The sequence below is a fragment of the Pleurodeles waltl genome, chromosome 2_1 (genome assembly GCF_031143425.1).
Source record: "Pleurodeles waltl isolate 20211129_DDA chromosome 2_1, aPleWal1.hap1.20221129, whole genome shotgun sequence".
Taxonomy (NCBI): domain Eukaryota; kingdom Metazoa; phylum Chordata; class Amphibia; order Caudata; family Salamandridae; genus Pleurodeles; species Pleurodeles waltl.
The window spans coordinates 721,663,950-721,952,307 of NC_090438.1; the positions used below are offsets into that span (position 1 = coordinate 721,663,950).

Genomic DNA, 288,358 nt, shown 5'->3' on the forward strand with positions numbered 1-288,358 from the left:
ATCATTGGTGCCATTGATGGTACACATGTGGCATGTCCCCCCCCCCCTGCAGTAATGAACAGGTGTACAGAAACTGGAAAAGCTACCATTCAATGAATGTGAAGATGGTGTGTTTAGCAGACCAGTACATCTCCCATGTGAATGCCAAGTATCCTGGCTCTGTGCATGACGCTTACATTTTGAGGAATAGCAGCATCCCTTATGTGATGGGGCAACTCCAGAGGCAAAGTGTTTGGCTAATAGGTGAGCCTAAAGTCCTCACACAGTTCCATTTGGTGTCTGGGTATGGGAGATTCCCTAATGTTTGGAGAATGCCGAACAGTTGCCCCTCGTTATTTGCAGGTGACTGGTTACCCCAAACTGTCATGGCTACGGTCCCAGTGAGGAATCCCAGGACAAGGGCAGAGGAACGCTACAATGAGGCACATGGGCGAACTAGGAGGATAATAGAATGCACCTTCGGCCTCCTGAAGGCTAGATTCCGGTGCCTCCATCTGACAGGTGGATCCCTATACTACTCACAGAAGAAGGTGTGCCAGATCATCGTGGCCTGCTGTATGTTGCACAACCTGGTTTTGTGACACCAGGTGCCTTTTCTGTGGGAGGATGGGCCTGATGGTGGTCGTGTGCCAGTTGTGGAGCCTGTGGACAGTGAAGAAGAGGAGGCAGAAGAAGAAGATGTAGACAACTGAAACAACATCATCATGCAATACTTCCAGTGAGACACAGGTAAGAAGATGGAACTGCTTCCATCTCACACTATTGTAGGAGCTAGTATAAATCTGCCTTTTTCACTCTGTGTATGGACCCTGACTTGTCACTTTGGCTTTCCATTTCACAGATGTGGCTCCCAATTTGTGCCCTCTGCTATGTTTACTCCTGGCCTACAGCTGTGTAACCTTGGTATGTGAACAAGTACATTGACATTGATATATTCCAGAGATTTTTAAATTACACATTTGTGAAAGCACAGACTGACTCCAGATTGTTTTGTGAATCAAGGGTGTTTATTTCTGTGCAAATAAGTGGAGGGGGATGTGAAATGGGCAGGGTGATGGTGGAGGAATGTCCATGGCAGAGTCCAGTCTATTTGTATCACAGGTGCATTGTCCAATGGGGCATAGGAAGTGGAGCGATGGCAGTTTAAGGTGGACAGAGTGACAAAGAGGGACATAAGGGTGACATTCAGGGGGGTCCTATTTCCTGGTGGGGGTCTTGGCAATGTTCTCTGTCTTGTTCCTGGATCTCAGGGACCATTTGCAGGGTGGTTCTCCATCTGCAGGGGGTGGTGTGCTGGTGGCCTGTTGGTAATGTGGTGGTGCCTCCAGTCCCCTAGCGCCGGTGGTGGTGGAGGGCTGTTCATCGTCCAGGCTACTGTCAGGGGCCCGTTTGTGTCCCGCTGTGTCCCTCATGGTGTTGACAAGGTCTGCCAGCACCCCTGCAATGGTGACCAGGATGGTGTTAATGGACTTCAAATCCTCCCTAATCCCAAGGTAGTGTTCCTCCTGCATCCGCTGGGTCTCCTGAAACTTGACCAGTACCGTGCCCATGGTCTCCTGGGAATGGTGGTATGCTTCCATAATGTTGGAGAGTGCCTCGTGGAGAGTGGGTTCCCTGGGCCTGTCCTCCCCCTGTCGCACAGCAGTCCTCCCAGCTTCCCTGTTATCCTGTGCCTCTGTCCCCTGAACTGTGTGCCCAATGCCACTGACCCCAGGTCCCTGATTGTCTTGGGTTGGTGGGTTTGCCTGGGTTCCCTGTAGTGGTGGACACACTGCTAATTGACGTGTCCTGGGGACAGAGGGATGGGCCCGCTGGGTGGGTGCTATGCTGGTGTTTCCTGATGGAGGAGGCTCTGTGGTGGTTTGTGACTGTGTAAGGGGAACCGACTGTCCAGAGGTCCCTGATGGGCCAGGCTGGTCATCTTGATCCAGGCATGCAGAGCTGCTGTCATCACTGTGGGCCTCTTCTGTGGGGGGACTGGATATGTCTGGCACCTCCTGTCCAGTGACGTTGGGTATGGGTCCTGTTGGGGTGTAAATGTATAGTTTTAGTATCTGTGTGCTCCATCTTGGGCATTGGGTGAGTTACCCTCTACTCCTGTGTTTCCATTGTTGTGTTTGCCATTGTGTGATTAGTGTTTTGGGGTCTGTGTGGGTATCTGTACTGGACATGCTTTGGTAATGGGTGTCCATGCTTTGGTGTTGCATGCAGGGCTTAGTATTGGGATGTGTGGGCTGTGATAGTGGGGCATTTGTGAGGTGTTGGAGTGATGGGGATGAGGGTGAGGGTGGGCGAATGTGATGGCATGCAGGTGGGGTAGGGGGATAAAGTAGTAAATATTTGACTTACCAGAGTCCAGTCCTCCTGCTACTCCTGCGTGGCCCTCAGGATGCACGATCGCCAAGACTTGCTCCTCCCATGTTGTTAGTTGTGGAGGAGGAGGTGGGTGTCCACCGCCAGTCCTCTGTACAGCAATCTGGTGTCTTGATACCACGGAACGTACCTTCCCCCATAGGTCATTCCACCCCTTCCTGATGTCATCCTGTGTTCTTGGATGCTGTCCCACTGCATTGACCCTGTCGACAATTCTCTGCCATAGCACCATCTTCCCAGCAATGGATGTCTGCTGCACCTGTAATCCGAATAGCTGTGGCTCTACCCGGATGATTTCCTCCACCATGACCCTGAGCTCCTCCTCAGAAAACCTGGGGTATCTTTGAGGTGCCATGATATGGTGTGGGTGATGTGTGAGGTGCTGTCTGTTGTGATGTGTGGGAGGGGTGTTGGTGTGTGTTGTTTGAGGTGTGTGGATGTTGTATGAGTGATGGTGTTGTGTGTCTGTGGATGCTGGTGTTGTATTAGCTAATCTCTTTCTCTGGCCTTCTTTCAGATTTTTGGTTGTAAGGGTTTGTGGGTAATGTGGGTGTGTGTTTTATAGTGTTGTGAGTGTGTGGGTGTGGTGTGTGTATGTGTATCATGTGTGTGTATTTCGAATTGTCCAATGTCGTCGTGTTTTGTAAATGTATGTGTATTTTGAGCGTGGCGGGGTGTGTACCGTCAATGGATTACCGCGGTTGAATGACTGCTGCGTTGATTCGTGGGTCGTGATAGTGTGGGCGTTTTCTTGTTGGCGTGACGGTGTAGGTTTTGGTATCGGCAGTTTATCACTGACCTTTGGTGTGGCGGACTTGTGTGGGTGTCTGTATTGCGGCAGATTCCGAGCTGTGGGTCGTGATACCTGTAGCCGAATTTCACTGCCGCAACGGTATGTTGGCGGTCTTCAGCATGGTGGAAAGCGGGATTTACCACCAGGGTTGTAATGAGGGCCTACATTCTCTATAACAATATTGGTTAATCAACTTCGAAAATATTACATTGTCCTTAGTCTCACTCGCAGACACAAGGGCCAACAATGCCTCCCTCTTTGATTGTTTTCTTTCTCTCTGATTTATATATACGTCTACATAACACTAACTCATCTTTGATCCTGGGTTCCCTACTGAATGTGACGCTTAAGTCCTTATGAGTCCCTGTACCACTAACGAAGAACCAGACACAATTTTTATGGGCCCCTGGACTGATTAGCTGTAAATAACTCTGATTTAATCCCTCTAGATGGTTCTGAAAAGGCATTCCTAATCAGCAGATTGGCAGCAGACTCATCCAAGCACACACAAAAGTGTTCCTAATTTTCACTAGTGAATTGATTAGAAATTCCCCTGGGGTCATCCTATTCCATCTAATTAAGAAGTCATTCACCCCTACAGCCTCAGAACCCTTCAGAATCTCTGGGGTTGAAAGCCTCACATTTGCCAGACTAATATCCATGGTGAGAGGATTATGGTTGCTGACAACATTATTGGAATTATAAAGTTGGATACATATGGGCTCAAATTCACCTTTACAAGTATAAAATCAAATTTACTAGCAGTGCCTCTACCTCTAAATGTATGGGTGAAGGGGATAGATACATAACACATCTCATCTGTAAAGACAACATTATTCTTAATGTATAGGTTATATATACCTCACCATATATTGATTGTGTACAAAATGCGTACAACCCTCTCCTACCAAATCCATAACCCAACAAATGGTCTTTGAAGGCATAGAGCAGAGGGGAGCATTTCAATCTCCTGCCAACATGTTGTAAATCTCCTTGCCCCTAATGCCAGAGCGAATCCAGGTCCTAATCAAGCATTCCTGTCACATTTATTCTTCCTGAGTCAAACACATTATTAGAAAAAAAAATAACAGTAACAAGGACATATCCAGTGGTCAAATTTAGTGCTAATATCTGACAGAAAGAACAGTCTCACTGGTTAATCACCATTTTTTATGGAATGGAGGTGGAGAGAAACACAGATAACCCATCCTTAGCTCTACCTGAACTGGCGGAGTTGTCAAGGTCTCATAGTTCATATAGCCATTCAAATAAAGACTATCGATAGTTCAGGTTTACTACAGGCAAAGGATAGAAAACATATTTACAAAGGATAGCCAATTTTGGTTAGCTTGTTTGCCTTTATCTCACGGAATTACAGGATATAATATTCCAGGTTGACCCAAACAGATCCATTTTAAAAACAGGATCTTGAACTACCCAGGTAATCTCTGCATTTAAAAAATGAGCTCTTAAAATAATATTCAGGAGGCACAAAAATGACCTAAGCATGTGTTAATGAAAAACTTCATTTGAGAATGAGCAACCATGTGGCAAAAAACACAGAATCTGCTAGTGCTGTGAGCAGGTAAATCTTCTTTGTGAAATACAGATTAAAAAAGCAGGCAGGTGGCTCAAAATCTTACTGCTATTTAGCCGAAATTCCACTAAAGAAACCACGGGATGCACGAGCTTGCTATTGGTTTCGGTTGTGTAAAAAAGTGATGCAAAATTAAGTTCTCATTTCCCTTTAAGTGGAATATTGATGGTGCATGTCATTTAGGTAACTGTCATTTCTTCACAGGTGCAGCATAATATACAAATAACTAACATAATCAGAGGTAGCTGGAATCTCTAAGGGAACAATAAAAAAAATTCTCCTAAAACACAAATGAAAGTCCTACCATTGTCAGGATGAAGGACTTGGATGAATATGAGGAGAACCTAGCTCTCCTTTCACTATTATGAGAGTTACTAATTTAGAGCTCAATATTGTAGCTAGTGGGAGGAAAATGAGAAAGTTAAGAATCAAACATATGGTTGCTCAGGATGTGCTACTGCTCCTAGAGCAACAAGTTGATTTTGCTTAGCAATTCTTCCACTAAGGTTGCCCTATTGATCACAACTGAAAACAAGGAACCAACCATCACAACCAGGAAGGAATGAGACCAAAGAACAGAGCACTTCATGAACTGCAGAGAAGGAAGAACACACAGCACTAAACAACTACCTCTCCACAAAGTAAGGGCTTAAGGAACCAAAAAAGAACACGAGAGAGCAGCAAACCAAGAAAAAAAAACATGAGGAAACGCTAAAGCAGGATGATGTACTTGAGTGAAACAGGAACCCACAACAAGTGCACAACAAACATGTAGTGAACAAGTGACTATTGTGCCTTCTGGTACTGCTAAACACAATTCATACTTGAAGAGTAGTAAGTAAACAATAAATAGAACTCTGTTGCATGATGGAGCATTAGAGACCTAACCAACTGGAAAATCACCATGTTGCTGTGCACCATAATTGGCAGGACCAGAGTCTGAGCTTTCTTTTACGCAATGTTTGTGGATGTGTAAATGAGGGAAGAGATTGGTGTGTTTGTGGAACCTTTCATATCCCTATGTGTTGGTATTTGTAAAGCGCGCACCTAGCTCAAGAGCAACCAAGAGCTGAACAGGGTGCATGGCCCATGGAAAGATACAGTCACTGGGAAGAGGTCAAAGGTAGACTGTTGGCTCAGGGATAGAACTCCTTCAAGAAGTCTGTCTTCAATTGTTTTCTGGATCTAAGTTAGAGAGTTAGTGCTAATCTGATGTTAAGTGGTATGTTGTTCCAGATCCTGGGAGAGTGACGGGGAAGTTCAGACAACTGTATGACTATAGTGATCAGTGTTTGGCTATTTTTAATTGCTTCATTTAGAGTTCCAGATTATGCAGAAGACTTATTCTCAGTTGAGGAAGCCTAAAAGTGGTTTAAGGCATGGTGGTGAAATGAAGATGCAGCTGTTTCCATTCATAAAATGATCATCAGTAGTGTATCAATATTGAGATGGTTTCAACAAAACATGAATGAATGAGAACAAACATTCTGTCAGCAGTTCCATGAAATTCTTTCACCTGAGTCATGAATTTTCCAAAGTGATCATTCATCATTCAGTTCACGTACCCCAAGAACAGGGAACAAACATATCTGCCTTCTTAGGCATAAAACTTGCAATTTTTGCACTGGCTCCCAACTACAACCACAGCCATCAATGCCTTGCAATTTAATGGTAAGTACCAGATACATTCTGGAGTCAACAATCATGCTCCTTCAAAGCTGAAATAAATTATTGCAGATTTTTACATAATTTCCATCTTGCTATGCTTCAGGTTCCCTTAAGTGGACAATACATTGGAAACTATCATCTATTTGCACATCTGAAAGACAAATATTTGCTAAATTACTTTCAATATCGGTTTTGCTGCAGCTGCAGGACAGAAGTTGCAACATCAAACCTCCGAGAAGAGATACTTTATGCCCACTGCAAAATAAAATGTACAGGCTAATTCTAGTGGACTTATCTAATGCATTATTTGTTACCCCAATGTCCTGCTGTGATACCAATCTTTATCTGCTGGAGTACAAGTAAATGCCTTCACATCTAAGATTCAATCACACAAAGAAGGGCCACAGGAGACTTAAAGACCATCAGGTATTCACTCACAAACCATAGATACAACCTATAAGATGAATGTAAAATAACTTTGACTCCACATCATCAATTTGTCATAGCGTGTACCTGATTGCTAGTCACCAATCATAACTCAAATTCTAACCTTTAACCTTACACTATTAATCTAATCCTAATGCTATCCCTTAAATTAACCCTTAATTCTTGACCTTGCCCACTCCTAAAACTAACCATATTCCCAAACCTAGACCTCCTCCCTTACTTTTGGGTAATAGATAATAATGTGATAGAAAATGAGCTATTGTAAGAATGATAAGGATAGTAGATAATGGTAGAGTGCTGATTCAATCTGTGTGCCAGTACATGGGTGCTGCGGATTTTGGATGCTGTCTGGCAATGAATATTCCATTACACCACATGTAAATGTGGTCTTCAGAAATGCATCATATCAGTTTTGTCCTCTCCCAACTTGAACACAGGCACAAAATTCCCCCAGGACTCCCCATTGTCACTGCAGGCTAGTCTGCTGCCATGAATGTTGTATTGTGTTGTCAAACTTCTCTCCAAACTTAAAAGAATGTAGGTACTTGTAGTTCAGCTAAGATTTAGCCTGAGTTGTCTGGACCATAATATGCCTGGCATTGGCAACAAAAGAAATAATTGATTCAACTTTAAGACTGCTACCTATTCAGCCCACCAAATACTGAAAATTGGTGATCCACACATTCTCACAGATCTACACAGTGGAACACCCTTCTGATACATCTAAGATGCAAAACAGACCGGAATTTTTGGTGTGCAGTAAATATCCACTTGTTCCTCACTTCATACTCTTAGCAAACGCATCTGCAATGTATTTGCCCAATGCATTTACCCAGTAGAAACCATCATGACCACACTTGATGAGAATGTCTGTCGAACAAAAAATACAGCATTTGTAGCATCATCTTATATCCCACCCAGATGCTACTGAATGTAGCATGCAGTGATTTGTCCTAAAAAAAACCAAAATATTGAAAGAATATAAAATGAAACATATGAATGAAGTTTTTACAGCAATATGAATCATAATTATTGTTAAGTAAAGTTAAGTTTGGACAATAGTATTTTCAGAGAAATAGTGAAACACTGATGTGAGGTCTTTTAAATTAAACTTATGCAAGCAACAGCTGAAGCATTCTAACTTTATTGATTTACAAAGAGTCATTAGTCTGGCCCTAATCCGTGAACTTAAGGTCTTTACAATTTTTTAACCCAATATATACAATTGTGACTACAAGTGTAAAAAGTGTGATGGGTGATCTCAGACTCATGGATGCATTTAGATTCAACCATGGAGCCAAAAATAATGTATGCCTCATCAATTTTCAATGTTTTACAATTACACCTGAAAGGTGGCCTTCTGAAGTTCTAATGGGGCTTAATGACTTAGCTTTTAGTTGACTAGGTAAAACTAGAAAATCTTCTAAGCCACCTCTCTTAGCCACAGACTAATTACTCATTGAAAGAGTATTTTTGTGCATCTTAGCCCTGCTAACAACTTCACAAAGAAACAAAGATAATTGTTCAGCATTTCCCCACAATCTAACGACTTTAAATACTGCAAGAATAAACTTTATGTGAAAGTAATTCTCCCTAGCTTTTTATTTAAATTTGATTTTGTTAGCAGAATTTGCAAGGAGTTTTGTATACTGATATTTTTTTTTAAGCCCCTTTACTATCCATTACATTCATACTTTCTTAAATCCCGGCAGAGTCCAAACCTTCTACTGAGCCAAGTTACTACACAGTGATCCAATTAATATTTTTTAGAAGAGTTGGCTCTTTGTTGTTCACAAATAAATAACAAAGGCAACTTACAATTTTGAGTAACTTTATACTTTATTGTAAGTTTACTACTTTTCTGCATTCACAATCTCTGAATGTAAGTTACAACTAAAAGAAAAATAAACAAAAAAAACAAGTACAAGTCCAGCATTATACATGGGAAACTACAGGTACTGCAACACCCTCCCATAGAAAATAATAGAGGTAGGCACTTAAATTAAAACCCCATATATTAAATTATTAAAAATAGCTAAACGTATAAATACATATAAATTAATTTTAAAACAAATATATATATAATACATATTCATTATTTAAATGTAAAATATATTTGTTAGCCTATTTTAAACTTAAAAAGCAATACATTTTAATAAAAATCAATATGAAAAATTGTAATTAACTATATAGTTATTTTTAATAATGCATTGACATTATTTTTTGCTTTATGTGGGAATTTATTCTTTAAACTTCAGAAAAATGTAATTTAATTTAATATATTTCCATGTACTGTTCTCTTTTAATGGGGTCTACTTTTAAAGTAAATGCATAAACATGAATATTTAACATAAAATATTTAAAGTTTATTTTTCAGTTCAGTCATTTTTTAAAACATTTCTATATACTTTACCATAGAGAGACTCAGCAGCCAGGACAAAGAGCTCTGCATGGTAAAGTCTAGGGAAAAATAAATATTATAGTATGTAAATGTTTATTGTAACTTTTTCACCATTTGTTTTACCGTTAATTAGAGTAAAGTTTTCATTTTTTATATTGTAGTTATGTGTGGGCTTAAAATCACATGTTCACTTGTTTATTGATAATGTAATGTCTATCTGTTGATCGGTAGTGCATAGGGAGTTTTTATGCAGAGATTTCAGCATGAGTTACGAGTTTGGTGGTAAAATGCTAAAAATCACCACGCTTGAAGGCAGTGTAAAATACCAAGACTATGGGCTTCTCATAAATAACGCGTTAAATTCACTGACTATGAGTTCTTACTGTGTACCGCAGTATCAGTATTTTTACTGTATGTGTAAAACACTGAGGCCCTCATTTAGACTTCGGTGGATGGAAAAGCCCACCCACCGAAGTGCTGCGGTCAGGTCACCACCAGTGCGGTGACCTTCCCGTGGCCCCTACTTCAAGTTTCCCGCTAGGTCACTGGGCGAGTTTCCACACGGTGGCCCAGCGGAAAACAGCCCACAACATTGATGCCAACTCATAAACGAGCCAGCAGCAATGTTGCAGTTTGTAGGGTTCAGATAGTGAAAAGTGCGACGGGCGGTCTATGGGGGCCCCTGCACTGCCCATGACAAGTGCATGTGCAGTGCAGGGGCACCCATGAGCCCCCTACACCCTGTCTCTGTCAGATTTTACATGGCTGTGCAACTGCCATGTAAAAGCTGGCAGAAAGGTGGGTCTTAATCCCCAGGGCATGCTGCATGCAGTGTTGCACTTGTGGATTAGGGCCGCCATCACCGGCAGTCTCTCCAGTGGAGGGAAACTGGCAGTGCTGGTGGTCTGACCGTGGCCGAACTGCCACGGTCATAAACTACTGCTTTGGCAGCGGTCAGACCACCACCGTGAGGATGGCCTGAATGTGTGATATTTACTGCTTGGAGTAAACAATGCAACCGATAAATAGAACATGTATAAAACATGAGGAAGTGCCCTAGAGAACAGAAACAGTCAGCTCAACACACAGAGGGACCTCAGGACACCCTGAAAGTATACCAACAACTTCTTGCAGCGTAGGGGTGTACAATCATTCATTTTATATAGACAAAGCACTTCAAACAATACAAACAGTATCCACTGCACTCCTGTGACATCACTCAGTCATCACAAGCAGACCCCTGCTAAAACTCTTCCATACGCAGGCAGGGAAAATAAGAACAAATATACATATTCTGAAATGGAGGTCCTGACTAAGGATATGGTATGGCACAGGATCATCTAATGTGCCATCTCATACTGAAGATGACACAAAAACAAACAAAAGCATGCCTGTGAATGGAAATACTGGAAAAAATCAACACTAAACCAATATATCCACATGATGTTGAGAACATTAAAAACAGGCCCCAAACCTTGAAATGCTAAGCGCTCACACAGATTGCCAAGTACAAGCATTAAAGCATGGCAGCTCATAGTAGTTCTCCACCTCGGCTCTACCTCAACCTGTCTGGAGTCGAAGACATGAAAGAAGGTGTCAAGGTCAGAGGAATTCAAGAGAGAAGACACAAGAGTTGTAATGGAAGTATGCATGCTTGTCATCATTGCGAAGAGTGACTGGTGTAATTTATTACACATATTCACTTGATCCATATATGTGATGTCATAGTTGCTCTCTAATGGTACTGGTGAAATGTATTGACATTGGACTACAAAAATCATAATGCATTGTAATCCTCATGATGAAGGGATGATTGGTCTGTCTAGTGCATTGAGGGTGATGTGTTACCAAACTATGAATATTGTTGCTTCTCCACAGGATAATGGCATTGTGTTTCTTCCAGAGCACCTAACAAACTTTTTCAGTTTATACAGAGCCACATTACACAGCATTCACATATAAATACTGTGCTTCATTTTACAGTTTCAGCAAAGTTTCTGTTGATGTGAGGCCACCAAATGTACATGAGTACAGTCAATTGATGCTAGGATGTCTGAAAATCCTTCTCTAACATAGATGTTTGCTTCGTTGGCATTAGCTGTGTGGGTGTTTAAGATCAACTGTGTATGCTGCCCTGTTGAGTGGTGCCCATTGCAAATAATGCTAGTGCTGCTAGCATTTGCAGGAAGTGGGGATGGCAGTGAATCCCTATGCTGGGCTCCAGGGTAGCCATAATAACAAAAATATGTTTTGCATTCTGTATAGCCTCTGAATCTCAATTTGACTATTGTTTATGGGTACTCATCATGCATTGCTGCACCATATAAGGTCATCAATTGGTGGCCTGGTTTCTATTGTTGTGCTGTTGTGGAAGTGAACTGCTGCAATCAACCTGTGAGAGCTTCACCTATCCATAAAAATGAAATGAAAATGTATTTTGTATAGTGCGCTACTACTCAAAAGCATCATGTGCTGTCACCAACCGAAGGAGAAGCAAAAGCAGAGTAATAGGAAATTATTCAGCCCTGACACTTTGAGAGAAGCCTATTGATTAAAAAGCCAGGTCTTCAAGGCTTTTGTGTAGGAAAGTGTATCTTTTGACATGGCTAGCCCCCCTATTTTTGCCTAGTATTTGATGTGGTTTCAAAGTTGCAAGTGCCCAGGACCCCTGTTAATGAGGTTCCCTGAGCCAGATCTCTTTCCCAAAACTGTTGAAATGCATTGGCACAATTGGAAACACCTTTAGGTGCGCCTATAAGTCCCTAGTAAATGGTACTCAGGTAATGAGGTAAAGAGGGTAGCCCCCTGAGGGCAGCAGGCCAGATTGTGCCACCCTCAGGGACCATACATCCAAATACACCAAGTACTGCCATTGGAGGCTGAGTGTCCTGGTGCAACCCTAAATTGCAAAACTGACATGGCACACAGCCTGTGTGCCCTGCCCACTGCACACTGTATGCAGTATAGGAAAGTCACCCCTCTGGCAGTCCTTCCAGCCGTAAGGCAGGGTGCACTATACTGATGTGTGGGCATAGAGGCATGATCAATATTCCCCTACTGTGTCATTGCCAAACCTGGGGCATAGTAAGTGAACAGAGCAGCCATTTTACATGCATGTGCTGTACACTGGTCAGTATGAGTTTCACAGCTACATGATGGCCGCTCTGCACCCTAGGTTGTTTGGTATCAAGCAACTCAGAACTATAAATCCATAGGGGTACAAGTATTGGATTTATTGCAAAATGTACCCAGGGCGCACCTTAAAGGTGCCCCCTGCAAAAGCTAAGTACCCAGGCAAGGATGCTGGCCAGTCACAGCCAGCCTGCCAGCACAAGACAGGATTCAGGAACCCTGTGGTGAGAGACTGTGCTCTCTGGGTCCAGGGAACAAAGCCCTTACTGGGCAGAGGTGTCACATCTCCTACCCCAGAAATGTGCACTCCCCTGTCATTGAGCTTCAAATGGCTTACTGCCTTTGAAACTCAAACCTAGCAGCCCTGCTGCTAGCAGCAGATGGCCATCCCCATTGCAAACACCAACTATTGGCAGCAGCAACGGTGGGAAAACACACAAAGTATGGAAGGAGAGCCCCCCCCCAGCTTGTACCACCCCTAAGGTGTTGCATGTGAGGTGACAGCTCCATTTCATTTTCCTCCATCTTGCATGGTAGGGAAAAGGCCTATCAGGGATAAGGAAGTGACCTCTGCCGACAGGAAGTGGTCACATAGTGGGTGTAGCCACCCTAAGGTAGATGACCATTAGTCACCACTAGGTACTCCCCTAAATGCCCACTAAATGCAGTATTTAGTGGGCACCCCTAGAACTACAAATCAGATTCCAAGGACACAAGAAGACCAGCATCAAAGAAGACCCAAGGCTCAAGAACTGCATTGCTGCTTCACAAAGAAAAAGGTGAGAAACCCTGCCTGCTGCACCCAGGACTCAACAATCGCCACTGAGGGGTTGCTCAGGCATTGGATGGATCTCCCTCCAGAGTGAAGGCATCACTCTCCTGCACCAAAGACCAAAAGACCAGTGAAGTCCAGGTTACTGACTGGCTGCTAACCAAGGAACCGGAAGTCACAGCCAGCCCAAGTTTCACCTGAAAGACCATGAGGACAAAACCTACAAGTGTGCGTCTGGCGGCACCGCAACATCCAGGGCTGAATCTTGCAATAGCCCCAGGGACTGGTCACTCAACGTCCGAGACCAAGAAGGAAAGTACACTCCAGACTCCAAAAGGACCATGAAGAATCCCCATTCAAGGGTCATCAAAAACTACCAGAACCACTCACCAGAGTGGCCCTTCTGACCTTAAAACAACCCTAAAAAGTGATCTACCTCCTGCTTCCAATGGCACCTTTGCACACAGCTCTTAGCTAATCTATCTGCTCTGCACCTTGGCTCCCTGGGCCCAGCACAAAAGAACCCGCTGTGCTCTAAGGGTCCCGCACCCCTTGTCACCTTTACATTCCAAGGGGACCCACCAAACCCACCTTGAAGTCTGCCTGTGCATTGATTTTCCAAGTGTTCCCACACCAGCTCCAAGGACTTTTCAGCAGCAATTATCACCAAACCAGGAGCTGCCTGAATTCCTCACAGGACTTCTTGATGATCTTGACCCACATGCAAAAGGAGACATTGGTAAACACATTGCATGATTTAATATTTATTTTTAAAGTTTTCTCCCATTGTTTCCCATGGTGGGTAATTACACACAAAAATACAATTTCTGCTAAACTTCAAAAAAATCATGAATTAAAAAGTGCTTACCTGATTTTGAGGATCTTGGTCTAAAAAGCTTTATAAAAATCTGAAGATTTTTTTAAATTGTAATCAAGATATTCCTTTGAGTGTGAGTCTTGCATTATTGATACTGTGATCAAAGATCCTTAATTGAGATACGTAAGTGTAGACAAGAATATAAAGCAGCAATGAAGGGAAGGAAATTGACTCTAAAAAGAACTCTGTGTGAAACTCTACACACAGCTAGCCAAACAAAAGATAATACTCTTTTTTGGAAAACATTAACTCACCTATGCTCGGGGATAGAGACTCCCCCAGGATGGAAATAGCGATCTCCGAAGAAGACTGGATCGCACACTATTCTAAAATATATGCGCGGGACAGCGAAGAGAACCCTACATTTCCTGTACATGATCAAGCCCTCCAGGAAGGCACACGCTTGTTAAAAACCCCACAATTTAGCCTTGAGGAGGTAGAGGAAGCCATATCTCTAAGCAAATCAGGGAAATCTCCGGGCCCCGATGGCATCCCGATTGATATATACAAGGCCAATATCCATTTATGGGGCCCTGTATTAACGCAGACATTAAGGGCCATTTGCATACAAGGTCGCCCACCATCTTGGCGAGATTCTAATATAATTCCTATATATAAAAAAGGTGACCGTCTTAACCTAGCCTGTTATAGACCAATCTCCCTGCTGGACTCAATGGCTAAATTAGCAGGGAGAATCATCCTGAACAGATTGCAAACATGGGCAGAAGAAAAGAGAGCTTTATCTTCTGTCCAATACGGATTCCGGAAAGGTATTGGGACAGTGGAACAAAGCCTGAATCTAAGTATTGTCATAGGAAAGTATACAAGGATTAGAGAAGGTAATCTGTACCTGGCTTTCATTGACCTATCATCAGCATTTGACTGTGTACTACATGACAAGTTATGGGATACCTTAAGCAGCATGGGGGTAGAACCAGCCATAATTCAGTTTATACGAGTCATGTACACAGGGTGCAGAGCAAGAGTGAGGTACGGCCTAAAGGGGGAAAGTACTCGTCCTTTTGGCATATTTAGAGGCGTGCGCCAAGGCTGTGTTCTTGCTCCGTTCCTGTTCTTGATGTATATAAATAACTTAGAAAATGTGTTGGCTAGTAACTGCAAAGATCTACCCCAAATAGGCAATCGCGCTGTCCCGGTCTTACTTTATGCAGATGATGCAGTTTTAATGGCCAGGACCCCGTTAGCCTTACAAAAACTTTTAACTACTTGTATTACATTTATGTCACAATTGGGTCTTACTGTCAATCGCTCAAAAACGTTCATTATGAACTGAGGTGGGAAACGCGGCAAATCCTATAACATTACAACCGCGGATGGGAGAGTAGAAACTGCGCGTACCTTTTCCTATCTGGGCATAATGTTTGACAATCAGGGCTCCTGGGCTACTTGTAGGAAGACAAAAAAAGCCCAGCTTATAAAAACAACGATGGCTCTAAGGCTTTTTTCCAAAAGGATAGGGGGGATTGCCCCGCCAAATATGATAAAAATTTACAAAGCTAAGTGCATCCCAGCCGCCACGTATGGGTCCGGTATTTGGGGATACACTGATTGTAATCTGGTGCAGACGGTTGAAAATGATTTTATAAGATATCTATTGATGGTACCAAAAGGTACTTCATCATACATAATTCATTCAGAACTGGGGTTCCCCTTTATTACCGACTTGATAAAGATTCAACCCTTACTGCTATGGCACAAAATTTGGACCTCGGAACATACTGAACTAAATAAGGCCATTTTGACCGACTGCATGGAGTCTATATACGCAACAAGGGTGCCTTGGCTAAGATACATTATGACTTTTTTTGAAAACATGGGCAACAAATCTTATTACACAAATACAGCTTTGCTGGTAACAATCTCTAGGAAGGATCTGAGTGCTCTGGCATTAAAATATCAAGAAGATTTACGATGGGAGGTCGAATCAAAAAAGCCCACCGTCATTCACAATCAAATAATCTTGTCGACGGAGGCCATTCAGCCTTATCTGACGAATGTGATAAATCCCCGCCATCGTTTTGTTCTCACCAGACTGAGGATAGATATATTCCACCGTCTAGTGACCTTCCCAACTATGAATGACTGGAGCACCACCTTGAAGGCCTGCCCATGTGATGCAAAGGCACCACAAACCACAATCCATGTGGTTTTATTTTGCACATTTTACGCCAAGCAAAGAAAGCGCGTAGTAGCCCCTCTTCTAAGGCTAATCAATCTCCCTCAGTGTCGTACCGCGTATGCCAGCCTCCAGGTGCTATCATCCATCGAGATGTGCGGAACCTTGGCCAATTTTTTATGCTCCGTATTAAACACAGGAAAGCGCATGGGGGTAGCAATATAACTTGAATTATTTTATCTAACGGTTCGTATCTAGAAAAAAAAATTTAAGAATTTTTAACATTTTATTTTTTTTCATGTATGGATCTTTTATTATTGTAAATCATTAAGATTTTAGCTTATTTATTGTATTTATCGTATAATAAAATGTAAAATATTTGTTACTTTTATGACTTGCTGAAAGTCGAATAAAGTTTTTTGTACTGTACTGTACTGTGAGTACAAAAAAAGCTTTGCACTTTGCCAAGATTGGCCTAACTGCTCGACCAAGCTACCATAAAAATTAGAGCATTTTGGTTGTCTAGTTTTTACCTCAGTAAACCAAGATGTAGTTGTCCAGACTTCCTGCACAGTGTGCCTGGTTTTGCTCACTACATAGTATTTTGAAAGTGAAAGAACACCTGTGCATTTCTTCAGCTGTAGTGAAAAGGAATTCCACCACTTTGCCATACAGTGTACAAAGCTTCTGCCGCCCCAATGGGCTCCTTTGAATTTCGGTGTTGCGTAGGCTCTCATTATTCTAATGAGGCTAATGGATTTTGAGTGGCAGAATTGCCTGTGCTGTGGGAGACTGAGTCTAACCCATTACAGGTGACATCTGTCGCACCAATCCGTGTTTTTTGCTCCGTCTATCTAGTAGTGCCTCATCTCTACACAAGAGCAGAGATGATTGGGCAGCCGAGCGTATGACACAATTGACTCCTCAGGGAAATCATGGTCAATCAGATCTCATCCGTTTCTCTCAGGTACATTAGTCTAACATATACAATGACGAACAGAGGCAGTGTTTGTTTCAATAAGGTTTTAATGAAGCAACTGCATCTTAGATAATAAAGCATGTATTGCAATAACCAAGACGAGCATGACAGGATTAAAATGTGACACGGAGAGTAAAGCACAGAAATAATGCTATCATATTGTCACTAGAGTCAATAGACTAATTTCTACCTAGGCTATGTTAGAGCACATCATGTTAAGCTTCTGTTTCTGACCTTCAGGTTCCCCTGGGAAGACATCATCCCCCATACTAAGCAAAGGCCTGAAGCATGCATAAGCAGCTGTAGCGAAACATTCAACAATCAGCATACAGTCGTGGTCATCTGGCTGGAAACTCCCTCTAACGTGTATGGGACAGGGAAGTGTTTTTATAACAAAACAGCTGATGTTCTGAGAAAATGACCCTACGTAAGGATGTGTATATTTCTATGAATACCAGAGACAAAGCGTTACCACGTTTTACCGGCAACCTATCTCACTACAGCCTTGAGAGAAACACAGAGTGAATAAGAATGTCTTATTTAAGAATGTAGTGCTGGCCTAAGCAAAGAACAGCTAGATAGAGAGGCATAAAACAAGACTGCTAATGTGGCTATTGTTAAAATAATAAACGAAGCTGAATAAAATATATCTAGGTTAAAGTGCACAGCAGGAGACCTAGGCCCTCATTCTGACCTTGGCGGGCGGCGGAGGCCGACCGCCAAAGTCCCGCCGTCAGGTTACCGTTCCGCGGTCGAAAGACCGCGGCGGTAATTCTGACTTTCCCGCTGGGCTGGCGGGCGGTCGCCTTCAGACCGCCAGCCAGCCCAGCGGGAAAGAGGCTTCCACGATGAAGCCGGCTCGGAATCGAGCCGGCGGAGTGGAAGCTGTGCGACGGGTGCAGTTGCACCCGTCGCGTATTTCACTGTCTGCGCAGCAGACAGTGAAATACATGTAGGGGCCCTCTTACGGGGGCCCCTGCAATGCCCATGCCAGTGGCATGGGCACTGCAGGGGCCCCCAGGGGCCCCGCGACCCCCCCTACCGCCATCCGGATCTCGGCGGTCCGACCGCCGGGATCTGGATGGCGGTAGGGGGGGTCGGAATCCCCGCGGCGGTGCAGCAAACTGCACCGCCGCGGAGGATTCAATGGGGCCGCGGTACACTGGCGGGACCCCGCCAGTGGTGCCGGTCCGACCGCGGCTTTACCGCCGCGGTCGGAATCCCCATTGGAGCACCGCCGGCCTGTCGGCGGTGCTCCCGCGGTCCTCCGCCCTGGCGGTCAAAGACCGCCAGGGTCAGAATGACCACCCTAGTGCGCTAAAATAACATGCATGGAGCTATAACTAAAATGACTACACAACATAGGGATGTTCACCTTGTAGGCTGAAGAGGATCGCAGAGCTTTATACGGGCGTACCAAGTGATAAATAGCTTTAGATAGTTCACACCTGAGCCATTGAAAGCTTTAAAAGCAATACATAACACTTTGAAGTCAATGCACTTTCGGATAGTTAGTCAATGAATCTGGACTAAAGCCTGTGATGCTGATTGATACTTGGGAATCCCAAGTAACATGCATGTAGCAGTATTCTGCAGGGCTTGTAATTTGTTTGAAAGCCTATGCTGCATGTTGATATGTAAGGTGTTACAATAGCCCGTTTTTGAGACCACAAGAGCAGTGACTACCAACTTCTGCAAGTCTTGAGGAATAAACAGAAAGACATTCCTCAAGATCTTTAAGTCAAAGAAAGATGAAGAGGTCACAGCATTGATTTTCTTTTCAAATGACAGTTTGCCATTGAAAATGATCCCTACGTTTTTTACTTTAGAGATCGGTGTTGGTAAGGTTCCTAGGGCCATATGTAGGAAAGTCCGAGATTGCGACTCGGAAATTGGGAGTCTGTCTGACTCGCAATTTCCGAGTCGCAATCTTGGATGCAGAACGGTGTCTCAGACACCGTCTGCGACTCGCTTTGGGGTCGCAAAGACCCATCTCATCAATATATATGAGGTGGGTCGCATTTTGCGACCCCATAGCGAGTCCCTGCACTCACATTGATTGTGGCCTGCTGAAGTCAGCAGACCTCCATGTCTGTGACTGCTTTATAAATAAAGCAGTTTTTTTTTTCATTTTGCAGCCCGTTTTCCTTAAAGGAAAACAAGTTGCAAAATGAAAAAAATACCGAAACCATTTGGTTTCGTTTTTTTCAGAGCAGGCAGAGGTCCATAGGACCACTGCCTGCTCTGAAAAAATATTTTTGTCGACATTCACAAAGGGGAAGGGGTCCCATGGGGACCCCTTCCCTTTTGCGAATCAGTTACCACCAGTGTGACACTGGTGGTAACTGCGAGTTGCTTTGCGAGCGGTCACAAAGCAATTCTGAATTGCGATGCGAGTCACAAATAGGAGGGGAACACCGACTCGCAATTTGTGAATGTGCATCGCGTGAGGCCGTTTGCATGGCGCAAACTGCGATTTTCGCAGTTTGCGACATGCAAACAGCTTGCTACATCTGGCCCCTAGTTCTTCTGGACACCCAGCTGGAGATCAAAAAGAAGTTTTGTTGCCTACCAGTAGCACTTCATTTTCCAGGAGTTCAATTTTAAACAATTATTAGAAATTAAGTTGCTGATCTTCAGGATGCAGCTCTGGAATCTGCTTGCTGAGTCCTCTTGGATCCTGGATACTGAGACTACGATCTGGTTATCATCTACATTGCTCACCACCGAGAACCCAAACTTTTTGATGAGTCTAGCAAAAGGTATAGCATAAAGATTAAAAAGGGTTGGGTTCGGGACCAATCCCTGAGGTACCCCACATGTCAAAGAAAAGAACTGGATGAGAAGCCATCCATGGCTACATATTGTTCTCTCTCTAATAGGAATGATTTTAGAAGAGCAAGCGCAGTTTCTCGGATACCTAGGAGTGGAGACGGTCAATCAATATGACATGATTAACCATACCAAATGCAGCTGAGAGATCCAGTAGGATTACTGCTGCATTACTTCCTTTCTCTAAGGTGACTGTCAGCTCGTGTGAGGCAACCATCAAGGCTGATTCACTTCTATGTTTTCCCTGAAATTAAATTGTGACGGGTCCAAGAGGTGATTAGATCAAAGAAATAAGGGCAGTTTTTTATCTAGCACCTTTTCAACAAACATGACCAGAAAAGGGGGGCAGGTTATTAGCTGACAATGTTGTGGTCCAAAGAACTTAGGCTAGATTTCTTAAGTACTAGCAGAAGAGAGGATACTTTCCATACATTTTGGAAATAGCCTTGGCTGAACATGTCATTAAAAGTGTTCACAAACCGGCTAGATAATATTTAAGGGTCTATTTGCTTAATCTCAAGACTGGAGCCAGAATCCATCGATTGGAGAAGGTCCACAACTTGATCAGCCATCAGGGCTGGAAATGATTAAACAAGTTCTAGATCTGCATGAGAGCAGCATTTTCCATCTTGGCTCCAAGATGGTCCTTCTGATTCAGCTGCCGGACAATACATCTCAGGAGATGGAGGGGCCGGTTGAGTCTTTGCCATGAAGATATTAAAAATATATTCAATCTTCACCTGAAAAAAGAAAGATATAGAGTTACACAGGGACTGGTTGCTTTTGGCCTTATTGGCATCCTCCACATTTCAATATATTTTACTGTTCTGATAAGCTCTTTTGTGGGATATATAGATGTTTTTATTTTCTGTGTAAAATAGACAGATTTTTCTTTAGAAATCAAAGCTTTATGTTCATTAAATTTCTGTATATAAAACTTTTTTTCCGTTGGATCATAGTTCTGCCTCCATCTTTGCTCCTCTTTAGTTTATCTTAAAACCACAGTTGCGGTTGCTTGGCTCTCCTATTAGCTGTGAATTTTCAGGGGCTAACTGACCAATAGCAAGATCTAGCCAGAAGTGATAATCAGTTGTGGTTTGGTCTAGAACATTAGTGATTATAGGCAAAGAGGCTGCTAGAGACTCTTCCAAGGGGGTAGAATCAACTTTATGACATGGGCGATTCTTCCTCATTATAAGAGAGGTTGGAGTCTTACAGAGTTTGACAGCAGTTTTCACTTTAAACATAACCACAAAATGGTCAGACCATGTAAGTGATAATGTCTCTGTAAAAGACAGCACTATATTATCAGAGAAACGTCTATCAAGCCTATGCCCTGCCCAGTGAGTGGAGGTATTGACCAGCTGATGCAGCAAGACTGTTCATTAAGCCTATCAGGAGTTCAGATTCTTGACTATTCTCCAAATGAAAATTAAAGCCTCAGAGGACTGTATAGAAGCCCATTAAAGGGAGTGTTATTAATTTCAAGCATAAAGGCTAGTGCCTCGCACTCAAAAGTAGGGAGAACTGGAGTGACGGTACGAATTATATGGTTGCGATATATGATCACAAGTCCCCCACCCTTCCTTGCTACTCGGTCTAACCTAAAAACTGAAAAAACATCTGGGATAGCTAAGGCTAGGTCAGGGTCCAAACTTGCATCCGCCCGGGTTTACGTGATGAAGGCTAAATACAGGTTCTGAGCCTGAAGGAACTTGGAGAATTCTAATTTATTCTTAACCAGTGATCTGGCATTAATTAGAACCCCGTGTGTCAACTGCTGAAGTACCTGAATCTTATAAAAAGAAAACTCAACAGCTGTCTCAGTATTCATTTTAAGGTTAGGAGAGCAAAAGGTCATAACCAAAGTTCTTCAGAAAATTAGTAAGCTAAGCTACGAGGGGCCAATAGTGAAACAGTAGCAGTTCCTACCTATAGGGCAAAGTTTCAGCAGTTCTTCCCTGTTGTAGTGAAATGTTGTGTTGGGACCGAGTGGGAAACAGACGGGGGGCTGGTGCTGGACACTGTCTGGATTGGCACAGACCGGTATGCCTTAATCATGTCTTCAGCACGCCAGCTTCACATCCCCTGCACAAGTCCTCTGCTCAGATGCACTGTGTGGCTTCTTTTAAAGCCCAACATTTGGGGGAATGTGAGGTGCGTGTCCAGGAGATCTACTTGAAGTGAGCAATAACTGCGAGGGTAAATGAAAACTAAACAAGGGTCCAGCAAACCCTTCTGCGCTAAGCACAAGATCTCCTTTTGGAACACAGACACTGGTAACTTAAAGCAAACTAAAGCAAAAGGTGAAAATATCTAAAAACACAAACAATGTCAAACAGTGATGGCAGGAGCCTTGCAAATGGCACATGTAGGGACAAAGTGGGAGCCAGGTACCCCCCTATGATGCAGGCTGGTGGTACAAGGAAACAAACAGAGATTCAACACTAAAGAAGGGCTGGACTTCCATGTAGGATGCGCAGATGCACTGTGTGGCTTCTTTTGAAGCCCAACATCTGGGGGCATGTGAGGAGCATGTCCAGGAGCCCGACTCAGTGCGAGCGATAACTGTGAGGGTAAATGAAAACTAAAGAAGGAAACAAACAGAGATTCAACACTCAAGAAGGGCTCACCTTCCATGAAGGCTGCACAGACGCGCTGTGTGGCTGGTTTTAAAGCCAAACATCCGGGGGCATGTGAGAGGCATGTCCAGGAGTGCTACTAAGTGTGAGTGATAACTGTGCAGGTAAAAGAAAACTAAACAAGGGTCCAGCACTCCCTAGTAGATCCAGGATACTGGTAACTTAAAGCAAATTAAAGCAAAAGGTGATAAAGTCTAAAACCAAATAAAAGCAATGGTAAATGGGGATGGACAGAAGCCCTGTAAATGGTGCCTTTTGAGCCAAAGAGGGAGCCAAGAACCTCCCTAAAAAGCATGCTTGTGCTACAAGGAAACAAACAGAGATTCATCACTCAAGAAGAGCTGAACTTCCATACGGGCTGCGTGGATGAATTGTGTGGCTTATTTTAGAGCCCAACATCCAGAGGTATATGAGAGGGCGTGACCAAGAGTGCTACTCAGAGCAAGTGCTTGCAGCGCTGCCTTGGCAAATTAGGACCACCACCATCCTCCAGACTGCAGGGACCTGAGATTCTGGCAGAGCTGGCGGTTCCCTGGTGGTCTAACTGCCAGGGTTGAAATGTGGCAGTCAGACCACTCCTTTGGCAGCGCTCCAGACCGCCACCGCAAGTGTAGTGGTCTATAGACCACCACACTCTTAATCAGGCACAAGTTATAGAACTAAACCCAAAAATTTCAAAGCAATCTAGAAAGCAGCTGTTCGAAAATAACTAAGGGTTTGATTTCTTAGAAACCATCACATATACAATAATGCAACCTACATTATCAAAAACACACTAATCTACAAAATTCAGACCAAAATTGTGAGTTGTAATTCATAGTTATAAAACAATTTAAATATAGATGTATTATTCTATTCTGATAATTTTTTATATTTCTTAATCCTATAACTATGTAATCAATAATTTCTATTACTTAGATTACTAACATGAGTTTAAAAAACTAAGTGGTCCACAAAACCAACACCAAAATAAATGGTAAGTAAATGGTTAAATATGTTTGGAAATGAACAGTTTCCAAACCGTTTTAATAACTTTAAAACAGAAATGCCACATCCATACAGAACTCTTTGGTACAACTAAATTGATTAAACCCGAAAAATAAATTTCCCACATTACCCCACAAAACCCACTTAGGACCTGGTTTTGAGTTAAGCCTAGTCGTAATTACCGCACACCAGCATGGATAGCGCATTAAGTTACTAAATCCTCTGATCACAAGTTAATTAGTACATGTGCTACATACCGCATGTCTGTGCTATTTACCATGATATTAACCACATAACAAAATGAAGCATGTGATAAACAACACACAATTACAAGTATAAGAGGTCATTGAAAACTAGTGGAAAATACCACCTTATAATAATCCCAGTCAAAGCAGGTAAAAGGGCACGGAATCAAACAAAAGATGTAAATCAATAAAAAATACTAAGACAAACCTGGAAATGTAATAACACAGTACATGCACTGGCGAGTTAGGACAGCCAGCACTGCCAGTCCCTCTAATAGAGGGAAACTGGCGGTGCTGGTGGTCCAACCGTGGTAAAACCCCCACGGTCATATTGTGGTGGTCTGATCACCGCCAAAGCGGTTGGACAACCGCTTTGGCATTGGTCAGACCGCTACCACGAGTCTGGCAGTCCTTGGACTGCCAGACTCGTAATGAGGGCCATTGTCTTTTACTATTGTCCCTATTAGTGCACACAAACCAGTTGATATTTGACAATGTTTGTTATTTTAATTTCAACTTTATTTGGCAAATGGTGCCGGGCTTTAACATTTTGAACAATATCACTTCCAGTAGAAGCATGACTGTAGTAGTCATCAGAATACTATTTGCTACAGTCCCAAGGGATATGCCCATTGGTAGAGCTTTCTTTCAAACAGGCGAGAGGATAAATTGATTTGACTTTACACCTTTTTACACACAGATTTTAATGCTCCCCTTTTCTTTAATTATTTTTGGTGTAATCTGTTCCCTTTTGTTGAGTTATTGGCTCAGGCTGTTTTATTGTTCGTATGTATCATGTACATTTGAAGGCTGTATTGGAAATATAATATTTACAAACAATTATATTGATATTTAATTTAGCTAATTACTTTTGTATCTTCCAGATGCGGTTTCTTTCCACTGCTTATAACATTATATTTAAGTTTATGACCTTATTTCTTAGTTAGTATGATGTGATTTACTGAAGTGGAATGTTGGTCCAAGGAACAGAAGGTCAGGTCCTCTGGCAAAGTAACATTCTGATCTGTTACTTGGCAATTGTGCTGAGGTTTCATTGTTAAGCATATCCTCCATTTATGGTAATTATTAATTGACTGGAGTTTCCAATTGTTACCTGTTTTAGTTTTGGACACAATGGTTGATTGGTTGATTTAAAAAAAAATTCTGGCTGTACCTTTTAAAGAAGATGCTAGTAATATGTCCCAAACGTGTTAAAGTTAATTTTTACTTTTTTTGTAATTGTATATTTGTGTGTGAGCTTATGTGTTACCAGTTTATTTTTAGATAATGCATTTCAGATGTTTGTTGTTGATATTTTACCACCTTTTTAACATTTTCTCAACGTTTTTGATTTTTATATTTTTGTAGTGGATGTTGCTTTTCGAATAATACCTGTAAAGTCAGTATTTTTGTTGCAAAGATTTTTGCTGTTTTTTTACAGAAATGAAGAAGGCTACCATTTCGAATTTCTGGATTTTTACTAATATATTTTTGTATAACAGTACATTTGTAATTGATATTGTGACATACAGCCCACATGTAATGTGTTATCAAGTAGTCAACACCCAATTTGTAATTTTAGATCTGTAAGAAACAAATGGTGCATATTCTAGGAGACATTATTTGTCTCTTTGAATCCTATTCCTTGGAGCGTTTCGCTTCATCCCGCATACCTTGTGAAGAACATATGGGTGAGTTGCTCAGAAAAGACAGATTACTCAAGTTGACAAAACTGGAACAGTGACTGGTATGTGAAGAGGTGGCTGTGGGAACAATTCTACGAAATGGGAGCGTTATATCAGATATCTACCTGTCATGAAGGTTCTGGTGGAGGTCAGAGAAAACAGTCCTGCAGAAAACCAGTGGGAAGCTTGGGTGTTCCTCAAGTAAATGTCTGCCGAGGATATGCAGGGGTTTAAATTAAATCAGCTTGTATACATGGTAAACAAGTACTCCAAGTTAATAAGCAAAAAAGTGGCACATGATTACACAGTGCTATTTCTGACTTAGGGCTTTAGGTTCCCGGTTGAAATTCAATCAAAGAGAAATGCCGGCATTGATATCCACGATTTAGAGCATGTCATTATAGGAAGAGAAGAGTGCTGCATCAATCACACCTGCATTATTAGGTACTGGAAAAAACGGAATCACTTGCAGTAGTCCTGAAATACTATGTGAACATATATGAGCATTGTTTCTAAGGTTTTTTAAGTTCCATATTTAATACTCTTAAGGGAAAAGATAGGCAAGCAAACATTGAAAGGATAGGAAATTGAGAGTTGCACCTGAGAAGGGTGACATCTCCCATATTGATGATTGCCCTACGGATGAGGTCTTGGAAAAATGCCCTACGAAATTGCAGTAGTAGGATAGAGAAAAAGAAAGAAGTCTTTCTAAATGCACGTAGTCTGTTTGTTTACTGGAAATAATAAGTCAGTAAAGTATACAGTGACAAGACCACTTTTTGCCCATTGCACGTTTTGGAGAAAATTGACAAATATAGGTCAGGTTGCACTAGTTAAGATTTTGATGTTGTCCAGATGCTTGGAAGTGTTGCAATTTATCCCATGCTTATTTGTTCTGTGGAAATTTGTTTGCAAAATAGTTTATTAGCAACTCAGTATTTTGCAATTCCCACTGCAAGTCCCAATGGTGAGCACAATAGTACTGAAGCAGCCAGATGAATGGGGAGCTTTAGGGTTACATGACTATAAATAATTGTATTTAGCAGGAAAATTACAAAATACAGTCTTAATTTAAGTCCATGACTGAAACTGGTTTATTGAGTGGATCTAAAATAGGAACTGCTGAGGACCTATGGTATGATTTAGATATTGACGGACGGGTTACTCTGGAATACAGTGACAAATATCCTGTCTGATGAAATCTAAATCCCATTATCTCTTATGGGATTTAGATTTCAGCAGACAGGATATACATCTCTGCTGCGATGGGGTAACCCGTCCACCAATATGTAAATCAGACCCCTTGTATTTTGTAGTCCCCTGGGGGCCTGAGAAGGCCACTCCAGATCATATGCACAGTGTTAAAGAATATTTGGAACTGGATATCTCAGAAAATTCCAGTACAACATGATTTGTTCAACATCTGCTTTGGTGGAGTTGCATGCTACCTAAGTAAATAGAAATATGGAGGGTAAAAGGAGTTGGGTGACATTTAGATTAATGATAAATTCGTAAATACTTTTGAAGATGAGGAACTTTGAAGGTCGTCCATTGGTCAAATCCTAATGTATGTTTCATCTCACCTATCTAACCCTCACGATAAGGGGACATTTCAGAAGTAGGTCTCAAAAAATGTTCTGTAGTTCCTTGGTTCTGAACAGCTGATACTGCAATAATATCAATATTTGTTTTTAATTTTGCTACTTCTTATTTCCCTTTTGAGGAACACATAGTGGGTTCAATGTTTTAATGTTTAAAGTAATCTTGGTACGCTATGTACTGATGGTGTTTGAGACCATTGTTGAATAAAAAGACAGATAAAATAAAATATGTAATACCTAAGACTGATGACAGCACCTTTAATGTGTTCTGTAATCTGCACGTAAATCCAGGTTTGTTAAACTTGGTTGACTGGATTTGAATGTAATCATCATTCATCGAAGTCACATCCCTATTTGTACTTCCTAGACAAGAGCATTACCTAAAACTGATGCTCAGAAAGTTTTTTCCTTAAATGTATTCTTTCAAATTTGACCTATGAATTAAAAATCACACTTCTGAGCCTCCTTTACAGTTCTTGAATAATGCGCCCATCGTGATGTGTTGCCAACCATCAGATAAATTGGATTATGGCATGGCACAGTGACTGCTTTGGAATTTAAGCCTGGTTGTGACTAATGAAGATTCAACTGCTCTCATGTATTAAAAGTATACTTTTGCACCAGATAATAATTAGGTTGATTATATTAAACTCAGTGGCTCATTATTTAATTGCAAGGGCAGATTATAAACACTGCTTCAAAAATATATTTTAATGAAAAAAGCTATATCTTGACCTAATCGCATCAACCCTATGCTATCTAATTAGGGATGCACAAAATCATTAGAGTTACAAAATATTAGTCCCAGTTCTATCAGGCTGCTTGCTGCCCCTTCCTAATTATATTTTTTTGCTCAATGATAAATAGTTAATGAGGAAAAAATGACAAAAATTTGCATGTAGGCAAATTAGTTTAACAGAGCAATGTCTTTCCGTACTTCAGCGAGTGACCTTTGTCCAATAAAAAGAATGTCTTGCACGCTTCAAAATGATTGCAAGGTTGAGTTTCCACGAATGAAAAATGGGTTGTCGCAACAATGTAAGAATTATAAAATGCAATATCTGTAGATTCTCATCAAGCCGCAAATGCCTTCTTTGCCTTTACATTCATCAATTTAATAAAAGAAAATTAAACATATTATAAAACATGGATTTGTAGGCCAATTTGTAATCCGGATGGCAATCGTGGTGATCACGCTAAGAGCAAAGCAATACTTTCAGGCGCACATCAGGCAAAATCCAAAATGTGACAGAAAATTAGCCTGCTATGCTATCGATTAAAACTTTTGCTTTATTATTTTGCTTTTTACCTTCTATCGTTCATTAGACTATTTAGATTTAAAAATGATCATGTATTAAAATTAGTGCTCTCATGATTTCACTCTGAATCACTGTTTCCTATCAACTCAGATGAGTACCATGAACAATTATATTACACAAAATAAAAGGATGAAAGTAGCATGCATGCCCTCGAAAGGTAATGGAGGATTTCTGTTACATGTTATTTGTTTTAGTATAGTTCTACCACATCTAGACACATTTGCAAATCCAAACATTTTTCGTGAAAAATATTAAAATAGAATAGTTAGCATTGCGAAAGAGGTTAGAACGTTAGATTGTGTTTCTCTAGCACTTAAAGGCATGTCGGACAATGTTTGCTTTTCTGTGATTTGATAATCTGCTGTAGTGGGCAAGGGACTGCTGATCAGAATTCCTTAAAAAGCAGCATTGTAATTTGTTTTTTAGCAAATAATTTCTCAAACGACAACACAGTTCCATACAGTCAGAATACAAAAAAAAAACACTTTTAAAAACACGAAGGGGAGACTCAAAAATAAGCTTTGCCCTGTGCCTGTCATTGGAGTGTTCCATATTCTAAGGATGCTAGAGTATTTTTTAATTTCATATTTCAGGTCAGGAAGGAGCATATCATCTCCCTCCTGACCTGGTACGTACCCAGAAAGGCTAATCACTGGGCTGAACAGTCACCCTTACACATTTTAAAGTTATAGAGTCTTAATTTGTGGTGTGGTACAGACAAGATTTGGCTGAACAAGGAGTCCTTCTGGCATTCGTGGTTTAAGCTTTGATGCCAGGTCAGATGGAGTAATCTCAAATTGCCAGATTATTTAAAAAACATCCAATACCAATTTGGAAATGGTAAACAAATTGCTTGGGTGCGGATGTTTGAGGTTTTGATTCAATTCTGATACATCAAAAAGAAAAACGTAACTGGTTTGGAGGGTATTTGAAAAACAAACAAACAATATACCATAGAAAATAACCGCACACAAATAGTGGTATCCACATTCAGGCCTAGGGAAATCATGATAACATCTGATGAGGTACAATGCACCCTAGATTTTGGATAAATATTGACATCTATAGCTACGAACGTCGATTGGCTACAAACTAAGCAATGCAATTTCGTCAAACTGGATGGTTTTTCTGGCAACAGGGCTGATAACAACAAAAAAAATGGCAAAATAATCACGTCTCCCAGTTCTAAAAAAACCCACATATTGAGTAGGTCAACAAAAGAGTTCTTAATTACCACCAAGCAGGCTCCATAATTTACTGAAGAAATTAAGGGAATGATTTATGGCTTGGTGAATAGAGAACAGTCCTTCAGGGTGTCGGAGGACATTACCGCTGCCACCCTAACTCACTACCTCCCACTAAAGTTAGAGATGATGGGAGACCCAGCAGTCATCTCCGTACATTGAAAGGGACTGCCATCATACATACAAATAAATCGATTTTAGTAGTACCAAAAGTATAGTGTAAACTATGCAAAGTACATTTGCAAAGTACTAGACATCAAATATTATGACAGCGTGCTTTACTATATCCAGATGGACCCAACAATATTTAGTAACAGTGAAGTCCAGCAGTTGTCAATGCAGAATACAGCCAGAAGACAGCAACTCAAAAATAAATGAGGAAGGCATGACTGAACAATGGATAAGGTGTCCAGGAAATGGATAAGGGTCAGGATAAGGGTTTTCGAAGAGTACTATGGAATGTAGATGAGAAGAGGCATGATGATGGGGGTGCCTCCACACAAAGCGACACATAAGCAGACGCACAACATTTCTTCTATCTCTATAAGAAAAAAAAGGAATGGCAAATGACGGGACAGCTTCTGTTACTGCATACAGATGGGAGTCTTGATGCCACACTATGCAAAAGGAATGTCATGTCACGATCTGAGAACTCATAATTGAAAATGTTTTATGGAGTCATTCTAATAGACAGCTTGAGCAGCAGCATAAGCAGAATGAATCACTCATTCTACACCAGATCCAATGCCTCCAACATAGTGGAATCTAGCTTATCTGTCACAAAGAATGCAGTGTTTTCACACATACCACACAGGCACTCCTGCATGCAACACCAACATTCCCATTTACCTATGAGGCACTCCTGCATGCAGTACCAGCGTTCACATGTACATATCATGCAGGTGTTTGTGCACCCACTACTACAGGAGCAGAGGTAAATTTAGGGGTGGGTGGAACTCACAGCATTTTACTAACTGCGGAACTATGGTCCTTTGCACTGATAATAAAAAAAAAATCAGTAGCACCACCACACCTGCATGCCTTGCACTAAGTGAACAACTTTCAATTAAATATACCTGCATGCTTTTACAGTGCCACCAGGATGCACGTACCCTGTGACCTGTGCTGTAATATTCATGTGCGCTTTGGGAGTGCAGCACATGTGGTGCTACATAAAATAAACTACAACATAACATACACTCATATACTAAGTGATGCTATTTAAAGCACACAAAATATATACATTCACACGAGATCCAGATGTGTCTCCCATCAGAATACTATTACAGATTACAGATGGCCACTGTCAGTATACCCCCTGAATTCCCTTTGATCTCTCTCTGCCCACAACAAGCGTCCATCTGTGGGTGAGTATCCCTTTACTCATTCCCTATCCCAAACCCCTTCACTGCTCCTGCCCTTACTCACCACCGACTCCCGTGGCCTGGCACCACTCCTACCATGCACAGTACTGCTGTGCCAGCTGCTCTGCTCCAGCTCCTGCGGGACCCTTGGAGGTTCAAGTCAGAGAACAGCAGGAGTAGCCGCCTTCCTACTGGGTAGGCCGTGTCAGCCATGGAGCCTGAAGGTGGGGCAGTGGACGGCAGGTGCAAGACTGAGGCATGAAACAAGTGGGTCATAAACACTGAGACCCTCATGCTCAGCAGGACCCCCTCCAACCGCTTGACTCCAAAGTGAAACACTGCGAGGTGAGAGCTGCGACCATAGTGCATGGGGGCAAGAGAAAGCGACCATATCACGTAAGGGTAGAGGGCCCCCAGCGACCATAGAGGCTTTGGTGGGATAGAATGTCTTATTTGTTCCTTTTGGATAAGCTGCCCTTGCTTGACAGCACCACGGAAAGCTAGGACGTTACACTTTGGGAACTTGAATGCCACCGAAGCACTGAAGAGCATCTCTGCATTCCTCTAATTGCATAGTCTTTAGGCACAGAGGCACATTGTGGAAGACTGTATTAACCAGATCTTGGTAGTAAACTCCGCTCTGAACGTAGAGAGTGTGTCTTGGGCAGAACGCTGCCTCCAAGCATAGACAGCATGACATGAACTGAGCGTCACCTGAGAAGCACATACAGGCTGAGGGTCCTCAGCGACCATTGAGGCATTTGCTAGGACATAGAACATCTTATGTGTTCCTTGTTTTGGATAGTCTATACATTAAACTCCGCTTTGGCAGTGGTTGGTGGAGTTCATGCTGAGCAGAGACGAGTTTACTGCCCGCCCTTAGGTAAATTCATTGCACCAGAGATGTGTGAGAGACAAGAGAGAAGATGAGAACGGACGAGAGAGAGACTGAGAGAACTGAAAAGCAAATACTGCAATGCTGTGCCTTGGTACTGATTATGTGCTACTTCTGTACTGATGTCTATAAATAGATTTGTTTTATTATACAAATACTTTCCAAACTGAGAGATTAAGTATGTTGGTCAACGTCTCACACCAAAAGTATTACTTTCATTATGGCTACTGTTTAGGACGTTTTGATATATCCTTAATGTACAAATCCTTTGTGTTTGCTTAGTGTAACTTTCATAGAGTTGCAATAGTGTCTGTTAAAATGGTTTATCATTTTTTTTTTTTAAAGTATGGCCCTTGATTAAAACCCAAATATTCGCTATCATCACAGATCCCATTCATCATATGTAATAATCTCTATTTCGGGCCAGATCGTTCGACCCTCGGAGCAAATTAAAGTATTCCATATTCTGTACTCTTGATCAATACTGCAATCTTAGTAATTGCCTCTAATTCTCGAAGCTCGGCATAATAATATTCCTGAAATGCTAAGAAATGTCATAGTCAAATACAGACCAAAATCAAACTTAAAACACCCATGAACACCTTGGGAAGAGCTGTATTTTTATAAATCCAGGCATAAAACTAAATATGACAATGGCTTTTTGACTACCATTGGTCTGAATCTCAGACGGCAAACCTAATAGCCTTGGATAATATCACATTGAATGCCCTAAACATTATTTTTGAAGGCAATCATGTAACACTGATTATCACTGGCATATTATTATTATTCAGCATAAAACACAGTTCACCATGATTTCGATTGGTTGGGTGATTGGACTCGAATCTCAGCAACTTCCCAAGAGAGGTTCAAATCTTTGCTGTTAAAAAGAGCCAACAAACGGGAATCGGGTCATCTGAGTGTCCCATTCGAAATTGCTCCTTCATCACTACATAGACTTCTTCCTTCTAACCTATTGTGTTAATCCTCTGTAAAATATATACGTATCCCGATTGAGCATCCCAGCTCATAATTCTAGATGCATTGAGAAGACACCTGTACCTCCATTTGTCTGGAGAACTATTCAGATCAAAGCATTTCTAGAATATGCAAACTTCTAATTGAATAAAATTACTTCACTTACGCCGATCCAAAATAGAGGTCCTCTTATTGGACAAAGCTCTCACTTTCAAATGGCACTGATAACCGGACAATTCACAGCACCAACACAAAAGGTGAAGCAACTAGGTATCACCTTTGTAAATAACCATGTATACACATGGCAAATAAAATAAATACTTACAAAAACCTAAAGTCTAGAACTCCCATTGCTGATGACAATTCTTCTGCTTTGACAATCGACTCACTAATTCAATCTAAGGAGACAACTAGTAATGGTGACACTTTACTCTTGAACTTTCTGAAATATACACCAACGTCCTAAAAGGTTAATAACTAGATTACTGGACCCAACTGGTCTAGAATCAAAAAGGACACACTGCACTCTAAACATATGTGAACACATTCAGGTGAAAGCATCAGCCTTAAAAATCATAAGTATTTCCTTCTATTTCAGGACAAGATCAAATTCAAAGTCAGGCGTGCCCAACACCCAGCTGTGATACTTACAGAAATTAGGGCCATATGTATGAACACATTTTCCCATAGACACAGAATGAGTAAAACCCTTTGCTACATGTGGCCCTTAGTACCTACCAGAGTCTTGTCATCAGCATTCTTAGATCGAACAGGAATGCAGATAACAAAAGCATTGAGGAATATTGTTCACAATTTCTGATTTTGAATGAGCGCCACCTTTACCACAGCACAGAGTACAAAACTGAACCTGGAGTACTTCAAGAGCTCCCGAACAGAAAACTTTGCAAACAAGCTCTCATCCTTGCCCACTCTGCACAGTAGTGGTCAATGCTGTGAATAATAGGAATGACTTAGTCCGTCAGCAATTCTTATCCTGCACTTGTCAAGGGCAGCACACCAGAGAAGCAGACTATGTATATCCAAACCAGAGTTTGGACACTCAGGGCCAGATGTAGCAAGCCGTTTGCATGTCGCAAACTGCAAAAATCGCAGTTTGCACCATGCAAACGGCCTCACGTGATGCTCATTCCCAAATTGCGAGTCGGTACCGACTCGCAATTTGGGAATGCGACTCACAAATAGGAAGGGATGTTCCCTTCCTATTTGCGACTCGCATCGCAATTCAGAGTTGCTTTGTGACCGCAAATGCGGTCGCAAAGCAACTCGCAGTTACCACCAGTGTCACACTGGTGGTAACTCATTCGCAAAAGGGAAGGGGTCCCCATGGGACCCCTTCCCCTTTGTGAATGTCGACAAAAATATTTTTTCAGAGCAGGCAGTGGTCCTATGGACCACTGCCTACTCTGAAAAAAACGAAACCAAATGGTTTCGGTATTTTTTTCATTTTGCAACTCGTTTTCCTTTAAGGAAAACGGGCTGCAAAATGAAAAAAAAAAAACTGCTTTATTTAAAAAGCAGTCACAGACATGGAGGTCTGCTGACTACAGCAGGCCACCATCCCTGTGGTGCAGGGACTCGCTATGGGGTCGCAAAATGCGACCCACCTCATGAATATTGATGAGGTGGGTCTTTGCGACCCCATAGCGAGTCGCAGAAGGTGTCTGAGACACCATTCTGCATCCGATTTTGCGACTTGCAAATTGCGAGTCGCTCAGACTCGCAATTTGCAAGTCGCCAAATCGGATTTTGCTACATCTGGCCCTCAATCACATACTAGAGTATTTTGTACTACATCATGTGATCCCATAACGATCCAAGAAGATTTAAAAAAGAAACTATCTCATATTCATATTAGACTCCTAGGGCTTCCTTACAAGTCAGGTGGATTTTGGCCTGGTGTTAAATCCTCACCACCACCCCACCACCACCACCACAGGACATGCTAATAGGAGTTTCACAAGGCGATGTTGGCTGCTTTCGATTGCAGAAGTCCTTGGGTGAAACCTTGAAACTCTAAATGAAGGCTCTACTGCTCAGGATATATTACCACAGCTTTACATATCACATCCCTTCACATGACGTACTAAGTTATGCACATTGTGCACCTATTCTAGAGGTTTCAAGCTACTAGCCAATAGTTAACACCCTGCTTGCCTTACTAGCTTAGTCTGAAAATGTCATAGAATGTCATAGAATGTCATAGAATGTCATAGAATGTAGAATATTTTGCCAACCATCAGATAAATTGGATTACGGCACGGCACAGTGACTGCTTGGGAATATAAGTTTGGTGTTACTAATGAGATCCATCTGCTCACATGTGCTAAAATCATACTTTTGTACCGATAACAATTAGCTTGATTACAATATTCTCATGGGCTCATTATTTAACTGCAAGGTCAGATTATAAACATAGCTTCAAAACATATTCGAACGAAAAACAATAGATCTTGACCTAGGTCTTTCAACTCTTTTTTCACTTTACATATTGGATATAGTGTATTGGAATAATAATTATTAAGCACATGTATAAATTAATGTTCATACATTATTTTAGATCCTGAGCCACCGGTAGATCCTGAGATTCTCTGCATTTCACTTTTCCTTTCCAGTTCTAGAATTTGCAGGGACAAATTGTGAGTCAAATGTGTTGGTTACATCTCATTCTCTTAAATTCTAACCTTCTGGAAGATGCAAGCTGCCAGCACCATCACAAAAGACGGGCACATAATGTTGAACAATATGTCATATGGTCCAGTCTACTTTAAGGTTTCAGAGATCGACCAATCAGTGAGATAAAAGCTGCATATTAAATTATTTCACAGAATGCATGTGTGAAACTTCACATATGAGGGAAAGTATTTGTCTTGATGTTTTGTCACAAGGGTAGTAAGAAAAGATGGATCTTTGTGCAAACGCTAGGTACATATGAAGAAGTCTATGAACATTTTGAACAAAGCAAAACCAAGAGACCAAAGGCACCATATCAAAATCTTAACATCACTTACCCCCAGCGACAAACAGATGTCAGATAAAAGTCATACGAAGGCCTCTATGCATTGCTTTTGGGTAGCTTGCTTGAGCTAAGTGCTTTACTGTATGAAAGGTGCTGATTTATGCAGAAAGCCAAAAGCACAATGCAAAACAAAGCAATATCCACACAAAGGGTATTTTAAAAAGTGACAATTGGTCTGCCAAGTAGACACAGGGGAGAGATAAGGATTGGACAGCATTGCTCTTGGATTAAAGTACTTTTACAAAAAAGAACTCATCACAGGTCCACTTTTTATGGTGAATACACATAAATGTGTATTGCAGAGAGAGAGAGAAAGAGAGAGGGAGTGGGGGAATAGTTCTATTTAGTTTTTCTACTTCAGATCCTCATTCTGCCTGTGACATACATCTCACCCCTTACCCAGTTTCATGTATTCTTTTGAAGCACAAAGGCAGGAATTTTGAGTGATGTGGTAGAATCTGGACTTTCACTCCTTATTCTTCGAATTTCGATTGGCTTCAGTGGAACATTCCAGAATGGTTCTCGTACTTGTTCACCATATCTGGGGGAGAAAGCCTCTAGATCCTCTACTCATGTATTCTCCAGTGCGTGGGCCAATGTGCAGTCCTATCTTCTGTGCTCTTTAATATTGAAATACACCTGTTTGATTCACTTCTGGTTCAAAAGAACTTTGATATGCCACATTTGAGAGAGGGGTCAAATTTGAGTAGTATATTAGTGGCATAGCAGTTAGCGTATGGTGACTAATTAACTTACATTTAAAAGGCCTAACAGAGAAAATAACACGAAAAATTAAAATGTGCATGTTAGAAATATGGTGGACCATAAGGCTGCCATTCATATTAGATATTACTTTTTAACATTAAAGATATTTTTGCTTTTATACTAAATAAAGTATTCATATGAACTAACGTTAAGGGTGTTTTATTACGATGAATATTAGAATTGAAGTATTAAATGAACATGAATTAATAATACTAATAATGATTTAAATGGATTTTGTTAATGTGATTTACATCTATGCAGAAAAATAAATGCACATTTAAAACTGTTCTAACATGTTGTAAATAATATTGATTTGCTTTTCATATTTGAATTGAATTTTAAGGTATGCAATAGGTTTTATTACTGTATCAATTGTATTAACATATATTAAGGTTTTCATTGCTTGACTAGTCCTGAAAGATTAATTTTGTATCAGTAGAGGAAAATGATTTGCTTTTTCTGTCCCCTTTGCCCTGAATTATTTTCCTAGGTTGCTGACACAATATTGAATGTCCTATTATATTGAAGACGAAAAACATGTTTTAGTATTAACTATGCAACAATATATTTGTTCTAGCCGTAGAACAAGAGAGGAAACTTTTGATTCTCATGAGAAATTGCTTAGTTCATTTTGAGTATGATGAAAAAGAATCCTGATGTTGCAAATAATTAGAAAATGTAATATTTTGCCAGACTGTGTGAAGTCATTGAAACTGCAATGCACTTTTGCTGAGAAAATCCTCAATAGTTGCAAACTTGATGGTGCCACCAGCAGCCACTGGACGCTGAATCTTGCACATATGAATGTGTCCACCTGAAGGACCAATCAACAGATCATGGAGATTTCTAATTGGTGAGAGACTTTGGAAACTTTGGCCCAGACTTACAACAAAGTGGCTTAGTGTTTCCCCCTGCGCCAGCGCTGACTAAAGCTGCCTGCCCCAATGCAGGCATCCTTACACCTTCCTTGCACATAAACCTTGTTTACCACATAGAAGTACCAAAGTGTCATTTTGTAATTAAGGTATCCCTTATTGGACATACACAATAATTCCTGTCCTTTTGCTCTTTCTATGTGTGCTGCAGAATGCACACATAGAAAGAGCAAAAAACGAAGAGAAAAAAAGTATTCCTCCTTGTCACGCCATGCTACTGCCACACCTGAGATGGCATTAGTCTTTGGTGCTGCCTCAGATTTACGCCTTCTTGTAAATCTGGGGCAGCCTCAAAAGCAATGGGTGTTGTGATGGAACACCCACAGCAACACCCATTGCATGCCCCTCTGACACATAAAACTGCATCAGAGGGGCACATATTTACAAGGAGCTGTTAAGCCACAAAAAGTGGCTTAACCCTCCCTGTAAATATGGTGCGAGAAAAGCGCCAATTGAGCGTCACTGAAAGTGACACTCCTGTGCTGCTAAGGCCTTGTAAATCTGACCCTTAGTATTAAGTTTGTGCGAGTCTACTCCTGCCTACAGTCAGTCCAGATCTCCGCCACAATCCATCTATCCCCATCTTAAGTCTGCTGCTGTTACCTTCTATTTTCTTAAAGTCACCTGATGAGTTTTCTTTTAGTCTTAATTGCCCCATTAGTTTATGCTGTTCAGTACTGGTATGCCCAACTAATTCTGAAATGGTAACTTGTCGTATGTGTGGCCCATGTTCTGCACTGTCCTAATGCTTCTGTCAACTGACGTCGGGAGAAACTGACCGTTCTAGCTGATGAAGTATTACTGTCTGCTATCCCATGAGGAGAGGTATCAATAAATGTGAATTCATGTTTTCCTTTTCAGCTTAGATAATTACACTAGCATATTTTTATAGAGAGTAACCCTAGTTAGATGATTTTTCCAAATTATTTTTGTCTTGTTCCTTTTTACTTTTGCCCACATGTGTTAGTCTCTTCCACACATAGAAGTCTTAATTTGTGCTAGAGTAAGGACGGCACAGCTCTGAAACTGATTGAGAAAAATTGTATTTCGATGATTTACTAATGTCACCATCATCTGCTTTGAAATCTGAAGCTAATGTGCATAATGTGGTTTTGCTAATTTATGCTATTCTTTTGGAATGTTTAATAGTAGTGATGTTTAGTAGGTTAAACCTCTTCAGCCATTTCGGTCAGCCTATGGGTTTCATATATGTTCATAATTTAGTTTTGCGCACCATACACGTGACATTGATTATGGGATTGCAATAAAGCTTTTAATACTTTATTCAGTGTATAATTTGAATTAATGTTAAATTGTTCATGGTGTTCAGAATTGTTTATGGTTTTAGGTCATCGATTTATGATTGAATGTATCTGACTACTACAGTTCAAAGATCTGTTCAACCTCTAGTGGTGAGGTGAAGGTGTGTTGACTCATCAGAGCGCTTGTGGTTTCTGATCCTGAGGTGGGAAGAAGACCTCCAGTGTGCACCAGCAGTTTTGGTAGCAGAGTTATGAATTTGTCTCGCTAGGAGGAGAGTCTGAATTTGACCATACTGAAAGTTGTTTTTTGGTGTAGTGTAGGGGTTGATGAAATTCCAGTTTTGAGATACAAGCGTACGGTAGAAGTTTGAATAGGGTTTGGGCTTGGGCTTGCAATGCTTTGGCTAATTTATGGTGAAGTGTGATGTATGGAGTGAGTAGGGAGTTTGCAAACTCCAGGTTATTGAGTAGGGAGTTTGCGTACTCCAACTAAGAGAGTGGGGAACTGGCGTACTCAAAATGAATGTTGCGCTTACAGGGGAAACACTTGGTTAGTTTATTGTCTGCAGTGAGGTGTTGGCCGATTGAGAGCTGTCGACAACATCAGTAGAATTCCCTTGAGTGTGTGAGTTGGTTGATATTAAGTGAATACAGAGTGCACAGGGAGAATCCATATCAATTGGAGTGAGATTTGCGGGTCAAATCTTACTTGGGTTTGTAAGAAGGCCATAGCCGGAATAGCAGCTGTCTTTGCGAAAGCCCACAATTGAAAGTTCTACATAGCTTTCAAAGCATTTGAGTCCTACCCGTGTGAGCAGAAAGGTATTTGGTTTTGTGCTCACAATATTTGCATTTAGGTTCAAGTGAAAAGGTGATTGAGACGGCTCTGAAGTGAGTCGTAGCTCCTGAGTGAAGTGAGTGTTACGTCATTTGGTCCACGCTAGGATAGGTTGGCTGGTGAGAAAAGCTTCGTGCGGGTTAGTGGACAAGACTGAGATGCTATGGGTGGAGAACAGCTTGTGAAAGGGATCTTGGGATTCAAAATTACTTCTTGGTTTTGTAGAATTTGTGTTTGTGAATGAAATTTGTGTAAAAATGAAATTTTTAAAGCTTTAAGGATTGTGTTGAGAGGAGATGTTTTTTTTCAGTAAGAGAGGGTGAACCTACTCCACTTGAAGGTACACCAGCATTCGAAGTAGTGGAGGATAGAGGAGTTTCAGCATGTCTTTGGGTAAATCAATGGTGCAAAATACCTGAGAAGGAAGGTACTTTAGCATTTCCCCATTATGGATCTTTTATTTTAAGAATATTGGAGAATTTAAGGAGGGTGATGTATCAAATAAGATTATTCCAAATGCACCTACTGCTAATGTTGAACAGGTGCCAGAGGTTTATCCGACAGTCCCAATTATTGATACCACCCAGAATGTCACAGTTCCAGTTATGCGACAGCCAATTCAGAATGCAGGAATGACTCAGCTTGAGCCCACACCTAATGCACAGACATCTGCACAAGACATAAACCAGAGACTACTGTGCCAACCATGACCCCTATGAATTCATTTGGTACGAATCAAATGTATGATGGAGTAGGTCCAATGATTGCTGTGACATGTCCTCCATGCTCAATGGGATCATCTGGAATGACTCAGGAACAGGCTAAGAGAACGTCCTGTACATATCCACAGCCCCTATCTCGAGGTAACAACATTAGTTTACAAGTATTTACAGCCCAACAATTGACTGAATGGTTAGACAATCTGAGTGGAGCATCAGTTCCAGAAAACACACCTGAAAGAGAAAAGACACTAAACATGGCTAGATTAAAATTGGAGTTAAATGAAATGATTGAGGGGACACTTGAATTGAACATATGAGATTGTTACAATGTAAACAAGTTGTGTTTCATGTGCAAGGAAGTTACTCTTTGAGCAAGATAGGCTTATGAGAAATTAACTAATTTGGCTGAAAATATGAAATTGAGATGAATAAATTAAAACAGTTGAAGAAGAGTTACAGATTAGAATTTGATTTGAGAGACATTGTGAACAGGAGATCACCTGGAATGAAACTTCACATTAAGCACTCAAACATGGGGAGCATTAGATAAATGGGAAGGTACATGGGCAAAGAAAAGAGATCAGGAGAAAAAGCTGACTACACCTTCAAATGATGTACAGTAGGCTGAGGGAGTTGTGAAAATTATGCCAATGAGAGAAATTCCGGAAGGAAATGTTATTCATGTCCCATGGAGCAGGAGTGACATACTGTCATTCACAAATGATTTCCAAAGTTAAGGAAAAAAACAGTAGAATGATAACAGCAAACAGAAAGTGTTAGATACTGGAATGTGGTGACATGTTTGTTGCCTAGTGATGTGGGGAAGAAGCTGGAATGTTAAGGCTGCTTGTCGGCAGTTGGGACGAAGGACCTGCCAGGGTTGGTTGTATTATTGAAGCTGAAATAAACTAAGACAATGTTTACCTAGAAAACGATGTTGGAGTATCTTTTCAGAAAGGGTTGTCAAGCTTGTGAAGTGCCTGTGGGAAGATATGAACACTTTATTTGAGACTGTAGTTCTAGCAGACTTATGGGTTGAGTGTAAGCGAAGTGTCACTTGGCCAACGCGTGAGCTGCCAAGAGATACAGTAGCAAGTGCACCGTCTGAAGTAGTAATGAAAAGTTATTACAAGGTGATTGAGTTTTTGAAAACTAGAGTTTTCCCTAAATATATTGATAAGCAAAGAATTGACAGGACATCTCAGGAGACAAGAGTCTGTTCATGCTTATTACTAGAGATAGTTGCATGCATTCAAGAAATACAACAGCACAGAAATTAATAAACCAAGAAAGATGATTCATTTTGAATTCAGATTTGTTCAAGGGTTGAAGCCTGAAATTAGATATGATTTGGAATCACTTGATTTGCTGGCAAGGAAAGCCAACTGATGAAGTTTTACATTACACAAAATACCGTAGTCACAAAATTAAATTGAAGCAGAAAAGGATAAGGGAAAAGGTAATGGTGATGCAAATCAAGTCCGCCCAAGCAGCAGGTCTGCAGGGATCACAAGGAATGATGAGTGCAGAAGGAATGCAGGGTACACAGCAGCAAGGACATATGGTGCCTCAGTTCTGAGGTAGAGGTTGTGGAATTCAAATAGATCCGAATACGAATGTGGCTGATGCTCAGAATATGAAGAAAAGGCTTCCTTGTCATGTGTGAGGCAACGTCGGACATGGGGGTGTCCATATAATAATGTAAATATTCTGGTGCAAGGTGGTGGTGTTGTGCAGATGGTTGACAACAGTCAATTTCAGAATCAAAGAGTTCAAAGGCCCTGAAATCAAAACATGAATGTCCCTACAGGAGCAGTCCAAATTCAGGCTCCCCAGCAAACAAGTACCATATCCCAACATCAAATCCAAGCACCGCAGCAAATGCAGATTCCACAAGCTCCGATGGCACAGCAACAGGTAATGATTCCTCTGCATAACACCAACCAAAGAACACATGCAAATGTAAATCAGTTAATCACACAATACCCATTGATTGATTTCAGTGATAATGAGATGAATGAAGAATATATGAATGAGAGTTCAGAAGAGGAAGAATGTGTGTTGGTTGCCTCACTGGGGGTAGATCAGCGTGGACCCTATGTGAACGTGTGTGTTGGGGGTATTGATGTTTCATTTCTGGTAGCCACTGGAGCAACTTGTTCCACTGTCAAATCTGCAGGAATCCATAATGTGCCCCTTTCAAGAAGGACAGTTCAGATTGAAGGAGTAGCCAACCAGCATTTGGTAAACCTCATTACTGAGCCAGTTCCCGTTAAAATAGGAACATTTGAGGATTTGCATCGATTCGTAGTCTACAATTCCAGTCCTGTGAGTCTGTCAGGAAGAGACTTGCTAGTGATGATGAACCTTCAAGTCAAACTGATGACATGTATACTTTCATTACATTGTGTCCTGCCATGACAGTCAAAGACTTGCCTGATGAATTACAAGAAAAAGTAGTGCTGAAAGTTTTGGATCTCTCTGGAAAATATATTGGGCTTATAAAGGATGTTGAACCAGTCAAAGTAACTGGTAAGCCAAATGCTGTTTTCCCCAGAACACCACAATATAACATGACTCCTGAAGTAACTGAAGGCATTATCCCAGTAATTAAAGACTTTGTTGAGCAGGGTGTTTTGAAGGAAGTTATGGGCAGCCAATGTAATTCTCCAATTATTGGACTGCGAAAGACAAGCGGGAAATATCACATAGTTCAGGATTTGAGAAAGGTGAACTAAATTGTGGTATCCTGTTTGTGCCATGGTGCCAAAACCAGCAGTGATCTTATTTCAGATTCCATGTGAAGCAGAACGGTTTTCGGTTATTGATTTGTCACAGACATTCTTCTCAATGCCTTTACATGTGGACAGTCAATTCCTTTTCTCATTCCGGTTTAGCAAACGTGTGCATTCATGGTGCCGAACGCCACAAGGGTTTTCAAAATCTCTGTCCATTTTCAATCATACTTTGAAGAAGAATTTGGAGTCCTTGGACATGCCATTTCAGTCTGCCCCACTGCAGTACATTGATGATCTTATGGTTGCGTCCAATACATGTGAAGCTTGCAGACAAGATACCATAGCGCTATTGAATCATTTGGGTGAAAAATGAAATAAGGTGTCTCCTACCATGTTACAGTATTGGAGAAAGAAGTAAAGTATTTGGGTTACCAAATTGAGAAAGGTGCACGGAAAATGTCCCAAGAGAGAGTTGCAGCAATTATGCAAATGAATCCCCCAGTTACACATAGAGATGTCAAAATGTTTTTGAGCATGATGAGCTACTGTCGACAATAGATCCCAAATTTTTCAGTGATTTCCAAATCACTGCAGAAGTTAACACACAAAGAAGTTGCAGAACCAGTGCTCTTCAATGAAGAATGCATGAAAGCTTTCACTGAGTTGAGAGAGACTTTGTGCAGAGCTCCGGCCTTGGGAATGCCTGATTATATGAAGATTTTTGCACTGTTTTGTCATGAATGTGGTGGATGTGCTCTTTCTGTTTTGACACAGTCGCATGGAGGAACAAACAGACCTGTGGCCTACTTTTCTGCCACATTGGATCCTGTTGCTGCTGTGTCGCCTAGCTGTTTAAAAGCTGTGACCACTACTGCTGTAAGCATAAGTCAATGCGAAGGCATTATGATGGGACATCCTTTAATTGATTATGTCCCACATTCAGTTGAAGTACTTTTGACCAGGTCCAAAACCCAATACTTTACAAGTGCCCATCTCACCGTTCTGAGTTATTGATCGTTGGATCAGCCAATGTGATTGTCAAGAGATGTGCAGTATTTAACCCTGCCACATTATTGCCGGTAAATGTTAATAATTGAAATGATGTAAATGAAATGAAACATGACTACCTTGATGTCACTGAACTGTGCACCAAACCCCAACCTGATATTCAGGACACTCCTTGAAATGAGAATGATTAAGTTGTATTTGTTAATGGCTCCTATTTAAGAAACAGCAAAGGTACTCTAAGAGCTGGTTACGTAGTCTGCACCCTCTCAGGAGTAGTGGAAGCTTCATGGCTTCAAGGAGTTGTTTCTGCCCAAGTAACCAAGATGGTTGCTCTTACAAGAGAATGCTGCATTTCTGAGCAGCTCAAAGTGACAATATTCACTGATAGTCAATATGAATGTGATGTTGTGTATGGTTTCGGGCAGTTATGGCACCAGCAAGGTTTCATGACCTCATCAGGATCACCCATTCGGAATGGTGAAATCATTTATAGTCTGTTAAATGCTTGGCAGTTGCCTGAGAGGAATGAGGTTGCAAAGTGCACCACCCACCAGAAGTCAAATGATTATGTATCTTTGGGAAATGCCTCTGCTGACCAAATTGCCAGGTATTATGCACTCCATTGCATCACCTTCAATGAAGAGAGGAGTGGTGGAAGTGACACCAGTGAGACAAATCAAAATTTCTTTTTGTAAGTGGTTGATACCTTGGAGGAAATCAAGAGGTTGCAGGAAGAGGCAATAGAGGAAGAAACACAGAGGTTGGACAAAAGCAGGTAGTGTTCAAAGGGAGGAAGAAGATGTCTGGATTTCAAATGAAGGAAAAGTTGTTTTGCCAGAATATTTGTTGAACTTGATGACTAGATATTACCATGGAAAGGTGCATCCCGGCAGAGATACAATGATTCGCACATTCAAACAGACATGTTACAACCCCAGATTTAGATTGCTTGCATAAGCAGTTTGTTACAGATGTGTTACTTGGCAACAGATGAATGTAGGGAAACGCACAGTGGTTAATTCATGCCACATTGGCAGATCGGGAGGTCCATTTAACAGAATGCACTTAATATCATTGAGATGCCTGCGTGCAATGGATTGATGTATGTGTTGGTTGTTGCATGCATGTTTTTCCACTAGATCGAGGCTTATACAACATGAAGGAATGATAGTCTCACTGTAGCTAAACTGCTGCTCAGGGAACTGATACCCCGTTTTGGGTTCTCTGCTTCTTTGGAATCAGATTGAGGAACTCACTATGGTAATGATTTCATAAAGTTTTTGTGTGCAGCAATGAACATTGAGCAAAAATTGCACTACAATTATAGACCAGAGACATCTGTATTGGTGAAACAGATGAATGGGACACTGAAAGCTCGATTAGCAAAGGTTTGTGCCTCTATAGCATTGAAGTGGTCTGATGCAACACCACTTGTCCTGATGAGCATGCTTAGCACTCCTGACAGGAAGACAGGTCTATTTCCCCATGAGATTCTTATGGGTCATGCAATGAGGCTACCAGCACTACCTGCAAATGCACTTGTGAACATAACAGAAGACTTAGAGCTGGATTATTTCAAAGGTCTGCCTGATGTAGTTCACTCTTTGTTTCATCGGGTTGAGGCAGCAACAGTTCAAACGGCTCAAGAACAGTGTCACAGCTTGAAAGCTGGAGATTGGATTTTAGCCAAGAAACATGTCAGGAAGACTTGCAGAGAGCCAAAGTGGAAAGGACCGTTTCAAGTTATCTTGGTGACAGCTGCAAAGTGTGCTGTTCTTCTGAACTTGGTCCACACAAGCCACACACCTAAAGTTCAGTTTCCTCTTGAAAACACAGAGTCTGATCCCGTAAGATCAAATGCAGAAAAAAAGGGTTCAGTTCAACCAAGGTGTGAGGACTGAACAAGTGTCTGAAGCAGAAACTGTGCAAAATGGTGAAGGTGCAAGCAATCCGAATGCAGACAAAGGTGCAGGAGAGCAAAGTCAAAGCCAACTAACTCCTGCTGGCACAACAAACGTTGTGAACACAGTTGCACCTGAAAAGAGAACAAATGGCCCATAACTGCACATGAACTGGTTGCTGATAAACTCCTAGCCATAACCGAAGCAGTCAAAGAGTAAAATCAAAGTGAAGATGAATATGGTGCTGTTGGGAGAATGAAAAGGAAAAGAGTGCCAAGTTGCAGATACTCTTCACCTGAATGGATCTATCTTGTCACAAATGAATGGGAGAACAAGTTTATGGCCTTTTGTTTTGAACGTGAGATTTCAGTTAAACATTCTGGAACTTTAAATTGCAGTTGAACTCAGTTTTGAAATAACCTTGTCAATTGATCAACAAAGACATTACACTCTTTAAGTGACCATAAGTGATCATCAGACTGTGCTCTATTGAAAACAAACATTTGAACTACTTTTGAGAACCTTTTTGTTGAATTTTGAAGCCCTTCCCCTTCCACCCCCGACCCCCCCACCCACTCTGTGACGTCAGCGTGCGAGCGCGCGCTGATTTGTCACAGGGCTTCCCCATCGCACTGGAAGCTGAAGTTCCAGTGCGATCGAAAGAGAAATGCTCAGCAGTTCTCTTTCGATCACGTGGGGGAGGCCCGGAGAGGCTTCAAAGGGAAGGAAATGTATTTCCTTCCCTTTGAAGTCTCTCCCAGCGTTTCAAAAGCCAGATTGCTTGCAATCCGGCTTTTGAAACGCCCACTAGACACCAGGGATTTTTTTTTGGTTTCAAACTGGCATAAGGGAGAGACCACTTGGGCATGGGTCGCTCCCGGGGGCGGGGGGCATTTTTTAGGAAGGCCTTTTCTGCCCCCCCTGGGGTCAGATCGGCATATTATTAGGCCGATCTGCCCCCAGGGGGGCAGAAACCTCTAAGGCACCAGGGATCTTTTTTTTTTTTTTCTTTTTTTTAGGTGGGGAGCGACCCCTTAGGCAAGGGTCGCTCCCCTAGGGGGCAAATTATATTTAGGCCATTTCTGCCCCCTTTGGGGCAGATTGGCCTATTTTGATGAGGGGCAGAAACCACTAGACACCGGGGATTTTTTTTTTTGTTTTTTTTTTACAGATGGGCAAGGGTCGCTCCCCTGGAGGGGAAAATTGTATTTAGGCCATTTCTGCCCCCTTTTGGGGCAGATCGGCCGATTTTTGCTACGCCAATCTGCCCCCAAGGGGGGCAGAAACCACTAGGCACCGGGATTTTTTTTTTGGTGCCAATGTCACGCAGGGGGAGCGACCCCGTAGGCAAGGGAAGCTACGGGGGGAGGGGTTGGGGGGGCAAATTTATTTTAGGACATTTCTGCCCCCCTGGGGGCAGATCGGCCTATTGTTATTAGGGGGGCAGAAACCTCTAGGCGCCAGGGCAAATTTTTTTCGTGTGTTTTTTTTTGTTTGTTTATTTTTTTAGAGATGGGGAGCGACCCATTAGGCAAGGGTCGCTCCCCTGGGGGGCAAATTGTATTTAGACCATTTCTGCCCCCCTTGGGGGCAGATTGGCCGATTTTAGGTCAATCTGCCCCCAAGGGGGCAGAAACCACTAGGCACCAGGATTTGTTTTTTTGGCGCCAATGTCACGCGGGGGAGCGAACCCGTAGGTAAGGGTCGCTCCAGGGCGGCGGTTGGGGGGCAAATTTATTTTAGGCCATTTCTGCCCCCCCGGGGGCAGATCAGCCTATTGTTATTAGGCCGATCTGCCCCCAGGGGGGGCAGAAGCCTCTAGGTACCAGGGCAAAAAAAAAATTTGTGTTTTCTTTTTTTTGTTGGTTTGTTTTTTTAGAGATGGGGAGCGACCCATTCGGCAAGGGTCGCTCCCCTGGGGGGCAAATTGTATTTAGACCATTTCTGCCCCCCTTGGGGGCAGATTGGCCGATTTTAGGTCAATCTGCCCCCAAGGGGGCAGAAACCACTAGGCACCAGGATTTGTTTTTTTGGCGCCAATGTCACGCGGGGGAGCGAACCCGTAGGTAAGGGTCGCTCCAGGGCGGCGGTTGGGGGGCAAATTTATTTTAGGCCATTTCTGCCCCCCCGGGGGCAGATCAGCCTATTGTTATTAGGCCGATCTGCCCCCAGGGGGGGCAGAAGCCTCTAGGTACCAGGGCAAAAAAAAAATTTGTGTTTTCTTTTTTTTGTTGGTTTGTTTTTTTAGAGATGGGGAGCGACCCATTCGGCAAGGGTCGCTCCCCTGGGGGGCAAATTGTATTTAGACCATTTCTGCCCCCCTTAGGGGCAGATTGGCCGATTTTAGGTCAATCTGCCCCCAAGGGGGCAGAAACCACTAGGCACCGGGAATTTTGTTTTTGGTGCCAATGTCACGCGGGAGAGCGATCCCGTGGGCAAGGGTCGCTCCGGGGGGGGTTGGGGGGGCAAATTTATTTTAGGCCATTTCTGTCCCCCCTGGGGCCGGCTGAGCTAGAGGTCAAAATCCACAGGTAGGAACTTTGCAAAAAACACCTCTGTTGTGAAAAAATGTGATGTGTCCATGTTGTGTTTTGGGCCATTTCCTTTCGTGGGCGCTAGGCCTACCCATACAAGTGAAGTACAATTTTTATCGAAAGACTTAGGGGAACGCTGGGTGGAGGGAAATTTGTGGCTCCTCTCAGATTCCAGAACTTTCTGTCACCGAAATTAGAGGAAAAAGTGTTTTTTTGGCCAAATTGTGATGTTTGCAAAGGATTCTGGGTAACAGAACCTGGTCAGAGACCCACAAGTCACCCCATCTTGGATTACCGGGGTTTCTAGTTTTCAAAAATGCGCTGGTTTGCTAGGTTTCCCCAGGTGCCGGCTGAGCTAGAGGCCAAAATCCACAGGTAGGCACTGTTTTCTATGAAAAAATTTGATGTTTCGACGTTGTGTTTTGGGCCATTTCCTTTCGTGGGCGCTAGGCCTACCCACACAAGTGAGGTACCATTTTTATCGGGACACTTGGGGGAACGATGGGGTGGAAGGAAATTTGTGGCTCCTCTCTTATTCCAGAACTTTCTGTCACCAAAATGTGAGGAAAATTTGTTTTTTTAGCCAAATGTTGAGGTTTGCAAAGGATTCTGGCTAACAGAACCTGGTCAGAGTCCCACAAGTCACCCCATCTTGGATTCCCCTATGTCTCTAGTTTTCAAAAATGCACAGGTTTGGTAGGTTTCCCTAGGTGCCGGCTGAGCTAGAGGCCAAAACCCACAGGTAGGCACTTTGCAAAAAACACCTCTGTTTTCTTTCAAAAAATGTGATGTGTCCACGTTGCGTTTTGGGGCATTTCCTGTAGCGGGCGCTCGGCCTACCCACACAAGTGAGGTATCATTTTTATTGGGAGACTTGGGGGAACGCTGGGTGGAAGGAAATTTGTGGCTCCTCTCTGATTCCAGAACTTTCTGTCACCAAAATGTGAGGAAAATGTGTTTATTTGGCCAAATGTTGAGGTTTGCAAAGGATTCTGGGTAACAGAACCTGGTCGGAGCCCCACAAGTCACCCCATCTTGGATTCCCCTACGTCTCTAGTTTTCAAAAATGCACAGGTTTGGTAGGTTTCCCTAGGTGCCAGCTGAGCTAGAGGCCAAAATCTACAGGTAGGCACTTTGCAAAAAACACCTCTGTTTTCTTTAAAAAAATGTGATGTGTCCACGTTGCGTTTTGGGGCATTTCCTGTCGCGGGCGCTAGGCTTACCCACACAAGTGAGGTATCATTTTTATTGGGAGACTTGGGGGAACGCTGGGTGGAAGGAAATTTGTGGCTCCTCTCTGATTCCAGAACTTTTTGTCACCAAAATGTGAAGAAAATGTGTTTTTTTAGCCACATTTTGAGGTTTGCAAAGGATTCTGGGTAACAGAACCTGGTCAGAGCCCCACAAGTCACCCCATCTTGGATTCCCCTAGGTCTCTAGTTTTCAAAAATGCACAGGTTTGGTAGGTTTCCCTAGGTGCCGGCTGAGCTAGAGGCCAAAATCTACAGGTAGGCACTTTGCAAAAAACACCTCTGTTTTCTTTCAAAAAATGTGATTTGTCCACGTTGCGTTTTGGGGCGTTTTCTGTCGCGGGCGCTAGGCCTACCCACACAAGTGAGGTATCATTTTTATCGGGAGACTTGGGGGAACGCTGGGTGGAAGGAAATTGGTGGCTCCTCTCTGATTCCAGAACTTTCTGTCACCAAAATGTGAAGAAAATGTGTTTTTTTAGCCACATTTTGAGGTTTGCAAAGGATTCTCGGTAACAGAACCTGGTCAGAGCCCCACAAGTCACCCCATCTTGGATTCCCCTAGGTCTCTAGTTTTCAAAAATGCACAGGTTTGGTAGGTTTCCCTAGGTGCCGGCTGAGCTAGAGGTCAAAATCTACAGGTAGGCACTTTGCAAAAAACACCTCTGTTTTCTTTCAAAAAATGTGATGTGCCCACGTTGCGTTTTGGGGCATTTGCTGTCCCGGGCGCTAGGCCTACCCACACAAGTGAGGTATCATTTTTATTGGGAGACTTGGGGGGACGCTGGGTGGAAGAAAATTTGTGGCTCCTCTCTGATTCCAGAACTTTCTGTCACCAAAATGTGAGGAAAATGTGTTTTTTTAGCCACATTTTGAGGTTTGCAAAGGATTCTGGGTAACAGAACCGGGTTAGAGCCCCACAAGTCACCCCATCTTGGATTCCCCTAGGTCTCTAGTTTTCAAAAATGCACAGGTTTGGTAGGTTTCCGTAGGTGCCGGCTGAGCTAGAGGCCAAAATCGACAGGTAGGCACTTTGCAAAAAACACCTTTGTTTTCTTTAATAAAATGTGATGTGTCCACGTTGCGTTTTGGGGCGTTTTCTGTCGCGGGCGCTAGGCCTACCCACACAAGTGAGGTATCATTTTTATCGGGAGACTTGGGGGAACATAGAATAGCAAAACAAGTGTTATTTCCCCTTGTCTTTCTCTACATTTTTTCCTTCCAAATATAAGAGAGTGTGTAAAAAAGACATCTATTTGAGAAATGCCCTGTAATTCACATGCTAGTAAGGTCACCCCTGAATTCAGAGATGTGCAAATAACCACTGCTCCTCAACACCTTATCTTGTGCCCATTTTGGAAATACAAAGGTTTTCTTGATAGCTACTTTTCACTCTTTATATTTCTGCAAATGAATTGCTGTATACCCATTATAGAATGAAAACGCACTGTAGGGTGCAGCTCATTTATTGCCTCTGGGTACCTCGGGTTCGTGATGAAGCTACAAGCCCTATATATCCCCACAACCAGAGGAGTCCAGCAGACGTAACGGCATATTGCTTTCGAAAATCTGACATTGCAGGAAAAAGTTACAGTGTAAAACGCAGAGAGAATTTGCAGTTTTTTTACCTCAATTTCAATATTTTTGGCGCCATGTTTAGGTTTCTGGGATCCAGCATTGGTTTCACGCCCATTTCTGTGACTGACTGGAAGGAGGCTGAAAGCACAAAAAATTGTAAAAATGGGGTATGTCCCAGTAAAATGCCAAATTTGTGTTAATAAATTGGGTTTTCTGATTCAAGTCTGCCTGTTCCTGAAAGCTAGGAAGCTGGTGATTTTAGCACCGCAAACCCTTTGTTGATGCCATTTTCAGGGGAAAAACCACAAGCCTTCTTCTGCAGCCACTTTTTCCCATTTATTTGAAAAAAAGGAAATTTTCACTGTATTTTGGCTAATTTCTTGGCCTCCTTCAGGGGAACCCACAAAGTCTGGGTACCACTAGAATCCCTAGGATGTTGGAAAAAAAGGACTCAAATTTGGCTTGGCTAGTTTATGTGGACAAAAAGTTATGAGGGCCTAAGCACGAACTGCCCCAAATAGCCAAAAAAAGGCCTGGCACAGGAGGGGGAAAAGGCCTGGCAGCGAAGGGGTTAATTATCAAATGTATGACTGTGTGCATTTTATTGATTGTGGGAATGAGTGTTTCAATGAAAGGAGAGATGCCATGCACAGCAACTCCAGAGCAGAGAATGGCAACATCTAAGCAGGATAAGTTTTACAAAGATGAGGGATTGCTTAATTTAGATGACACTAAGGGAGATTTGTCTTCCAATGTTTATTAAAGTTTGCTGCATGAGTACGTGCACACAATGAATGTGCGTGATTGTTACGTGTGTACACAAATTCCTTCATCATTACAAGAAGGAATCACTTATCACAGCTTAACATTGACATATGGAATTAGTTGCAGTTTAATCTTAGCACATTTTTACAATCAAGTGTACATTCAGTATTTCTATTCTAATTTCGATTTAGTTTTCTCTTTTGCTCCTTCAGAATTTCAGCAGTGTCGTAAAAATTAAGGATATTGATTTAGTAGGTGGGTTCTTTGAACCTACGCTGACTTTTGGCACAGAATTTGCACACCGGAATAATTTAACATGTCTTCTTACACAGGTAGAAAAGGAGTTCATTAATCAAGTTGATGACAGAAGAAAAGCAACAAAAGAAAAGATAGACAAGGGTATAGTTTCCAGAAAGAAAACAGTTCAGAACACACCTGATACACAAGGACGCTTAGCTTTAGATTGGCAGCATGTAGGGGAGCTTTGTTCATATATGACATAATCGAAAACTGACAAGTTTGTTGGAACGAGTGAATGCATACATTGTTTAAGAATGTATGTGAATTTATGCTAAATGGACAAGACCCCGCTGTGCTTGGTGCATATTACATCTATGGTAAGAGTGTTTGTTCCGAAAATCTATCAAGTGGACAACGTCGGCAATACAGCAGTGATTGACAGACTTAGAATGAGATTTAGAAGAGGAGCAAGTAGTTCAGAGATTACTGGAGATGTTTTTGGAGCTTTTATTCCATCAGTGGCTGTGGTCTTGAATGACATAGAGCTAAGGAAGTTATCAATGATTGTAGATAAGATGTCAACTGAATTATCAGGTGCAATGCTCCTAATGGACACAGAAATGGTTGTGGAAAGGTCTATGATTTTAGCAAAGGAAGGTGGAGTCTGTTGAGTTTTAAAGTCACAGCACTGCTGCACTTACTTTCCAGACAACAGTAAAGAGATAAGAAGATACCTGTCTAACTTGACAAATCTAAAAAATGACTTGAGTGATCTGAAGCAGACAAGTGTTTGGGAAACAATAGGTGAAGGATTCTCGAAGATAGGATCTTGGTTTAAAGATCTAGGAAACTGATTTGTGAGAATGATCCTGAAACCATTATTGATTATGACAGTGTGTATAACTTATGCACTTGGATTTTACAAGGCCCACAATTTCTGGAAAAGACAAAGAGTATATAATAGACAGAGGAGGGAAGAAATGGAAATGGAGAATATGCGAAACATGTATTACCAGACAATGAAGAGATTGGACAATTATCGCAGTCCTAGATCTACGCGCTATCAAGCTACAAGGTTTTGATTTGTCTCATTGTTAATGAGAAAAATTATTTTGTGATGGCATAGATTGCCGTCAGAGGAATGACTGAGAGGAATTAAATTTTATTAGTATATTAGTAGCATAGAAGTTAGCATATGGTGTCTAATTAACTTACATTAAAAGGCCTAACAGAGAAATTAACACGAAAAATGAAAATGTGGACGTTACAAATATGGTGGACCATGTGGCCGGCATTTGTATTAGATATTACAATTTAACATGAAAGATTTATTTGCTTTTATATTAAATTAAGTATTAATATGAATTACTAAGAAGAGTGTTTTATTAAGATGAATATTAGGAGTATTAAATTAACATGAATAAATCGTACTTATATTAAGTTAAATGGATTTGGTTAATGTGGGTTACATGTGTGCAGAAAAATAAATGCACGTTTGAAATTGTTCTAACATGCTGTAAGTATTGTTTGCAATGAAATTATTTGCTTTGCATATTTGAATTAAATTATAAGGTGCACAATAAGTTTTATTTATGTATTATATTGTATTGATGTGCATTAAGGTTTTCTTAGCTTTCCTAGGTCTGAAAGATTCATTTTGCAGCAGTAGAGGAAAATTATTTGCTTATTCTGTTCTCTTTAACCTGAATTATTTCCATAGGTTGCTGACACGATATTGGATGACCTATTGTATTGAAGACAAAAAACATGTTTTAGTATTAACTATGTAAAAATATTTGTTCTAGCTGTTGAACAAGACAGGAAACTTATGATTCTCATGGGAAATTGCTTAGTTCATTTTGTGTACGGTGAGAGAGAATCCTAGTGTTGCAAATAATTAGAAAATGTATTATTTTGTTGGTACTGCGTGAAATCATTGAAATGGCAACGCACTTTTGCTGAGAAAATCTGGAATAGTTGCAAACTTGATGGTGCCACCGACAGCCATTGGACGTGGAATCTAGTACATAATGATGTGCCTACCTGAAGGACGAATCAACGGATCATGAAGATTTTTAATTAACGAGAGACTTTAAGAACTTAATTTTTAGTTCATACAAGTTTTCTCCTGCCTAGAGTCTGTCCAGATGTTTGCCAGAATCCGTCTATTCCCATCTTAAGTCTGCTGCTGTCACCTTCTATTTTCTCCAAGTCACCTGATGAGTTTTCTTTTAGTCTTAATTGCCCCATTGGTTTATGCGGTTCAGAACTAATATGCCCAACTAATTCTTAACTTCTGACGTATCCTATGTGCAGCCCATGTTCTGCACTTTCCAGATGATGCTTCTCAACTGACATGAGAAGAAAGTGACTGTTCTAGCTGATGAAGTATTGCTGTCTGCTGTCCCATGAGGAGAGGTATCATTAAATGTGGTTTCTTGTTTTCCTTTTCAGCTGAGATAATTACACCAGCATATTTTTATAGAAAGTAACCCTAGTTAGATGAACATTTCCAAATTATTTTTGTCTTGTTCCTTTTTACTCTTGCCTGCATGTATTAGTCCGTACCCACACATTCAAGTCTGAAATTTTGTTAGAGTAAGGATGGCCCAGCTCTGAAATTGACAGAAAAAATTGTAGTTTGATGATTTATTGATGTCACCATCATCTGCTTTGAAATCTGATACTAATGTGCATTATGTGGTTTTTCTAATTTATGTTCTTCTTTTGGAATGTTTAATAGTATTGATGTTTAATAGGTTAAATCTCTTCATACATTTTGGACAGCCTATGAGATTCAAGTATGTTTATAATTTAGTTTTGTGCACTATATACGTGATACTGATGATCGGATTGTAATAAAGCTTTGAAACTTTATTCAGTTGAATTAGTGTTAAGTTGTTCATGGTGTTCAGAATTCTTTATGTTTTTAGGTCATTGATTTATGATTGAACAAATCTTACTACTACTCTCTTCGCCATGTCTAAAGATCTAGTCGACCTTTAGTGGTAAGGTTAAGGTATGTTCACTCACCAGCAGACTTGTGGTTTCTGATCCCGAGGTGGGAAGAAGATCTTCCCTGACACGCCAGCACAATATATAAATGGTGTCTATCTGTATGTTATATTTTCATTGTGTGGCTTTACTTTAGAAACATAGGCATTCCTTGACAACTTGCAGGTGTTAAATATTTTTTCTGTTATGCTTTAAATTAGGTCAATACATCTTTTCACTCAGTATGAAGGAGTGGAGAATAGTTCAATCAAATTCTCTTCAAGAACAACAATTTTAATTAAACAGTATGACCCATGTGGCCACACAAGAAAACTCCAGTCTGAAATAAAGGTAAGGGGTCTTATTACAAACTCAGACTCCACGTTAGGTAGACAATTTTCAAAACAAAGTTAAGATACAGAATCACCATGGGTTGTCTAAGACGCTGAAAAAGATTCAAGTGGAGTAACATCAAAAGGATTAAATATTCAACAATGGGAATACATAATATCAAAAGGATAATTTAATGGGTAGAAAACAAGTACTGTTCAGTTCTTTTAATCTTTAAGGCAGTTTAAGAGTCAGCTAAGCTTAGCTCACTAGGGTAAGGGAAAATCCCCACAGATTGGCAAATGCACATGTGTTGGGCTAAATAACACGAGGGCAAAAAGTAAAAAGGAAAGGGACAAAAAGAATTTGGAAAAATTACATCTGAAGCAAGAGGTGACTAAGCAAGGTTGGCAAAAGATAGGTAAAAAGGGAGGACATCAGCATGTCAGTAGCTGAGTCAAGAGTTTTCTTCTGAAGTCAGGGAATTTTTTAAAGCCTTATCAAAGCATTGTAAAATGAAAGGGTAAGAGTAGAGAGGTCTGTATCTCACAAAGTCCTGGCAGAAGCCAAGCGAAGAGTGCTGCTAAAGCCACTGGGGAACAGTATATTGAAACCCCAAGTGTAAGATGATTCACTCGTCTATCACTATACATGACTCAAAGGGTGTAATTGTCCAATGAAAGTCCATCGTACGACATGGAACTGAAACATTAGGAAAGATTCCCATTACCAACATTGGATTGGCATCCTTCTTAGCTCATCCGTATGATTTGAAACAAATGTTTACAGTTCACTTCCACAGTTCTTCAGTGTACTGGACTCAAGGTTACTTTCTCAGGCTTGCTATGTGTAAAATAATAGGACATCTATTTCCAAGCTAACATTTCATGGGAACGAAGTCTGAAAAAAAAAGTCTTGATAGCAAGAATGACTAAACATTTTTCTGCATGTTTTATGAACAGGGCCTTGCAAGCCTCACTCAGCTAAGCACAACGAATTAAAATAGTACATTCATTTTAACAAAATAAGACACATATAACCTTCAAAATAATAAATTCAACATTAATTATCTTTGTCAATGCTCATTGTGCTGTAGTTTTAAAACAAAATAACTATATTAACATATTCTGTAAGTATAACATGGAACTGCCTTTCAACATCGGCAGGCAACCTTTAAAACATTACTCTTCAGAAATTAATGTCATTATTGTTTTAGTGAAGACTATTGATTAACATCATGAAGAATCACATTGAATTTTATTAATTGGTTAAACATTAAGTTTTAGGGATGCCACATCAGTCAAAATCAGTTCTCTTCAGTGAATGCACATTAAAATAGGCTTTTGGTGTACCACTTCACAATTAATCGATTAGTACTTCAAATAACAAAATGCAAATATTGTCACGTATAGGTGATTACTCTGACATCAAAGGTAGCAATAGCATTTCTGTTACATCAGAAGCCTACATGGAACATTTGATTGAAATTGAATCTTTGTGAGATCTGGGTTCCCTTTTTGTACCCAGCCGCTGTAGCCCACCTCATGCTGGACTGTCTTGACCCAATTAAGCCTCTTTAAATGACATCCAAAATGTTACCATCTGACTGATACTAAATTATCACCATAAAACGTACCACCATGTGCAAAGAAGCTTAAGTCTGGTGTTTACTAGCTACACATCCTATGCAAGAAAAAGCCCTTCTTTGATCACAGGACTTTAAACCATCAGGCCAGTACATATGTAATATCATGCTGCTGGAGGACATTCAATACTACTACCAAAGTCATTACTAGCTCAAATCAAATGTATAATTCATGTAGCAACACATCTAGTTGTTGAGGCCTACTCTGATAGGCATGGACCGTCACAGGTTCCCACTCTCCTAGGTATAAAGAGAAGTCAAGGTCATGTGAATCATATTCAAAGCCTTTGATTTCAAACAACACTCTTATCTTCACAGCAATATCAATAATGAAGGCGGGTCTCGCATCCCAAGAAATATATCAAGGTTCGACCTCAATGTATCTTTCTTGAAAAGAAGAAAGCTCACAATTAGTGACCCAGTTGGTCCTCTGATTGTTTGTTTTAAGGTATTACGTTTTTATTGCTGGCAAACTGGTTTCTTATACACTTTGATTATGAGTTGGTCGGAATTAGGGGCCAAATTTACTTAGGCCTAGCATTGCCATTGCTTTACGCAAGATGAAGTGAGGCAACGCAAGGGCACAAGTCAGCTTGATTAAGGTAACGAGCCCCCTTACATGGCTCTGCATGGCTTATTAATTCCACAGTAACACAAGGTAGTGCAAATAACTCCTTTGTGTTACTCTGCTTTGGGAAGGCATTCCATGATTGTAATATGGGCATTCCCATGGATTTAGATGAAATCCCAATTGTACTAAGGGTATTAAACCTGAGAACCGGGGATTGCATCAAAATTGTACACCTTCTCAACAGAGGCACGACAAGGAGAAATATTTTAATTTCTCCTCTTATTAACTCTTTTTCCATATGCTGCATTCCACAGAAAACATACAAAGATGAAAATGCCTTTAAGGTTTTCCTTGTGCCAGAAAGCGTCCCTTTCAGCACAAATACAATGCTGCCTGTATTACAGGCACCCTTGTACCTTAACACAAGGGTGCCTGGATTGGCACTAGGAAGCACTCAGTGTGCCAGGGCAGGGAGAGAGCAGGAATACATCTACTAAGATATGATGCATTCCTGCTCTCTCCCTGTCACACAGCACAGCAAGTTTTCTTGCTGCATTACATTGTCTGACATTTTGATAAATCCGGCCCCTGGTGTTTTGGTATGGAGGCCAGGAATCTCCGATTCCAGATGATATACCTTCACCAAATTTGGGCTACTCTAGGTTCACTTCCTGTAATGTGGAATAACTTCACACAGTCAGAAATACAGGGTCTCTTACCGTACATTTTATCCCATTGCAGAGAGAAAACCACTGACATTTTTCACTTCCAAGGGTCATGTGGGAGCCAGAATGTTCTGCTGCTTTTGTCTCACAGGCTCTGCAGCAGGATAGTAAAATAGGAACCCATATTTCCATACATGGAATTAATGGGTTTGGAGTTTGCGAAGCCCATAATTCTGATTCTGGTGTAATTCAATGAAGTGATCACTCCCGGTGAAAAAGCACCACTCATAATGAGGTCCATACTGTGATGTGACCTATTTAAATAAAAGTAATGGATACAACCGTCTTATAAATTATGCACAGTGCCACACTCATATGGGATAATACATTGTACACTAAGGACCTCATTATGAGTGTCGCGGTGCGAGGACTGCCACAATCATGGTTACGGTCCAAGCACTGCACTCCAGGTGGTCTGATCAGCACATTACAACCATTGCAGGTGGACCGCCAGAGAACCACCATCCTGCCAGCAACATTGTTCCTGGTGGGCTGACAGAGGTCTGAGCTGTACTCAGCCACAGTGGTGATTACAACTCAGCTTTCCACCAGCCTTTCCATGGCGGGGAACTCACCATAAAAAGGCTGGTGGAAAGCCAGTGCCGGGGGCCACAGGGGACCCCTGCACTGCCCATGCCCATGGCATTTGCAGTGGAGGGCCCTCCCTAATCAGCACCATTGGAAAGCATTCTGATGGTGCTGGTGTGCTACGTTATTGGCCCCGGCTCCCTTAAAGCAGCCAGGGACAATATCATAGCACTGTTCCTGCCGGTTAGGCCGACGGGAACACATGATACAATGTTCCTGCTGGTCAGCCTGGCAGAAACATTGTAATACGCTTGTGGGGGGGGTGCCAGTGGTATGACGGTGGCATCCTCCCCACAAGCTTGGCTGGCCGCTCATCCAACCGCCAGACTCCTAATAAGGCTCTAAGTCCCTGAAAAGACTTCTACCATATTTTAATGATTACAAACTACTCATCAACTATTACATTTTATAACTATGCAGTTTTACTAATTCTCTAAAAAAAATGTTTTTGACATTTTAATCGCAAAATGACTGCAACCACTCCACTAGCCTTATTCCATTTGGAAAACATTGTGATATGGAGAGTCGAAATATGGCATAAACCAGGGAATTATAAATGGAAATAAGGTTTCTTAAAAGCAATAAAGGGGTACGCAAATGTTCCAGTTTAACCTAATAGCTCTCTGTTGTTGTATTTAAAGTTTTAATGTAGGTAAAAGTGAAGATAAAAATACACAAAAAGCACAATGCTGAGATGCTGTTTGAAGCAAGTGCACAAAATCAATACAGTTCCTTAAGACCGAAACAAAAAACATTTGTGTCTCTCTTTTAGTCTTATAAGGAATAAAAAATGAAAATATAAATAATGAAAATGAACATTCCTAAGGACAAGCATCTGCAAATTAATTTTTCAGTAATCAGCTTTACTCTTTTATATTTAACTATACACTGCTCAATGTTTTTGTTATACAGCATTTTTATTCTCTTTCAAGATGTATTTTTGATTAGTGCATATCACAGTGGAAGTGGACACTGAGAAAGGGTAAGTCAAAGGACGCGTGCAACAAACTACCCACCTCCTATAGCTGTGCTGGACTCTAGAATAGGTGAAACAGATCCGACTTCAGCTTGTTGCTGGCTTTAACTTTTGTCAGGAGTGGTAAGAAGGTTCAATTTTGATTGTCCACACGGCATAGAGTCTCTCTGACACGGGCCCCTCAGATCTTGAGAGGAGGAAGTGATAGGGATCTTTCTGTTGGCAGTACTTGTACCTCATCTGCCTGGTTGTTAGATATGCCTCAGTCACTACAGATCAATGTATCCTGGTTTGAAGGCACTGATTGATGTTCATGTGTAATTAATATCATGAACCAAAGAACAGAAACCAACATTTCAGGTGTTTGCTGATGTGAGTTGCTTCGTCTTTACACTTGCCATTGTTTGTGATTAGAATCTATAACCCATTACAGCCTCGTCTGAAAATATTAAAAAACAAGCATTTGCAATGTAATGGGTCTCACTTTTGCTCGAGTTAAAGCTATTAGCGTTTTAAACTCCTAGCCTGACTTTTCTTGCCACATAAACTGAAACGTAAAACAGTTTCACATAAGCGAGCCTACGGCTGACATGAGCGTCAAGCAGACACACAAAAGGAAACAGAAGTTCGCTTGCAGTGAAACATGTCGGCACAAGTGCAATTATCCATGTAATCAGCAAAAGAGCAATTATCTATGTAAAAGGGTTGATGTCATGCAAAGTGCTCAACCACTGCCCAGCGAGATCGCGCTGACTATGAAATAAAAATAAAAAGAAGTCCAGAAACCATAAGGAAAACATGGAGGCTCTTATGTTTTCAGAAGTTGGCAGGTGCGCTCGAGGAGGGCTAACCACTGGAAAAGGCATGACGTGTGCATGCCTTTCACTAATGAAATCCAGCAGATTTTAAAAGGCACACCCACAAACCAACCAAACTGATGGGCATGACATGGGTGTGGTTAGAAGCCCATAGAGAGATTACACCAGGGACAGAGCACTTTGTACGCTCAACCATAATGACAATGATTCCAATGCGAACATGTTTTGTCATGTAGTTGCATATGCTTCAGAAAAAGAAGGAGATTGATGTATAATACATATAAAATGTGTATCCAGTGCTTAATGTGTTAAACTGTCAGGCCCAAGGTTTAGTTCTGTAGTGCTGGTCTGGCGCTATCAAAAGGCAGCATGCCAAATGTAAACACTGCAAAGTCTTGATTTCACCTTATGCCTTAATTATCCACCACCAGACACTCCCTGACAGTTTTGGATGTTTTTTTTTTATCTCTGCTTTCCCTTCTGTCACTGTTATTCCATCTTTCTCATCCTCCTTCTTTCCCACTTTTGGGTTTTTCATTCTTGCTCTGGAACAAAGTCTGTTAAGAAAAATAAAGTGCTGGTCTTCAAAAATTTGTGCCAGAGGCTGCACCTTCAACCACTTGCTCAAATGAAGCACCGTAAGCCTCACATATTTAAGCTGAGCTGTGACAAGGAGTTGTGCTGAAATTATGCTGAAGTAGTGTAAGGCTTTTCTTCAAAAAAGGACTCACACAGATTGTTATTCCAATACTGCAGTCTAGCAGAAAGGTGTATTTCAAATGATGTTCTATGTTTGGTTTTCAGTGCACATCTTACATTTAATTTATATGCATTTGTGCAGAGCACAATATGCTAATTAGTACTATTTTTATTGTGGGGAGGGGTCAATATTCATGGGAGGCAGAGCCTTGCGTGGGTCATATTGTCATATTGCCTCACCCCTCTCTCCACAATGGCAATAAGTGGCATATTACACACAGCACATCCACATACATTTTTGTTTCATTGTTTTTCATCATTTATAGTGGTTATAAAGAAAGATAATTATCAGAACCAGATGAAACAAAGTTAAATGTGTGCAGTGAGATGGGGGAATGGGGCCAGCATCCGTACAAGATGGTGGCTCCCTTCTGAGCTCCAGAGAGCCGATTGCAACGATTTGTTTACCTTGCGGCCATCAGTGATAATCCAGGTGCCAGGAATCGTGGATCTTCACAAAACTTCCCTGCAATGTCTGTAAACAGCAAAAATGGGCAGCATGCACCCTGTGAGCCCAAATGCCAACCTTTGCCACACCACAAGAGAGGCAAGATGGTAGCACCCGCGAGTCAAGCATGAGTCAAGTGCAAGTCAAGTGCAAGTCAAGTGCTCTGAGGGCCTGATCCTTTTCCTGCCTGCTGACATCCTATTGAAACTACCAAAATACCAATCTATACTCCCTATCCAGTGTTCCATGTCCAGGTACCTTTTTTTTAATGGCAGCCCCAAGCACAACTCTGCCACATTGCGAGAGGAGCCACGGGGAAAAACAAGATGGTCCTGTCCTGCGAGTTGAGTGCAAGTCATACATGCAAGTCATACATGTTGAGGGCCTGTCTCTGCCCTTGTTGATGTACTGCCAACACAACACCCTCTGCAGCTCACAACCTACAGGTACCTTTTTTTTCTAATAATCTATTTTCTGAGCCACCCTGCCACCAATTTGGGGCTCCTTCCTCACCTCCAATGAAACTCTTTGACTCTGGTCTTCAAACACTTACTTTAAAAAAATGACTCCATGCTGACATCCCATAGATGTGAAATCACCAAACTAGGGGACCACAACAGGAAAGGAAGCCTCAATTTAATATTTGTGCTGCCAGAGGGGCTAGAGGACAAGGCCCCATCTGTGATCACCTTCCTGGAATCTCCTTCCACAAGGATTTTGAGCTTGAACAGGCACATCGGGTCCCCCCTTTCAAACCGAAAAACACCACATCACCTGCTTTGAACTACAAACCTCTATGTTATCCATATTCTGAGCTCATTCTGGTGCATAGAAGAAAAATCAAATCACCATCCTGGCAAGTCACTAGAATTTCCATTTCCAAAGACTTCACCAGGAACACTGTTTCAAGCACTGTTTCTGGCACTGAGGAAAACACTGTCAAAAGGAGCGATACAACACTCTTCAATTGACCCATCTAAATCTAAAAAGGAAAAAGTCACATTTTCCTGAAACCTTCTTACTTGGTGAGTTTCTTGTACAAAACTTTTGATTCACATATAGATGACTCGTAAAGTGTTCTCAGATGACCATCTTCATATTTCTGGTTTACCAAGTGAGGTCTGTTTACATCTTTTAGGAACCCCCTACCTTTGAGGTTTGCAGCCACAACTTACAGTGCTCCTTCCTCTGTTTCTGCTGTTTTCAGCTATCATCTATGTCCTACACAAAGGTCTTCCACTGTTCTCCATTTATCTCAACCTCTGTACTACTATTAACACAATTCAATTGTCTGCTCCTTGCACTAATTTCCAAACTGTTTGACTCTAGTTAGTTTTCATTGGACTGTCGGATTTATGGATCTCCTATCTGGTTGATACAATAACCATATACTCTCTGATGACTTAACCATTGCCTTGAGGCCATGCAAGCTCCATTTGCCAAATTGTTTCTCCTGTCATTCCTGCTACTTCTTCTGTTTGATGATAATGTTGCTAACCTTGCTCCATCTTATCAGTAAGTATTTCATGCATTATCAATGTAGCACCTTGATTGACCGTGCTTGTGCTTTGTTTCCCTCTCCTACATTTTTACCTTTTACTGTTTACTGTTTTGCAATGTTCTCTCACAGCTCCAATAGAATTATCTCTGTGCCATTTAATATTTTTTACCTGAGCATGTACTTCTGACAGTGATATCTGTCATGCTTGGTGTCAATGTTGCTCAATAATCCTTTAGCTAACCACCTGGTTTCCACCCTTAGCATGGCCGCGTAACTGTGAAGCCCCATGATCATAAGTATAGCATGTTCATTCTTATCATTCCTGTTGATACAACATGTTCTTCTCACCTTGTAATTGTGTTGAATGTTTGAACTACATAGTTTATGATTACGCTGTGTATTTATTTATCCCTTCTGGTAATCTCTGGTGTGGTGGGCTGAAGCTCTCCCCCTTTTTATGCATGATAACCATTGCCCTGTATTTCAGTTATGATTCTATAATTTTCACCCCGCCCCTCCACTCCATCACTTTCTCTCCCTCTGAGCCATGAATTCTGGACAACATAGCCCTTGACTTGCCACATACAGGCCCATATTTATACTTTTTGACGCTAAACTGCGCTAACGCAGTTTAGCGTCAAAAACTTTTGCGCCGTCTAACGCCATTCTGAAGCGCCATGCGGGCGCCGTATTTATGGAATGGCGTTAGACGGCGCAATCAGACCGGCGCTGCCTGGTTTGCGTGGGAAAAAACCACGTAGACCAGACAGCGCCGGCGTAGGGGGAAAATGGCGTATGGGCGTCTTAAAATGGGGCAAGTCAGGTTACGTCGAAAAAATCGTCGTAACCCGACTTGCGCCATTTTTTTTCGACGCCCATCCCCCATCAACATGACTCCTATCATTGTAAAGATAGGAGTCATGCCCCCTTGCCCAATGGCCATGCCCAGGGGACTTCTGTCCCCTGGGCATGGTCATTGGGCATAGTGGCATGTAGGGGGGCACAAATCAGGCCCCCCTATGCCACAAAAAAAAAAAAAAAAAATACTTACCTGAACTTACCTTAATGTCCATGGGATGGGTCCCTCCGTCCTTGGGTGTCCTCCTGGGGTGGCCAAGGGTGGCAGGGGGGGCCCCTGGGGGCAGGGGAGGGCACTCTGGGCTCATTTTGAGCCCACTTGTCCCTTAACGCCATGCCTGACCCAGGCGTTAAAAAGCGGCGCAAATGCGCCGTTTTTAGCCACGCCCACTCCCGGGCGTCTCTTTTGCCCGGGAGTATAAATACCACGTAAAGGCCTGGGAGTCATTTTTAAGACGGGAACGCCTCCCTTGCATATCATTAACGCAAGGAAGGGGTTCACGCTAAAAAATGACGCACATTCCGGGAACTTTGGCGCTAGACGCCTCTAACGCCATAGTATAAATATGGCGTTAGTTGGCGTTAGTTTAGCGTCGAATTTGCGTCGAAAAAAACGACGCAAATTCGGCGCAAACGGAGTATAAATACGGGCCACAGTGCCCCCGCCTCACAGCAGACAGGCACGTATCACCTCCCAACCCAGATGACTTCTCAATACACCCTTATGCTCAAGGTTGTTTCCCTTAACATTAAAGGCCTCACCCACCCAGTGAAATGAAGGGAGTTTACCAACTACTGCTACTCTTTTCCTCCAGACAAACCAGAATTGGCTACAAAGAGGCACTCTCCATACAATCAGACAGAGTTTTTGACCTACACTGCTCTGCCGCAAACTCTAGGAAGAATGGTGTAATCACCTTGATCTCTCAGTTTTAAGATCTGAAGAAGACGATAATGGCAGACAGCTGATCATGCAGCTTTATGTGGTAATAGAAATACATGCCGTAAACATTTATGCCCCTACTTAGGACGACCTACAATTCTGGGACAATTTTTCTGCAAAACTTTCACTTCTCCATCCTAAAGCCTGAATTGTCCTGTGTGGCAGCTTCAACATCCCGAGGGACATCACACTGGCCAGGCACTCTATCTTCAGGTACAGAGTACCCAAGGCTCATAAAGCAATGCACTCTCTCTATACAACGTATCACCTAACCGACGTCTGGAGACTGCATAGCCCTACAGGAAATGTCTTCACATTTTTCTCTCCATCACATAATGCCACTACTACATTTTAGTTGACTCCTCCCTCCTTCATGATCACTTACAATTTCAGACTGCGCCACAATCTCGATCACTCTACAGATACTACTCATCCAACTTAAAGGTCACACTTGGTGTATAAACACAAAGGTTCTAGATGATGACAGAACTATGGTTGATTTGCATAAAGAACTGTCTTTTTTCATGCAAGAGAACAAAGCTTCTGCCTCCTTCATGATCACACTCTGGGACACACTGAAGTGCTTCTTCAGTAACCCACATGTCTAGAAAAAAACACTGGACAAACTAACTGCAGGGATTGAAGCTAAAGAATTGCTCTATAGACACTCAAATGACCCTCTAGACATGGTGGCACTCAAAAGTCTCAAATATGAATATAACCATAATTAGTAAACTTGCTAACTTATGGGTTCACACCCAGAACAGAGGGAATTGTTTAACTTGAACAAGGTTGGCAGATCCCTAGCTCTATATGTGAAATTCAAAAGCAACTCCACTCTACTCCAGAGTATCAAAAACTACCAAGGTAGATTTCAGACAAGAACCAAGGACATCCTCAAGGCCAAAGTCTATACTGAATTATATACCTGAATCTCTATACTGAATTATATACCCGGACCATAAGCACACCAAATAGGCTTGCTTAGACTTCCTCTGAAACCAATAAAATTGATCTCTTCTAATAATCAACTCATTTTAAACAGACTGCTCGATAGAGATGAGATCACACTAGCAAGCAAATCTAATTCTACTGGTAAAACCCAAGGTCTGATTGGTCTTCCCATCAATTTCTATTTAAAAAAAAACCTTTATACCTGTGAATATAGACCCGTTTAGTGCCCTGAACCTTTTCACCACCTCTGGTAAAGTGTTCGGCACAGTTTTCAAGGCTAATATTGTGGTCATTCCCAAGGATAGGAAAGACCATTCTGACCCTAGAGATTTTAGAACATCTCACTATGGAAGCAAAAATGAATACAAATAACCCGGCCATGCAGCTTACTCCCCTGATAACTAAAATGGCCCATCTCACTCATACAGCTTTATCAAAGGCAGATTAGCCTGTGACAACATCCACTTAATTCAGAATCTTCTGACCCGCTCTCTCCTTCAGCAGCTGCTATAGCTCTTGATGCAGAGAAAGTCTTCAAGAAGGTTTCCTGGCCATATCTAGAAGCCACCCTATCCAGATATAACTTAGGTGACTCCTTCTTCAGAATGACCACAGCATTGTACTTTAATCCCTCAACTAAACTTAAAATCACTGTTGCCCTGTCAGAACCCTTTGTCTCACAACAGAGTACTTATCAAGTCTGCCCACTATCCCCCTTAGTATTCCTTTTGGCAATCAATCCTCTCCTATTAATGTTAAATGAATCCACAGAAATTGCAGGCATACAATTCGGAAAAGTAACCTATAAAACAGTGGCCTATGCAGATGACAAGTTAATATTCACAGAATCTCTTTACAGAGGAATGCCAGAAATCCTGAATATTATCAGCCAGTTCTCCTGCTTCTCTGGATATTATTTAAAAAAAAGAAAAACAGTGATGTTCATTGTCACCCCTCCGGTGTCGTCAACTTCAACTTCACATGAAAATCTAATTTCATTGATGTCTAGGCATCTGGTTTTGTAATGATCTCTCACAATCAGTAAATCACAATGAATAAAAAAAAAAAAGAGATTTACTGACCATAAGGACCCCTAAACATATCTCTTGGTGGGGCAGGATAGAAACTGTTGAAAGAATGGTGTCTCTACTGTTCAACTTCTCGACTAGTATGTTCCCCGTCTAACTGTTCCAATTTTTTTTAAATAAAATTGATAAACTTCTCTCTGGTGTCCTCTGGAAGAACAACAGAACAATCTTCAAAGTGGGTAGATGCAACATCCTGGTCTAGGTAAATTACCAAACAGCATACCTGCCCACACAATAGTGTGTTGGTTCGTAGTTCAGCCCATCAAAAAACATGTAGGGCCAGTAATTTTTTCCCTTTCAAAGCAAATTTAGCTTCACCTACCACTCCTATCTACGCTTTAGCAGGACCCTCAGAGATATAACCTCAGCCCTATTATCTGTAGGCAAAGCCCTCCCATCCACAATGCAGAAATCCTCCTCCATCTTATTATAGAAGAATAAGAAACTGTAGATTGCTAAATCATCAACCATCAGCCAGATATGAGCTGCCAAAGGTATCTATCTAGTACATAACTGCATATGGATTCCGAACCATTATCCAGTCTACTGTAGCTAGGAAGCATTGGCTTTCTAACCTGGATTTCTATGATTTCCTAAAAATTAAAGCAAAAGTGTCCAAGTTAGGCCTACTTCAGAAACTGAATTCTTATTCCCACTGTTCAGCTCTTTCAAGCCTAACAAAGCTACACCCCAGCAAATTCCTACCTTGCTGAGCAAATGGTCTTCTCACTTCTCCTCTGAAGCCTCACCACCCCTTGCTGTGGAAAACTGGTCACAAATCTGCCCTCAGCTGCTTTGAAAAAACAAATTAATCCCCTCACTGATACAAATGGGGTTCTTTGCAGCTCACTTCCTCTGTTGGACCACCACTAAACTTTTTAAATGAAAACTTAGAGTCTGACACTTGCTCGGCCTGTGAATCATCAACTGCTGATGTTGAACATATGTTCTTCTCATGTCCCAGCCTCTCTTTTTCAGTGAGCATCTCTTCATGATTGAATAACATTTTCAAAACTTCCATCTCTCTGAACTTCCCAATGTTAACGCTCTCAGCCATGCCTCCTATCGATCACCCAGATTCAGATCTCAGTCTACTTGGTCTGTTACTCACTATTGCCCTTAAAAGCATACTTATTGACTGGAAATCCTTCAACAATATATTTTTCCATACATGGTGGGCTTGGGTTACTTACCTTAGACACATTCATTTTTAGAAGCATACACATATCCCAATCACATGACAAAAGCAACCCAACTACTGTACAATACATATGGGAAACACTAGAACATTTGTGCACAATCTGTAACATTTGCAAGGAATCCCCTTGATCCCACTGCACTGTCTTAGCACTGACATTATATTGACTTAGACAGACGACCAATGGCTCTCATGGCTCCCTTCTCTCCCTGCCCTCCCCTTCCCTCTCCTCTCCTCTGCTTTCCTCTTTTCTTTTCTCCTCTCCTCTTTCTTTTAGTGATCTCTGCCTTATTTAGGGCCTGATTCTAATGTTGGCGGGCGGTGGGAGCCGCCCGCCAAGCGGGAACCGCCAGAAGACCGTACCGCGGTCGAAAGACCGCGGCGGTCATTCTGGGTTTCCCACTGGGCTGGCGGGCGACCGCCAAAAGGCCGCCCGCCAGCCCAGTGGGAAACAGCCTTCCCACGAGGACGCCGGCTCCGAATGGAGCCGGCGGAGTGGGAAGGTGCGACGGGTGCAGTGGCACCCGTCGCGTATTTCAGTGTCTGCATAGCAGACACTGAAATACATAGTGGGGCCCTCTTACGGGGGCCCCTGCGGCACCCCCTACCGCCATCCTGTTCCTGGCGGGAGACCCGCCAGGAACAGGATGGCGGTAGGGGGTGTCAGAATCCCCATGGCGGCGGAGCGCGCTCCGCCGCCATGGAGGATTCTCAAGGGCAGCGGAAAGTCGGCGGTACACCGCCGACTTTCCGTTTCTGGCCACGGCTGAACCGCCGCGGTCAGAATGCCCAGCGGTGCACCGCCAGCCTGTTGGCGGTGCTACCGCGGTCATTCGACCTGGCGGTTTTTACCGCCAGGGTTAGAATGACCACCTTAGTGTTGTTCATCCTTCAGATAAAGAGTACACCAACTGACCAACTGTTGTACTGTTTGTTTTCAGAATTATGTTAATCTCAACTGTTCTTCACAACATCCAAACTTATAGCAAAGCTTCAGCTCAACCTCCTTGCTCATCAATTCCCGTAAGCGGTACTTTGAGATCATTTCCATTATCATTGTTGCTGTATTGCTATGGCTGTACTCCTCGAGTTCTCCACAGCTACATGTATCCACACATTGTGTTGCTATGCTTTTATATTTTACTAAAAACGCCAGTAAAATATTTAGAACAAAATATGTGCAGTGAGCTAAAACCACAAATCTTTTGGGTATGGACCTAGTGGTGTTCTCTTGCAAGGTGATTCTAGAATATTATCGATAAGGCACTGTTGTCTCAAGTCAATAATGCTGCTGTACAGTGGTAATACATGAAGTGTGACGACTCTAATGTAGTAATGAATGTGTTAACTTGTGTTTGTTAGTACACTTATTCAAAGTAAAGTGTTTTTGGGCCATATTTGTTTTCACCTGTATGCATACACATCTATATTATATGATAAAGTTACACTAAAAACACAGCACAATACAAATCCATTTTCATTTGATATACCTATAAAATAGCAGAGATGAAGCTGTGTTATAAAGGTTACTTCATAATACATTTTTTTCTACTTAAGACAGAAACAGTTAGGTTCCCCTTACAAATTCCACTCTCTTTTTTTCAGCACTGGCATACTGAACACGATTTTATACTAAGGCCCATATTTATACTTTTTGACGCTAAACTGCGCTAACGCAGTTTAGCGTCAAAAAATTTTGCGCCGTCTAACGCCATTCTGAAGCGCCATGCGGGCGCCGTATTTATGGAATGGCGTTAGCCGGCGCAAGCGGACCGGCGCTGCCTGGTGTGCGTGGAAAAAAACCACGTACACCAGACAGCGCCGGCGTAGGGGGAAAATGGCGTATGGGCGTCTTAAAATGGGGCAAGTCAGGTTACGTCGAAAAAATCGTCGTAACCCGACTTGCGCCATTTTTTTTCGACGCCCATCCCCCATCAACATGACTCCTATCATTGTAAAGATAGGAGTCATGCCCCCTTGCCCAATGGCCATGCCCAGGGGACTTATGTCCCCTGGGCATGGTCATTGGGCATAGTGGCATGTAGGGGGGCACAAATCAGGCCCCCCTATGCCACCCAAAAAAAAAAAATATATATAAAAAATAATACTTACCTGAACTTACCGGAATGTCCCTGGGGTGGGTCCCTCCATCCTTGGGTGTCCTCCTGGGGTGGGCAGGGGTGGCAGGGGGGGTCCCTGGGGGCAGGGGAGGGCACTGTGGGCTCATTTTGAGCCCACTTGTCCCTTAACGCCATCCCTGACCCAGGCGTTAAAAAGCGGCGCAAATGCGCCGTTTTTGGCCACGCCCACTCCCGGGCGTCATTTTTGCCCGGGAGTATAAATACCACGTAAAGGCCTGGGAGTCATTTTTTAAGACGGGAACGCCTCCCTTGCATCTCATTAACGCAAGGAAGGGGTTCACGCTAAAAAATGACGCACACTCCGGGCACTTTGGCGCCCGAAGCGTCTAACGCCATAGTATAAATATGGCGTTAGTTGGCGTTGGTTTTGCGTCGAATTTGCGTCGAAAAAAACGACGCAAATTCGGCGCAAACGGAGTATAAATACGGGCCTAAATAACTCTAATCTTGGGTTTCCGAAGTAACATACTACTCTCCGCAAAGGGCTTCAACGCCTTGTTGGGGCAGTGGGAGCTGTATAAATTCAATCTATAGTTACAAAAATTGCATCTGAAGGAACATAATAGTGACAACTAAAGACTTTCAGTGCTACAATTTGTAACGGAATGATGGATACTAACACATCAAGATAACAGGTTAACATGTCAGAAAATACTTTAATTTTGGCTTTTTTCTTCATGAACATCTTGGGCAGTGTGCAATTGCAAATCCTGCCTTACTTACTTTTCTTCTTTCGCCGTTAAGGCCTCTCCATTGTTCAGCTTTTTTCACCACAAAGCTCAACTCTTGATTCGAAATCTCCATGTCAAGTGGGATGCAGAACTCATTTTCGTTGCCACTGATCCGTTGAAGGGCATCTAGCAGCCAACTTTCCTTGTGTAATCTAGCAAAGAATTCCATTGTTACACTCACAATTAACATTCTAAAACAGAATGTCCTCCTACTACAGGTTATCAACAGTATTTGTTCAGCACATACATTTGATGACCAAGTGAATATATTTAATACATAGCATTAAATATAGCAGGAAATAGTTCCACAGGTCATGAATCTAACCGTACATGAGTCAAATCAAACCAACTCATCATTTATATACTGATATGACTTGATCGCCAAAAAATTATGACAATATCACCAGGAGAGACGCTTTACCTCTGCTCCCATTTTGGTAGCCAGAGATGCATTTTGATTGGGCAGAAGTTGTGTGCTTTCATAATAAAAAGTGCTTGTCCTCCCCACAGCTGTAAAAATTGTTTAAATATGCAGCTGCCTGAGTTTGCACTTTTAGTGCCTCACACATACAATTGCAATGTTATTAAAGTGTCTTAGATGATTCGATTATTTATGGCATTTTCTCTGGCAGCCTGGCAGCAGCACAGATGGGAGAAGAGCATTTTCAATGCATGTTTAATTTTTTAAGTAGATATTCCACAAGTCATCTAGTTCGTTCAGTCGTTTCTTAAGAATGTTCTCCAATAGATTAAAAAAAATACAATTAAAACACAAATTAAAATTACAACAGATTTTTGCTCTTGACATCTCACGTCAATAGTCTTTTTTTGTACATGAATTGGGATCCCCTTAGCAGACTTGCTGGTCTTTTTTAATTTCAAACGTGTCAAGTATTCACATGGGGGCGGCGTGCATTTGAACAGTCTATTTTTCCAAAACGATACAATCTGGTGTTTTGAGACAGCATGCTTGATTTGGTATTACGGTGCATAGAAATGGTGTAACATTCCTTATGTGGATAAATTGTTGAGGCAAATGCGCTCAGCCTCCAGCTTTGCCCTTTGTGTATACTCTCCTATAAAAATTAGAAAGCATTTTTGAGTCCCACCGGTACAATTTATGACCTTTGTGGCCAGCTGAAATGTTGCATAAATATTTGTCTTTTCTCCCAAAATGTAAATTGACAGTTTGATGAAGTTTGGTCACAAAGAACCAAATGTACATGCTTTCAAAATTGTTTATTTGTAACTACAGTCCTGATTTGTGCAGCAGAAAGACGAGAAATTGCACTCATTTTCATATTTGGACTAAGCAGGATATTTACTAAGGTTTATGGTAGAGCTTGTTCAGCACATGCACAGCGCTTGGGGGCTTTTATAATACATTATAAATTGACAGTATGTTTTGTGTTGTGTTGAGCCATATTGTATTTTCTTTTGTATCATGTGTGGTAAGGCTCTTGAGGTCCTGGTTGGACTTTAGAATGGAATTAAGTAACTGAATGGGAGGTGTTAAGGTGTGTTCATAAATGTTTTGAAGTAATGCGAGCAGAGCGCAATCGTATGTTGAAGAATAAAGACATCTGTTACAGAAGTCCATGTGGGGTGTGTTCATTTACATGTTGTGGGCTAGGGAGGATGTTACAACTGGCGATAAGTAGGGGATATGTGCCCTGAAGAAACAAAGTTGCTCTCCCTGAGATTTTGCAAAAATACAGGAAACTGCTTGTGTGTGCCAAGTGTGCCCCAAAATCGATTGCAAAGTGGTCTACCATTGGTGTATGTGTAGTTGAAGACCCACTTCAGCCCATACATGGCCATCAAAGAAGTTGACAGCCTGCAGAAGAGCACATTCAAAAAGCCCACCAAATCCCATTGGTAAAGCTAAAAGAAGAAATTCCACGTTGGCCTGTAACACAGAGCCATCATCAATGCAAAGCAAGCACTAAATGCAGTGGCAACCAGGTATGGAAAAAAAGAAATAAATATACTTATCGGCACAAACGAGTAAGGTGCCATATGACCTTGAAAATCGGGCCTGACAACCAGGCCCAAGCAACTAGGGTTACATGGAGAGGTTGCCAGTCATACTTTACAAGACAAACACTGCCTGAACAACACATTGCTCTCAATGGTGACCAAAGGAATTGCAAAGTACAATGTGGCTAAATTCCTGAAGCCACTAACTTTGTCTGAGACCACAAAGAAACAGAACATTGGTGCCAGGTGGACTGCATGGATCCAAATGTTCAATGACTTCATAGATGTGCTAGGAGAAGATAACAATAAGAAAATCATTGAATATTTGAAAAATCTTGCTGATGATGGAGTGAAAGAAGTGCTAAAAAAAAGTCTCACAAGCTGATGCAACATCATACCAAAAGATAAAAGAAGCATTGGATGCCAAGTTCAATCCAATGCCGAATGTCGACTATGAGAGGTACATCTTCAATGATGCACATCAACAAGCTGGTGACAAAAATGGATGAATTTGTTGAGAGACTTGATGCACTTCTCAAGCACTGTAAGTTGTGCAACTTTAATGATGAGGAAGCCATGCACCTCAGAGTCATCAACTGCCTTTCTGATTCCATTAGAAGATGCATGTTGAGAAAGCCACTCAGTTTGGAAATAATAAAATTGGCTGCAAGGGCAGAACAACGACCAGATCAACAAGCTGCTGATATGGAAGCAGGAGCAGTTAGTAATGAATAAGCGTTGATCATGAAAAAAGAGTAAGAGCACAAAACAGATGCATAAAAGTCGACGTCACCTAAGAACAAAAAGTTAAGCTTCCGATGTGTCCTTTCATTTCTCCCTAAAGGTAAATGTCAGGCCTTAGGACTGCAAATGATGTGGGAAAGAAAACCACATCATAATGGTCTGCAAAGCGAAAAAGAAACCAAGGTGCATATTTATACTTGGCTTGCACCGCTTTAGCATCAAAAATGTTGACTCTAAAACCGGGCATAGCTAACTCCATATTTATATTTTGACACTAGACCCATCTAGCGTCAAAATATATGGGTTAGCATCATATTGTGGATGCAGCAAATTACCTTGACCTAATTAGATGCAAGGTAGGCATGCCCATCCACAATATCATGTTAACCCCCTACTGCCTTATTTATACTCCGGCGCAAAAATGACACGCACAGATTAGGTGGACCAAAATAATGGGTCTGGACAGGCATTAGGGGACCTGTGGACTCATTTCCATGGCTAAACACCATGGAGTGGGCCCACAGATTCCCACCCCAAGCCCCAGGAACACCCCCACCCACACCAGAGGAACGCCATAGGATGGGGGACCCCATCCCATCCTGGGTAAGTACAGGTACATTTTTTTTTTCTGTGCCAATGGGGGCCCCTTATATAGGGCCCCCTGCCTGGCACTGGGTACTATGGCCTTGCCCAGGGTACACTGGTCCCCAGGGCTGGCCATTAGGGTGGTGGGTAGGACTCCTATCTTTACTGAGACAGGAGTCATGTTTTGGTGGTAGTGCTTCCGAAAATGATGCTAGACTGGTTAGCAGCATATTTATTGCCGCCAACTAGCCTAGCATTGTTTCTGGCCCACTAGCACATTTTCCTCTTCTACCACCCCACTAGCGTCTTTTCTTTAGAAGCTAGCCTGTTCTTTCCGCCACTGTGCTCCATTCCATAAATATGGTGCCTAGCTAGCGCTATGGAATGGCGTTAGCAGGCGCTATGAGTTTGACGCAAAACTGCGCTAGTGCAGTTTTGTTGCAAAATCCATAAGTATGGGCCTAAGTGCATCAGAGTTAGAAAAGAAAAAGGCTGTCAGAAGGTTCCAGAAGCATTAGCGCCACGTCCACAAGACCAAAAGGCAACATCAGTTACAGGAAGTACAAACCAAGCACAGTGATCATCTTCAAGTTCATCATGCAAAGGCTGTTCAAAATCATTAACAAGCACTAGTGAACAAGACATATGTACACTGATGAGCTCAACTAAGGAATGATATGCACATGTAGGGTTAGCTGCTTGCAAAGAAGATCAAAAGTCAAAAGAAAGTCAAAAAACAAAGCAACAAAATCAATTAGAACATTGTGCTAAACAAAATGTCTCCTATGTTGTGCCTTACTCTGTCAAACACGAAGGTATACATGTGGGTTGCTTCACAACCGTTACAGAGTTGAGGGTCATTAACAGCAACTTTGCGACACAAAATGACATCAATGCAAGCACTAATCCATGTCCTTCAAGAAACTTCATCTAGTGAATGCTTGCTTAGCTTTGGCACTGCTGCTGACATTGGACTAATATCTCTCCACTACAACATCCATGCTCAGGCTGAAATTGCAAGTCAGTTCCCATTCTTGTTTCATGGCCTAGGAGTCTTAAAAATATGAAAGTGCAACTTCACATTAGTGAGAACATTCACCCTTTTGCTCAACCATACCGCACAGTTGCTTTTCACTTACAAGAGTTCTTGAGAAATAACTAGAAATACTGTTGAAACATGACATCATTGAGTGCTTCACCGGTCCTCTTCCATGGCTTTCGCCCATAGTTGTGGTGCTAAAAAAGGACAGTGCTCAGTTGTGTTGATATGCACCACGCCAACAAAGCAATCAATAGAGAAAGACATCCTGGTGCTCACATAACAGACATGATTCATGCAGCTGAAAGGAGCCAAAGTCTTCTCCCTTCTTGACCTAACAACGGGTCTCATCAACACAAACTGGAAGACAACTATAGGTACATTACTACTTCTTTGACTCATGTTGGTTTGTTCAGATTCAAAAGACTGAGTTGTTTGGCTGCATTGATATTTTAGGATGTTATTTAACAAATTAATCACTTTGTTTTGAATTATTTCAATTACAGTAATGACATACTGGTATTTGGGGCAGCACAAAAGCAGCATGATAAGGTTTTTATGCATGTGTGTAAATAACTTGCTGATGCAGCTCTCACTCTGAATGCAGAAAAGTGAGTTTCACAAAACCAAACTTAACTTCTTCGGACACATATTCTCGGAAGGGGGAAAGACTCCTGACCTGGATAAGGTGCAAGCACTGTTATCTTTCTGACCCCCCTCAAAGACAATGTAATCATGCTACAAGCCTTGTCAGGCATGGCCAATTACTGCTCAAGATACATGTGTGACTTTGCTACAAATCATAATGGCTAATAGTGCTTGCATTACAACTCATAAAGACTATTATGAATCACAGTGTACTTCTGGGTAGTGCAAATTGAGACTTTGCATTCAATTCTTTTATGCAAAGACTACCGGAAGGGTCATCGATCAGTTTTCCACAATGGGAACAAAAAATCGACCACCTATCCCTAAATCATTGTCCAAAATGTTTCCAGCAAACCCCGTCAAATGTGGGCGAAAGGTGGATTTGTATCCGATACTCTCAAGTAATCAGCATACACATCTATGTTTTCTGGGGCATAGATTGGTCACTAAGATTGGGGGAACAAGTTTCAGATTTCCTAACAACCACTCTGGCATAGCATGTTAAAATACATTCTAGACAAGGAGGGAGCATGAGAGGCAATATAGGGGCAGTGGAAAGGCATAAAAATACTGATTGCTAGGGGTACTAAGTGAGAGGAAATACACTATTTGGTAAAACAACCAACATTTATGAAGACTTTCAAAGCAGGAGAGGGTTAGAGTGTGTGTGTAAGCTTTTGCCTGTGTGTATGGAAAAATGCCTTGTGATATCCGACAGACACTTCACCATACACAACTAAAAGCACCTGTACCCAACTATTTATCAGAAAACATATTTATTAGGGGGGCTGTAACACCCCAAGCAGCCCCTTCAGGCTACGCCTCTTTATATATTCTTTCCTTCTTTCAGGGATTTCTACAAAAAAGCGGAACAGAATTGTACCACTCCAAACAAAAACTCACAATGGAATTTCATTTGAATTGTGCCAACCTAGTGATATGAATGAAATTGCATTCGTTTTTGCGTTGTTGTTGTACAATTGTATTTACTTCAACCAACCTTTAACTAATATTCCATAAGAAATCTTGGTTGGCCAACGTGTGTTTTTTCTGTAGTCTTCGTTGGAAGTTGGTCAACTACAGCCAGAGTTTTACCCTGCCAAAATTGGACATTTAGGGCTAGATATATCAACAAACGCTATTTCTGAATCACGAAATGGTACGTATCATATTTGTAATTCGGTAATAGTGATTTCTTAAAAATCGCAAATGCTATACCGAATCGCAAATTGTGATACCGGCCCCATTCGCACCTATGGGCCTGTAGGCCATATTTGCGAATTTTTTGCATTTCCCAAATTGCAAATTCCTAACTGGAATTCGCAATTTGGGAAATGCAAAACCCAGGGTGCTGGGGGCCTAAGGCCCCCTCTGCTGCACCCCAAGAAATTTTTTTAAGGACATGTAAGGCGCACACATGCCAAAGGGGCATGTATGCGATACATGTCAATTTTAAAAATGCATTTTTCATGCATTTTTAAAATTTGCACATGCTAACCACCAAGTTCAACTTGGTGGTAATAGCGATTCCTTAATGCACAATTCGCATTAAGGAAAAGCTTGATACATGTGATTTAGAAATCTCAAATAAGGATTCCTTATTTGTGATTTCTTATTTAGAGAATCGCAATTTGCGATTCTCTAAATGGGGTCGCAATTTTAAGGAATCGCTATTTTAGCGATTCCTTAAAATTGCACAGCAAATGCCTTTCATACACACTGAAAGGCATTTTTGCATTCGCAAACGGCCATTCGCACCGTTTGCGAATGCAAAAACGCTTGATACGTCTAGCCCTTAGAGTAGATGGCAGTGAACGTTGTGCAAAAAACAGAAAATGGTAATTTCTCCTTCTTAAATAAACATTTGGTAAGCCCGTTTCATAGGTAGGGCACATGCGTTCTACATAACATCTACTATATCTAGAAAATGAATATGAGATATTTATAATGTGTTTAAAAGAAGAAAGTCCTGAGTTTATTTGGCTTAGAAACACACTTTAAAATTAGACATCCTGTTTACAGTAGCAACTCCCTCAATTTCAACATTGTGATGTTGAACAAGAGATATTCTACTTATGCCTGTAGTGTTACAGTATTTGAGTAATTGTGTCATAAGTGAGCCTTTGTGGATGCAGGGCTGCAAAACTGCACATATTGTAGGGTAACAAAAGTTCCTAAATAAAGAAAATCTGATAACTTTGATTCACTATTTGTCCACAATTGTCAAATTCTAACAGACCCCATTACCTTTTGTATTTAGAAATGTGAAAATGAATTTCGAAACACATTTACAGCCCCAAGAAAGGAGCACATATTTTGTTTCTTACTCATAGAATATCGTTCTTGCCATTGAAACATGCGATTGCCTTCTAATGACCAGCAAAGCCCTGGCTGACAACCGATTCTTTTACAAATATTTCCTTTTCAACTTGATCCCGGCAATATATGAAAGTGAATTAGAAAGGGAAATTCAGCACAGGTAGTGCAGTAAAAAATACCCAAATAGAAGCAGACATAAAAAGCACATGGCGAAAATCCCATTCCTACCTCCATTTCCCTTGCAGCAATGTATCAAAGTCATATTATGTGACAAATCGGTTTAAATACATAGAAGGGTCACTGTTACGTTTTATGTTTCAGTATTATTTAACTTAAGGCGGAACATTATCAAAGCAATACACTATTCTTTTTAAAAGAAAATGAATCTCCAAAAATGCTCCAAAATGTAATTAAAAGAACCATTTTTGAGCTTGCTGATTGCCGCAAGCTCTTGCTTTTTTTTTTTTTTTTGAAATAGGTCATATGCACTTTGTCATAAGTTCCGATGACAGCCAATGGGAACGTACAATTCACAAAGCCCTCAGCTCTCCAGTCTTGTGCCCTACATTTCAAGCAACTCACTGCATCATGACTGGCAGAAGCTATTATTCTCAGCTCTGAGACCCTGCGTGGAGATCTGGCATCTGTTTTCTTGTTTTTCTTCCAAAACTAGAAGGTGAAAAGGACAAGTGTAAAAACGAAAGGTCTGTTATTATGTATGGCCACTTTACTATAGGTGTGGGTCAAATAAATGGAGTAGGGAATATCGCCGTTTCTCAAAATCATAGCTAAAATATTGGGGCCAAAAATATCGACAGGTAAATAAGTACAGTTTTTTCTATAGCTAACTCCACATATATATACAACGACATTATATATCTTCAAGGTACAGATGTGAAGTTATGAATAGCAAATCTGTGTGTCACTATATGCTATATGTTCAATATATTTGTTCTCGATATTATGGCTACTGTATTCAGGTATAACACTATTCCTTACTCCATATTTCCGATTACAACCTATACTGTAGAACAGCATCAAAATGTGCCATAATAAACTACAATAAACATTGTTTGTCTTGCCTGTGGGGATGGGGTAAGACTGCCTTCAAAATCCGTATACTCACAGATTTAAATATAAGAATAATAACGCTTATTTCACCTATAGTTTGCAAGCCTTAGAAATAGAGCTTCCTGTAGCAGCGCCTGCAGGATCATTAGTGCCAAACATATCTCGGTTTTTACGTCCCTGTTCTAGGGGGGGCTCCACTTTGAAAAGGTATCAAAGAATATGCATAGCTCTAGTGAAATCACCCCTCACCCTCCTTCCTGATCAGAAGAAGGCATTCTTGGCACTCAGTCCACATGTTGCTGGGCACCAGACCCCTTACGGAAGGAAGGTTAGAGGGAATGACTTAACAAATATGAAAAGTGACTGGGAAAAGGGGGCTGGAGAAGAAAGGATGTAAGTGTAAGTGACTTGTAAAGAGTGACGGTGAGAGATGAGTTTCAAGAAAACAGAGCATCTATGAGGAAGGGAGAAGAACTGTAATGATGGTGTGGATGATTCAAATAGGGTATAGTACAATTCAGGTGAGTTTGAAATTCTTTAACAGTTATTTTGACCAACAAACATTTAGTGCATCACATATACTTAAGAAATGGAGCAGAGCAAAACAACATAAATACAGTGGTGTAGCAGTAGGGATCTAGCTAAAAAACAGCGTGGAAATTATACATTACATTGGAAACTAAAATGCATATAATATGGGTCACAAAATACTGAAGGTAAAAATAGCAATACCAATCTATTTCCATTGGTCAGTCAAAATTATTTAAAGATTATGTTTAGCAAGAAAAGGTCCAGACGCAGACAGAGAGGCACACAATTGAAATAATCCACTAACCTATGAGTGAATTGCTTCACAAACAGTGAGCAGGAGTCTTTAGAAGAGGAGTTTGAGAACAGGAGAATATATGTTATATGGTAACATTGGGGAATTCTGAGATGGATATAAAAGCAAGAGTATCATGGGACCAGATTTTGGCTTTGGTGGCACCGCAACGCGGGTGTCATCAGAGCCAAGTAGTGAAACTGCTAGAATATCTTGTGCATCCAAAGGAACAATTTGAAGAAATGCAGAAAGCTACTAACAAAGCCCTCAAAAAAGGAAACTAAACTACAAATAAAATAGCTCAGTAATGCAGAAGCATAACCTGTGGACAACCTGAGCTCTGCAGTAGCCTGAGTCCAGTGAAAGAACTGTGAAATGCCCAGATACCCAGTGCATAATCTTGGGACATCCTTTCCCTCTTACATTTGGTGACCAATCTCCATAATGCTGCAGGACAGGGCTGCACATCGCTTGTGGTGAAATAAAGCTAACGATTAACAGTCTAGATGACCACGATGGGGGAGATAGTGTTTCCCCTTAGGGGACATGCTACATAAATAGCAATATCCTCCTGTGCAGCTAGCAACAAGAATTGTGTCAGAAATTGGATTATGAAATTGAGAGGGGTATTTCCCCTACCAACATAATAAGGAAAATCTGATTAGTTTGAAACAGCATTCTTAAAGAACCTCTGCAAGCCATGGTAGCTTTGGTGTGAGCTGCAAGCAAGCCGTTCCCTGAAAAAGTGCTGATAAGCTCAAGCAGTACCAGAAGATATAAAGTCAAGAAAACAAAACTGCAAAATAATTTTAGAAAAATGTAAGAAACAAAAAGATAACAAACTAAATAAAGTTGGATATAGGGAACCATTTAAAAAACTTTAAAATGCGGATGGCAAAAAGTACATAAAAAACTAAGCACCAAAGTAAAGTATAAGTTTACTGTTCACTGTGTTAAGCATGCATTTTCATACCATCCATCATACAGCAGAGGTCAGAAACCTCAAGCAGATTGGCCTGGTCGAAGTTTTTACCTTGGGGTTTACTCTGATTCTAAAGATCAATGGTGCAAGGCTGAAACAAAAAAGGGTCTCTTAAAGATGGATATATCATTGTTGGGTTCCGGCTGAAGCCATTTATTTTTACACCAAAAGTTCTGAGCAGAACGAAGCTGGATTTCATAGCCAGTGATGTGATTTTGCTGCTAGGATGGAGTTGCCTCCAAGTTCTGGTTCAAGAGTTTACACCTTTGAATACATCATGTTTTGGCTGTCAAAATTCACCAGCATTGCAAATCTGGAAAATGGTGCTGGACAGCACTCCACATGATTTACAATGATGTTCCAATTAATCCTTCTTCAGTGAGTAAGGATTCCAGCAAGACAAACTTGGTTTTCTTGCATGCCAAAGGTGCTTCCTCACTGGGAAAGCCTCAGTTTCTTATCACAGTTCCCTGGTGGGGAAAAAATTACAAATGGCCTGATTTAGGGCCTCATTATGAGATTGGCATTCGTACCGCCAGACCGCCATAATGGCGGCCACCAAAAGACCCCCATGTATTACAAGTGGAGGATCGACAATAGGCAGTCAAAAAAGAAAACCTGCAAGTACGTTGGATGTACGGAAATAGGTGGCCCGACCACCATCGCCAATAGCCCGACAACCAACCACCGAACCTATTACAAGTACTAAATAGCATTGGCAGTCATGCCGTGGCGGTCCTCCAATAGCAGTCCGCACCTTGGTGGTTAGCAGCCACCACAGAAATACACAGCACTACATTGGACGATTTAAAAAACAACACAGCTGACACACATTCACACACCTTACACACCTACAAACCACACCATAAAACACACCCATTCACACACCACAATCCTTTGCAACTCCCACGCAAAATACTCCATCCAGAATGCCCACAAAAAGAAATCTTCCAACTTAATTGACGCCCCTCCATCTCTCACTGATCAAATATTCCACACCCTCTACACACCCACATCACACCCATTTGCAACCTTCCAATCCATTTTATCACTCATCACGTTCTCATTTGCCATCACCTACCTTTATCATTGATTATTTCATTTCACCACCATGTCACCCAAGAAAAATCCCTGTTTTACCGAAGACGAGTTAAGAGGCATGGTGGATGAAATCATTAGAGTAGAGCCACATCTATTTGGAGCCCAAGTCCAGCACAATACTATTGCAAGGAAAATGGAAATATGGCAAAGGATAGTCAACAGAGGGGAATCTGTAGGCCCCACCCTGTGCGCAAGAAACGACATCAGGAAGAGGTGGAACAAACTTAAGGGAAAGGCACATTCCATGGCATTCAGGCACCAGCTGTACGTCTAGTAGACTGGCAGTGGGCTCCCACCTCCTCCCTTACAACTCACATCATGGGAGGAGAAGGTCTTGGCAATCCTGGATCCGGAGGACTTGACAGGAACACCCGGGGGAGTTGAGTTTAGGTAAATGACAAAAATAAAAATGTCACCAAAATGTTTTGGTAGGCATGCTCACAGCTCAGCTTTTGTGACCCTCACTGTCACACAACTCAACAGTCCAGTGTCCACCTGTCCGCAGACCCCTGTCTGGCCACCAACATGAGAATTAGATCCACCTGGGGGACCTACATCTCTGTATAGTGGGTGTAACACTGGGATTGACAGCATTACAAATCCTAACAGGCACTGTCCCAACATTACTAAATCCAGAACAGAGTAGCATACTCAAAACTGACATTTATTACGAACTCCACATTGGAGTGTACTCACCTGAGAGGATTGCATCTGTTTAGTCTGTAGGTAGGACAGGCACTGACAGCAATGCTAAGACCAGCAGGACCTGCTGCCATCACTCCACTCAGCCACAACACTGTCCGCTGCCACACTGACCCTTCTCCCTCTACTCAACCAGTAAACTGTACTTAGCTGAGGGAAATACCCAAGTATATTGTGTGGATATCTTGAAGGAAAATGACTGCATATCGAAGGAGGGCCTGTCCATTTAACTCCAAGAACCAGCCTGGTGTCCATATGATAATGTGCATCTGCCTGTGAACTCGCAGATGTGTGGTTTACCCATCTGGGAGGCATCAAGATACAGGTCATGATATACTCTGTGATGTGGCTAACCACCTAGATCCATCTTGCACAGCTATGCCTAGCTGCAAAAATTGTGGAAAGGAAGGACAGCTCAAAATGTGTGCCAAAAACATCAAAACCAGTAACATTCTGTTTCTCACATCAACGGGTCTACCTGCCACTTGGACCACTCAAAAGACTGCCACTACCAAGATAGATGAAGCCCTCTGTGAGGACAACACTCCTGGATGTGTGGACATTGAGGATAGTTCTGGCCCCTCCCGACAACCTGGTCAGATGACACCTCTCAGCCTCACTGTGACCACATCGACTCCTCTGAGCCCTGTTGTGTCAACGTCTCAGCCAATCATTCGCCCCAAAACCTGTGTCCCAAGGATAGTGACAATAATCTTGTGCTCCTCAATCCAGGATCCTGAGTCCCAGCAAAACACCTCTGACAATGATGGTCCTGGAACCAGTAGCAGGGTCAAGCTGCGCCAAGGGCACAGGCACGTGGTGGTAGGGTGCTTAGGAAGGATGGTGTGGGCCAGTGGCATGTGGCTTCCGGGGTTGGTTCTGGACAGGACACCATCAGCCAAGTCTTGGGAGCATACCAACAATCCCAAAGTGTGATGGGCCAGGTACTTGCTGAACTCAGGGAGATCAAGGAACTACAGAGGGACTTCCATCGGGGAATCTATGAACAGTGGGAGGCACACAATACCAACATGGTCTCCCTAATGGGGTACTGAGAGAAATCAACACTGCACTGAGTAGGGATTGTCAACAACACCAGATCCCTTCCATTGGCCAGTCAATTCCAGCCCCTTCTACATCTGTTGCAGCCACTGGAAGGGAGGTCCTGCCAAGGGAAGGACCTGCTTCAGACACACCAGCCTCCATAGCTGAAGACCCCCCCCCCACAAGAGAGGACGCCCACCCAAGCATCCAGGAGGTGCAGATGGAAAGAGACAACCCACTGCCAGCAAGTATGTCTTTCCTGATGAAACTCCTTTGTGTGCCACTGATTCACTCTGTTGACTGTCCTCCAGCCACTTACCTTGCTAGTAGAACATTGGACTTTGGATTCTACTCTAATGATTACATCCACCATGACTGATTCATTCACTGTCAATATCTATTTTGGAGGGTAATCATAATTTCCTGTGCGTATGTAAATAAATACACCTAATAATAAAACAATGCCTAACACTGACTTTTCTTTATTTAAATATGTTGAATGTGAAATCCATGTGATGCAAATAAGGAATACATACTATGGGAGTGAGTGGAGGCAAATGCCATACATAGTGACATGCAGAGGATTACTACCAACACAATGACACAAGTGACTAGTCACACTATACATTTCATTGCACTGTACAGCACATAGGCTGCCAAAATGACTGGACTGTCATGGCCACGAATGGCAGAACTATGTTGACTCAGCCTAGATATCTCAAGATACCGCCCCAGACCACAAAAGAAAGGGCTATGTCAGACCTTATCCTGTAGAATAGGCAAACAGATTAGTAGATGTTGTCACCAGCTTCAGACTTATCACATACCAAAACCTGGTCTACCAACTTGACATACACCATGACAGAGAGAGAGGGCAGTACGATAGTCCCTAATCATAGGTCAGTCCTATTACAATGAACAAGCATCTGGTGATATAATACAAACCTATGTCAGTGTTGTGCCACATGCATTGTGGCCTGGAATGAGGTAACACTTTGACAGCTACACACAGGTAATATAGGATCATTGTCAACATAATGTGAAGGGAGAATGTATGGATTTGACTAGATGACAACATGTATCAAGGCCATATGATCACACACGAGACAACTGGATCAACACACCACATAAAACAAGTGTATTGTGCACTTCAGAATTCCTCCCACCAACTGTCCCAGCTGCTTTTGTCAAAGGACATATACACCAAAGTCTGTAACCAACATTACCTGGAGCAATCCATGTCTACTTTATATGTCAGGACAGCAACAGGTACATGCCAATGTTTATTTATTTATTTATTTGCATGATTAATTAAAATCTTAGCAAAATAGTCAACTAATTACACGATTAATACAACTGGATATTTAAAAAGCTGCCCTTATGTTGCCAGCTAACAACATATGGGGATAGTGATATTTAATAAAACTAAACACAATTAAGATTCAATATCCACTATAAAATTCTTGAATTTATGCTAAAACAATAATAAGAGTAACTAAACAATTATTAAAAGTGCAAACCTTTCCATGTGCCTGGTTCTGCATGTTTCCCGAACATAATCTACATCTTTATGGTGTATTAACAGACCCAGGCCCCAAGTTAAAGCATTTGGTCTGTGCAGAATTTTTTTTAACAAGTCTACAGTTTGTCTGCGGATCAGTTGAATAAAACATTTTCATCATTGCTGGCTGACAAGAACGTATCCTGTTTCTCATAAAAACTGGTTTCAGCAGTTGGCGACATGCTTCTCTTAGGGCCGGGCAGATACAGATGAAATGGACCATATCCTCCATGCCAATGTCACAACTCTGAAATCCTCACATGAGGTTGGCATGGTGAAGAGCCCTGAATAAAACACAATGCAAGGAGTTGAGGCAGGGTAAACACATACATATGACCAAAACCATACATCAGAGTTCAGCAGATCCATACACATTTCATTGAGACTGACATAGACAAGGAAGATAATGAAGGTATTAGGGCCCGTATTTATACCTTTTGACGCTAAACTGCGCTAACGCAGTTTAGCGTCAAAAAATTTTGCGCCGGCTAACGTCATTCTGAAGCGCCATGCGGGCGCCGTATTTATTGAATGGCGTTAGCCGGCGCAAGCAGACCGGCGCTGCCTGGTGTGCGTGGAAAAAAACCACGTACACCAGGCAGCGCCGGCGTTGGGAAAAGTGGCGCTAGGGCGTCTTAAAAATGGTGCAAGTCAGGTTGACGCAAAAAAAACGTCTTAACCCGATTTGCGCCATTTTAAACGACGCCCAGACGCCATTTACATGACTCCTGTTTTTACGAAGTAGAATGGGGAGGTTTTATTGCTAACCATGTGTTGAAATGTGCAACAGTTTTCGATGTACACGCTGAAAGCAGGAATTGCCAAAGCCAATAGATTTGGCCTAAAGCTTAGTATTTTTCAATGACTTTTAGGCCGTGATTTATACTTTTTGACGCAAACCTGCATTAGTGCAGGTTTGTGTCAAAAAGTATAGAGCGGGCTTGCGTCATTCCAGTACGCCAGCCAGGTGCCATATTTAAGGAATGGGGCAAGCCGGTGCTAAGGCCCGGTTAGAGTCAAAATACATGATGCTAACCGGGTGGGGGAGGCGTAAAGAAAACTGGAGGTTGAGCGTGAAAGAATGGCACTAGTCAGGTTTGAGTCAAAATAATGACTCTAACCTGACTAGCGCCATTGTAAGGCGCACAAACCCCATGGACATGACTCTTGTCTAAATAAAGACAGGAGTCATGCCCCCTTGCCCAATGGCCATGCCCAGGGGACTTCTGTCCCCTGGGCATGGTCATTGGGCATAGTGGCATGTAGGGGGGCACAAATAAGGCCCCCCTATGCCACCCAAAAAAAAAAAAAAAAAAAAATGTATACTTACCTGAACTTACCTGAATGTCCCTGGGATGGGTCCCTCCATCCTTGGGTGTCCTCCTGGGGTGGGCAAGGGTGGCAGGGGGGGTCCCTGGGGGCAGGGGAGGGCACCTGTGGGCTCATTTTGAGCCCACAGGCCCCTTAACGCCTACCCTGACCCAGGCGTTAAAAAGTGGCGCAAATGCGGGGTTTTTTGACCCGACCACTCCCGGGCGTGATTTTTGCCCGGGAGTATAAATACGACGCATTTGCGTCGGCGTCATTTTTTTAGACGGGAACGCCTTCCTTGCATCTCATTAACGCAAGGAAGGCGTTCACGCAAAAAAATGACGCTATTTGCCCATACTTTGGCGCTAGACACGTCTAACGCCAAAGTATAAATATGGCGTTAGTTTTGCGCCGAATTTGCGTCGAAAAAAACTACGCTAATTCGGCGCAAACGGAGTATAAATATGCCCCTAGATTTCTTCAGTCAGAATTTGCTTACATGCCTTGGATGTACACTGCATAGTGTGAGATCCCCTGTCTTTTGTGAAACACATGCCCTACTCAACACATCCTGTCAACTGCAGTTTCCCATACAATCACATGAATCATATGTTATCACACACTTACACTCAAGTAAAGTATTGATTGATGAGATCTGCACGCAAGCCTTCACCTTCCTCCTCATCACTCTTATCCTCACTTGACATTTCAGGTTTCTTACCCAGTGGCACTGCTAGCTCCCCCTCATCTGTTATATACATGTGATGTTCCTCCTCAGGGCAATGTTGTGGAGCATGCAGCAGGCCAAAATGATCAGACGTACATTTTTGGGTGAGTGGAGGAGGGCTCCACCTGTCTTGTCTTTGATCTTAAATCTGGCTTTCAGGAGCCCAAAAGCACACTCGACGACATGGCGTGTTCATCCATGGGCATCGTTGAAGTGGACCTCCCCTGGTGTTGTTGGGTTCCTCACCGTTGTCAACAACCACGGGCGGTTTGGTTATGCAGAGTCACCTGAAATGGAACTGGACATCTGTCCAACAATCAGTCCCTCTCATTATTTCTTCTGCAGCACACATTTGATCCAAACACACATGACATATGTGACTTACCAACCCTGCCCGGGCCTTCTGTGGGTACAGTTGTGACATCAGCTGTGGAATTGCGCTGTTCCACATGATGAAGACATCATGGACTGAGCCCGGGTAATAGGCACAGACCTGTGAAATGTAGAGGTCCACCAAACAAACAACTTGGGCATTGATGGAATGGAAGTTCTTCCTATTCTGATAGACTTGTTTTTTGCCATGTGATAGAACCAAGTCAACATGTGTACCATCAATGGCTACTACAACATGTGGGATTTGTGCCAAACCATTGAAGTCAGCCTTCACATGTGCGAAATTCTCACATTGAGGAAACATTGAGGAAACAGGATATAGCTGTCCAGGTGTTTCAATAATGCTGAGAGTACATCCTTTCACACAAGACTGAACATAGGCTGGGACATCCCAGCAGATGGGGCCACTATATTTTGGAAGGCCCCTGTGGCCAGGAAGTGCAACATTGTCACGACTTGCACAATGTATGGTATGCTAGTTGGATGAGAAATGGAAGTCAGTAGATCTGGCTCCAGCTGACAACAGAGATCCACAATTGCTTACCTATTCGGATGGTACATCTGGATGAGCTGTCTGTCTTTCGTGACCTGAAGGTCTGGCAGTGGACGGTAGACAGGAGGATGTCTTTCTGTATAAGTCTGGTGAACATTTCTATATTAGTCTAGTGCTCATTTAGTTTTGTTTATTCGCTACATAATCTTCGGATTTCATGTATATTGTAACCCAGAAGGAGTGTGCAATGTTATTACTTGTATGTGTTTTTTTCACATCTTCGAAATGTGCTATGTATGATTCATCTCCTTGCACATTGACTGCTCCTAGCACATGAGGGAGAATCATGACTTATTCCCCCAGGTCCCCATGTAAAGCCATGTGAGAGGCTTCCTATTTAAACCACACCTGGTCACTCACAATCGGTCTGCAGTCTTCTGACTCCACTCTTGGTTCCTGGCAGCTTTCCTTTGGACCAAGTACTCTTGCACTGGAATTCCTGCAAAAGAAAAAGAGAAAGAGGAAATGAAGCATGCTACAGTAAGAATATTACCACACCCTACACCCCTGGGATTTAAAGGTTAGTGATTATTACACTACTGAGAAAACTGAGTGAAAGACAGGCTGGACTCTATGCAAGCTTTTTCGTTTCATGAAGAATGGCTCAACAGAGATACTAACCTAAATGTTTTGTTAGTTTTGTAGGGGCAATTCGAAAAAGATCAACAATGCCAAACTTTGGGAACTAATTTTGTAAAGCGGTGTGGTGAAAACTGCTAACAATGCTGGGTATTGTTTCTTACTGAGGGACTTTGTTTACCAAAAATTGATAGCAATCCAGAATATTATCTTGTCTGAAACACTGTGACATTTTTACTCCCAAGAAACATTGATGCTGAAATAGGTGTTTAAGAACATTTCTAAATAATGATACTTAACCTGTTAAGGAACTTTGAAACCTTTTAGTATTCTGCATATTGTGGTATTGGAACTTTGGGATATTGTGCAACAAGAACATTGCATAAGAGGTTTTGTGTGACTTGAACACTGTGGCTTCGTGAGTGGTCCAGGCCTGTCAGACAAGTTACATGTGTAGCCATCATCCAATTCATTTCTTGCAACATAAATACTGCTTGTTATTGACATACTGTGACAAGGCATGCCATGATTTGATGACATGATATTCAGTACACGTTACAACTGTCAATTACACAGAAGTATCGTGTTTCCCCATTGCTTCACCATAAATGTGTACACATCATCTCTCAGGACAGAAATGATCTTTAACATGAAACATGCTACTCATAATGTGAGAAAATTCTCAAATTTAAAATGACCGGGGGAGGGGTGTCTGTACCCAAAATAAACCTGTGATATCTGCCTAGCAATGTACAATAATGCTGTCAAAGTAGAACAAACATGACAGGACAAGACCGGTACTTATCAGTTGCTGAGACCATTTTTCTGAGTTCTGATGAATTTCTTATTTGCAATATACAACTGAAAACGCTCTTAAGATGGTGGGTACCTAACCTACTCCACTGGACTCTAGGCACCACCTATGTCTCTTGGCTGAAGTTGTCATGGTGGTATTTGGTTGTTCCGCCAAGGACACAGCCATTGGCTAACGTTGTTGTCAGTGACGATCTTGGTCAAATAGCTGTGCCTCGCTGCAGTCTGTGCTGTATTGTTGCCCATCATATATGTGGCATGGCTTATCTGGATAATTGTTTGCTGATGTAGCAAACCACTTTCACTTTGTAAGTGGGGAATGTCTATTGACATGAATCGTGTCCTATGACTGTTGCCAACAATCATTGTGCCTACATGTCAGCATGTGTCCATTTACCTTCAGGAAATGTACATTATATGAAATTTCAGGTGTCCCAACCATGTTGATGGTATGATGCCTGTATCCCCTCACGAATATGTGCTAGGCAAACTGTTAGTGGAATGATACATTTACAATGGTGGTACGTTCCATGTTGTGTCACATACAGGAGTGTGTTGGCTTTGTGTATGGTCTGACAGATACCTTCATGTCTCATGGTATGTCATTTGGCATGCAGAACTGCTGTAGCAATGAGGTATGTGACAGGTGTCCCAAGATTGTGGGTCTAATATGTGTTTATCTATGCCCTTGATGTGGTTTCACGTGGAAGGGTTTACTGCACATGTGTATTGATTGAGGCAGGTTTCCTGACTGTTGTCATGCATCATGGTGTGTCTTGCTTTGATGTTGAAATCACATGTGTTTGGGTTCATGCCTTCATCCACAGATGGCTACCATGTTTGACATGTCCAAGATGTGGGCAGTGATGTTGCATCTCATTGGACAACAGGTTGTGGTGCTCCTTTTTGTGAACATGAGTTCTGTGTCTCTATAAAATTCAAGGGACAGATGTGTACTACTGACACATCCATATGTTGTCATTGTCATGGGTGTCAGACATTAGTGGTGACTATCCTAGGGCTTACTGATTCTTTGTTGTGTGCATTCTTGAGACATAAGTCCCTGACATATTAAACCTTATGTCAATGGTGACCCTTTCATTGGCACATGTAAGGCCTTTCTGTGTGAAACTAATAATACCTCCTAGACTCTGTTGTGACAGGTGTCACTTGTTGATCTGTACATTGTTGACATGTGTCCATCATGACACGGGTATTCCATTTCAAATACTCTAGGATATTGCACTTTTGTATCAGAGTCAGATGGATGTCATTGGCTCATGAAAGTGCAAAATGGATATGTGAAAAGACTTGTGTGTGAAAAATAGGTTTGTACTTTACAATAAGATACTTTTGTTGACTACAAGCTAACTGGAGTCTGCTGCATATGGTACAGCATTGGGGATAGAGCGGTCACCTAGTTGTAGTAAGGTTGTGGGGTTTGCCAGACTTCATCCATACAATTGTAGTAGTCTGACATCCTGTATTTCTTTTTTGTAACTTTTGGAAATCCAGATGGCATGCAAGCATATGTCACAGCACATGTATGTGCCACTTAGGTGTAACTTTTTGCTGAGGCCTACTTGACCTGATGGTATTCTTTGTCACTCAGTGATTTGGTTCATGTGTTATCGGGTACATGTTGTGACCGCATTTCTCTTTCTTTTTCCAGCATCAGCACCAGCAGGCAAAAGAGATGGGGCTCAGCAGAGTGGGGAAGCATCTGGTCACGGGACCGCGGGCCAAGATACAACCAACACAGAGAGACACAGTAGTCTAGAGGGTGAGGGGAGTGCCACAGAGGAGACCAAACATTCATCATCCTCATTTGATTCCTCATTCAGTGACCACTCCCTAGTGGTGGAGGACCCAGCGGGGACCCCCCAGTACCATCCTTGTTGCCACCCTGCTCTATCACCACCCTCACTATTGCTGCCCACCAAGGTGGCAGTACCCATTCACCCAAGAGGGTGGGAGTCTCCTTTGCCGCAGGCATCTCCGACCTGAGCCCCCGTTAGCCTAGCTGCCCTTAGTGACGAGGCTATCGGCCTCCTGATAATGATCTCTGTGGGTCAGTCCACCATTATGAATGCAATTCAGGGACTGGCAGGTCAACTCCAGCAGACCAATATATACCTGGAAGGCATTCATGGGCAATGGCTGCCCCAAAGAGATCTTTTCAGGCTCTGGCCTCCACACTGATGGCAGCCAGTCACCCCTACCTTCCATCCCCCCTCCACCTCCCTCTTCCCAGTCCAAATCCCCCTTTCCCCTAACTACCCAAAGCACACAAACAGATTCTCAGGCATCCACCTGAACAGACAAAGGTAGGGCACACAAACACAAGCATCACAAGACACACTACTGGCACACACACAAACAACATCCACTGCAGACAGAGCAACACTCACTACCCTCCGTGACACCCCCAGCCACCCCAGCATGACACACACCACATCATGCCTGCCTACAGACAATCCACAACAGTCACAGAAACAGCCACCACACCCATTCTACCCACAGACACCACCCCAGCAGACTTGCAGACATCCACCCAAACACCACACCAGCAGACACTGTTGCTACTGACATAACCGCCACATCCAGCATATCTGCAGACACCACCCAACAGCCACCCACCCACCACAGCATCCCCTAGCACCTAAGCCCCCCATGCTCAAGACACATAAATGCCCTCACTCACCCACCCAACAGACACCCACAAAACACAAGCAAACCTCCCATGCGCATGCACCCAAGACATCCACACCTACACATCAGACAACCACTCCCTCAACCTCCAAATCCCAACCCCCTTCTGATGACCATCCCCATGTGTCCAAAAAACTTTTCCTTTGTGACCTAGGCCTTATCCCTGTCCTCCACTCCATGTACCACACCACAAAAAGTCTGCATCCAACCATCTCTTCCACCTCCAAAGCCTCCTCTGTCCCCCTGCAAAGATCCATACCCCTCCTCAAAAGAAGAAGCCCACCCCTCTCAAAAAGGATCCCCCTACAAAGCCCAAACCCAAACCACCCTTTCCCAAATCTGATACCCCCACCCCTGGATGATCCCTTAGGTGCCTGCCTGCCCCCTTGATGCTCCTTACTGTGGAGGTTACATGGCAGTCAGGGGTCAAGAAGGGCACAGCACTGTCCCATGGGTTCTTATTTAATTGGACTGGCCAATGGCCTTTGTATATGATTCATGCCATATTTGTTGCTGGCATTTATGTTAAAGAGTTTATTTTGTTGGCTATACTTCTGTCCTGCAATTCCTTTCCTAGGTTGATGTTGTTCCTGAGTGACTTTGGTTCTGTGTGTCCAGTTGTGTGTGTTTGTGTCTGCTTGCTGCTCCATGTGCTGTTGTCTGCGGTATGTGAGCATGTGTGCATTGCTGTTGCCCCCCGAAGGAAGGGTATATGTTGTGTGTTGTGTCTGTGTGTTTATGCAATGTTGGTTTTGCTCTGGTGGTAAGTATTTCTTTTTGCATTGTGCAATGTGGGCATGTATGGTGTTGGACTTGTTCCCCTGATATGGCTATTGTACACATGTGATATGTGTATTCTTGAGTTTTGTTAATGCAGGCATGCAGTGTGTTCAGTTGTGCTTGGTTGCTTAGTATTTCGGTGTGGATGTGTCCATTTAGGCTTGTGTCCCTTGCAGCTAGTTTGTGTGGAAGTATGTCCCATGGTGTTAGAGTTGTATGCACCTTGTTGAATAGCCCTTATCCATTGTGTGACTGTGCATGACATTAGGTTTTGGTATTGTTTGTCCCTGAGATCCCTGTGGGGCCATTTCCTGTGTGCATGTTGAATGATGGGCCTGTTCAACATGACATGTGTCCCAGTGCAGCCTCCATCGATGTTTGCTCTTTATGGTCGCATCTCATCTGTACAGGTATTTCACTTTGTCTATTTTATCTATTTGTGTCTCTGTCTATTGTTTATGTCATTGTGCTTCCATTGTGGTGTAATGTGTGTGTCCATTGCAGGGTTGTTTCATATTGGTGGTGTTTGTGTTGCATGTCACACCTTTAGGTATGTGGGTTGTGTGTTTGGGCAGTCCCTGGCCAGTGTAGAATATGTGTGTGTGTGTGCTGTGATCGTATATATGTGCTGTAGGTGTGTTGTTGTTGCTGTGTGTTATAATGTTGTGTAGCCTTCACTGTCCCTTTGTTTTGAACTGTGTGGCCGTGTGTATTTGTGTGGTGTTGCTGTGCAGTGTGAGTGTGCTGGCCAAAGGGTGTGCACTGTGAGTGTGTGTGTGGGTCTGCGTTGCTGTGTGTCAGTGAGTGTGTATAGTATGAAACGTGTTGCTGCTACCGGTAGCGTCCCCCATGATGTGTTTGCCAGTGCTACATGTAATTGTTAAGGGATAATGATACAGGTAGGTGTTTGTACTTACTGTTGCTGTCATCCACAGCAGCATTGATTTTGTTGTCTGCGCGCAAGCATGAGCAGCAGCGTGACTTTTTCAAAGGGCTCTGTGGCAGCTCCAGACGTGTGTAGCTGCCTGCAGGTGAGTGTCTCCCTTTATATTGTCCATTTCCGTCTTCTGATACATGGTGGTTGGACCGCCACTGTCACATTGGTCGTATGCAACCTCGTAATGGGCCCAGTGGAAAGACAGACTCTGCCAGCCTGTTTATGCTTCTTGGTGACTGTGGCAGTCTATACTACCTGGCGGTGGTGGCGGACCACTGGAGATTTTCTGTGGGTACAACCACCAAACTTAAAGTACGGCGGTCCGCTCCACCAGATCATTGGCAGTTAGACCACCACTGCCAACATGGTTGTCATGGGACCGCCAAACTCATAATGAGGCCCTTAGACTTTGACTGACAAAGTACTGCAATAGTAGAGTCCGTAGGGATGGAGGAGGATATTAACTCCACCAACCTGATGGTACTTCATTGGCTCATCGGTCAACTCTGTACATTGAAAGCAACCATCCTCATGGTCGATCTACCAATGCACTAAACGTTTTGTGGACAGCCGCCATGGTTTTGATGACCAATCACTAAGGGGGTTATTCTAACTTTGGAGGAGTGTTAATCCGTCCCAAAAGTGACGGTAAAGTGACGGATATACCACCAGCCGTATTATGAGTTCCATAGGATATAATGGACTCGTAATACGGCTGGTGGTAAATCCGTCACTTTTCCGTCACTTTTGGGACGGATTAACACCTCCTCCAAAGTTAGAATAACCCCCTAAATCTTTAAAAAGTATTTGTTTTCAGAAACAAACTCCTACAGTGGGAGATTTTTCCTTTAAAACTAAAAATTACCCCCACACAGTGGGAGTTTTTCCAACTGGTAATGAACAGGAAAAAAACAGACATTATATTACCCACCTAAATAATACTAGCAGTGTAATGTCCTTCCACCTATGATCCCCTATTCCATAAGGCCTTCGGAGGATGTATTCCCTTAATGGATCCATTTGGGGGTCCATCCACAGAATACCCATGGCCTGCCTGTCTCTTAGTGAGGCATGGGTACTGAGGGTTTGGTTGGCAGGGTACTCCATTACGTTTAAGACAAAGTACCACGTGCACCAAACTGTAAATTGGGCCCTAAGTCACATTTTCCTCCAACTGCTAGGAAAGTTCATCCTGGTCAGTGTGACAGCCCTCATGTCTTTAGAGCAGGTTTCCAGGCACAAGGCCTAATTCTATCTACGCCTCCTGCAGAGTCCTGTACTCAGTGGTCAGTTAGGGCTTGTTGATGTAAAGAGTCCTTCTGCTTTTTGTGTCTCTAGAGAAGGTAATCAAGAGACCATCCTCTTAACCCATGGGCAGCAAATCAAATTCCTGGATGCCTTGAGTCATTTCTACAAAACGTATTCTTTCTTCATAAGTAGTCTTCCTAGATCGAGGAGGCAATGGTGAGTTCCCAGTCATATTCTATGCACTAACCAGAGATCAGTGAATTCCCATGACCTGATCTTAATTATTTTATATCTACCTTCCCAACTTCTTTTTCAATACTTCCTCTATGATTTACTGCACAAATTCCTGAGAACTCTAAATCCAGGATGGCTAAGCCCTTCTTTGATCTTGAAGAGCCCTGGCACTCTCCTAGTCATTCCTCTATTCAGGTGAAGTCCCTCCCACCGTCAGTGTCCAAAATTGGTTTCTGTCCTCTAGGGGTTGTAGTTAGAAAGCCTAGTATGCTCCTGGGAATGCCAGCTCAACGACTGTCCTTTATTGATCTATTGTTCCTGCCCCCTCCTAAGGAGCTGATCTATGTTAAGTGGAAGTTGATGACCGAACCCCAGCCTTCTTTCTCCCCCAAGGCCAAGCCTTTGTCCTCTCGGAGCAGGGTTACTAACTCTCAGCAATGAATGTGCATTTAATGAGGTTGAGAGACAAAAAATTTCTGAACCTCCTTTTTTTCTTGCAGCACAAAGTTCACCTTTAAAACATATTTGTCCACTGAAGTTCTCAAAAATTACTGTCTTCATTAAATGAAAAATAATATTTCATCCTTTTCCTAGTCCCTTTTCAAACAAATATATAAAAAAGGATGTTATTTACATCAAGGGTTGTTCATATAGAACGTAGCCTTTCCTACCTAGAGAAAACAGCTTTTTGGTAATTTAATGTGGAGGGCATACTATTCTTACTATGCAGTGTACCACATTTATATATGATAATTTCCTAATCTGGCTAACAAGGCATTATTTATGGGTGAGCTATCTAAAAATAGATGTTCCCACATGGCAAAGGCATTTTCCCTACCATAAGTCACTAAAGTACTTTTAAACCACAGCAGAGCCCAAATTCAGTAGCGCTCCTGGCAACCCTATATTGTCATATATTTTGGTGGTTTGAATTCACAATATTGCTCTCATATGATATTTAATATTTATGTCATTTGTGTGGTTTTGTGCCATCTTTCATAACACTCCAGAACTTTTTTTAAAAGCCAAATAAGTGAAACTAACTTTGACAGAACCACTTGAGGGACAGGACTTGTCAATGGATACAATGTATAACAGTATTATGGTGCACTGAGTCCAGCAAACATAGGAGTAAAAAAAGAGAAGAAATCTAGTGTAATCATTCAGATAAAAACAGATTTCCTGCACCACACTACTGGTGATTGAGAGTAGATAATCCATCCTTATGAATATACTGCTGTGGCCACAACCTCTGTTCTTCCCCCATCACACAGGACACAATTCAGAAATGAAGAGTAGAATAAGCCAATGGAGGGAAAGGGATATGTTTATAAAACAGAGCATGTGTACATTGGGAATTATTTGAAGTGGGAGGTGATGTGAAGTTGAATCTGGTATTATGCATATGTGCATGTACCTACCACATTTAACTAAGTCTACTTAAATTAATCTTAGCCTTTCAGGGCACTGATCAAATTTCTGTCTATGCATCAAAACTCTTGACAGAATAACTTACTTTATTGCTCAGCTGATGTTTTCAACAGCCTTCATCTGGAGCACATCAATCAGATTCAGAAACATGAAGCAGAATAAGGCAGTATATCTACTCATAGAAATCTACTTTTTAAGCTGTCTGAAGCCTTAAAATGTGCCAGAATGAACCATGTGATAAAAGGTGTGTTGTGTATTGAAGTCACCTAAAAGAGAAGGAGAGAAAGTGAGAAAAGGAGATTAAGAAAGAAGTTGTGTATGTGTGTGTGAGAGAGAGAGAGACAGAGAGAAAGAGAGGGAGAAAACTGTGTGTATGTGTGTGCACACACGTTCACAGTAAGGCAATAAACTAGTTTAAACACTTCTTTATACTCTAATACTCCACACTGTCACTAACAATATTCTTCAAACAATAGCTTAAACACAGTATATCTAGTCTTTTGCAGGACAGATGATAACATTTTGGCAGTGAATATCCACAAATATAAAGATGATTGGCCAAACAAATGGTTTCAAGAAAGGTTTGGAGAAAAGAAGTGTCTGGTGTTGGTGCGGGTTTAGCTCAATTAATATGGTCATAATTTATCATAAAGAAATCATTTACAATTACAGCAAATTAAATTAATTCTGAAGAGTAATAAACGTCAGCAGCTTACACTTACAAAGCAATTCGGAAGAAAGCACCAGCCATTAACAGACATTAATATCTTTAATACCAATTTTTGAGAATACAATAACGTTAGAGATGTACTCAGCGGCACAGTCTGTAGGCCAGTGAAGGAATTATATTTGGCACTGGAATTCACTGACATTCATAATGGAATCCCATTTACTTAATTACTAAAGGCGTTCTTCTTTGAGGGAAATAATACACATTTCAAATCAATATTAGCTGCTACTTAACAGAGCCAGACATAAAAGTGAGGCTACCACCCGCATTGACACTATCACTCATCTGTAAGTACACATGTCTGTTTTTCTATCACATTTGCAGGGACAACCTGTTGTTAGAGATCTTACTTGAATTACAGCTACCGCTAGGTGGGTCATCAGACTGCTATAAAAGGGGTCCTTAAGAGAAATCTATTGTTGGCGGTGCTTATCAGCTACCAAGTTAAAGCGGGGGGTTGTTGTGGATGCTGGGATTCACCCCAAAACCACAGGGGATGAATTTCTAACCCATGAGTGCAATGAGTTGATTCAACGCACTGCGATAAGGAACAAATACCATTTGAACTGTAGCTCCAGACAACCACCAAGCAATCCTCCTGCTAGGTTAGCATATTGTTTGTTACTAACAGACCCTTATAGTTTCAAGGACACAGTGGTAAACCAAATAATCTTTCAATAATGAGTTACACACTTAAGGATCACTAGAAATCGGATATGCATTTTGATATATTTATTTTAAAATAATTCCTGATTCTAATGCACACACAATTGTATGGTAACATCACAGAAGATAACAATTAGAAGCAGTTAAGCATTTTGTGCACAGTGAAAACAACAGGGAAAAATTGTAACATCATTATCACAATTTGTAGCCCTAACCCCCTTACTGTGCTCTTTGTAGGCACTATGCTAATTCTAGCAGATCAATAAATAATCAGCCTTTTCCTTGACTTTCAGAGATGGAGCACATACCTGTGATGACACGATTTCTTATCTGTCTGAAATAGCTTACCAGCTGTTTCAAGAGCAAAGGCATCATGTTTTTACAGTGACAACCATCAACCTGGTATTTTAGTGAATCCTGTCTTGTTTTAATGGGAAACAGGAGTCAGCTTAGCCTTCTGGTTTGTAGACGTGTGCCCTCATCACCTAATGACTTTTACCATACTTAGCTTGCTCTGTTTTAGCACAATTATTTAATTATATGTTTCAAAGATGACTGCATAGTTTCTAGTTAGGTCAATGTTTTAGTTTCATGTTATCAGTGCCACCACGCTAAGGTGTCAATATCAAGTCACAAAGATAAACAACCTGGAGATAGGTTAGGTACTTTCCCTCTGCATGCTTTAGAGGGAATTTTTTACATAAATTGCCGTCCCAAGCATGTCTTGTCATTTATTGTTTGGGAACAGACATGTCAGGGGTTCGAGCAGATCTGTTTAAATGCACCTCACTTAGACAGATAGTCAGAGAGATTCCGACCAGATGCCATCACCTCTATTAATGCTGCACATCACTTTGGCACCTACCCAGTCTTCGTGTCCCTACGGAGTCTGAGCTAGAGACCTCATTCCAAGGTAACAAGGGGTGGGGGGCTCTTCTCATGGACATGGCATTGGCTGATTAGGTTTAACATACCTAGCACTCTTTAGGTTAGAGATTAGGTTCACATTATTAGTGTAGTAGGATGTATTTCACATCTCATGTCATTTCATGTTACTGCAAGATGGTGGGGGTCTTTGTAGTAATGACTCTCGTCTTTACAGTTCAGTTTCTTGCATTGTTCATTATCCTTATAATTGCAGCCCATGAAACTTATCGTAGATTGCAGTTTTATTAATAAACCCCATTGAAAACTTTACTGCATCTCCTTCACTGCCTGTTTTTGATTGAGACATGTTGTTCGTATGAGGAAGGGGAAATCTCCGTTTTACCACGGCACTCCCTGAGATGTCATACTCATGAGTCCATGCGTAAAGGCTGCCACAAATCACTTTTTTTACTGTTTGGGTTTTTGGTGAGGTGCTGCTTGTGAGCCGGGAGGGTTGGGACGCCAGTTGCGACTTGTTGTAGGATTGACATAGTTGCCTACAAACATAAGTACTGTCATCCTTAAACCAGCAGTCTTGCCTTGAGCAAGAGTCAAACTATGACAGTAACATTCAGTGCAGCCTGAATCTCAGAAGTGTCTTGCTGCAACCTTCTTCAGTTCAAGTGGAATCTGGTGCCACACCATCTAGACTTGCGCTTTGGGTGAAGTTTTTCTCTCCCTCAATGGTCAATTTCCAGGGTTTGTATAAGGAACTGACAGCTGATTCTTATCTTACTTTTCAGAATCAAATTGGGATTTTACAACACTAGATATAACTGGACTAATGTAGCGGGACACAAAAAACATCAGCTATGCAAAAAGCCCCTAAGCATTTGCTTCACCTTTGTCATATGTTTACTTTAAGTGTCTGCTTCTAAAAACTTCAGATGTAGATAAAGAAATTATGTACTAGACTTGTGGCACCTGATAGTATACAAATTTAGACTAAAGAGTGGACATGAATATGAATTTCACAAGTTCTGATAAAGATAAAAATGCTTACTGTAAACTAAATTGAAGACATGCTAACAAAAATGAAAAGTGTAGCCAAAATGTAATGTATCCTGCGTGTGTTTAAGAACCTCAAGCTTTCTAACAAAATGAAAATAAAGAAGCCTGAAATCAGGTGATTAATATATATTCTTGCCTGTGATCAGCTGCACTTTACAAATCCACATAACAAAATAAATAAAATCATGGAACTATGCAGGAGTTGGCCAACGTGTTTATGATAACCCTGGAATGTCTTCTACACTAATCAATCACTGAATGTGCTTTTGCATAGAATTAATTACTATAATGTCAATGGCACAGCTACAGAACAGAAGGATATGCTAGAAATGTGCATTTAAAAGAATTATATTGGAAACCACAGGATCACAACAGGTTTCCACTCCAAGAGAAAATCTGTGTGGCTGAAATCTTTCCTTGTTGGTATATGACCCTGATGAGGTTGGCAACATACAATCAATGACCAGTCCTAACCTAACAGAGGAAAGAGGTGACCCTGAAACTTAATTTATATCCACTAACAACCTTCAACTTTGAATGAGACTCTGCTACCAGATACTGGAATAGAAATTAGAAGCCCAGCTAGTGCAGCACCACTTTTTCTGTGCCCCTTAGCGCCACCCTAACACAACCACGTGTGTGCCATATTTAAAATACAGCACACCATGGTGGTAGTCAGGGGGACTAGCATCATAATTTTTTACGCTAGTCCGGCGCTTTGCATCACTAGCGTCAACATTTTTTCACGCTACTCCTAAAAAAGGACCCAGTGGCCCGTTGAACATAATGGAAGCCTCTTTTTAACACCTACACTTAGCAGTCATTCAAAAATGCCGATAAAAATGATGCAAAGGAATCTTGTAGATTCCTTTGCGCCATTTTTACGGCCCTCCTAGTGCCAGAATGCTCCCCTTGCATACATTATGCCTGGTGCAGGCATAATGTGGCGCAAGGGGTTACTAAGTGGCGCAATGCAAACATTGCACCACCTTCTAAAAATGGTGCTGCTTTTTTGCCCTTTCAATGCCACATTAGTGTAAAAAAATGATGCTGATGTGGTGTTGGAATGGTGCTAGGCCACCATAAACCTGAGCAAGAACAAGAGAAGGCAGGAGCAGATTAACCAGTAAAATGTGACAGGAGGATGCCTATTCCACATCAATAAATCAGCCACATGATAGTATTAGTTGTATGCCTAGTACCCACAACTACCTAAATGAGAGTTATGACATTAGACTAAATTCTAAACCTACTTTTAGCATCAATTGCAGCCAATCTAAGTCCACCTTCAATGTGGACAGGCCAGGACAACTCACAGGTTTCTAGAATCCACTGACAGTATAGCTCTAAGGAAATAAATACAAAATACTCCCAGACTTCCCTACTGCTAATGCATAAAACAGTTGTCATCTCAGGCCTTGAGATAGATTATGACCTGAGGCCCCTGATGCGATCATGCCTGTTTTGCTGAGAGGTCTTCTAAGAATAACTTGTTACATCTTGCCATCTTCCTTAAGCTGGTAGCCCAAACATCAGTTCTGATAAGTCAGATTGGGTGACATTTAGAAGGCTGCAAAATAGCCAATGTGTGCCAATGGCCCACCTTAAGATTAAACTGTAAGATAAGTGCTATCCCACTTTGTACCCGCAGACATTCCATGTTCAGTCACAGGCTGAGTTACCAAGCGAGCACTCATGAACCCACTATAGCACCATTTTAAGCCATGCTAAGGCACCATTTCCTGACTGAGGGAATTCTATGGTCCTGGTACTAGCTGTAGGACAAAATATAAGTTAGCAGTACTTCTCATACTGGTAATTTAAACAACCAAGGCCAATATTTACAAGTGTCCTGTGCCACCAGTGCATCACTTTTTATGATGCACCGGTGGCGCAGTGTGCTGACCCACATCTACAAGGTCATGCAAAGCAAAGTGTGTGGCTTTTCATGGCCTTGTAGATATGGAGTAAGGCAACACAGGGCTTCGCCTCACTTTGCGTTATGGAGTTATTTCCATGGGTGTTGCACGGGTGTTCCCACGCAACATCCATGGATTTTGATGCATTCCCAGATTTACAAGGTTGTGTAAACCTAGAAATGCATCAAAAGCCTACGCCACCCCAGAGGTGGTGTAAGAGTGATGCAACGGGGGGAAATATCTTTATTTCTTCCCGTTTGTTCCTCTTCCTTTGTGTGCTCATAAAAGGAGGGAATCGCCGACATTGATTTTTTTTGTGGAGGAAGGTGTCCCTTCTTGCACCAAAACAATCATCCCCACAATGCAGGCACCCTTGCACCATGATGCAAGGGTGCCTGCATTGGGCATGGCAGCAATTTGTGTACAAGCACAGGGGAGAGAACAGAAATGCTCATTTCTGCCCTTTCTTGGTGGTGAAGGGTGGCTCAGCAATGAACTTGCTGCTCCGCCTTGCACCACGGGCCTTGTAAATGAGGCCCCAAGTCTCTATGCCCTGAATAGGAAATATGTGCAAATGCAGGATTTTGCTCAAACAAATTTTATGACATTGCATAAACATCACACATGTCCATAAAATGTGTACAAATATTTCAAAACATTTGAAAAACGTTTCAAAAATAGTTTTGTTCTTTTGAAGCAAAATAACACACCTTTTTTAGAAATGTTATCACATTTTGTGCTAAAAAGCATTCCACAGACTTCTTTTTTTGTTTGAGAATGGTATTCCACAATTGGAAGAATTATGAATGTCACTTTTTTACCACTATAATTATAATTTTGCACACCTCCATCATAAACCTCATTTAAATTAATATATAGCGGACATTATAGAAACAATACAAATGTTTGGAGATTTTATTGTCTTGTATCATTAATTATTTAGGGTCTACAATACCCCTACAAAAGCTTAAATAAGATTCTGAGTTGCCCACATGTGTTATTTAAATAGACCTTCATACCTCTGGTGAGGTCAGGATAGATCGGGAAAGGGTGAACTACTTTGAATCCAAAATCACAAATAAATTGTGAGTTTCTCCATCTTTCACAAATGTCTTATAAATGTGACTAAAATTTCTACTATACTCACTGTTAGAAATGGGGTCTTTGGTGGGCAGTCAGGTTACCCCCTGTACAAGCAAGGACACTCACTGTACTCAGGGTAAAAGAGAATCACCCTCAGCTAACCCCTACTTACTCCCTTGGTAGCTTGACACGAGCACTAGGCTTAACTTCAGAGTGCTAGGTGTAAAGCATTTGTACCAACACACACAGTAACTTAATGAAAACACTACAAATTGATAAAACACAGGTTTAGAAAAATAGAGAATATATGACAAAAATCCACAACACACAAGACACATTAACACTAAAAATGCAAAAAGAGTCTTCATGTAATTTTAAACACAACGCTAACGCTGTGAAAATGTGCCTTGGGTGCATCAAAAATAACCCAGCACGGGCGAACGTGCATCAAAAAGGGCATGCGATGCGTCAATATTACTCACGAGCGAGACCTTGCATCATTTCTCCTTTAGTCGGGTCGGCGTGCATTGTTTCTTCTCTCCGCAGGAGAGCAGTGCATCGATCCGGTCAGCACTCTCAGGTCCGGGCAGGCCTTGCGTTCTTTTTACATGCCCAGTGGTGTTTGCGTCAGAAATTCAGACGCACGATGGTCCAAAAAACACGCAGCCCGGATTGCTCTCTCACCAGCCTCCGTCAGCGATGCTGTGCGTCGTTTCCCCAGCTCTGGGCATCGATCTTCCAGTCGCGTTGCAGGCAATTGTCAGTTCTCAGCCGCGAAGCTGGCAGCGTGTTGATTTTTCAGCTGCATATCGGAGTTGCGTCGATCTTTTCCCTGCACGGCGGTCTGTGCGTGGATTTCTCACTCTTGGGCTGCCAGCTTCTCCTTTCAGAGTCCAAGGAACTGGATGGGCACCACTTGGCAGAGTAAGAGTCTCTCCAGAGACTCCAGGTGCTGGCAGAGAGAAGTCTTTGCTTTTCCTGAGACTTCAAACAACAGGAGGCAAGCTCTAAATCAAGCCCTTGGAGAGTTCTTCACAAGGAGGAAGGCAACACAAAGTCCAGTCTTTGTCCTCTAGCACAGGCAGAAGCAGCAACTGCAGAATAGCTCCACAAACACAGTCACAGGCAGGGCAGCTCTTCTTCCTCAGCTCTTCAGCTCTTCTCCAGGCAGAGGATCCTCTTGGTTTACGGAAGTGTTCTAAAGTCTGTGGCTTTGGGTACCCTTCTTATACCCATTTTGCCCTTTGAAGTAGGCCTACTTCAAAGGAAAGTCTCTCTTGATTGTGAAATCCTGCCTTGCCCAGGCCAGGCTCCAGACACACACCAGGGGGTTGGAGACTGCATTGTGTGAGGGCAGGAACAACCCTTTCAGGGGGGAGTGGCCACTCCTCCCCTCCCTCCTAGCACAGATGGCTCATCAGGAAATGCAGACTACACCCCAGCTCCCTTTGTGTTACTGTCTAGTGAGAGGTGCAACCAGCCCAACAGTCAAACTGACCCATACAGGGAATCCACAAATAGGCAGTCACAGAAATGGTTTAAGCAAGAAAATGCTCACTTTCTAAGAGTGGCATTTTCAAACGCACAATCTTAAAATCAACGTAGTATTCTTAAATTGTGAGCTTAGAGACCCCAAACTCCATGTGTCTATCCGCTCCCAAAGGGAATCTACACATTAATAATATTTAAAGGTAGCCCCCATGTTAACCTATGAGAGGGACGGGCCTTGCAACAGTGAAAAATGAATTTAGCAATATTTCAACGTTAGGACATATAAAACACATTACTATATGTCCTACCTTAACCATAAACTGCACCCTGCCCTTGGGGCTAACTAGGGCCTACCTTAGGGGTGCCCTACATGTAAGAAAAGGGAAGGTTTAAGCCTGGCAAGTTGGTACACTTGGCAAGTCGAATGAACAGTTTAAAACTGCACACACAGACATTGCAGTGGCAGGTCTGAGACATGATTACAGAGCTACTTATGTGGGTGGCACAACCAGTGCTGCAGGCCCACTAGTAGCAATTGATTTACAGGCCCTAGGCACCTCTAGTGCACTGTACTAGGGACTTACTAATAAATCAAAGATGCCAATCATGGATAAACCAATTACATACACATTTTGATTAGGAACACTTGCACTTTAGCACTGGTTAGGAGTGGTAAAGTGCCCAGAGTAACAAAAACAGCAAAAGCAGAGTTCAGCACACATCAACAACCTGGGAAACAGAGGCAAAAAGTTAAGGGAGACCACGCCAATGATGAAAAGTCTAACACTCACAAAATAATTATTCCGACAAGGATGGCGGAAATGATGGTTATAAAAGTTTGCCTGGGATTCCATCATACAGCATTCTTACTTTTTATGGTCAATATTATTTCTTCATTATGTGTCAAAGGGTCTGATATGTTAAGTCGCTGTAACATGGCAATAATCTTTATTGAGGTGCAAACAGGAGATGACCCACATATAAAGATTACCTGTCATATTGCAATTTATCCCTGCTCGGATTTCGGCAGATACAATCCGGTGTATTTTGTATAGGGATAATGTAGCACAATGGGACTTTTACATCTTACAAACTTGGAAACACACAGTACTACTGGTGTTTCCGTTTACGAACCTCTGAATGGGGAGGTCATCCCACTCCTGGTAAATAACACAGACACCCTGGTGTATTGGTCCTTAGAAGGCACGTTTTTTCTTCCTCAAAAACGTAACTCTTAATGAGGCATTATGTTCTATTACCTGTTCCATTTAAATTGTTGTTCCTGCATTTTGGCTGAGCATGTCACTTATCGAATACATTTAAGATATAAACAGCATAATGAATTTGCCGGACACCTATATTTTCCAAAAAAAAGAAAAACTGTGAGTTATGAAGGGGTGCTCTTACCTGAGCAAATAAAAATATAGCACTGAAAATGAAATGATGAATATGAGCGTATAAAGCAGCGCTGTGATCACTACACCAGGAAGTCCAGTTTGCTCAGTTCTGAAAAACAGCCAATATAGTTTTGCGGCATCAGCAACTGGATTCTCCTCACTGTAGGCAAGCCTCTAAAATACGAAAAGCAAACATAAGGTATGCATCAATATAATAAACGTTTATTCTTTCCAAATAATGCATATGTGTTAAGGCATGCAGCATGCATATTGTACATGTAGCTACCACATTATAACATCTTGAAGTGCCAGCATCCAATAGCAAGACAAAAATGGTACTGCGGTCATAAGACCCTGTGATTTTCAAGGGTAATTCGGTAACATCAACAAAATCAATAAACCAATACAGCAAAGTCATAAATATATATACTAAATCATCTCCTAGCCTCAAACCTAAATCAACTATTAGCCAGATTTTATTTTAAACATAATTGTTTTGCTAGACTTTCGTTCACCCAAGCCGAGACAAGTATTAACCCTGCAGAAAGAATATGGGAACAGTTTCGACGCATAAAGGCCCATATTTATACTTTTTGACGCTAAACTGCGCTAACGCAGTTTAGCGTCAAAAAGTTTTGCGCCGGCTAACGCCATTCTGAAGCGCCATGCGGGCGCCGTATTTATTGAATGGCGTTAGCCGGCGCAAGCAGACCGGCGCTGCCTGGTGTGCGCGAGAAAAACCACGTACACCAGGCAGCGCCGGCGTAGGGGGAAAATGGCGCATGGGCGTCTTAAAATGGGGCAAGTCAGGTTACGTCGAAAAAATCGTCGTAACCCGACTTGCGCCATTTATTTTCGACGCCCATCCCCCATCAACATGACTCCTATCATTGTAAAGATAGGAGTCATGCCCCCTTGCCCAATGGCCATGCCCAGGGGACTTCTGTCCCCTGGGCATGGTCATTGGGCATAGTGGCATGTAGGGGGGCACAAATCAGGCCCCCCTATGCCAAAAAAAATTATTAAAAAAAAATAAAAAAAAACTTACCTGAACTTACCTGAATGTCCCTGGGGTGGGTCCCTCCAGCCTTGGGTGTCCTCCTGGGGTGGGCAAGGGTGGCAGGGGGGGTCCCTGGGGGCAGGGGAGGGCACTCTGGGCTCATTTTGAGCCCACTTGTCCCTTAACGCCATGCCTGACCCAGGCGTTAAAAAGCGGCGCAAATGCGCCGTTTTTAGCCACGCCCACTCCCGGGCGTCTCTTTTGCCCGGGAGTATAAATACCACGTAAAGGCCTGGGAGTCATTTTTTAGACGGGAACGCCTCCCTTGCATATCATTAACGCAAGGAAGGGGTTCACGCTAAAAAATGACGCACATTCCGGGAACTTTGGCGCTATTCGCCTCTAACGCCATAGTATAAATATGGCGTTAGTTGGCGTTAGTTTAGCGTCGAATTTGCGTCGAAAAAAACGACGCAAATTCGGCGCAAACGGAGTATAAATACGGCCCAAAGTCCACTTCGAACTCTGAGGCTCCAGTCTCCTCTTTTACCTTGGCTCAAAGAAGGCCCATTTATCATTCAATACTAGATGGCTATCCACGAATACATTTTGGAGTACATAAACTGGTACTACCGAGTATTCCTTTACGTACTCTTCCATGTCATTGTGATTTTACCCTAAAACATATAAAATGTTAATCAAATGGGAATAATCAGAGAATAAAAATAGAAATGCGTGTTCTCTGTTTGTACCTTCAGTAGCAGGAAGTTTAATTTTTAGGGGTCTAGCCACTAAGGCTTGTAAGAGTAGGTAAAAGTACTACTTTCCCACTTACGAATGTTTTTTGTAAAGTGGCGTCTATGTGCTGTTTCCCCAAATAATGAAAGAAAGGTAACACTGTGGCCTTCAGATCTACTCAAGAACTGAGACACAGGAAAATCCTGTTTCTCAGTTGCCGTCCTGCAGATAAAAGACAAACTCAAAGCTATCGTGAGACGGTATAAATTAGCGGAAAATCGTGCCGTGAAGTAGACACGTAGAAGTTCCCAGATTAACAGGCATTCAAACCAAGATACAGAAAACTGCGCGAGAAATCGGCACCATGCTCGATTGAAAACGTATAATTCCTCTCAAGTTGTCATAAATGGAAGTAAAAGTAAAGTTTCAGTTACATCACAGCCTATACGAAGTGCCAGATGTCCTCAATATACCAAAGGTGTCACTTGTCAAGTCAATGTTATCACACCAATATTGTAGCTATTAAAGCGACATGACTTCTAGGTTTAGTAGGATAAACGACAATGACGTTTACAGTAATTGCTAGATTTTTTGCCAATTCACAAAAGCATTTATGCTTTTGTGAATGAAGTAGTACTACTAATGTATTCCTAAATGCTTTTGAGAATTGGTCCTAAAACACATACATTGGGACTATTTATATACAACTGACAAAAAAATAAAGAGCCTTACTCTCTTTGTAATTTTACTATTACAGAGTCAGAAATTCGTGGCCAATTCATAAAGGCATTTTTGAGTACATGAAGTCGTAATCATGCAGTACTGCATTCTCATTCATTCCCCAAAGTCATCAGTCAGAATAGTGCAACCATTCCCAGAAGAAGTGCACAATGTAGATGTTCTATAGAAATATCCAAAGCGATGCAGAAAAAAGAGAGAAAATAACGTTTTCATATTCGTTAAAACAGAAGACTTTGAAAGGATTCAACAAACAGAAAATAAGTAGATTGTCAATTTCACATTTTTTATGGTACAGATATAGGTGGGAGAAGGTAAATATTGGACCTAAGGTTTCTAAATGAGTTTGGCAAAAACATTTTTGAATAGTGAGTCATCATTGAATTATGCCTGGGCGAAATTTAAAGTGCTCAGCTGTAACTTGTGCACTTTTAGGTATTTTGTGTTACATTTATTACATAAAATTCCCCAAATTATACCATTTTGCACATTTGCCTAATTACTCACCATTCAAAGAAAAAAGTTTTTATAAGTTGGTCATCCTCAGTAAAAATGCATTTATTCATCTAGCTAAGAGCTCCCCTCTTTCTTGTGTAGGGTTGTAGCCCACACTACTGTCTATGAGCAGCAGTGGCAAAAAGAACAAATGATGGACAGAATAGTGAGCAATGCAAACATTCACCCCCAGTCACAAAGATCTGGGTTTAATCCATCACTTTTTGTCCACCACACCATTCCAGTTTCGACCCAGCCATGTGCAAATCAGTCTTGACCCTGCTTCCCATGGCAACAGTCCAGTTTGAACTGCCAGGACAGGTCCTCTATGGACTGTAAAAAAAAAACATACTACAACAGATTTCAGGATACCAACCCTCATCAGGCAGGCTAGCTATAATCTAGTGGTTCATTGAGCACGGGTTCCACGCCTGGGCATACCCTTCCCACTTAAGGTGACAAAGGCAAAAAGAAACAAGGGTGGACAGAATGCTGAGCAATGCAATCATTCACCCAAGTAACAAACATCTGCATTTAATCCATTGTTTTTTTGCCCACCATGCCACCCTAGTTGGACCCAGCCATATACAAATCACTCTTGACCCTGCTCCCCATGGGAACAATCCATTCCGAACTGCCAGGGATGGTCCTCTCGGGACTGGCAAAAAAGCATTTTAGGACTGGTTTTGGGGTATCACCCCTCATCAGCCCTGCTAGCTTTAATCCAGTGGGGCAGTGAGCATGGACCCACGTCTGGCCATACCCTTTCCATATAGAGTGACAAAGATAAAAAGAACAGATGATGGACCGAAGGCTGAGCAATGCAAACATTCACCCTCAGTCAAAAAGATCTGGGTTTAATCCATTGTATTTTTGCCCACCATGCCACCCCAGTTTGGACACAGCCATATGCAAATCAGTCTTAACCATGCACCCCATGGGAACAATCCAGCACGAACTGCGAGGCCAGGTCCTCCCTTGACCCGAAAAAAGCATTCTGGGACCGGTTTCGGGGTACCACCCCTTATCAGCCAGGCTAGCTTGAATCCAGTTCTGCAGTGAGCATGGAGCCCACATCTGGGCATCACCTTCCCACTTAGGGCAACAAAGGCAAAAAGAACAAAAGATGGACGAAATGCTAAGGAATGCAAACATTCACCCTCAGTCACAAAGATCTGGATCTTTGCCCACCTCGCCACCCCAGTTTTGACCCAGCCATATGCAAATCAGTCTTGAATCTGCTCTCCATGGGAACAGTCCATCCTGAACTGCCAGGCCAGGTCCTCCCTGGACCGGAAGAAAGCATTCTAGGATCAGTTTCAGGGTTTCACCCTTCATCAGCCAGGCTGGCTTGAATCCGGTGTATGGATCCCCCCTATGATGAAGGGTGAGAGAGATTGCTCTATAACCGCACAGTATGGTAATCAAAACATTATCATTAACCCCAGTACTCTTCTAGACATCCCTACATCATTCTGAATTAACAATCATTCACTACATTTTGCAAGATTTCCTGACAAATTCGAGTTTGAAACTGTTCTTACTAATACACAGTTTCTCCTTCAAATCTTTGCCTATACAGAATTGTCCAGTATATGTATTTAAAAAGTATTTTTTATAGAATGAAATTAACAACTCAAGAACATTTCATTAACAATGGTCGATGATTCATGTTTGTATATAAATACCATTAGCTCATGACCCCCTTAACAACGTTGGTGTACACTACTCATTAGTTCCCTTCTTTATTAGCTGTATTTTGACCAGTTTCTACCCTACTGACAGCAATCCTCTATGTTTCTGCAATGTCTCCCAAATTTGTGTCCATTTCCAAGGATAGCCCTTGCCTTCATATATTTGATGGTCAGCCAACATACACAGTCCATATCATCTTTCCAAGTAATTAGGCCGGAGTCACACCGGCAACCCAGAGGTTTGTGATGCTTCTCTTTGCTACCCCTACACCAGAGTCATCCATATTTTAGTACAGTTTGAGAGCCTTTTTTCCTCCCAGATATTCAATATGCATATATTAGCAGAGAGTTGCACCTGGGGTCCAATTACCCAGTCATGCATTCTCCTACCTCTTCCTAATATCTTTGCATGCTGAGCTAGGACTACAGTATATGGAAGAAGAAACACACCATGGCACAACCTCTGAGACAGTGTTGCCAGTCCATTCACCATAATTTCTTTTGTACAATCCTGGAGCAGTACGATGTTTGCAACTGAACCAGTCTAACACTCAATCTTATTGCCACTTCATGTGGTTCTCTCAGCACACCTACCATTGCTCTTCAAGGCCCCCAGATCTGCCTCACAGTTTTCCTTTAATTTCTGAAGGATATTAGGGAGGTTATTAAATATTTTTTATAGATCAACAAAACCGCTTTTTTCCTGAGAGCTCATTCAGAGCTCTATTCTCCAATGGGGGAGAATTACTGTGGTCTTTTTATGTGGATTATTAGGGCATGTTGGAGCTGGATGCACAACAAGTTTTGAATTCTGGTATCTGATATTCTTTCTGAAGGTCACTGAATTGGACCAATTCATCATTTAACCTTATGTTACCTAATTTGCTAATTCCAATACAATCCCAACCACTAAAACCTGAATTATTACCCTCCTCAGCTAGCAGATCTCTGTCCCTTGGAGGAGTATTACCCGTCATCACTGTTTCCCACCCATATATCTTGTTGCCTCTTGAAAGACAAGTACCAGTGCCTGAGAGTGCATCATTAAGACTACAGTTGTTCTATGTCTATATAGCACTGCTGGATAACTACTGTCTTCCATTGCATGCCTGACAATCCTGACTGCAGGCTTATACTGTTTTGTAAAACCAATTCATTGACCATTGCCAAATGTGTTGGCCTATAGTACATTAGCATAGTCAACATACTATACCACAATCGCATATCCCCCCATAAGCTTGCTCATACCTATCCTTGATGCCATCCGTTCCACAGTGGTAATGGCATATCAGCCTCCAGTTTCTGGAAGAAATTGTTCAGGACTGTATGCTGAGGGGTGTTCTGGAGGACAGTTCTGGAGGACACTTAAGCACTTCAGTAGATAAATCATTTTTAACATGACAGTCCTGCCAAACAGCAACAGCAGCAAAGTACGCCAATGTCCGACATCACCCCTGAATTTATTCAATATTGTACAAATATGCACAGAGGTGTTATCTGTATTGGGTAACCTTTCAGAATGTTTGGAGTTTCCCCACTCAATGGATTCAGGAATTACTTCTCCAGTTTATTCTGTAGCCACAACATTTGCCAGGGTTTCCAAATATTTGCGACAGTCTGTCAATTGCCAACTAAGGCTGCTCTACATATAACAGTATGTGATCTGCATAAAGAGATATTCTTTCATCCCATGTATTCTCTCCACACAATTCCTTCTTCTCTAATCCATGTGGCTATTGTTTTCAAAGCTAGTGCAAACATCATGAACGACAGGGGGGCAACCCTGCCTAACTCCCCTGCTCAAGTGGACCGGACCGACCATCACCCCATTGACCCATACTCTAGCCAAAGGTTGCACGTAGAGAGGCTCAATTCACCATCTCTGCCCATATTTTTTCATACTTCAAACATAAATGGTCATTCACTTGTGGCAAAAGCCATGGTTGCATCTAAGGACATAACTAGTATAGGTTACTGCATTCCCTTATTATATTGTAGACATCTGAATAGCCCCTGGAGATTTAGTTTTCCTTGCCTGTTTGACATAAACCCTGATTGGTGCAAATGGATCAAGGTCGGTGTGACATGTTGCTATTTGGATTGCAAGACTTTTAGGAGAATCTTAGCCTCTACATTTATTAGTGAGAGAGACCCATATAAGGTGAATTGGTATGTGGATTGCTTTCCCTTCTAAATTAAAAGGCATCACGCTTTGGCTCTTACCTGCAAATTGAACTACAAAAAATACTAATTGTACAGTCTAGTGAAGGGTAGCAGGAACCATAGCCTTTCATGCAAGGTCGCTAAGCAAGACATTTACAAGGCAGCAATGGATTGAATTCTAGTGAAATGTTCAAAAGAGAAACAAAAAATAGGGCATGTGATGTATTTAAAAAATGTGAATACTTGAAATGTACTGATAAAGAGAAATGTTGTCTATGATCCGGTTTTGATATGTTTCCTAAGTTCACACAATTAGATATCTGCAACACTAAACTAACATTTACACACTTCTCCCTTAGAATCTGAAATCTTCCTGCATGTAGTTTATGAATCATCCATTTCATTGGTTGGAGTTTATAAATGGCTAGCAGTTAAAATGCAGTGAAAACATCACGGGCAACAGGAGGCAACCCTGCCTAGTTCCCCTGTCCGAGTGGACCGGACATCACTGTATTTCCCGTACCCTAGCCAAAGGTTGTGGGTAGATGAGTTTAGCCATATACCTAGTGTTAGAAATGGGTCTTTGGTTGGCAGTCAGGTTACCCCCTGTCAAAGCAAGGACCCTCACTCTAGTCAGGGTATTCACACACAATCCAAATTGTCCTGTGCCCACCCTCTGGAAGCTTGGCACTGAGCAGTCAAGCTTAACTTAGGAGGCAATGTGTAAAGTATTTGTGCAATAAATCATACAATAACACCATATACCTCCATAAAAATACACCACACTCTGTTCACAAAAATATATAATATTTATCTAATAAAATGCAGGTCATAAATATTAAAATGCAATAAGTATATGTTAAGACATCACTGTAAAAGTGATATAAAGTGTCGTCTTTTTCAAGCACAACGTATCTGTTTCGCGTGAAAAATCTCTGCAAAGAACCGCAGAGGAGTAGATGTGAAACAAAGGGGTGTGTGTCGATTTCTCTGGCCGCACAGGTTCTGGTTCAGGTTTCTTCTCCAGGAAGTGTCTGAGTTGGTAGGGGCAGAGGCCCTGTTTAAATACCCAAATGTGCCTTTGAAGTGGGGGAGACTTCAAAGAGTGGCTTAGAAGTGCACAAGGTCCCATTTCAGTTCAATCCTGTCTGCCAGGGTCTGAGTAGGCGGTGTGGCAGTCCTTTGTGTGAGGGCAGGCTACTGTCCTTTGACATGCAAGTGTCAGGCCCTCTACCCTCCCAGCCCAGGAAGACCCATTCAAAATGCAGATGTATGCAAGTGAGGCTGAGTAACCTGTGTTTGGGGTGTGTCTGAGTGAATGCACAAGGAGCTGTCAACTAAACCCAGCCAGACATGTATTGTAAGGCACACAAAGATTTAAGTGCAGAGAAATGCACACTTTCTAAAAGTGGATTTCCAAAATAGTAATATTAAATCCAACGAAACCAGTCAGCAGGTTTTTTTATCACCATTCTGGCCATACTAAATATGACCTTCCTGCTCCTTTCAGATCAGCAGCTACCACTCAAACAATGTATGTGGTTAGATCCAATGTTAGCCTATGAAGGGAGTAGGCCTCACAGCAGTGTAAAAACGAATTTAGGAGTTTACACTACCAGGACATGTAAACTACACAGGTACATGTCCTGCCTTTTGCCTACACAGAACCCTGCCCTCTGGGTCACCTAGGGCATACCCTAGGGGTGTCTTATATGTAGATAAATTGGAGTTTTAGGCTTGGCAAGTACTTTTAAATGCCAAGTTGAATTGGCAGTGAAACTGTACACACAGGCCTTGCAATGGCAGGCCTGAGACAAGGTTAATGAGCTACTTAAGTGGGTGGCAAAATCAGTGCTGCAGGCCCACTTGTAGTATTTAATCTATGGCCCTGGGCACAAATAGTGCACTTTAATAGGGACTTATAAGTAAATTAAATAATCCAATTGGGTATGATCCAATGTTACCATGTTTAAAGGGAGAGAGCATATGCACTTTAGCACTGGTTAGCAGTGGTAAAGTGTGCAGAGCCTTAAAACCAGCAAAAACAGTATCTAAAAAGTGGAGGGAGCCAGGCAAAAAGTCAGGGGTGACCACCCTAAGGCTGTCAGGTCTAACACCTGGTGGCCAAAGCCCACCTTTTTTAATACTTCAAACATATATGGTCATTCAGCTATCTCAAAAGCAAAACTTGTTTCTAAAGACGTAATCAGTGTAGGTTCCTGCACTCCCTTATTGTGTGACACCCAAATGGCCTCTTGAGTATGAGTTTTGCATGCGTGTTTGGCATAAAGCCTGATTGGTCCAGAGGGACCAAGGTTGACATGAAATGCAATCTGGATTGTAAGACCTTTAGAAGGCTCTTACCCTCCACATTCAAGAGTGAGAGAGGCCTGTATAAAGCGAGTTGTCATGTGGCTTGCTTTCCCTTCAAAATTAACATGATTGCAGTTAGTCGTTGGTCATATGGGAGCTCTCTCCTGCTCTGCACCTCCTCAAACCTATGTAACATGTGAGTTGTCAGCTTACTAAAAGCCATGCTTTTAAATAACTCATAGGTGGGCCATTCAGCTCTACCATTTTGACTGATTACAATCCTATAACGTCTGTGTCAGTGGCTGATAAAGAGACTTCTAGTGTTTACTGATCTTTGGATGAGAGCTTTATTACTTTTGGATTATCCATCCTTGGCCCAAGAAAGGTGAAGGCTGTTAGATTTTTAGCATGGCCACTTGAAATAACTTTACCTATAATAATATCTAAAAGGGAATTCCCATTTTAGTGTTTATTTTAAAGATAAGGCATATTTTGGCCCTATGGCCTATTGTTGGATAATTGTTCCCCTCTTCTTTAGGAACAATTACTCTCCATACTTAAACTTGAAATGTAATGTCTACACTTGTTTAGATAGAATTTAATTGCAATAAGCTAATCAATTATTTGTGAAGCATGAAACTCACTCCAAAGACCAAGGACTGACAAAACTAGAAATACGGCTTGTTTCCATCTGTATCACTCTTTGGCACTTACCTGCAAATAGAACTACAAAAAAGGCTAATTGTACAGCCTTGTGAAGAGTAGCAGCAACCACAGCCTTTCATGCAAGACATTTGCAAGACAACAATGTATCAGACTCTAGGGAAATGTTCAAAAGAGAAACATAAGGAACAAGTAGCATTGGACTACCTGTTTCAGTAAATTGCGGTTTTCGCTTTCTGTTGAAGATACACTGCTTGGTGATCCATTAAAAGAATATGAATATTTGAGAAATACTGATGAAGATAAATTGTATCTGTAATCCTGTATTGATATTCTTCATATATCCATGCAATTTGTTATCTGCAACAACAAACTAACATTTACACAATTCTATTTTAGAATCTGAATTCTACCTGAGTGTGGTATATCAATAAATCAATCAATCAAAAAAATGTGTAGAGCGTGCTACTCACCCGTGAGGGTCTCAAGGCGCTGGGGGAGGACCGGGGGGGCAGGGAGGGTTACTGATCAAACAACCATGTCCTGAGGTTCTTTCTGAAAACCAGGAGGTCTTTGGTTTTGCGAAGACCTGCCTCCTGTGGTGGTGCGTTGGATGTGGGGGACTGTGGCTAGGGCGAGGTCGGCTGATCGGAGGTTGCGTGTGGGAGTGTGGAAGTTAACTCTTTCGTTGAGGTAGGTTGGGCTGGTGTTGTGGAGGGATTTGTGTGCGTGGATGAGGATCTTGAATGTGATTCTCTTGTCTATGGGGAGCCAGTGCAGGGATTTAAGGTGTGGTGAGATAACGTTTGCGGCGGGGGAGGCCCAGGACGAGGCGTGCAGCTGTGTTATGGATTCTCTGGAGTTTGCGTTTGAGTTTGGGTGTGGTGCCGGCATAGAGGGAGTTACCGTAGTCCAGTCTGCTGCTGATGAGTGCATGGGTGACTGTCTTTCTGGTTTACGGGGGAATCCATCTGAAGGTTTTTTTTAGAGTGTGGAGTGTGTGGAAGCAGGAGGAGGTTAGAGCATTGATTTGCTGTGTCATGGAGAGGGAGGTGTCAAGGATGATGCCGAGGTTGCGTGCGTGGTTTGCGGGGGTGGGGCCTAGGGCGGTGGGCCACCAGGAATCATCCCATGTGGTTTTGTTGGGGCCAAAGATGATGATCTCGGTTTTGTTTGAGTTGAGCTCGAGGTGGTTAGTGGTCATCCAGTTGGCGGTGTCGAGGAGAGCGGCGTGTAGGTTGGTTTTGGCAGTGGTGGGGTTGCGGGTGAGGGAGAGGATGAGTTGGGTTTCATCTGCATAGGAGAGGATAGTGATTCCGTGTGCTCGGAGGATGTTGGCTAGGGGGATCATGTAGATGTTGAAGAGTGTGGGGCTGAGGGAGGACCCGTGGGGGACTCCGCGGGTGATCTTGGTAGTGTTGGAGTGGAAGGGTGGAAGGCGGACTCTCTGGGTCCAGTCGGTGAGGAAGGAGGTGAGCCAGTCTAAGGCTTTGTGGCGGATTCCTATGTTGTGGAGGCGTGTGCGGAGTGTGTGGTGGCAGATGGTGTCAAAGGCTGGGAGAGGTCTAGGAGGATGAGTGCGATGGTCTCTCCTTTTTATCGACTTTGGTCCTGATGTCGTCAGTGCATGCTATGAGGGCGGTTTCCGTGCTGTGGTTTTGCGGAACCCGGATTGTGAGGGGTCAACCATCCTTTTCATTGGCTGAAGCTTTTAAATGGCACAGATTAGCCTAGAAGTCTGCTGCATTCACAGTGTTTTCTTAGATAATTGTGTGCACTTCTAAGATTCACAAATTAAAAAGAGCCAGAAGACCCTGCCGAGTTGTTTTTTACAAACGAACATTGAGTAAGGAAATTAGCAAAGAGTTTGGTGAAGAGACACATTTCAGTCTTTTGTGAAAGGTGAGTTAGTTTCATAAATCCTTCAGTTGTTGCAACAGGGGTGTTCCAGAGAGTGTCATCATGGAGTGTGAAATTTGGTACAAAGAAGCATATTCCAACTAATTAAACTTTGAATATTTTTTTATGGTGGAAGTCAAAGGCTGAAATTTGCTATACATTCACATGTGACTTTCTGTGCATGATTGCAGTAAGAATTAACTTTAGCAAACATGTTTTAGAATCTGAAGCATTCTTCAATGGGTGTGGCTTATGATCAATCCATTTCATTGGCTGGATCATAACTGTTATTATGAGGCCGATATTCTATTGCATCAACAGTGATCACTTTATTACATAAACCCCTACCAAGGTGGTTATCACAAAAGACAAGAAGCAAGGAGATTGGTAAAGGCTTCTGCGAAGACATTTGTGAAAGGGGAGTTAGTTTTGGAAATTTACTACTTGTACTGTTTGACTGTCAGGTACAGCGCCCTCATACGCTGTGAACTTTACTTCAAAGTAGTAGACCTTAATGAATGAAACATTGATCAGGATCTCACGGGCTAGTAAGCAAAGAGATCAGAAAGGTTGTTCTGGACTTTCTAATGGAGGGGAAGGTTATCTGGAACAAGATTCATGTTGGTGGGTCATTGAAAGATAGAGATTATTTTCAAAGGCATATTTTGGAGAACTGTTGTATTGCTGCCTTCTAGAATAGCACTGTAATAGTCCATAAGTAAGCAGGGTATGGGTGGCCATTATGAGCTCAATATTGGAATGCAAAGAGTTAACTTTTTCCTATTGGGTTGTATGATCCTGATCCTGCCGATACCTAAGTATTGGTGTGTGGTTCAAAGGAGGGCTGTGGATCAAGAAAAACTTCCACACTTTTTAGAAGATTGTAAAATCTAAGATGTCAGGAGTAGTATAAAATGATTGAAAGAAGGAAACTGGGAATTTATGTCACTCCAGTATGGCCTAGACAATCCTTAGAGGTCTCTCCTAGTTCTGTAAGGATGCGTTTTCATGGACTTTCCTAGCCAGAAATAAGGACGACCCCTGCCACTAGCCATAGTTCTACAGAACCAAGAAAGCATGTAGCAGTTGGTGCCTTCTGGAAAAGCCCCAAGGAAGGAAGAGCCAGCAAGGCAAAAAAGCCTTGTGAATTTTTGATGTTGGGATTGCAAGGTTGAGCACCCAGATGACGGGCACCGAGAGTGGACTGGGCCAGCCAGTGTAGAGAGCTTCTGACTGGAGATAGAGGCTCTAAAAGCACAGGTGCAGGCACAGGAATATTTGTGAACCAAGAGAAAGACTGAAGAACTGCTAACACAGGAAAACCAGGAGTGAGGAAACACTACAAAAGCTACTAAAAAAAAATTAATGTAAGAGCGGTCAAATGTTCTCCCCTTAAGTAGCTGGAAGAACGGGAAGTGCAGCAGTGTAAAGTGGTAGGAACTTACAGGATCAGAAATGGTGGTAGCCATCTTGGTTTGGAGAGTTATATCATCCCTAAAAACTCCTTAGAAATTCTGAGGAAAAGAACTTCGGAGTAGTGATGGCCAGCATGGAGACCCCCTGTCCCAGGGAGAAGAATGCTGCATGAAAGAGCTGCACTGATGGGCTAGTCACTGAGAGGTAAGTAGAGGCAGAAGATGAGGCTACCACCCGTGCTGCAGAGAGATTCCCTGCATTCTGTGTGCAGAGGGACAAGTGTATCCTGACCACCAATGGGCTGGTTAGAACAGAGCTATGGGTCAGCCAGTGGCCCTAGGAGCAGCGCAGCAATTCAAGGATGGATTTATGAAGCCTTTTGAGCACATAATTCCTGTTTAGGTATGTAGTAACCTCATGTTATGAGTGTAAATTCCTATTTTGAATTTCAGAAGGACGTTTCACTCACTATATGATTTACACCAAGGGGCTGATTTAGATTTAAGAGGACAGGTTACTCCATCACAACAGTGATGAATATCCCGTCCACAAAAATATAAATCTCATTATTTCTATGGGATTTATAATTGGGAGATAGGTTATCTGTTACAGTTGTGACAGAGTAACCCGTCCACTGATGTGTAAATCAGGCCCTAAGCCTGGGCATAATTTCGTAATTTCCACGTATATAAATATGTAAATGGTAATACAAGTGGGTAAACTGGAATAAATAAAAAGAATTCCACACTTTTGAAGGTAGTTATTTATTCCAAACATAAAAGGAAACCTGTGTGAGAACATTTTTTAAATACTGTACTTGTCTGAGAAACCTCACCCAATACTTTAAACAGTGCATACATAGAAGAAATACTGTAGATAGAGTGGGCTTTATGCCAGTCCCCTCCAGCAATTTGCGCTCTTGTAGTTTCAAGCTTTGCCAGTGATTTAATTAACTTTCCATTAAGTCCATGGTATTTCATCAAAGGTTACATTTTCCAATTACTGTTCCCACTTGGTGTTGATGAAATAACATGTCAGGTGGTCCACAATCCCTGTGCATGCTTTTTGCTTAGTTCTCCCATTCATTTTGATTTCCATCCACTATCTGTCAGTCTCTGGCATCACCCATGACCCCACCCACTCTTCTCTCCCCGAGTGCCTCATCCCCATCATCATCGTTATCTTTTCTTCCTCATCATCGTCAGCCCTGCTCCCCCTCCATTCCCTGTCTCCCTGTGCCTGCCCCTTCACCTGCTTCTCATTTGCACATCATTCTGCATTCTCTGTCTCCCATATTCAGTAGATTGTGACTACCAAAGGCTGGTACTAGCTATGAATGTTAAGGTAACTTCATGAAAATAGGAATGCACTCTGAACATCTGTTGAACCACACATCCGTCCATGGGTTGGAGAAGGGGGAATTCGTACCTTCTGGCAAGGCACTCTTGGAAAACTGCCACTTGAAGAAATGTTGGTACACAAAGGTCAGGACACAGGGTCGCCAAACAGACACGGATCGCTGGAAGAAAATACAGGTCATGAAGACTGAGGCACACAGAGCTTGGATGGGGTTCAGTAGCTTATAGAGAAGATGTTGCTAGGAAATGTCCCAGTATATGATCAGCTTATAATCAAAGGGTTCTGGTACAGATGAAGTGATGCAGGGTACAGGGTACAGGCACATCGGTCTTTCGTGATCATCAGGCACTGACCGAGATATGGTCATGAAGGGGGCCAGCACACAGTCTCTCACAGTCATTAGGTACATGGCAGTTCTTGATCAAGTCACATAATGAAGCATGCCTAATTCAGGGTCTACAACAAAACATGTCTAGTTCAGGAACTATGCACATGATAGGTTGGGCTGAGCCAGGACACAGCTGCTAGCTTCTATATGTTTGCCGTTTCTGACCTCATCATGGTACAGCACTCATGCTGAACCTAATTTCAGACTCAAAAGGGCAAGTTCTTTCAACCCTGCTCAGCATACCATCTTGGTCTTTCAGCAACAGTGGGATTTATTTTCAGCAGCAAGTATATTTCATATGGTCTTTGCCTCTGAAACTAAAACAGCCCAGTATTTGTCCCTCTTCTACTCAGCTTCCACCACGAAGTGGGGCAGGTTTCCTAGAAGTAAAAGGTGAACAGTGGATATATGGACAAATAACGCTTACATTTAGGGCCTGATTTATACTCTTCACTTTGTAGTACATTTTGTAGTACTAAAACACATACAACAAAGTGCTATTCACACACCATGTGTGGCTGTTATGTCTCTACATACCCTATACTTAGGTGTGTGGAGTTCTTCGCCCCAACTGTGCAGTCTCTGCACACGTAAATACATGTTAGTAGTAAATATTGGAGGGACTGGAGAGAGTGAATTGAAAAAAGGGAAGCTGTACTACAAATGGGGATGGGATTAGGGAACAGCTGGAAGGGATTAGAGAGGGTCAGTGAGGGCATGTCACCCAGCCACACAAGAGAAAAGCCAATTGCTTTACACAAGGGCTGGAGACATTCAACTTACACTTTTTCTGAGATATTTACACTTGGAATTCATGAATGCTGAAAAGTAGTAAACTTACTGCAGAATGTAGATTACTCAAAAGTATAAGTTACCTTAGTGAATCAGGCCCTTAAATCAGGGGCAGTATGTTAAGTTCAGGTTGTTCAATCAAGCATAAAGCTTGCCCAGAGCCCTGAGTTGGAACAAATCTCAGTGAAATGCATTTCCATTTTGACTGGAAACAGCTCAATGGCAATAATTAGCATGCTAAATTGCCACATTGTTTTTTGGATTCCAGGTAGGCAGTGTCTCCTGTGCCAACAAAGTGCATTACATAATGATGGTCAAGGAACTGAAGTCTAACTATAAGCAAAGTGTCTCTGGGCAACTTTTCACGCCACAGTTATACTCCAAGTTTGATCTCTGAGGAGGTCAGATATCCACCTTTTGGATCTAGTTCTGTCTCATTCACATGTAATAAAATGTCTTTACTCTTGATTATGATTCAGGCCAGATAGTGCACTTGACTTCTTGGTTTTAGAACAAATTCCAAAGGGAGGGGAGAATCAAATGAGCACCACAAGGGGACATGCATAAAGAGAGGAGACAGCTAAATCTGGATAAACTAAGCCCTAAAAGCTTAAGGACTACGGACTCAGAAAGGGTTCTCAGCATACATATCTTACCTCATATGTCCACCAAGCACATGCAGGCATGCCTTACATACACTCAAATGGAATGAGGGGACACAGCCAAGGTGTGCTACATGGATTTTTAAGGGGTACACAGAGGGCAGCCACCCCACTGAGGTTAAGAGATGCACCTTGACAGTATAATTATCTGTCAAGAGTAGTCTCATGACTAGTAATAGAGAGAGCAGTTACTCTCTCATGTGAAACAAAGGAGCAGCATATGGGTGGACATCTGCACCCCATAAGAGTACAGCACTCGGTTTGTTAGCAATACACCATAGTCATGTGGAACATGTCTTCAGGAGGCCTGTGACTGTGGTTTCTAGGATACCAGATGCACACTCATGTGTATAATGAGATTCTGGAATGGTAACTGGAGGGTTGAGTTGTACAGACGTGTACTCCTGTTCTCCAAATAGACATATAACTTACCAATTCCTGCGTATGGACTCTCTATCTGCAATTTGACTATGACTTGGGAAAACCTTGCTGCTCTCGGGGAACAGGAAAATTTGGATGCTGAACAGGAGGATTTAAATGCTGATCCACTAGGGCTGGTAAATGGTCTTAGAAGATGTCTTGACTTGGTTGAAGAACCCATGTGTTCCGACTAGTCAGCGGAATCGTTTTGCTGCTGTGGAAGATATTTTCTTGAGACGCAGAGAGGCACAGTTTGGGAGATGGTGTGCACAAGCGTCCTTGAGCTGTAGCGCAAAACTTGAGGTAAGTCAGCACACGACTGAAGGCATTCCTGTGGCGTGATGATACAACGTTGATGCACCTATCGACATGCCACCATATGTTCTCAAATAAGAAAAGATCTAACTCAGTGCGCGCCTAAACACATCCCTGCAGTGTGATGGTGTGACATTGACACACACATTGACCTGCTGCCATATTTCCTCAAATAAATAAACAATCTGGCAAATATTTTTAGCGTATTGGTGATAGGCACACCTGTCATGTTCAAAATACGCATGCATCACTTGTGCACATAGAAGCGGTGATGTGCGCACCTTGCATGGGATGAAATACATCAGTATTTGTCAATAAGTGTTTTGGTGATACGCACATGCACACCCTACAATATTCAAAAGGTGTGTGCATCATTTATATACATACAGTATAAACAGAAGTATCGCTGATGTGCACACCTCAAATTAGATCAATTAATTGAACTTTTGAACTGCACATCAGTGATGCGCACACCTTTATTATATTAATTAATCCTAATTGGGTATATTACCAAGACTATTATTCTATGCTTCAAAAGTTTTAATTAGAGTATTTATATACTAGAATTTACACTAGTAGGAATATTAGATAGTATAATAAATCTTAGGAACTCGTAATGGCTGCTGCTAACGCCTTCTGTACCATTTCTTCCAAGTGCAGGTGAACCAATGATGAAATGGGTAGATGGGAAAGACTACTTCCTCAATCACATCTCAGCAGTTGAGGAGTAAAATTATCAGGAATTTTCAGCAAAAAGGAAGAAAATTATACTAATTCATACTTTAGGGCCAGAAAGTCAAAGAGTTTACAATCCTATAAAAAAGAAAAGAAGACCTGATGGTGGAACTAATTAATTTAAAGAAGCTCTTGAGGATTTAGATGCCTACTACAAGCCCACAGTTTGTGTAGCTATCGATAGATTTAAATTCTTGCAACAGAAACAACTTAAAAATGAATCTATAGAGGACTATGTGGGCAAATTAAAAAATAGCAATTACATGTAAAATGGAAAATGTCCATGATGATTTAATAAGAGACCAAGGTGGTCATTCTGACCCTGGCGGTCTTTGACCGCCAGGGCGGAGGACCGCGGGAGCACCGCCGACAGGCCGGCGGTGCTCCAATGTGGATTCCGACCGCGGCGGTAAAGCCGCGGTCGGACCGGCACCACTGGCGGGGTCCCGCCAGTGTACTGCGGCCCCATTGAATCCTCCGCGGCGGCGCAGCTTGCTGCACCGCCGCGGGGATTCCGACCCCCCCTACCGCCATCCAGATCCCGGCGGTCGGACCGCCGAGATCCGGATGGCGGTAGGGGGGGTCGCGGGGCCCCTGGGGGCCCCTGCAGTGCCCATGCCACTGGCATGGGCATTGCAGGGGCCCCCGTAAGAGGGCCCCTACATGTATTTCACTGTCTGCTGCGCAGACAGTGAAATACGCGACGGGTGCAACTGCACCCGTCGCACAGCTTCCACTCCGCCGGCTCGATTCCGAGCCGGCTTCATCGTGGAAGCCTCTTTCCCGCTGGGCTGGCTGGCGGTCTGAAGGCGACCGCCCGCCAGCCCAGCGGGAAAGTCAGAATTACCGCCGCGGTCTTTCGACCGCGGAACGGTAACCTGACGGCGGGACTTTGGCGGGCGGCCTCCGCCGCCCGCCAAGGTCAGAATGAGGGCCCAAATTCTTATGCATTGTAATAATAGCAGCATTCAAGAAAAACTAACGGTGTGTGGAGAATGAAATAGTTGCAATAATAAAGAAAGGAGAATTATCAAAAAGATGTGCCACAGCTGTATTCAAGGGTGCAAGAGAACTGGAATCAGTTTGCAATGTGACAAACAGTAAGAAAATTAAAAGGAAAAATGGAGAAGAGGGTGAAAAAAACAAGATGGCAGAGAGAAGGAATTTGAGGACAATTATCCCATTTGTTTCAGTTGTGGTAATAAGGGCCATATAGCAAGAAATAAGAATTGTCCCCCCATCCGAATTAAATGCTCATTTTCTGGTATTATGGGTCATTTTGTTAAGTGTGTAGAAAGAAGAAAAATAATGGGATTTCTGTTAAATATCTAATGGAAAATGAGAATGAAGAACTTGAGAAGGAAAGTGGGTTACATAGTGGTGACAATGTCTTAAGTATAGACAGTGCAGTACTTGGAGTGGGGTGTTCCATGAGGAAAAAAACAATTTGAAACATGACCATTGGTGGAATTGATTTACAAATTATAGCGGACTCAGGTTTACCTTATATGATTATTCCATATTCTATGTGGGAAAACACATTTGTGATAGTACTTGGTGAAGAATTGGTGCCCACAGATGTACATCCTGTTACATTCACGGGAGAACTAATCCCTATGGCATGATATAAAGAAGTCACATTCAAATTTAAAGGCAGCAAAACACAAGGAAAGTTATACGTAGCTGAGAAAGGTCCGTCAGTATTGAATGGGTTGACCAAGGTAATCTGGGAATCACACTTGATCCTAACATTAAGGATCAAGTAATGATGTTAGGTGAACCTGTGATCAGCATGGAAGAAGAAATAAAAATAGGTTATCCTAATGTGTTCTCTGGTAAGATGGGAAAGTTAGGAGGATTCTGTCATAACATTTTACTCAAACAGGGAGTGAAACCCATTAGTCATAAGGCAAGGAATATATCATTAACCATAAGGGATAGTGTCATGGAACGTTTAGATGATTTAGAGAGCAAAGGGATAGTTGAGCCAGTGGAGAGTGCAGAATGGTTGGCTCCAGTGGTGGTAGCTCGCAAACCTAATGAAAAGATAAGGTTATTATTGACCTTAGAGATTTGAATAAGAACATTGGTGTAGAAAGTTTTCCTCTCCTTGGAACTTAAAAGCTTCTTTCTCAGTCTAAACGTTGTAAATGGCTCTCTACCATCAATTTAACATTGGCTTATCACCAAAATAGGCTGCATCCCTCCAGTAGAAATTTGACATTGTTCATTACCCCTTTTGGTTGCTATAGATTTGTACGAATGCCATTTGGTCTAGCGTCAGATAATGCAGTTTTTCAAAGAATCATACACAGGACATCAAAGGGGTGATACATTTTCAAGATTACATATTGATGATGGGTCGAGTTAAGAAAGAGAATGATCAGAGATTAGATATTGTGTTAAAGAAACTACCTTACAAAGGACTGAGTAAAATGAGTAAATGCAAATTTGCATTAAAGTCTGTATCATACTTGGGACATGAAGCAAGAGAAGATGGTATATCACCTAAGAAGAATATAATAGAAGGCATCAGAAATGTTCCTTCTCCTACTTCAATGTATTACATTAGATCATTCCTTGGCCTACTTAAGTTTTATTCTAAGTTTGTAAAGTATTTTACACTGAGAACTCATGGGCTACAGCAACTGCTGAAAGCCAAACAAGTGTTTGAATGAAATGCAAAGCGTTAGGAGGAATTTGAGAACAATAAAATTGACATTTGCACAGAAATTGGAGCACGTAATATAGTAACCAATGATGCCAGTGACAAGAGGTTAGGGGCAGACTTGACATAGGATTCAGAGACAGTTAAGGAACATACACTTGCATATGCTTCTAGGTCTTTATCTCCTGCAGAAGAGACATTTTCAGTGATTGAGAGAAATGCTGGCTGCTGTGTGGGCTTTAGAGAAATTTAGATTATGCTTGTGAAGGACCGGATTTGTGATACGAACGTATCATAAACCTCTAATTAAAATCATCACATCTAGTGGGATAATAAAAGCCATGCCACACATAGCTAGGATGAGACTTAGGCAATTTATATTTTGTCTATGATGTAGTATATTTACCAGGAAACAGAAACTAAGTGGCTGACTATTTGAGTCATTCCCCTTCACCATTAAATGAGCAGTTTAAGAATATTTGGGATAAATACGATGTAGCATTTGTTAATGAAGGAGGCAGATATCAAAAGAAGATTGGGAGACCAAGTATATGGAGGATGAAGATTTACTTGTGACAAAATAGTACATTGTTAAAGTGTGGTTGGTGAAAGGCAAATTAAGAGAAGAGTGCAGGAAATTATGGGAGATCAGTGAGCAACTATCTATCAGTGATACAGGTCATATTCTTAGAGATGAAAGGGTACTACCATCCCAAGGGTTAGGAGAGAGGATTATGCAAAATAATCATGAAGGACACTTAAATATTGTGAAACTCAAGAAAAGGTTGAAAGTGTTATATTGGTGGCCAAGTATTGAGAAAGATATAGAAGAATTTGTAAGGAATTGTAAAATGTATTCAAGTTCAGATACAGCACAATCTGTGTTTCACCCCCCGCCCCCATTAGGTGAAAGGAAGTTTCTGGAAAATCCTTGGGAGGACCCCAGTGTGGACATATTGGGACCCATTCTAGACTCATGGTTTGTATCTAAATATGTGCTGCGTTATTGACAATCATTCTAAATGGCAAGAGTATGACATTTCTGAGAGTCCTGAAGCAAACTTCTTGGTTTCTTTTTTATATCAAATATTTTAGCATGAGGGTATACCTAAAGCAATCCTAAACTATAATAATAATGGACCACAGTTCACAGCAGAGAAAGTTCAGTATTTTCTATCTAGGAATGGAATTGAAAGTAAGCACAAACCCAACTATCATTGAGCCAGTAATGGAGTTGTAGAATGGTTCAACAGTGTGTTGATGGGAAGTGTGCAAGCCGCCATTAATGCAGGCAAGGATTGGGAGAAAGAATTAGCTAAAACTATATGGGTTTATGGACTAACACCAACTGTTACAGGGTATAATCCCTTCCACTTCATGAGAGGGAGAGAACCTTTTACAAAAGATAAAAACATGTTGATAAACTTACAGTTATGAGGCAAATGGTCTTCTGCTGTTGTGAGGAGGAACCTACAGAAAATGCAAGAAGTATATAAAGAATATTATACCAAAAAACATGGTGTAAAAGTGGTGTACTTAGAACCTTGTGATTGGGTCGGGGTGAACGTCGGGTATAAAGTAAAACAAGCATTTGCAATGCAACGGATTTCGAGTGAGAGCTATTAACGTTGTGAACTCTTAACCATAGTTTTCTTGCCACATAAACTAATAATGAAAAGTAAAACAGTTTCACATGTGAGCCAATGGTCGCCATGACATGCAAAGCACTCGACTTCTGCCCAGCGAGATCAAGCTGCACAGGAAATGAAAAGATAAAGTAGTCCAGAAACCAGCTGAAAACATGGAGCTGTGTTTGTTTTCAGTAGTTTACCGGTGCGCTCGAAGAGGGCTAAACACCAGAAAAAGCATGACATATGCATGCCTTTCACAAATGGAATCAATCATTTTTTAAAAGGCAAGCCCCTGAACTAATGAAAGTGAAGGGCGTGACATGGGCGTGGGTGTAAGCCCACATAGAGATTACAACATGGTCTAGAGTGCTTGCACGCGCACGGCACTAAAAAGGGTGACAGCAAGTTTTCCAAGGCATTACAAGTGAAGCAAGTTAATGCAAGATCAGCTTTGTTGAGTGACAAGAAGGTATGTTGCTTCCGCAGAATGTCAAGATGTAACAATATTGTGACTTGGGAACAAGATAGTAAGAAGGACAAGCTTTCCTTGATCCATGATTCGATGTGGGAGTAGTGTGTGAATACTTCAAATACCTCCAATACATGTAATTTACAGTCTGTGAAGGAACATTAAGTGATGGACAGTGGTGGATGGATGGATGGATAGATATGGACTAGTGGATGGTGGTGTTGATGGCGGTGTTTCTGAATCTGAAGTTAATGTTCCGAGAGGTGATATGGGTTGCAAAAATACAGTGATTATATAACACATGGAAAAGTGGTTTGAATAAATTAATTTTTCTCATCTTTATGAATTAGAAATTTAGAATTGTCAAGTCATCATAATCATATTGTATTATAATATTTAATAATTAATTTACCTATGCATTGTAATTTATTTTTAAAGAGAGGAGATGTGGTATCTAGGATACCAGATGCGTGCTCATGTGTATTATGAGATTCTGGAATGGTTACTGGAGGGTTGACAGTTGGAAGAACTTCGTGAGTTGTACGGACGTGTACTCCTGTTCCCTGAATAAACATATAACTTACCAGTTCCTCTGCACGGGTTATTTCTCTACAGTGACCACCTTTTCTGCACCAGAATGCCTACTGGGTCTGTTGCATTTAGTAAAAGTACAAATGGAATTTCTAAAAAGTTTAATTGTGCACTACATTAGTTAACTGTGTTATTTTTATACAACAGGAATGGAAACAGCATGCCTTTTACAATTTGTTTACGAGCTATGGGACATATTTACAAGCCTTGTGGTGCAGACAGTGCAGCAAGTGACCTTGCTGCGCCGCATAGAAAGGGGAGAAATGCACCGCATTTACAAGATACAGTGCACATTGGTGCAAGGGCGTCTGCATTTTCAGCAGGATTGTTTTTGTGCAGGGAGGCACACTTTCCTGCACAAAAACAATCCAGAGAGACATTTTCCTTTTTCTATGTGTGCTGCAGAATGCAGCACACATAGAAAGGTGAAATAACTAGGAGAAATAAAAATATTTTTCTTTGTTGCGCCTGCCCTCGTGAGGTATACAGTTTTGATGCATTTCCAGGTTTACTGATTGTTGTACACATGGGAAAGCTTCATAACTCAGGGGTGTTGTCTGGGAACACCCACCACAACACCCATAGTATGCCTCCCTGACACAGTGTAAGGCAAGGCAGCAACTTGTGCTGTGTTGCTTTACACCATATCTACAAGGCAATGAAAACCACGCAAGGAGGCTTTGCATGGTCTTGTAGATATGGGCCTGCACAATGCACCACCAGTGCATCACCAAATGTGTTGCAACCAGCGGCGCACGTGGCTTGTAAATATGACCCTATTTGTTTTTTGGTATGTAAGTGTGTAACAAGCCTCTATACGTTTGAAAAGTGGTCTGAAGGCAAATATTCTACTGCTAAACAGCAATTGCGGTGTTACGAAACAGGTGAACAAAATAATACTAGTCATCCATTTACAGCAAGGAAGGCTATTAGCAGCACTTGGGCTCTGAGTATGGGCAAGTCGTTGTTTACTGACCTGTATGTTAAGCTCTACTTGCACAAGAGTCAGAATTATGAGTTGGCTGAAATTTAACGCATCAGGAAATTGTCTACTGCATATATATATCATACTTCATTCAATTTTGGCAGTTTAAACACGCTGGAATGTAACAGGTGAAAAGTGTACAATATTTACCATACCATACTGTAAGGATCAAAGAACCTACTATTATCCCAAAGAAACTAATTGTAGGTACTATTTACCAAATCCGATAATTAAAGTGCCCCATTTTATTGTTATTTACCCTTTACGATAAAAAAAGCACAAGGGGTCAGATGTACGAAGCATGTCTCCGGTCACAAACGGCCTGATGGGCAACTGGAAAAATGTTGTGCCAAAGAAAATGCAACTCAGTAACTTGTTCCCCGAATTGCATTTTGCTTTTACGATTCAGTATTGGGAAGGGCACCGGCATTTAGGAATGTTTTGCGATCATGAATGCAGCCACAAATCTTTCACAGTTACCACCAACTACAAGTTGGTGGTAACCCATTCGCAAATGGGAAGGGGTCCCAAGGGAATGGGATGGAAGTGTAAATATTTTTTCACAGCAGGTATTGGTCCCACGACCACTGCCTACTCTGAAAAGAATGATAAGAAAACTTTTCATTTTTGGGGTTTGAAATAAATCCTGTTTTCCTTTAGGGAAAACAAGGCGCATTTAAAAAAAAAAAAAAAACGCTTTATATAAAAGCAGTCACAGACATGGTGCTCTGCTGTCCCTAGGAGGCCACCATCCCTCTGAGTGCAGCAATTCCCAATGGGATGGCAAATTGTGACCTACCTCATGAATATTGATGAGGTAGGTCTTTGCGACCCCATTGAGAATCGCGAAATGTGTCTGAGACACATTTGTACATTTCATTTTGCGAGTCTCTAATTGTGACTCACAAAAAGTTGCATTTAGAGACTCGCAAAATGAAATGGATATACATCTGGTCTCAGGAGTCCAACAAACTTGCAATCAGGGTCATGGTGCTTGTTTTGTGATCCGGACCCTGATCCCCATGTGTCCCCATATACATATTGCCCAGATCAGAGGATTTTATTTGAAGTGATGGGTTTCATGACTTGAAACATGAGGAATTTGGGACCCTATTGGTGTGATTTACATATGTTTTCCAGGTTCAGGGCATTCTTAAGGTAAAGAAAATACCTTTTTAATACTGTTTGAAACCAAGCCAAACAAGTTGAAGGCCTCTCTATGGCAGCTTAAGCCAGGACACAATATATTCAAAGCAGGGCCTTTTTACATAGTTAAAGACTTTACTCAGGTAAAGCCTGCATTATATTCAAACCAATGAGCTGAGTCACAATAATGAATCTTGCTCACTGACCCTAAAAGGCATGAAAAGCATGGCTTTCCTTCAAATGCTTAACTTTTCTTTCTAACACGTGTGCCCATCACTATGGTGAGATATGTTTTTTAATTCTTCAAAAGCAATCTAAAGATATGCCAATGTAGGGTACTCATCAAAAGACCATCAAATTACACTGTATTAGTGTGAATTTTCTTGACCATTAATGTATACATAGCACTCTGCTTAGTCCACCATGTAAATAATTGTGGAAGTATAGTGTGAGAACCAATTATCACCTGAACGCCCTGCTAAAACAATTCTTTTGTTAAATTTTTCCTTATAATTAAAGGAACTAGTATTAAGCAGGTGTTTTGTGCGTTGCTCAATTATTTCCTTATTCATTGTGTTTCAGTGAGGCAGAGTTATATATAGGAATTGTATAGTATGCCCATCCATGTATCCATTGAAATATCTACACCGCACTATTGTTCAATAGATTTTATTCAGTCCAATAGTATAATAACTTCCCTCGAAAACATTTTAGAGGGAATCTTTGAAGAATCATGGTGTTATTGTTACTCAGCTATCCTTTCATAAATGTAGCACATTTTTACGAAGTAGAATGGGGAGGTTTTATTGCTAACCATGTGTTGAAATGTGCAACAGTTTTCGATGTACACGCTGAAAGCAGGAATTGCCAAAGCCAATAGATCTGGCCTAAAGCTTAGTATTTTTCAATGACTTTTAGGCCGTGATTTATACTTTTTGACGCAAACCTGCATTAGTGCAGGTTTGTGTCAAAAAGTATAGAGCGGGCTTGCGTCATTCCAGTACGCCAGCCAGGTGCCATATTTAAGGAATGGGGCAAGCCGGTGCTAAGGCCCGGTTAGCGTCAAAATACATGATGCTAACCGGGTGGGGGAGGCGTAAAGAAAACTGGAGGTTGAGCGTGAAAGAATGGCACTAGTCAGGTTTGAGTCAAAATAATGACTCTAACCTGACTAGCGCCATTGTTAGGCGCACAAACCCCATGGACATGACTCTTGTCTAAATATAGACAGGAGTCATGCCCACAGCCCAATGGCCATGCCCAGGGGACTTAAGTCCCCTGGGCATGGCGACTGGGCACAGTGCCATGTAGGGGGGCCCAAGTTAGGTCCGCCATGGCACTTTAATAAGAAATAACAAATATTTACCTCTACTTAATTGTACTTACCTGGGATGGGGTCCTCCATCCTCCGCTGTCCCTTCGGTGTGGGTGGGGGTGTCCCTGGGGCCTGGGGAGGGCACCTGTGGGCTTATTCCATGATGTTCCACCATGGAAATGGGCCCACAGGTCCCCTAACGCCTGCTCTGACCCAGGCGTTAAATAATGGCACTAAGAAAGTTTAGCCCCATTATTTAGGCCCGCCACTCTCCCGTGCACCATTTTTGCACGGGAGAAAAAATAAGGTGCTAGGGCCTTTGAGTCATTTTTTGGCCTGGAACGCCTACCTTGCATCTCATTGACGCAAGGTAGTTTTCCACAGGCAAAAAATGACTTTAACTCCAATATTTTGGTGCTAGACGTGTCTAGCACCAATATATAAATATGGAGTTAAGTTTGAGCTGAATTAGCGTAAAAATATGACGCTAATTCAGCGCTAACGGAGTATAAATATGCCCTGAGAGTTTTGCGTGCTTTTATAGATGGGTGAATCTATGAATAAGAGAAGGAATGAACAGTTGGTAGACTCGGAAGAGAGGATGTATTAGTCAATGCACATATGACTAGATACATAGGTTGTAAGTAGAATAAATTGTTATATAAATTAATGTTCCAGACAGATATGCTACCTAAAGCTAACAGGTTTAAGGCAGATGATATCCTGCCAACAAGAGTAGTAGACTAACCTCCCAAAGGACTGCTGCTGGTAGTTCTGAAAAAGGAATGCTTCCCTGTTCACAGAAGGACCCGCCAAAAAAGAAAGTGTTCCCCTTTGTCTCCTTGACAGAAACATCATTCAGCTCCCTGTATGTCCACTAGAAGAAACCAGGCTCCACATTAGGACTCTCCCTTGAGCACATACGTTCTGGTTCATCTTGCAAACTGCCTTGGCTGCAATGTTCATGGACGTGCCCTGGCCCACTCAGCCACTAAAGGTGGGGAGCAACATCCAGGGGGCTCTAGTCACTCTTAGTAATAAGAAAGAAAAGAAAATGGAAGAAAAGTGAAAGGAAATAGGAAAGAAAGAAGGAAAGAAAGAAAGAAAGAAAGAAAGAAAGAAAGAAAGAAAGAAAGAAAGAAAGAAAGAAAGAAAGAAAGAAAGAAAGAAGAAAAAAACGAAGGCATGAAAGAAAGGAAGAAGGAAATAACAAAAGAAAAAAGGAAGAAGGGAGGAAAGAGAGGAACAAGCACACAAACAAACAAACAAACAAAGAAGTGAGGAAGGAAAGACTGAAGGCATAAAAAAGGAAGAATGAAAGAAAAACTAAAAACAGGAGGAAATAAAAAAGAAAGCTCAAAAGGCAGATAGGCAGGAAGAAAGAAAGAAAGAAAGAAAGAAAGAAAGAAAGAAAGAAAGAAAGAAAGAAAGAAAGAAAGAAAGAGAGAAAGAAAGAATAAAATGAACAGAAGGGAAAAGAAAGAAGGCAAGAGAGAAAGAAAGCAATGAAGAAGGCAAGACATAAAGAAAAAGGGAAAGAAAGAAGGAAAGCATGAAAAGAAAGAAAGAACGTAAGAAAGCAAGGAAGGAAAAAAGGAAGAATCAAGAAAGAAAGACAGAAACAATAAAAAGTGTTACAGCTGCTGCCAAGTAAACACAACAAAGTTGGGTTTTCTTCCTGGGCAAAGTTTATTAAAAACCATTGCTGAAAGTGAGTCCAGAATAAAATTGTTCTGATTGGTGTACTGCATAGTAAAAAGGATAACAATACAGAACAGTTTCCAATTAACACAATCTAGTTTGTTATGAAAAAGCAGCAGTCACTCCAAAAGCAATTTACAACAGCATTTGCTAGAGACAGGAACTGATAAAGGTGTAATGTGCTTTGTGCTTGAAGAGCTTATAGTCCTGCTATCACATCAGGCTCTAAACACACAGCCAACCTTAAAGTAATGAAGTGAAAACCAAAACACTGGAACTGGAGATAACATCCTGGTGGGCGGATGTGCTCATTGTGAGACAGCAAAATTCAGTCCCCCAAATGAAGCTAGCCAGTGGCTTAAGTAGGCTCACCTATTGTCCTATGCTGTTTGCTGTAGTGAGGGGAAGCAAAATGTGAATGACAAAACGACTGACCAATGGATTAGGAGAGGTGGCTGAAAGCCCCTTTAAGTAAATATAATTGTACTTATAATAATTAAGTACATAATTGTATGAGATACTTATATATTATTCTAGTAAAATCAAAAGGTAACATCAGACCAAAAAAGCCCCGGGTTCACATACTACTAGGGCAAGAATCAGGCTTTGAGTAATAAACTTTAAGCCAAACATCACGACCATTGCGTCCCATTTCCACATTAGCACTTCACATTATTCTGGTAACTTTGAGGCTCTGCTCACTCTATAATGCATAGGAAGGCAAGTAAACTGGAAACGCACACTGATCCACCTCATACTTGCTAGAGTTAATAAATTGAGAGGTAAATAGATAGATAGATAGATAGATAGATAGATAGATAGATAGATAGATAGATAGATAGATAACCCACTGCACTTCTTGTGTTTTTTTTGCTGATATCTCCTCCTAATGTTTGTGAATATTGAGACCTCATAAGAGTAAGGTGTAAATGTGCCTAAACTATGTATTTTGTAGTGTCATGAATTTCCTTTTTTCATCACTGATTATTTGTTTTAACAAAAATGTACAGACATACACTGCACTGGTGCAGTCACCCTGGGCATCTCTTTACTCTTCAACAACTGAAAAACACCTGAAAGAAAATACACAAAACCATACCAAGACATGCATTGGCAATGCCAATAGGTCAGGAATACACATGAAAGTGCCTCTTATGTCACTGATGTTGTGTCACTGATGGCTTTAGGCACTCAATAGATCATCATACATGTATTCTGTCATTCATATTTGCACTCATGCACCCATTCATGCATCCATTGACTCATTCTTGCGTTCATCCTCTTCCATAATTGCAGTAAAACGTACACAGTTTCAACAACATATGTACAATAAAATAATTAGAAAAAATGAATCTCCTGCAGTCCAAACATGATGGGCACATGCTTGCAACAAAAAAACTTAGCAACGGGTGTCCGTCTTGTAGAGGTATTGTAAAGAGTCTATCATTCTTTTAAAGTTCCAGTGTGGCCCCCACATTTAGAACCAATATCTTGGCCATCCTGAAATGGCAAATCAATGATACACTATAGGCAACAGCATTCCATCATGGTCTCCAGGTTTAGAGGAAATGGCCATGTAAGACTGGCACACTGAAGATGAAATGAGTGGCATACAGGTGACCTATTAGCACTGCTTGAAGAGAGTCAGTATTGTCTTAAGACATATTAAAATAAATAGAGAAGTAAAGATATGAAAAGGGAACTCTGAAAAGAGAACATTGAATGACTGATGGACCAGACCTGATTGTGAAACATGCTCCTTTTCAGATGGATGTACACAAATGATCAAAAAAATCCATCATACACAAATGCAATGGAGCCAATGACTGATGTGGACTGAACCATTACCCCAAGCACTACACTATCAGGCATGAAAGCAGAGTGTATATGATATGTACACAGACCAATGGTAGAACAGAGCTAACCTAAACGCTCTCCATTTGTAAATATTCATTTATATGGAAGTATTTATTATTTAATGATTTTCTTTGATACAAGAGCTTGGTAACAGAGCTAACCTATATGCCCTCCATTTGTAAATATTCATTTATATCGATGTATTTAATATTTAATGATTTTCTTTGATACAAAAGCCTAGAAGAAGCAACAAAGAGATTCTAGAAAGAATTATCATAGTTCAAATCTTCTACACCTACAGTTTGTCAAAATGGAGAACCAAAACTGAAACCCTTCCCTAAAAAGGTAATTTGTAACATTTCATTTAACAAAATACCTATCTGTACGTTTTCATACAGGAAACTAACAATCCACCTTTTAATACCTATTGACTTTACCATATACATTTCACAATCAATATGTCAGGCCCACCGCATTTGTTATAACTTTCCATATTAAATACATCATATCTATGGCATTGGAAACATTTTTTCCTAGCACACCAATCGGGCCTCTAGCTTCTATCATTAGCTTGTCACCATAGCCACCTTAGACCTACTATGTTGGTTTTAAGCATCCCCATAAGACAACCATCAGCTATAATATAATAAAATTACAAAGATGCACAAAATGCAGTTGCCAAAACAATATAAAATCCCTACAAATAGAGCCTAATGAGGATTACTATAGTACAAATAGGTCAGGTGGGCCACAAACACCAAAACCCTTGCTAACTAACATAATCTGCAATATTCCATATAAAAAAGTGCCTGACACAAGGCTTTAGTACAGTGTAATAACAATTTGCCCTGAAAGCCTTCTGCCTTTTAACGTATGAAGTTCTAAATAAGCAAGTAAGGACAATTTGCTTTGTCATAATATTCCCTTATAAAAATATCATACCCTAGGAATCTGACATTACATTTCTCATTGAAACCATAAGGCCTATGGCCTTTACAAATAATTTGACACCATATATACTACAGGCTTATAGATGTGTGCATAAGCTGGCACCCATCATGCATACAGGTGTAAAATCACCAATATGTACAAAGTAACAGTTAACAAAACAATCTACAACCCCTCTCAAAAGGGCATAACAAGAATCAGCACTGTGAAATGTTGCTCCCTGGGTTTGTCAGAGTGGGTGGCCATCACCAAAACACTTGCCTACCATGGCAATCTGTGAAAGTACATGTAACCATATATCTTTCTATGGATTGTAACATAATGTGAAAAGAATCTACTTTTAGAGGCCTATTTGATTTACCATATGCTTTTCACAATAAATAGCCTAGGCCTACTGCTTTTGTAATAACTTTTCAATTAGAATATGGCGAGACCTATAGCATTGGGCATAATGTTTCCCTGTACACAAATTAAGGCCCTCATTATGACATTGGCGGTAAGTGCTGCTTACCGCCATGCTGACTGCCGCCAACATACCACGACCACGGCATACCGCTACAGGTATTATGACCCACACATAGAAATCCACCACTATACAGACACACACACAAGTCCCCCAGCCCAAAGGTCAGTGATAAAGTGGCAGTAGCAAAACCCACACCGTTACGCCAACAGAAATATGCCCACAGCATCATGACCCACAAATCACTGCGGCGGTCATTCAACCGCGGTAAACCATTGGCGGTAGAGACCGCCGTGCTCAAAATACACACACACATACAAAACAACACCACATTCGACATTTCAAACTACACACACCTGACACACATGCACACACCACACCCACACACCTACACCACTATAAAACACACACCCACACTCCCCACAACCCTTTACGACCCAAAGAATTTGAAAACTGGGAGAGAGACAAGCCAGGAGCACCCACTGAATCTGAGCCACAGAACACCATCACCCATACACCATCCAAGCACCTCACAGCACACACCCCAACACATCACGCCACACACACCACTCACACTACACCCATGGCACCACAACGACACCCCAGATTCTCTGAGAAGGATCTAAGGGTCATGGTGGAGGAAATCATCCAGGTAGAGCCACAGCTCTTCGGATCACAGGTGCAGCAGACATCCATTGTTAGGAAGATGGAGCTATGGCGGTGAGTCGTGGACAGGGTCAGCGCCGTGGGACAGCACCCAAGAGCCAGGGATGACTTCAGGAAGAGGTGGAACGACCTATGGGGGAAGGTACGTTCCGTGGTTGCAAGACACCTAATAGCAGTACAGAGGACTGGCAGTGGACCCCCACCTCCTCCCCCACAACTAAAAACATGAGAGGAGCAAGTCTTGGCAATCATGCATCCTGAGGGCCTCGCATGACTAGCAGGAGGACTGGACTCTGGCAAGTCAACTCTTTACTACTTTCACAACCCTACCTGCATGCCATCACATATCCCCATCCCTACCCTCACCCCCATCACCCCACCACCTCACGTATACCCCACCATCACAACCCCCCCTCCCAGTGCCCAGCACTGCATGCAACAACAATGCATGGAAACCACTCACAGCCCTGCATGGACACCCATCACCAAAGCATGCACAGTAGTGGCAATCACTTAGCCAACCAAATTACAATTCACACAAGCCAAAGCTGCCTTGGTAATAACAACCATAGAGGGAAACACACCCATGCACAAGATGTCACACGCAGTAACAATAACACTGCATTTACATACCCACAGGACCCCCACACAATGTCACAGGAGAGGAGGTGCCAGCAACATCCAGTCCACTCCCAGAAAAGGCCCACAGTGATGACAGCAGCTCTGCACGCCTGGATAAGGATGACCAACCTGGCTCATCAGGGACCTCTGGACAGTCAGTGACCCAGCCACATTCCCAAACCACCACAGAGCCTCCCCCTCAGGAAACACAGGCACAGCACCCACCCAGCAGACCCATTCCTCTGTCCCCAGGACATGTCAATCAGCAGTGTGTCCACCCTACAAACACAGGACGATCAGGGACATGGGGTCAGTGGCAGTGGGCATACGGTTCAGGGGACAGAGGCACAGGACAACAGGACAACAGGGAAGCTGGGAGGACTGTTCTGCGCCGGGGGGGCAGGCCCAGGCAACCGACTTTCCACAAAGCACTCACCAACATCCTGGGAGCATACTACCATTTCCAGGAGACCATCAGCCAGAATACTGGCAAAGCTGCAGGAGACCCAGCGGCTGCAGGAGGGACAGTACCTGGGGATCATGGAGGACCTGAGGGACATCCACACCACCCTGTTCACCAGGGCAGGGGTGCTGACAGACATGGCCAACACCATGAGTGAGGCAGAGGCACACAAACGGACCCCTGACACTTGCCACACCGAAGAACAGCCCTCCGCCGACGCAACTGGACCGGAGGCCCCGCCACAGGAACAACAGGCCACCAGCACCCCACCCCCTGCAAAAGGAGAACCACCACGCAAAAGGTCCCTGCGATCCAGGCAGAAGCTAGAGAACACTGCCAAGACCCATGCCAGGAAATAGGACTCCCCTGATTGTCACCCTTGTGTCCCACACTGTCACCCTGTCCACCTTTAACTGACATTGCTCCACTTCCTATGCCCCCTTGGATAATGCACCTGTAATGCCAATAGGCCGGACTCTATCCTGGACATTTCTCCACCATCAACCCAGCCCATTGCAATACCCCCTACACATATTATCACAGAAATAACTCCCCTTGGAGCAAATACAAATATGGAGTCTGTCAATTGATTAAAATATGTATTAGTTTAACAAGCTGTAAAATTGCAATTCAAATGTACAGTTATATTTACATAGGTATGACCTGTAGTGGGCAGAAGTAAACACACCAGGAGCCAGAGTGGGGCACAGATATCTGAAAATAGAGATTCCAAAGGGTACAGTAAGGGGCCATAGAAATAGGGAAATCAGTCTGCCATGTACAATGTCCAACAACAAAACTGCAATGGAAGGTGAAGTTATAGTGTCTTACCTGTGTGTCACAGGAAGTACTGTTACATTATTGTAGTTCTGTTGTCCACATCCTCTCCCTCTGCCTCCTTTTTGTCACTGTTCACAGGCTCCACCGTTGCCACACGACCATCCCCAGGTTCATCCTCCTGCAGAAAAGGCACCTGGCGTCTCAAGGCCAGGTTGTGCAACATGCAACACACAACGATGATCTGGCACATCTTCTTGGGTGAGTAGTGCAGGGATCCACCTGTTAGATGGAGGCACCTGAATCTGGCCTTCAGGAGGCCAAAGGTGCTGCACTCAATGATCCTCCTTGTTCGCTCATGTGCCTAATTGTAACGTTCCTCTGCCCTTGTCCTGGCATTCCTCACTGGGGTCAGTAGCCATGAGAGTTTGGGGTAACCAGAGTCACATGTAAATATCAAGGGATACCTATTAGCCACACACGGTGCCTCTGGAGTTGAGGCATCACATATGGGATGCTGCTATTCCTCAAGATAAAGGCATCATGCACAGAGCCAGGATACTTTGCATTGACATGTTAGATGTACTGCTCCGCCAAACACACCATCTGCACATTCAGAGAGTGAAAGCTCTTTCGATTTCTGAACACCTGTTCATGTCTCCGGGGGGGGGGGGGACAAAGGCAATATGTGTACCATCAATGGCACCAATGATGTTGGGGATATGGCCCAGGGCATAGAAGTCAGCCTTCACTGTGGCCAAATCCTCACCCTGGGAGAATATGATGTAGCTGCGCATGTGTTTCATCAGGGCAGTCAGCACTCTGGTCAGCACGTTTGAGAACATAGGCTGTGACATCCCTGATGCCATGGCCACTGTTGCTTGGAAGGAACAACTTACCAAGAAATGGAGCACTGACAGGACCTACACTAGAGGGAGGGATACCTGTGGGGGGGCGGATAGCTGAAATCAGGTCTGGCTCCAATTGGGCACACAGCTCTTGGATTGTGGCCCTATCAAGTCTGTAGGTTAGGATAATGTGCCTGTCCTCCATTGTCGCCAGGTCCACCAGGGGTCTGTACATGTCTCCATCTCCTATTCATCCTCAGTGGTTGAACTCTAGGGTGAAATCCGGTGAGCAGAAGGTCATATTTAAACATATACTCAGATTAATATGCAATTTTTGTTTTACATAAACTATATGTGAACTTGTAAGTCAGTTGATGTGCTTATGTCTCTGACACAGTTAGGTACCATGGCCTGTGCCCCCCTGAAATGGCGGCTGTCTGACCTGTGAGGAGGGACAAGTGGAAATGAGGTAATTCCTCTGGCGTTGTGCACCGTTGCGGTATGCGGTCGAAGACTGCTGTTCAACACTGCATTGGTTATCATTGAGGCCTACGGGTTCCAGGAACCAACGGCAATGTACGCCGGCAGTGGCGGTACCCACCGCAGCGGACATGACTGCAATTTTCTATCTGTTCACTCACTTGCTACCTGACCTTCAACAGGAGAGGACCTACACTGCAAGTGTTGCTGTGACCTGTGTCTGGAAGCGACCATGGCTCGAGTGTCTGGGGAAAGTGCCCCTGTCTTCACTTCCGAGGAGTTGAAGAGACTGGTGGATGGAGTTCTACCCCAGTACCGTTTACTTTATGGTCCTCCAGACCAACAGGTCAGTACACTGTGAGCATGAATGTATGAAGTGCTGTGTGTGTAAGCCTCGTGTGGGGGGGGGGGCTGAGGGGTCCTGGGCCGAGTGCTGCATGTATGGTGGTCAATGTCTCTGAGTAAGGGGATGGGAGGGATATGATGGGTCATGAGTATGACGGTCCAGATGGTATGAGTAATACCTTTTCTGCTGTATTTTTTCTGCAGGTCAGCGCCCATCAGAAAAAGGGTATTTGGTGTGCCATCGCCAAGGAGGTGCGGACCCTGGGGGTCTTTAGCAGGTGGAGAACCCACTGCCGCAAACGGTGGGAGGACCTGAGCCGCTGGGCAAGGAAGACGGCGGAGGCCCAGCTGGGGCTGGCCTCCCAAAGAGGTAGGGGTGCCCATCGTACCCTGACCCCCCTGATGTTCTGCATCCTGGCGGTGGCCTATCGGGAGTTGGATGGGCACTCAAAGGCATCACAGGAGCTTCAAGGGTTTGAGTACAGATTCAGATTCTTGACTTTGCGCGTGATAAGGTGTTACCTGGGTGGGGGATGTGGGCTGTGGGTGCCCCTAGGCCAGGGCGAACAGGCAGGGTAGGTTCCAAGGTGGGCAAGCTCTGATGAACTCCAACCCCAATAATGTTGGTGGGCATCTACTACTGGGTAGGGTCCTGTGGGTTTCAGGTGTGCAGCTAATGGCGTTAGGCATTGTACCCCATAGGCTGGTGACTAGCATTGTAACTGGTAGTGCATGGCCTACTGCATAGAGCTGTTCCATGTGAGTTGTGCATGTCAACAGTAGTGTTGTTGCTGGCATTGACCAAGTGTATCCTCTGTCTCTCCCCTCCCTTTTTGTTTTGTCACCTTATCCTTGTGTGCATTAGCATCATCTGGCGGAATAGCAGAGGCACCGGCGAAGGAGGGAGCTGCATCCCACATGGGCCTGGAGGCCGAATCCACCGACGGTAAGAGCACCAGTGGGACAGAGGGCGAGGGGAGCACCATGACGGAGACAGGAGGGGACAGTACCAACAGTGACTCCTCCTCCCATGGAAGCTCCCTGACAGTGGCGGACACCTATGTGGCCACCCCAACTACAGGTACAGCCGCCACCCCTATACCAGCACCGCCCTCCAAGCAGCCCCTCAGCATGTTTCTCGTGCCCGCTCACCCAGAGGGTGGGCATCTCCTTCGCCCCAGGCACCTCAGGCCCTGCCCCAGTCAGCCCTGCTGCCCTCAGTGAGGAGGCTATTGACCTCCTGAGATCCCTCTCCGTTGGGCAGTCAACCATACTGAATGCCATCCAGGGTCTAGCAGGGCATTTGCAACAAACAAATGCATACCTGGAGGGCATTCACTCTGGCGTGGCTGCCCATCAGAGAACATTCCACGCTCTGGCCAATTCACTGATGGCAGCCATTGTCCCTGTCTCCATCCTCCCCCCTCCAACTTCCTCTACCCAGTCCCAATCCCCTCAACCCCAGCCTATCCCAGGCACACCTTCAGACCTGAATTCACCCAAATGAACACACAGAAGTGGCTCAGGCAAACACAAACACAACACTTCATCCCACAGGCACTCACACAAGAACCATCCAGATGCAGATACACCAACATCCACTGCCTCTACTGTGTCCCCCTCCTCCTCCTCTTCCACCTCCCTCCCAGTAGCGTCTCCACTCACACCTGCATGCAATACATACTCATCCACTACCTCCATCACCAGCACGCCTATCACTACACACCCCTGACTGGCAGTCATCACCCCCACATCCATGCACATGTTCCCTGTGTCCTCTCCCACTGTGTCTGTGACCCCTCCTCCCAAAGTACACAAACGCAAGCACTCAGACACCCAATAGCTCCCAGCCCATGCACCTGTGCCCAAACACAGCAGTCTGACACCTCCTACATCCACTCCCTCTTCCTCCACTCCCAAACCTTCACCTTCTTCCCACCCCAGTATCCCTACAAAGCTTTTCCTCGCCACCATTGACCTATTCTCTACCCCCCGTCCTTCACTTCGGGCCGGGGTGGCCAGAACCCAGCCCAGCACCTCAGCCACCCAGTCCACGGACACTGTGGTTTCTGCAGCTACTGCAGGTGTGAGAGGCTCCAAGGAGGCACCCGTCAGCACAGCCAGTGTGCCAGCACCGCCTGCCAAGGCCAAGAAGGGGCCGACACCTAGCAAGGGCAAGAAGGGGACACCAGCCAGCAAGGGGAAGGAGGCACCACCAGCCAGCAAGGGGAAGGAAGCACCACCAGCCAGCAAGGGCAGGAAAAGAACACCAGCTGGCATAAGCAAGGAGGCACCACCATCTGCCAAGGGCAGGAAGGGGCACACAACACCAGCCATGGCACTTCAGCCGTCCGAAGCTGCAGGGGAAGGGCTGGAGCCACCCCCCACCACTGACAGCACCGCCACCTGCACCGGGGCCAGCACCGACACCTGCACCGCCAGCAGCACCACTGCCAGCAGCAGCAGCCCCAATGGGCAGCCGTCCGAGGCTGCCAGGGAAGGGCTGTAGCCTCCCTCCGCCACTGACAGCACCGCCACCCGCACCACGGCCAGCACTGCCACCTGCCCCACCGCCAGCACCGCTACCTACACCGACAGCAGCGCCTCTGCCAGCAGCAGCAGCCCCAGTGGGCAGCCGTTCAAGGCTGCAGGGGAAGGGCTGGAGCCTCCCACCACTACTGACAGCAGCGCCACCTGCAGCGCAACTGCCATCCACTGAGCAGCTGTCACCGTTGGTGAGCAGTGTGTAGTAGTGACTATACAGGCTGCAGTGAATCCTCTTCCCTGCAACACCTGTCGGTGTGACACCCAGGGGAGAGACTGTGACCTTGCACCATCCAGGATGAAGCACACTGGGCACAAAGCCCCCTCCAGAACCAGTAGAAGAAGGCATCCACTCACCCACTCCTTGACAGGATGAAGCACACTGGGCACAAAGCCCTCTCCAGAACCAGTGGAAGAAGGCATCCACTCACCCCCTCCTTGGCAGGATGAAGCACACTGGGCACAAAGCCCCCTCCAGAACCAGTGGAGAAGCCATCCACTTGAGAGACTGTGGCTTTGCACTCCCTAGGACCAAGCAGTGGGCAAACCACCCACTTGAGAGACTGTGGCTTTGCACTCCCCAGGACCAATTAATCAGCCATGGGAGGAGGTGGCGGATCGGTTCAGCAATTGTATGCTGGCAGTGAGTAAATGGATGAATACCAACTGGCTTAAAATGAACGCCACCAAAACCGAAATTTTATGTTTTGGACTTGGGAAGGAGCTATGGAACTCACGGTGGTGGCCCTCTGAATGTGGCACTTGCCCTGTGCCCTCTACTGTAAGTAGGAATTTGGGCAATCTGTTTGATGATCAGTTATCCTTCAAAAAGCAGTTTAACCACACGGTAAAGATCAGTCTATGGTCCATCAAAATGCTCAGAATTTTTTATCCTTATTTGTCATATGAATGGAGAGTATCCTCCATCTTACCATTGGTGATGTCCAAGGTGGAATATTGCAATGCCCTATTTCTCAATCTGGACAAGGTGCTGATTAACAGGCTTCAATTGGTTCAGAATCCTGCCGAAGGAGCGGTTCTTAATCTCCCTCGGCGGACATCAGTTAGAGAGAGTCTCAAGCAATTACATTGGCTGCCGGTGGCTCAGCGTATACAGTTTAAATCGCTCTGTTTAACATTTAAGGCAGCTCATGGGATTTGACCACGGTATTTGACTTCCAGACTTCACTAGTATGTACCTAAGAGAAATATGAGGTCTTCTCAAGCTTATCAGATTCAGGTCCCCCGAACCTATAAAGCTAAATGGGGGGATAAAGCCTTTACTGTGGCCGCTGCCAGAAGGTGGAATTTGCTCCCTTTGAAAATCAGGCAAGAATCCTGTTATTTGAAATTCAGGAAATTGGTAAAAACTTGGATCTTACCTCGTTAAAATCTTTCCCTGGTGTCTTATGACCTGTGTTTGTTTTTTCTTTTTCTTCTTTCCTTTTCTTTTGTCTATTTTATAATTCTTTCTTTCTCTGGGTAGTGCTGTTTATTGCGTCTTCTCTTTTACGCTCTCTCCTCCCAGTGCTTCGATGCTCTATTGAGTAGGAATGCGCTTTATAAATCTTGGAATACATACATACATACAAGCACTGGGCAAACCACCCACTTGAGCCCACTCCAGGCCAGTGGCGTTGTACCATCTTCCGGCTGAGGTGCCCCCCATTCCCTGTCCCGCTGAGGTGCCTGTGTTTTTTCAACTTTAACAACACAATGTCCATCAAGTTACGCTATCCCACAGCGTTTGTATTTTGCTTTGCTTTTGCCGCCCTAAGTGCGCCGGGTATGCCCAGACGTGGGTCCCGGGCTCACTGTGCCACTGGATTCAAGCTAGCCTGGCTGAGGAGGGGTGAAACCCCGAAACCGGTCCCAGGATGCTTGTTTCCGGTCCAGGGTGAACCTGGCCTGGCAGTTCGGGCTGGACTGTTCCCATGTGGAACAGGGTCAAGACTGATTTGCATATGGCTGGGTTCAAACTGGGGTGGCATGGTGAGCAAAATAATGGATGGATTAAACCCAGATCTGTGACTGGGGGTGAATGTTTGATTGGTTCCGCATTCCGTCCATCAAGTTACGCTATCCCACAGCGTTTGTATTTTGCTTTGCTTTTGCCGCCCTAAGTGCGCCGGGTATGCCCAGACGTGGGTCCCGGGCTCACTGTGCCACTGGATTCAAGCTAGCCTGGCTGAGGAGGGGTGAAACCCCGAAACCGGTCCCAGGATGCTTGTTTCCGGTCCAGGGTGAACCTGGCCTGGCAGTTCGGGCTGGACTGTTCCCATGTGGAACAGGGTCAAGACTGATTTGCATATGGCTGGGTTCAAACTGGGGTGGCATGGTGAGCAAAATAATGGATGGATTAAACCCAGATCTGTGACTGGGGGTGAATGTTTGATTGGTTCCGCATTCCGTCCATCAAGTTACGCTATCCCACAGCGTTTGTATTTTGCTTTGCCTGTGTTTTTTCAACCTGATGCCCCTGGAGTGTTCTCTCCGTATTGAGGCAGGAGTCAAAGGTGGCCTTGGCCTGTGTGTTATGGCCCCGTGGGCCACGGACATTTTGGAGTGGGCATTGTCCTTCCTTTTGTATATATTGTACATACTGTTTATTGATTTAAGGACGTATTTATCTAAAATTGTACTCTTACACTCATTTTAATCCATTCCTTTTGTCCTTGCGTTATTCCTGAGGGTTACGGGGTGTATATGTAATGTTGTTGCATCAGTTTGTGTGTATGGTATTGGGGGTGGGGGTGGGGGTGTTGTGTTTTGCGTGTGTGTGTCACTCTCTTTTCCTTCCCCCCCTCCATTGTGTGCTAGGTGCAGTACTCACTGCGGTCGTCTTCGCCGGCATTCGTGTTCCTGGTGTATAAGGAGGTACACCAGCATTGGAAAAATGTGCAGCTCGGGCTCCATGGCATCGTGGTTCTTCCTTGAGTGTCGAGAGGTGAGTAGTTTCCCTTCAGTGTACTGTTTCCGCCGTGCTTTTGATGGCGTTGGTACCGCCCCGGAAAAGCTGGCGGATAGGCCTGTTGTAATGCTGTGGGCGGTACATTGTCTTCCGCCTGCCTGTTGGCGGTTACCACCGTAGTGTTTGTTGCTACTGCCATGGCGATCGGAGTGTTAAAGTGTCTGTCTGTGTTGGCGGTTTCCGCCATGGTCAGTAATGGGCAGTATTACTGCCTCTTTATCACCGACCGGCAGGGTTGTCATGAGGGCCTAAGTGTATTGCTATTAACATTGGCTTATCACCATATTCAACTAAGGCCTGCTGTACTAAGCCTAATCCTTCCCCACAAAGCAACCATCAGGCACATAGTCATAAGGTTGCAAATGTATACATAATAAGCTGGCAAATCAAAATACCATCTCTCTTAACAGTGCTAAACAAGGACTCTAAAAGTGTAAGTTTTCTGTATCTATGGTTTGTCAGAGGAAGTAACAAACACCAAATAACATGCCTACCGATGTAATCAGTGAGATTCAATGAAGCAAAAAAACAATCTGTAGTCTTTAATTCAGAGGAATAACAATGAACCCCTAGATGCCTATCAACTTTCACATATGTGTTTCATAATCAATATGCCGGGACTACTGCCTTAATTGTCATAAACAAACAGGCTTTTTCCCAGTGTAATAAAATCCATCCCTAATATCTCACTTCAATATAGAGTAATAACATCCAACACTGAAATGCCTATTGACTTTAACATACATTTTGTTCACAATACATATGTCAGATCTATTGCCTTTATCATAAAAGTTCATACAGATGCACCCTAACCCCCTCTTCCAGTAATACACTGAAAGTTATTTTTTTAACTTTATTTTCATTTTATATATTAGTTACCTAACATTGCCAGAGCGATACAATCAGCAGCACTTGAAGAACAGTGGCAGGACACGTTTCCCACAGTCCAGTGTGGGAATGTTTTGATATACATGTAGTTCAATCTATTCAAAATTTGGGGCTCCCATCTAAAATCAGTTGGAAAATGTACTGCCCTATGCCCACCTAGTTACTTGAGAGCATGTACATTTTATGAGTTTACACTAAAAGTTATTTTTTGTTGATCACATAAGACCAGGCCACAGTGCTCTTTCAAGCCAGATCTAAAAGTCCATGTAGATTAGTGTAGCCCTGTGTACCCCATACTGCTCTCAAACAGTTATCTGAAGTCTGCAGTTAATTATAGAAGGAGTGGGAACTGGGGCTGCAATGCATTCTGCATGGGTGCCCTACTCACATCTGAGCTACTGCCAGAGAAAGATAAGCATCATAAATTATCTAGCTACCTAAGACTCTTTTATAGTATTGCAATGTAATGTGTGCCCACCTGTCAGTTCAAGCTCAGGCAGCTGGCTAAACAAAGTGATCACAACTGTGTGGAAGGTAAGTACTTTGTTAGAAGGACACACACCTTTCTTTTTGCTCATGTACCCCTGGTTCCCAAAATGTGGGCAGAGCCAAAGCTCCTATCTGCTGATGTCATATAATTGCCTGGTGATAGCTGAGTTATCAAGCTAGAACGTAAAAATGCACCACATGGAACTAAGCAACCCGTCCCTTCAAAAGCTGGTGTACTTCTTGCTATTGTTGAGCTCTTTAGACAGCTGCCACTGATGTATATTTCCAAGTTATTTGCAAAAGTAACATGGCATGTGGTCCTTAAAATATTGGGCTCCTTTGACCAATGTTTACTATATTGGACACACATAATGATTGCATTCCAGAGGACGCTCCCCCCAAGAGTTGTTGTGGTAAAGTTGATAAAGGGTAAAATTATGAATAGCGCAAAATGCCTCCCGTATGGTATAAGGTAGCACCCTTAACTATAAAACTTAAATGTGCCTCTCTCAAAAGCTCACAAGCACACACACACACACATACACACACCAATGTTAAAACTCCCTAATGTATTTAAAAAGTGAGTTCTATTTCTTCGTACAGCGTGTTTTGATAAGGGGCAGAAATCCCGAATGAAGCAGACACAAATGCACCAATCTGCAAAATATATCATGTGGTACTACTACTAATAATCTCACTTTGGACTCCACTGTCAAACCATTCAATCTCTTACTAAACTGAGTACCCAGCCAAAAGATTCCACACATCTGGCCACATAAACACCTGGTTCATTGTCTAAACCTCAAGTACCAGGCTGGATCCATGTTCAATGTCACCACTCCAAGTGGCAAATTAGATTAAGCTGACAGTCCATATGCATCCCTGTCATACAGAAGTCAGAGTATCCTAGAACCAAATGGTCCTGAGACTCATAATAAGCAAGAAACAAGGGAATATGGGAAGACGAAAGAGAAACACCAGACCTCTATACTTCAAGATGGACTGCAGCCCATAATGTAAGAGGGTAGCAATATGTATTTAGATACCTCTTACACACTTACACATGCACAGGCTACAGCACACACACACACACAGAATATCAAATGCCTTACATAAGGTAGATGATTTGACTCATTACTTTCAGACATTAATGTGTTCACATCCTAGGCTGGCACCGAAAGTTGCAGTGTGGCTCTCAAGACAGGAGCCACACTAAGTCAACAGATAGCATGGTCAGCAGGCAGGAGCTGGAGGGCAAATAGGAAAAGCAGAACATTCCACATGGAAAAAGGACTGAAGAAGCAAAAACCTGAAGAATTACAAAGGTGCCACGCTTAGTAGAGGGCTGAATAAAAACTGGAAAGGCAGACAAAAAGACCAACAAGCTCAGTTCCCCAAAATATTCTCCTCAATTTGTTTCCGCATTGTACCAATGCTGTCACTGATAAACCAGAATTCGAAGTGCAGAGGCCCTGTCATCCATCTTGATTGAGGACCACTCATTGAAGAACACCATGTTGGCTGCAATTCTGGGAAAGGACAGAGTATCTCTGACACAGAGCCACCATCGGACCCTGTCCAACCACCCCAACCCAACCATGATTGCCTCAGTGGCCAAGAATCCCCCACCTGCTTGCTGAAGTATATACCAACCTCTCCCACAGAGGAACCTAAAACAAACAAGGAATAACTCTGTCTCTTCCTGGGACCCCTGTGACTGTAGGTGCTCAACATACAACATTTGTGAAAGTCAAGCCAAGGAGTTACTCCTTCTACCGCTATGACAATAGACATGTACACAACATCCCTGTGAAGTGTAAACTGGTTATCTCCCTAAAACAATTTAGCAAAGACAATAATAGATATCCCAAATCATATCTTTAGTTCAAGCAGTAAGACACATGTGCAGTCTGCACAGAACTTAAACATCAATGTTTGGAAAATATTTGACACAAATACAACCTTCATATATGTGACCCAAGAACAAACTTTGTAAACACCTTGAACCATATACACAACTTTCCAATGCTTGTGTGGATTGAGAGAAAGGTAATCTTTCTCCGAAATGCACCTACTTTTTTCAGCAGCAACTGGGTAACTCTTTATCTACCACACCTGGGAGGTGGGGGATACACTCATGGGTACCAAACATGTATTTGCAGTCTGGTGGCTTTGATCTGAATGTGCAAGAGTATTTTGAATCTGTGGATCGGCACCCCTAGGGAAAATCCATTAGCATAATTGAAGAAGCAGAGGACTAAAGTGATTATGGTCTGAACATAGGGAATAACCTAAGGTGTGAGAAATTCGATTTGAACACCAGGTTTATCTGATGCTGAAGAGAAATTTTGAATTTCATAATTACTTACAGGTTTCTGACATTGTTGGTGTCAGTTGCGAAGATTCTTTTGAAACAGTTGAGCTCCAGGTGATGTATGCCGTGCACTGCAAGTGGCAGTGACCCAAGTGTGCAGTTTCAAGAAAGTTTCCAAGTTCACGATGACCGTGTCATTTCAGCATTATTTTAGCAGGTAAGGTTGAAGGAACTGACTATGTGCAGGAGGGAGGTATGTTAAGCTTTGAATTTTTCCGACTCGGTCATCCCATCTCTAGGGGGCGCTGTACAGGGACTGTCGGAAGCCTGGGAATCACCTTGAACAGTTATCTAGAGTTCCTTGCTGACTCTGGTTTGTTTCTCTTTTGACCATGGTATGCTTGTGTAGTACTACATTTGCTTCCTGGTACTGTAAATCCCATAATGCACAGCCTGGTAGTCAGGAAAGCCCGGATTCTGTTTCCCATTGTATTCTATGGGAGAAGTCCAGTTGCTCCTTTTCACCGGATCCTCTCCTCCAGGACTTGCAAGTATCTGAAACTACACACACCTGAGACCTCTCCTGTGCAGCCCAGCTTGGAACTGCTTATAAGCAGCTATTTCCTCAAGATCCCCGTCGTGCATTGGAGTTCAATTCCTTTGTGTTACAGACCCCTTATCGGATGGTGTTCCAGTTTTGTTCCTGTTCTGTTCCAGCTTGATCCTGTTTCCTGATTCTCTGCCCTGCTCCTGATTGTTCCAGCCAGTGTCTGCTCCCTATCTCTTAGCCTTGTACCTGTTTGTTTTTTCCAGAGCCTGCTCCCTGTTTCTCTGTCCTGCTTCTGCCTTGTTTCAGCCTGAACCTGCTCTCTGTTTCCCAGTCCTGTTTTCTGCTTATTCCTACACCCTGTATTCCAGCCCTGTCCTTGCCTGTTCCAGCCAGAGCCTGCTCTCTGTTTCCTAGTCCTATCAGTGTTTGTTCCAGCCAGAAGTTTGTGCCCTGTTTTCAAGTCCCAGTCCTGCCTTTGCTTCAGCCTGAGCCTGTTCCCAGTTCTTGCCTCTGTCTCTTAGTTTGTTCCCTTCTGTTTCCGTTTCTTCTTGGTTATTTGTGTCTGGTAAGTGTTATATCAGTCTTCACCAGTGTATACGTGTCCTCCTTTGTACTGGGGTTGGCTCCTGGTTTCCAGGAGGCAATTCCAGCCCCCCATCCTTGTCTAGTGTTATACATTGTCTTTCATGCCTAACAGTGACAGTGTGCTATTGCTGTTTTCTCAGGAATCGCCACTGTGTTTCCAGCTGGACCCACAAGAGTGTGTCTTGTGTATGTAAGTACTATCCTTGTTTATGCTCTAGGGTCCAGAGACAGAATCACTTCTGCTTCCTCCTTTCTATGGGGCTGGCAGGGTGACTATCTGTAAGAGCAAACAGCACAGAGACATTGACGTTCCCTGTCACTGTGAGAAGTTCTGCGCCTTACTCTGTGTGCAACCCCAGCGTGTTTGTCCATTAGTAATCTGTTTCCTGTTTGTTCACACAAGGGTTGCTCTGCTTTTACTTCCCTGTGCCTGCCCATAGCTGTCCTTTCCGTGTATGCCTTTATCTGCTCTTCTGTCCCAGTACACTTCCTCTTTAGGATATTCGGTGACCTTAAGGGGTGTCCCAACCAGAGTCCTGATCAGACCCGCCCGAAACCGTGACATGAATAACCATTGTGTGATGATGGATCCTTAAATAACACTGCATCAAAGAAGAAAGGAGAAAATATGGATGGAAATTATGTGACATCTTTGGGTGAGGTAAGACCTCATCTACTTTTTGCCAATACTCTACACTCAGAATTCACTCACTCTCTGCTGTATGGTGGGATGGTGCCAAAGGCCAATCAGAGGTACAATGTTAAAATTGCAGCTACTCTCTTTTGCTCTACCAAGGAATTGCATTAATTTGAGGTGTATATGAGGGAGGACATTATGCTTCAGCCAGATTGGAATCCAACTGGACAATCTGGGAATGATTGCTTTGCAAAAAGAAGTCAGATTAATGAATGAATGTTGATATTTCAAAGAGTTTGCCATTGAACATTCCTTAGGAGGACAAGCTGAGGTCAACTGGATCTGCAGTGTAAAGTCCGTATTTCTTTTAGGCGAGTGTGACGTGTTGCAGTCATGGGGAAGTCACCAAATGAGATACATATGTTACATCAAATAGGCTGTTGTGGTGGAGACAAAATACCCTTGAAGACTTGTGACAGGGTTTCAGTGGGGACCTGCTGTGCTCCTTGATTTTTTAAACTTTTAGAGATTATTTGTGATGAGTGGGTTGAAGGAGAGGAATCTAGTTACCCATCTATTGTGCTGCTTTTGAGTGACAGAGAATGTAATAACTGTTCTTTGAGGGATTTTGTCAAGCAATCTCTAACCAGGGCTTTGGTAATACAATGAGTTAAAACTGTACGACAGATAACCTGTGAGTATTTGATACAAGAATGGAAGCCCAATGGGCTGCTTGCTTTGATAGGTTTTATGGGATCATTGGTAAATGACTGAGTTAGAAGAAGGAAATCAGAGTTGCTGTCTAGAATGTGGCTTTGTTAGCAGTGGGGCTGTAATTTTAATTCTTTGCTATTTATGCCAATTTATCAGGGTGAAAAAATGGATTTTTAGTTGGGCTGAATAGTAGTCCACCATAAGTAGTAATCTCACTAGACTTGTTAGGTAAAGTAAATGTTTCAGTAATTTAAACCTGAGCTCAAGCCCTGGTAGCTACAGTACAGAGCAGACAGACATAATTTAAGAAAATGTGAAAAACATTTAGAAATGTTAAACAGTTAAAAAGATGAAAATGGAACACAAAGAAATTCTTTCTCCAAATGATAAAAATAGCTAATAATTCCATGGACAAAAAGACTCCAAAACAAAAAAAACCTGTAAAAATAGTGCTAAAAGGTGTAAACGCCGACCACGGTCATCTGGTTGAGGTTGATTGGGTTAAGGATACGTTTTCAGACCAACCATGATGGAGCACGGGTTTGAATACAAGGATCAGTTACATGTTGGTACAAAAATTACCTCCCAGCATCAAAATCAGCAAGTGACAGCAAGCAGTGGGCTAGCATTGGGAGAAGATGTTCAACGTCAACGGATTCTGGTGCTGGGACGGAACCTCGGCAGAAAAAGCTCTGGTGAAAGAAGTTTAAGCTTTTGTGCATCAAAGGTCTAAGCATCAACTGGTTCTACTTCATTGGCAGATATGAGGCACCTGAGGTTTGAAACTGAAGAGGGCTCAGCATTTACGGATTCTGGTTTCAAGAGAAGAATGTAGTGGGCACTTCTACAAAATCAGGCCCAGCTGCAATAAAACTCATTGGATCGACTGGGCATGCTCGTCCTGGTATCCCAATGGTTCTCCAGGTAAATAGATTATAGAAAGTTTCTAAGCCCAAGGTTTTCCCAGGCCATTAAGAGGAGTACACTTTGACATAGCACAGCCTACCTTTCCCTGTGCAGAGCTCCTGTGCCCATCCTAGAGGTGTGACCAGAGAAATAAGCATCCCTTCTTCTGTGGTCATTCAAAACTAGTTCTAAGGGCAGCACCTCTCCCACTGGGATTGGTGCCTGTCTGGCTAGAGAAACAGAGCAGGGGACATTCCCAGGTGTTAGCTACATCTGCCTATGATGCTCCTTGATTCTCCCCCACCTACGTCTATTAACCTCTTAGCTGCAGGGCCTTCCCCCCCCCCCAGTGCTGAGCCCTTTTTTGGCTATTTGGGGTAGTTCGCGCTTAGGCTTTCATAACTTTTTGTCCACATAAGCTATCCACGCCAAATTTACGTCCTTTTTTTCCAACATCCTAGGGATTCTAATGGTACCCAATATTTGGCTAAAAAACACATTTTCCCCACATTTCGGTGACAGAAAGTTCTGGAATCTGAGAGGGGCCACAAATCTCCTTCTACCCAGCGATCCCCCAAGTCTCCCGATAAAAATGGTACCTCACTTGTGTGGGTAGGCCTGGTGCCCCCGACAGGAATAGATCACACAACGGTCAATGTTGGTCCTTACATGAGGCAGCTGTTGACCCTGGGGTGATCCATTCCTGACGCAGGCAGTAGGTGTAGGCACTCAAGTGGGGTAGTGTTTTTATCAGGACAGGTGATGAATCACTGGGTGGTAGGAATTTTGTGGATCCCAGCATATTCCTGTAGTTTGTGTGACAGAAATGCGAGAAAAATAGAGTTTTTATTCAACATTTCAGCTTTGCAGGGTTTTCTGGGTAAGAAAACTTGGGGGAATCCACACAAGTCACACCTCTGTGGACTCCCCCGAATGTCTAGTTTCCAGAAATGTTTGGGTTTAGTGTGTTTCTCTATATGGCCGCCGAACCCAGGACCAAAAACACAGGTGCCTGCCTTACAAAATTAGTTTGTTTTTCGATAGATAATTTTGATGTCTCCACAATACGATTTGGGTGGTGGAATTTGGGGCTGCACTAAATTGGGGAGCTCCCAAGAGAGCACTCCCTGTCTCTGCTTGCCGCGCATTCACCTGCTCTCTAGGTTGGGTTAACCCACTATTACCTCGTTGCACAGACTGCTTGAGAAGGGACAGCAGGACTGTCCTCATCACCTCCCTCATAATTTACTGGAAGAGGAGTTATCGAATGGGACTCCTCCGACTGAAAAATCACTCCCAGAGTCTGCACCATTGTCCTATTCCTCAGATGCTGTCTCAGTATCTGATGTCTCAGTCTTTGATCCTATGTCAGAGCTGTCCTCTACAGTATAACCCGAGTGACGGCAGCAGTCATCCATCAAGATGCCATCTCTGCTATTGGCTAAACTGTTGCTCTAAAACACTAGCCTACGTAGACAGTCACAAAATGGATGGTGTGTGTGAGATACGTGCAACAGTAGAGGCCACCTTACCTGCGCTTCTTCCCTCAATCAGCACGTTCTTTCAAGACACTCAAAAAACACCTTGTCACATACCATTCGTCACAGTCTTTAGCACCTCCTGCGCCCAGTCCAACAATCATTATTGGTGCTCCCACTCCCTCCTCCTCGGATTCCCTCATTATCACCCAGCAGAAGTGCCCTTCATCTCTCCATAGCCGCCCTCCACCCTCACATACATTTAATTTGTATTATAGCGCAGGTAATGGCTGACTTTACTAATGTACTCAGCTATTTACATAAAATACAGATTTGCTCTTTGCAGTAGGCATATAAACCTTCTGCGCTTCTTTATGGCACTAAAACTGCGCCACTAGACAAGTCTGACCCTTTTGTAGCAGAAACATAATCACAATACTTACTTGACTTTTTTATTGCTGCCTAAAAGCTACAGTTGAAAAGCGTCAGTTGAAGTATGTGCATTGCTTTGAAGACGCAAGCTGCAACTGCAAGACAACTGGTGGCAAATCTATATATATATATATATATATATATATATATATATATATATATCACTTTTATATGTGGGTCTGGTTTTTCTGGGGGCCGATCGCAGACCCCAGGGAAACCACACACGTATTGACAAAAGTGATATATATATGTATATATATATATATATATATATATATATATATATATATATATATATATAGATCTATCTATAGATATATCCATGTAGATAGATATATCTACATAGATATATCTATATATATAGATCTATCTATCTATATATATATATATATATATATATAGATGGATCTATATTTTTTTTAGTTGTTGTATGGTTTCCTTGGGGGCCAAAATGGCCCCCAGGGAAACCCAACAACAACTAAAAAAAATATTGCCCCCACAGGGGGTCGCCCTTCCCACGGGCGACCCCCCTGTCCATTTTTTTTTATTTTTTTTTTTTTTTAAATAAAATTTAGCCCCTGCGCCCCCCCCAGGGGGCACCTACCTTTAAAAAAAAATATATATATGCCCCTGGGGGGTGGGGCGGCCCGTTTTCCGAGGGGGCCGACCACCCCAAGTGAAATCCCTGGTGTCTAGTGGTGTTTCCTGGCCCCCGATCGCAGCTATGCTGCAATCGGGGGCCAGGAAACACTTTCAGGAAGGCCTCGTAAGAAAGGGGAGCGTCTCCCCTTTCTTACGAGGCCTTCCCGAACGCGGGGAAGGCCGTTTGTGGCCGTTTTCCCCATTGGAGCAGGAAGCGGCCGCAAGGCCGCTTCCTGCTCCGATGGGGAAATCCACAAAGTGACGTCAGCACGCCTCGCAGCGTGCTGATGTCACAAAAGGGCGGGTGGGGAGCAGGGGAGCGACGCACCCGAGGATTCATTAACCCCCTCCCTGGTGTCGGCCACTGGTCGTGACCCGCACCAGGGAGGTAGTGCGGGCGTCGGCCAGTGGCCGACGCCCACATTCAAGTGGTTAAAGAGGGGCTGTAGACGTTTGGAAAGAAGATGGAGAAAAACTTATGAGACATCACTGAAAGCTGAATACAGGAAGGCCATTAGATTGTTTCATGCGGAAATTAAATCAGCACAAAGCATTTATTATGTTACCAAAATAGAACAGAGCTCTAACTCTCCTAAAGAGACATTTCAGCTACTAAGAGAAATTGCCCATCCACACTCATATAGATTCTGGGGAAGATTCTCATAAACATAGTAACAATCTGGGATCATTTTTTCAGCCTTCCTGAGTGGCACTAACAGTTCCCATACTCTTAAGGAGGAGGGTATAAACTGCACCGCAGTGCTCTCTCAGTTTCTGCCTCTCTCTTCAGAACTAGTCGCAACATTACTGGATTCCCTCAAATCTGGTTTCCCTTGGACCCAGCACCTCCCACTATTTTAGTGCTGGGTTCATCGGTTATAGTCCCTATTTTGACTGATATGTTGAATCTGTCATTGTCCAGCAGTATTATTCCCCATCAGTGGAAACATGCTATAGTAAAACCTTTGCTCAAGAAACCTAACCTAGATACATCCGTGCTTAATAATTACAGGCCCATTTCCTTGCTGCCAGCTCTCTCCAAGATATTTGAAAAATATGTGAACACGCATCTCTCCAATTTTCTTGAGGACAATGATATTCATCATCCTTCCCAGACTGGCTACAGACCTCTACACAGCACGGAATCAGTGCTGATTGGAGTCACTGAGGAGATCAGGAAGCGTCTTGATCAGGGCCTGGTGTCAGCGATTATTCTTCTAGATGTCAGTGCCGTTTTTGACTCTGTGGATCACAGCATTCTACTTAAAAGAATGAGGGAGACTGGAGTGACAGGCAAGGCTCTGAGCTGGTTATCCTCTTTTTTAGAGGCAAGATCATTTCAGGTACTAGACTGTTAGTTTCTCTCCAGCTGCTTCAATAGCAGCCGGGGGGTGCCTCAAGGCTCGTCACTTAGCCCTACTTTATTTAACATCTATATGTCACCATTGGCAAAGATAGTGGAGCCATATTGTCTTTTACTAGTTTCATACGTGGTTGGTACCCAGCCGGTAGTCTCCTTCTCAACTGAGCAGAATTAATCGGAGACAGCTCTTGCCCCATCCCTAAGGGCAGTGTCCAAATTGATGTCTGAATGTAAACTCAAGTTAAATGGGGATAAGACAGAGGTCATGATCCCAGGCCAACTTTCTAAGACAAATTATATCTCTACTATGCTTCACTCCTTAGGTGAACTGCCCCCTCCAAAGGAATATATCAAGTGCTTAGGAGTATGGCTCGACCCATGGCTAACCATGGACAGTCAGGCTAAGAAAATCTCTTCCACCTGCTTATGTATACTAAGACTCCTCAGAAAGGTGTTTAAAATACTTCCATCCATTGCAAAGAGGCTCATCATTCAGGCACTCATCATTTGTCGCCTGGATTATAGTAATGCCTTGTACCTCGGTGCGCGAAATATGTTAAAAGGAAACTACAGGTGGTGCAAAACACTGCCGCCCACCTTTTTTTTAATATACCTAGACACGAATCGACCAAATCAGCTCTCTCTACTTTGCAGTGGCTCCCAGTTGAGCAATGGATAAAATTTAAAATGCTGGGTTGCATTCACAGAGCCCTCTATAAAAAAGATCCCCTGCTTTAGCGAACTCTTGCCTCCTTTCAAAATCGTGCTAGACATCTCAGGTCCTCTTTGGCGGCTCGAACCGTAATCCCTTTAATAAAAAAGTCTAAATGGGTCAGAAGCTCCATGGCCTATCTTGTTGCTAAGTTGTAGAACTCTCTGCCCATAGGCCTACGACTAACCAGCCACGAATTGTCGTTTCGTCGTCTGCTTAAAACTTGGTTATTTTGATCTTCACCCCCAGTTTGCATTCTGAAGATTTCCGTATATCGCTGGGAGGCATTTGGGTACCCATTCACTCCATAAATCCTCATAACATAACATAACATATGATAAGGTAGACGTCTTTGAAATAATTAGAATTCTGGACAGTACCAAGATGGTCATCTTGTTGGAGGAACAGAACACCTTCCCTTACCTAAGGCCTTTGTCTAAGCTCAGGGAGCAAGTTCACACTTCACAAAAGTGGCTATTCAGCTCCTGAGTAAAGTTGGAAGCCAATGCAAAATGGCCTCTAGAGGCTTTAGGCAGGTAAATTGTGACTAATTAAAGTACTTCTGTAAAATATTCAGTAAAATCCCTTCTTTACCAGTGAATTGGGCTAGCAGTATATATTTAAAAGAATTCAAGATTGAACTTTGAGCTGGTTCCTTCATTGACGACGATAACATTATTAATCTTAGTATTGTATCCCAATACTTTCCTACAGAGTAAATACCCCTGCTACAGTGAACATATATTTTAGGGCCATATTACTGTATGGACATGCTTAACATTAATCTTTTCCATGCCTTACTTTTAAATACCATGCACACTGCCTTATCGGCATTGAAGGCCTAGTTCAGGGTGACATTAATATTTAAAAGGAGTGTTTAAGCCTGTCAAAAATGGATTTTTGACAGGTTATTTTTGTCACGAATAAGCACTGTCTGTATCAACATGGATACCTAAGTTCAGGACAGCTTTGGCAGGAGGCGAAGTATGGCTCATGACCTCTGGCCAAGATGAAGGATTCCTTTTATCTATAGAATTATTAGTAATGAGAAGCTCTGTTTTTGAGAGATTCAGTTTCAAAAAGATAGAGGCAATCTCACAATACTTGGTTGTTAGCACCTCTGTGAGTGTATTTTGAACCAAAGATCAATGAGACTAAATTAACTAGTTGGTGGAAAGCATTAACATTAGTTGCTTGTCACTGACATACATGTAAAAGTCTTGCATAGTTTTGCTGTAGTTTTACATATTTATGCAACAGCAAATCACATGGCATATGGCTACCCCCATAGAGCATAGTCCTCACTGCCAATTTACTTCAGTTGTGACAGATGGAGAGCATAATCAATGGTCTTGAAGGTGGTGTGCAGGTCTAGGAGGATAAGGGATGCAACACCATTTCTACCAGCAAGAGAAGGTCTTCTAATACAAAGATGACAAATAGTTCATGCTATGCTTGCTCTAAAGGCTGTCTGGATATGACATTGAAGGTTTTTGTTTTCAGTAAATATGTGTATCTTGGACGAAAACAGAATTTTCAAAAGATTGAGCCCATTAGATCAGGCAGAAATTACTGGAATCATCTGGGGACACATGCATTTTAACAATGGTTTAGACATTGATGTTTTCCATTAGGGGTATTCCTCGCCTTGGTTTAGGATGCAGTCAAACAGAGAGACATCCTCCTGAACCTGAAAAGGCCTGAACTGTAGGATTATTTTGGCTGTTCAGATGTCAGAAGGAGGTCCTGAATTCCTGGAAATGAGATTTTCTTAATTACATCTGTTGTGGTAATCCCTCAAGCTAAGTCAGTTTACAGTATCCTCTGTTGGGTTGGAGATTTAGGTCCGGCTTGATTTGCTTCCTGGTCATGCTTATCGTACAGTATAGAAAACACAGGAAATTTGTAAAAAAAATATTGTAAAGAATCGAACAGACCATGAAAACATAAGGACTCTAAAGTGGTATTGAGGGACTGGGAGTAGTATTTGTTCCCAGTTGGGAGATTGAGCAATATGTACTGATTACTTCAGAGTAGTAAGCCCCTTAGAAAACTATGGGTTAGTTCTAGCATCAGGCATGTTATGTAGAAATAGCTACACAGGATTTTGATAAAGAAGTGGGGTGAGATTGCTGAAGGTGCTGATTCTTGTCCTATAGCTAGACCATGATATCATCAGCAAACATGAATAGTTTGTGTCCCATCTTCAAAACATAAAAAAATGATGTCTTCTTTATAATAAATCTTTATGTGTTTACATGTTTAATTTAAAAAAGCATGGCGAAGGGACATATCTGCCCCTTCTTCAAGGGTCATTTCTTTAGATTTGTGCTAAGTAAAGAAAATCCTTTTGGATAGTGCATCAAAGCTTGCCATTTGCAATTTTACGTATCTGTGTCATATGTCCGTACTGAGTAACAGTTTTTTTTAAATGAAGGAACAGCTTGTTTTGTTGAATGTTCTCTTTAGTCGAGAAAATTTGCTAAAGGGCTTCTTGCTTTTCCCATTTTTTCAACAAGGTGAGTTCCCTTATAATTTTGTCAAACCCTTATCTTCCTTTTATAAAGCCTGATTGATCTGATCTTTTTAAGGAAGAGTGAGTCCCTTGTAGCTGGTTAACCAGTATTTTCGCAAACATGTTGCACCAATTATTGTTAAAGCTTTTGGTCTATATCAGGTATACCTGCTTTTGCCCTTACTGTTGCATGTGACCCTGTGATCTTATATGTCACCATCCCTTGCTTTATAAAAAAGTAAAATATATTTCTTAGAGGTTTGATCAAGGCAGTATTGAAGGTTTCATAAACGTTCTAAAATAATTCCATTTGATTTTGGTATCACTGTGATCTTTAGACCCTAAAAGGCTTCCTAGGTTTTAAATGATGTATAGATGTGCATGTCTCTGCAGGTATGTTTCTGCTGTCTAAATGTCTGTTTGCCTTCTTATTTACCATTGGCTGTAACCTTTGTGATAGAAGATGTGAACTTTTCTAACTTCAAGTTTTTATACAATTGATTACCTACAACATTTTAGATTGTGGAATCTGTTCAATGCCAGTACGTTGTTTTCCAAATCTTCTTTTTCATGACATTATTAAGTCACAAGGATATTATTTTTCTTTGTAGGTGGTGAGTGTTCTTAATTGTTTCTTAATCTGGATTTATTACCTTTCTGTAAAATGGTCTGTCAGTATTTAGCTGAGGTTCCGTCGTATATTTTTTGTCATTTGATACATTTGTGGATGCCCTAGACCGATTTGGATTATCACTGTCTCTGTTCATGACCACACAAAACCCCCTCCCACAAGCATAGCTCCTTCTGCACAATCCATCAGTGTGCAGAGAACATCTTTAATTAGTTCCTACCTTATAATGGGTCCGTAGATGGATACCAATTCAATTTTGAACAGTGCTACAGAGTATTAGGTATCTACCTTTTTAACTTTAAAGTGATTTATATTAATAGTGAGGAACAGCTATGTACAAATATACTCTTAAATAATTTTTAGCCTAATTTTCTGTAGCAGGATGCATCATGCTTCTCATTTCCATTGCCAATCATCTTCTTGCAGAGACACTATTTCCGCCCCTATTTCGATCAGCAAAGCGCTCATACCTTGTCTTTTCTATACAGAGTTTAAATCGTGCATTTTCATTAACAAAACTGTACACATTTTCTAAACAGGAAAAGGCTTCTGCACAGCTTGTCATCTTCAGATCACTCTCATGCCTCCTTAAAACCACCTCTCCCCCATGCCATCTTATTTTAGGGTTTTATTCTTTCCCTGCCCACTTTACAACACAGTTTCACCTTAAGGATGACCTGTATTTTCGATTAACACGTAGAATGGATCAAGCACATGTGGGCTCGTGTACTGGTTACTCCCACAAACTCTCTGTCTACAGAATATTAACTTTTTGCTGAACTGGGACAATGTTGATCTTTTTCCCCATCGACCCATGAAATATATTCACCAACAATGCATCTTTCGTATATTCAGCTCATCTACTTTAAGCAAGTGTTGAGTGTAAGACATCCTGTAATGAGACTCTTTCTCTGCCTTAGTGCTTTAGCAGTGATTGACCCCTGGCTTCCTCAATGCAAATGTTATGGAATGAGGACATTTTGGTTAGCACATCTCTTGGCCTTTTCCTGATCTTTTGGGTATGAGTCTGTCCCGTTATTCTGGGTCTATTTTTATATTGTCATTTGACCAAAATTAATTGGAATGGAGATTTGAGCTAGCCTATGATACTAGGCACTTCATCACCCTCTTACAATTTGCAAATGCAGCTGTTTATTCTGCACCTTGTGTAACATATTCTCATGTTTTTCCTATACCCCCTGTAGCTGGTCCCCCACCTGATGAATTTTAATGTAATTTTCTATTCTACCTCAGTGATGCGCTTCATTGCAATTTTGGTTTCAGCTACATTGGCACACAGTGCTTCAATTTCTTGATGCTGTTCAAGAGTTCTCTCTTAATAAATTACAATTAATTTCTGGTTTGTTTTTCTTTGCTTCTGATATGCAGTAAGGGCATCTCATACATTAAGTTATTGTGCTTACAGTATTCATTTCTCCTTCAACTTCTATATTTGTCTTTTTCTTTTGTGCTTGCATATAACTGCTCACAGATCTACAACTGTGTTTTTTCAATATTTTTTTTCTCAGATTATGGCTGGGTTATTGTGAAACCTTCATGCAATCCTTTAAAGGCCCCTCACTTCAGTCAGATAAGCGGTGAAAAATTGGGACAGTTGCCAATAACCACAACTCGATTTTACTTATTTATTCAGTGATCAGCCCACTGTAGACCTGTATTTTTTTTTAGATTGCTTCTTTCCATCTGCTTTCGTGCCTAAAAAGGAAAATACCCTTTGTTCCTTTTAACCTTCCAATATTTGTCATTAATTGTTCTAAACGACTGTTACAGTGCTCGCTAATAAGCTGCTTCGATGCATTCTCTATTGAGTTAACTTAATTTACAAGGTTGCTATCGTGTTTTTGGCTAATGTGCAGCTTCTAAGCCATTATTTTTGTTTCTAAGGGCAAGATGTAAAAAGCTTTTTTTTAAATCGCGTAATCGGGATGTTTGCAACAAGAAAAAAGCAGTTTGCGATGCACGGACCCAATTTTGCGATTCGGTAATCTATTAACTGAATTGCAAAAAGGGTTTGCGAGTCGCAATTAGGAAGAGGCTTTCCCTTCCTAACTGCGAGTCGCAGTGCAATGTATGATTGTTTTGTGACCGTGAATGAAACAATGAATGAAACAATTGTAGTTAGCACCAGTTTTGAATTGGTGCTAACCTGTTCGCAAATAGGAAGGGGCCTCCACGTGAATGGATGCGAAAATATTTTTTCAGAGCAGGCAGTGGTCCCACGGACGACTGCCTGCTCTTAAAAAATGAAAAAAAACACCTTTTCTTGTTTTCAAAAAAATGGGTTGCATTTAAAAAAAATAAAAAAAATAAAAACACTGCTTTATTTAAAAGCAGTCAAAGACATGTTGGTCTACAGTCCCCAGCAGGCCACCATCGCTGTGAGTGCACTATTCCCAATGGAATCGCAAATTGCGACTTAACTCATGAATATTTATTAGGTAGATCATTTGCGACCCCATTGGGAATCACAAACAGTGTCATTGACACTGTTGTACAGCAGGTTTTGAGTCACTTAGACTTGCAACTTGAGAGTTGCAAAACCTGATATTTGTACACGTTTCCCTAAGTGAGTTCCCCAAACCTTCACTATGGGCATCGACCAGTAGGGTTGGCCAACACTGGAGAGATAAGCTCTCATTTTCCATTGTATGGTAATCCCATCGCTTCATGCTTTCTGTCTTTCCCAGATGTGGTTTAATATGATGAGAACATATTTGCTGAAATTAAACAAGTCTTCAGGGACATTTTCTCCACAGATATTTGCCCACAGGGTTCCTACGGTTCTTCCCATATGATGTAAGAGAAAAGAATAATCTTTTGAAGTCAAAATAATTGCTCCTCTGTCACACAACTTCCCAGCTTCTTGTTATCACCACGCCCCCAAAAACCTGTTTTGTGAACACTGCTTCTGAGTCATGTAATTTTCATTTATATTTATTTGTGTGAAAGAAAATATATTAAGAGGAAGCAAAGAAATTTGGGCTTATTGATACCCTGAACTAGTGGAACATTGCTGTCAGTATATTTAAATGCATTTTCTGATTGAGAGGAGAAGATGCAGTTCATGGGTATGCTAAAAGATCGATGGCTTGAAATTAAAAATTAGTATCTTTGAGATTTTTTTTCAATTATTGGAAAGACATCAAAACCATGTATCTATCTCCTTTGGAAAGCAAACTAAATACGCATTAAACATGCAGAACCTTACCTTTTGTTTATTTTTGAAAATATATATATCATGTAGTGGAATCATTTTATTAACATTTCAAATCGTTATTACCACGTTGAAAAAATAAATTATAACCACTTGATAGCAAAACAGAATTCAAAAATGGTTCTGTTGGAAAACTTCACATTGTAGCTGATGATATGAGCTTGATTCTGTATCTTTCATAATGCATTCAATCAAAAAACTAAGTTAGAAATAGCTCAATGTTGACATAAAAAAAAACCTTGATATCAAGGGCTCGAGTCCCTGTTGTTTTAAGTGACTTACCCCAAGGAGAACATCCACTAAAAACACTGCCAGAGGGTCAAGCACTGTCCAGACTCCCATGGCGATGATCATTTTTGACATGAAGGACAGAGATGAAACATATACCAGCTGACAGCACCATCTGATCAGGACAAGAAGAAGCATGACTGCATTCAGGCTTAAAGGCCCCACCACCACCATGCCCAACTCTTCTCGAGTGTAGAGGAGGGAGGCCTGGTAGCGCAGCTCAACGGTATGAGCGTGAAGCTGGAATCTGCAACGAGAACAAAAGCCATTCACTCGTGGTGACACAAAAGAGGGTATGTGTTTTCATAAACACTAATGAAAATAAAAGTCTCTTTGTTGCCTTTTGCATTTAAAAGAAGTTAAATTTATAAGTCATAGGTAGATGATAACAGTACCCTAGTTTCATATTTTTACAATTCACAAGAGGGTAAATATAGAGGTCAGAAGCTTACATTGATAACTCACATTAACTCATTTTGTAGAATTTACAAAATCTGAAGTTGCACACTATTAAATTCTATCGATGTCATGTGTATATACATAAACCCCAAACTGACACATTTTCCAACTATGCTGTACCCACTGAGAGCTAGAGTGAAGGGATGAATATTTAAATATTACTTTCCTTTTTTCTTTTTCTGATCTTTCCCTACTTTCCTGAAATATTGTGAATTTGTGAAGTACTTTTAATATATTTATTTTTTATTGAGAAAGAAGTATCAAAGATATCAGTTCATTACAGCACAGAAGTGAATTAGCCCGTGGAAGCATCAACTAATTACTTCGTTAGACACATAACATTAAGGGGCATATTTATACTCCGTTTGCGCCAAATTTGCGTCGTTTTTTTCGACGCAAATTCGTCGCAAAACTAACGCCATATTTATACTTTGGCGTTAGGCGCGTCTAGCGCCAAAGTATGAGGAAAGAGCGTAATTTTTTTGCGTGAACGCCTTCCTTGCGTTAATGAGATGCAAGGTAGGCGTTCCCGTCCCAAAAAATGACTGCGACACAAATGCGTCGTATTTATACTCCCGGGCAAAAATCACGCCCGGGAGTGGGCGGGGCAAAAAACCCCGCATTTGCGCCTCTTTTTAACGCCTGGGTCAGGGCAGGCGTTAAGGGACCTGTGGGCTCAAAATGAGCCCACAGCTGCCCTCCCATGCCCCCAGGGACCCCCCTGCCACCCTTGCCCACCCCAGGAGGACACCCAAGGATGGAGGGACCCATCCCAGGGACATTCAGGTATGTTCAGGTAAGTATAATTTTTTATTTTTTTTATATATTTTTTTGGCATAGGGGGGCCTGATTTGTGCCCCCCTACATGCCTCAATGCCCAATGACCATGCCCAGGGGACATAAGTCCCCTGGGCATGGCCATTGGGCAAGGGGGCATGACTCCTGTCTTTACTAAGACAGGAGTCATGTAAATGGCGTCTGGGCGTCGTTAAAAATGGCGCAAATCGGGTGGAGGCGATTTTTTTGCGTCAACCTGACTTGCACCATTTTAAGACGCCCTAACGCCATTTTCCCCAACGCCGGCGCTGCCTGGTGTACGTGGTTTTTTTCCGCCCACACCAGGCAGCGCCGGTCTGCTAGCGCCGGCTAACGCCATTCAATAAATACGGCGCCGGCATGGCGCTTCAGAATGGCGTTAGCCGGCGCTAAACTTTTTGACGCTAAACTGCGTTAGCGCAGTTTAGCGTCAAAAAGTATAAATACAGGCCTAAATATTAGAGAGTCACATAAAAAGAAAATGTAGTTTAAAGTGTGAGAGGGTAAGGAGCAATAATTTCATGTTGCAAGTGTCTGTTTAAAGAAAATTATAGGGTGGACCGTTGCCCTCATATTAGACCTGTCCATTACGGTTTTGTATAACTGACATCTGTAGTCCACATAAACCAATAAATTCATTCCCCCAGACCGTACTTGTTGGTGGCATTTGCTCCAGCCACAGCTGAGCAACCTGTAGTCAATCTAAGGTGAGTGCTGCAGATATAATTCCGCAATCTATACTTAGATAAATATAAAAGTATCAATTTAGATGAACGGGTTAATAAACGTACCTAGAAGCTTGCTTAGTTCGAAGACTTGTTGCAAGTACCTCGGCAATGAAAAAAGATATGTGTAGTTTCTACATCAGTTTGAGACAACAAAAGCAAATAGAATCATTCCAACATCCCCATGAGTGCAACTCATTAATTAATTAATTTGGAATGATGAATTTTAAGTTGAAGTACATTCAATCTTTTGTGACTCCTTGGTACATTTGCTCTATTTTCTTTATTTTAGAGAAGTTGGTAAAGGCAGTTAGAAATTGGGTCTCTAGTTGACAGAGTTGTTCACCCTTGTCTAGGTAGTGACCACAATCCTAGTCAGGGTAAGTCACAACACAAGCCACTTTATCCTGTGCTCACCCTCTGGTAGCTTGGCACAGAGCAGGCAGGCTTAGTTTAGAAGGAAACGTGTAAAGTATTTGTGCAATAACTCATACAGTAACACAGTGAAAACACCACAAAATACACCACACAGGTTTAGAAAAAAAGATAATATTTATCTGAATAAAATAAAGTCAAAACAATGAAAATCCAATGTACACAGCAAAAGTCATTCATTTTATAGATTAAATCCCACTAAAGTGCTTAAAAACTCAATAGCTCGAACTGGGAATATCACAGTGTCATAGACGGAGTTGTTCCCAATAATCCAATGCCACACGCACCAGTCACAGAGTCTCATGGACCCCCCCAAGCACAGTACCTTTGAAAACGAAGAAACAAAGACGTTGCCAGTTGTGGAGGTCGGGGTGGCATCAATCCCTTACAGTGTCCGGGGAGGAGAGACATCGGTTCCGTACTGTGAGGCACAGGAGGCGAGGCTTCGGGTCCATCCAGTTGCAGGGGGAGCTAGTGCAGTGTCGGTGGTGAAGAGTTAGTTCCTTTGGAACTGGCGGGGTCGATTAATTCAGTCGGTCAAGATTTGATGAGTCAACTTCGCAGTGTTACGATCACACTATGTGACTTCAGCAGCATTGTGGCAACGGCGGACTTGCATTGCATGCTTGGTCGTTGCTTGCAGCGAGGTCCACAGGGCGGGATCATCTGCAGCATTGGTGCTGGCATCTCTGAAGTCATTCCTGGTGTTGCTGGGGTCAGAAAACTAGCTGAAAGCTAGCTGGTGAATTCTTTGTTGGCCCTGAGACTTTAGAACAGGAGGCAAGCTCAATCCAAGCCCTTCAAGAGCACTTTTGGGGAAGGCAGTGTCCTTTCAGCAGTCAGAGGCCAGCAGGCAACAGTGCAACAGCAGGGCAGCAGTCCTTCTCAGCAATGCAGTCCAGATGAGTGCTTTAGGCAGCCAGGCAGTACATCTGACAGAGTTCTGGTTTAGGTCCAGAAGTGTCTGATTTGCTGGGGTCAGAGACCCAGAGTTCTGGTTTAGGTCCAGAAGTGTCTGATTTGCTGGGGTCAGAGACCCAGTTTACATACCCAAAATGCCTTTGAAGTGAGGGAGACTTCAAAGAGTGGTTTTGAAATGCACTAGTTCCCCTTTCAGCCCAGTCCTGTCTGCCAGGACCCCTGTAGGAGGTTATCAGTCCTATGTGTGAGGGCAGGCCACTGGCCTTTGAAGTGTAAGAGAGAGCCCCTCCACCCTTCCTGCCCAGGGAGACCCATTCCGAATTTAGATGAATGCAGATGTGACTGAGTGTCCGTGTTTATAGTTGTCTCAGTGGACTGCATAAGGAGAGCTGTCAACTAGCACAGACCAGATGTGGATTGGAGACAGTGCTGTCAGGCACAGATGGCAGTATGTGCAGAGAAATGGCCACTGTCTAAAAGTGGCATTTCTAAAATAGTAATATTAAATCCAACTTCACCAGTAAGCAGGATTTTCTATTACCATTCTGGCCACACTAAACATTGCAGGGGTACGCCTTCCAGATCAGAATCTACCACTTAAAAGTATATGAGGACAGTTCTAATGCTAGTCTATGAGAGGAACAGGCTTCACAGTAATGCAAAATGTAATTGTGAGTTTTTCACTACCAGGACATGTAAAAAACATAGGTACATGCCCTGCCTTTTACTTACAGATCACCCTGCCCTATGGGTTACCTAGGGCCAACCTTAGGGTGACGTATATGTAGAAAAAGGGGAGTTTAAGGTTTGGCATGACGTTTTAAATGCCAAGCCGAAGTGGCAGTCAAACTGCACACACAGGCCTTGGAATGGCAGGCCTAAGAAGGGTTAAGGGGCTACTTATGAGGGAGGCACAATCAGTGCTGCAGGCCCACTAGTAGAATTTCATTTTTAGGCCCTGGGCACACGTAGTGCACTTTACTAGGGACTTACATGTAAATTACATATGCCAAATGGGTATGAGACAATGTTACCAAGTTTTTGGGAGAGAGCTCATGCACTTTAGCACTAGTTGGCAGTGGTAAAGTGCTCAGAGTCCTAAAGGCAACAAAAAATAGTTCAGAAAAAGAAGAGGAGGAAGGCAAAAGGTTTGAGGTCACCCTCTAGAGAGGGCCATTTTCCAACTAAGGCTTTTTGAGGCTCTCAGACCATCTGTCAGCTACAATTTGTAGACTATTGGTCTCTTGCTTTTGTAATAAATGATAGGTCAGAACTTTTATCCATTTGAGTATAGCAGAGGCTTAAGATTCTATGTATTTTATTTGATTCAACTGTAATTTGGAAATTTAAATCTTCGTAACGTAACCATATCTGTAAATGCCTAAAACAGTCTGGATTTAAGTATATCAAGCGAAGCGGAAGGTGCAGTTGAGAGGATCTCTAACTTTTTGTGAAGAAAATACATTAATATTGGTTTCTCTCCATGAAAAGGGGAATTTGCAGTTACTATCAAAAGAATTATAAAAGAGTTCATAAGCATGAAGATAGAATATCAAGGTAAATTTTGTAGGATTCAATTGGAAAAGAATCAGGGTCAGAGGCTTTGCCCAAGGAAATATTCTTAATCACTTTTTCTACCTCCTGTTTAATTATGGATGTTTCTAATTCGGAAAAGTTTATCGGCGTAACTCGAAATAGCTTAAATTCTTATATGTAGTTATGGATCAGGGCTTGAGCCGGCGTCTTTTCTGTCTAATATAAATGCATGTAGTATTCTTGTAATACAGAGATTATATTGTTGTGTACCTGGACTATTTTAGCCATCCCTAACAATTGGTGTATAGTTGTTGACATTTTCTTTATTGTCAGTGTTAAGATTCTTCCCATATTTTCATTTAGTCGGCTGCAGCTGACTCCACAAACTGCCTTGTCAAATGTTTGTTCTTTCGTAAGCACTATATTAGTGACAGAAAGGTTTAATATTCTTTCTGGGTTTAATATTGTTTTCTGAGATAGCTGAAGCCTGTTGATTTGCAAGGAAGAGTGCTTATTCTGCTTCTAGCCTTTGTAATGGCGCTCTCAATTCAAAGTTCCATCGACTTAAAATCTGCCTGAAATTTGTCATGGACTGGATGAATGTCATTTAAAAAAGTTTTTTTAATTCAGATAAGATGGAGGTAGTTTTCTTTGGCACCAAATCCATCCCAGAGTCCGTCTGTGCCTGCCTCTTGAGTTAGGACCTCCTCCCAGCCCTGCGCGTATAGTTAGAAATCTGGGTATCACATTTGAATCTGAGCTTACTTTTGAGCCTCAGATTAATGCATTGTTGAGTTTCAATTTTTTGACTCTGAGAGTGCTTAGACGCATGCTTCACCTTATTCCGATCATAAAACAATTGTCCATGCATTAATTACCTCCAAGCTAGACTATTGTAACAGTCTTTATCTTGGTCTTCCGGATTATCTGATTTCACGCTTGAAAACTTATACAAAAAGCAGCTGCCCACCTGATTATTAAGATTCCCCCTTGGATTTCAGTATCCAGCCATCTGTGTCAACTTCACTGGCTCCCAGTTAAAAGCAAGACAGAATTTAAGGCCCCTACTCAAATTTTTAATTCTTATGGACCCTGGAACCTTTGGAAGCATTTAAGTGGGGCAAGTATGCTTCCTGCACTCCAATCATCTCAAAATAGTTTCAATTCCCAGGATAAATAAGTCTAGGTGTGGCGGTCATTCCTTTTACTTCTTAGTGGCCTGTCTGTGGAATACTCTGCCTTTGTCTTCGAAATGCTGCACTTTAGAGCGGTTCTTGAGGAAAGGTTTAAAAACTCACCAGTTTGATTCTGCATCATCTTGACATCTAGGTTAATCTCTGCCGCTAGCGCTGGGATACCTTTTTTGGTAGCAGTACCCTCTATAAATATATCTTATTGTATTCTATATGCCAAACTTCTTATGTCCCTGTCTCTAGAGATATAGTATGTAAGCATTTCATCCCGAATGATCACCTTCAGACAGTCCCAGTTAATAAGAAGAGGGGCCGTATTTATATTTCCATTAATATATTACTTTAATGCCTTAGAAATTGTGGCTGTGGCCCTCTCTGTAGGGTCGCCCCTCATACCTTTTGCCTTTGCCCCATACGTTTTCTAAGTTCATTTTGGTTGGCATATAGCCTCTGTCCACTTTACCACTGCTAACCAGTGCTAAAATACTTATGCCCTCACTCTCTAAAATATGGTAAAATTGGCCTGCACATTTACTTTACTCTAAGCCCCTAGTATATGGTACTACATGCACCCAGATGCTATAAATTAAATGCTACTAGTGGGCCTGCAACGTTTATTGTGCCACACATTAAAGTAGCACATTAAAACATGTCTCAGGCCTGCATCTGCAGCCTGTGGTGTAGTTCAAACTGCCACTTTGACGAGGCAAAATAAACCTACTGTCAGGCCTAAACCTTCATTTTTAATACATATAAGTCACATGGAAGGTAGGTCCTGAATAGCTCATAGGGTAGAGTGCACTTACTTAAAAGTGGAACATATGTTCTTAGATTTTACATTTCCTGGTAGTGAAAAACTCCTAAGTTAATTTTGCACAACTGTTATCCTACCTCTTCCTTAGGACAACAATGGGTTGCCTCATTACATTTAATAAGTGCAAACCTTTGATTGGGAACATGTGTGAATGCCATGTTTGGACTCAAATGATTTGTAATTTAAAATCCTCATTAATGGTAAAGCCAGAATTTAGATTACAATTTTGAAAACTCTTTTGCCACTTTTAGAAAGTTGTCATTTCCCTGCCCAAAAAGCATCTATGGCCTTCTAGAAGCTTACATGTGTTTGTGCCTGTTAGTGGCCCACTATCATAAAAAATGCATGTTAGGCCCAGATAGTGCACAATAGGGGATGTGTGGGCAAGATGGGCCCTTCTGTTAAGATGGTTGGGGGCATTTCTGCCCCACTTACATTTCAAAGGGCTTGCCTCAAGCACACACAAAGGAACTAGACACTTGTTGTTTGCTGCCCCACACTACTTGAGGCATTGGCAGGGGAAGGGAAGAACTTTCCAAAACCAGATGTGGGTGTAACCTAGAAAAATCCTCTACTTCAAAGGATGGTACTTGGTATACATATTGGACCTCCTAAGCCACTCTTCAGTACACTCCTGAACCTGAGGACATTACAAATGAAGGAGTGGCTTCTTCCCCAGAGGACTGCCCTGCTACTTGCTGCTAATTGAGGGCTAACTTGCTGCGTGAGGCCTACCTTGTTCTTCAGAAAGTTTTAATGAGATGCCTCCCCCAATCCTGGAACCTTGGCTAGCATCAGAGTGCATTCCTCTGCAAAGAAATGTGAAACCATGGCGTTTTGGTTTCTTTGCGACCATGAATGGGCCCGTTCAATCTGAGACTCTGTCACCTGCAATGACCATCAACTGCTTGAGCTACAGTGCACCTATGTGACAAGTGGCAAGACTAAATCTACACTTTCTGCTACAGCAAAAACAGCCAATGGTTATCGCCAGTTTGAAGCTCCAGCAATGACCGTCTGTAATCTCTTACCGGATCTTTGCACTACAGCAATGACCATCTGAGATGCAAGGGCTTCTCTTCATAATACAGTGACAACCATGCATGATGCTCTCCCACCTCATTGCAGCCTCTTCTAAAATGAACTGAACTCTTCATGCTGAACTTATGGAAGGCAACTTTTTTTAGCTGGGCTAACCTGATCCCAGTCTCTGGCCCGTGTTCCATTATGTTTGGCGTGAACATGTGACTTTACCCAGGTCTAGCATAATCAGATGACCGTGAGTACCGCTTTGGCTTTTAGTCGCTATACTTAGCTACTGATTGGATTTAAATCACTTTGGTGTCATTTTATTAATTAAAATTTACTCTAGTTTTCTAAATTAGTTTGGAATTTTTCTTGTGTTACGTTTTCATGTTATAGTTTGTGTGCTGCATAAATACGTAACACAGTGCCTCTAAATTAAGCCTGACTGCTTATGTGCAAAGCTATCAGGGGGTTAAGCGAAAGGTTGTGGTTGTTGCTTCAGTGGGGTATCTTTCCCCCTCAACCATTAACACGATTTCTCACAGACATGTAGACCTGATAGGCCACATCACGATGAAGATTCCTACCAAACCTCCAGGCATGTGGGATTTTTTTGACCCTTCCACTTGAGATATTCAATATAAGATGATTATGATTAAAAAACTTTGGATGGGTAAATCTCAATATCTGCATAAAGGATCCCATATTTATATACCAGAACACATCTGTTCTGGAACATGTCTTATAAGGAGCAGAAAAAAAGTAAAACCTGGCTTTTGCAAAAAGATGGCTGTCCATTATGAACTTGGCGGTCTGGGCCGCCATGCTAGCGGTGGAGGGAAATCTCGCCATCCAGCATGGTGGCCCAGGCCACCACATAATGAAGACAGGGAGGGCCGCCATAGGTGGCCCTCCTCCACCGCCAGGCTGCCTCCGACAGGCAGCCTGACGGTGGATGGAATCATTATCCAACAGGGCAGCGCTGCTGCCCCTCGGATAATGATCCCATTTCCCCCAGCCTTTCCTGGTGGGATTCCCTGCCAGGGAAAGGGTGGCGAAAGGGGTGCTCTGGGGCCCCCCTGGGGGCCCCATTCACTGTCCATGCACTTGACATGGGCAGCACAGGGGCCCCTGTGCAGTGACCCATTGCGCAGGTCACTGCCCGATTTACAGGCAGTGATCTGCACGACAGGTGCAGCTGCACCCACCACACAGAGGCATTGATGGTGGCTACTGGTGGAGCCACTGGCAATGTCCCGGCCCAGCAGAATGTATATTATACAGCCGGCAGGGTCCCAGGGGGGCTAGCAGTCTATAGAAAGACCGCCAGCATGAACACGGCAGTGTTAACTGCCACATTCATAATTAGGGCCAAAGATTTTTAAAAAGCTCATAACATGTAATATTGTAGCCCTAACAAGCGGCACATGCTGGACAGCATTAGGTCTAGTTGAATCTACAGCAGGGTCAGGGATGAGATTATTATCTCCACATACAATTAGTGGGCTTGACCAGCTATTAAATTCAAGCAATAACTGCAGAAATGTTACTGGATCATCTATTTTTAGCACATAGACAGCACAAACAGTTGTATCTGTAGAGCATTTAGGAATGTGTTCAATCAACAAGTTGTCATATGCATCTCTTTTAAACCTATGCAGTTCCCATGTGTGCTTTGTAGCAAACAAAACTGTCCCACATGCTGGGGTGCTGATTTGTAGTTGCTAAAACTCTAAAGCTAATTGACTTCGCCATACCAATTATTGCCCCAGTAGGTGTCTAACTTGTAAACACAGCTTCGCAGGTACGAGAAAAGTGAACTCATCCCTGATATATAATGCTTAGTAGCATACTGGACCTCCTTAACATTCCATGTGACAATCCATATGCCCTTCTGTGGGCTTTGTTTATTTTGATCTATTTGTGTTGGGTCATTATTTAGAATATTTGTTCATGCTTGCAATGTAGATCATTCTGCCTTCTTTTGTTTTTTTTCACATAACCTCTCCTCTTAAACATCCTGAAAGTCCCCCCTTTGAGATAGTCTCCCATAACATCTTCTTTGTGTGCCATATTAATCGCCACAAGTCATGGTGGCCGTGGGGATAGAGAGATACAGTGCCTAAAAATATATAACAAACAACTGTTCAAGGTTGTGGGGAATCAGTTTTGTAGAGAAATTCTCGAGAAACCCCTCAGCCTGCAAGTGATGACAACTTCTAAATATCATAATGTGAATTTGGAAGGAAATGCCCACAATAAGCACAATAAAGGGTCTGATTTAGAGTTCGGTGGAATTGGGGGTGGAGTCAGATTTTGGGCATGTGAAGTATCACCACATAGGAACATGTGAAAAGCCACATGTATAGTCACTAGCATGAAACTACATTGCATGCAGTTGACCTGATGTGTGGGGTGAGAGCACACAGGTGTTCCTTGCCATGGTAGAGAACACCCTAACTCCTGTTATGTAAAAATGCATACAGGAGTAGGGGGAATGCAAGTGACCCACACCAGAGGACCATGTGTGTTTGTTCAAATAAAAGATGGTGTGTGAGCCCGGTAGGCCCCTGGGAGTGCAGTGCGATGCAGGTGTGGCTGAGCACATTGAACTGGCACTGTGTCTAAATGGGGAGACACTGTATAGCAAGGAGGTGAGAAGTGACATGTATACTGCAAGGTCGCCTGAGCAATACATGCACACTGCTGTGTCTGATAGTATCACACTTGTGTTGCAGCTGGGAAGGGATGACATAGGAGAAGACATAGGTGTACCACATGTGATGTGGACCTCGGCGAAGATGTAGGAAGACAGAAGAAGAAATGTATTACCAGGTCACACAGCAGGAGGATGACAAACAGGGAAGTTAAAACGACAGGATGAGCTAGGTTGCCATGTCCATGGGTGGGATTCAGGGATGGTTGGAGGGTGAGATGTGTGGGCCTAGTTGTGCGACGAAGCAGGGTAAATACATATCACTGGTTATCATAACTAATAGCATGTGGGGTACAGCTTTACCCATAGCCCTCAAATACATGCAGCCATATTGGGCAATTAGAAGTGTGACTCATATTGCAGGGCTTGATGTCACATGAGAGTCAATGTATGATCTGGTTTTCATCAGTGTGTGACAGTAAGTGAAGTCCCTGGCCCTAAATGGGAATTGCCAGAGGAGTCATGTACATGTACAAGTGAGCGGGGCTGAGTCAATTGATGGATGGGTGCTAGTCTGCAGATAACCAATTCTTGCAATGCTGAAATGGGGTGAGCGTCAGTGCTAGCAATCAACCTAGTTTGACTGGGCCTAGCCCCTCAGAGTTAGCACACGCTGGCCATAGTTTTGAACTATGGAGTCAACTGTGTGTAATGAAATCCCAATAGTATATATAGATATCACAACCATGGCAAGTACATGCCCTTACACATTCCTGCAGTATAGCAAAGTTGCTAGCGGTGTAGAGTAGTGTGGATGCGTGATCAATATGAGACATTGGCCGGCTGAAAGAAGAATGTGCATGCAAGACACCACAACACAGCAGGCTGCTGTGATGTACTGTGTGAAAGGCGGACTTCAGGGTCAAATTAACTACATGACCAAACCCACATCACTTTCCCAAGAGCTATGGCCTGAGTAGTGGCCAGAGGGAATGCATGGCATCCTAGTGGCTTGGTGCAATGTGCACAGTAGTGCTATCAATACCAGAAAACACATTCAGTCTAGCCATTATGAAAAAGAAAGCCAATCTCCAAGCAGATGTTAACCTTACCTCTACTTACCCACACTGGCAGGGAAGGCCAGCAATTGAGTAACTGTGTTGTAATATGTAGTACGACACAAACAGTCACCCTTGTCACATAGTTGTGTGTGAACAATGCACAGATACTACCATCTGAAAGGCAACTACAGTGCCACTTGGCCTCAATAGCTACAAGGCACATAAGTCTTACACATCAATGTTGAACTGAAAGTGAATGAAGATAAATACTGTATGTCAGCCAGATTACTCTGGTCATCATCTAGCATAGATCACCACTGACATATCTCCATTTTATTGCAGAGGGAGAAACTACTCCTCCTGACCAACTGCCTGTCCTGGATGACCAACCTGCTGGCAATGGCATCCTGCCCCCCATCGATGATGACACTTGCCAGCAAATTCTGGACTACTTTGTAACACCTTTGGCAGTTGTGGGAGGGCTGATAGCATCAATGGTTGTCCAGAGGAGCCACCTACCATGGGACGTACTCCATCTGCCAACCCAAGCCCATTCCTCGACTCCGAGGGCCCCGAAGTTGGCTTCCAACAGCAGGCAGTAGGAGTTCAGCATTAGCTGGTAGATGAGGTTTGAGTAGGGATGGAGACCATCGTGGGCACCCTAGAGGAAGGAAGTAGGTGCCTTTGTCCCAATAAGGACATGTCTAAGCCAATAAGAGGCACATACCCTCAGCTCCAGAGATTGGAACAGGCCCTTGCTGATATTGCTGGTGTCATGAGGCAGTGGCAAGAAAAAAAGTCCTGCCAATGTGACACCAGTGAGGTTGCCACCCAGTTGGGTGCTATACACATCATCATTGAATCTATGGAGTGGAGGCAGGACTCCTATATTGTAACAGTGAGTGTCTTACACTGTGGCTTTGTTGCTGTGCTGACAAGCCAGCAGGCCCTTCTCATCTCTGTTCTGCCTTAATTATTGATACAGACAAATGCTGCTGATGACAGGGGACTCATATCTTCATCCCCTGATGTGTGTGTGCCTCAGATACCTCCTGCACAAACACCTCCCCCCATCTGGGGAGGTACAACACACATCAGAGGGGGAAGAAGTAGACTTTATCAATTTCCAGCAGAGAACTAGCATGCAACATGTGTCTGTGGCTCTTGGCCAGTTTCCCATTGGACCTTTGTTAATTATCATGCCATACACTTGTCACTTGGTACTGTCTTCTTTTTGACACCCACCTGTTTAACTGATCCATTTGTGGATTGACAATGAGGCCTATCTTCCCAAATGGCAATTTGGACTTCCTTCTTACAGGTCTATTGCTCTCCTCCACATGTCACATGATATGTTTCCCCCATGAACTCTGTCTAGATATCATTTAGCTCTCAAACAATGTTGGGGTTGTTGCTGCAAAGACTGCTTCTATGAATCAGCCTATGAAGACACCTGTAAATAAACACATCACCCTGAAGCTGTGTGTTGTATGTCTGTTGCTGATCAGACCAACTAGGCCATGGTGGATATGCTGACCCAAAAGGCATTTCCTACAATCTAAAGGGAATTGTGCAACAGTCCCTATCTCATTATTTTGTTGGACAAGGTCAAGCGTCTTGGAACTCCACTTTGATGGTATCAAGTGGAAAGTCTCTTAGAACTATTGAACTTTATAGTGTTACAAAAAGCATCAGTAACTAGAGTGGCACACAGTGAATAATCCCAAACAATCACACATTTGCATACATGCAAAACCTTTGTCATGTGATGCATGTGAGCCAGTAACATATTCTCATACATCCACAGATATCCCACTCAGTAATCACGTCAATGTCATCATGCACACGTCAGCCTCAATGCTTACATAGCAGATATCACATAAGTACAATATTAATGCATGCACTGAGAACACACAGACACCAATGGACAGACTCTTCCATAAGTTGTATCATACCTATGCCACTGAAGGATATAGAGGCTCAGCGCTGCACCTTAGATGTCAGTAAGCATAAACTGCAGCTACTAAGCAATTTGGTTTCTGTGTCAATGATAGGTGGTGTAGTAAGGCACACTGGCATATGTAGGCTCAATGTGTTTCTCTGCTCCTGAGAGACCTTGCATGAATTGTGTGTGAGTATAACCACACATGACAACAGCCTCCTGGACTGTGTTGACTTTTGGCTGCTGGGGGAGCAAGTGATGCAACACTTGTGGTTGGCTATGACTGGCTTGGCCCTGGTCTGGGCTGGTTTGGTCCTGTTCTGTCCTGACCGGTGAGTGAGGTTGGCACTGCCAGTGTGCTCAGTCTGGCCATGTTCCAGCTCATCAACGCTTTAGCCCACACGTACGATTTCTGCATTTTCTTGAATGCTTTAGCAATATTATGATAATGTTGGTTACGTTCCCTGCACAACGCAAAGATGTGGGTCTCACCAGCAGTCATGTTGGCTAGGGTGAAAATAATTATTACATGTTAACACAGTCAATACGTACATTACACCCAAGATAAATAGTCTAGTATTGTAACACAATCAGATGTACCTGATCATAACAATTCCAGCAATAGTGATAATGAGCTATGGACAATATCTTGTCACTGTTGGAAAATGGGTTACTGGTAGGGCAGGTAGGTACCTACACCTAGCAACAAGCCACAAACCTCCACAAAAGTACAGTTAGGTCTCAGTAAATTAATCCCAGCTCTACCCTTGGTAGCTTGGCATCGAGCGTCAAGGCTTAACTTAGGAGACAAAGTGTAAAGCATTCAAATATCACAAAACAGTAATTAAATAAAACACAGGAAACAGTTTAAAAATCCAAAACCAATTTATAAAAATAGCTTATATTTTTATCTTTAAAATGACACAAAAACGATTAAAATCGGTTCAGGGGAACCGGAGATATGAATTTTTAAAGTATTATTATTTTCTAGCGCTTAGAAACAAAAAGCGCCAATCGGGTCATCTGGTTGCACCAGGACCGGGGCAAAGTCAAACTTTCAGGCCGACCGCGATGGAGCCCTGCTCGGCTACAAGTCGCGGGAGGCCTCGGTTAAAAAGTTACCTTCTGACTTAGTCTCTTTTTTGATGTTTTTCTTCCCCGGGACGAACCTGCCAGTTGGATCCGACCTCCTGGAGCCCTTGTCCGGATACGCGAAGTCGGTTTCCTCGGTGGTGATTTTTACCTTCGGACTTAGTCGTTTTTTCGAGATGAAAATCCTTCGACCGGGGTAAACCTGGATCTTGATCCGACGTCCGTGGAGCCCTTCTCGGATACGATGGCTGGAAGGTCCCGGTCAACTTTTTACGTTCGGACTTAGTCTCTTTTTCGGATGTTTTTCTTTACCGGGACGAACCACGAAGTCAGGCCGGGTCGCGGTTGAGGCAAGCCTGCTAGAATTTCTGCGTCGGGTCGGTCACTTTGTGGAGCTTTTTTCCAAAAATTCTCCAATCTTTTCCAAACTTCTGGGGCTTCACCCAGATGTTCTTTTAAGGTTCTTTTGGGGTCCACAGCTCACCCCAAGGGTCCAGAAGTTCTGTGATGGTCCTTGGGAAGTGCGGACTTCAACTCCCAGAATGCACCTGGCGCAAACTCCTTTTTGGCCACTGGACAGTGGTCAGCTGGTCACTTTTTCAGGAGTTGGTGCAGGGGACTCTGGTTAGCAATTTTTCACCTGTAGCAAACAGGGAGTCCCTCCTTGAACCAGTGGAAGCCAGGCAAAGTCCTTCTTGTGGTGAAGCCCAAGTGTGCAGCTGGTGCAGTCTTTCTGAGTGCAGGGTCCAGGTGCAGGCCAGGGGTCCAGCAGGGCAGTCCTTCTTCTTCTTTAGTTCCTTTCTTGTTGAATTCTGGAGGGGATCTGAGGCGTGGGTGCAGGTCTGCCAGTTTTATCCTTGCTCCTGGGTGAAAAGCAGGGGGGCCCTGGTCCTCCAATCAGGGACAGGGTCGTCCCCCTGTGATGACCACTTCCTGGGAAGTGTGGCAAAAATCCATCCCAGAAGGCAACAGTCTCTAAAAATCCAAAATGGATGAATCTGATTTTTGGAGGAGAGATCTGGCTGAGCCCACCCACTGGTGTGGCTAAAAATCATAAACACACCCCTCTCCTGCCCTCTCCTAATCTAATCAAGGGGGCACCTAGCTGTCTGGGGTTGCAGGATGTGGGGGTGTTGCTGGGTGCTCCAGATGTCCTTCTCTGCCTTTGAAGACCAGTTTGGCAGCCCTCCCCCTTCCTGCCTCACCATCTGCTGAGGGGAGATTCTCTCCCCCAAGCACATTCCTTTGTGTGAAGTCAGGCCACTTCACACCTCATTAAAGTAGCCTGGCAGAAGCTGCTGCAGGCTGGCCAATCAGAGCACAGCAGCAAAAACAATGCAGAGCTGAAATTGGCAACTTTTTAGGTAAAGTCTAAACTTTTTACCTGCACTAGTTATATTAAATCCAACAACTGGAAGTTGTGGGATTTATTATAACAATCAATTTGATACCAAATTCTTGGTATGTAACATTTAAGGAGACTTTAAAATTTAAAATAAAGTCTGCCCATTCTAGCCTATGAAGGCCATTTACTTCAATGAGGGAAAAACGAATTTGGCTGTTTTTACCTCACCAGGGCTTATAAATCTATTTTTATAAAGTCCCTGCTTATAGTTACATGGCACCCAGCCCTAGGGGCACATAGGGCACACCTTAGGGGTGACTTATATGTAAAAATAAGGTAGTTTAAGACTTTGGAAGTACCTTTAATTCCAAAGTCGAATTTGCATATAACTTTAATTTAAAAGCAGCCAGCAAGGCAGGCTTGCTTTTAAAATGACACTGGGCACCTCAGCAATGCACCTAGGTGTGCACCACCTATGCTGTGGTCCCTAAACCTACATGCCCTACCATATACTAGGGACTTATAGGTAGGTTAACTTAGCCAATTATAATTAGCCTAATTTGCATATCCATTTTACACAGAGCACAGGCCCTGGGACTGGTTAGCAGTACCCAGGGCACCATCAGAGTCAGGAAAACACCAGCATAAAGTGGAAAATGGGGGCAAAAAGTTAGGGGGCCTCTGCAATCAGCCCCAGTTTCTCACAGTCACTACATAGGCATCCCCTACTAAAACCAGTAAAATTTAATCAAGTGCCATATTTGAGCTTGCAAAAACTGTAACAGCTCACAATAAGATAGATCCCATATCGGACATACCAAATATTCACATGGCCCTAGTTACCCTAAATTGGGAGTTGCGTCCTGCAAAGGTTCACATCATTAATCATGAACATAAGTGTAAATGGATGAGGTGATATAGTACAGGCAGTGTGGCTTGCCTTGGTATACCTCATATACACTTTCAAAAGGCTGCAGCCCTTTTGTATCCCTCACTCACTCTGGGGCATATTAGTGAGAGCTGTGCAGCACTTCTGCGCCACGTAAAGTGGTGGATGTGTGACCCAGGGCTCTGAATTGAATTTATGAATCCATGCAAAACCACCCTGTGTGGTTTTCAGTGGGTTCATAAATATTAAGCATTGAGTTAGGCACAGGAGGCTAAATAGCTTTGTTGCCTCACTCAGCGCTCTGGAGGCCTTCCATTGGTGTTGTGGCTGTTTTTCCATGCAACTCCCATGCAGTTTGGAATGCACCATATTTCATAAATATGGTGCATTCCTGCTCTTTCACATTAGTGTAGGGCAGCACAGCAAAAACCCCTGCTGCACTGGCCTACACCAATTCCCCATAAATATGGGCCAATGTGCTGCCTACCACAGACACTCTTGCACCACTGTACCTGGGTGCCTGCATTGCATGTAGGATTGTCTTTGTGCAGCTTCCTGCATATGATGCACCCTCAGATCTATGATCATCAATGTATGTTTGCCCCTGGCTGCCCACACGCATAGGAAGTGTTAGTGACTTGGCTGACTTCAGTTTAGTTTCCTTGTTACACATCACCTGAGGGACCCAATTGATTTCTCACATTTCAAAGCTAACTTGACGTGGGATACATGACATGTCTCATGAACCATGGGAGCCTAATGGAGACAACCCCAGAACTCACCTGGAACCCCTGCCTTTGCACACAGTGATGCTACATTGGATTTTGGCTAGCGTTGAATTGCTCTGTGCCTTTATGCCAATCAAAAGCACAGAAAATGGCTTTGCATGTCTTAACGTGTGACTTGAGGTTTGCATTACATGTGTACCATGATGCATGCATGAGGCACCCCCATCAGACATATGTTCCAATTTTTTTCAACAGACACAGCAATGGCTATTATGATATACATTTGTTAATGTTAGGAGGTTTGTAATTTACTTCAGTTTTGCTTACCAACAAGTAGGCCATTCCCATATCTCCCATTCTGGAATGGGTCATTGATGATAGAGTGTCTGAAGATGCACGCATCATGCACACTGCCTGGGCATCTTGAAAGCAGATTTGTGGGAGGCCATTGTCCACAGGTCCACAATGGCCTCCATGTTGAATGAGTATGTGTGCTTCCGGTTCCTGTACAGATGTGATGTTGCAGCAGGGGGAACCAGTTGCACATGTGTGCAGTCCATAGCCCCCAAGACATTTCGAAACCCAACAATGGAATAGAAGCCTTGCTTGATAGCCAGTTGTTGTTGTTGTGTCTTGGGGACAGGATGTACTGGAGTGTGAGGTCTATGATTGCATGCAGGACAGTGGGGAAGACTGCAGAGAAATATGGCTGTGATATTCCTCTAGCTGTTGTGGTCTGGAACGAACAAGATGGCAGCATGTCAGTTGGTGGCTGAAGCCTTGGCACAATCTGGTTCAGCTGCTGTTTGATTAACTCCCTCCTGAGTCTATAATATGGGATGCCCAGTCTTCCCTGAAGTCAATGAGGCAAATCCCCTGGCAGTAGACATGCTCCCTTCTGCTGTGCTGTCTACATCGTGGTGATGGTGGATCCCTTGCTACTCTGAGCTGAAGAATTAGAACTTCCATGGAGTAGTTGAGCTTGCCAAACTGTCTTGCATGTGTTGTCGTTATATATCAGAACACTGCATCATTTCTTATGCCTGGATTGCCGATGCATAGAAATGTGGACCTATTTCATGATCTGCATGCCACTTGCAGATGATGCGTAATTTTTTCCAAAACCAGTAAATATAATAGTGTCCGTTTTATGTTACAATTTATGTGGGAACAACTACCTTGCACATTTTAAGATCTTCATGGCACAGCTGTTTCTGGCACAAGTATCTTCCAATACAGGCATACAAAAACTGATGCACTGACTTAAGTGCATCACCTTGTAAAAATAGAGTAAAGCTTGCACCACCGGAGCGTCAAAAAATTACGATGCAATTAGAGTGCAAGCCGCTTGTAATTATGCCCCTTAGTGACTGGAATCTTAATACAATTGTTGTAACTACCAACGTTTGGGCTGGGCAGCTTAATACAGTAATTGCCAAAATACAAAGCTGCCTGTGAATGAGAGTTGCTTTGGGGTATGAGTTATTTTGCTTGCCTGTAGGATTTATGAGAAGAAAACAATGTTGCCACTGTATCTAACAGCCGGTATCCCATTCTTGTAAATCTGGGAAGTCATGATGAAATAGCTGCAGATAAATATCTGCATTGAACATCCTGCTCAGCCCTTTCTTCATATGATGTGTGAGCCTCTACTTCTTTCATTCCTGTCCCATGGTAGTAATGTGTTTCAATGGTTTCTGTACAACAGCTTGGTTTTTTAGATTTCATACTCGTAGGGCTGCAGTATCCTTCTTATGTACATCGCAGTGGGTAGAAGGCAGGTCATACATTTCTGTCAGGGCTCTGAGTATTTACGTGACAGAATGATGGATGGAGGTTTAGAACTTACTTGGACTAGATCCTTTTTAGAGCATGATTCTGTAAGATTCTCACTATAGCACTTGCATTTAAATGATAAGCGGTGTTGTCTCACCAAAGGGGCTCTTCATTGCTATCACTGATGCTATCACCATTACTTTTCACAACTGTCATCCTTTGGCCTGCCCTTTCCTGCTGACAGTTTCTCAATGGGATCTCCCTATGGCAATGGTGACTCCTTAGACTAAGCTGTGGGAGTGATGATCTTCGTGCTCAGAGTCTGCTTCTGACCCAAGTTGCAGAATTCAGACATAGATATTTTGACCGCATGCTGCATTTATACTTTTTTGCTGCCCACCGTCCCCTGTGAAAAAAACAACTTTGGTTCGTTAATCGGAGGGTGCCCATCACTACGTTCAGCCTAAGGGACGAAGGACATAGTTTTTCCTGAGATCAAACTTCTGTTGGAAATCTCTGTACTAATTGGTGAACACAAGCTTGTGACTGCTTCTAGGAAGGGAGAATGTATGTTGTTATGTTACAAGGTTTTGTAGAATGCACGTACACCAATTGGTTTCATGGCACTAGGAAACAGGACCAGAGTCCACCTCAGAACAGTTAGTCATAGAGTGTGTTGCGAGCACCGTGCAAGATGGCCAATGGAACTTGAGCCTCGGCTTTCTTTATATTAGCCGATGCACAGACTCCAGATAGCTATCTCTCGAGGTAAAAGTCTCCTCATAGCAGCAGTGGAATGGATGCACTTAATCTTCTGACACATCTTTATTGCCTGACAGGAATTCCTGAGGTGACAGGGTCACGGAATGGATGACTCTTGTGTTTTACTTAATGGAAACTTAATGTTCTGGCTGTGAATTCTGTGTTGGAAAGTAATGACCTTTATTTGACTTATTTTCATTGCTTTCTGTGGATGATTTATCTTACAGAATGTAAAGAGATTTCCTGTCAGATTTTCTGAGGGGAAATACAGTTTTTTTACTGGCCTTCCAATTTTTATATGTGCAGAATTCTTGTAAAGCATTTACTTACAGTTGCTTTACGTTGCTATTGCTCCTATCTATAGTAACTGTGCAAACCACTAAAGTCAAAAGATAAAGGCTCTTCTTTTTACCTCTCGTGTAAGAGTATCACCTGTTCCAAGGCTCAAAAGTTAAATTTACCTTCTAAATCTTTGTTGTTTATAATGGGAGGAGCAACGGATATTGGAACAGGTTGCTTACCCTCATCTTCTGGTGCAAATCCCAAGAAGCTTTCTGCCACAGTCTCATGTCATAAAAAAGTCACAGTGTCACCTCCAAAGTCACCATCATCTTGGATGATGTTATGGGTGAGCTTAGAACCTTAAAGCCCTTTGTGGTAGAAACCAATGCCTTCCTTCTAAGGATTGAAGATAAACTTTCTTCTCATGGCCAGCGTATTACTGCAACAGAACAAAGGATCACTGAGCTTGAGCAATCCATTCCAAATGTGAACTCACTTACTAAAGACATTGAAACTCTCAAGCGGGTCACTGAGGATTTAGAAAATAGAAATGGAAAGAATAACCTCCAATTATATGGTATCCCAGAGCACTCAAAAGGACCAACCATGATCGCATTTTTACACCAGATACTATTTTCTATTGTTCAGCTGCAAGACCATGGTCCGCTCAATATACAAAGGGGACATGGTCTGGGTCCGAAGTCACCTGCAAATGAGAAAAATGTGAAGCCAAGGGGAATCATTACTCTTTTTCTTCAACATACTGGTTTAATGCGGATTCTTGTAGCAGCTAAAACCACAAAAAATCTTCAATGGTCTGGCCATAAGGTCTTCCTTTCTCAAGACGTTTCTAATGCAACAGCTGCCAGATGTTAAAGGCTTTTTGGAGTTTCGTCTACAACTTAAATCTTTGAATATAAGATACAGCTTACTTCATCCTTGTATCTTTAAGATAACATACACGGAAACATCTTATTCATTTGAAGATCCTGCTAAACTTCGGGACTTCCTTCATCAGGATTGCCATGAGGACATGGAAAATGGAGCTACAGCGAAATTACATTTCATATTTTTTTTCTTTGCATTTACTATACTGAGCCTACTTTACACTTCCTTCATAGTCCTTGCTTCTTGCTGTTATATATTTTCCCATGTATTTAAGTATTTTCTCTTTTTTGTATTATTCTCTAGTGCCAGCAATTCCGGACTGTTTGTCTCCAGTGTCATTCATGTGTAGTTGTCATCTGTTGATTATCATGTATCCCTACCTCTGTTAACTCCAGTAAGTCCTCTAATATGGTTTTAGTTCTAAGGCCCATATTTATACTTTTTGACGCAAAAATGCGCTAACGCAGTTTTGCGTCAAAAAAATTAGCGCCGGCTAACGCCATTCTGAAGCGCCATGCAGGCGCCGTATTTATTGAATGACGTTAGCCGGCGTTAGCCGCCGGCGCCGTCTGGTGTACGTTAAAAAAAACGACGTACACCAGGCAGCGCCGGCGCAGGGGAAAATGGAGCTTGGGCGTCAAGAAATGGGGCAAGTCAGGTTGAGGCAATTTTTGCGCCTCAACCCGATTTGCGCCATTTTTTTTTCACTCCCAACCCCCATAGAAATGGCTCCTGTCTTAGCAAAGACAGGAGTCATGCCCCCTTGCCCAATGGCCATGCCCAGGGGACTTCTGTCCCCTGGGCATGGTCATTGGGCATAGTGGCATGTAGGGGGGCACAAATCAGGCCCCCCATGCCACAAAACAAAATTAAAAAAATACTTACCTGAACTTACCTTAATGTCCCTGGGATGGGTCCCTCCAGCCTTGGGTGTCCTCCTGGGGTGGGCAAGGGTGACAGGGGGGGGTCCCTGGGGGCATGGGAGGGCACCTCTGGGCTCCTTCAGAGCCCACAGGTCCCTTAACGCCTGCCTTTTGCAGGCGCTAAAAAACGGCGCAAAAGCAGCCGTACGTCATTTTTTTTGACCCGCCCACTCCCGGGCGTGATTTTTGCCCGGGAGTATAAATCCGACGCACATGCCTCGGAGTCGATTTTTTAGACGGGAACGCCTACCTTGCATCTCATTAACGCAAAGTAGGTGTCCACGCTAAAAAATTACGCTAACTCCATGGACTTTGGCGCTAGAAGCGTCTAACGCCAAAGTATAAATATGGAGTTAGTTTTGCGTCGAAATTGCGTAAAAAAAAACGACGCAATTCCGGTGCAAACGGAGTATAAATATGCCCCTAAGTGTCTTAAACCCCTGTTTTTTACTATTGCTTATATAATGTGGTTTCTTTTTAATTGTCACTATTACCTCTAAGATTTTCTTTAGCCGGGGTCGAGTTAGGTCCCATCTCTTGTGGCTCTCCACTCTCTCTGTATTCTCTGGGACATACTCATTAAGGTTTTTTCTGCAACCCAGGTTTCTTTTCCCTGAGTTGCCTTCTCTTCTAACATGCTTTTGATTGTTTTTTTTTACCCTTTGTCCTCTCTTCTCTTTCTTTCTATTCTTCGTTCAGGACTTTTTCTTCATTTCCAAAACTTCTGATGTCTATATTCAAGGAACTGAGTAATACTCCTAATGCATATAGATGACTTTGCATGACAAGCTACTCAGAATTACTTACTGGAATGTTAAAGGTTTGAAGATCCCAGTTAAACGCCAATGTGTGCTTTCTCCCCTTTCACGTTTACATTGTCATTTACTACTTATTCAAGAAACTCACATGACAAATGCACATTCACATAAGCTTAAGAAACAATGGGTGGGGGAAATACGCCTTTCCCATTTAGTTCAAGATAAAAATGGGGTAGCAATCCTTTTTCATTAAAGACTAAACATTAACTTCGTCAAGCAAGAGACTGACAATGATGGTCGCTGCGTCATTATACAATTTAAAATACATAGGCGGTCATTCCAACCGCGGCGGGCGGCGGTAGCCGCCCGCCTGGCAGGAACCGCCGAATGACCGCACCGCGGTCAAAAGACAGCGGCGGCCATTCTGGCTTTCCCGCTGGGCCGGCGGGCGACCGCCAAAAGGCCGCCCGCCGGCCCAGCGGGAAAGACCCAGCAACGATGAAGCCGGCTCCAAATGGAGCCGGCGGAGTTGCTGGGGTGCGACGGGTGCAGTGGCACCCGTCGCGATTTTCAGTGTCTGCAAAGCAGACACTGAAAATCATTATGGGGCCCTGTTAGGGGGCCCCTGCACTGCCCAGGGGCCCCACGACACCCGTTCCCGCCATCCTGTTCCTGGCGGTAACAACCGCCAGGAATGGGATGGCGGGAAGGGGGTCGGAATCCCCATGGCGGCGCTGCAAGCAGCGCCACCATGGCGGATTCCCTGGGCCAGGGGAAAACCGGCGGGAAACCGCTGGCTCCCCTTTTCTGACCGCGGCTTTACCGCCGCGGTCAGAATGGCCCAGGAAGCACCGCCAGCCTGTTGGCGGTGCTTCCGCGGTCGTTGGCCCTGGCGGTCGGTGACCGCCAGGGTCAGAATGACCCCCATAATATTCTATATACTGTTTTGAATATTCACGGGCCCACAACTCCAGACCATAGTTTTTGGAAAATGATTTCCCAAAGGTTTCAGAGTACTGTACTGACAACCTTATCGCAGAAGGTGATTTTAATACTATATTTGATCCTTTTTTAGTCCACAACCAAATTCAGTCCAAACAATGCACATAAAGCCTTCATTCTTACAATTAAACGTAATGCTCATTCTGATTCTTGGTGACTAGCCCAATCTTCTCTTCAGGAATACACTATCTATTCTAATTCCCACGGGTTCCCAACTGGAATAGATTACATTTTTCTTAGTAAACGTTTTACACAATATATTCTACATCCAGAAATAGGCTTTATCTTAATTTCAGAGCAAGCACCAGTCTCTACTGTTATAGCCATTACCCAGAACTCTTCTTTCACATCTAGATGGAGGTTCAATAATTCTTTGCTTTTGGATCCATCTTTCCTATCTGCATTTAAAGACTGTATCCCTGAATATTTTGATAATATTGACACAGGTGACACTTCCTTTTTATTAGTTTGAGGTGCTTTTAAGGCTGCTTCCAGAGGCTTTATTATCAATTACATTTGTAATAAGTGGATACATATGGAGAAACAATCAGCTTCCATTTTAAGTAATATTAAAGCACTGGAACATAAATGTTATACTTCCAAACAAATCAAACAGAATCTCCAAGAATTACTTGCTGCTTAGATTTAATTCAACAAAGTCACAACAGAAAAGGCATGTGGGACGCTTTTAAAGATTAATGCACAATACTATAGAGGCAAGAATAAATCAGGTGCTCTTTTAGCTACCTATCTTAAAGGGAAAAAGGAAAAGAGTTTTGTTAAATCTATTGTCAATTCATCTCAAAATACTCTTTTTAATGCTGCAGATATTGTGAAAACATTTGCAGAATTTTATAATGGCCTCTACACCCAAGAATCTGTGCCTTCCAATGATCTAATTAGTAAATATTTTTCTCTTCCTTAAATGCGTAAACACTCTCAAATTGATTTGTCTCTTTTAGATGCTCCATTAAAATTGGATGAATTATATTCAGCAGCCAGACATCTTCCATCTGGTAAGGCACCAGGTCCTGATGTATTTACTGTAGAATCTCACCTTCAATTCTCTAATCAAATTTTTCCTAAATTATTCAAATTAATTAATTATTTAATCACAAATAACAATTCATCTGGTACCTTCAGATAAGCAATGAATGCGTTATCCCTAAAAAAGAAAGAGATCTCTCTGAATGTAGCAATTATCGCCATATTTCCCTTATAAATACGGATTGAAAAATGTTTGCAAAGGCACTTGCCATTAGATTAAATACGTTTATTCCTGATGTAATTGAGGGCGAACAGTCGGGTTTTGTTAAAGGCAGGAATACAGTAAATAACTCTTGTGTATTTCTTAACATTCTCAGCAAAGCCCCCAAACTTGAATATTCTTTAACTGCTATTGCTCTGGATGCTGAAAAATCATTTGACAGAATCAACTGGAAATGTATGATTCAGGCACTATGGTGGTATGGTTTTGGTGCAGGATTCATTAACTTAATATCATTTTTATACTCTTCACCACTCTCCTCTGTATTAGTAAATGGAATTCAATCTTCATACTTTTCTTTAGAAAGAGGTACACAACAGGGATGCCCATTAGCCCCATTGTTTTTCATATCAGCATTAGCACCTTTTTACATAGACTCAAAAATTCACACAATTATTCTGGTTTTCATTGTAGAGATGTCTATATTAAATTTACAGCTTATGCTGATGACATTTTGTTACACATTTCCAAACCTGACTCCTCCCTTCCCAATTTTTTTGACCGATTACATCATTATTCAATCGTCTCAGGGTATAAGCTTAACATAAATAAATCTGAAATAATGCCTTTAAATAAATTTTGTCTCTGAACTGAACTTGCAGGTACAGGTCTGGCATGGAAACCTTACAAGGTTAAATGCTGAGGAATATTAAAACTTAATACTCTTAAATACACTATTAAAATCAATATGGATTGATTACCAAACTGTCCCCAAATTGGTCTCCTCTTTTTCTTTCATGGTAGGGAAGACTTGATGCCATTAAAATGATGTTTCTCCCGATTAGCATCTTCTTTTTAATGATGTGGCCTCTTAAAATACCTGAGAAATATTTTAAATCAATTGATAAGATTTGAATACATTTCTTATGGAATGGGAAACCACCTCATGTTTCTTTAAATCATTTAAAGTTACCTAAGAACTCAGGGGGAGGTAAATTTCCTAATTTTTGTCAATAAAATGAAGCGTTTAGTATTAAGCAATGTCAAGGATGCTTTCTAAATGATTTCCTGTCTCAAACTAAGATATGGTATCAATTAGAACAAGCTTTAATTTCTCCATTCCTTCATGAACATGTCTTATCTATGTCGCAGCCCCCTAAATATTGGATACCATCATTGCTTTCATTCTCATGCTCCCTATTTTGACCATATATCATCACTAACTCTTCTTCTAGAGAAAACTTTTTACTTAGCCCTATTTGGTATAATTAACATCTTTTACATAATGGCAAACCACTATTATGGTGTAAATGGCTGCACAAAGGTACTGTTATAGTCTCCCAAATCTTTCTTCCTGTTTGTGTAATAAATCCCTGTAGTTCCCTTTCCTCCACTTATAACCTACCTCCCAGATGTATTCAGCAATACCAGATTCTGAAGCTACTTCTTTTACATGCCATTACATTTATTTCCTCCTCTTCTTTACACCAAACTAATTTACAGTCATTCTCAGATCCCATCACAACCTACTTCAAAGCAGCACTCATATACAAAACACTCATAACGCCTTAAATAGATAGGCCTAAATTTAAAATAGGAAAGCTACGGGAACAAGACCCACTTTCTGGCCTATCTCCTTATGGCAACAAATATGGGATAAAATACACTCCACTGCACACCCAGCAAATCTCACTCAGACTTTATATTATTTTTACAATAGAATGTTTTATACACCAGCTCATCTATTTAAAAAAAAAATCTGAAAACTGACACTTGTTGGTGTTATACCTCTAGTTCTGGAACATATATTCATATGTTTTTCCTTGCTCCAAGGTCACCCAATTTTGGGAAAATGTTTGGTCTACCATTGAAAAAATTACTCGTTCTCAGGGTCCCTGTTCCATCAAAGCACTTTTCTTAGGAAGTCTGAGTAATATCTGGTTCCATAATAAAAGATGCCACAAATTAATAGATCTGCTTGTTGCCATTGCTTATTAGGTGATTGCTTCCAACTAGACATCTTCTGAAAATGTTTCCTCTCTGCAGTGGTGGAATTTGGTGTGCAATAATCACCATTTAGATCGCTACAATTTACCTTCAACTTTACTAGCGAACAAGAGAGACAAACTATGGGAACCATTAACAAAATTTTTATCAAATACTGCTAAGACTCTTCATTAGAATTTTTTTTAGTCTAATATTCCTTTTTTATATACAAAAAGCTTTGTGTTTTTATAGTGTCATACTTTGCTATGTTATTCTTTTATCACCTTGAAGTTTTGGTTACTTATCTTCATAAACTAATATTCTATAAATCATGTTACTTATCATATATAGTTTTAACTTTTCTTTCTATTTTTGTTTCTTTTCTTTTTTATGGCTCTTTTCTCCTTTTATTAAAATTCCTTTCTATTTTTACATTGTTATAATTTAATATACAGTTCATATATTAATGAGCACCTTTTTGTTGTACACGTTATATTGGAGTTGCCATGAACAGTTTTATCAATATTACTTTATTTATTATTGAACTGTTATTCTTGAATATTTGTACTTTATTAATCTTCCTCCAAATAAAATATATTAAACTAAAAAAAAGAAGTTAGTCATAGACTTGTTTAAATAGCCTAATCCATAGGAGTTGGCTGATTTTCGGTACTGTCAATAGTTGGGGCCTAATTTAGATGTTGGTGTAAATGGCCCTACTGTTCACTTTCTGCCTGAAAACCTGTCCGCCACTGTGATGGTCCGACTGCTGTATTTAGATGTTGGCAGTCCCATAGCCAAAAGCCCACATTCAACCCGCCACCTCCACTTCCGCCAAGAAGCACCATCCACGTCGACAGCTTGAGAGGGAAAAGTGGATGACGGCGACCCCAGCCACCCTTCCCACCAAGCAAAAATGTGGTCCAACCTCCACTTCTGACTTGGGGAGAAAAAGGATGAAAACTCACCTTTTATGCCCATTCCACCTCAGTCTCAGACTGGGCACAACGGGACACCTGCCATCACTACTGCCACCTTCTCATGGAGAAAAAATACCCCCCCCATAGGCTGACTCAAATGTAAGGAGGGTATGTTAGATGAGCACTGAATTGGAAGTCAGGACCTCTGCAGTCATATACATGTCACAGTCATTTTTTTAAATCCTGTGACATGCATATTTGTGGGAGACAATTGTGTCAGACATGCCTGGGGACACACTTGAAAACATGCATATCACACACACACAGAACTGTCATTGTGGTGTCAGCATTTATTGCCAAATGAATGCTGGCACTGCAATGATGGTACACTTACACTTGACAGTGGTGTCCATGTGTGCACATTGCAAGGGGACCTGTACTGGTAGGTTTGTGCTATCTGTTGTGTATGTGAGTCAGTGTGTGTGTGGAATTGCTGTTGAGGAGTAGGGAGCTGGAGTGAGAGATGTGGTTGTGTCTGTATGTTTGTCACTTGCATGTGAGATCGATGCTGTTGTGTATGTTGTGTTGCAGTGTGACACATTCAAGTGTGTGTTGCTGTTGATGTGGGGGTATTCTTGTGTTGTGCTGTGCTTTTGTGTGAGTGTGTTTGTGTAGCTGTGTTGGTTGTTGTGGTTGTGTTGTGTGTGGGTGCAGTGTCAATGGTGTGTGTATATTGTGTCATGGATGTATGTCAATGTGTGGTTTTGGCATGTACGGGTTGTGTTGTGTTGAAATTGTAGTGGATGATGGTGTGTATGTAGTGTGTTGTGTAGTGTGTAGTGCAGGGGAACACATATTGCTAAGGTACAGTTTGAGTGACTTTCCTCTATTCCATAGCCTTTGCCATTGTACAAAGTCCATTGCGTTCCACCGTCATCCCCCTCTGTCAGCAACCCGCCGTCAGTACTCCGAATCCAGAGCTGTAACATCTAAATACGGGGGGGGGGTAGAACACTGTACACTTGACGGTCTTCTTGGGTCTGCCACTGACAAGCCACACCACCAAGATCTAAATCAGGCCCTTGGTATTGCTGATCCCCAAAAAAGATGGAGTGAAAGTGGTACTCTCAGAATTTCAAAGGGGGTCACACAAGGCAAAATTATTTGTCATGATATATCCAAAGTAATGCAAGCAGAATGGTCAAGATTATGAGTGACGATCATTGACTTAATATATGATTACCATGCCTTTCCTCACAGCTCTGTCATTTTGTTCCTGAACACATAGGAGATTTCTGGCTGTCTGTGTAAGGGATACATGATCCTTCTCACTGTCATTGAAAGTTCAGCAAAGCCCTCTATAGTGTAGGGGTCTAAAACAGCCTGTGGGACCTCTGTGTGTGTTTGGGCAATAGTCCCCTCCCAGCATCAGATACCTTATTTGACTTTTGCTTGCCGTGCACAAGAGAAAAACCAGTAGCAGTTACTTTGCATGTCTAGTTATTCTTGATAGTGCTGTGTCAATTTCTCTGGATACATTCCAAAGAAAGTGCTGACCCTGCTTTCTTGGGCATGGAAATGAGTGATATTGTTGCAATAGTTGAAGAGCGGGTGCGAAATGCATGCTTAGACTCCACAGTACATTCAGGTACCTGCTGCTTTTGACTTTTTGTAGCCCCATACCTGTGCTGACTACTTTGGCATCTTGTTTTACTACAGCAGGCTTGTGGTGGAAAAACAGAGAGAACAATGAGGTGAGCACAACATGGGTTTGTGATCACATGATGTTAGGTCAAGCCTCCAGACTCAGTGTGTCCTCCTCAACTGCAAGGGAAAGTATATGCCAGCATGGGCAACAGCACCTCCTTGTCTCACTAGATGGCTATGAGGGAGCAACTCCTTTATACAGTGTTTGGTGCTAAACCTCCAATTAGAGATAAGCTGTGATAGCAGTCTTTATTCTCCTCCTTGCAACCTTGTATCTCTCACATGGGCTGCACTCAACTACTGTGCTGCTGCCATCTTTTCCCTGAACTGTTTGATGATGAACTTTCACACTGTATTTGCTCAATTACTCCAACCTTTTTGGACTATAGCTAAGTCAAATACAGTTGAGTAGGACATTTGGAAGCCTTGTGGATATCCACAATTTCTACAACTTTGTGAGGTTCATAATACATTCACTAGTGTTTCGAAGTAAATTCTGCACCACAGAAGTGAACATGATTAGGGGCCTTGTTACTTCAGCAAGTGAATAATTATTACCCAATGCATACTGGAGAATTACCAGGAGCATGAGCTCCTGGTCCAGGTCCAGTTCTAGGAGTGGAACTCTTCACAAGAATCCTTAAATGTAAACAATGTTTTTGATGCACCACAAAACGTTTTTGAACATGAAGATTTGCTGAAATTTCCACACTGGTTTTATTCATTTATAGAAGCTTGTTTATAGCACAAAGAGGATGCATCAGTTACAAGCTTTCAATTAATGCATATGAGCATTATTCATGGTTCACAAATGAAATGATTACGTATGGGTGTGAGATGTGCATAGTGCAATTCATACATATTTCAGCACATTAAAATTCTGGCTTACGTTACAATAGTGTGCTTTCCTCAGGAACACCTCTTTAACTAATCACCATGAAACTTTACATCATCAGCCAATGTAGCCAATGTAGAAAAAGGAACAGGTCTGCAAAAGTCAATGGATATTCATCAAACAGTGGTAAAATCATTACCAATCAAAAAGCAGAGGAACTGCTATCTCTCAGAATCCTAACTATAATGGCTACCGCCAATCTGTTATGTATACTCAAGGGGGCAGAGAAAAAAGAATAGGTCACAAAACATGTTTCTCTGCCAATGCACATTCCATAGACATTTTAGGCAGACATAGTGGAAAAATAACTGAAAGCATTTTTATTAACTTTTGCAGAAATATAGATTGTGCTGTGGAAAGAGTCCTTTTTCTTATTTGATCAAAATTGTTTCAATAGATTTTTAATGATAATGGACAACAACTTTGTGACATATCAGACCACAGTAAACTGTTGTACTTCTGTGGTAGACCACGGTACATAGTGGTGACAAACACAATATTACTAGTTAACCCTGCTGCTTCGTGTTTCTCCCTCCACCTCCCCACCCCTTTGCTAAGCCATTTTTTGGCTATTTGGGGTAGTTTGCGTTTAGGTCCCCATAACGTTTTGTCCACATAAGGTGTTCATGCAAAATTTGTGTCCTTTTTTACAACATCCTGGGGATCCTAACAGGCAGACTTGATTTTAAAAAACACATTTTTCAACACAATGTTGGCATTTTACTGGGACATAGCCCATTTTTCATATTTTTTGTGCTTTTAGCCTTCAAGTTAGTGGTACAAATGGGCGTGAAACCAATGGTGGATCTCAAGAGGCTATATATTTTTGAAACCAGCAAGGGATCATTTATGGAGATCTTTCTATGTTTTCCTATGGAAAGTAACAGTTGAAATAATAATAAAAACAGTGGAAAAAAACAACTATTTGTGTCTACCTTTTCATCTGTAACTTCTTCTAACTATGGTAGATTTTCAAAAGCCATATTCAGTTACATCTGCTGGACCCTTCTGGTTGGGAAGATATATAGAGTTTGTAGGTTTACCTAGAACCCTACATCCCTAGTGCCAATAACCGAGCTGCACCTTCCAATATTTTATTTTTATCGATTACTGTATACACAGTCATTCATCTGGTAAAAAATGAAAAGTGAAAAATAGGTATCAAGGAATCCTATGTATTTCCAAAATAGGCACAAGATATGAAGTTAGTGGGTATTTGCACATTTCTGAAGTTGGGGGTGTATGTGTATTAGAGGCTATTTCTCAAAATTACTTATTTCTTACACACCATCTTACATTTGAAAAGTCACAAATGCAAGAGAAAGACAATGGATAATAACACTTGTTCTATTGTTCTGTAGTCCCCTAAGTCTCCTGATAAAAATGGTACCTTACTTGTGTGGGTAGGCCTATTGCCCGCAAGAGGAAATTGCCCAAAAGGCAATGTGGACGCAGCACATTTTTCTACCCAAAAATAAAAAAAATTGCAATGTTCCTTAGCTGTGTATTTTCGGTCCTAGCTCAGTCGGCACCTAAGGAATCCTAGCAAACCTGTACATTTTTGAAGACTAGACACCCAGGGGAATCTAGGATGGGTTGACTCGTGTGGCTCTCACCAGGTTCCGTTACCCAGAAACCCTTACAAATCTCAAAATGTGTCTAAGAAAACAGATTTTCCTCACATTTCAGTGATGGAAATTTCTTGAATTGCAGGGGAGCCACATACTTCCTCCCAACCAGCATTCCCCCATGTCTCCCAATAAAAATGGTATATCACTTGTATGGGTAGGCCTACTGTCCATGACAGCAAACTGCCCAAAACACAATGTAGACACAGAACATTGTTCTATCCAAAACTGATCCTTTATTTGCTATGTGCCTACCTTTGGATTTTGGGTCCTGCCTCAGCCGACACCTAGGGAAACTACATTTTTTAAAACCATACACCCAGGGGATTCCAGGATGGGGTGATTTGTGTGGGTCTCACCAGGTGGTCGCAAACCCCAAATCCAAAAAACACATTTTCCTCACATTTCTGTGATGGAAAGTTCTGGAATCTGAGCAGAGCCGCAAATTTCCTACCACACAGCATTCCCCTTCGTCTCTCGATAGGGAAGGACAAAAAACATGTAGAAATTGAGGGGGAATCAAAGCAGGTCTAACAGGGCAGTTTTTACCATATGTTTTTAGGCTGACTCTGCTTTGGGCAGCACACAAGTGTGGCATAGTCTTTTCAGTACAGATGGAGCACTGCTGGTTTGTAGGAATTTTGTGCATTCTGCAGACTCTGGAAGTTTCCATTGCTGAAATGTAGGAAAAATTCAGGATTTCAGGCAAAGTTGGAGGGTTGCAGGGCATTGTGGGTAAGAAAATGATGTGAGATGTACGTGAAGAACACCACCCTGGAGTCCCCCAGATGTTTAGTTTTCAGAAGAGTCTATGTCTGGTAGGTTTTTCCAGGTGGCAGTGTACCAAAGTCCAAAATGAGCAGAAGCTAACCATTTCAAGGGGGATGATATTGGGAGTTAGCCAAGCTCTACAGGGCATATGTGAAATGAACACCCAAAAGAGTCAAATGTGTTCTTGTTTGTTTTTGGGATGAGATTCCTTGTCCCCAGAGGAGAGGAGGTAGAAAGACTGTTGCCCCCTTCAGGAAGGGTGGGGGCATAACCATGCACATGGCGGTGGGCAGGTCCCACTGCTCTCTTTTTTTGTTCTATTCCCTGGTGTCTAGAGGGCTGTTTGCCCTCTCCGGGGAGCTGTTTGGGGGTAATTGCCTCTATCTGTCCGAGGCCGAAAGATGGTATCCCTATTTATTTGGGGTGGGGGAATTGCCATGCCCATGGTGGGCAGCCCCCAACCCTCTTTTATAAAAAAACAAAAAACTATGCGGCTATCGGATCCCTCTCTGAGGAATAAAAATTTGAGAGTGAGGGTGGGTTGTAGCCCTATTTACTCTTCCTTCACCCAATGTGCTATAATTCAGGATTTCAATGGTCTTTGCCCTATTAATGTAAAATGTTCATTGTTACACATTCTTATGGATTGTGCCTTTTTTATTTTTAGCTAGATCAAGTTTTTAAGACCTCTTTTTTAAAATATAGAACAGTAGAAGGGATGGAAGCAATAGATCTGCTGTCTGAAATGCGTTATTTAGATGTGGCAGTAGGAATTGGTCATTTTATAGGCACAGCCAAACAGAGGGGGTCATTCCTACATTGGCGGGCGGCGCGGGAACCGCTGAATGACCGCACCGCGGTCAAAAGACTGCGGCGGCCATTCTGGCTTTTCTGCGGGGCCGGCGGGCGACCGCCAGAAGGCCGCCTGCCGGCCCAGCGGGAAACCCCCTTCTACGGGGATGCCGGCTCCGAATGGAGCCGGCGGAGTCGAAGGGGTGCGACGGGTGCAGTGGCACCCGTCGCGATTTTCAATGTCTGCTTTGCAGACACTGAAAATCTTAGTGGGGCCCTGTTAGGGGGCCCCTGCAGTGCCCATGCCAGTGGCATGGGCACTGCAGGGGCCCCCAGGGGCCCCACGACACCCGTTACCACAATCCTGTTCCTGGCAGTGAAAACCGCCAGGAACAGGATGGCGGTAAGGCGGTCGGAATCCCCATGGCGGCGCTGCAAGCAGCGCCGCCATGGAGGATTCCCTGGGCCAGGGGTAAACCGGCGGGAAACCGCCCGTTGCCCTTTTCTGACCGCGGCTTTACCGCAGCGGTCAGAATGGCCAAGGAAGCACCGCCAGCCTGTTGGCGGTGCTTCCGTCATTTTGCCAGGGTTAGAATGACCCCCAGAGTCTTAAGGATGGGTTACAGTAGAGCAGGTGGTCCAAGAGTGGGTCTGGTGGGTTTTAAGTTAATTTTTGTTGTACAATAACTTTTTTTGTTTTAGAATGTTTTATTGATAATGGTCTCAATAAACTTGTTAGCTACCTTCCTACCAGGTCTCTTGTGGGCTATAACCTGTGCCCTATAATAACCATAACTCTTACCCCCGCCATGCACATTTTATTCATCAAAAATTTGAGTCCAAGTATGACATTGAAATTATCAATGGTGTTATCAAAGATGTTATGAGTGACGTAATCAATGGGGTAATTAGCAGAGCAAGGGTGTGAATTATAATTACCTTAGGGCACAAGATATAGGGGGTTATTACAACTTTGGAGGAGGTGTTAATCCGTCCAAAAAGTGACGGTAAAGTGACGGATATACCACCAGCCGTATTACGAGTCCAGTATATCCTATGGAACTCGTAATACGGCTGGTGGTATATCCGTCACTTTACCGTCACTTTTGGGACGGATTAACACCTCCTCCAAAGTTGTAATAACCCCCATAGTTACTTGAGATAACTCTAACAGGTGATTTTCTGTCGTTTGAAGGTTTAAAATGTGAGCCTAAATATAACATTCCTTTTTAAAAAAAATCTATTTCCTAACTATAATGTCACTGTAACCTTTGGTTTGTAAGTGAATTTCTATGTTTTTTTTTATGTAGAGCAATTTCTATTGTGGACAACACCCCTAACCACCCAACCCCATGCTGCAAACAGCCTTTGGCCGTGAATGGCGGGAGTTGGCCACAGCCTGTCTCTCTTGGTGTGAGAATATGTGTGAGAGGGTGTATCTGGTTGTGAGAGTGGATGTGAGAGAGTGTGTCTGGGTGTGAGAGTGAGTGCATCAGTGTCTTAGTGGGACTGTGAGTGAGTGTGTCAGTGTCTGTGTTGATATGTGAGTGGGTGTGTGAGGGTTTCAGTGAGTCTGTGAGTGGGTGTGTTAGAGTACGTGTGGGTCTGTGAGGGGGTGCATAAGGGCCTAAGTGGGGCTGAGAGTGGGTGCACAAGAGTCTGAGTGGGTCTGTGAGTGGGTTCGTGAGTGTCTGAGTGGGACTGTGAGTGGGTTAGTAAGGGTCTGACTGGTTTTGTGAGAGAAAGAGATTGAAAAAATAAATTGAGAGATAGAGAAAGAGAGTGAGAGGGAGAGAGATAGATAGTTTTTTTTAGGCTTTGATGAATGATATGCTTAGAATGAGATAATTCTGAACAAATTGAAAAGAAAAATGTATTAGTCAATTAAAAAGAGCAAGATCACCTTTCAGAATTAATCTTAAACTCTCAAAATTTAAAAGAAATTAAAGCAGGAAAATGACCACGGCCAAACCTGGAGTAGAAACCTCAACTTTCTGTGCGAGGGTCTGTGACCTTTACTTTTAGGCTATAGGTGACTCCTTACTATGATGCTTCCAGGCATACCTATGACAGTCAACCCACACATGTGATTGGAAACAAATGTAAATGTTCCATCACTAGGAAGGTGTAACAGTCAAAACACTAGTAAATAAATAAACACACTGTCAAGCCATATTAGGATTTGAACCTTTAGCCTACTAAGTGACAGCACAAGACCTTGACCATTAACCCATAAGTGACTCTGTTCCACTCTGCATCCAAACTAACTATAATATTTGTACCAAACATCTTGCTAGTCTTACTCTTTGAAGTCATAGTATGACAATCTTCCCATAAACGGTTGGAAGAGAAAGAGAGTGACAGGACCATGGGGGAGCCTCAAGGCCCCTGTGAATCTAGCTGGCTCCCCACATCCTGTGAGAGTCAGCATTGCTCCCCCATGCAGGGAGCAGCTTTAAATAGTAGCTCCCTGCTTCTGAAAGCATTGTTTTAATCTGTTTCTCTACACCCATTTTTGCTTGCAGGGAAACAGATGAAAACTCTGCTTTCTGCCAGCAGCAAATGTTTGACAAAAACTCTGCTTTCTGTCAGCGGCAACTATTTGACAACTCCCACTGTCAGAAAGCAAACAGCTATGTCCTGGGGGTGGTGGTTCCCAGAGCCATCATTGGCCCCTCCAACAACTATTGTCCCGGGGAGGTGGTGGTACTCAGAGTTGGGGGTCTGAAACGGACCCCCCTCATAATTGTATTTTAGCCCCGGGGAGGTGATGGTCCTGGATCTGTGTGTGGGGGGGGTTCGGCCCCACACAGAACTAAATATTTGCCTTGAGGAAGTGGTGGTCCCGGTGCTGCAGGGGGGCTGCACTGCCCCCCCCCACATTTACTGCTATCTCTTCCCTGGGGACGTGGTGATCCCCGAGGCTGCAGTGGGGGCACCAGGTCCCCACTCAAGCCTCAACATTTTCGTCCTGGGAAGGTGGTGATCCCCAGGGCTGCAGGGGTCCAGGCAGCCCCCCCATTAATGGATTTAAACTTCTGCCCCGGGGAGGTGGTGGTACCCGGGGCTGTGGAGGGGGCTGAGTGGCCCCTCTTTCAAAACTGAAATGCCCATGGGACCTGGCCTATGCAGGGGCTTTAATGAAACAAGGCTGTGCCTGTTTTTTTTTTTTTATTTGCTGCAATTCCCACCAAAACATTTACAAAAAATGCTTTTTTGCTGGAGGAGTCCTTCTGGGACACCAGCACCAGAGCTAAGGGGTCAGGGTATCCCCACCCTCTCCTCTTTTCTTATTTAATACAATTTTGTCTGGGACACTGCTGAAGTTGAGTCCCAAGATGGCTGCCAACACTTCATTGTTAAAGTGTTGGCAGACAATCAGATCTCAGCACGAGATGGTGAGTGTTCTGGGAGTCTTTGAGTCCCTATGTATACAAATTTGGACTTTCTATAATTTCTTAAAACCTATTGAATGGATTTACACCAAATAACAAATAGGGCACATCTGAACCAAGAGCTACTTTTCTGCCAAATTTTGTGTCATTCTGTCCAGTGGTTCAGGTGCTATTCCTGTTCAAAATCCCTATAGAAAAATGCCTTGGAAACTAGGTACTAACTATAACTACCTACTGGCAACATCCATGTGTATACACACACACACACACACACATACATTGTCCTACTGGCATTCGCCAGTAGGTAGTTATACTTAGAACCTAAATTTCATTAAAAAGGCAGTTTTTGACTTGCCTATATCTTTTGCACCGCTTGAGGAATCTTCATGAAATTATCTAAAAATCTTGTCATGCATGGAAACTTTCGGGGTGATCCATTAAGTGGGAGCTGACTAAAGGGGGGGCAGAAAAGTGTGTTTCCCATTTTTATTCCCATAGGGATTTTGTACACGACTACAGCACAAACAGCTGGATGGAATTGCACCAAATTTGGCAGAAAGGTAGCTTTTGGTCCAGAATGAAGCCATTTTGTTATTTAGTTTGAATCCATTCAGTGTTTTTTGAAATATCAAAAGTGTTCGAAATGGGGTCTTTAGTTGGCAGTCAGGTTACCCCCTGTCCAAGCAAGGACCCTCACTCTAGTCAGGGTAAATCACACACAATCCAAATTATCCTGTGCCCACCCTCTGGTAGCTTGGCACTGAGCCGTCAGGCTTAACTTAGAAGGCAATGTGTAAAGTATTTGTGAAATAACTCATGCAATAAAACAGTATACCACAACAAAAAATATACCACAAAGTGTTTAGAAAAATATATCACATTTATCTGGTAAGAACCAGGTCAAAACAATCAAGCTTCAAAAAGTACACGTTGAAATATCACTTAGAAAATGATATAAAGAGTCTTTGGTTCTTAAAAAGCAACAAATGTCTCTTGCAAGATCAAAGTACCTGGTTTGCGTTCAAATTCTCCTCAAGGGACCGCAGAAGAGGAGTTGCGTGGAAAACGGGCAGGTGTGCATCGATTTTTCCGGTGCACACAGATGATGCGTCGTTGAGTTTTCACGCAAGGCAGGCTTTACGTTGATTTCTAGCGTGTAGACTGGGATACTCTTCAGGTTGCGGGGTTTTTGGACGCCCGGGGACGATGCGTTCAAATCCTGGGCGTGCAGGACGAAGTCACAGGGGTTGCATCGATCCGGTGGGCGTTGCATGGAAATTTCATCCGCACGGCAGGCACTGCATCGATTCCTCTCAGGAAGTCGAGTTGTGTCGTTCCAGTTCGGCTTTGCGTTGATCCAGTGGGCCATGTGTCAAATTTCCGGTTGCAATGCTGTCATTGCGTTGATCTCCTTGTCAGGAAGTCGGGTTGAGTCATTCCGGTTCGGCGTGCCATGATTTTCTCACCGGGAGGCAGGCTGTGTGTCGTTTCTTGCAGGCTATGCGTCGATTTTCGCAGCACAAGGAGTTCTTTTGCAGAGATGAAGTATTTTTGGTTCTGAGACTTCAGTGAACAGGAGGCAAGCTCTATCCAAGCCCTTGGAGAGCACTTCTCAGGAGGGCCAGAGGACCCCAAGGCAGCAGGGCAACAGCAGGGCAGCAGTCCTTTGCAGAAAAGCAGACAGGTGAGTCCTTTGGGCAGCCAGGCAGTTCCTCTTGGTAGGTTGCAGGTTCTGGTTCAGCTTTTCTTCTCCAGTGGTATCTTGTCCAGAAGTGTCTGAGTTGGTAGGGTCAGAGACCCTGCTTAAATACCCAAATGTGCCTTTGAAGTGGGGGAGACTTCAAAGAGTGGCTTAGAAGTGCACAAGGTCCCCTTTCAGTTCCATCCTGCCTGCCAGGGTCCCAGTAGGGGGTGTGGCACTCCTTTGTGTGATGGCAGGCTACTGTCCTTTGACATGTAAGTGTCAGGCCCTCCACCCTCCCAGCCCAGGAAGACCCATACAACATGCAGATATGAGCAACTGTGACTGAGCATCCTGTGTTTGGGATTTGTCTGACTGGAATGCACAAGGAAGCCGTGAACTAACCCAGCTAGACGTGGATTGTAAGGCACAGAAAGATTTAAGTGAAGAGAAATGCTCACTTTCTAAAAGTGGCATTTCTAAAATAGTAATATTAAATCCAACTTCACCAGTCAGCAGGATTTTGTATTACCACTCTGACCATACTAAATATGATGTTGTTACTCCATTCAGATCAGAATCTACCACTTAAACAGTATGTGAAGGTAGCCCTAATATTAGCCTATGAAAGGAGCAGGCCTCACAGCAGTGTAAAAATGAATTTAGGAGTTTTACACTACCAGGGCATAAACTGCAGAGGTACATGTCCTACCTTTTCTCCATATAGCACCCTGCCGTATGGGTTATCTAGGGCCATCCTTAGGGGTGACTTATATGTAGAAAAAGGGGAGTTTAAGGCTTGGCAAGTACTTTTAAATGCCAAGTCGAAGTGGCAGTGAAACTGCACACACAGGCCTTGCAATGGAAGGCCTGAGGCATGGTTAAGAGGCTACAAATGTGGGTGGCACAATCAGTGCTGCAGGCCCACTGTTAGCATTTAGTCTACAGGCCCTGGGCACATGTAGTGCACTTTACTGGGGTCTTACAAGTAGATTAAATAAGCCAGTTGGGTATGAGCCAATGTCACCATGTTTCTAGGGAGAGAGCACATGCCCTTCAACATTGATTAGCAGTGGTAAAGTGTGCAGAGTCCTAAAGCCAACAAAAATGAGGTCAGAAAAAGAGAAGGAGGAAGGAAAAAATGTTTGGGGGTGACCCTGCAGGAAGGTCACTTCCAACAAAAAGCAAACAAAATTGGTATATCTAGAAGCACAACCACTTCTCAAAACCTTCCGATTTTGTGCAGATGTCTGATTGGCTGAGAACACTTCAACCAGGAAGTATTGGCAGCCCTTTTGAGACACGGATTCAGCCACATCTGAAAAGAAAATGAAAACAAAAAGAATGGGGCAAGGTACATTTCCCCTTGCACCCTAGCTTAGGGACACAGGTCCCCGCTAGGGCAAAAAATCATTTTTTTAAGTTCACAGAAAAATTCATGAATATTCACACATTTTGCTGTGTATTTCTTTTTTTAAATAGCACATGTGGTCCACCACACTTGCTTGTAATTTAGCCCTCAGGTGGGCCAAGTCCAAGGAGAATGCTACATTATAATGTTGAGGAGGGGTAGCACATAGGGCCCCTCTCCTAAAGCCTTCAAAAGCTCCAGGGACCACTATCTCCCTGTGTGACATGCAAACAAAATGTAGGGGGGCTGTGTGACCTCCCCAGGCTCGGACCACCACCTTCCTGGGGCAAGGGCAAACAGAAATTCGGGGAGGGACCACAACCTCCCTGTGGCTAGAAAATAAAATTATCACAGGGGTCCTGGGGACCGCTAAAGGGCCCCAGGGACCAGAATCTCCCTGGGGCTACAATTTATAAAAGTTAAGGGGTGGCCATAAGGCCTCCCAGGCCCCAGGGATCACCACCTCTGTGAGGCTGCAATTCTTAGAACTACAGGGGGGCTGCACTGCTTCCCCCAGACCCCAGGGATAGCCACCTCCCTGGGGCTGCAATAAGATTAAACCCCCTGCCCGGGAACTACCACATCCCTGATACTAAATAGAAAGGAGTGGGAAAGCACAGCTTCCCTCCTGGATCCAAATATGGCCCTGGGGACCACCACCCTCAAGGTTCAGCCCTGCTACCTCCCGAGGTGCCTACCCTCTAGAGGTAGCTGTTTGCTTTTGCTTGCTGGGATCTGTGACAGCTCCAGCCATGCAAAATCGAACACTCCGCTTTTAGCAAGCAGAAGCTTTAAAAATGCTCACACTGTGCTGAAAGTGAAGATTTCATCACTTTCCCTGCCTGCAAACGTGGGCAGGGAAAGAGATTAAATTATTGCTCCTGCACGCAGGGAGCAGCATTTACAGCACGCCCCTACATGTGGGAGCAATACTGCTCCTCAGGAGATGGGAACAGGTCAGACCGCAGGGGCCTTGATGCTCCTCTCATGGTCCCTTCCGTCAAAGAACCTGAAGCAATTACTTCTGTAAAGTACAAATCATCCAAGTGTGTTTTCAATGCCTTTCCACCCTGTAAAGTTATCTGATGAAGAAACTCAAAGAAGAATCACAATATCAATGTTACAGACACACAACTTCACTGGAGACATTACCTCAGAGCCTTTTAAGCAGCTGTTGTTTAGGAGCTGCATTATACATATACCCAATAAGGTAGCACTTACTAATTAGGCAGTAGAAAGTACTCCAGTTGTGTAGACATTCTGCAGAAAACTGTGCCTTCTTCTTGGATAAATACACTGGGCAGGATTTATTCTGGCACAATGCTCATTTCACAGAAATAAAACCTCATCGGGAATCATTTACCAATATAAACAAAGCAGGTGGTCAAATTGAAGCTCCACTTCTATAAAGTACTAATTATCCAATTTCTTATGCATGGTGAAGGCAAAGCAAGTGTTTTATCTCTCCATTTCAACCTTGAAAAGGTATCTGTGAACCTCGATGGAGCTGTTTGCAAGCCCGCCATGCATGGCAGAAGGCCATGTGTGGCACTCGGGTTAGGTGCTTATAGTGGGTTGCAGACAGCACCTGCCGCACACAGTCGAAGGCCATGTATGGCACGAGGTTGAATAGTTATAGGGGGTTGACCGCACTGCCGCTAACCTCTGCCACGTAAGGCTGTGCTCTGCGGTGGTTAGATTAATGTACAGTCATTAAAATTACTTTACATTAAAAAAAAAACATAGCAATTCATTGGAAAAACAAAGGTTACAGGGACTTTATGTTAGGAAATAGAAAAAACATAGAAATTCACTCAAAAATCCAAAGGTTACAGGAACTTTATAGTTAGGCTCACAGTTTAAACAAAAACAATCATAGAAATGCACCTGTTAGAGTTATCTCAAATAACTATAACTCATGCCCTATGGTAACTATTACTCACTCCTCCACCATGCCGAGTTTTTTGGCAAAAATGTTACTGCAAATATTACATTGATATTATCAATTATGTTATCAAAGATGTCATGAGCGACATAACTTATGGGGTAATTAGCAGTGCATGGCAAGAGCACGATTTATAGTTACCATAGGGCACGAGTTATAGTTACTTATAATAACTCTAAGTATATTGTCTACATTTATACGGTTATGTGCGTGTAAAATTTGAACCGAACTATAATGTCCATGTAACCTTAGTTTTTTTTGTGAATTTCAAAGGATTTTTTAAATTCTATTTCATAACTATATGGTCCCTGTAACCTTTGTTTTTTTTTTGTGTGAATTTCTATGTTTTTTTTTTATGTTAAGTAAAATGCCCACCGCAATGCATGGTGGAAGGTGAGTTGGAAGCAGGGCCTGGCCTGGCAATATGCTGTCCCCACCCAAGCTTGCTGCTCGTACCCTCCTCCTTGCCATCCATTGTCCAGGTCCATGCCCCAGCTCCCTCATTACAGCCCTGTGGGCCATTGTTCTGCCCTTGCCCTTCCCGCCTGCCCTGAAAAGATAGCTTGCTATGCCATCCACTTCCTCCCTACCCTCTGTTTTCTGAGTCCATGCACTAGATCCCCCCTCCTGCTCTGCATTGTCCGATGTGCTGTCACTGCTATCAAATTTAGCTTGGTAATCCTGCCCACTCCTCCTGCCCTTCTTTGTCCAATTCTATAACCCATGATTGCCCTCCTGCTTAGTCTCTGTGCAAAGCTTACTGCCCCTACCCCCATTTCCTCTGCCCTCTGATGTCTGTGTGCATGCAATTGCACCTTCCTTTTTGCCCTCCCATGTCCCATGGACCTGCCACTACCCCTCATATTTACTCTGAGTGTTCTGTTGAGCTGCCACTGCCCCACCCATCTACCAAACATGGTTAGATGACTTCCACCTGTCGCTGCCACCTCCATCCTGCCTGTCTGAGTCCCATGCCCCTAGTCCCTCTCTCCTGTCCTCCATGGTCTATTTTGCTGCAATTCCCTTCTGCCTTCCATGCTCTGTTGTGCAGCAACTGCTCCTCCTGCCTACCTTAAGTAGTCAGTTGTGACGGCCCTTCCTCTTTCCTCTTTTTCTCTTTCCTCACTTGCCTGTGTCCAGCATTTGACCTCCATGGTCCTTTCTGCAGGACCCTGCCCAAGCCCTCTGACCCACCATGGCTGCTGTGCTGCCACTAACCCTCCCACTTGCTATGCATGGCCTTCCGTGCTGCCACAGCCCCTCCCACCTGCCCTGTGTGGTCAGCTTGCTGCCCCTGACCCCTTTTCACCTTCCCTCTGTTGTCTGTGTGTATGCCATTATAGTCTTGCTGTTGCCATCCATTGTGTGTTTTGCTTCCAGTGCCCATCTTGCCTGCCTTCCATGGTGAGCTTTCTGCTCCAGCCTTGCCCCCTGCCCTCCATTTTCCAAGTGTAGCCCCCTATCTCCTCCGTCCTGCCTTGTCTGGTTCATTCTTGTGGCCCTGCGCCCTTCCTCTGCCATTCATGGTCCATTATGCTGCAATTGTACCTCCAATCTGTCTGGTATGTCAGCTTGTTACCCTGGCCTCGCCCCCTCTGCTCATGTTACCCATGTGCATGTCCAAGTCTCTAACCCATTCCTCCTACCCTCAGTGATCCAATGTGCTATACTTGTCAACATTTTTAACTTGGTAAGAGGGAGATAAAAAAAAAACATAGGGAATTGATTTTTCCCATTGACTTACATTGAAAAAGAAGAGATTTTAGTCAGGAGACTGATACAAATAAAGGCCTTTGATCTTACAAACATTGTGAGTCTCTTGCCTGAATCGGGTCTTTTGGCATGTATGGTTGTACTGCCGCTGCCTCTTCTTTCTGCTCTCGATAGTCGATTATATTGCCACAGCCTCTGTTGACTGTTCTGCATAGCTGGTTTGTTGCCTCTGCTCTCCTTTCCCCTGCCCTCCATGGTCTGTGTTGCTGCCATTGGTCCCTCCCACCTGGCCAGCATGGTCAACTTGTTGCCTCTGCCCCCTCCTCCTTGCCCTTAATTATCCATCTGTGCCCCTGACATCCGCCTCCCTACAGTGTTCTAATGAACAATTAAATTGCTAATGTGCCTGATGTCATCTTGATGTAATCAAAACTGTAATACATAAAGCATTTCCTTAAATAATTATAACAATGAAATGAAATTAATTATTCCCATAGAAATTATGGATAGTGCTCTAAAAAAATAAAATGAGTACATATTTTCGGAGTTCTCAAATAGGGACAAGGCACTTTTAAATTATTTGCTACCTTGATGTTTCTTTCATCCAGTTGATCATTGGATTACATGTTTCACTTAGGAAAGAGAACGTGGGGTTATGGCCAGAGCTGCAGATTTTGCAACTGGGGAACCAGACTCGAGTTTTGGCGTCAGCTCAACATCCTGTGATTCTGGGCAAATCACTTAATCTCCCCATACCTAAAGCCCAAAAGGAGTGTCCCCTTGTGCAATGTAACTGATGCACATGTAAAGCACTCCAATACCTTCGGGTTAAGTCTGTGCTTTATAAAACTACAAAATAATTAAATAAATAAATAAGTGTTTTGCCCACATCTGTCATTTGGCTATACTTGGGCTACATTTGGGTGATATTTGTGCTACATTTGGACTCTTTTAATCCCTGGTGGTCATCTTGGGAGTCTTATTAGTTATATAGGTCCCTAATCTGCTGATTTCCTGCAGTATCCTCAGTAAAACATGTTTTCGGTTTTCTACTTTGATTCCATCAAGATGGCGGTCAGATTTGCCACACATTTGCCATAAATTCAGAATGCTAGCACTCAAGCTGCTCATTAGAACACAGTAGTAAACTGCTGATCACCAGGGAGTTAACTGGCAGTCTGCTCCTGGTGCTGAAAATGCATGTTTCTGTCTGCATGTTAGAATGTTTTAATGAAATAGAACAGGAAGATATTTGAGAACTTACTTAAAACGTTTCCTACTTTTTCTTTCTATAGCACTTTTCATAATTTCTATGACAAAAAGAACCCCCTCATTTTGCTTTTTTCTAAATTAAATATTTTACGTTTAACTAGTTTGATTCAATCAAGATGGCTTTAGGTGTGCCACCCTTTTGTCATAAGTAAGTCTGTTAGTGCTCCAGTTGTGCTTTAGAACACTCTGGAAGGCTGCAGTAGAATGCAAGGGAATTAACTGACAGGCTGCTCCTGTTGTAAGTACACCATTATGATATTTGAGAACTCATTTAAGACATGTCCTAATTTTTCTTTCTATTTCACTAACCATAATTTCTTTGACAAAATCAACCCCCTCATGTTGCTCCTGTTTAAGTGAAATGTTTTAGGTTTTACCAGTTTGATTAAATCAAGATGGCTTGAGGCGTACCACACAGTTGTCATAAGTAAGACTGTTAGACCTCTAGTTGTTCTGTAGAACACTCAGGCAGGCTGCAGTAGAACACAAGGGAATCAACTGGTAGTCTGTTCCTATTGGAAGTACATGTTTTACTGAGAATGTCAGACTTCATTCTTATATGGCTGAGATAAATAATGTGAATTGACAGACACTATGTTCTCATTTTACCTTTTGGAGTACCTTCCGTAACCTCTATGGGAAAATCATGAGAGAACAGTTTCCTCTCAAACATGATTAATGAAATCCCAGAAGAAGGCTTTTTCACAGGGTAAAATCATCTTAGCAACAAATGATTTATATTGTAACTAAAATCTGTTATCACCATTTCTAGGTTCTCCTTTCTGCAACTCTCAAAACCTGTCATTCCCTACAATGCATTTCAACAGAGTGCATTTGTATATATTGGTCCCAAGATGGCTGCCATCACTTTCTGGTTCAAGTGTTGACAGCCAATCAGATCTCACCATGAGATCTGTGCATGGGCTTTTACCAGATATACACATTTCTTTTCCCTTTAGTATCTCAAAAAATACTGAATGGAATTATACCAAATACCAAAAAAGTGTACTTTCTGGACCAAGAGCTACCTTTTTGGTGCAATTCTGTTCAGCAGTGAAATTTCTATGGAAATTAGCAAGGGAAAACACACTATTTTTGACCCTCTCTTTTTTCCGGGTCCTGCTTGGGAAATCAACCCCCGAAACGTTCCATGCACGACAAGGCCCTAGTGGACACCTTTTTTAGGAAAATTTCATTAAGATTCATCAAACGGCACCAAAGATATAGCCACATAATATATTCACTTAAAAAAAAACGAAAGTTAGAGGGACATTATAGTTAGGCTCTGAATTTACTTGCACAGAACCAACGAAATTCAACAGTTATAGTTATGGTTAGCTGAAGTAACTATAACTAGTTCCCCAAGCACTCTGTGCGACAGTGTTTGTGGCCTCTCTCCTAAACATGGTAATATTGGCTCATACCCAATTAGCAGTTTTAACTTACTTATAATTATAAAGCAAAGTGCACTAAATGTACCTAGGTCCTCTAAGTAAATGCTACTAGTGGGCCTGCAAAAAAGAACTGATGATGGACGCAATGCTGAGCATTGCCAACATTCCCCGAGTCCCAAGGATCCGGGTTTAATCCATCATTTTTTTTGTGCCCACCATGCCTCCCCAGTTTGGATCAAGCCATATGAAGATCAGTCTTGACCCTGTTCCCCATGGAAACAGTCCAGCCAAACTGCCAAGCAAGGTCCCCCATGGACCACAAAAAAGCTTCCTGATCCTGGCTTATGGGTATTAATGCTGATTTGCCAATCAACGAATTACCTCCGTACACGATTCAGGAACCACAAATCAGCAATAATAATTAACAGAAACTTAACCAGCCTGTAGGCAATCATTTTAACCTTGTGGACCATTTACTATCAGATTTGAAGATTTTCCCTGTTGAACATGTTTTAAAGGAAGAACTACTGGACATCAGAGAAACGTTCTGGATGTACCGTTTAAAATCACTGCATCCAGATGGACTGAACATCAATGGTTAGCAGTGGTAACGTGCGCAAAGTCTTAAAACCAGCAAAAACAGAGTCAGAAAAGTGGAGGGAGCCGGACAAAAAGCTGGGGGATGACCACCCCACGGATGTCAGGTCTAACAGTAATGGATGTATGTATATATATATATAGATATAGATATGGATACAGATGTAGATATGAGTATAGAGAGATATGTATATATATATATATTTTTATATCTATATCTATATAAATACCTTTATTTATATAGATATAGATATATAGATAGATGTATATTTCCCAGTGATGGTCACCACTATAGATAGTTAGTGGTTAGGGCCTGGTTGCAATAGGAAAATAATTTATTGTTTTCCTAATAACTTTGATGCTATTCGACGAATCTTCACGAAACTTTCTACAAACATGTTCTTCCACCTCATCTCCTCCTGGAATATTTTGAGGTACTCCATCAAGCAGGGAGGTAGAAAAAAGTAGAGGGGCCCAAAATGCATTTTCCCCATTCATTTTTCCATAGGAAAATAAACACACTTACAGACCAAAAGGCTGAACTGATTTAACCCAAATTTGACCGAAAGCTAGATCATGGTCCAGAAAGCATAATTGTTTTGATTTAGTGCAAATCCATTCAGTAGTTTAAAAAAAATGAAGCCTCAAAGCCTCAAGTCTTTGGAAATATCAAATCATGTGGATCTGCAGAGCTCACAGATTTCAAGATGAGATCTGATTGGATGCCACCACATCAACACCGATGCGACGGTCAGCATCTTAGGACTTGGGAAGCATTCCTGAGTCCTAGAAAAAAGTGTAAAAAAATAAGAAGGGGCATGGTAGGGATACCCTGTCATCATAGGCCTGGTGGGGTTGTCACCGTGGGCCCAAAAACATAGGGGCAGATTTAAGAAAAGTAATGCCGCACCTAGTTCAGCACTACTTTCCTTGCACCCCTTGGTGCTCCCCTATCGCCATCATGTATGCATCATATTCAAATTACGGTGGACCATGGCTCAGGGTAGGGGGCAATAGCATAATTTTTTTATGCTATTGATGTACTCCTGCAGAGTACATAGTGGCCCATTATAAATAACCAAAGCCCCCTTTTAATGCCTGCTCTGAGCAGGCGTTAAAAGTGCTGAATAAATGCCGCAAGGGAATCTCTAAGATTTCCTTGCACCATTTTTTGCACCCCCTAATGGGGGGAATGCGCCCCTATGCATACATTATGCTTGGCGCAGGCATAATGTGGCACAAGGATTTATAAAGTGGCACAATGCATGCATATGACACAGGGGAAATGCCACTTTAGCACTGCCTTAGCGTAAAGAAAATGACACTATGGCGGCACTAAGGTGTTTCTAGGGGCTCTTAAATCTGCCCTATATTCCTTTGCATTGTGCAGCAAAACTGAAGTGTATTTGAGAATCCATGGCAAAATTTAAAAAAGCACAGTCTATAAAAAACAATACCATGAGGTGGGCCAGGGCCCGACTTATGGAGCATTTGTATAGTTAGCGGAGGGGGTTCACCATGCACAGCTAAAATGTCGTGCAGAACCCCTAGGTAAAAAAAAATCCTGTAACTCACAGTTGCCCATCATCTTCCACTGGATGCAACTATTAGTCTTAGGCAAAGGAGTAATGGGGAGCAATACAGTCCATGGCCTCTTGTTCCTGTTCCAAATGTGAAAAAATACCTTACCTGCCATACTTAGCTGACCCCCCCCCCACTACCTTCCCTGCCTTCCTTCCCCGTCCTGCAACTGTGCATTCTGCCTTCAGTCGAAGCTGAAACTAGCACTGAGCTGACAGGTTCCCAGGGAGCGTTGTCAGACTGGCCTGAAAGGTCTTCATGATATAGCAACGGTTGGGAGCGAGTTTTGTCATCACTGTTACTAGGAAATATCAGTGAATTACCAGATTTAAAAAGTGGTGTAAACAATAGAGGCTTGCTGCTGAATAAATGTATAGGAAACCGTTTATTCAGTTGTGGTGGATGTATGTTTGTAATCAACCTGTCAACATTATGTTGAAGTATACAAAATGCTCTTTCACATTTTTTTGAGAATTTGATTGTGAAAATTCAACAAGTTCTGAAACATAACCTGTTGAAATTTGAAAAGAGGGTCTAAATATCTTCACTACATGCACGAGGTTAGCTGAGAAAACCCCAACAAAAAATAATTTGTCTGGGTATATTCTTTAGAATGTTTTTTCCAGAAAAATCACCTGTAATCCATTTTACGCAAGTAGCTTCTCAAGAAGTTGTCAGCGTCACACAACTTTGCCAACTGAGGTTTTCTTCTGCAACCCTAGTCACTGATCCAAATAAAATGGCGGACAACATAAAATATCCCTATTTGGAGGTCAAATAAATTAGTATTAAATAAGTACTTCTGCAAATTTATGACTGAATTGCACTTCTGGGAGTCACACACCAAGCTCGAATGATGCAGCCATTACTTCTTGTTAGAATGATACAATAAGTACTACTGAAGTTTACAATAGTGGAAAGTTCTGGTCACGCTAACTTCACTGGAAGACATATCAGAGCCTTGTCATGTATGACATATATTTACCCATTCTGGCATTTCTCCTACAGCACAATTAGTGCTCTGAGTAATAAACTCAAGTTATTAGTGAAAACATTCATGTTCTAGAATAAAATGCACTATCGTCGTAAATGTCAGAACTGTGTGAAGGGCTCCCAAATCACTTGGGACCACTTGACAGCTGTTAATGGCCTGTACAAATAGATCTTTGCCATGGATACTGTGTCAGAGGATAGATTGTTTCCCAGAAGAAAGCACATTTTTTTATTTTTTTATTTTTTTTATTTCTGAGATAAACTGATTCCGCACCTGAAACAATAAACTGTGTGAATGCAATATTTTTCCAGTGAGTAGTGAAATACAAGAAGTGGCTGGACATTTTAACCCTACTGTGTATTGTTACATCTGACAGGCTGCAACTGTGACACACTGCTGGAACCTTTCCTCTTTACACTTTAAGGGCCTGATTTATAGTTTGGCAGATAGCCTATGATCTGTCAGGGTGGCGGACTGCCGCCCTGCCGGACTACCTGCCCCCATACGCCTACCCAGCGGTGATCTCTAAAGACGCCGCAAGTTTGGCGTGTGGCTCCTGTCTTTCATGAAGCAGCACACAAAAGGTTTTTAATTTTTCAAAAAAAAATTCCAACTCAGTTTTCCTGCTAGATTATGCTTTCCAACAGCAGAGCCATTATGGGCATTGCTATTGGAAATATGATGGTTCTCCAGTGGTGTTACAAAGGCCCCGGCAGTCCCTGCAGTGGGAGGAGCCCCTGAGCTCCAGGGGCCCCCTCAGCACAGTACCCTGGGCTGAGAACTTCTGAGTAAGCTCAGAGAGGGGTCACTCCATGTATTTTGCAAGGGTTCTCCCCCCCACAAGTTTTTTTATGCCACTGTGGTTCTCCAGACTCTAAATAAAATGGGTGGCCCAAGGGTTTGGCAGACAGTGTACACTCATAGGCTGGTATTTCATTAGAATAATTTGTAGTCATCAAATTCAAACTAGGCAGCCATCTCTGACCGACACACATCTAACATATATCCACAGCCATTGGAATTATGCAATTACTGCCTAATTATAAAAGACCTTAGGTTGGAACATAATCCACCATTTGCCACATCATTTGCAGATTTCATTAAACATATCTTGGCTCAATGGGATACAAGTTACAAAACAAAAAGCCTCACTTGTCAAATTAGATCATTAGCATGAAGAGTGCTTCCCAACAATGAGCGTATTCTGAAAAAAAAGGAAGCAATTATACTCGTGCTATTATCAACTACTGGAGCTTTTCCACATAAGGGTTCCACGGATCAAAGCTTAAGTTGTGTGTTGTTTGCACTCGAAGCACTGGGGTGCAAATATACTGTTTTTAATATGTACCCATGTCCATGTTTCTTTTTTGTATAGCTAATTCACCCACACCACACAACCCTTCTCAAGTAATCCTGATGAACAAGTAGAGCAAACAATGAGAAATTATGCTTTAGCAGTGCAATTGGCAGTTCGGAAGGTGTGGTAGTGAGCTTGTGATTTTTCACTTTTTCAAAACTTCAGTGGCTAAATTTTAATTTTGCACACACCGGTGAATTTTATGGCTGAATTTGTAAACTTAAATAAAATAAGTTTTTGTGTCCCCAACATATATGTTAATATGGTGCTCAGACATCCAGAGACAACAGGGAAACATTAATTCCAACAGTTACATCAAAGAAAAATCTGTAGAGCTAACAACTACCCTCATGAATAGTGTCATGTTGTTTCAGGTGAACCGAACCGGAGGAGAAATGGTGTACTCAATAAAAAAGCAAAACATGTGGTTAAACCAACAGAGCAATGCAGCTCTCTACAAGAAGGCCTATTGAAACCAAGCCCTTTACTTGTTCTGATCATAGCCTCAAAAGAGGCAAAGAAAATATCCCTTTTTTTCCTTCAGCTTGTGCAAGTAAATTCTGATAACTGTTAGGTGAACTTACTTTGTAACGGGCACTGAGATGCTCTGCAGGAAGAGCCACTGGCTGCAGTAGTGCAAGTAAAGCCTGACAAACCACATTATGGCCAGCAACATCATGATAATCCAGAAATCCTTGGAGCGATATTCTGCCAGTCCCAGCTCGGAAAACACTGCCCAGGTTACAAACTGGGTATGTTTGATGATTCTTCTGTATGTTTTCAGTTCAATTTTTGACTGGCGGCTGAAAACAAAATGCGACACATTAAGCATATGGTGAAAATTGAAGATGTGTTCTTGTTTAGAGCAAATGGGTCAGACTTCCAAAGTGCAAAACAAGTGCAGTGCTGATTTCAGCGTAACAATTGCAATGAACGACTAGCACAAAAGGAACCTTATTTCACAGGTTGGTTGTTGCCGATGTTGGTTTTGCCCCAGTTCCAGATTGAATTTGCTGTGGCAAATTGCTCTGTATCAGCTATATAATTTGATGATTGATGTGCAGTGAAAACCATTGTGGGTGTGCCATAGCCTTATTTTCTTTTGATAATTTATTTACAAGGTGACATGTATAGGCTAACTATCAATTACCCTTAGAGGTCGACATGGATCTTTGGACTCATATAGGGGTGAGATGATTAACAACAATGAAATCAAATCAATAAATATCACTTTTCATATTGGAGTCAGTAATTTATATGCGGCGTGACCCATGCAGCTATGAATTACCACACCAGTTTACTAAAGCTCAACACATTTATTGACCTCTAGATTAACAATGCTAAAATCACTTAAACCAAATGCAAGACCAAATGATTAAAGTACATGAATAACACAGGTTGACCAAATCTTCTAAAGAATCTCATTCTAGGCAGAATATTAATCATTAAGCATTCAAGAACTACCATACAAAGTAACAACAATAGCAAATGAATGATAGAGACAGAATACATTTAGTTATCAAAGATAAATTGTTTACAAGCAATTTATACAGAACAGTCAAATTTAGAATGTGACATCCTTATCTATTACTCTACTGCAATAAGTATTTTTGGGCGTCATGCAAGACGAAAATTAATTTGAAAAACATCTGATTATGGCACTAACCAAAAATAGTAGTTGGATTTCTAAAAGAGAAAACAAAAATCTGCAAGAAAGACAAATGCACATTTTGGTTATACCTCTCCTAAATGGATCAGGAGGCAGGCAGAAATGTCTTCATCAGTGGAGCATCTTCTGGTCATCTTCATTGGGCAATGACAATATGGGAACAGTTCAGTAATGTTTGGCCTTAATGCATCTGAACTATCAGTGGCAGAAAACTAAAGACACAGCACATACTTAAACTAGCAAAATAAAGAAATCTGTAATCAGATGGGAGCTGCATGGCACAAGGAACAGGAGAAACTGCTCTTACATCACCTAATTCTTTTATATTAAACTCCTAGAAAGCAACTAGCCAAAACTCTATTGGTAAGTCTGTGGGGTGGTTTAGATCAGAGCCAATTAAATTCACTCCACATGCTCAGCTGTATCCTTTCTTCATTTTCTTCATTCACAATTGGCTCATCATCTCCCGCTGCCATCACCACTTTCCACAGTAGAGTACAAATGTTGCATTTTACACATAAGCCTGTTCAGAAAGTCAGTAAACTATTGTTCTAGGGTTTATGCTATCTCGCAGGAAAATTAACAAATGTTGCAATATACGAATATAACTTTTCAACAGTGAGCAAGTCAGATAGGATGCTTAGAAAGTCATTTTCTGCAAAGTTAGCAATTTAAACATTGTTGTTTAATTTTTTCTAACAGGAGGCCTTTTTAAACCAAATGCTAAAAGGTGTAGCATAAAACATTTAATAATATTTAAACTATTAATCCTTTTAGTACATATTGATATTCATTTTTCAGTACATTTAAATATACACCAGCAAAATACATTTCATTAGGCAGTTATTTATTATTAATGTCAAAGTAGATCATGGCTGCCACTATAGTGGTCATGTTTTCCAAAACACTTGTTTTCAGTATTTCACATTTTAAATCCATGTTATTTCGTTTTAGTAGCACACTTTTATTAATGATATATACGCTCCAGCAATCCTTCCTCTGACGACTATGTGTATTGTCACAAAATATACCTATTAATACTTGTATTAATACGTGTGTTAGTTCAAAGTTTAGTTTGTCTACAATATCTATAGTTTTTCATTTTTCTCCAGGTTTCAGTTTGTCTCAAAACATGAAAATATCTGCTTCTCATTTTCTCTAGTTTAATTTTTTCCCCTTTTGTCTTTTAATCATTAAGTACAATTTGTAAAATCTGAATTATGCAGCTAACACATACAACCACAATTAATAATGATTTCATTATTTTTCCCACAATAGCCTTTCCAAGATTACCCAGCCAGTTTTTTCACTTTTGTAACACTTTTGCCAACATTTTCCCATACCCCTAGCTCTTTCAGATCTTTGAAGTCTGAATTTGAATCTGCCAGGTCCTAATAACATTTCTAATTACTTTACTATTGTCAGGTATATATGTACAACAATGTTTCATTTTCAGCATCTGGCAGAGTCCGCCCTCCTTTGCTAAAAGGAAGCCTAACACAAGGCGATTCTAAAGGACCATTGATCTGACCGAAGCCAAATCAGTATCCATTAAAATTACAGCTCCACAAAAATCAGTTAACATGTTCTCCACAATAGTAGACAACTTTCTAATTTTCAGATCATTCAGAATGACTCCTACAGAAGGAATAATTGCTCCAGATCTTGGTTTCTGCAATTCATTCAAATTATGTGTGCCATCTAAATTGTCAAATTGATCAATCTTCCGGAATACAAATCCCAAATCACAAGTCCCATACCATTCCATTTGGAGACTATATTAAGCATTCCTTCCACAGATGGAATAAATCCCAGGAATGACAGGGTCCTGTCCATGTAGCATAAAGTTCCATGTATTCCTAAAAAGAACTACATGTCTGCACTCACTCATTCCCACAAAATTAGCATCAGTTCTGGATTGAGGTCTATAAATACACAGTTTCCTTACATGCTGGTAATCTAAAGCAAGATTCCCTTGGGTTTTAGTTTCACTAAATGCATAATCATTTCTAAATATCCTCTTCACTAACCCTTTCTCTATTTTCTCCTCCAATACTTTTCTCCTTTCATCACTTTGATCGAGAAAATATTTTTCTACTGACGAAAGCAAGCATGTTAAGTTATTGTGGTGAGCATAAGCAGTGTCAAATGTTAGTGTAGGCTCAAAGAAGCCACCTACAATATCAATGTTTTCTCTTTAGCTATTTACTTAAATGCTGATTACTTGGAACAAATCAAGATTTGAGTAGAAATAGTGCATGTACTCTTGGTTACAAAGCCTTGTTAGTAAAAGACTACAACTAATTTCATATGTTAATGGCAAGCTATGGTAAGTAACTCCTTCCTACACTGATGTAGGAATCTGCATACAAACATAATATTTTCCCACATTAATCGTCTCAAAATATCCATACAAAAAGCAATAGAAAACTTTAGAAGAAAGTCATTCCTGTTAAACTTTTCTAACTTCGAAAGCATAGTAGTCTCTAAAGAACTAACGTAACTATTTTCAGGTGTATGATGAACTTTCATACTCACTATCAACATCAAACATACTAGCACACATATAAGTCACAAAGCAATACACTTTGCAACACCTAATCCTTTTGACATGATTATGATTGTTATCCATGACCTGTAAAGAATCAGAAAGTAGAAGAGTAAGAAAATAGTTAACTATGCAGACAAATATTTAAAAATCTTTAGTCTTCTTTTGCAGTTATTTACTGCTTTCAGACTTTTCTCCAGAACTTTGTCAAAACTGGTTTAGCAGCTTGTCTAAAATCAGTTCCCAAAGTCTCTTTCAGCAGAACATAGTCTATTGGACAGTGATTATTACTTTAAGCATGCAACGTCTCTCTTGTTCAGCTGGCAATGTATTTTTAAAATTCAATTCAAAAGCAATTTCAAGTTCCAAAATATTGATCTGGACATTCGCAATCAAAACAAAAAGACAGAAATTCACGTTGCCACTCATCTGTTGGAAAATATGCCCATTTAGTACTTGAGTATCTTCGACTTGCATCTCTTCTTCTTTTGGATCTCCGATTTACTCTTATTTCTTCTTCACTCAGGCGTTCATCTGTATCTTCTCTTTTTGTTGAGTCTGGTTCTTCATTTATAGTCAATAACACATCTGGAACCCTCCCACGTGTCTGCAATTTAGGCCACTTGTCTTCTTTCACAGTTTTCTTTGACAGCGTAATTTGCATTACTGGACTTACAACTCTTCTTGATTCGGCAGGATTTTGACCTTGACTTGATGTACCTGCACCGTTAGCTAATTCAGGAGGAGTCAAATCTGCATGACTTTGATTCAGCTCATCTCCATCCCCACCTGCTTCAGGAAAAGTGATTTGTTTCAACTGATATTCCTAAATGTCTGTTTCTGGGAGATTCCTCCTCTGACTTAAGTCTCCTGCTATATTTGCTGATGCTTGAGCAATTTCAGGTACCTCTATTTTATCTCTTAGAGGAGTGTTCATCTTGTCTCTTAGAGGAGTACCTGGATCTTCACCAGTTTGCACTGTCTCTGTTTCTGTCTCTACAGTCTCTCTTGTTGTTCCTTGAGACTGTTCAATAGTTGTAGGTACTCTCAACAACTTTTGATCACCTTCCAGTGGATAGGGCACCTTTTGAGGATGGCTGGTGTGAATCCAGTTCTGAATCCCAGCACACTTCACAGCAGTGATGGTAACCAGTGCGACCTGGTGCCGACCCTTCTACCTGGGTTCCAGACAAGTGTTCCTCACATGCATCTTGACGACCACCCAATCACCAGCATGCAGACTATGATACTGGTCTTGGGAAGGCAGCATGGTTATAGCTTCCACTTGGTGAGAGAAAGAGCGAACTACATCAGCCAGACTCTTGCAGTAATCCAGCACCATGGGGCCATTTCAACCTCGTTGGTCTTTTCACAACTATGACTGCTGGCAACCCTCCGTCCTTTTCTGGGCAGAGAGCCGCCAGCAGCCATACGGGCGGTCAGCGGGGAAGTGGAGGTTGCTCCACCTCCACCGCCCCATCAACAGAACACCGCCCACCGAATCACGTTACGTGATGCGGAGTGGCAGTGCTCTGTTGACGGGGTGCTGGCGGCGGAGCAGCCCCCATGGATCCCGCCCCCTCCCGGAGGATCAACGGACCAGGTAAGTTGATCATCCGTTAGGGGAGGGGGAAGGGGGTGTTGTGTGTTGTGTGTGCATGGGGGTGTGCGTGTGAGTATGAAGAGGGGGTGTGTGAGTGCGTGTATGCATGCGGGGGTGTAGTGTGTTTGGAAATGTGTGCGTGTCTGCCTGTATGTATGTCTGTATGGATGTGTGCGTGTATGCCTGAATGTGGGTGTGTGTGTATGACTGTGTGTGTGTTTGTTGCCATGTTTGTTCGTGTTTGTGCGGGTATGTGTGTTGGTGGTGTCTGCATGCGTGTCGGGTGTGTGTCTGTGTAGTGATGTCGGGGGTAGGGGTGGGGAGGGTGGTCCTGCCACCTTTGGGGTGCGGCAGGGGGGTGGGTTGTGTCAGGGAAGGACTCGGGTGGGGGGGTGGCAGACCCCTATCAGTGCCAGGGAAGGGATTCCCTGGCACTGAAAGTGCTTACCGCCATGGATTTCATGGTGGTGCCCAACCCCATGAAATCCATGGTGGTCAGCCGGGTCATGATACTGCCGGCGGTCTTGTGACGGCTGCCGGGCTGGAGACCCAAGTCTCCAGCCCAACGGTCGTCTCCGCCCTGGCGGTCGGTTCGGAGAAGTGGCAGATGACCATGGCGGTAACCGCCATGGTCATAATTCAAATTTTTCTACTGCCAGCCTGATGGTTTAGAGTAGTCAAGCATTCCCAAAGCTGGTGCTCTGTACAAACTCTCTCTCAGCTCAATAAAAGCTTTCATAGAAGCTTCATCGAATGGTGCGTGGTCAGACATTTCTTTGTGGGTCAGTCTTTGAAATGGCTTTGAAATAACAAAAAAATTGGTAATCCAATTGGCAACTGTATCTCACCTTTCCCAGAAACATTCTGGCATCTCTTTATGTAACCAGAGGGTTAATTTGCAAAATAGCTGTTACTCTCTCTTTGCAAACTTTCCTTGTACCCTACTCTATTTGGTGTCCCAAATATTTCAGTTCTTTCAGACAGTACTGTAATTTTGCTGGGTACACTTTGGCCCTCATTACAACATTGGTGGTAAATGCCGCCTACTGCCCTGCTGATGGCCGCCAACATATCATGAACGCTTCGGTATACCGCTACATCCCTGGTACAACATCAAAACCAGCCAGGGGCGCCGCAGACAGTTTGGGAACCACTGACTGTGGAAATAGCTAAGTGGTTCCCAAACTGTGTGTGGCGCCCCTGGCTAGTTTTGATGGCGCACCAGGGAGCCGTGGCCCCCAGTTTGTGAACCACTGCGCTACCGGTATTATGACCCACTCAGAGAAATCTGCCACTATATAGACACCCACACAAGTCCGCCAGCCAAAGGTCTATGATAAATTGGCTGTACCAAAACCCACACGGTTACGCGAACAGAAATACGCCCACAGTATCAGGACCCACGAGTCACTGCAGCAGTCTTTCAACCGTGGTAAACCATTGGCGGTATACATTGCTTCACTCAAATACACACACACTAACAAAACTACAACACATTGGACAATTCAAAATACACACACCTGACACACATACACACAACACACCCACACACTCAGACCACTATAAAACACACACCCACATTACCCACAAACCTTTCAATGAACATAAAAGATTGATAACTGAGAGAGAGACAAGCCAGGGGCACCCATTCAATTTGTGGGACAGCACCACAGAACAAGGGATGACATCAGGAAGAGGTGGAATGACCTACGGGGTAAGGTGCTTTCCGTGGTTGCAAGACACCAGGTAGCCATAGAGAGGACTGGCAGTGGATCCCCACCTCCTCGCCCACAACTGACAACATGGGAGGAGCAAGTCTTGTCAATTATGCATCCTGAGGGCCTCACAGGAGTAGCAGTGGGACTGGACTCTGGTAAGTCAAATCTATACTATTATATCCCCCACCCTACCTGCATGCCATCACAAACTCCTATCCCTACCCTCACATCTATCACTCCAACACCTGACATATACCCCACTATCACAATCCTCCCATCACAAAACCAAGCCCTGCATGCCACACCAATGCATGGACACCCATCACAGACCTGCATGGACACCCATCACTAAAGCATGCACATTAGAGAGAATCACCTAGCCCACAAAATCACCACTTACACAAGGCAAAGCTGACAGGGCAATCACAACCATACAGGGAAACACACCCATGCACAAGATGGCACACGCAGATACAATACCACCGCATTTCAATCCCCACAAGACCCCCACTCAACGTCACCGGAGAGGAGGTGCCACCAACATCCAGCCTCTTGCCCCCAGAAGAGGGCCACAGTGATGACAGCAGCTTGCACTCTTGGATCACGATGACCAACCTGGACCATCAGGGACCTCTGGACAGTCAGTTGCCCTGCCACAGTCCCATACCACCACAGAGCCTCCCCCTTCGGAAAGACCAGCACAGCACACACCCAGCGGGTCCATACCTCTGTCCCCAGGACACATCAATCAGCAGTGTGTCCACCACTACAGGGCCCCAGGTAACCCCACAAACACAGCACGATCAGGGCCCTTGGGTCAGTGGCAGTGGGCACACGGTTCAGGGGACAGAGGCACAGGACAACAGGGAAGCTAGGAGGACTGCTGTGCAACAGAGGGAGGATAGGTCCAGGAACCCACTCTCCACGGGGCACTTGCAGGGATCCTGGGAGCATACCAACATTCCCAGGAGACCTTTGGGCCAGATACTGTACAAGTTGCAGGAGACCCAGCGGATGGAGGAAGGACAGTACCTGGGGATCAGGAGGACCTCAAACACATCCACACCATCCTAGTCACCATTGCAGGGGTGCTGGCTGACATGGACAACACCATAAGGGAGGCAGTGGCACACCAACGGGCCCCTGACACTAGCTACAACGATGAACAGCCCTCCACCTCCGCCGGTGCTAGTGGATAGAGGCCCCACCACAGGACCAACCGGCCCCCAGCACCCCACCCCCTGCAGAAGGAGAACCACCCCGCAAATGGTCGCTGCGATTCAGGCAGAAGCCAGAGAACATTGCCAAGACCCCAGCCAGGAAATAAACTGATTGTCAGCCTTCAGTTCCACTCTGTCACCCTGTCCACCTTGAACTGCTATTGCTCCCCTACCTATGCCCCATTGGACAGTGCACCTGTGATACCAATAGACTGGACACTACCCTGGACTTTCCTCCATCAGCAACCCAGCCCATTTCAATACCACCTCCACTTACTTGCACAAAAATAAACACCCTTGGAACTAATACAAGTATTGAGTTTGTCAACTGTATGCATTAGTTCAACAAGCTGTAAACATTGCAATTCAACTGTACAGTCATGTATACATAGGTATGACCTGTAGTGGGGAGCAGGGAAGACACCAGGAGCCAGAGTGGAGCACATAGATCTGAAAATAGAGATGCCAAAGGGTACAGTAAGTGGGCATACAATATGGAAATTCAGGCTGTACAATGTCCAACACAAAACTGCAATGGAAAGTGAAGTTACAGTGTCTTACCTGTGTGTCACTGGAAGTACTGTTGTATGAGTGATTCTCTGTTGTCCACATCTTCTTCCTCTGCCTCCTCTTCCTCACTGTCCACAGGCTCCACCGCTACCACAAGACCATCTCCAGGCTCATCTTCCTGCAGAAAAGGCACCTGGCGTCTCAAGGCCAGGTTGTGCAACATGCAACGATGATCTGGCATACCTTCTTGGGTGACTAGTACAGGGATCCACCTGTCAGATGGAGGCACTGGAACCTGGCCTTCAGGACCCCACAGGTTCTTTCAATTATCCTCCTTGTTTGCTCCCATGTGCCTCATTGTAACGTTCCCCTGCCCTTGTCCTGGCATTCCCCACTGGGGTCAGTAGCCATGAGAGGTTGGGGTAACCAGAGTCACCTGTAAATATTCGATGGATACCTGTTAGAAATACACTCACCCTTAGGGACAACCCCACACCCATATACCTACATCAACTGGGTGAGGACCATGGGCTCACCTATTAGCCACACCCTGTGCCTCTGGAGTTGAGACATCACATATGGAATGCTGCTATTCCTCAAGATGAAGGCATCATGCACAGAGCCAGGATACTTGGGGCCGTATTTATACTCCGTTTGCGCCGAATTTGCGTCGTTTTTTTCGACGCAAATTCGACGCTAAACTAACGCCAACTAACGCCATATTTATACTATGGCGTTAGAGGCGAATAGCGCCAAAGTTCCCGGAATGTGCGTCATTTTTTAGCGTGAACCCCTTCCTTGCGTTAATGATATGCAAGGGAGGCGTTCCCGTCTAAAAAATGACTCCCAGGCCTTTACGTGGTATTTATACTCCCGGGCAAAAGAGACGCCCGGGAGTGGGCGTGGCTAAAAACGGCGCATTTGCGCCGCTTTTTAACGCCTGGGTCAGGCATGGCGTTAAGGGACAAGTGGGCTCAAAATGAGCCCAGAGTGCCCTCCCCTGCCCCCAGGGACCCCCCCTGCCACCCTTGCCCACCCCAGGAGGACACCCAAGGCTGGAGGGACCCACCCCAGGGACATTCAGGTAAGTATTTTTTTATTTTTTTTTAATAATTTTTTTTGGCATAGGGGGGCCTGATTTGTGCCCCCCTACATGCCACTATGCCCAATGACCATGCCCAGGGGACAGAAGTCACCTGGGCATGGCCATTGGGCAAGGGGGCATGACTCCTATCTTTACAATGATAGGAGTCATGTTGATGGGGGATGGGCGTCGAAAATAAATGGCGCAAGTCGGGTTACGACGATTTTTTCGACGTAACCTGACTTGCCCCATTTTAAGACGCCCATGCGCCATTTTCCCCCTACGCCGGCGCTGCCTGGTGTACGTGGTTTTTCTCGCGCACACCAGGCAGCGCCGGTCTGCTTGCGCCGGCTAACGCCATTCAATAAATACGGCGCCCGCATGGCGCTTCAGAATGGCGTTAGCCGGCGCAAAACTTTTTGACGCTAAACTGCGTTAGCGCAGTTTAGCGTCAAAAAGTATAAATATGGGCCTTGGCATTCACATGGGAGATGCACTGGTCCATCAAACACACCATCGGCACATTCAGAGAGTGATAGCTTTTTCTATTCCTGAACACTTGTTCATTCCTCCTGGAGTGGGGGGGGGGGGGGGGACAAACACTACATGTGTACCATCAATGGCACCAATGATGTTGGGGATATGTCCCAGGGCATAGAAGTCAGCTTTCACTGTGGCCGGATCCTCCACCTGCGGGAAATTAGATGTAGCTGCGCATGTGTTTCAGCAGGGCAGACAACACTCTGTTCAACACGTTGGAGAACACAGGCTGTGACATCCCTGATGCCATGGCCCCTGTTGCTTGGAAGGAACCACTTGCCAGGAAATGGAGCACTGACAGTACCTGCACTAGAGGGGGTATACCTGTAGGCTGGCGGATAGCTGAAATGAGGTCTGGCTCCAATTGGGCACACAGTTCTTGGATTGTGGCCCTATCAAGTCTGTAGGTTAGGATATTGTGTCTGTTCTCCATTGTCGCCAGGTCCACAAGGGGTCTGTACACGGGGGATGTCTCCATCTCATATTCATCCTCAGCGGTTGGAGTCTAGAGAAAAAAACGGTGAGCAGAGGGTCATATTCACACATATGTTGAAATAATGATGCATCTCTTCCTTTACAGAAACAGTATGTGATAGCAAGAGTCAGTTGATGTGCCAATGTCTGCTGTGACACAGTTAGGCGCCATGGCCTGTGCCCCCCTGAAAAGGCGGATGCCTGACCTGTGAGGAGAGACAAGTGGAAATGAGGTAATTCCACTGGTGTTGTGTGTCATAGCGATCGGCGGTCGATGACCGCGGCGCAGCTGAGCATTGGTTAACAGTAGGCCCTGTGGGTTCCAGGAGCCAATGGCGATGTACGTCGGCGGTGACGATACGCACTGCCGTGGACATGACTGCCATTTTCTAACTGTTCACTCACTTGCTACCTGACCTTCAACAGTAGAGGACCTACACTGCAAGTGCTGCTGTGACCTGTGTCTGGAAGCGACAATGGTTCATGTTTCTGGGGAAAGGGCCCCTACCTTCACTTCGGAGGAGTTGGAGAGACTGGTGGATGGGGTCCTACCCCAGTACACTTTACTCTATGGTCCTCCAGATAAACAGGTGAGTACACCGTGAGCATGATGCGTGGTCAATGTATGTGCGTAAGGGGATGGGAGGGCCATGAGTATGACAGTCCAGACGGTATGACTAATCCCTTTTCTGCTGTCTTTTTCCTGCAGGTCAGCGCCCATCAGATAAAGGGTATTTGGGGCCATATTTATACTCCGTTTGCGCCGAAATTGCGTCGTTTTTTTTGACGCAATTTCGACGCAAAACTAACGCCAACTAACGCCATATTTATACTATGGCGTTAGAGGCGAATAGCGCCAAAGTTCCCGGAATGTGCGTCATTTTTTAGCGTGAACCCCTTCCTTGCGTTAATGATATGCAAGGGAGGCGTTCCCGTCTAAAAAATGACTCCCAGGCCTTTACGTGGTATTTATACTCCCGGGCAAAAGAGACGCCCGGGAGTTGGCGTGGCAAAAAACGGCGCATTTGCGCCACTTTTTAACGCCTGCTCAGGGCAGGCGTTAAGGGGCCTGTGGGCTCAAAATGAGCCCACAGGTGCCCTCCCATGCCCCCAGGGACCCCCCCTGCCACCCTTGCCCACCCCAGGAGGACACCCAAGGATGGAGGGACCCACCCCAGGGACATTCAGGTAAGTTCAGGTAAGTTTTATTTTTTATTTTTTATATTTTATTTTGGTGGCATAGGGGGGCCTTATTTGTGCCCCCCTACATGCCACTATGCCCAATGACCATGCCCAGGGGACAGAAGTCCCCTGGGCATGGCCATTGGGCAAGGGGGCATGACTCCTATCTTTACAATGATAGGAGTCATGTTGATGGGGGATGGGCGTCGTTAAAAAATGGCGCAAGTCGGGTTAAGACGATTTTTTCGACGTAACCTGACTTGCCCCATTTTAAGACGCCCATGCGCCATTTTCCCCCTACGCCGGCGCTGTCTGGTCTACGTGGTTTCTTCCCACGCAAACCAGGCAGCGCCGGTCTGATTGCGCCGTCTAACGCCATTCCATAAATACGGCGCCCGCATGGCGCTTCAGAATGGCGTTAGACGGCGCAAAACTTTTTGACGCTAAACTGCGTTAGCGCAGTTTAGCGTCAAAAAGTATAAATATGGGCCTTGGTGTTCCATCACCAAGGAGGTGCAGACCCTGGGGGTCTTTGACAGGCAGATTACCCACTGCCACAAACGGTAGGAGGACCTGCGCCGCTGGGCAAGGAAGATGGCAGAGGCCCAGCTGGGGCTGGCCTCCCAACAAGGAAGGGGTGCCCTTCGTACCCTGAACTCCCTGATGTTCCCCATCCTGACGGCAACGGTAGTGTTGTTGCTGGCATTGACCAAGTGTATCCTCTGTCTCTCCCCCTCTTTTTGTTTTGTCACCCTGTCCTTGTGTGCATTAGCAACATCTGGCAGAGGAGCAGAGGCACTGGCGATGGAGGGAGATGCATCCCACATGGGCCTGGAGGCCGAATTCACCGAGGGTGAGGGCACCAGTGGGACAGAGGGCGAGGGGAGCACCATGACAGAGACAGGAAAGGACACTACAGACAGCGAGTACTCCTCCGATGGAAGCTCCCTGGCGGTGGCGGACACCTCTGTGCCCACCCCAACAACAGGTACAGCTGCCACCCCCCTACCAGCAACGCCTTCCCAGCAGCCCCTCAGTGTGTTTCCTGTGCTCTCTCACCCAGGAGGGTGGGCATCTGGTTCACCCCAGGCACCTCAGGCCCTGCCCCAGTCAGCCCTGCAGCCCTCAGTGAGGAGGCTATTGACCTCCTGAGATCCCTCACTGTTGGGCAGTCAATCATACTGAATGCCATCCAGGGTGTCAAGAGGCATTTGCAACAAACAAATGCATACCTTGGTGTGGTGGCCCAACAGAGAGCATATCAGGCTCTGGCCTCCGCACTGATGGCAGCCATTGTCCCTGTCTCCAGCCTCCCCCCTCCAACTTTCTCTACCCAGTCCCAATCCCCTCAGCCCCAGCCTACCCCAAGCACACCTTCAGACAAGCATTCACCCAAATCAACACACAGAAGTGGCTCAGGCAAACACAAGCACCACACGTCATCTCACAGGCACTGACACAAGCACCATCCCCATGCAGACACACCAACATCCACTGCCTCCACTGTGTCCCCCTCCTCCTCGTCGTCCACCTCCCTCCTAGTAGCATCTCCACTCACACCTGCATGCACTACATCCTCATCCACTACCTCCATCACAAGCACGCCCATTACTACACACCCCTCACTGGCAGTCACCACCCCCACATCCATGCACATGTCCCCTGTATCCCCCCCACTGTGTCTGTGACCCCTCCTCCCAAAGAACATAAACGCAAGCACACACCCACCCAACAGCCATCCACCTCACAACAGCATCCAGCTCATGCACCTGCACCCAAACACAGCAGACTGACACTACCTACAACCACTTCCTCTTCCTCCACTCCCAAACCTTCACCCTCTTTCCACCAAAAATGTCCCTAAGAAGCTTTTCCGAGCCAACATTGACCTCTTCCCTACCCCCCGTCCTTCACCTCTGGCCAGGGTGGCCAGAACCCAGCCCAGCACCTCAGCCACCAAGTCCACGTCCGCTGAGGTTTCTGAAGCTGTCAGAGGCTCTAATGGGGCACCTGTCAGCCCAGCCAGTGTGCCACCAACCCCTGCCAAGGCCAAGAAGATTCCGCCACCTGGCAAGGTCAAGAAAGGGACAGCATGCAGCAAGGAGAAGGAGCTACAACCTCCCAGCAAGGCTGCGTCAAAGACTCCAGCTGCCAGACCCAAGGTGACACCACCATCTGCCAAGGGCAGGAAGGGTCACAGAACAGCAGCCAAGGCACTTCTGCCATCCGAGCCTGCAGGTGAAGGCCTGGTGGCTACCAGCACAACCGCCAGCACCACCGCCAGCACCTCCACATGCACCGCAGCCAGCACCGCCGCAAGCACCGCCACCTGCACCGCCACCTGCACCGCCACCTGCACTGCTGCAAGCACCACTACTGTCAGCAGCAGAAGACCCAGTGGGCAGCCGTCTGAGGGTGCAGAAGAAGGGCTGGAGCCTCCCCCCACCGCTGGCAGCACCAGCACCTGCACTGTGGCCAGAACCGCCACCTGCACCCCCGCAAGTTCCCCCGCAAGCACCACCACCTGCACCACTGCTAGCCCCGCCGCAAGCACCGCCACCTGCACTGCTGAAAGTGGCACCACTGCCAGTAGCAGCACCAGTGGACAGCCGTCCGAGGCTGCAGGGGAAGGGCTGGAGCCTCCCCCCACCACTGGCAGCACCCCCACAAGCACCACCACTACCACCACTGTGCAGCCATAGCCGCCGGCGGATGGACTGTAGCCCTGCCTCCATGGAGTATCATGAATCCTGGCCACTGCAAATCTCGTGGCTCTGACACCCAGGTGAGGGACTGTGACCTGGCACCCCCCAAGTGCTGCATCACAGGGCACAAAGCCCCCTCCAGAACCAGTGAAAGAATGCATCCATTCACCCTATCCTTGGCAGGATAAAGCTCAATGGCCACAAACCCCCCTCCAGAACCAAAGAAGGAGCCAACCACTTGAGAGACTGTGTCTTTGCACTCCCCAGGACCAAGCAGTGGGCAAACCACCCACTTGAGAGACTGTGGCTTTGCACTCCTCAGGACCAAGCAGTGAGCAATCCACCCACTAGAGAGACTGTGGATTTGCACTCCCCAGGACCAAGCAGAGGGCAAACCACCCACTTGAGAGACTGTGGCTTTGCACTCCCCAGACCAAGCAGTGGGCAAACCACCCACTTGAGAGACTGTGGCTTTGCACTCCCCAGGACCAAGCAGTGGGCATGTAGCCGCCTCCAGGAGCAGTGGCGTTGTACCATCTTCTGGCTGAGGTGCTCCCCTTCCCCACCCCCTGAGGTGCCTGTGTGGTTTCGACCTGATGCCCCTGCAGTGTTCTCTCCATTTTGAGGCAGGAGCCAAGTGTGGGCTTGGTCTATGTGTTTTGGCCCAGTGGACCACGGACTATTTTTGTGTGGACATTGTACCTCATATTGTATATATTGTATATATTGTACATACTGTTAATTTATTTATGTATGTATTTCTACCTATTTCTAATATTACACTAATTTGACTCCATTCCTTTTGTCCTTGCGTTATTCCTGAGGGTTACGGGGTGTATATGTAAAGTTGCTTCATCTGTTTGTGTGTATAGTGTTGGGGGTGAGCATGGGGGTGGGGGTGGGGGTGTTGCGTGTTGCATGTGTGTTACTCTCTTTTTCCTCCCACCCTTCCCTATGTGCTAGGTGCAGTACTCACCATGGTCATCGTTGCCGCCATTGGTACTCCTGGTATATGAGCAGATACAACAGCATAGGGAAGACATGCAGCTGAGGCTCCATGGCGTCCTGGTTCTTCCTTGAGTGTCGAGAGGTGAGTTGTTTCCCTTCAAAGTACTGTTTCCGCTGTGCTTTTGATGGCATTGGTAAAGCCCTGGAAAAGCTGGCACATAGGCAGGTTGTAATGAGGTGGGTGGTACATTGTCTTCCACCTGGCTGTTGGTGGTTACCGCTGCAGTGTTTGTTGCTACCACCGTGGCGGTCGGAATGTTAAAGTGGCTGTATCTGTTGGCGGTTTCCACCGTGGTCATGATTAAATTTTTGGTACCGCCGGCCTGTTGGCGGTATTACCGCCACTTTAACACCCACCGCCAGGGTTGTAATGAGGGCCTTTGTGTCAATTCTCTCAAAAATGATTCAATAATGCCACCTGATTGAATATTCACGGTGACTCTGAAAAAGCTTGTGGGATTCTGCACCAACACTATAACCGATTGCAGAATTTAAAACAGAAGAGAAACTGACCATCCTCATGAAGAGGCACAGATAAAAATGGTTGGCTCGGTTCACCACCGTGAACCATTCTGCATCACACGGGATCTGAAACAAAATCACTGCTGAATTTGGTACCACTGGACAACATTTAACCACTATATCATTAATTTTCCTCAAATCTTGGTTTTCACAAACCCATAATAGGAGAATTGCATGGGCTGCTCAGCATTTCTTTCAGGACTCTGCTTCACAAAATTTGCAATCACAGGAGTAACACCTTCAATTACATCTAGTGCCATTTGATATTGTGGAATTTGCAGAAAAACTACATTAGGCTTGACTGTGACTTTAATTGCTTCAACTCCTTTGATCAGACCAATGTCTTTCCCAGAAAGGTCCCAAACTTTTAATGCAACTGTACTCTGTAAGTCAGTAGGCAGGTCTTGCACTGTAAATGAAGGATAAAAACTAATCAGTGTAAATGCTTCATTAACGGAATCACATTAAGACATCTAAAAAGAAAAAGGGAGCACACTGCCTTGCATTCAAGCGGAAAATACCCCCAAGGCATCATGGTAAATTTAGTCATTTAAATATAAATAGCGAGAATTTTCCAAAAAATTATTCACGCTAAGTAGGTGCAGCGAGTGCCGAATCTCTGGACACGTGTACCTGAGTGGTACAAAAACATGTGAAGACGTTTGGTGGCATTTCAAGCGACCCCTCCAGTTACATATGCTCTCTTCTGATGACGGCCGAAAGCCAGAAACACGTGTCCAGAGATATGGCACTCGCTGCACCTACCTTAGGTGAAAGACTTTCCACAGCGATACGGCACTTGCTGCACCTACTTAGGGTGAATAATGTTTTGAAAAATTCTCGCTATTATATTTAAATGACTGCATTTACCATGATGCCTTGGGGCTATTTTCCACTTGAATGCAAGGCAGTGTGCTCCCTTTTTCTTTTTGGATGTCTAAATGACGACTCCCGTGAGCCTCTTGCTGACGAGCACTGGCGATGCACCTGTGCGCCTACTGAGTGGTACAAAAACCTGTGGAGACGTTTGGCGGCATTTCAAGCGACCCCTTCAGTTACATATGCTCTCTGCTGATGACGGGCGAAAGCCAGAAACACGTGTCCAGAGATACAGCACTCGCTGCACCTACCTTAGATGAAAGACTTTCTACAGCGATACGGCACTTGCTGCACCTACTTAGGGTAAATCATTTTTTGAAAAATTCTCGCTATTATATTTAAATGACTGCATTTACCATGATGCCTTGGGGCTATTTTCCACTTGAATGCAAGGCAGTGTGCTCCCTTTTTATTTTTGGAATCACATTAAATTTGCATAGATGAATCATCATCATTATCACTATTCGTCTAAAGAGCAATTCCATTATTTGTACAGGTAATTGAACATTTTGTTTTGCATAATAAATGTCTTCGTAGCAAGGAAACTGGACTTGAGTCACAGACTACAAATTTGTGCAAATCTTCAAAATTGCCAATTCTAACAGGAACTGGTTCAGTAATCAGGTTTGTCAAGAATTGATTTGCAATGCCTACAATCTGCACTGTTTTCTCAGAAAGTGGCCTTTTAGGAACTTCTACAGTTCCTACTGTAGAGCGCGTAGCTCTTGTATCAACTTGGAATGAAACATCATGACGCATTACTTTTCCATTTACATAAGGATCCTTTTGGTCTACTTCTAATAAAGCTACTAACACACATTCTTCTTCATCCAAACACTCATTCATCACTTAATCATTCATCACTTCTTCATTCGATTCATCTTTACTGGGAAGAATGAACTGCTGCACTATGTGATTAATTTGATTTAACTTTTGACCTGTGTTCTGCTGAGGAAGCATCATCTACTGCTGTACCATTGGAGCTTGAGGTATCTGCATTTGTTGCTTTGGTAAAATCTGTGTTTGGGGCTACATTTGCTGTGACTGTGGCACCTGCAAACTTGGCACCTGTATCTTTGCATCAGTTGAGGACTTTGCATTTGCTGAGGAATCTGCATTTGATTACCATTATTCTGTACATTTAAATTAGGACCTCTCATTCTCTTTCCTCTCAAATTTGGGAAAAGATTGTTTTCATTCATCTGGGTAACAACGCCCTCTTGTACCATCATTGGACACTCCTGTTTCCAATGCCCTACGTTTCTGCAAGTGTGACAAGGTAACATCTGTTCCATTGTCTGCATATTACCTGTGTTAACAACTCTATTCAAATCAATACCATGATTTCCATTTCCACTACCACCACGACCTCTACCTCTAGCCTGTCCCTGATTTTGAAATACTTGCATATTTCCCTGCTGCTGTGGAAATATTCCCTGCATTCCTGATTGTGCCGCTTTAATCCGCATCACCATTGCCTTTTCCTTCAATTTCTTCTGCTCCGTGTCAATCTCATCACTACAGTATTTAGCAAATTGTAATACTTCATCAACTGGTTTTGCTTGCCAGCAAATCAAATGACTCTTAAGCATCTGGCTAATTTCAAGTCTCGACCTTTCAACAAATCTAAACACAATATGAATCATTTATTTGCGCTCAATTGTTTCTATACCATGGTAATTTATAAATGCTTGCAGCAATCTCTAACAGTATGCATGTATTATATCTTTTGCTTCCTGTGCTGTCCTATCGATTCTCTGCCAATCAATACTTTTAGGTAAGATTTGTGTTTTCAGGAATTCAATCACTTTGTAATAATATTTCATTACAGCAGGAGATAGTGCGCCTGTAACTGGATCTCATGGAAGCTCTCTTGTTGGTCAATCAACACTCCTTTTTCATTCAACCCAAAAATCAGCTGGAACCACTATTTCTAACAGGGTATTAAAATCTTCCCACAGGCATTTTGCAAGCTTTACAAACCTATCTGTCTGTTACTACCATTCCACTGGTTTCTCTCTTAATCTTGGGTAGTCATTTGTAAATGACAGAATATCACTTCTGCTTTAAGGGACACGTACATAATTCCCTCCAGGAATTTCTCTCATTGGTAATATCTTCACTGGATTGTCAGTCTGCTGAGCATTAGCATTTCAATTCACAGACTCATTTTTCTTCTGATCTCTTTTCTTTACCCATCTGCCTTCCCATTTATCACCTAATGTTCCCCATGTTTGAATATTCTGAATTAATTCTTTTATATGAATTTTAATTCCCAGTATTCTCATGTTCTAAATATCGTTTGAATCAAATTCTGATCTCTAGCTTCTTCTCAATGGCTTTGATTTCTCAATTTCTATTTCACATTTCTCTGCAAGATCTGCTATTTCTGATGCACCAATCCTGCTCTGTTCATAACATTTTTATATATGAAGCATAACTCGTCTTCATTATGAGTCATATCTATTTAACTCAAGTGTTCGCTCAATCATTTCTTTTAATTCTAATTTAAGCCTTGCCAGATTCAATGAATTTCCCCCCTCAGCATTTGCTTTTGCTCCATAAAAAACAAAGTTGAATTCATATCTTACTTTCCCAAATTCTGTGAAGTTCTGGAATAACTGAAATCAATCAGTGGACCTGTTTTGTCAAACGTCTGGTTCACTGGAGATATGCCTCCTGAATTAACATTGAGGGGGTCATTCTGACCCTGGCGGCCGGTGACCGCCAGGGTCACCGACCACGGGAGCACCGCCAACAGGCTGGCGGTGCTCCCTCGAGCATTCTGACCGCGGCGGTTCAGCCGCGGTCAGAAACGGAAAGTCGGTGGTCTCCCGCCGACTTTCTGCTGCTCGGGTGAATCCTCCATGGCTGCGGAGCACGCTCCGCAGCCATGGGGATTCTGACACCCCCTACCGCCATCCTGTTCCTGGCGGGTCTCCCGCCAGGAACAGGATGGCGGTAGGGGGTGCCGCGGGGCCCCTGGGGGCCCCTGCAGTGCCCATGCCAATGGCATGGGCACTGCAGGGGCCCCCGTAAGAGGGCCCCACAAAGTATTTCAGTGTCTGCAAAGCAGACACTGAAATACGCGACGGGTGCAACAGCACCCGTCGCACCTTCCCACTACGCCGGCTCCATTCGGAGCCGGCGTCCTCGTGGGAAGGTAGATTTGCCCTGGGCTGGCGGGCGGCCTTTTGGCGGCCGCCCGCCAGCCCAGGGCAAATCTCAAAATACCCTCCGCGGTCTTGCGACCGCGGAGCGGTATTTTGTCGGGGGTAGACTGGCGGGCGGCCTCCGCCGCCCGCCGGTCTCGGAATCAACCCCTGAGTGTCTCCATCTCTGCATTTGAATAAAATATATTCTGTACATTATTCTCATTATTTCCCTGGGTAAACAATGGTATAACAGGACCAATAGTACCAGGTAGTGTTAATGCTTCTGGACTTGATTGAACATTCTGATTTCTTGAGTATATTACCCCAGAATTCTGACCTGACAGAATTGAAGAATTCAACTGTGATATTGTTACAGGTGTATACCTAGGCACAGTGTGAACCTGCACTGGAGCCATTGAATTAGGTGTAGGCTCCACCTGAACCATTATTGGTTTCTGAAAAATCTGAAATATCTGTGATGATTGCACCACTGGTATTGTCATGTTCGATGCAGAACTTACAATAGGAATTGTAGGATAGACTACAGGTAGCTCAACCTGAGTCATAGGTGTCTGAGTAACTGTGATAGCAGGAACACTAGTTGCAACTTGACTCTGTGTTACCACAACTGGTACTGGAGCACTTGGACCAGGACTTGTCTGTTGAGCTACTTATGGTGGAGGACATCTTCTCAGTAACGGCATTATAAATTCATCATCATCTGAGTTATCATCAGAAGTCAACAATTTCCTAGCCTCATCTGACTTTGACTCATCTTCTTCAGAAGAGTAAGGACTCTTCTTCTTGGACGTTAGTCTAACACTGCTCTCCTTCTCTTGTGTAATTGCAGGAAACATTCCAATCCCCTGTAAAGTTTCAGTTCTCCAAGGGCCAGATGTATCAAAGATTCGTTTTGCATTTCTTAAATAGCAAATTTTAAGAAATCACTATTTAAGAAATGCAAAATGGATGTATGAAATTTGCGATTCGGTAATATCAATTTCTTAAAATTCGCAATCGCTATTACCGAATCGCAATTCGAGAATGGGACTCTGTTCATCTCTATGAGCCTGTCGGCGCATAGGTGTGAATGATTTTGCATTTCCCAATTTGTGAATTTCGGTTAGGAATTTGCAAATTAGGTAATGCAAACCCCAGGGTGCTGGGAGCCTAAGGTCCCCTCTGATGTACCCCCAAAAAATATTTGCGGAAATGTGAAGCACAGCTACATGTCATTTTTAAAAATGCATTAATAATGCATTTTAAAAAATTGCACATGCTTACCACCAAATTGGATTTGGTGGTAATTGCATTTCCTAAATGCCCAGTTCGCATTTAGGAAATGCTTGATACATGTGCTTTGGAAATCGCAAATAGGAATTCCCTATTTGCGATTTTCTATTTAGAGAATTGCAATTTGTGATTCTTTAAATGGGGTCGCAATTTTTAGGAATCGCTATTTGAGCGATTCCTTAAAATTGTACAGCGAATGCCTTTCAAACATCTTGAAAGGCATTTTTGCATTCGCAAATGCCCGAACTTTGTGATCCGCACCATTTGTGAATGCAAAACAGCTTGATACATCTGGCCCAAAATTTTCTGCTCATTGTCCCATCTTGCATCGAATAACGTCTCATCAACTTTTCTCATTCTCCTCTCAAATTTCAATTTCTCTTCTTGTCTGGCCACTAACTCCTAAATGGCTAAAGCTTAAAATTGTGCTGGTCAAATTCTTAAAAATTCTCATGTTAATAGTTCCATGGGCAGGAAATGCTACGCTCCCTTCCTTCTGTGTAATTTTGCACCATTGTTTTAACCAAATTCATGCTGCGGTAGCTTTCTCTTCAATTACAGTATCTGCAGGTGTACCTTCTGGTGGGGAAATTTCTCCTACTCTAACTGGAATAAAGGTATCTCCCTTGAGCACATGCTTTAACACTTTGAAAAAAATCATTTTTACTTCGATCTGGTTTAATACTAAAAGTTAACTTCAAAACAGGAAGTAATTCAATCACAAATCACACTAGGAACGCTGGGAACATCGCCAAACAAGCATTGGCAAAACCAAATTTCATTCAACCAAGCATTGGCAAAAACAAATCTCCTAATTTGTCTAAATAACATATACTCCTACTGGGACAAAGCCAAACCACCTATTGTGATGTAAACATCCTTTTTTGCTACCAAAATCTGCGGGCGTGTCATAGCCTTATTTCTTTTGATAATGTATTTATAAGCTGACACTTATGGGGTAACCATCAATTACCCTTAAGGGTTGACACAGATCTTTGGACTCAAATAGAAGTGAGATGATTAACAACAATGAAATCAAATCAATAAACATCACTTTTCATATTGGAGTCAGTAATTTATATGCACCATGCCCATGCAGCCATGAATCACCACACCAGTTTAGTAAAGTTCAAAACATTTATTGACCTTTAGATTAACAATGCTAAGATCATGTAAACCAAACGCAAGACCAAATGATAAAAGTGCATGAATAACACAGGCTGACCAAATCTTCTAAAGAATCTCAGTCTAAGCAGAATATTTATCAGTATGCATTCAAGAACCACCATACAGAGTAAAAACAATAGCAAATGAATGGTAGAGATGGAATACATTTAGTTACCACATATGAATTGTTTACAAACTATTTATATGGAACAGTTAAATTTAGAATTTTATATCCTTATCTCTAACTCTAATTCGATAAGCATGTTTGGGCTTCATGCAAAAAAAAAGAAGACGGAAATTAATTTGAAAAACATCTGACTGTGGCACTAACCAGAAATAATGGTTGGCTTTCTAAAAGAGAAAAAATAAAAATCTGCAAGAAAGACAAGTGCATATTTTGGTTATACCTCTCCTATATGGATCAGCAGGCAGTGATGTCTTCATCATTGGAGCATCTTCTAGTCATCCTCATTGTGAAATGACAATATAGGAAACAGTTCAGTAATGTTTGGACTTAATGCATCTGAATTATCAGTGGCAGAAAACTAAAGACACAGCATATCATTATACTAGCAAAATAAAGAAATCTGTAATAAGCTGAGAGCTGCATGGCACACGGGAACAGAAGAGACTGCCCTTGTATCTCCTAATTCTGTTATGTTAAACCTCTAGAAAGCAACTAGCCAAAACTCCATTGGTCAGTCTAAGGGGTGGTTTAGGTCAGAGCCAGTTGAATTTACTCCACGTTCTCAGCTGTAACCTTTCTTTATTTTGTTCATTCACAATTGGTTCATCATCTCCCGCTGCCATCACCAGTTTCCGCAGTAGAATACAAATGTTGCATTTTACACATAGGCCTATTCAGAAAGTCAGTAAGCTATTGTTCTAGGGTGTACACTATCTCGCAGGAAAATGAACAAATGTTGCAATATAAGAACATAACTTTTCTACAGTGAGCAAGTCACACATGATGCTTATATATACATTTTCTGTAAAGTTAACAAATTAACTGTTGCTGCTTTATTTTTTCTAACACTAGGCCTTTTTAAAACCAATGCTAAAATGTGCAGCATAAAATATTTCATAGTATTTAAACTATTAATCCTTTTAGTACCTATTAATATTCCTTTTTCAGTTAATTTATTTATAAACCAACAAAACACATTTCAGTAGGCACTTATTTATATTTATCGTCGAACTAGATCATGGGTGCCACCAGAGTAGTCATGTTTCCCAAAACACACGTTTCTTCAAAACACTTGTCAGTATTTCAGATTTTAAACATGTTATTTCATTTTGTTTTAATAACACACTTTTCTTAATGATGTTTACACTCCAGAACCTTCTAAATATTTGCCAATAATTGTCTAGTAATTTTCGTTTCTCCAAGTCCTGTTCTACCTCTTTATAGTCATTGCTTAATAAGGTGAGTCAGCACACTGAGAAAAACAATGTGTGTGTGGTAATCAAAAGAGTACATGGGATAAAGAGGGACAAGAAAAGAACATTCCAAGCAGCAGCAAGGAAAAGGTAGGCTTAAATTAGGGTAGATTACCAGTAAAAAAATAAATAGGGAAATTGCGCTCCTACCCCTATTATTCATCTAAGTTGTTTCTTACTGAAGATATACCAAAGCAGATCCAAGTGATTTAAATATCAAAACAGAGTTTACCAGAACCCACTATATAAAACAATGCTAGTATGTCCTGAGTAGATTATAGTGTCGATGCTCAACTCTGAACTCTATAATAAACAAGTAAATAATAATGAGTGCTTCACCAGTGAGCTCAACAGGAGCTCAACAGCACCTCAGACATTTAGGGTAACCTAATTCACTAAGCTAGAGAATGGGGCAAAAGCTCAAATCTAAATAACTTGACCTAAAATAAATTGCATGTTAGATGTGTTAGAGAGCAATACCTATGCTACATGGTGAGGTTTAGGCTTCCAAACAGTTGCATGACCTGCCCAAGATAATCTTAACCTCAGATTGCAGCCACTGACTGACCAGTAGGAGATGTTTTCTACACTACAACTTTAGGGTGCCCTTAGCCCAACATTGCACCTTGATAATGCTGGAATAGCCACACACCATCCTCTCCAGGACTACTGACAGCCCTGCCATAATGGATAGGACTTTCTATAGGAGGGCAATGGTTGATGTGTGTCAGTGCAAGGCCGCAATGTGGTGGTGGCCATCTCTCTGTCGTGCAGAGCAACAGGAATATTTTGTCTATGTTGAGCAGAGCTCTATTTTATCTGGATTTGAAAAACTGTTGGTTTTGCACTACACAAAGCTGTCAAAGTTTAGAAAGTCGGGCGGGATTGTGAAGCCTTTCAGTTTGCAGCATCACACCCCTACTTTCTTTATGTACAAAACGTGTTAAATATTTTGAAATCTTTTTTTTTTTAAATTATCACTCTCACTGACTAAATGTGAATGGTATTTTGTTCTGATTAATGTGTTCTGTACTTGGACCTATGCCATCTATCTGAGCAACCTAACAATGGAGAGTCAAGTGTAGAAAGTGGGTCTTTAATAACCTTTTCCAGTATGACGCAGTGGCATAACATAACCCTGGCAGCCGCGGCAGTGCAAGGGATGGCCCATATGATCCAGGGGCCCTATTTGCAGCATGCAGTCACGCCCCATGCAGGGACTGGCATTGTACACGCACCTCAGACTGTGTCAGAGGGGCTGGGGGCTTCCATGTGCTTCGAAGGAGGGTCCCCTCAAGTTTCATTACGTCACTGGTATGACGGTGTCCTTCTTCCTGGTGCACCGTGCCAATAAAGGTTAATGCCCTGTAATCACGTCCGCTACCACCTTAGCATATACTGTATTGACCCTAATTAAAATAACTTATTTTCACCAAGAATGTCATTTCTACTACTTGTAATTCAGCGAAGATAAGTCACTGTCCCACCTCTCCTTCACTGTCAGAGTGCAGTATGTGCCTGGGAATCTGAAAATTGCAGATAAGGTTCCAGAGTCGTACCAGACTCAATAGACTATTGAAGGGACTGCTACCAGACAAAAGACCTTAGAAGCTAGCATTGTGACCGATATGACCATGGTACAAACATCTCAGGGTACACCCTCCACTTAGGACAACCTACAATTCAAATTATTGAGGCCACCTGAAAAATAATGCCATTGGCTACTCTATCCGAGCTAGCCAATCATTTTGGGCTGCTGGCATCTGTATGGTAATCTCTTTCAGTAAGGGACATGGCAGAACAGACCGAAGCACTAAAAACAGATGAAATTATCCAAGTCAATGAAAGCTGTTTTAAGAGAGTGCCAAATCTGTCACTACAGAAAAGTACTTTCCTAAAATTAGCCATAATCATGTTCTTTCTGTGGCATGGTACATCGACAGCTACATGACCAGAAAAGGACCACGGGGTACTTAGTGATACTCCTTGAAGACATTTACCATGTAGATGCATTTTTATCATTCTCTTCATTTGGTGCAACTCTCTATGAGTTGGAACCCAACAGCATACAGCATTGATTAGTTACTGGAACCCATACACAAACACCAGCAGAACCTGAAAGGCATCTACAAAAAACACCTACAGTTCTAGCAAAGGTGATCATGCGATTTATTGATGGTACTCCCTTTTGAGCATCCCATGGGGTAAGTGCAGGCCTTTGCAGAAACCATCCTTGTGGCAGACACCCTGTTTGCTTTGTGATGCCTAAGTATACATCAAAACCAGAAGTCACCAATACCATACACCTGTTATTCAACGTATTTTAGTCTTTTAGGGTATTGAAAGGTCGACCTTCAATACTCTCCAGACACTTGCACATGTATGCACAATTAAATCCCCCAAACCAAAACAGAAATAGAAGAGAAATAAGCACATGAATCTTGGCCAATAGCCCAGAAGGGAGCCTCAAGTCAACAACCTGCCTCTGCCAATGTGGACAGGGCAGAGTTAAAGAGTGTAAGTGACCATATGAGGGGCAGAAACAATACAAGTTATTTTTGGGAATTCACCTACCATTAGTACATACTAGAAATGTACCAGTCATGGTAAAATAAAATGCATTTTAGTAGTAGGGAGCAAGTTACCAGACACCAGCGCCTGACAGCATCTCATTAAGCAAGTCCTGTGAGAAGGCAAAGGACATGAAGGTGATATTTTATTTTTAATGAATGTATGTACTATTAGAATACGTAAATGATAAACTGTTTCGATACGCAACATTGTAAGCAAATGAACGTGTTTACCCCTACTGGGTGTCGGACAGCCAGGAGCCGTCCGACGACATTGTGGGCACTTATGACGTACAGCTTCAAGCTGTCCAGGCACACATCCAAGGAGAAGCGCTGGCACTCCCCCTATGGGCAGCCATTTAACCCCTCCCCCCCACCAGGGAAGGCAGTGGAAGCACTTCTGCTGCCACACCTAATGCCCCCCATGGCAATCTGGTGAGGTTGGCATGCACCCAGTGTGCCAACATCATCAGAGCAGGTCGAGGATGCGCTGGAAGCAATTTGCTTCCAGCACGTTGGGAGAAGGGAACTCCCAAAAGTGAGTTCTTCTCTGGGGTGGTATGTTTTTAACAAAAAGCAGACACAAGGGGAAAGGAAAAATTTTTGGAGTAGATTCCTGCTCTGCAGTGGATTCCTGCTCATGCAAGGACTACCGTTGACCCTCGTGTGATCCATTCCTGTCATGGGCACTAGGCCCAGGCACAATTTGGTTTTCTGATTATAGGCTGCTTATTCCTGAAAGCTGGAAAGATGCTGGTTTTAGCACCACAAACCCTTGCTGATGCCATTTGCGGTGAATAATTTCTTCTGCAGCACTTTTTTCCCATTTTTCCCAAAAAGCCCAACATTTAGCTGTATTTGGCTAATGTCTCAGTTGCCTCCAGTGAAATCCACAATTCCTGGGTACCTTTAGAATTCCCAGGGTGTTAGAAAAAAGGACACAAGCTTGGCATGGGTAGCTTTTGTGGACAAAAATGTATGGGGGCCTAGGCGGAAACTACCCAAATTGCTAAAAAAAGGTTTTAGCACATTGGAAGGGGGGTGCTTAACAGCAAAGGAATTAAAACAAGTGTATCATACCAGGCATTACCGTTATCCCATTGCATTAATATGGACTGAATCCAAGAATCCATTACAACAATATGAAAACAACACAATCTAAACACATCCTTCTGGGCCTTGTCAAGTTGGGAACCATTTATGTTTGTTTTTCTGATTGCAATTGCTGTTCCTTATTCGGTGGTCGTGAACAGGCAAAAAGAAAACGTTTGGATGGCCCGCCGCTTCAGAATGGGCCTTCTGAAGCTGTACGGCAGCAGCAATGTCGGAGATAAGCCAACTGAAACGAGTTTCCATTGGTGGATCCCGCTAAGGCTCTGCCTCGAGAAACTCAGGCCCATATTTATATTTTTTGACGCAAAACTGCGCCAACGCAGTTTTGAGTCAAAAAAATTAGCGCCGGCTAACGCCATTCTGAAGCGCCATGCGGGCGCCGTATTTATTGAATGACGTTAGCCGGCGGCGCTGTCTGGTGTGCGTTAAAAAAAACGACGTACACCAGGCAGCGCCGGCGTAGGGGGAAAATGGCGTATGGGTGTCCACAAATGGTGCAAGTCAGGCTGAGGCAAAAAAATCGCCACAACCCGAAAAAAAAAAAAAAAATACCTACCTGGACTTACCTTAATGTCCCTGGGGGGGGTCCCTCCATCCTTGGGTGTCCTCCTGGGGTGGGCAAGGGTGGCAGGGGGTGTCCCTGGGGGCAGGGGAGGGCACCTCTGGGCTCATTCTGAGCCCACAGGTCCCTTAACGCCTGCCCTGACCCAGGCGCTAAAATCCGGCGCTAATGCGGGTTTTTTAGACCCGCCCACTCCCGGGCGTCATTTTTGCCCGGGAGTATAAATCCGACGCATATGCATCGGAGTCATTTTTTAAGACGGGAACGGCTACCTTGCATATCATTAACGCAAGGAAGGTGTTCACGCAAAAAAATGACGCTAACTCCATGAACTTTGGCGCTAGACGCGTCTAACGCCAAAGTATAAATATGGAATTAGTTTTGCGTCAAATTTGCGTCGAAAAAAACGACGCAAATTCGGCGCAAACGGAGTATAAATATGCCCCTCGGTGCTTCCTCCACTGCTAAATGAGGTGAATGAAATATGAAGTGTAAAAAACGAGGCATCTGATGATTTACGGTGGCTATCCTTTTACTGTTTGCCTCTAAAGGACCCTGCTACATGTTCTTTATCTGCAGAAACATAACAGCCAAGACCTCTCTCACCAAGTCATCCCACGAAAACAGATGAGATTCTCAAAGAATCTACTAAAAAAGTGTGTGGGGGGGGAGGTCTGCCTGGCTCAGCATTAAAATTAATGAATATCCTAAATGGTTACAGTGAGAGAAAAAAAAAACTTTGGTATTCATACAACAAATAAAATACTCTTCCTGCAGTCCTTCAATGTCGATCAGTTGTTAACCTGATCAGGAAAAATATCCATTGGACACATGAAGAACGTGACATATTTTGTTTCATTGCTCCGTAATGTAAGTAATGCAGTTGCCTTTCAGAAAGAACAAGCTGAGGTAAGCGCCCGGCTGACGTATTTTAGTTTATATGAAATGTAATGCTATCTAGCAAGAACATATAGGAGAGACAGACGACTAACCTCAGTGGCATGCCCCCCTATAACGCTGTATCTCTTTTAGCCTCATAAAATGTGCACAGAGACATGGCTATACGTTTAACCCTGAAAAATGATCTGCAAATACCCTTCTGAATTATTAAAAAAGAAAATGCTGGACACCGGCAGAAGTGCAGAATGTATACTATGTCGACTGTTGGAGCGAGCACTGGCCTGTGCTCCCAGAGTTGGTGTTTGATTGGCACTTCCATTAGAAATCCTATTGTCGCTTGGCCATAAGTCAGCCAAGCGGCCATCAGTAGGTATGAAATTATACACTTCTTATACTGTCAGTCTCAACAATTGTGATATGTTTAAGGAACATTTTTGTGTCACTTTACAGAAATGTTGAACCTGACGACAAAACATTCCCATAGTATGCTTACTAATTGTGAAACCACTCCAAGGAAAATAATGTTTATTATATGTAAACATATTTTTTCATAGAAAATAAGGAATGGTGTTAGAAATCAATTCTTTATCGAAATAAAAACTGGTTCCATCTTAAAAAGTAAAGCTCTCTTTTAGCAAGAATAGCTAATGGGTTCTCTTGAGGCAATGTTGGCTGTATGTCACGATAACGAGGTTAACAAGCATTTTCAATGCAACGGGTCTCACATTTGTTCGAGTTAGAGTTATTAGCGTTGTACAGAAAAAAAAACAATAAATTGATAAAGTAGTCCGGACACCATGCGGAAAACATCGAGGCTCGTATGTTTTTAGTAGTTTACCGGTACTGTGTAGGAGGGCTAAACACCGGAAAAGGCATGACATATACATGCCTTTCATAAATGAAAGCAAGCGGATTTTAAAAGGCATGGTCACAAACCAATGAAAGTGACTGACGTGACATGGGCGTAGTTAGAAGCCCAAAGAGAGATTACAGCATGGGACAAAGCTCTTTGCGCTTGACCCTAAAAAACTTGACTGTACTAGTAACTGTGGCTCACAGCAGTCTCCGTGGCTTCTCTGTCCACCCTCCTCCGATCCATGGTGCAGTGCAAACATCTCTGCTCCCTTTCTTAAATATAAAGGCCCATATTTATACTTTTTGACGCTAAACTGCGCTAACGCAGTTTAGCGTCAAAAAGTTTTGCGCCGTCTAACGCCATTCTGAAGCGCCATGCGGGCGCCGTATTTATGGAATGGCGTTAGACGGCGCAATCAGACCGGCGCTGCCTGGTTTGCGTGGGAAAAAACCACGTAGACCAGACAGCGCCGGCGTAGGGGGAAAATGGCGCATGGGCGTCTTAAAATGGGGCAAGTCAGGTTACGTCGAAAAAATCGTCTTAACCCGACTTGCGCCATTTTTTAACGACGCCCATCCCCCATCAACATGACTCCTATCATTGTAAAGATAGGAGTCATGCCCCCTTGCCCAATGGCCATGCCCAGGGGACTTCTGTCCCCTGGGCATGGTCATTGGGCATAGTGGCATGTAGGGGGGCACAAATAAGGCCCCCCTATGCCACCAAAAAAAAATATAAAAAATAAAAAATTATACTTACCTGAACTTACCTGAATGTCCCTGGGGTGGGTCCCTCCATCCTTGGGGGTCCTCCTGGGGTGGGCAAGGGTGGCAGGGGGGGTCCCTGGGGGCATGGGAGGGCACCTGTGGGCTCATTTTGAGCCCACAGGCCCCTTAACGCCTGCCCTGAGCAGGCGTTAAAAAGTGGCGCAAATGCGCCGTTTTTAGCCACGCCAACTCCCGGGCGTCTCTTTTGCCCGGGAGTATAAATACCACGTAAAGGCCTGGGAGTCATTTTTTAGACGGGAACGCCTCCCTTGCATATCATTAACGCAAGGAAGGGGTTCACGCTAAAAAATGACGCACATTCCGGGAACTTTGGCGCTATTCGCCTCTAACGCCATAGTATAAATATGGCGTTAGTTGGCGTTAGTTTTGCGTCGAAATTGCGTCAAAAAAAACGACGCAATTTCGGCGCAAACGGAGTATAAATATGGCCCAAAGTGCACAGCTGTCAGCACTGTGATATTAGGAATTGCACCTGTATGGTTGTGTGGTGATTTGTGTTTATTCATTCTTGTTACACCAGTTACCCTATCCTTTTCATATGCTTTTGCTTTGTGACCATCCAACAACTTTACATTTGGGTTTCCCTGACTTATTTTTCTTCAATGTGCGTGCGTGTCATCTGTCTTGCAAACAGCTGTTGTTGTTTGCCCTGGCTCCCATTCCCCCCTTCTCTTAGGCCCCATTCAACTCCCAGGTATCCCTTCCCACCCACGAAACCACATTGCTTCTATTGGGACGCTTTTCTAGTGTATGGGTGCTTCCATTATGCTACTAATATAATGTCCTTTTCTATATACTGTTTGTTTTGAGGGTTATATTCTTTTTTTTTGCTGTGGTATTGATTCCTGGTTTGTTTTTATCTATTCTTTAACTCCATGTTCATGTCTTTAACAATGACAGCAATAAATGCCTACAGACAAGTGATTTGTCGTTATTAGCGTGTGAAGTTGGTGTGACAAAATAAAACCTAGGAAGAAAGACAGAGGCAGTGAGAGGGAAAGAGAGTGCAAGACAAAACGACAGGGTGAGAGAGAGAGATAAGGTAGGAGAGAGAGACAGACACAGAGAGAAACACGAGAAGTGCGAGGGGAGGGGAGAGAGACACAGCGAGAGAGGTGAAGAGCGAGTGGGGTGACAAAGAGGAGAACAGAGGGAAAGGGTTGGGGGGAGAGAGAGGAAGGCCTGAGAGAGAGGAGACATACAGAGGGTGAGAGAGAGGGGGGGAGAACGAGAGATAAATGGCTGAGAGAGAGATGAGAGACATACAGAGAGTGAATGAGAGAGAGGGGGAGAGACGGAGAGAGAGGGGAGATGGAGAAAGAGAAATGGCTGAGAGAGAGATGAGACATACAGAGAGTGAATGAGAGAGAGAGGGAGAGACAGAGAGAGAGAGAGGGGAGATAAGAAAGAGAACGGGCAGAGAGAGAGAAAGAGTCAGCGGGGTGACAAACAGGGGAACAAAGAGAGCATGAGAGAGACAGAGTGTGACCTACTTACACACACATTGTTACTAAAAATGGTGGCAGTGGCTTCTAAACACCTGCACATGAATGTGTGAAATAAGAATAGCATTTTCAATTTGAAAAGCGTTTGTGGTTGCTGCTGAGGCAATCTTCTATTGTTCTTATTATGGAATAAAAAAAAACCTCCAAGCATGGTCACCACATAGTAGTGAGTAAATGAGACCAGCCGAGGGTGCACGTGTGAACTGACTGCTGGAGTATTTGCGGACAAAAGTTTGAATTATACAAAATGAATGTTTTTGGCTTTTAAAGAAGCTGTTTTGAAACGTTTAGAAAAAGTTTGGGTGCACGCCGCACACATATCTTCACATCTAAAGGCTAATTAGCAGGCCAGAGCGCAGGGGCACTTGTGTACATCAGGGAAAATATTCTTGTCGCTGCTGGTGGGAGCGTAGAGGTGCCAGGTAGCTGAGAAGTGTGAATTCGATGTCAGGCTGAGACTCAACTCCACGGCGGTCTGACTCCAGCCACAAGGGCTTGCTGCCACTCTCCTGTGAGCCAATTCCGATCAATGAGGGAGGGCAGGCATTAATGCCAGAGATGGTCTGCATGCGTAAAAAAAAAAAACAGCGCGATCGCGCTGCTACAGTTCACACTAATAAAAGTATCAGCAAAAGTGAAAATAACTGAGTAACAAGGTCGATAGTATGTGAAGCGCTGGACTTCTGCCCAGCGAGATCGCGCTGCGAAAACAGAGAAAAAGTCATCCACAAACCCAGCGAGCCTCGCATGTTTTTTGTACTTGGTCGCTGCGCTCGAGGAGGGCTAAACACCAGAAAAGGCATGACGTATGCGTGCCTTCCACTAATCAAAAGAAGCGGATTCTAACAGGCAAGCCAACTTGCCAATGAAAGACACCGACATGACGTCGACAGGGCTCCGAGCCCTTTTCTAATCCCTAAAGCGTCTCGCTAGCTAAACGCATGCGCGAGCGCATGCGACGCAGGCTCAACCCTAAAAATGTAGTTATACACACAGGTAACCTGTACTGGGAAGTATACGTTTACTTTTAAAGCTCCAGTGCTGTGGCAGAATATTTCAATATCCGTATTCTTCCAAACCCAGCTGTTCAAGTTTGATGCATAAACCTTACTCAGGTAGCATGAGTAGTTAGCATCAATGTGTTACACTTTAATATAGGTGAGTGACCGCTGCATACGGAGGCAGGGTGATAATCCTATTAATTGAATCACTTTAACACCTATATGAGATCTATAGCATATAGTTGCTTAAAAGAGATATATAGAATATAGTTGCTTAAAAAGAGCCAAGGGATAGCCACACATACAGACTCGAGAAGATGTAAGGGCTGATTCCACAAGAGTAAATCGGTAATACTTAATATTAATCAACTGTGTGAAATAAGTAACATGAAACAACTGTGGCCAAAATACACCTCTCACGAATTACATGTGTTGCTCTGTTTCAGTAATTGAGGTATAGTGGCTGAAGTATAGCTCTGAGGCCTTTGGACGTCTCTACCTTTAACAAAATTTATATTTTCAAGTGGATCCATGATTAATTGAGCTCAATGGGATGAGTCCCATACCGGATTCCGAACCAACCACAGCACGGAAACCGCCCTCATCTCAGTCACAGACGACATCAGAACCCTGATGGACAACGGTGAAACAGTCGCCCTCATCCTCCTCGACCTCTCGGCGGCCTTCGACACCGTCTGTCACCGTACCCTCCGCTCCACCGGGATCCAAGGCCAGGCCCTGGACTGGATCGCCTCCTTCCTCTCAAACCGTTCCCAAAGAGTTTACCTCCCACCGTTTCGCTCAGACCCCACTGAGATCATCTGCGGCGTACCTCAAGGCTCATCGCTCAGCCCGACACTCTTCAATGTCTACATGAGCCCCCTCGCCAACATCGTACGCAAGCATGACATCATCATCACCTCCTACGCCGACGACACCCAACTTATACTCTCCCTCACCAAGGACCCCGCCAGCGCCAAGACCAACCTACAAGAGGGTATGAAGGACGTCGCAGATTGGATGAGGCTCAGCCGCCTAAAGCTGAACTCTGACAAAACGGAAGTCCTCATCCTCGGCAACACCCCGTCCGCCTGGGACGACTCCTGGTGGCCCTCGGCACCGCACCGACCCCCACAGACCACGCCCGCAACCTCGGCTTCATCTTGGACCCCCTTCTCACCATGACCAAGCAAGTCAACGCTGTGTCCTCCGCCTGCTTCCTCACCCTCCGCATGCTCCGCAAGATCTTCCGCTGGATCCCCGCCGACACTAGAAAAACCGTGACCCACGCCCTCGTCATGAGCTGCCTGGACTACGGCAACACCCTCTACGCTGGGACCAACACCAAACTCCAAAATCGCCTGCAACGCATTCAAAACACCTCGGCCCGCCTCATCCTCGACGTACCCCGCAACAGCCACATCTCCGCACACCTGAGACACCTGCATTGGCTCCCAGTCAGCAAAAGGATCACCTTTCGACTTCTCACCCACGCACACAAAGCCCTCCACAACAAGGGACCGGAATACCTCAACCGACGCCTCAGCTTCTATGTCCCCACCCGCCTCCTCCGTTCCTCTGGCCTTGCGCTCGCTGCCGTCCCTTGCATCCGCCGCTCCACGGCGGGTGGGAGGTCTTTCTCCTTCCTGGCAGCCAAGACCTGGAACTCCTTCCCCACCAGCCTCAGGACCACCCAGGACCACTCCGCATTCCGGAGACTCCTAAAAACCTGGCTTTTCGAGCAGCAGTAACCCCCCCTTTCCACTAGCGCCTTGAGACCCGCACGGGTGAGTAGCGCGCTTTATAAATGTTAATGATTTGATTTGATTTGATAAATTATGCGATTCACCATAAAATTATTACCACTGAAACTGACTATTTTATCGAATATTTGGAAGCAGACAGCGAGTACACTGATTCAAAAGGTTGCATCATATTTACATGAAGATTTATTTTTTACATTTCTCTGGACTCTGTTCTTTCACAGAACCCGCAGCACAACTAACTCATGTCTGTTCTGACCTATCCTCCTCTCTGCATACCCTCTATTTGGACTCATCCGTCTCCCCTCTGTGGCTTTCTTTCGGCAACGGCTCAATTTACAGCATAAACATGCATTGGCATTGCCAATAGGTCCGGCTTTAAAGGAATGTATGTAATGTGGAACATTACAAGTTGATAGCATGGGAATAGCTTTGTATTTATGTGGAATAAAAGAACTGTGGAATAATATTGGTATAGGTTGAAAGGTCAAGTGACAGCTTCACTGTCAATTCAGCCTTAAAAATCCATGTAGGTTAAGTTAAAGACGTGACCTCCTCCCGTCTGTGCTGGCACCACAGAAAAACAACAAATTATCTAGCTATATAAGACACTATGGGCCTTATTACAACATTGGCAGTATTATGACAAGACCGCTAATGGCAGCCGCCTAAATACCTCCAGTGATGGCGGTCTCCTTACCGCAGTATTACGAGGCACACACAGGAGACTGCCGAAATACAGCCACATCACACCCACCACCAGGCCGACCGACGGTGAGAGAGAGGTGGTCCCACCACCTGCACTGCCACCATATTACATGCCACATTTCAGCACGTCGGTCACTGCACTTGGTGAACCCTTGGCTGTTTGCACTGCCGTGCAGCATCCAATGGGAAATCGTTGCTGTCAATGGGAGACTGGGGCCTATGATGATCATTGCTGGCGGTGACGGTCAGGTATGCAGACGCCGTCACCACTAAAATCTCCCCCCTCCCAGGCGACCTCCTCAATGTGAGCTGCCATGTGGCCCTGTCAGGTAGGTGGGTCGACTATAATGGGGAGGTAGGTGTGTGCCTGACATGCATGTGTGTGGGGTGTGCATGTGTGTGTGCGTGCATGTGTGTGTGTTTGTATGGGTGTATGGAGGTGTGGAGTGCATGTAGGGGTGACTGGAATTATTATTCCTGTCTCCAGGTGCGTTACCACCAGGGTTTTTGTGGTGGGGTGACTGCCTTGTAATACGGCCAGCGGTGTAAGGCATGCCGCTGGCACGGAGGAGGCCCCCGCTGGCCACAGCACTCCACCGGCATTGCCAGGTCTGGCTGTGATGTGGCTGTTTGCCATTGGCCACACCGCCTTGCTCCTGATGTGGCGCGGTCTGCACCACCGGGTCCACGGTGGTGGCACCGCCACCTCCATCGTGGCAGTCCTCGGACTGCCGCAGTTGTAATTAGGGCCTCTGATTCCAATGTCTTGTGTGTGCCCCGACAGTTCAAGCTTATCTAGCTGGGCAAAGAAACAAAATGATCATAGCTGTGGAAAGCAAGCATTTTTGTTTTGGAAGCACACAACTTCTGCCCAATGAAAACATGTACTTCTGGCTCCCAGCATGTGGACGGAGCCAAAGTCACTCTATAGTGTTGCTCACATAATTGTCTGGCGACAGCTGCCCTGCTAGCCCATGCCATAAAACGTAGCAGAGCAGCACCCCATACTTTCTAAAGGCAGAAGCTGAAAGCCTGCTAACGGTTGATATATTCTCCCTGTCTATTTTATAGTAAGTTAACAATACTGTGTTAATTGCTGATTAATTTACATTGGCTTGCCCTTGTAACTGGAATCTCAGTACCTTGAGTCTAGTCAGCTCAGTTGTGACTTTATCTTAAGTTAGTCAAAAGATTGTTTTGTTATCTCTGTAAGAATGTGTCCTGCACCCAAATTTTTATAGGCAACTTTTGTTTGAAGCTCTTTGAATTTATTGATCAGTTTTCAATTGTTTACCTGTGCTGGCCTTAAAAAGTCTGAGAGAAATAAGAATTTATCTTCGTCACAGGGGTATTTGTGGAAGACTTGATGTAAAGTTGATCTTGCACCATAAAATCCACAATTTGATCAAATAAAGGGGTGGTTTACTAATATCCTTCATTGGTCATAGAGGAAGTCAGTGGATCCTCAGAATGTCTTTGCTGAAGTTGCAATCTTTCATTTCCATAATCTGTGTTGAGAGGTTCCATATAAAATGTTTGTGACTTGGCCCCCTTACTCCATTTTTATAAAAAAACAAAAACTCCCAGGTAAATATGCATGGTTGTTTCCCAAAGTTCTCAATTTTAGTTATAATTTTTAATCTTTAATTCAGTTCACTGAAAAGAACGATGTGAAGTGTAGTGCTTTATACAACTTCTAAATAAATAAAATAACTATATACAAAGCAAGCAAGGTAGTGGTGGCAAGTAAGATGCACTTCCCAAATGTGGTGACAGTACGAGTGTGGCATTTTAGATAGAAAACTGTAGGTGCAATGTGGTTGAGAACACTCCACTACCCTACAGCGTATTTTGGTGTTCAGAAAAAACACTTCAACAAAGTTAATAACAGACACCGCAACACTCAGAAAGTCCATATAAAAATCAGTCTTTCAGTTAAAAACAGTTGCAAAATGATCCTTTATTAGAAGGCATCAGCATAGGTCCATCGAGTGATCAACGTTCCTTAACCACAGCCATCGTACTCAGTTGGATGAACATTTTTGCATAAGCAAGCCAAAATGTGTTTCGTCACAACAAGTGGCTTTTTCAAGGCTGCAAGGTATACACAAATAGTTATGGTAATAAATACCCTATCAAAGAAGGTTCGAGAATGATAGCATGATAAAATGGAGTGTGAGAGTACAAATGGTGAATCATGCGTCAACTGAAGAGAAAAGGTGGTTAGTTGCCCGTATGCCAATAAGAAAGGGAAGTAGTGAGAGAGATGATCGTAAAAACACACCTATTATATAAGTAAGAAAGTCAAATAACTCAGTGGCAGCATTCCCTGAGTGACATAACACAGTAGTTATGGTGTAGGAAAAGTGTTACAAATAAAATATTGTATTAAAACCCCATCACCAACATCAGGGAATTACCTAGAAATGCTGATAGTGTATCATAGCTGAGAACTGAAGAAAAGCATACCTCAAAGCAAAGACGCGGTCCAAAAAATGCCAAATGTATGTAGAAAGAAGAGAGAATATGTTTCAGAAATATGGTGATGAGTAACTCTTTCATTGTAGTCACAAGAAAGAAAAGTGGCAGTTATGTGAGACCATAATAAGTCTCACATCTGTGAGGGAACAAAATTCCAGGTAAGATTTGAGACCGTAAAATATCTATAAAGTATACAAAGATTATAAAAGATTTGCAGGAGTGGCGGGGACTAAATGTGAACTAATTACTATATATAGATGGCAAGTGTTATATAACTAGTAAGCACAAGTATCTTGAAGTGCAAAAAATAGGGTTAAATGTACATGGAAAAGGTTTTAAAAATGATTAGCACAAGTATCTAGGAGTGCAAAAAATAATAGTGAACCTAGTAACTGATCGACAAATGACGTGAGGGCTATTGGTGCAATCCAGTATTGTAGGAAACAAACCGAGGGCAAAAGTGGGCGCATTATGGAATAAACAGATATGGGGCTTTCCATTAAAAATAACTGAAAGCACGAGCCAGGAAGCTGTGCCTCAAAACTGCTTTAATGCCGGTATGAAATCAGAGCGGCAGTAATAAAGATAAAACGGTCTGTCTTAGAACGAAAAAGTTCACGGAGAAACCAAACAGGAAATGTGTGGAAGTTAGCTAACCTTAGAGTACATGCCGAGGAAGATACAACAGTCTGTCTTAAAGCAAAAGTCCACAGAGAAAACACAAATACTATATGGTAATAGGTTACCTTACCTCGGAGTTCATGCAGAGGAAAGTGCCGGCGTGGAGACGAGTAATAGAACGTCAGCCATGTTGATGAGCCATTTTTAAAGGCTCCGTGAGCATGGACATAGAAGGGGGGGGGGCAGAATGAGGCAAGTCATAAATGGCAGCCATTTTGGAGTGTAGTGAAAGTAAATTGAAAAGAAACAAACAAACAAAGGAAAAAAGGTAATTATTGATTTATGCCAAATACTTAGCATGGCCCTTTACTACATGTGGCTGAGCGTGCAAGTGTGAAGATATATATTAAAATATCAGCCATATCGGTGAATCACAAAGGAGCTCCATGAGTAAAGAAAAAAGGCGGAAAATGGTGTAAGAGAGAAACAAATAACTTAATCATATATAAAGTAGAGTTAAGCATGTGTTCTAACTGGTGATATTATTGAGGTGTATAATGAAGGGAAAGTCAAGGGGAAGATGGGAAGTGAAGTGAAGTGAAACACAATAGTAATACCAACAAGAAGAAAATTGCGTAGTGTGAATACCATAACAACTTAAGTCATCTGCAATTTTTAAAGCACTATACAGGGTAAACATAGTAACAGCAATGTTGACGCAGGCTTAACAAAGGTAAGGGGAAAAGTATAAAAATGAACATGTATAGACAGACATGTATATTCCCACAATTATATGCCTGAGTATAAGCAAGAAATATGGCCTAAAGTATTGTATAAAATGCAACAGAGAGCTATAAGTAACATGACTAAATACAAGTACCAAAAGAGAACAAAATGGCTTGAATATGATGACAAAGTAACAACCTCCAATATGATTAATAAAGAGTTAGTGGAGGAATGAGGAACTTGTGATACAATCGGATAGTATTCCAAAAAGAAGTTCTGAAAAGCATGTCTATATATATATACAAATCAACACAAATCAACATTAATTGAAATATGTACTAGAGATAAACATGTAGTTCTCTGTCCACGTTAAGGCCCAGATCTACCGCACGAAGTTTGATGATCCATGGGGCTTCACATTTTCTAAGCTTGGCGACCAAATTACCCCCTCTAACCTCACTGGTGATGCGTGTGATGCCATGGACTCTTATCCCTAGAACCTCAGATTTAATATGTGCTGAATTATAATGGACAGCCAAAGGGTAGTTAGGGTGATTATTCCTAATGGCTCTAATGTGTTCTTGAATTCGTTCTTTAAGAGGACGAATAGTACTTCCCACATAGATAAGTCCACATAAGCAAATGACACAGTACACCGTGAATTTACTGTTACAATTAATAAACTGTCATATCTCATACATGTGTGTAGAGTTATAAGAAAACGTAACCAGTTTGCCCATGGCAAATTGACAGACATTGCAACACGAGCATCTAAAAAAAACACAGGGTTGTGGCGGTAGCCAATCGGAAGATTGATTATATGTGTTAATCTCAATGTAACTGGGGCATAACTTATTCCTAAGTGTCTGACCATGGCTGTAGGTGATCTGGGGTCTCTTATTAATGTATTTATGTAGTGTCTTATCTAGTAGCAAAAGATGTCAATGGCGTTTGAAAACGCGATATACTGCATGACTATATTGGTTAAATGCAGTAATCATATTTATGTATCTATCATTAGGCTTTGGACCTGCTCCCTGTACCAAAAGGAATGCATGTGAGGTATCAAGAATTTTAGTTTTGGCTTTTGATGTGATTTTTCTGGAGTAGACTCTCTACAGGAACTGTAATTCGACCAATTCCAATTCCTGCATAAAGACGTTTTCATCACTACAATTACGTCGTATTCTGGTCATTTCACCTAGTGGAATGGCATTGACGTGTGGAGACAGGTGAGCACTAAGAGCATGAAGTATTGAATTACAAGCAATAGATTTCATAAACAGTTTGAACATCATTTTATTGTTTTTATGATATAATCTAAGATCAAGAAACTAATTGGAACACCCTAGTAATAATGACTATAACCTGTGCTTTACACAACACATAAATAGAAATAGTATTGAGATTCTTGATGTAAACAGTGTTGACCAGTTGGTAACTGCCGACAATCAGCCACATGAGGCACACAAATATTGTATGGGATTGTCCATGTAGTCCATCTCATTGACATTGATATTAAGAGAGAAAAGAATCAAGTTTAACTGGATGGCTATTGTTGGCCTGGAAGTATACATACAAGTTCAGGCTTGCCAATGAGATGGTCTGAGCTGCGTACAGTTAAGAAAGGTGAATATTGTGGTCTACGGCGTCAAAGGCAGTAGGATGTGGAACAAGATCAGAGTGGATGTGAGGGATTGATCTGTGAGGATGAGTCCATCTTTGTTGTTGTTATGAGTTCTTCCCGTTACACACCATCAGTGGAAATCATCCTGGTATAGTCTTGGAGAGGTCAATGAGCTAAGGATCGGAGGAGTGGTGTTCCTTAAGCTCTGATTCAAGATCCTTGAGTATGTACAGACCCCTGAGCAGTTTCTGGAATTTGGGGGCTTTTAAAGATTGGTCACATTTGTTTCTGACTGTGATTACCAATAGCATGCTTTAGCTTCTAGGTGACAGCTTTGTGTCTAAAAATAAGTCCTTATTGTCATTATGATGTGACAACGATGCAGAGTCCAAATTTAGCTGTGGTCAAACTGCAAATGTGCCAAGAAAGGAATGAAGCTATTAAGAAATGTAATGTCTTCGTGGATTCATACTTTGAGACTGGAGTGAACTAGATGGGTGCCCTAGGCAGGATTCAAAAATTAAACTAAGAAAGCAGCAATAAACAATTGGGTACATTTATACCGATCACAACCCACAGGGTAATCAACTAAACATCTCACAGGGCACTGTTCAATACTTACTGACTCTTATATAAAAATAGGGGCATATTTGTAATAGTTTTGCCGCAGCCTTGCACCTTATAAAGGGGCACAAGGGTGACACACAATCTAAGTCAGATGTATTTGATTTACGTGGCTTGAGAAATCTGGAATAATGCAAGGTAGCACAAATCACTGCATTACATTACTCTGCCGCAGGGAGACATTCCATGGGTGGAGCACAGGTGTTCCAATGCATCCACCCATGGATTTTGGTGCATACCCAGATTTACCAACACTTGCAAACCTGGGAATGCATCAAAATGCTATGCCTTCCCAGAATTCTGCAGCACACTGAGAAAGAGGAAAATGCCTCTGAGGATTGTTTTTGTGCAGGAAGATGCCCATTCCTGCACAAAAACAATCCTGGCTGTAACATAGGCACCGTTGCACCATGGTGCAAAGGTGTATGCATTGACGCAAGGCAGCACATTGTGTGCCAGTGCAATAAAAGGACAGGAATGTGCTGTATCATGTTAAATGTGGCACATCCCTCTCCTTTCTGTTTCATTCAGTGCAACAAGGTGAAATAATGATAAATCTGCTGCAGGTAAATTAAACTTGGGTGCTGACGTGGGAATGTATTTTGGGTTGTTCAATATCCAAATGCTCAAATAATCTATTCACTGGCAAATATAAACAATCCTGCAGTACACCCAGAAGAGCCATATTAAATGACCATATGTGTCACCGAGGTTCACAATTAGTTTATTGACACAGGGTCACAGCTTCTTTCTCCATTTTTCTTTTGATTTCAAAATGTAATTCCGTTGAAAAAATGTTCATGCAAAAAACTTTACAAAAGCACTTCCTGCCAATATGTGTTCCGTTCCTGCAATAACTTTCATTAAATCTTCAAGGGTTCAATGAAATAATCTACCACCACCTCAATTTAAAAGAGCTCACAATCTGACAAAGTTGCCCTAATTCTTTTAATCTATATTATATTTACTAAGCAATCTTAAAGTAACGCATGTCATAATGAAATAATTCTGGCATGGGTGGTTTCTCCATTGGAGCCAAAAGGCCGGCGACCCCACAGTACTGTCTCAGTTTTCTCATATTTCTCCAATATTATGGGTTTTATGTGTAATGAAATTATCTCACCGATCATTTGTTTCCATGTAAAGGCTGCAATACCACCTTGCACCAGAAGAGGGTTCCCTGGGCAGTATTGCGCATATGTCAGGTGCGGGCTTTTACAGCCCGTCCTTTCACAGATGCAATACATAGCTGACATGCTGCACTAGGTGGGGCAGTGCAGCATGTCAGAAAATTGTGAAATGGGGCCTGTCAGTCATGCGCCCTAATGCCCCATCAGAAGCCATGATAAAGGAAAAAGGACAGCCTTCTTTCTTATATCAGCTTCTGACTGGGCATAAGGATGTGAGACTCGCTCTTACTTCTTGTGTGTTCGATCTAAAAGTTGTGAATCAACTTGCAAATGAAAATTCACTGATGACTACCCCAGGTAAGTTTCCAAACTGCGTGTATGAGTGAGAGGATGCTTATGTTGTTTGTGTGCCTATCTGCAAGTGTGCATCAGTGTCTGTGTCTGTAAGCATGTGTTTATATGTGTTCTGACTGCCGTTTTATAAAAACTATTGTTAAAAATGTTACAAATGTATTTTAGCAAAACGACCTTGCATTTGCTAGCCCCACCATTGTATAAACTGACCAGCCTCCACTGAATTCTGGTCCTTTAGAAATCGGTGGCTTATCTATATAAACAGACAGGAGAGCTGACCCAGCCTCCAACCTAGTGTAAACAACGTTCAGGTTGAGGCTGGGGCTCTTATCCTACTTATGTAGCAGTGGTTCTGTGATTTATGAATCAATGACTTGCTTTAGAGGTGATGAAAACCCATAGAACCGCCTAATGGAAAGTCAAATAACATGCTGTGGTGAGGGAGGGCAGATTGCCAAAACTGATCACCTTAGGCCATGTTCTGTCCTAATGATGACTTGAGTATTTAATCTGTAACTGTCCTCCCAAATATTGCATGATCCTCTTCTTGTCTTGCCTCTAGCAGAAATACTGTTAGAGGAGCCAATCAACTTGTGTCAGAATGCACGTCTTTTAGTCCGGATCCAATAGGAGCAATGTTTACTTCTACACTTGTTCGAATGCACTGCTAACTGTACACGCAATTATGTGTGGGTTAGAAGCAGACGTGTGAAGGTAAATGGGACAATAGAACTAATGTTGATACTGGAGAACTCCCTTGTCTGGCGAAGAGTTTGGACAAACAAGAGGACGTTTTCATCGATGTGCTCTACCTTGCTAAAGCCCCTAATTCTAAAGATAATATTTGACATACTTTTAAATAATTTTCGTATCTGCAACACTGAAGATTGATGAGATCTGTGTCTTCCTAGCACAGAAACACAATTACATGTATGAAACTAACGTGAAGAGCATAGAGGCCTATTACATTGTTCTTAAAATATTTCGAATTTTCAGCACATATTGCATTATCCCTCTGCAGGAAACTGAGCCGTACATTTTAATGTCATCACTGTCATGCGTCGTTTTAAGTGCAAAAAGAGTTTACAGCTTTAATTGGGCAATCCTGCTTTTTTATCCTGAAACATTTAGTGAAAGTCTTCCTATGTTTTCACCAAATTCGCTTTTTTATTCATGCCTATCTGTTTAACAGAAGCAATAATGTAGCTTTTCATTATTTTCAGACAATATTCTGTTTATACATGGAGTAGGTCAACTGTAAAAATGTGAGGGTTGCAATAAGAAATGTATTACAGAGCTAATAGCTAATGATGAGCTGGTGTAACATTTCATATTTAAGATGCAGTGACTTGGTCATCTAAATATTCAAACGTACCTTCACTGACTGACCTTTAGAACTTATTTTTCAAAAAAATGCCAGTTTTTGTTTAATACAATCTTACTGTGCGAAAACATCATTTTTCCGTATTAGAACACAGCATGATGACACCTTCCTTTCCATCCAAAATAGAATGTGCGTTGGCTACTATAGTTTCTGATGTGCCTTTGTTTTTTCCCTTATTTATTGTGCATGTGATCAAACCATCCGAACATTTCCGTCTTACTGACGTGGATGGAATTTCTTATTTCTTTTTTATTTTTTTACATAGCTTACTTATTTCTCAAATGTCATTTAACCCACGTTACCCATAAACCTTACAAATAACATATTTTATTTGAGATTTCTAAAAAAATATGTCTTTAATATGGAATTTGGTACTAATATACTTTTACTGTAATGCTGTTTAAACACTTCCGTGAGTCTTTAACAGTATGTTACTTCCTAAATGTAGTTTCTATACAGATAAATGCAGGCTTGTCACAAATGTACATATTTTTGTCCTCCCATATCGACATGTGGCTGAGAAAGATGTCCTTGGCAGGGACAATGCGTGAGTCCATCATTTACTCGAGGACTCTGGCCTACTATTCCCAGGACGGTGTGGGTCTTGTCGAAACCCCCTTCACTCACACCCTTCATTAGTTGGCTTCTTAAATGCTCTGAATTAAGTGAGGAGGATTTCAGCAGAGACGTTTGCCCTGCCACTACGGAATTTGGCGAGTATAACGAGGACACAGTCAATGAGGTTGCCACCCCGTGGGAGGCCTTTAAGGCATACATCAGAGCGATGTGTATATCCAAAATGGCCAGCATCCCCTGCTCTCTGTGTGGCACGCTTGACTGCCTCGAGGGTGAGATCAAGTCACTGGAATACTTTCTTGCTCCCTGTATTTCAGGCAAAGATGCAGGAGTTTTGAGACACCACTGGCTGTGATATTCCCTACCCCCGAAAGCCCACCAGGCCCTGTGTGCTCAGGGGAGCTGGATAGACCAGGGAGGGGCCTATCATGGGTGATGAGTTCCGATGGTAGTCACAATCATGTTACCAGTATTACGCAGGAGTATAGTAATGTCACTTCTCTCCGTGCTGATCTTCTCGAGAAGTCCCAGGGTTATTATGTGATCTTTACACCTCTATGGCCCCGGCGGATTCCCAAGCACTGTTGGCCTACCTGGAACATACTACCCTGGGTTGGATTGAGGGTGCTGCAAGAGAACTCCTGAACTCCTCTATCATGGTGGAAGATGTTAAACGAGCTATATGTGCTCTACCCAGTGGCAAGGGTCCAGGCCTATCGACCTGGTGGCTTCACAAATGCAGGAGATATACCCAGATGTGACTGCTAAAGGTTACCTCCTCTGTCACTGTGAAAGGCTATTAATACGGTGCTCCCCAAACCTTGTAGAGACCCCGCTAAAGGCTCCTCATACAGGCTGCTCTCTTTGCTAAACTGCAACAATAAAATCTTGGCCAAATTGGTTTGCTGTGCCTTCATCTGTTTGTGCAGATTTTGGTGCTTCCTGAGCATTAATCCCACAGAGATTTGCAGCATTTAATTTGTGCAATTTGATGGTGTTCCTGCATCAGCTCGATCCTGACCTGCCAGTAGAGGTAGTACTCTTGGACGTAGAAAAAGCATTTGACACCCTGGAATGGTCCTACATGTTTGAGGTGCTTCATTGTTTGGGATGTGGCACTTGAGTTTTGGCAGTATAACTGGTTGTTGTATAGTGCACCCTGTGTTAAGCTCTGGATTAACAGCCAGTATTCCCAGATCTTCAGCATTGCCAGGGGCACATGTCATTGATGCACCCTGCCTCCACTCATCTTTGCTCTGGTGATCGAGCCCCTTGCATGCTTCCACTGGGACTTCCACTCTGAGCATGGAATACGGTTAAGGGTCCAGTAACTGAATGTCTATATATACAGATGATGTAGTACTGTATAACCAAAGGCTGGGAGTCAACATTGCTCCAGTCGTTAGGTAGGTTATTCAGTTTCACATTCATTTGGGGCTCCATATTAACTGTAATAAGTCAGAAGTCTTTCCCGTGATGCCCGCTATGACCCACGTACGCCTAGCATTAAGTACCTATTGGGAGACATATCTGGGCTTATACATGACACATGATGTTACAGAATTACTTTGCTAACATTTTGGTGTAGCGCACGAAACAATCAAAATGCATGTCCAATGTTGGAAAAGCCTGACACTATCCCTACTGGGCTGCATTGTGATTATTAAGATGATGGTGATCCTGAAAGTCCTGTATCTCTTTGATAATACCCCAGTAAGGAACCCAGTCGTCTCGTTTGAGCAACTGTGGTAAATGTTTAGCAGCCTTGTCTAGGGAGGTAAACAACCGCCCTAAGTGTCAGGAAAACTATTGCCAGTGTTATTAAGTTTTTCCCTCAGCAAAAATGATTCCCCTTTTCCTTTTACCCACGTTGGTTGCAGCGGCATCCTCACTCCCGGTGGCTCTTGTGGAGGCTGTTCTTAGAACTAGCTTGTTCAGGTTTAACTGCCACTCAAGATGGTGGCTGCAAATCTTTGTAAGGTCAGCGCTTTACTGTTTGTACCTTTAGCTCGTGCTGAAGCTTCTCTCCAGCTGTTTCTCTCTAGGAGCTCTTCACTTCAACTGTCATCCTGAGGAGAATGACCAGTGTTCCTGAGGCGCTTAGTTTCATAGAGAATTCTTCCAGTTTTGAGTAATTAATTCTTTTCCTTGTTACGGTGTGCACACCAGCTACTTTTTCCCTTCTGGAGAAGCTGAATTTCTTCCTTCTTCCAACAACTGGCTATTGGCTTTCTGAGGAGAATTAGTTTTGGCTTAACAGAACTTCAAGCAACTGCAGTAAGGAATCCTTTTCTATGATTTCCAGACTTGCCAATATATATGTAAATATATATTCCAAAAACTTGCAGTCTTGCCAGTCTTAGAGACAAACCTTAGTGCTCAGACTAATTCCTAGAGACCGTGATTGAGAACACTGAACCTTGAGAAGGAGTTTTCATTTCCTGTAAAATACATTAGTAGATTGCATATTTGTGAACCTTTGAACTGTTCTCCAGAGGACCTTGGATACCTCTGACTCCTGGAGAAAAGAATAGATTAAGTTAACATTGTTCTCTTAAAGAGAGCCTAGTCTCTAAATATCCAGGTTAGGAGAAGGATGGATTTGGGTGAATGTGAATGGCTGAACAGTTGAATACACAGTAGGAATGTTCTTATCTATGCTCTTATCACCCGACTGCAGGTCCTTCCTTTATAGAAATCCCAATAAGAAGAAAGGTGCAGGTTACAGAAGCACACACTGAATATCATATCTTCAAGTGGGAAACACTGGCTGGAACTGAATCTGGAGGCGGTCTCTCTTTTTCTATTACCACTCCCTTTTCCCCCTAGCGGATGCAGGGTTCAGATAATCATTAAAGTCTGAGAATGCATCTGTTGGAGGGAATTGGGTAAAAGGCATCTGCTCCTGTGGAAGTTTGATTTAATGGGTAATCTCGTGACACTAACCCCTCGCTAACCACACCTTGTAAACAACCCTATGTACATTTGGACAATGTTGACATTGTTGGTATGACAAGTATGGACTGGTGGGCCCTATTTCATACATGAATCAACCAATGCCATATACTCCATTCTTGCCGGCTTGGTACAGCGACCTCCCACCTCAGAAAAATTAATAAACTACGCCTTAATGTAGGCGGACATCGACAGACTGATTGATTTTTTTCCCTCAAGGGGAATGCATTAGCGAGTTTGAGCACCTAGAGATGTTTATCCAGACTTTCTTCCACCCAAACTTGAAGCACTTACACATTATATGCAACATGGGGAAATGAACAAATTCATTTCAATTTTCTACACGGAAATCATTTCCCATGCCCCGGTCCCAACCTATTCCAGCAGGTCACATTGGAGGTGCAAAACCCTGGAAAATGTTGAACTCAGTTCTATGCACAAGTATTAGGCGTCCCCCTCATGTATTATCATAAGTGTAAACACTTTAAATTCCTGCACCCTCTCTACATTACACCCAAGTGTGTGGCCAAATGTGTTTACAGTGCCCCGTGCCCTGTAAGAAATACAACTCTATTAAGATGGGGTTTCTACATGTTGTATGGAGCTGCCCTAAGATGTACAAGTACTAGTCCAGGGTGTTCAGTCTACTGAACGAAATGGTGGGCTGTGGTATACTCATTTCCCCATCCACTTCTCCCATCGTTACTTTTCTGGATGCTCCTATTAACACTCTCAATGACACACAGGGATCTGCAGCAATGGCTCTACTACTTGCTAAAGGATGAGTGACCATACACTGGATGTAAAAAGTGTTCCCCAAACATGGCTGTTGGTTGTACGATATACTATATTGTGAAGATCAGGCTGCAACATATACTCAGGAATTGCCCCCTGCATCCCACTTTAAAGGTGTTTGGGATCTAAAGCTGACATATTTGCTGCAGCAGACTGAGTCTGATACCTCCTCAACTAACAGTGTGGTGGCACTGGCCTCCCAGACACCATAGCTCCAATTGTCAAGACACTAACCTGAACTTCGATTTTACGACATTTCATGCCACCATCCGGTATTTACCACTCGTCACAAATGAATGAATCATTTATGACTGTACACCCTATTTCACCATCACCTCTGCCACCACTGTGCCTTAGGAACCCACTTTTTTGATCCATACTGTTTTGTCATAAATCTTAATATAAATAATTTTAGAAAAATGTGCATATACTCAACTTAAGAAGGTCCAACGTTTGAGTTCAGTGCATTTGTAGAGATGATGTAGTTTTTTAGACTATTAGATGATAACAATACCAGTGAACAACGAATAATTTCATAGTGCTATTCCCCTAAAGCAAATTATTAGGTTGCACGTTATCATAGGACTTTGTAAAGTGAGTGCCCCGTATTATTAAAAAAGCAATACTCCATAAACACACGTCATTCTCCCTTTTTGGTCTCTCTTACGCATTTAAATCCCTCGTAGAATTCTTTGTGACATTTAATCATCTCATCAGAGATGCTGTGGCAGTGGGTGCCAAACAGTGTGCTATTCCCACTGCCAGAGAAGGGATTACCATTTCCTGCCTTGTTCCTTCATCGAGCTAAGAAAATAGCTAGTAGGCCTCTGTAAATATGAATTCCCAACGCCTTCTTTTCATAGTAATGGCGATCTAGCCATAATTACACACTGAGAAGAATTTAATACTTTTATACCTGCATAGCACTGTTTCTTTTACTCTCTATGTCTCAGATATATCATCGCACGTTCCAGGGATCAAATCTACAGTCCTATATTGCCAAAACGAAGTGTAGCTTTGCATGTTTCTGGCAATCAGGTTGTCATATCTTACCATTACTAGACCTAAAGCTTAATGAGAGTTGCACACTTTCCCATTTCATGCAGACATCTGTTGCATAGTAGGTGCGTAGCTGTAAGGGCCCTGCGAAGTGCAAACATATATACATTTGTAAGCCCTCTTGTGGATATATCGGCTCAAAAGTCAAACAGTAATTATCTCTCACGTTCCACAATAACAAAGGTTATTTACACCACCACCTACACCACCTTCATCAGAGCTCTCCAGTTTCCCAGGTCCATGCATGACTAACTCGACCAGTCTAAATTATACCTTGCATTCTGGGACTTGTAGTCCTGCTTTTATAATGAGCTAAAAAGGACTACAAGTCACAGAGTGCCAATAACAAAAATGAACTGTCTGAGCTTCTTACCCTTGGATTTTGAAGAACTTAGGGCTCCGCTTCACACATATCTAAGAACAATTTATTACAGAATCTCTGTTAATTTTAAGCCAAATAAACAGGCATGATGGAGAGTCATAAGGACATCAAGAGGACAACCGTGTTGCCACTTCCTAGCTGCAATTTTAATTAGGCAAATCGTATTATCATAGGGTCTGCTGTTTTCATTGACCTATTGCAGAAGTAATGCATCGTTTGCATATTTCTATACCTATGAGTATTAGCTTGGTTTAAATATTTCCAAACACAGAAAATGACAGACTGACGAAATCAGGCTGACAAAACTCCACCTGAAATGCCAAAGTAAGAAATACCCAATTATACGAAAAACTCAAGCTTTTCATGGATAGGAAAATAAAATGGATCTATAGCTGCCACGTTTCCCAGGTCCATGTGTGACTAGTCAGTACTGTCGCATTTTTTTTTCTTAGAATTCTGGGGCTTGTTTATATAATGTGTTAAATTACACTACTAGTCCCGAAATTCGAAGACTGGCCTAACTCGTCACGCATGGACATCATTTCAGGGTCTAAAAAGATCTCAGCTGTGGTTCCCTAGCTTACTCCCTGCGACCCCTCGCACTGTTCTTGCGATTCCTGGCCTCAGAGGTGGCAAAATCAGACCCAAGAAGATAGGGGTAGCTTCGCCCGCCTTGTTTTCAGCTTATGTTTTTATTACACAGTGAATAATGCATTTTCTTCAGTATGGAGTGTAATGAAAATTGGAGCATCAGGTAAGAAACGCTTTAAATGTATGATGTGTGCATGAGTGCGGGTTAGAGTCTTTTTGTGTGAGAGAGAGAGTGTTTATGAATAAGGATGCGAGATTGTGAGCATGTGTGTGTGTGAGTGAAAGTGGCAGTCAATGTTAAGAATGGCAAAAAATGAGATTAAATGGCCTTCTTCAAACCTCTCCAGTTATCTGTTTTCAGTGTTAGATACTAGACCAGAGCACTAGAGTGACAAGACACAATTCAGATCAAACACGGATCGTTGCAAATGGCCAGCTCATTACGTTTCCCCACTAAGGACATTTGTGGAGTTTGGTGGATAGAATACCCTCCACGGTATCATCATAAGGATTTTGGGGGTCACATGCTAGATATATTTTGGGAGCCCCAGACCACAATACATCAGATTTCTTCTACCCATTGAATGCTAATGTAAGTCCTCATGTTGCCAAACAATTCCAAATAAAATGTTAAACTTTAACAAGGTCACACAAATAAGGCTTAGATAAGTGTTTACTGGGACACTAAAAACCCTGAAGATGATCCTGGTAAAAAGACAAGACAAGGGAAGTGGTAAGCAGAGAGGGAGAGGCGTTCAGATAAAGGAATAGAATAGAGTGTAGTCAGAGAGAGAGAGAGCAAATTTTCTTGCAGTCCCCTTTGAAGGTGGGGGCCCTGGACACCTACCTACTTCGCCACCCATGCCTTAAAACATTCTCTGACCCTGCACATTTAAGTCAATATTTAATGACTAGATTGAAGAAACATTTTGTGATATGAATATTGTTAACGCTGAATTTGATTAATGAATATTCATGTATTCTGAGTATTCGATTTGCGTAGAAAATGAATTTATGTAGAGACAAACAATACACGCCTTTGGAGTTGTGCCCACCCGAGTGGCCATCAATGTTCAGGAAGTGTACTTATTAATGGCTTAGTAACGTACAATGTTGAGCTTATGTTTGATTAATGTAGTAATATGTCATATTAAGGGTTATGCATTATGTATTAGTTTATTAATCGTAGGCCTTAACTTAGCGGGGTCTTGGGCCTAGTTGCACGGCCTCAAGTCAAGCTGCATTTCTTAGACGACTGACAAAATGGCTGCTTAGAGAATTAAATTGTGATTTTTCACTGTACTGACCATGCGCTCGTAGCTGAAGTTCGTTCTCATGAGAACTACTTGCTAGAAGATGTTGTACTAGCTAGGGATACAATGTATAACCTAGTAGGTGTAAGAGTGCCCTTCCAAGGAGAAGACAATTGATGCACCAACTGGAGTATAAGCTGCAACAATATTGATGCCTGACGATCGCAATGATGAGAATAGGAGAAGAGGAGGCAATCATCGACAATTATTTTATTTTCATTGGACTAAATGCAAACATGCAATTCTTTGACCAATAAGGATGTGGGAAGTAGTTTTAGGAAATCTAACTTAGCCAGACTGCACAGGGAGGAGAGAGGCCATTCTGAGATATTCTCCTTAACTGTCTTAAGTGTTTAGTTATTATTCTTTTCTGAACTGCATAAAGAGACTTTGCTTTTCCTGAACTTTAATGCTGAAATCCGATGTCCTGCTGACTGAACTTATATCCAGTTGACAAAGACTGTCACGGCTTGCTGACCCATACTGAGGCAAGGTATCAGACGATGTTACTGATTGGTATGTCCATTAGCTTTTGTCCTTGGTTACCAACCGCTATTTAGATAGAGCCATAGTTAGTTGTTTTCCAAATTTTTGTGACTAAATTGGTTTGCATGAAGTCAAAACATGCTGTTCTTATCTGATGTTAGTCAGTGTTCTCACTGATGAAGTTTGCCACAGGTAACTACAGTTGATGTCTTTTCTTTGCTGAATCTAAATGTATGTCATTTCTTTTGTGCAGTTATTCATGCTATTGATCTGTACTGCAACCTTAGAATGTGTAGTGGCCCAAGCTTTGATTAGATTGCAAGTCTTTCGTTGCTTTGGTCAGCCAGCCATTGTTTTTGTGTGTTTATCACTTGATTTTGAAACTAAGTTACGTGACATTAGCATTGTTAATATAGGGAAATAAACATTCTAACTTTTACATAAAGGTGTGGTTATTCATGGCCGAGAGGTCATGGTGTGTGGAAATTACTGACTCCTCTTGATGATTGATGCCATTGATTGTTATTGTGATTGATCTGTATTGGTACGGGTTATATGGTGGGAACTACTCGAAGCACAGTCAAAAGGTCCATCGGCCTATACGTGTCTCCTTGTAAGTTTACTTAATAAGGTCTGACCCCCTAACAATATGAATTAAGGCAAGGCAGAGTAAATCACTGAATTGCCTTACTCTGCACAGGAAAGGCATTCCATGGTGTTGTGGTGGGTGTTTCCATGCAACGCAAATGGATTTTGATGCATCCCCAGATTTACAAAAGCTTGTAAACCCGGGGATGCACCAAAACCTTATGCCCCTTGAGGGGAGGCGCAACAAGGAGAAATATCTTTATTTGTCCTTGCTTCTTCCTCTTTCTATGCATGTTGCATTCTGCAGCACACATAGAAAGAGGAAAAAGCCTCCCAATATTGTTTTTATGCTGCAAGGTGGTCCTTGTTGCACAAAAACAATCCTGCCTACAACGTAGACACCCATACACCATGGTGCCTGCATTCGCGCTAGGCTGCTGAAACAGCACCAACACAGTGGGAAAGGACATGAATGACCTGTATTGCTTGAACATGGCACATTCCTGCCCTTTTGGTTTGACCTAGGACAGCACAGCAAGTCACCATGCGCCAAAAGCCCATAAATATGCGCCTTGGTTTTTAGGTCAAGCATGCAAGCGATTTGACCTTTTGTAAGTATTGTGGGCTTTTAACCACGCCCATCTCATGTCCATCACTTTCATTTGTGCGTGAGCCTGCCTTTCAAAAATCACTTGATGCCATTGGTAAATGCTTAACGTTTGTCCTGCCTTGGGGTGGTTTGGTTACCAGCATGGACACTGACCCTGTTACAGAGATATTTGCATGAATGCCGGTAGAGTTCAGCATGGGTGAACTACTTTTTTTCTTTTGTCTGCATGCATGGCTGCCATGGCCCTGAGGGCGCAAACTCGTTTTTATTTCTTTTCATTTTTTTATATAGTCTGCATGCGAGGCTGCCATAGTGCTCAGAGCGTGAATTTGTTTTTATTTCTTTCCATTTCCCTGTGGCAGGGTTTTTCTTTTTTCCAGGCATGTCTTTGGTCATGCATTAAGTCGCATTAAGGTGGGTGTCGGTTTTTGTACAGGGGTGGTTTTGGGTCCCAGTTTGTATCTTGCTCCTTGTACTTTTATGTATTGGCACTGAAAATATAATGTACTACTTTGCCATCATTTTATTTGCAAGCTTGGCTGCCGGAGCCAAATTAAGCATGCACTCCACTGCTTGAATTAGGGTTTAATTCCTGTCTCTTTGGTTACAAACATACATTTTTGCAGTGCCCCTCTGTAGCGCTGCCTGATTACCGAAGGGCTCAGTCGCTGCTTAGACCGGGCATGCCTGGGTCAGTTTACGCTCCGACCAAGTGCGCACTCCGTTGCTTGAATCACAATTTAATTCCTGCCTCTCAGGTTACAAACATATATTTTTGCAGAGATTTTATTAATACATGTTTATAAAGTATGATGCTTTGCTCTCTGGTTGAATCAAGCTCATACTCTACTGCTTGAATTAGTATTTAATTCCTGACTCTCTGGTTACAAACATACATTTTTGCAGTGCCCCTCTGCAGCGCTGCCCGATTACTGAAGGGCTCAGTCGCTGCTTAGACCGAGTGTGCCTGGGTCAGTTTTACTCTTGAGAGAGCGTATTTAATATTACATATTATAGACGTGAGATGCTTATGTCTAACAATGCTGTACTAAACAAAACATTCATTAAAGTGTACTCACAAATATGGAGAATCATTAAAATGTATAAACTAATGTCAACTGTAAGAAATAATCGTTTATAGTTTGCCTAACAGAATACATTAAAACGTATAGAACTGCATTCATTAGAACTCGTATATCTTAAGTTAGCATGAGCCAAGCAGAAGCTGTGTAGCTCTCATATTAAAAGCGTATTTTTTTCCTGTCTCTTCAGTGTGCGGACTTGCAAACGACCATGACCCAGCTATTGTTCTTTCTGTAGTAGTTTGAAACATGGGGACATTTTCCCATCCGCATGCTAGCATCTTTTAGTATAAAATGATATGCTTCGAAACATTTGTAGATACTTCCAAGGACAATGGGACGAGGGAAAGAGAACTTTTAACCTGAGACGTGTGCCAAGATGATGAAGTAACCCCGGATATGCCACCTACGGAAAGCCGATTATGAAGACCAATCAGAAGACCAAACAATATCGAGAGATGACAAATGCATTACTTAATGTATAATTTGATAGGTTAACAATGATGGGGTGTATTGACCAACCAATAGAATTTTGGGGGAATGAATTACTAGAAAGGGATAAAAACCCATGACACAGGAAATAATGTTCATTAGGTAGGGAATGATATTGATTGCATCCTGAAACTCTGTCACACTATTTTGTGACTCGAGGTTTAGACAAACCATCCTTGCCCATATTGCTGCCCTTCACACTTTACTCCTTATGAGGAGAGTGTCTTGCCTCTAACTTAGATAGACTGACGGCGATCTAACTGATGTCCTGAAGACGAAGACTGATCCTGAATGCTGACTTAATCAGAGGAGGGTAATTATAAAATTGCTAATGAAAATTCATTTTGCCTTTCTTTCTAGGTACCAACTGCTGTATGTTTTATTAGAGACCGTAGTTAGATGTTTTCCAAATTGGTGTTCAAAATTGTTTTGCATGACGCCCAACATGCTAATGCTAATTAGAGGGTAGACGAGGTATTCATTCTGACTGACAAACTGACGTGACTGACATGGTGCTATGCTGAACTAGTATCTTAGAAAGTTCGATGTGTTATAATCTGCTTATATCTATCTGATTGTCTATGCTACTGATCTTTGCATTATTGAAAGCTTATTGTGGTTGTCATCTTGTAATCGTGCTTATATGCTTATTGACTTTGAGATTAATGCCTTTGCTACTAGATTGTAATCAATAGTGAATAAAACTTATAAACTTCATTAAGGTGTGGTTATTCATGACTGAAAGGTCATGGTTGCGCCGAATGTTTATTAATGTCTAAAGTAAAATATATTTTGGTGTTAAATGTTGACAATGTTATTGACATATTGATTGATATTTTGATCAGTTATCTCGTCCTACGGTGTCTCACCACTGTGCCCAAAGATTCATTGGCCTAAAACGAGTCCTGATGTGTATAAATTGACATAGACGGACGCGTTAACAGTTCTGGTAGCAGAGTACGGTTTGGCCCTTGGGGGCCCTAGGACAGAGTTTTCACTGTTCAATTGTTTTCTTGTGATAATGCAAATTGGAAAGATGATGAGTTGCTAGATCTGCCATGGGCTTTCCCGGGATCTCGGAGCCTGCCTAAATGAGTTGGGAATGTTCTCGGCGCCATAGTATGTGTGGTTAGGGACTTTTTGCGCTTATTAAATCTTATGCACTTTTGCAGGTGGTTGTGAATATTTGAGTGTGATTAGGCCAAATTAAGTGTTGTTTAGAAGGAGTGGGCGTACTCCACAGCATGAGAGTAGGGAAGTCGGCGTACTTCATGTGAATGCAGCGCTTGTTGCTCAAAATTATCCACGTGGTTGGTTGTTGTATACGGGCCTATTGAGGTCTAAGACTCCGGAGTATGATGTTAAAATGGTTTATGTTGTAATCTGTGCGGTTTAATAGGTCAATCGGGCGTGGTTGACAGTTCGAGTTTCGAGTTATGATGCATGCGTGTAACCTTCGATGGAGATTTGACAAGTTCTAAAGTGCACTAGAAGGAGTCATTGACAAGTCGAGAGTAGGATTTGCAGGTCGAATTCTGCTTGCGTATGAGGGAACTGAGAAGGAGAGAGTAGCGGCCGAGGCTTCAAGTGAAATCTCTGTAAAGTTCTGAAGCGAATGTGTTACCCTTCCTGTAGTAAACCGGCAGATTTGTGTTGTCATTTAAGTGCTAGCAATAATTTGCATTAGTTTGTATGAGTTGTAAGGAGTTAGTGAGGTGTGGACAAGCCGCAAGACTTTGTCAGCTGCAGTGTGTGTGAGTGTGACGTCAGTGGTGCCGTGCTGGGATAGGTCAGATGTCGAGAGGGGTCGCGCACGGATTGGCTGCCGTCCGTGAGAGGCAATAGGTTGAGTAAAGGGTAGGTGAAGAGTGTCCTGGGAACTAAGCCGTTTTCCTGAGTAAAAATAAAATAAAATGAATTTTGTTAAGGCATTCAAAAGCGCTTTGAAAGGAGATGTATATATTGTTGCAACTGATGGGGAACCTACACCACCTGAGGTTACACCAGCTTACACGGTTATGGAGGAAAAGGGTGTTGCACCGTGTTTATGGATAAAACAATGGTGTAAACTAACAGAGAAAGAAGGGTGTCTAGCGTTTCCCGAACATGGAACGTTTAATCAAAAGGTGTTAGAAAATCTGAGGTGGATGTTAAGTACGCAGACACCACCTCCTCGACCAGCACAATATGAGGCTTTGGCAATTTGGGACTTGATGGCTCTTAAACATAGACAAGAAAGATTTCACAGGAGATTGACAAGAGCAGAAAAATCCCATGCAGAGGCTAGATGGGACAATGAGAACAAAATGTGGAGACGAGGAATAGTGGATGGGTTGAAGCTGTTTCCGGCAATAACCCAGGGAGAGGAAATACAGGGAAAGAAAGCTTCTTGCAAAACTGACAAAGAACCAGGCAAAAACAAAGAGAATAAAAGATCTTGGGAAGAAGAGGACGACTCAGATGATGAGGCGTTTATGGATAGATTGTTACATGATCGTCCGCCACCATACGCGGTGAACGACAGTGCTCCAAGAACTAGCTTGGATCCTGGGAACCAGACGAAAGAAAAGGGTGTTACTGATACAGTGCAGACTAGCGATACAGCTTTGATACAGAATGGTGTCAGTGTACCCACTGCTCCAGACCCGCCGATACAGTTACAGCCTCCACCACAGATAAAAATAATTTATCCCGATGTTCCAGTGCTTGAGACTACTACGAACTTGGTGGTGCAGCCAGACCCGATATATACGAAGCCAAGGTTAATGCAGATTGAGTCAACTCCGCAGTTAGTGTCACAACTGCCACAACTGATACTTGGGTATAACCCAGTAGCGGGTCCTTTAAAAGAACCTGCACCAGGATTATTAGATCAGACCTATGGTGTTGAAGCTCCAAGAAGCTTGGGAGCAGGCCAGACACCTGCCGCTATATCACTACCCATTACAGTTGGTCCCCCGTTGCCGTTGTATGCACAGGAGAAGACAAGGATGTGTGAACAGGGAGTCATAACTCATGAAATGATAAGAGGAGGGCCTATTATAACTCCCCAAATAATGGCACAGAGAGGACAGGCTTGTGAACAATCAAGACCCTTAATGGACCTTAGTCCAATAGGGGCACCTCTTGAGGCAATGCGACAAGCAGGATTGGGAGTCCTGACTCCCCAAACTATGAGTACAAATACCTCATATACTCCAATGATACATGCAGGGAACATTTCACTGCAGGGTTTTACAGTACAACAGTTAAATGAGTGGTTAGAGAAAACTTGCACATCACAAAAGGCTACAGCAACTGCAATCGAACCTGAGAAAGAGAAACACGATGAATACCTAAATCTAGTACGACTAGGAGCATAAGCTGCTGAATTGGTGGAAGGAACAATGGGAGTAAATAGGTTGGAGTCTTACACTGAGACAGAATTAAGGTACTTATGCCCTAAAATCACCAAAGAGGTAGGCAAAGTACACCAGAAATTAACGAATTTGGCAGACAAATACAATATCGACATTGGAAACACGAAACATCTGAAACGAAGTTACAGATTAGATTTTGACTCAAAAGATTTTGAACACATGAGATCTGCAGGCATGAAGACACATTTGAAAGAGCTACTGCAAAGCGCACAAATTTGGGGAGCATTAGAGAAATGGGAAGGCCGATGGATGAAGAAAAGAGACAAGGGGAAAAGAGATAGTCCAGTATCTAATGAAACAACAGTCACACCAAACCTAGAGACAGTGAAAATCCTACCTATGAGAGAAACAGCTGGTGGTGTTTTGGTGCATGTGCCTTGGTCCAGGGGAGACATTTTGTCCTTTACGAATGATTATCCCAGGTTAAGAGAAAAACCGATCGAGTGGTACCAACAGACAGATAGATTCGTGAAGCTTGCGATGTGTCTCTGGGAAGACTTAAATACCTTGTTTGAGATTATTGTTCCGCCAGACTTGTGGCTTGAGTGTAAAAGAGGGGTAGATTGGCCCACAAAGGAACCAGCAAGGGATAAAGAGACTGGAGCGCCTTCTGAAGAGGTGATGAAATATTATCATAAAGTAATTGAGTTTTTGAAACAAAAGGTGTCGCCGAAGGTGACTGATTGGCAGAAAATCGACCGGACCTCTCAAGAGGTTAAAGAGTCGATACATGCATATTATGAAAGATTGTTGAAGGCATTCAAACATTACAGTGGTACTGAAACAATTGAACCGAAGGACATGAATCATCTTGTGTTCAAATTTGTCGAAGGGCTGAGACCGGAGGTCAGCCAAATGATTAAAAATCATTTGATTTGTTGGCAAGCTAAACCGATTGATGAAGTATTACAGTACGCGAAATACTGTAGTGACGAAATTGAGTTAAAGCAGAAAAAGTTGAAGGAGAAGGTGTTGGTGATGCAGATAAGGGCTGCACAGGCTGGAATACAGGGAAATGGTGTTCAGCAAATGATACAGCAACAACCGCAATTGAATGGTGTGTTTCAGGCACAGCCAAGAGGTAGAGGTCGAGGGTTTGTGAACCGTGGTTCGGACATGAATAATGTTGTAGTTCAAGGTGATGGTCAAGGAGTGAAAAAGATGTCACCATGCCATGCGTGCGGGGGCGTGGGACATTGGAAACGGGATTGTCCAAATATAATGCAGGATGGTACAGTTCAGCAGAGTATCAATGCCGGTACATTGCAAAATTCACGAGGTTCAAGAATGAGACACCCGAATCAGAACTATCAAAATAATTTGGTGCAAATGTCAGGGGTGCAACCTATGCAGCAAATGCAAATGCCGCGTTTCCAAACAGTGTCAGTACAACCAATGCAACAGCAGATCCCTATGGTGCCTAGACAGCAAATGCAGTTACCACTAGCTCCGATGGGACAGCAACAGGTGATGCTTCCTCAACAGGTCACAGGTCAAGTAACAAATCAAAACCACACTGTACAACAATTCCCATTACGAGGTGAAAATGAGATGAATGAGGACTGGTCAGATGATAGCTCAGACAGTGAAGAGTGCAGACTCGCCGCATCCTTAGAGGTAGACCAGAGAGGCCCATATGTGGAGGGAAAAGTAATGGGCTACAAAGTCTCATTTTTAGTCAATACAGGAGCTACACGCTCTACTGTTCGCAGTGCAGAGGTACCAAGATTACCTCTCTCAGGGCGCACCATACGAGTAGTCGGTGTGGCTAATCAATACCTGACTAATCCAATCACTGACCCAGTGCAGGTTGAAATTGGAAATTTCCAGGGCCTGCATAGATTTGTTGTATGCGATTCAAGTCCAGTATCCTTGTTAGGAAGAGACTTATTGTGCAAAACCAAATGTTCAATTACCTGTTCCAATGGTGGAATAGAGGTTCAGACAAACAGTGATGATGAGGCAGATGAGGGTCAATTGATGGAAGAAGGAGGAGAGATAAATGAAGATTACCCTCTAATTACCCTTTTCCCAGTGTTCACCTTGATCGATCTACCTGCTGATCTGCAAGGATCGGTGATAGAGAAGGTGTGGGATTTGACTGGAAAGGAGGTTGGATTAATAAAGGGAGTGAAACCAGTTGAGGTGCAGATAAAACCGAACGCAGTGTTCCCACAAGTGTCACAATATCACATGACTCAGGATGTCCTTATTGAAGTAACACAGATAATTGCAGATTTTCTCAGACAGGGAGTTTTGAAAGAGGTCCTGAGCAGTCCGTGTAACTCTCCAATTATGGGTTTGAGGAAGCCCTGTGGGAAAGTTCAAATTGTGCAGGATTTGAGAAAAATAAACGAAATCGTGATAAAATGCTGCCCTGTGGTTCCCAACCCAGCAGTAATAATGTACCAGGTTCCTTGAGATGCTGAGTGGTTTACTGTAGTAGACCTATCACAAGCGTTTTTCTCGATTCCACTTCACGAAGACAGCCAGTTTTTGTTCAGTTTCAAATTCCTGGATAAGGTATACAGTTGGTGCAGAATTCCTCAGGGGTTTTCTGAGTCACCATCCATCTTCAATCAGATATTGAAGAAGGATTTGGAACCTCTTGTGCTACCTTATAATTCGACTCTTGTGCAGTACATTGATGATTTGTTGATTGCATCCAAAACCAAAGACAGCTGCAAATATGATTCCATTGCCTTATTGAATCATTTAGGGAAAAATGGACATAAGGTGTCACCTAAAAAGCTGCAGTACTGCCAAAAAGAAGTAAAATATTTGGGGCATCTGATTGAAAAGGGGTCTCGAAGAATATCAAAAGAGAGAATAACAGTTGTTTTACAAATGAATCCTCCAACAACAAAGAGAGATGTCAGAATGTTCTTGGGAATGGTGGGCTACTGTCGCCAGTGGATACCCAACTTCTCGATCATTTCAAAACCATTAACAAAACTGACAGGAAAGGAAGTTAAGGATGAACCATACACAATCACATTGACAAAAGAAGAGCTTGAGTCATTTCTAGAACTGAAAGAATGCATGTGCAGGGCTCCAGCATTAGGAATGCCCGATTATGAGAAACCATTTTTGTTGTTCTGTCATGAACGTGATGCTTGTTCTTTGTCTGTTTTAACACAGGTCCATGGAGATGCAAATCGCCCTGTAGCATATTTTTCAGCTACTTTGGACCCTGTCGCAGCAGCCTTACCGGGTTGTTTGCGAGCAGTCGCAGCAGTTGGTCAAAGCCTTTCACAATGTGAAGGCATAGTGATGGGATACCCCTTGACAGTATTGGTTCCACATTCTGTTGAAATTCTGCTGACACGAACTAAGACACAACACATGACAAATGCCCGACTTACCAAATATGAGACAATTATTCTGGGGTCACCAAATGTCACATTGAAAAGGTGCACTGTACTGAACCCGGCAACTCTACTTCCCATTGAAAATACAGAAATAAACGATGGGGAAGAGTTTGAGCATGATTGTCTGGAGGTAACTGAGCTCAGTACCAAACCTCGCTCAGATATAAAAGATACCCAGTTAAAGGAAAACGATTACATTATGTTCGTTGATGGGTCCTGTCTAAGAGATTCATCAGGAACCTTGAGAGCTGGTTATGCAGTATGTACCATATCCGGTATAGTCGAGGCCTCCTGGCTCGAGAAAGTGTTTTCTGCACAAGTGGCAGAATTGATAGCTCTCACAAAAGCCTGCCATGCTGCTGTAAATCTGAAAGTCACAATCTATACAGACAGCAGATACGGATTTGGAATTGTACATGATTTTGGTCAACTCTGGTCACAAAGAGGGTTCATGACATCCTCTGGTTCACCAGTGAAAAATGGAGAACAGATAAGAGATTTGTTACATGCGATTCAGTTGCCTCTCGAAATTGCTGTGGTGAAGTGCAGTGCTCACACCAGATCACAAGATTTTGTGTCAATGGGGAATGGTTATGCAGACCAAGTTGCCATATTTTGTGCATTGAACTGTATATCTTTTAAAGAGCAGTGGGAACTGTTACCACAACCTGAGAATGACACAGCCTTAAGTCTATCATTACGAGTGGTTGATACTTTAGACGAATTAAAGACATTACAAAGCCACGTTGGTAAGGAAGAAAAACTTTCCTGGCAGAAAATGCAGTGTGTACAGAGAGCAGACGATATTTGGGTATCAGGAGAGGGAAAACTAGTTTTGCCAAACAGTCTTCTGTCACAATTTGCCCGATTGTATCATGGGCAGGCACATTTGGGAAGAGATGCCATGATCAGATCATTTAAGATTGATTGGTTCAATCCAAAATTCAGACATGCCGCAGAGATTACTTGTCACAGATGCGTCATTTGTCAACAGATGAACGCTGGAAAAGGAACTGTGGTAACTTTGAGCCACATTGGGAGAGCTGGTGGCCCATTTAATAAGATACAAATGGATTTCATTGAAATGCCTGTTTGTGGAGGTCTGAGATACGTGCTGGTGATTGTGTGTGTTTTTAGCCATTGGATTGAGGCATATCCCACACGTAGGAATGACAGTCTTACAGTTGCAAAACTACTACTCAGAGAATTAATACCCAGGTTCGGGTTTCCGGTTTCTATAGAATCGGATAGGGGAAGACACTTCGACAATGAGGTGATTAAGCTTCTGTGTGCCGCACTCAACATTGAACAAAAGCTGCATTGTAGCTATCGCCCTGAAGCATCAGGACTAGTTGAGCAGATGAATGGTACTTTGAAATCAAGAATAGCAAAAATGTGTGCAGCAACAAACATGAAGTGGCCAGATGCATTGCCTCTAGTGCTGATGTCTATGAGAAACACGCCAGATAAGAAAACGGGATTGTCCCCACATGAAATCCTCATGGGCAGAGCAATGAGGTTACCGGCGGTACCTGCAAATGCACTAGTGAATATTACAGATGATATGGTGTTGGATTACTGCAAAAGTTTGGCTGACGTGATTCGCTCTTTCTCTCACCAGGTGGAAGCTAACACGTTACCACCAATCGGCGAACCAGGACACTCTCTGCAAGCTGGAGATTGGGTGGTTATCAAGAAGCACGTAAGGAAATCGTGTCTTGAGCTGCGTTGGAAAGGGCCATATCAAGTGATATTGACGACCACCACTGCTGTGAAGTGTGCCAGGGTTCCCAACTGGATACATGCCAGTCATACAAAAAGGGTAGCGTGTCCTGTTGAAGAGGAACTTGAAAATTCCGGTACAGCAACTTCAAGAGGAGAAGTCTCAGAGTCAGAGATCAGTCAAGAAGGATCTGAGACTACAGGAGAGCCCGCTGAGAACAGCCGTGTCCCTCAAACTATCAGTGAGTTCGAGAGAGGTGACGAAGTGCCAATCTCAGTGGAGGCAGCAGGAGAACAAAGTCAAGGAGAGGTTCTCCCAGAAGCAGACGAATACAATTCAGAATCTGAATACAGTGTCGAACAAGGAGAGAGAGACGAAGAAGTGGCAAATTTAGATCAGAACGAATCAAGATCTGCCGAACGAGTTCCAAGCCTATCAGGAGAAAACACCATATTACCAGAAGAGGGTGCTGTCCAAGGTACTGAAGGAAAACGCCGACAGTAAGACGAACAGAGGTGACAATTGGCCAGACAAATCACACTTTAGAATAAGAGAAATAGCAAATGAAACAATAATAGAGGAAAGCAATACCTCACGAGCAGACGATCTGAGTGAAGGAGAACAGCAAGGTGAACAAAGAATAAAAAGAAAAAGAATAGCAAACAGAAGATATACCGGTCCTGAATGGGCATACGCTACAACCTCTGAATGGCAACAAGAATTCTTAGCATTCTGTTTTGATCGAGAAATACCAGGCCAGTACTACGGTACCTGAAGAATATACAACAAGAAAACTGAAGATAAAAAGATCGAAATTGTGAAAGCTGAAAAATAATAAACAAGAATCTTCGAGAAGAAATAAAACTACCGGAAAGTGACATTAAACCTGGATTTGACTTATAGAAACCTGATTACAACAAGCTGCTAACCTGAATTGACGAAAAGGGTCCTGGAGTGAGCGAAGACGCTGTAAATTACGCAGAAAGAGTTTGCTACTCAGAGTCGATTGTTAATCTGCTATTTGATTCTATACAAACATGGCTTATAGTAACAAAGGAAGTAAAGTGTGTGGCTGGTTAGGACTTATGATAGGTGTTGTATGTGCAATAATGATTGTGGGAGTGATTGTGGGAATGCCATGGAGAGAGAGTGAAACTAATATTGCAACTTCAAAACCTGAGACTACTACTACAACTAATAAACTATCACCATGGGAGAAATTTGAGCAAGACACAAGACATCTGCATGAGGAAACTAATGCAAAAGGGGAGCTTTCTACTAATGTTTTCTATCGCCTATTAAATGAGTATGTGGAAACTATGAATGCGAAAGACTGTTATGTGTGTACTAAAATTCCTTCATCTGTGCAGGAGGGAGTTACTTATCATAGCCACCCTCTTACGTATGGGATTAGTTGTAGCTTGCTACTAACAAGATTTTATGATCAAGAGCATGTGCAATATTTTTATTCAAATTTAGACGTTGTGTTTTCTTTTGTGCCTGTTATTGAATTCTTAAATAAGTTAGCTAAAGAGCATGATATAAAATTAGTTAGAGGATTCTTTGAGCCAACACTAACATTTGGAACTGCTTATGCACATCGCAATAACTTAACATGCTTACTGTCTCCTGTAGAGAAAAGCTTTTTAGATCACACAGATGATAGACGAAAAGCATTAAAGGAAAGATTAGAAAAAGGCTTAGAAAAACGCACTTATGCAAATGATTATGCTTATACTGAAATTAAAACACAAGGCAAGTTAGCTATAGATGCATTACACGTAGGTAGACTCTGCATATATAGACCAAAATCTGATCAAGATAATTTGTTTGTGGGAACGAGTGAATGTAGGCATGTGTTTTTGTTTCAGAGCAAATGGACCTTTATGTTAAATGGACAAGACCCAGCGATTCCTGGAATCTATTACATCTGTGGGTTAAATGCATATTACCGTCTCCCTAAGGGATGGTATGGGACATGTTATTTGGGAATAATATTCCCAAAGATTTACCAGATTGATGACTTAAAACAACTACCTAAAACGTCTGAATTACATCATACCAGACAAAAACGAGAATCAGTGGCGGCTGTCATTGGTGACATATTTGGAGCTATAATCCCTTCAGTGGGGGTTATTCTAAACTCTATGAAAATTCAAAAGTTGTCTACTATTGTGGATAACATGCTGACAAACTTTACAGGAGCTATACTTCTGATGGATACTGAACTTGCTGCAGAAAGAGCTATGACTCTTCAAAACCGGCTTGCTTTAGACATTCTTTTAGCAAAGAGTGGAGGTGTGTGCAAAATGCTTAATGAACAACATTGCTGCTCGTATATACCTGACAATAGTAAGAAAATTAGAAACATGCTTACTAACCTGACTAGAGATAGTATAGATTTGAAGGATTTAAAAGAACTTGATGTTTGGGAGAAATTTGGAAAGGGAATTGCCCGAGTGGGAAACTGGTTTACCAACATTTGGAATGGGGTACTTGCAAAAATTATGATGGGATTAATAATTGTTCTAATTTGTTTATTGGGATTTTAGGGAATATGCAAAATTAATGAAAAGGTGAAAAGAAATTTGGCTAACAGAACAAAAAGAAACGAAGAAAGTGAAAGAGAGAAAATGTTTAATGAAATATGGGAAAGCTCTCATAAGGGAAAAGATGTTGAAATGCACATTATGCGTAAAGTAAAGAATTAAAACCTGGAAGATTTGTGATGACGAGCGTCATCAGAGGAGGGACTGAGAGAGCGTATTTAATATTACATATTATAGACATGAGATGCTTATGTCTAACAATGCTGTACTAAATAAAACATTCATTAAAGTGTACTCACAAATATGGAGAATCATTAAAATGTATAAACTAATGTCAACTGTAAGAAATAATCGTTTATAGTTTGCCTAACAGAATACATTAAAACGTATAGAACTGCATTCATTAGAACTCGTATATCTTAAGTTAGCATGAGCCAAGCAGAAGCTGTGTAGCTCTCATATTAAAAGCGTATTTTTTTCCTGTCTCTTCAGTGTGCGGACTTCAAACGACCATGACCCAGCTATTGTTCTTTCTGTAGTAGTTTGAAACATGGGGACATTTTCCCATCCGCATGCTAGCATCTTTTAGTATAAAATGATGTGCTTCGAAACATTTGTAGATACTTCTAAGGACAATGGGACGAGGGAAAGAGAACTTTTAACCTGAGACGTGTGCCAAGATGATGAAGTAACCCCGGATATGCCACCTACGGAAAGCCGATTATGAAGACCAATCAGAAGACCAAACAATATCGAGAGATGACAAATGCATTACTTAATGTATAATTTGATAGGTTAACAATGATGGGGTGTATTGACCAACCAATAGAATTTTGGGGGAATGAATTACTAGAAAGGGATAAAAACCCATGACACAGGAAATAATGTTCATTAGGTAGGGAATGATATTGATTGCATCCTGAAACTCTGTCACACTATTTTGTGACTCGAGGTTTAGACAAACCATCCTTGCCCATATTGCTGCCCTTCACACTTTACTCCTTATGAGGAGAGTGTCTTGCCTCTAACTTAGATAGACTGACGGCGATCTAACTGATGTCCTGAAGACGAAGACTGATCCTGAATGCTGACTTAATCAGAGGAGGGTAACTATAAAATTGCTAATGAAAATTCATTTTGCCTTTCTTTCTAGGTACCAACTGCTGTATGTTTTATTAGAGACCGTAGTTAGATGATTTCCAAATTGGTGTTCAAAATTGTTTTGCATGACGCCCAACATGCTAATGTGAATTAGAGGGTAGACGAGGTATTCATTCTGACTGACAAACTGACGTGACTGACATGGTGCTATGCTGAAGTAGTATCTTAGAAAGTTCGATGTGTTATAATCTGCTTATATCTATCTGATTGTCTATGCTACTGATCTTTGCATTATTGAAAGCTTATTGTGGTTGTCATCTTGTAATCGTGCTTATATGCTTATTGACTTTGAGATTAATGCCTTTGCTACTAGATTGTAATCAATAGTGAATAAAACTTATAAACTTCATTAAGGTGTGGTTATTCATGACTGAAAGGTCATGGTTGCGCCGAATGTTTATTAATGTCTAAAGTAAGATATATTTTGGTGTTAAATGTTGACAATGTTATTGACATATTGATTGATATTTTGATCAGTTATCTCGTCCTATGGTGTCTCACCACTGGGCCCAAAGATTAATTGGCCTAAAACGAGTCCTGATGTGTGTAAATTGACATAGACGGACGCTTTAACACTCTCAAGAGTGCACTCCACTGCTTGAATCAGCATTTCATTCCTGACTCTCTGGTTACAAGCATACATTTTTGCAGTGCTTTTATTAATACATGTTTATAAAGTACAATGCTTGGTTCTGGTTAAATCAAGCGTGCACTCCACTGCTTGAATTCAGATTTAATTTTGGCTCTCTGGTTACAAACACACATTTTTCCAGTGGCCTTCTGCAGTGCTACCAAACTACTGAAGGGGTCAGTTACTGCTTAGACGTCAGTTTTATGCTCCGATCGAGCAAGTACTCCACTGCTTGATTCACAATTTCTTTTCTGGCTTTCTGGTTACAAGTGCTTTCATTAATACATGTTTATAAAGTACGAAGCTTGGCTCTATGGTTAAATTGAGCGTACACTCCACTCCTTGAATTAGGATTTAATTCCTGGCTCTTCAGTTACAAACATACATTTTTTGCAGTGCCCCTCTGCAGCGCTGCCCGATTACCCAAGGGCTTAGTCGCTGCTTAGCCCTAGTGTGCCAGGGTCAGTTGTATGCTTAGATTCAGTGTGCACTCTATTGCTTGAATCTCAATTTAATTCCTGGCTCTCAGGCTACAAACATACATTTTTGCAGTGCTTTTATTAATGCATTTTTATAAAGCACAATGCTTGGCTCGCTGGTTAAATTGAAGCGCGCACTCCACTGCTTGAATTAGGATTTAATTCCTGGCTCTCTGGTTACAAATACATAATTTTACAGTGCCCCTCTGCAGCAATGCCGAATTACCGAAGGGCTCAGTCGCTGCTTATGCTGGGTGTGCCTAGATCCATTTTACACTCGATCGAGTGCGCACTCTACTGCTTGAATCACAATTTAATTCCTGGCTCTCTGGTTACAAACATATATTTTTGCAGTGCCCCTCTGCAGCACTGTCCAATTACCG

General features: G+C 42.8%; 1 protein-coding gene across 1 annotated transcript; it reads right to left on the minus strand.

The window, feature by feature from the left end:
• Positions 1-20,595: 20,595 nt before the first annotated feature.
• Positions 20,596-220,428, minus strand: LOC138260178 (uncharacterized). The gene is made up of 6 exons (XM_069208423.1): positions 220,364-220,428; positions 218,868-219,086; positions 167,003-167,255; positions 107,361-107,524; positions 71,802-71,961; positions 20,596-20,748 (listed from the first exon to the last, which is right to left on the minus strand). Exons 1-6 carry the CDS (start codon positions 220,426-220,428, stop codon positions 20,596-20,598), a joined length of 1,014 nt encoding a protein of 337 aa, XP_069064524.1.
• Positions 220,429-288,358: the final 67,930 nt, after the last annotated feature.

Coding starts and splice junctions, on each gene's coding strand:
- LOC138260178 (XM_069208423.1), bottom strand. CDS start 220,428: ATGGCAGCGGGAGATGATGAGCCAATTGTGAATGAAGAAAATGAAGAA. Junction 107,525..167,002: donor TAGTGGATGTTCTCCTTGGG/GTAAGTCACTTA, acceptor TTCGTATTTTAG/AGGCTTGCCTACAGTGAGGA. Junction 71,962..107,360: donor CTATATTTTTATTTGCTCAG/GTAAGAGCACCC, acceptor ATTCTTTGCTAG/ATTACACAAGGAAAGTTGGC.